Raw genomic sequence first — 288,358 nt, forward strand, 5'->3', positions numbered from 1 at the left:
AGAGTGGAGGGTTAGAACCTGCTCTAAGTGGCCAGGCAGGGGGCCCTCTGCGGGAACTTTCCTCGAGGCCCAGGGATCCCCCTAGGATGGGCAGCACACCCCAAGGGAGAGACTGCGTTCCCAGGGGCTGCCCCACACTCCAGGCGGGGGCTGGGTCGGGCGGGAGGACAATATTTGTAGAGTTGTTCCTTGAGACATTTCCCATTGTTCTAAACTTTACCCAGGGAGTTGTCTTACAGAACAAATAGTAACTCCTCCTTTGGCGAGGTGGGGCGGGCGATGGAGGAGGCAATGTGAGCCAGGATTTTAACCCCGGCAATGGCACTGGGAGGAACGCTCAGCCTGTTGTCAAGTGTTTTATGGAGCCCGCGACTCCGGTTGCTAAGTGGTGGACCCCACGGAGCTTGGCCTGCTCCTCCCACCTCCCGCTCCCTGTGGGCCTTTCTCATGACCCCTCTGAGCTCTGCGGAGACCTTGACAACTAGGACTTCGCCCACCCGCCTGGGAAGGAGCTTTGACGGCAGGGGCCGGTGGCAGAAAATGTCTGTCCAGAAGGGTGAGAACCAATGTGAACCCAGTGCGTTCCCTGTCTGGGAGGCCTGGGCCAGCTCTGCACCAGGGGAGGCTCATAGGGACAGCTTCATTGTGCTCCTGTGGGGCCAGGGAGTTTGGAGACTTGGCTAAGCTTGCCCCACAAGGACTGCTTTTTGGAAAGGTTGCTCCCTTACTCAGACATGGTCTCGTTCACATGTCCCGGAGGCTGGCCATGTGCTTTCTGGCCTTCAGGTGAATGAACAAGAACTTGAAAGGGAGCTACTTTAAAGGCAAGGAGAAGTGCTTGGATGCAGCCGTGGGCCAAGCTGGGACAAGCTCTCCACTGACCGGCAGACAGGTGTCTAGGCCGTGCAATCGAGCGCCTTGTTCAATGTCCTTGAACAAGTGAAGATGCAGAACAAAATGGTGGTGGGGCTTATGGGAGAAGTTCGGAAGAGAAAGTGGGTGTAGAGGGAGGTGCAGAGGTGAAGGGGGGAAGACCCATGGCACAACCCTGGGAGCCTTTACTCTGCCGTGCCACCAACTGCATGGGGTGGGAGGGAACCTCGCGAGGCATGCAGCTCACAACCGGTTCTCCCTTGACATTGGAGGACCCAAGGTGCTGGCCTCATTCAGGAGGGTGCCTGGGGGCTGCCTGCTTAGCTCTTGCTCTTCGCACTCCCTGCAAGCTTGCAGGTGCACACACGCAGACACACAAGTGCACACGGCTCACGCTGGCACCGGGGTCTGTAGGCTGTGCACCTGTGCGCTCCAGGAGCAGTAGAATGCAAAGCCACTTATGTAATTTTAAATTTTCCAGTAGATCCGTTAAAAAAGTAAAAGGGACAGGCAAAATTCACTTTAAGGATCTACTTTATTAACTAAATATATGTCCAGTATTATCATTTCAACATGTAATCAAAATAAAAAATGATCAATGAATGATCTCACAATGTCTTTCCTTGTAGTAAATCCTGGAAATTTGGTGTGTATTTTCCACTGGCAAGACATTGCAATTTGAGAAAAGCTGCCTGGAGAAGGTGACCATGACATGATCAGAGCTGGTGAGTCCCAGGGAAGGGGTGGGTTGCGGGACATCGTCCTCCCAAGAGAAACGGACTTCATCTAAAACAACCGAGAACACTCCAGGTGTGTTAAAGGAAATGACAAAGCAAAAGGTAGTCCGAGCTGCCTTTTGGGAGTCAGCAGAACCACAGGTGCTGTGGGTGGGGCGAAAGCAAGTCTGGCTACATCATGACGGGCGGCGTCTCTGACATTTCCTCAGTTTCCCCTCTACGGTCGGTGGAGTTGTGAGTACGTGGACTAGGCCCACAAGGGAGAGTGGTATAACTAAAACAAATGCTCTGATTCACTGAGGATCGGCACTCAGGTGTGCCTGGGAGAGCACCTGCTGAGAGGCGAAGCGAGGGACAGCCGGGCGCCAGCAAGCAGCGGGGGTAGAAGCCGGGAGAGCTGAGTTCTGACACCGGCTGGGGCTCTCCCCGCCGACAGCTCCCTCTCTCATCCGCACCAGCTTCCCCGCTTGTAGAATGAAGGGGTGGGCCAAGAAGACACCGGGCTGGACACACTCCCCCTGGAACCTCAGTGCCCTGGCTTCAGGACCCTCCCACTCTGTGTGGTCTTCCCCCTGATGCCTCCCTGAATGGGTCCTCAGACGCCGGCTCTCCTGCCCTCGGGGCTCCCCCTCCAACCAGCAGCCACCATCATCTTCCTGCCCAGTGCAGAGCTGAGCACAGCGACTGAGGGGGTCAAAGGACCCAGTGTGGGCGAGCCTCCTGCTCTCCCCTGATCCAAATATAGAGCCTGTGTTGGCCAGGAGGTTGCAATTGCTTGGGGGTTGCTATGGGCTGAGGCACGGTCCCTCATTGTGGTGGCTGGCAGAAGAGGGGGACCCTGCTGAGCCCCAGGGTGAGGTCCCCAGGAGCCTGTGAGGGTCTGCACTCACCCAACAGATACCCCTGTGTCCAAGGAGGTGATGTGAAATAGCCAAATAAAAATGCCATGGCAGCAGGTAGTGAGAGAGAGAAGGAGGAAGAAAAGCAGTTTTACATTTTAGTATCTTTATCATCACTGTCTCCTTGCTGTCGAACCAGAAGACCTGCATTTCGCCTTGCCCCGGGCCTACAAATTATATAGCCGGCCCCGGGCAGCACCTGCTTTCCTGCCCAGACCAACAAGGAAAGAGCAGAAGTCACTAGGTGGAGCTTTGTTCCCTTCCTTTCTCTTGGTGCACAGAATTGGGTTGACAACACTTCTAAGTTCAAGGCAAACTTAGATCCATATAAGGCTCCTCTTTTGCTTTTTTGTTTTAATTTTTTCCCCTTTAACCCCTATCTTCAGTCCCTCCCACCTGTACTTAGCATTCACTTTCATGGGGTTCATCCGGTCCATCCTCTAGATGTTAATTTATGCATATTTATATTTACAATAAATATAGTTTTTTGCTTTGTGGAGTGTTTGTTTCAAATTATATCTAAGTGGTATCAAGTTATATCTAAATTCTCTTCCTTTTCCTTACTTTTGGGCTCACCATGATGCTTTTGAGGCCTAATGGTTGGCTCTCCACACACCTAGTTTACACCTAGTTTATGCTGCAGGGAGTCTCCCCATGGAAACAAAATCACATCTTATTTTCCCTGCTAGGGATAGATGCCTAGGTCTTGCCCAACATTTGACTGTAGGAAGCAGCACCATGAAGAATATCCTCAGACATGTTCTCTTCTGCACAGTTGTGCAAATTTTTCTTGATATACATGTATTATATACATATGAGAAAAAATGGGTAGTATGGTATTTTTTTCCCAAATGGCACTAAACACTGCCTGGCTGCCTTCCAAAGGGCCACACTCGTCCCCCCTCCAGCCAGTAACGCCTGAGAGCTCCAACCCCTTCCACAACGACCTCAGCACCAATTGCTGTCGTGCAACTTTTGCCTTCTGGCCAATCAGTGTGGGTCCCATTTTATTTCTCTGTAAGTTTCATTTGTATTGTCCTGATTGCCGGTGAGGCTGAGAGTCTCTCCATATACTCATTAGGCTTGGAATCCCCCCTTCCGTGACACGCCCACCCATTCACATACATTGACTGCTTTTCTATTTTATTTATCCTCCTTCCCTGGATAATTTGCAAGAGGTCTTCACATATTCTAAATGCTAATGTTTATTGGTTATAGAAAATGGATACAATTTATTCCAGGAAGTGTTTTCACCCATTTGTTAACTTTGTTTCGGATGCCAGTTATTGAATGGAAATCTTGACTTTCGAATTTGTGAGGTCAATCAAATTTTTCTCTTCTGGTATATCCTTTCTGTACCCTGTTTAATAAAGCCTTTCCCAATCAAAGTTGCAAACATAATTTTCTACCACACGGATAGAACGAGTGGGAGTGAGCATCAAGGAACCAACTGAGAGAGAGTCTGGGAGCTGGAAAATCCACCAGTCTGAACGTCTGAGAGCTGATTAAGGGCAACAGCCTGGAATTTGGCAATTAGACAGTCCTGCACGCCATTCCTATACATGGTATGAATTCCTAGGTAGAGATTACCCTTTATCCTCAGCTGCATTTGTAGCCAGTTCTTTGTCCCTTTGGTTTTATGCTGTGGTCCTTTGATGTATTTAGCCCTTGAGGTGAGGCCAAGGAGGAGTGCCGGGCCTGCCCACCCCGTCTCCACGCACACGAGCACACACGCACACACAAGGACACCCACTAGCTGTGATCCCTTGAGGGCTGCTCCGTCCCCGGCAGAAGCTGGAATGTCACTGTCCGTTCCTCATCCTTCTGACTGTGGAGGACAGCAGCCCCTGGGATCGGCTTGTCAGCAGTGACACAACCATGCATTTCAGTCACGCTCCCTTCAGCGCCACGAAAGGAGGCTCAGCAAGGACTTGCTGCATTACTGATGGTGACAGTGACAACAGAGATCTCCTCCTCCCGGCGTGGTGCTTGTCCCCTTGAGTAGGCAAGCGCGAAAGCTGTCAGCAAAGACAACCAAACTAAAGTGGCCTCCGAGTGTCCTGGCCGGGGTGCCATGTACTTGCCATGGCCTTTCTGGACTGGACGCTGACTGCCTTATAGCCTCTCTCCTTTCCACAAACATCCACTCAGCACCTGATGCCTGGTGACAGTCTGCTAAGGAAAAGGCAAACATTTGCACAGAGATGTGGAAAAGACACTCACATGCCAGCTGGAGAGACCAGCGTCTGAAAATATGCCCTGAGAAGTGTGAGTCCGATATGTTGAGTTCATACGTTGTCAGTGTACGTTTGTTGAGCCCCCGGCATGTGCCGGGCAGTGTTTTAGGCACCGGGACACAGCCACGAACAGGACGGACGGGGCTCCCAATCCCGGAGCGCACGATGCCCCCAGCAGCTAACACGTATGGGGCACTGTGTGCAGGTGCTTTCCCAAGGGCTTCCCTTGTATGCGTTCTTCTAATCCTTTCAAAAGCACTACAGGGTGGGGACTGTTAGCATCCTTCTTTTACACATAGGGGCACGGAGACACCATGGGGCTAAGTAGCTAGTCTGTGGTCGCACAGCTCATGAGATTGGAACCCAGGCGGTCTGGCACCAGATGCCTATGGAGGGGCCTCTTGGACAAGCCGTGTGCAGAAAGGAGCCCAGAGGGGAATGTATATAATTTTCTAGAATTCAAGTGTCCCCCTGGCAGCGGTGCGAGAATAAGGGGACTCCCAGGATACATTTTAGCATTCCTTACACATGAATGGGCACACCACAATCACAAACGTGCACTAGGCGCCTCCTCTGTGTCAGGTAATGTGCTAATTGTAAGGGATAGAAAATGTGCTGCCAAGTGGGCAGCAGGCACTTACTAAGTGTTTGTTGAATGAATGAATGATTAAGAGAGTAACTGAATAAATGAAAAACAAATCTCTCTTGCAGGTAGGTGGCACAGGTGAATGATGACATTGCAGGGCACCTGCCAGGTAAAAGGCACTGAGGTCACACACAGAGACTGTGGCTGTGATGTCTGGAGAGGGGTGGGGCAGGAGAGTTCACGTGCAAAGTCATTCCCAAGCATGATTTTGAAGGACGTGAGATCGTCAGGCTGAGAAGATGGGAGGGCATCTGGCAATGCACTAGGTGTCAGGTAGGGTGGGGTTAGGAAGCCAGTGACCGTGTGAGGAGGGAGTGGGCGCAGAGGGGGCCAGTGCTGGTTTGCTGGACAAGTCAGGTGAAGGGGGCGGGGCTTTGTTCCGAGACACAAGGTAGCATTTCAATCAGGGGTTCGGCAGGGGAAGAAGAATATTTCACAACACCCGGCTGCCTGGGGTGTGGCGTCTGGGGGCACGTGAGGTCAAGGGCGAGGGCCAAGCACAGGAGACCACTCAGGTTAGGGGCATTGAAGGCCTGGAAGAAAGGGTGGAAGCTGGAGGTATTTAGGACATGAGAACCACCACCACCACCACCACAGAGTATCTTGGTGATGGATTCGATGTAGCCAGGCAGGAGGAGCTGTGACCGAGGCTGACTCTCTGACTCCTGGCCCGGGTCTGGGGTGAATGGCCGTTACCCACTGAGATGGAGACCAGGACGCCGGGCACGAGCTGTTTGGGGAGGCAGGAGAGGACGGTGTTGGGTCTGCTACATAGCACTGACTCCTCCTCCCTTTCAACACGGGGCTCTGAAGGAAGCCTGGGTAGTCCCCCCTTTCCTACGCTCCACGTGCTCTTGGGGAAAGCTGACCCCAGGCCCAAGTTTCAGCAGGGCTTTAAAGGCTTCGCTCAATCCCCTCCTGCTGTGATTGGCTCGGAGATGAGGGTGTGGCCCAAGTTGTCCAATCAGAGTGACCCTTGTGGTCTCTCTGGGCTCTTGGGGCAGAGACATTCTCTCTCTCCCTCTCCCTCTCCGCAATCCTCCCCCCCCTCCCTGGAGGTGAAGAGCCAGGGTCTTGGGAGCATCTCTGTGCCACCAGATGAAAACCACTCGGAAGCCTGTTTGACCTTGATTCTCTGTTCTGCGAGCCCAAAATTCCCCTAGGGTTCAAGTCTGTTTGAATTGGGTTTCTGTTAATTACAACTGAAAGCATACTAATTGACGCAGAAGAACAGACTTCTGGTTTGGGAATCCCAAACTCCAAGTGGGAATTGAAACAGAGCCGGGGTGATCTAAGCAAAGGTTCTGCTACAGGTAAGAGAAGCCACACTAGCTGAAGGCTAGTAAGCCGAAGGTGGTTTGTCTAAGTGACTCCCAAACCATGGCGAAGCTGGCTTGAGGCAGTGGCCCCAGAAGGACTGGCCGCAGGAGAGGTGCAGGGAAGGGTGGGGACCAGTGGTCAGAGAAGCAGCATGGCCCAGCGTCCTGGGGAAGGTCTGGAAATACGGGGAGTTTCTTAACTGCGCTGAGCCAGTGGCTGGTGTGCAGGAAATCTGCAATAAAAGGTGACTATCGTTATTAAAAATAAATGTCCCAGGGCGCCTGGTGGGCTGAGTCAGTAGAGTAAGCGACTCTTGATCCTGGGGCTGTGAGTTCGAGCCCCATGTGGGGTGTAGAGATTACTTAAATAAATAAAAACTTAAAAAAAATGTCTCTTTGTTTTGGCATCTGGTAGGCCACCGGTGGCCACCGGGGCCATTGGGGTCAGGAGCAGTGGTGGCAATGGAAGCTGGTACTTGTCATCCCAGGTGGACATGCAGACAGCCAGTGTAGACAGTGGGGGCAACCTCCCATGAAATTAAAGATTTAAATAGCTTTGAAAAGGAAAGAAAGAAGACAGTAGTTAGCAAGTTTCTCAAGATTCGAGAAGGTAAGCAACGTATCCAGGTGGCATTGGAGAAATGACAAGGAGAGGGTGAAGGTATGAGGGGTGGGGGTGAAGGGGGGAGGGCAAGAGCCTGGGGGAGGCGCTGGCCTTGTTGGGGGGGAGGACCCACTCATCTTTGGAAATGGGACAAAAGAGAGAGACAGAAGAGTAGGGTGAGCAGTCGAGGAGGACACGGAGGGAGGGAGGCAAAGGCTGAGAGCTGGGTCAGAGGGGGCATCAGAGCGTAGGATTTCAAAGGCAGAGGGTGTGAGGGAAGACAAGATCTGGGGTGTGGCCTTGGCGGTGGGTCTTTGCGGCCGGGTGGGCGTGCAAAGACCCATCCTCCATGCATCCACCCCAATACCCAAATGCACACGCACCACCTTCCTTCCATCCTCCCAGAAAGCACCTGTTCGCCCGTCTCACCTCTTACCTCCTTCCCATTCTCACACAAAGAGCAAAAATACACGCAATTATCCATTTAGTTTGAAAATGAGCAAGTGGACAGAAGGGCCACTGAGAAAATCACATATCGCTTTGAGTATGTAGTTGGGTGTTGGAGAATGTGCTCTGAGGGGGAGTTGCACTGCTGAGGCTCGGGGTCCCGGACGTTTGACAATACTCTGTATTTAGGGTCCCCATGCGCAGACACAGGAAATGCACCCTGAGTGAGGAGAGGGCTGATGGTTTCCACTCTGAGCAGTCCTGAGCTCATGCTGGTCGCTCAACCACAGGTGGTTTTCACCCAGCCACCCAGCACATTCTTTGTGAAGGGGTCACCATTCACCAAAAGGGCAGCAAGGCTTATAACCCCTCCAGACCATGCTCTGTTCTCTCCTTCCAAAGTCTGGAGAATCAGCCTCAAAACCAATGGCGTTGAGCACCCAACCACACTGATGTGTTGGATCCTACCTGCTGAGGGGGAAAAAACCCCAGGAGCCCCTCCCCAGGAAGGGAACTCTGTCTCCAGTCCTCCCAATATCCAAATACCCTTCTGCCATTGCCCTGAGTGTGGACTCTGGCTATGGGCTGGCAGCTTCAGCTCCTTCCAGCAGAAGCAATTCCATGATAGAAGCTTGAAAACTTCTAGCCTGAGCTACAGCGTGAGCTATCGTGCTGACCCAGGCCCCACACAGTGTAGACCGATTGAGGCGTCTTCCACAGAGCCGCACAAACAGGCAACAGTCTGCTTGTTGTTCCCTGGCCTTGGGAGAGACGCAGGGGCTGGGAAACCGGGTTCCGGAGACGCAGGAGCCAGGCGCAGCCCTCTAGATGGCTTCTGTCTTGCTGGTTTTAAAAATTTAAAACTTGGAGAAGGAGAAATGCTTTCACTGCCAGGCGTTTAGTTTGGTGAGGGACCTGGGCTGGCAGAGTGACTTGGTCCCTGGCCGGGGAAGTGCAGTGTTGGGTCTCTCTCCATTCCTGGCTCTCAGGATGCTCTAGCGGGCTCTGCCCTGCTGCGGTTAGCAGAGAGCCCTGAGCCCAGTCTCCACCGGTGTCCTCGGTTCTCTAGGGGGAGAGGGAGGACCCGCCACCTGGGATCTCCCCGGGGCTCCTCCCAGGCCCAGCCTCTCTCATCCCCACCTGGCCCTGGGTGACATAGGCAGGGCAGGGCCACGGGGCGCTCAGCGGTGGCCCCGGTTAATCCCACTTGCCCAGGAGCCGTGAGGTGGCTCCCTGACCCCTGTACTCTGGCTGCCTTGGGTTCCCCACTTGACAAAGTATCTGGCCTACCTTCCACACTCACTCTGGGTTTCTGTTGCTGCTGCCGCCGCCGCCACCAAGTCCCAGGAGACACATACGAGGGATGACTTAGGACCCTCTGCCCAAGGGCCGGGTTCCCACCAGCTCTGTGCATCCATCACCTACACAGGCATTTGGGGGTTTGAACAGAGCATTAGTCCACATCTGTACCCTGGCAGAAAAAAATGTCTTTACAAAGTTAATACCCACATTGTGTTTGATTCCTGGCACCTACGACGTAAAATGGGGTGAACGGGCACCCGGTCATGGCACTTCTCTGCAGTGAGGGGTTGGGGGGATGACGCGAAGATGAGACGAATCGTGGCATGAGGTCAGGCAGGCAGGTGCTCCTTGGCCCATCCTTGCCCACAGCCTCCCCTGTCCTCCCACCTGGTTGGTCCAGTGCTGTCACACCCTCCATGGGGCATCGGGAGTCCCCTGTCCATAGAGTCATCTCTCCCCACAACAACCCCCTCCCAGAGGGGGAGAGGCTCAGCTCTCCTCCCAATGCCCAGCACAGGGTCTGCCCCTCACAGGTATTCAGAATAGTCTCTGGGTGAGCAGGGGCTGGGGTGGGACAGAGGACATGGGTAGGGGAAGAAGGGGGCATTGTCTTTGGGGGTGGTTAGGGGTTACGTCACGAAAAGATACGATCCATGCATGTCAATCTGGGGACAAAGCTCCCATGAATACTAAACTGTACTTGAGAGTGTTGTCCATACATGATCTAGATCCTAGAATCTGCTGAGAAAAAAGTCCCGATATGGGATATTTCCTTCTAGGGTTTCCTAATATTGACAATAAATTCAAGGCCCAACTGACACGCTCCCTGGCTCCTTAAAGCTGCCGCCCAGGTAGATGACAGGCAGAGAGTGTATTTAATAAGTAGCCACTGGGCATCTTTCTCAACCTTCTTCCTCCTCAGGCCAGGTTCTGCCCCTTCTAACCTCAGCTCACAAGCGCTTTTGGTGGAGGACAGCAGGGAGAAGCAATCTGTGGGGGTCACGTATTCTGTCCGGGCAACTGTGTATGATTATTTGCCTCTTAGCTTCACAACGGATTTGTGCCCTGAGCAGCGGGGTCAGCCAGGATCTTGCAAACATCTAGTCTCCTTTCTCTTCCTGCCAAGGCTGGGGAGCGGAAATGCATGTTATATAAACAGTTCCCTCTGTTCGTGAGCACTCGAGGGCACCAGTGGACATTTCTCAGTCCCCTAGTAGCAAGCATGGCCTAGCATGGCCCACAGAAGCTCCGTGAAAACACAGAAAGCCTACTCAATTAGCCTTTTCAGAACTACCAGTGGCGCTGGTTAGCCATGACCTTTCTAGGGAAAGGTACTCATGAGTGAGTCAACGTGAAGTGCCCAGAGGCTCTGAATGGAAGTGCGTGGCCTTGATCTAATGTCGTTCAGGAGCACGGATTCCATCTGCTTTTCTCCCTGGGCTCTCTCAGCCTGTGTGCGGGGCTGAGCTGGGTAGTTATCCTTGTTGAAGAACGGGGAACTGAGCGATGCTCCTCGCCCTTCTGAAATGATGATGTGGGGCAATGGAGAGTCTTGAATCTGACCTGTTCTGCATCTGTGCCTTGATTATACTCAAGTGTTCAATGGCCTGGGTGAATATTAGTGTGGGAGCCGGGCCCTGAGCAGGTCGAATAGGGTTCAGTTTATGATTTAAGGCAATACTGAGAAAAGAGGGTCTCCCCAATAATTCCTCATCTCAGAGGTGTCCCATGATGCTTTCTTCTTCTTACTTTTCAGTCTTGATTGTCCTAAGTTGATGGAGATTAATCAGATCTGGAGGACGGATGGCCAGACCCAAAATGCAACCAGTGCCCTAAATTCACAAACACGATACTTCCTTTGCCATGGTGGCCAATGAGCAAGTCATGGCAGACCACCTTATAAATTGGGGGTCGCCTGAGTTCCCCAGCCCTCAACCCATCTATCTGGGATGCAGTTGTCTCTTCTATAGAGTGAAGATTTGAAGGTTTTGGTCTCTCCCAGCTCGGGCCCTCCCAGTCAGCACCGAGGCCTTCTCCTAATGGCCTGTTTCTTTTGAAACATTTTCTTGCCCATGGTTTCCAGGCCTCCGAGTCCTCCAGCACCCCTGAAGCTACTCATCTTTAATCCCCTCCCCTGCTGCCCTGGTGGCTGATCTCGCTCTTCAGCTCACCCCGCCTCACTGTCCTGCCAGATGCTTCAATTGCTGAGCTAACTGTGAAAATTTAAGGCCTGGAGCAAACATTTCAGAATCATTCTTCCTCTTCTACACATTAATTACCAAATTAATCACTCTTCAGGGAGAAGGGCTCCTTTTCCTCCGTTGCTTCTCCTGCGGGCTCCAGAGCCAAGTTTCTGGGATGACGCGTCTTCTCTCTGAATATATGGCAATTGATCAAAGTCTGGCTGCTCTTTAACATCCAAAGACCATGTCACTAGTGTCCTTAGATTTTCCTGTCTTGTTCCAACAACTCTCTATTTTTTGGGAAATTAAGCTTTTTTGGTTTCTAGATGCTTATCCATCTCAAGTCCCGCCCAGACTAACTCATTCAGTCCCTATTCTTATCCTTTATTTTTAATTGTGGTGAAGTGCATATAACATTAAATGTACCATCTTAACCATTTTTAAACATACAGGGCAACCGCACTAAGTATATTCACGCTGTGCACCAATATCACCACCATCCCTCCACAGAACTCTCTTTATCTTCCCAAACTCCCCTAACTCTGTCCCCATTAAATAACAGCTCTCCAGTTCCCCTCCCTCACCCCTGGCAACTACCATTCTACTTTCTGTCTCATGAAGTTGACTATTCTAGGGACCTTGTGTACTGGGCATCATAGAGTGTTTGTCCCTTTGTGTCTGGTTTACTTTATTCAGCATGATGAACTCAAGCTTCGTCTGTGTTGCAGCAAGTGTCAGAATTTCTTTCCCTTTTAAGGCTGAATCAAATTCCATTGTATGGCTAGACCACGTTTTGCTTATCCATTCATCCATCAATGGACACTTGGGTTGTTTCCTTCTTTTGGCTACAGTCAATAATGCCGCTGTAAACATGGGTGTGCAAATATCTGTTCAAGTTCTCGCTTTCAGTTTTTTGGGGTAGTGACAGAAGTGGAGTTGCTGGGTCAGATGCTCATTCTAGGTTGAATTTTTTAGGAAGCGCCATACTGTTTTCCATAGTGGCTGCACCATTCCCCATTCTCATCAACAGTGCATAAGAGTTCTATTTTCCTTTTTTTTTTAAAGATTTTATTTATTTATTTAATTGACAGAGAGAGAGAGACAGCGAGAGAGGGAACACAAGCAGGGGGAGTGGGAGAGGGAGAAGCAGGCTTCCGGCTGAGCAGGGAGCCTGATGCGGGGCTCGATCCCAGGACCCTGGGATCATGACCTGAGCTGAAGGTGGTCGCTTAACCAACTGAGCCACCCAGGCGCCCCAAGAGTTCTATTTTCTTCCCATTGTCACCAACACTCACTCTTTCCAAGTGTCCATTCCTTTATAATCAATTCATCGTAAGGCAAAACTGTGGAGGAACAAGGCCATGCACAATGAAGTCTCAGGGAAGAATAAAGGCAACAGATTTCTACTAGAGCCAAGGGTTACTGCAGGAGGGCTGGAGGAGTCAGATTTTCCAAGCAAGAATATTGAAAATGGCCATTTATACTGGCAAAAACCTTTATAAGTAAAATGTACATCCATAAGTCCGATGTTCACATTCATTAATATAATGTATTTATATGGGAGAACGAAGTTCATGCACCCAAATTGGTTCTTTGGACAAAAGAAGGGAGGATTCTTGTAGACATCTTTCCACATGTGGCTCTGTTATTGGATAATATTTAAGCAATATAATCTTGCATTTGGAAATCAGTCAAGGGCAGGAATGATCCTCATACAAACAATGAAATAGGAGACAATTAGGGCAGCCAAGTTTAGTTCAGTTGTACATTTCAGGACAAATCACTGAAGAGGCTTTTGCTTTGAAAGAATAGAACAAGATCTGCTAAACTAGGGAGAAATGCTTGATTTCAGAGCTCATCTCAATGGGATTAGTATAAACAGTGTGGCCCCATACACCAGTCTCTTTACCTGGGTCCCTACCAAGCCTCCACTTTGCCATTCAGAAATGAAATGGTTTTAGGACAATGTTGGCTGAGCAATGGCCTTCAGATAGTTCAAGAGTAGCAACAAAATAGAATCAAGTAGGAGTTGAGGGGCTAAACCCACCGGCTTTGGTGCCCTGCTGCAGGAAAGTGCCATTTTCTCTCTGGAATAGTGCTATTTGGGTTCTCAAGTATTTAATTTAAAGGGATATAGAATGCACAGCCTTGGAATTCTGGAGTCATGGAAGTGGGGACTGTGAGTCTCCGCCTGCTGTTTGGCAAGCCCTCAGCCCAGATGGGGTTCTGTAATGACTTCTACAAGGTGTCTAATCGGATCCTAGAAGAGCACATGACTGCCATATTTAATTATTCCAATTTAATGGGGCATTCAGCTAGGTCCCTCTTGGTTTCCTATCACTGATCCCGGTTGTGGAGAAGAGGGGCAAGGACCCAGACGCCCAGGCCCTATTTCTGTTATGCGCAGTGATAGAGGAGACTGCCAGGGCCTGAAATCTCCATCTGCAGATGTGTATTTATAGCTATTCTCTCAGCCAGCACCCATTCAGTTGAGGCAGATAATTTACTGAAATGCTACGACTCTGAATCCCCCTTGAGCACAGACTTCATAATGATTTCACTGCATGTGAGGAGGCTGGGAGAGCAGCTGATATTCAAACAACAACATCACCCGTGCCTAACCGTCCGATCGATGGGTATTGATGCCCAGGATATTGGTAGTCTAACCCTTAATTTTGTTCTTTAATAACTCGGCTATAGTTCAGCAGCCAAAGGACATTTGCATGTCAAGGGAGCTGATTATTTTTTTATTTGCTCTTCTGAAAAACCAAGCTGCTCTGCACATATTAGGCAGGTCTCTGATATTAGGGATGAAAACCAGAGGCTGGTGTATTTCAGAGTCTGCAAATCGCTTTACCAAAACCTTGATTGTAAGGATTTAAGAGGGCAATGCATTTTCTGATATTAAGATAAATGGGAAGGGCTTAAAGGACTTTTTAAAGGTAACTTACAAGCCCCCAAATCTTCCATGTTAAAAATGCAAGAATGTCACCTTTGGGGGTGATGATTTAAGCCTTTTATAAAATTCATAAGGGGACTTTTCTTTGTGCTTAAGCTTCTGCCTAATTCCTATTGTTGACAAGCCAGGAAGCTTGGTCTTTGGGTTAGTTTGGAGGTCAAAGGTCAGAAACCTAACGCATGCCTTGGATTTAGACAGGTTTCTTGCCATTTTCCATCCTGTGGAGCATAAACAAACACATTTACCTCCCACCTGCCTCTAAGCAGGTGTTGAATGAAACCCAGTCAACTCTATTTACTTTCTTTTCCGCTACGGAGTAGCATGCCTGAACTGGGTACACTAGATCTAGGGGAGTGGTTTAAAATTTTTAAGCATCAAATCCACAAACACTCAAGTGACCTGCAACTTACCCTTACCAGTAATTCCAAGGAGCAAAGTGTCTGTAAAAATCTGTATCACTTCCTTTTGTCCCTCCCCCATCCCCAACTTGGAAATTCTGAAAGACCTACATTGGCTTGACATCAGAGGATCTGAGGTTATTTAATAATCTCCAGAAGCTGGAACTTGAAGTGATGGGCCTTTGCCTCTTACAAAGTTTTGCCCAAATGTATTTCACGGTGACTCCAGTGGTGAGGAGGGTGGCCATAAAGATGGCGTCTTGTTGGTAGTGACATGCTTTCCACCTGGTTGGAAACAAGAGTGGGGTTGACTCTTCAAGGGGCTATGTTCACAGTTTCTCCAAAACTAGGGAATTCATCGCTGGTCAGTCTAAATTTTACGTCAGCTTTCGTTCTAATCCACAATTCCAGGTCTCTCGGACTCATATTTTTATATAAGGAGCAAGTTATTTTAATATCCTGGTATTCCAGTATTAACCAGTTATAGTTCTTCGTGAAGAAATCTTTCAAGAACATTATTCTTACTGTTTTTTTGTAGATATCTCTTTGAATCTGTAGACAGGAAGCTCTAGTTTTATGGCTTTGAGTTTGATGAAGACTTTGGTTACTGATACATAGTCAATTTCTGCATTTTAATGGGCCATCAGAACAACAGACTCCTGGCATTTCAAAAGAGAATTGTGAGATCAGCAGAGGCAGGACTGGGATCATGCCCCTCCCAAATTTAACTTGTATTTTTAATGATAAACCTTGATACAGAGAATAGCAGGATGGACGCCTCTAAAATACAAATTAACTCTGTCACATAGTCGACTGGCCTTAATACATAATAGATCACTCCATATGGTTAGAAAAAAACCTGCTGGGTATTAATTATTCCAAAGTAAAAATAATTTTAGTGGATGTATTCCAATATTTAATTAGTTTATACTTGGTGAATGTTCCAGAAAGTCAACGTGTTTAGTTGGTAAAGGGTACATCTTGTAACCAACAGTGTTCACTAGGATGCGAAGTTGCACAAAACCACTTGTACTATAGGAGCATGAGGAGACTTTTCTATGGCTTGGCTGTTGACTGGCAGCACCGCTTTGAAAAAAGTTTAACAGGCCAACATCACTTTGGCCATTCTTTGGCACGGCCCTTTAGGGGCAGACTTGAGAGATGATTCAATCTTATGCTAGTGTAGCCTGAGAAGTACTTCTTCAAAAAATACCTTCTGGTTTTGTCTGCAGGTTCACTTTAGGAAGGTGGGATCGCTCTCCATTCAGCTAGGTTTTGGTCAGATTTCTGTCTTTTCTCTAAACAATGTCAACATTTCTGTCTGCTTCTTGCCCTCCATAGCACATGCATCCACTGCTGGTCAGCGATGCTCTCAGGCCCTTGCCCAGGACCACCTGCTGTCAAGCTTTTATTGAAAGTTGGGACAGATTTATGGAAAACTTTCTGATGAACATGGAGTCCATTCTTTCTTCTGAAGTTTAGGGCTTATCTCTGAATCAAAACTTTCCCTCCTGTCTCCAACCCATCAGCAGTTCTGTGGGCTCTATCTTCCAAGGGTGACTCACCTACTTTTCTCCACCTTTCCCGTTCCATTGTAGCTGTGCTGCACCCACCTCTCCCTGGGACCTGTCTCTCTTTTCTTTTTTTTTTAATTTTTATTTTATTATTTTGGGGAAAGAGAAAGAGGGAGAGAGCAAGTGAGTGCAGGTGGATGCGCAGAGGGAGAGAATCTCCAGGAGACTGTCCACAGAGCGGGGAGCCGGACTTGGGGCTCAATCTCATGACCCCGAGATCTTGACCTGAGCTGAAACCAAGAGTCGGACACTCAACAAACTGAACCCAGGTACCCCTGGTCTCTCTTTTCTACTCTTTCTCTTATCCCAGGGGTTGGTCAGCTATGCTGGTGGGTGGCCCGAAAGCAAAGGGTGGAGTGATCTTCCAGCTTTCAGGGGTAACCAGAATTTAAAAATATACAATAGAGATAGAATGTGACACCCAAGCTCTAAAATATACTACGTGTCTCCACACAGAAGTTTGCAGATGCCCGTCCTAGGTGATCCTTTCTCCTTCAGAGGTCCAAATAGTCATTCACGCATTCATTCATTCATTCATTCATTTTCCTAATAGTGTTTAGAAACACAGATCTTATTTTGCTCTTTCCTGCTTCAACAGCCTCCTTTTGACTAGAACAAAATCCAGACTCTACCACAGCTTATAATTCTTTAATGATCTGGCTTTACCTATCTTTCCAACGCGTTCCTATCACTTTCCCCATTACTACCTATGTTCCATGCATCCTGACTTTCTACAGCCTCAGGGCCCTTGAACTCTGTGCCCCCTCTTTCTAGAATATTCTTCCCCCAGCTTCTCATGGCTGGCTTTCTTTCCAACTTCAAAGTCTCCCACCCACAGGGGCCTCCCACGAGCCACTATGTCTCAATTCCTGATTTGTATAGAGGGAGTGCGTATAATAATTACCTCACAGGCTGCTATGCATATATTAAAGGGCCAGGATGGTGCCTGGCACATAGGACCATCCAAACAATGTCAGTTGTTATAATGATTATTTAAGGAAGCCATCCCAGGCACTCTTTATTTCTGCCTCTCACATTTTGAAATAATCTTATGTCTGTCCCCCCACATAGACTGCATGCCCCAGGCAGACAGGCCCCGCCGGGTCTTGACCCCTGTTGGTTGGCTCTTGGGCATCTGGCACACAGTGACAGGAAAGAAAGGGGGCGAGGAAGATCTCTCCCTGGTCCATAACGTCCTGACTCCCTGAAGAACTGCATTCACTGGAGGCATTTTGGAAGCGCACCTGTATCGTTCACAGGGTGGCCTACTTCTACATCAGGTATAGGAATGTTAAGAATATTTTCAGTACACCTCTCAGATGCAGCCCATGAAAGACATCCCTTTTAGGGTAAGTTCTAGAAATCACTTTCCTTCCTCCAAATTCTTCGTATAATTTCTGTTCTCAGAAGGTTGAGAACTTTGTACCTTACTGGGGTTCCCTTCCCACTTGGGCCCACATTCTGTGTCTTCTTCATCCTACATTTGATTCAAATTTATAGTTTACCTCTTCCCGATTATTTTTCAAATTCCTACTCTTTTGCCTTCTGTATCTTCTTGGAAGCAACACCAAATTCCTGGCTGGGGTAAATCACTTAACTTGAGCCTGTTTCCTGAGCTGGAACAATGGGAATCCTGCTGATGAAATGTGCAGAGGGGAGTGTGTGGAACACAGCAGCTATTAATACGAGTTACTCTTTCCTTCGAATGAGTCTGCGATTCAATAAGAAGGCCGCAAAGCAGGATTCAGTACTGATTAAGATACTTAATGACCCCGAACAAATTCCCATAGACTCAAATTATTGACACAGAGATGCTAAAAATATACATTCACCTGACAACACCGTGACTGACATGGCCTCTTTTGAACATTTATTAAAAAAGCAAAATGTATGTTCATCTCAAATAGAACAGTTAAAAATGGTAAAGCAATACAAAGGACTTATTACTAGCAGCATCCAGTTGTTAGAATTTCCAGCCCTGCTTCTCAGTCTGTTCCGGGCAAGCTCGGCCTTCCAGAGCTTGCTGCTACCTACACCTCCCTCGTTGTAGTGCAGGTCAAACCAAAGTTTATAAAATTAACAATTTAAGGTTAAATAAGCTTAAATAAGGGCGTTAAATACAAGACACTTCATCAAAGCTTCTGTACAAAGATAAACAAATTTGGCATTGTATACATGGGATTCTGCTGGCTCCCCGCCGACGGGAGGTTCTAGAAGGTTCTAGGACGTAAGCAGGCGTGCGCTACTCTCAGCAGAGCGTTAACTATACACAGTGAACTAAGAGTTGAAGGGACTGCTTACTGAGCCATATACAAGGCATATGTATCTTTTTTTTTTTTTTTCAATCAGAACACTGTTAATATTCAGGCACCGTTTGCTCCTGCAAATAAATAAGTCTCTAAATGAACTGCATTCAAACTAGTGTTCAAGACATCAGTGCTTTTTTTGTTTTTTAATTTTCCCACACGGCTTCTCCCAACTAGTTAACTATGCCTCTTTCTTATTGCTATGATAATGTGGTTGTGAGAAATAAAACTACTATACATCCAAAAAAATAGAGCACCTTTAACATTAAAGTATATGTCTGATTATTTGTTTCTGGGTTTATGTTACAATACTAAAGCCCAAACTCTGGTCACTTGCTTTTCCCATCTCTACCAGGTCACCTGATCCATAGGACGTGAAGCCCCACCCTCTCCCCTCTTGAGGAATGCCCGCGCCTGAGCACCGGGGCAGCGGAGTCCGACACAAAGAGGCCCCAACCGACGCCGGGAGTTACATTCATGTGCGCACGGCCTCGCTGTCCTCTCTGCTGTCACCAGATGGCTTCCAAGGAAAGAGTCGCCTCCCTACCCTGCGGGGGTGAATGGTGCTAGACGGGGTGGGACGGCAAAAACATCTACGATTGGCTGCAAGCACACTGAGAAACCACGCGTTGGCGAGTTCCCGGGGGGTGGGAGGGGGGTGCGGGGCGTCTCCCCGAGGCTCCCCCCGGCGGGCCAGGGCCGGGTTAAGACTTTTTGTCGATGGTGTTGAAGAACCACTCGGTGAACTTCCGCAGCTGCGCAGTGGCCGTCTGCGACTCCTCCTGCAGCCGCATGTTGTCTTGGCGCAGGTGCTGCACTTCGGCCTGGAGGACCGCCTTGTCCTGCTTCTCCTGGGAAGAGTGCACACACACGGCGTCACACGTGGGCCGCACATCCCCTCTCCCAGCGTGCCTCCGAGCGTCCCACGTGCCCGAGGCCACTCAGCGGCCCGCCTCTCCAAGACCCCTTCGCCCCTTTTGTTGTGACCCGTGCAACTGGGACTCTGCCCTGAAAACCCTGGAAACGGTCAACCTCTTCCCTGAAAATCCCTTCATCCTCACGCCTCTAGAAGAATCCCGGCTCTCTCCTGAGCACACCGCTTCCCCGGCTGCTGAGGGGAGAGACGGTGCCCGCCTGTAGCGGAAAGACTCAAGGCTTGGTGGTCTGGCAAACAGCTTATCTCTCAGTGCCCGGGGAGTTTCTTCCCTAAAACTTCAGCTCCTCTGAGAAGTGTGACATCAGGTTAGGGGACCTGCCACCCCTGCTCACCGCAATTATCTACGCTGTCTCCAGCCCCTCCCATCACTCATGGAGGACTCTAGAATGTGGTTCGCTTTTCTTCTCTCCCCTACCACTTGTCATGTTTGCTGATGATTCCAAATCCAATCCAGTCTCTCCACCACTTCCTCTCTGTGATCTGGAAACCCACCCCTCCTCAACCCCTGCTCCCACAGCCACATCTTGTACCTTGCCATTACCCATAAAAAGCACAGTGTGCTCCTGTGTTAGCCTCCCATTTCTGGACTGCCACCTCTTGTCCTTTTAGAACCGTCTCTCCAGTATCCACCCCTCCAATAATTATCTAATGCACGAGGCTTACCTTATTTTCACTGTCCCCTGCTGTGACAGCATGTCTTCTCACCCAGCTCATACTCTAGGTCCCTCAGTCTAATCCCATACTATAGATACGCCAGGGGCTTTGTCTCTTTCTCTCTCTCGTTGTCTTGATTTCCTGTCTCAATTCTTATATTCAACTCTCCAACTGTCCTACACCTACAGCCGGGGGAGGGGTGATGTCCCAGTTTGCTTGGGACATTTCTGGTTCTAGCTCTGGAGATTCTGTATCTAGGAACCTCCCACCCCAGGCAAACAGGTGGCCATCCAAGCTGGAGAGAAACACCAACTCTGCCAACAGATGATCGCTTTAACCGAGGCTGCAAATTCAAATGTACCTTCAGCCTTGCTTGGCAAATCCTATCAAATTTCACCCAGTGCATTTACTCACTACTCTGCACCTTACCCTCTGACCTCAAACCCTTCCTACTCCTTCCCACCACCACTCACTCTCAGCTCACGACTGGAAAAAAGAAACCATCAGAGGGGAACTCTGCCAACCTATCTCTGACTACGTGCGTGTGAATGTATGTATGCATGCACGTGTGTGCAAACACATACATGTGCGTGCACACGCACACACACACCCTGTTCCACTCTGCTCTCTCTATAAACTGTCCCCACTCTGAATCAAGGCCAGTCCCCGCCTTGTGCACTAGGTCAGGGCATAACTCTCTGACTCTTCCCCCCATTATCTCCTTCCCAACTGGATCATTCCGCCACCATTGACACCAGCTGTAATTTTCTCCCTTCTTCAACGAACTAAGCAGTAACAAAACCCTTCCTGTGACATCTCCCCGCTGCCCTCCTGCTAGCACACTCCATTCCATTCCCAGGAACAGCACGATGGTTACCCAGCACAGTGCTGATGATACAACATGGGGTCAGCAAACATTTGGGGAATGAATTAGTTAACTTCTTTGGGGACCGACCACGCACACCTGGACGTGTAGGGTGTAGAGCAGAAGTTGTGAGGGTCATGTAGCTGACTCGGTGGGAATACAATAGCTTGGGGAGAACAGGCTTTCTGGCAGCAACTAACTCCTCTCAGGTCAGCTCATAAATAGTTGGTACAACTGATCACTCACCGAACCAAAAAACGCTAGCTGCCTGTATGTTTCTACCTCGTCCTGAAGACTGCCCATCCAGAGGGCTCACCCTCATTTAGTCCTATTTCCTGCAATCCTTGGGTCCCCTTAGAGTGAAAAATATGAGCTGGAGGCCAGAAAGGAGAATTAGACCGTAGGGGTCTCTGTTTCTATCTATTGTTGGCTTTGACTAGGGCGGTTATCTTTCCTGAGTGTCTTCATTTTTATTTCTACTGGTTAGAAGGGGGTGATTGTGCAAGACAGACTTCTGATGACGGATTGTAACGGATCCCCTTACCTTCCGAAGGTCAGTCTGCAGCTGTCGAAGAATCAACTCCAGCTGATTGACTTTCCCGGTCAGTGTAGATGGAGACCGCTCCCTAAAGAAGGGTGGAATCAGAAAGACTCAAGGCCAATGAGGTAAAGACACAACACTCAGTACTTTTGTTGGTAAAGTTTTTACTCAAAGAATTATTTCATGTGCTTAGAGCCCAGCGAGGAAATAAATAATATTATGCCAGATTTGGAAAGGGAACATACGGTATTTTGGTAGAAAACCCCTTCTGGGTCTCTGTTGATTTAAAAAGGGATTCAGAATCTCTACAGGCTTATATGTTGGTAACAAATAAACAAACAAACACAACCCAGAAGATAGATTATCTAAATCAGTTTAGCCAACTGAGACTAGGTAGACCACTGAGGTCCTGGGAACCAAATATAGGTTCGATTTCCCCAATTTGCCTTTCTCTCTCAAGAAAATATCATGAAGCTCATTACCAAGATGAATGGGCCAGTTAATGGTCACACAAGTTCATATAAAAGTTGCAATTAGGTAAAGCATATAGACTCTGTGGGTGATAAACATGTCAAGAATATAGGGGAAGGAGACGGTCCCTTCGCCTGAGGCCGGGGTCAAGGACCAGGCTCTGGGGGGAGCTGTGCCCCTAGCAGGTGCGCACGTGCAGCCTGGCAGTGGGACACTGATCAGCAAGGTCTCTGTCCGTCCGGGGCTGTGGCAGCAATTACTGGCAGACGTGGAGCCCGGCTGCCACCCTCCCTCTCTCTGTCACAGAGCCTCGTCACCATGGGCACGGGGTGACATGTCTTAGCAGGCAGGGACCGCCCATAGCAGAGCACTTCTGCTACCAAGAGCTGCCCACCCCAGCAGGGCAGGGAGCAAGGTTGGCCCCACTCAGTCCCATATCTGGATCCTGAAGGACCCAAGTGGGGGGCGCAGGCTGGAAGTGATCTCCTGGTGGCCTGGGGCTCCGCTGAACCTGTTACTCAGGGGCCTGGGGAGAGCAGGGGAGGGGGGCTCCCCAGGGGCTCACATACCCAGTTGCATCCATGAAATCTTTGCTGCTGCCTGGGTCTACACATAAAGGCGGCTCCGGTGCGCCTTCCAGGTCCTGCCCGTGTTGCATATCGGTCAGAGTACAGAAGGACGCCACTCTCTGGTCTGAGGAGGGGAGACACACACACACGCCAAGGAAGTTTAGTACTAGCCGCTGGGCCATGTTTGTGGAAGCGAATTTAGTCACTAACCCCAAACACCCTGCCCCGCACCCCCCCATCAAAGACTGCCCTGTTTTAAACAAAACAAAGAAAAACAAATTCAGGCAAGCTGCTGACAATCAGAAAGCGTCAGGATTGGCTGTCCTCAGGGGCTGTATGGCATGCGCACATCACAGCCATGGGGACGATTAGCAGATCCTCGATTTGCTAGAGCCAATTTGCTTTCTTCCTTCCACATCCCAAGAAATGCTAAAGCTGCCGGCTGGGCACGAAATAACGAAATAACGGCGCCGCAGGATGATGTGGCTGATTAACAGAACAGAGGAGACGGACCCCTCTGCGAGGGGGCCCCAACCCCGGGGTGGGGGGAGCATCCTGGAGACACAGCAGCCAGGACCCACGTCCCCTGTGCGTGCCAACCCTCCGAGCTCAGAGAACCATGCAGACGTGCAGACACGGGACATAAAAAGAAAAGGTTACAGAACATCCAGAGCCCGTGGTCAGCCCCGGACAATCACCGAGATAGGACGCGTGGTGACAGAGCAGCCCAAGTTCTTCATCTGAGTCAAGACCTGAAATAAGATTTAGAATTTCCTATGAACAGTGGTATCTCCATGCACCTGGAAGCCTCTGGGGCCCACACAAGACTCAGATAATGGGGTCCCGGAGAGCCTGTGCACGTGTCATGCTGGATGAGGCGTGGCCCACGACAGCCAATAACATGCGATGCCGAGCAATGTGGCTCAACGTTGCACGTGTAACTGTCCTGGCTGGATGCATGCGCGTGTGTGCAATGAAGAGATGCGGCGTGCCTCACACAGGCGAGTCCAGCCATAAGAACACGAGACCATTTGGGGTTTGCTTAAACGACCCACTCCGTGAACGTGAAAAGTGGGGTGGTGAGCGAGCTTAGCTTCGTAATCTTACTAGAAACAGCCGTGCTAACAATGGTCAGCTCGACTACCCGGCCTTAGCTCAGCATCGGGCCATTTCTATTCTTGGCACCAGTAACTTCACATTCAACGTCTCCCGAGCTAGGGCAGGAAAGGGAGTGTGATAGTCTTTGAAACAGGCACCAGCCTGGCCCAGCTCTGCAGGCTGAACACTCACCCAAGAGCATCGGTCCAGAAGTGCTGAATGACATGCAGAAAAACAGTCCCGCGTTTGAACAAGGTGGAGGTGAGAACCGGGAATATACCTAATTATCCACTTCCCCCATTCCCTGGTCTCTTTCCTTGGTGCCTGAGCACACGTATGCATCTACAGTTGGAATCCAAGGGATACAGCAGGTGTACGAGTGCTGTGGTGTCTTTTTCATATGATTTGATTAATGGCTGAGAAATTGCACTCAAGTCCGCGTCAGGGGTGCTCTGTTCTTAATTTATCCCACTCTGTCTCCCTCTGGCTGCTGGACGAGTCTCCTAATGAGGCTACCTGCTTGTCTGGTTTATGGAGGGTCTTGCACTTCCTGTTAATTAGAAGGAATGGGGGAGGCTGCCAGGGCGCATGAAGGAAAGCGAGCTGGAACGCCGTGGGCACTGTGCTGGGAGCTCCCACCAGGGACCCCGAACCCTCTAGGAAGTGGTGCTGAGCACCCTGCATGACCGCAGGGAGTTCTCCAGCCTTGCAGCTTGCTTTCCTAGATCAGATTTCCCAACATCTGTGACAGGTACACAGATGTCCTTCAACCAATAGGTCTATAAAACTTTAAGCATGTCCTCCACACTTCAAACCTACAAGATGATGGGACATTCTGTAACCATGCATTCCTGAGAGACAACCACGTTCCCAGTTTGGTACTGACTCGTAGGATTTGTGCACGTGAGGAGACAATTTGTAATTTAATTAAGATTAATGGCACAATTTGGGTACTGCCTGCTTCTACACAGGACAGGATGTAAATGGCAGAGGTGGGGGCAGGAATCATAGGGCACACTGGCCAGGGGCTGAGCAGCTCCAGGGGTGGGGTTGGGAGGGTCTGGGGCCGCCATGACATCCAAGAGAACCCTCTGTTCTGTGATGATCCTGAATAATGCCTCACACTTAAAAAAAAACAAAACAACACAGCGAATTTATTTTTTTCTACAGTAAATTTACTGACAAAAAAGGAAGGTCAAAACAGATAAAGAATTTAGTTTTCTCACTCTTTAAAAGAGTTCTATTGACTCATCCAGATTTTATGCAATCCAGTGATAATTTGGTGAGTTTCCATCTTTCTTAATATATATTCCATCTTTCTTAATATATTTCGGCTGATGGTCCAGCCGAAATCTCTGGATGAAAATGTCTTCACTTGCTCCATCTATTTTTACCTTAATTGATAAAATATCCACATATTTGACAGAAACAGAACTTGCTGCTGGCAGTCATTCAAGCATTCCTTGGGGAGAAACAAGGTCCTACCGGTCAGGAGGCAAGAAGCCAGAAGGGGAGTTTTGCCAACAGTGTAATTTCACAAAGAGGATTTCATTCTGGATCTGAAAAGCTGGGAGGTTGAAATCCAAACAGAACGCTGCTTGATTAAGTCCAGACACTTAACTGCTCTGTAAAGTAGCTAACCTTAGTGACAGTTTCCAGGGGAAGCTTTATTTTTCCACAGTTTATTTCTGTGATGATAAATATTCAGTGACCTAGTAGTTACTGACATTGAACCAAGTGGCACAGACAAATCCGTTAAGAAGACAGGCAGGGGAGTATGAACTTCATGTGAAAGGTGACTGTAGCAGATACAATCACCCACAATCTACACAGATAGCCTGTTAGTCCTTTTCCTTCCCATTCTTCTCCGTGCAAGAACATCTGGCTGGGGAGGGGGCGCACATGGGGCATGGGGTACACATGGAACACTCCACCCCTTTAAATCATCTTAGAAAACCTTATTTCAATGCAGGTTCTTGTTAGTGCATTTGGCACTATGCAAGAGGATGAATAGTCAACAAGATATTCCACATCAATCCACATCAAAACAGCTGCCTGGGAGTAACTCCCGTGGCCCAGATGGGCAGCCCGGAGCACTTCGAGATCGGGAAGGCCAAGCCCGCACCAGGGAGGAGGAGGGCTCTGATGGATTAGTCATGTCTGCCGAGGGCATGAAACTAGAAGGGTATACGCACCGGATAGGGGCCACAAATGCCATGCAAGTGTGAGGCTCCATCTAACCGAACCCACGTCCACAAACAAAGCTCTTCTGTGTCTCTGCCACATCACTACAAATGACAGAGAAGCTGGGGCTTTGTAGCTCCATGTACCAAATTAAAGGTACTGATACCGAGCACTGGGCTTATCAGATTGTGGAAAGCTGACTTAACTGGCAACAGGGAAAGAAAAATAAAAAGGTTACACTGCACTTTGGACATAAATGCTTTGGCTTAAGCCTTTTGCAGCCTGTTCATAAATGCTGCAAGATAATGGTCTAGAGTCTGCCTCGCAGTAATGAGCAAAGAAAAGGGCTGGGATTATGCTTCATTTAAGAAACAGCTACTATTGCTGGCCCGAGACAATTTCCTTACTTTTGAGATCATTTAAGTCGATTTACTATATTAAATTAACTTTGCATTTTTCATCATAATAGCATTTTTGTTTTCCATTTTTTTAACTAATTATGTCACTTTGTTTATGCTTGTACATGTGCGCGTGCACGCACACACACACACACACACTCTGTCCGTGGTCAAGTACCAGTAACTTCAGCGACTTTATCAAGGTTGAGCTGCCGCTTCACAATTGAAAACAGTGCTCACTGTAAAAAATTAGGCTTATTACTCTCTGTTTAAAGACCAAGGGCATATGGAGCCTAATAGATTAAAAACATTGTGTTTTTTTCGGACAACATGTTTGACTGTTACACTCCCACAGTGGGGCCTGATGAACGAGCTGTTGACTCTGCACATGTCCTGCACACAGAAGCCCAGGGCACGCACACCTCCTCGTGCTCGTGGGAAGATGGTGGTTCTCACCACCAACGGCAAAGGGTTGAGATCCAGAGGGGAGGAGAAGCCTGGCCTGTTGTTGGCTGCGGGACGCAGCAATCCAGTCTCCCATCATTCGTTTGTAATTTCACCTTTTAAAGCCCGTTTGCATTTAAAACATCATCCGTTCAATGGATGTGCACCACCCACTGCCTACTGGTGGTATTCTGATAAATGAGAACTGCTTTAAATTCTAGCACTTTCCAAGAGACTCCTTTCCCCGGCTTCACCACTGGCCCCACAGCCAGCTTTTCTCGTTGGGTTTGTTCCCTTGCCCACACTTGCGGGGGATGGGCTCTACTATATATATATTACTTGGCACACCCACACCTTACATTATTCCACCTAATAAAGGGAATGATGCTTGCAAGGCCAATAAGCGGATGATCTTACTGTGTCGCACAGATCACTGAGGAGTTCTCAGGCACAAAGGGTCACGTCACATCTCGCCCTTGACAAACAAAAGGGCTGCACACACTAAAACACACTTGAACTGTGACTCCGCCCATTTTTTGAACTTAACTATCGCAGAAGAGCGGAGTCCAGGGCATGAGCTCAGCTCGCTGTCCTTAACCTACCTTCTCCCTCACAGGCCTATGAAGGAGATGCCAATGTTCTGACATTTGGTCTGATGGGCAGAGTTTGGTTATCTGCCTATTTCCAGTAAGCAAGTTCTCAGGAATTGGATTTCTGATCAAAGGGGGGTCCACCGTTTGGCTCTAACTCATATTGTCGTACTGCACAAAAAGATGGATCATTTTATCTTTGTGGATAAAATACCAGCTGTGAGTATTCTTCAGGGTTTCCCAGAGTGTGGGGCCATTTTTCATCTTCCAAAGGTGTGAGCCGGTAGCTCATTATCATTTTGAATTTACATGTGTGATTGAACATTTTTCAAATACTTATATTTTGTCATTCTACTTTTGTGGACTGTGCGTCCATAAGCCTTGACCGCTTGTTTATCAGGGATTTCGTGTTTTTTGCTGGTTAAGCCCCTCCACGCACTTGGGATAGTCTGGTTTTACCCATCATATTTACTACAAATCCTCCCCCATATTCCCATTTACCTAAATGTTCCCTTCCAAGTTCATAAAAATCTAAGTGTTTAAATACTTTTATCTGGCCACATTATATTTTGTATGCTCTCTCATTATCTGATAATTAAAGCATTACCTTGCTTCTAAAATGGTAATCCTACTTTACTGTTTCTAGAATTGACTTTCCTAAATCCTAAATCCAAGTGGAATATATAAATTCCTTTCCCATTTAACTCTAAATTTTATTCCGGTTTTTGGTCTGGGCTCTCCCTCTTTCTCCAAAAGGACTAATTTCTATTTTTTTGAATCACTACTATGCTGTTTAATTATTATTGATTTACAGGAGACTTTTTTTGTGGAATATTTTTCATCTATTTCCAACTGGATGCAGTTAAGCTCTTTAACATATCCTTTAGATATCTGAATTGAAATTGTACGACATCTACAAATTAACTCAGGAAATTAATTGATTCAGCATCTTTACTATAAGCTTCCTACCCATTCTTATCTTTACGTATATTAGGACTTTTCAGTTACTGAAATGTCCTTTGCCTTCTCGAATTATAACTCTAATGACGGCTTAATTTCCAAAGAATGTATAATCTGATCTTGCAGATACAGCTAAATGCCCTTTGTTACTGTTCTGGTGGAAGATTGTCCGCAAACATGGTTATGTGCACATGGCAGCCCTCACACCAAGACGCGGAGCCTACCTCCCACCTCTGGGATGTGGGCTGGCCTTCAGCATGTGGGGGATATCATGTTCTGAGTCTTCCAAGACCAGGAGGCCCTGAGAAATCATGTAGCTTCTGCTTTTGTTCTCCTGATCGGATTCCCTGAGCCACACGTGAAGAAGTACAATTGCCCTACTGGAGACAGGGTCCAGCCAGAGCCCAGCTGGACATATGATTGAAGTCACCTTAATGTTCCAGTTCCAGCTGAGCTCCAGCTGAATACAGCCACCTGAGTGACTCCAACTGAAGCCACAGGGAGCAGAAGAACCACCCAGCTGAACCTAACCAACCCCCAGAATCATGAGACATAAATTATCACGGGACACTCTTGTTCCCAGTCATAAATTCTGGGGTGGTTTTTATACAGAAATAGATAACTGAAAAAATTAACAACGCTTTTAAACAAGGCTTATAAAATATATTTTAAAATATCTTAATTAGTTACTTTGTTTTATAATTTTGGATAATTTCTTAAAATTTTATTTTTATTTTTTTAGTTCCAGTATAATGAAAATAACAGTGTTATATTAGTTTCAGGTGTGTAATATAATAGTTCAACAACTCTATACATTTTTCAGTGCTCATCAAGTCCTCCTAATCTGAATAATTTCTTTTTTACCTTTCATATTTTGTAGATACAGAAGCATATGTATAAAATTTAAAATTTATTCCTTTTTTCTTTGCGCTGGTGATAAATGTGTCAAGTACTTTACTACAGAATGAAAGGACACAGTCTCAAAGGATGACCCTGTTTAGTTTCTGGACTGAAGGCACCTGCTTATAGACCATTTTCCATTAAGTATTACGTAACTACTTGGAATAAAGTAGATCTTCTTCATTAGGTTTTAAAGGTATCTCTCAAATCTTAATTTTTATTAGAAATAGGTCCTCATTCTATTAGATACACCCTTTTTGGGAAATTGGTATGATAACTTTTAATTATTTCATCTACTATAACTTTCTATAATTAGAAGTTTTTCTTTATTAAACTGGCTAAACTCTCACCAATAACAATGGATAATCTTTTCAATCTCCTCCTGAATTTCATCTAAGCTTAACGTTGTGATTAATGACTGAGACTGTCTCAGGATTTTTCTTTTCTTGTGTGTTATCAGGAAAGAATCCTCTCGTGCAATTATTGGCTGCTTCTGAATTTCAAGAAAAATTTATACAGGGACATCATTATTCTTTGAAGCTTTGAAAACAATGAACTCTAAGCGGATTAGTTTCAGGTGACATTTGGGATTTGGGGATATTTTTAGATAACTTTTCAATACCCTCCATATTTGAATCCAACTGGATGCAGTTAAGCTCTTTAACATATTGCCATTGACAGTTTCGTATGCTCTGTCCCATTTTCTTGAAAGTAATATCCAAAATTCTTATTCATCATATTTCTTCCTATATAGCTGCCTGACATACCTTAATAATTTTTTTATTTCTCTTATGTATTGGCGAATGCTAACCTCTTTTCTCATTTCTAATCTTGTTCATTTGTATTTTCCATTTTTTGATCAAATTTATGTTGCTTTAACAATGTTCTAAGAAATATTAATCATTGATTTTATTTATAAATTGCATTGAAAATTCATCTGTCAGTTCACAAAAAATCTATTTGATTTCCTTCTTTTTTGTTTGCTTTCACAGCTTTTATAGAATCTTTTTAAAGTATAGTTAAGTTGGTTAATTTTCATGGTTTTTTTTTTCCCCATTTAAATAAATGTTTCTGAAAACAGTACATTTTTGTTTAAGGACTATTCCCTGGCTGCAGTCCAAAGATTTTAATAGGTAGCATCTTTTTATCACCACTTATTAAAAAAGAAAAAATGCCCTGTATTCCCGAATGCTTCCTAGAATAATGATTATGAATTACATTAAGAGTTCCAAATGCGAGAATTTTTTGTGTTTTTCTTCTATTTTTCTTAATTCTATTTTCATTGCCTTGTGGTCAGAAATGTATGGAAATGCTCCTGTCTTTGGAGAAGCCTCACTCACAGTAATAGACTATCCATTATGTTCTGTGTACCAACAGAATTTGGATGTATTTAAACAACCCTGATTGGGGCAGATTAGTGTGGTGCCCCTGCTCTGTTCTGGTTTTTATCTTTTTCTTTTTTTTTGAAGATTTTATTTATTTATTTGAGAGAGCAAGAGATTGAGCAAAAGAGTACAAGTAGGGGGAGCTGCAGAGGGAGAGGGAGAAGCAGGTTTCCCGCGGAGCAGGGAGCCCGATGCGGGGCTCGATCCCAGGACCCTGGGATCATGACCTGAGTCGAAGGCAGATGCTTAACCGACTGAGCCACCCAGGTGACCCGACCCTGCTCTATTCTTGAATGGTATGGTAAAAAAAAATCTAAATTCTTACACTCACGTATGCAGTGTCAATTTTAGCTCTTAAAAAAAGGTAAATACATCATATGCCAAGGTGTGGAACACAAACAGATCAATAGGGAAGAGGCATACCTGCTTGGATGAATCACACTGGTGGATTCTACGAGGGTCATGGTATTAATAGGCAGACACATTCCATTTTTTGAAGCGCATTTTCAGATGTGTTGACTACTTACGTCAATGTATGGGCACAGCATTATTCCCAGAGCGCTCTGAGCTCAGTAAAGCATTCTGAACTGCCTTTATTAGCTTGTAACAATTAAGCAGACACATAGGGGATTTTCTGGACTATCTTTATCACGTTTAGTCTAGCTCAGAAATGGTTCTGGGGAACTGGTACAAAAAGATCAAGTCACAGGCAGGGCAACTGGGTTATCTCAGTGAAGACATTTCTTTGTAAAGTGCTGAGGTGACTGATGATGCCCACTCGCCACCACGCCAGCGCGTGTCAGGGTGGACCTGACACCGACACAAGGGAATCTGATTAGCAAAAGTCTGGAGTTGCAAATTCCCAACTGTGTTTTCCTAAGTGGGCTGTTGTCTCAAAGTGGTATGCTACCCTACGGAGTAGCACTGAACATTACTGCAATTTTGAAATACAATTTGTAAATGTTTGGAAACTTCAGAAAGGTCAGATAACCAAAGTCCTCTCTCCTGGCAAAGAGAATCCCATGCTCTCTCTCTTTGGCTCAGGTGCAATGCATCCGATGCACCAGCTATCTGGTGTTTCCATGCCATGATTTTTCTCCTTTGCCCGTGGGTGCCAACTCCCACCCAGACTCTAACTCCAGCTCAGAACTACTCTCAGATGAATAGGACCGCAGAAGTGGAAGTTTAAGACTGTCAGAAGCCTTCCATGTTCTTTGGTAAAGGTCTTCATTTTATAGACAAGAAGACTGAATGAAGCCTAATGCAAACAGTAAGGACCTCAGAGGATTATTGTTGAACATTCACTGTTGGCCCAAAGTGTGGCCATTATGGTAGTTAAGGGACTTGTCCAAAGGCTCACAGCCTGGCTATTGAGCTGTGACTGTGACCAGAGTCCCCGCGTTGAGACCTTAGTCACTGTTGGGTGTGCCACTTTGCTTTCTCCACTTCCTGCTCTTAGCCCGTCTTCTGAAAAGATCCATTTCAAAGCAGTGATTTTATTCTGAAGAGGTAGAAGGGAACCAAGCAAAGACAGAAATGGGGGGGGGGTATGGATCCAGAGATAAGCCGATAAATATTATTTTAAAAAAATAAGCATAAAATGCAAATGGACCTCCAGAGGTCAAAAACTATGCCCTGAGTTGGTACAGCCCAGGTTCCTGTGCATTTGATACCTACATACTCTTCGGGACTAGCTCTTCTCATTGAGTTATCTTGGCATGTGCTTGTTAAATAAAGACAAGATAAATAAAACAAGCAGCCTACTCTTGAGATACTCATCACCTAATAAGAAGACACAGACAAGTGAATAAAGCAGAATTCAGCCTGGTAAGTACCATGCAAATATTTATGCAGTGGAGAAAACCGCAGAGGACAGAATAGATGTTCTTATATTCTCCTGGGGGCAGTAAGACAACACAGTGTGTATAAAACATGCCAGAGAAAATGCTGTTACCTGCTGCCTGGGTTGCTCTGGACAGAGGTGAAGACAGCGTTCCTGTCCTTTGGGGCTAAGGTGCATCTCGGTCAGTTTGGAAGCCCAGGAAGTAACTGGGCCATGGGCCTGGGGTTCTAGAACCAACTTCGGGTAATGTCAAGGGAATGAAGGCGACATCACAGAGCAGATGGGGCATTCTGAGGCTTCCACATGGAATAAGTACTTTGCAAGGAGGTGAACCAAGGACCCTCACTCCTATTAAGGGAGCACTTAGAGCCTGTTCGTTTTGCAGAAATTTCCTAACAGAGTTTCCCTTTACTTACCTACTGGAGCTAAACATCCCAGGTGTCTGAATTAGCCTGCAAGTAGCCTTCAGCTTCCCCCCTGCCCCACCCCCAAAGCTTAGGACCGGAGGCACTGATCCCAATTACTTAGAGCAGGAGAGAAGAGATGGGCTGCTCAGGCGGCCGCAGCCCCTCCTGTGGGGACGGCTGCGAACATGGAACTCCATGGCCCAGGCGCACGGGGATTCTCGAACAGGGAGGGCCCTACTCAAATGGGCCTGTCTCCCTTGTCAGTTCTGCCAGTCACCCCAGGAGCAGCTGTAATCCTAGAAGGACAGCACCAGCAAATGGCGTGTCATAATCCTGGGTCATGCGTTGCCCCCGTACCCACAGGTATGACAGTCCTGAGGATGCAGGTGAAGCATCTTCCTTGTTTGGGTCTGCCCTGACCTGCGAGCTGGGAAAAGGGTATTTCCTACGGAGCAGGAAATTTTCCTTCTAAAATTCACGTCGGTGTGGCGGCTGGAGGGGCCCTCAGAGATGGGTGTGCCCAGCTACCCTCAGCGACCACACTGTTGGAGGAGGAAGCTGAGGCCCAGACAGGGAGAGCCAGGGGGTCAGGTCGGGCAGATCATGCTGCATCTGTGTTTATGCCAAGCCACCAGACCCCTCTTGCATGTGCTAGCCCCGCCAAACCAGGTCCTCTGAAGGCCCTTCCCTTCTAGATCCCCTCATCACACTCAGAGGAAAGAGATGATTTGTGTCCTACATATTCACTTCTACATGCCAGGTAAGAACACAGAGGTCAAAGAGGAAAAGTGACCTATCCCAGGTCACAGCTGGTGCCTGATCTGGAATTCAGGTCTGGGGTCCTCTGCCCAGTGCTCATTTCATGAAATGGCACCGTCTCCCTAAGGAAATGTACTTAGTCACAGCTCAAGCCTTCCCCTGCTAGTTTTCATCCACAAAGATGTGCCAAGTATCCAAAACCATAACTCAGACAATCCCAAATACAGCCATGTTCCCTATGTTGCCGTCCCAGGCCCTGGAGGCTGCGAGTCTTTACCTTCAAATGCCCGCGCCGCGTCCACGAGGTGGGACCAATCTAAGCCCGTGGCCGTGTCCGGGAGGGGCATCAGGCCAGGATCTGCGCATTTGGACTTATCCGATAAGGACCCGTCGGAGAACCAGAACTCATCTAAACAGAAACAAAGCCAGAGCATCAGTCAGATGGCAATGCGGGTGCGGGTGGCCCCTCCAAGGAGCTGGGGAACTTCTTACAGATCTCTGGCCCCCAGTGAAAAGGGCGACAGTACGGTGCCATCATCCAAAAGACACATGGCTGGAAGGATGGTTTGCAGAGAACCCGTGACCTACAGACTCATTTCAAGGTCAGCCAGCGACGCCCTGGGATGGAAGGGATTTTAGAACGGTTCGATGGTGCAGTATTGAAATCAGGCAGGTTCCTCCCAGGCTGGATTTCTCTGGAGGACATCCATCCGCGTCTGACTAGCTGCAGGACTGATTCCTGTCTTCTGCAGGATTACTTTCCCCTTTCAAGTGTTGCAAACTTCTAGTGTACACACGGTTTGGTACAATCTTTCTCTAGCCTGATGGTTTAAAAAGCTTCCAGAACACAGTTATGTAAGCTGAGCACCACACGTTCAAGATGCCCAAATATCAGTTTATTATAAAAATGCAGGAGGACTAACTTTGTCTTCATTATTGACGGGCAAGAAAGAGAAGAGGTGGTCCTTCCTCCTGCTAGGCACAAATACGGGGGTTGGACTGCTTTGCTGACTTACTGAGCTGGTTCATCACTGGCTAAACCAGAAACCCCTCGCCATCCAGCACGGTATTTTGTCTGTCCTTTGTCTGTACAAATGGACCTTTTAGGGACTGGGAGTGTTTATGTCAGTGATAAGACTAGTTGTTAGAACTCACTACGCCTCTGAGGACAAATTTTTCAAAGGCTTCACCCAGACTGTCTCTGACATGTCTTTTCTGAACCTGCCCCATACGCGGCATGCAGCTGCCTGTGAACACATCTGCCTAATGAGACCAATCAAAATAATGACCACCTGGCTGTCTGAGCCTGCAATTAAGTTAAATAAGGGGCATAATTAACCCAATGCACCTGTAATTTTTGTTCCCACACCCTTTGGGGAAGCTATGAAAGGCTGGCATCTGGACGGAGAGCGAGTGGTGGTGTTTGACCTTGACCTTGACCTTGAAGGGCACTAACGGTCTTCCACCTGCTTGACACCTTCACAGGCAGCTCTCAGCCACCTTCCCCAAGCCCCATCGGAGTACTGACAGTCTTGGGATGCTTTGACGATTCCTGAGCAGCCTGAAATTCCATGATCTGTGGCCATCTGTCATTGAGCCATGGCACACATCTGATCCTGGTGGCCAGGAAGCCAAAGCCCAGAGTGAGTGAGTGAGCGAGTGCACCCAGCTATTCACCCAGCAGGCAGGTGAACCACTCTGCTCGCTGCCGCCCTGTACGCAAGTCTCGTGGAGACCACTTGCAAAGCACGTGATGACTCCGGATCTAGGAAGGTCTCAGGGCGTGAAGTTTCACAACCAGAGGCACGCCCAGGGCATGCTAACTCCCTCCAGCTTGTATGGAGAAGCAGAGAGCAAAAGGAGGGAAATACAGTTAGTGGTCTTTCTTTCTTTTTTTCAGATTTTTATCTATTTGTCAGAAAGAGGGAGAGGCAGGCAGAGCAGAGGGGGAAGCAGACTCCCTGCAAAGCAGGGAGCCCGATGTGGGACTCGATCCCAGGACCCTGGGATCATGACCTGAGCCAAAGGCAGATGCTTAACAGACTGAGCCACCCAGGCGCCCCTGTCTTTCTTCACTACAAACTAATATCCCCTTTTCCCCAGTTTGTGAATGGAACTTTTGTGTTTATTGGAGACTATGGAACTGGCAAAGATGATCAGTAGATTAGAAGAAGTCCCCTTTCCCCCAGGGTTTACTTGGAGCGTATCTACTGACCTGTCTGTGATGTATTTACTAAGTGACTACCACATGCCTCACACTGTGTTCACTGTGTTCCGGATAGTGGTGGATAAGGCAGACAAGGCCCATCCTCTCTGGAACCTTACAAGAGATGGGGGGAAAAGACAGTAAACAAATAAACAAGGTAATACAAGTAGTGACAAGTCTTTCAAAGAAAACAAAACAGGGGGATGGGACTGAGGAGCCTGAGGGCATGTTGGGGGTGGGCTTATCTTAGGAGGTGGCATCCCTGAGACTCCAATGATGATAAGGAGCTGCTGGATGAAGAACACAGTTCTGCTAGAAAAGCTCTAGGGATTTAAATCAAAATCCATCATTTGTCACTGAGCAGGAAGATCCTTGTGTCAATGACGGTCTCCTTAAATGACGTAAGAGCACCTAAATTCTCCTCTGAATTATCATGATGAAAATCACCTCGAGTTCTTTACAGTTGTTTGGAAAATTATATAATTGGCAAAAAAAAAAAAAAAAAAAAAAAAAAAATTACTGTTTTTTTGCCTGAGACTCCAAACCACCACAAATCCTTTGTAATACTTTTCATGGACGTTAGGTATCACCACTGCCATCACCTAGACGGTGCTTACTGAGCATCTTCTACATTCCAAGCACCACTGGGTACTATGTTAGCCCCCAGGGACAGGATGACCAGGAAGAGCCAGGCTGAGCCCTTGAGGAGCCCAGTGAGCAAGCAGATAAGCCTTGCTGGGGCTGCTGGGGCTGCTGTGGGGGGGGGGGGTCTGGTATGGTGCAGGCAGGTGAGCCACTCCCACCGCTGGTGCACACCACGGCAGCTGTAATTGGCTAGCTTCCAGAGTTTTGCAGAGGAGGAAGGAAAAGTACCACTTGTCTTAGGTTATCAAAGCCTGTTACTTCAAATCTGGCTCTTCAGAGCTAGCGTTCCATCAGGAGCACACACTGCTTTTTTGGCCAATTCAAAGAAGAAAGTGGCTTGTGGATTCCCAGGGATGGCTCATGTCCAGACACCGATGCCCGGGCCCTTGCTCTCCAGCCCAGACATTGATCTTGTGGCTTCTTGTTTGTTTATCCGCGACTGGAAAGGGCTCCCTATCTCTACCGAGTCCGACTTTATTTGTTGTTATAAATGCCAAGGAGCCTTCCTGATGGTCAGATAGCTAGGGTTTCGCAATTCCGCTCCAAAAACCAGGGAAGATTGAGAACATTTGAAGAAAGAGAAACAAGTGCCCTATGGAATCAGTCAAACCCTGCCCTGCTGCTGACGGTCCACGGATGCCTTCTGTAATGCCAACTGTAGCAAGGGTCATCTTCTGCCTATCAGCAGCTCTTACCACCTACGCCCCACATGCTGAGCCTATACTGGAGTCTGCAGCAACTTGCATGAGTACTGAATTATAAGGAAAATACTCATTTCATTTATTCTAAACTCTCCCTCTATTTAAGCTTCAAGGGGCATCCTTTGGGAGGTGCCTAGGTCAAAACTACAGGATTTGGAAACACACGTAAGTTGATGCTCTGTTCTTATCTTTTGAAATTTAAGAACTCTTTTGAGTCTATGCTCATAGGAAGATTTCTACCATTCCTTGGAGAGCTTTGATCTCCATAAAAAAACAGAAATTCTCACAAAAGACCCCAAATAGGCAAAGCAACCTTGAAAAAGAAAAGCAAAGCTGGAGGTTTCACAATTCCAGATTTCAAATTCTATTACAAAGCTGTACTAATCAAAACAGTATGGTACTGGCACAAAAACAGACACATAGATCAATGGAATAGAATAGAAAACCTAGAAATAAACCCAAAACTATATGGTCAATTAATCTTTGACAAAGGAGGCAAGAATATGCAATGGGAAAAAGACAGTTTCTTCAACAAATGATGCTGGGAAAACTGGACAGCCACATGCAAAAGAATGAAACTGGACCACTTTCTTCCACTAAACACAAAAATAAATTCAAAATGGATTAAGGGCTTAAACATGAAACCTGAAACCATTAAAATTCTAAAGGAGAGCACAGGCAGTAATTTCTCTGACATCAGCCACAGCAATTTCTTTCTAGATATGTCTTCTGAGGCAAGGGAAACAAAAGCAAAAATAAACTATTGGGACTCCATCAAAATAAAAAGCTTCTACAAAGCAAGGGAAAAATCAACAAAACTAAAAGACATCCTACTGAATGGAAGAAGATATTTGCAAATGGCATATCTGATAAAGGATTAGTATCCAAAATATATAAAGAACTTATACAACTCAACATCAAAAAAACAAATAATCCAATTTAAAAATGGGCAGAAGACATGAACAGACATTTCTCCAAAGATGGCATACAGATGGCCAACAGACACATGAAAAGATGTTCAACATCCCTCATCATCAGGGACATGCAAATTAAAACCACAATGAGATATCACCTCATACCTGTCAGAATGGATAAAATAAAAAACACAAGGAACAGCAAGTGTTGACAAGGATGTGCAGGAAAAGAAACCCTCATGCATTATTGGTGGGAATGCAAACTGGGGCAGCCACTGTGGAAAACAGTATGGAGGGTCCTCAAAAAATTAGAAATAGAACCACCATATCATCCAGTAATTGCACTATTGGATATTTACACAAAGAATATGAAAACACTAATTCGAAGGGATACATGCACCCCTATGTTTATAGCAGCATTATTTACAATAGCCAAACTATGGAAGCAGCTCAAGTGTCCACTGATAGATGAATGGATAAAGAAGATGTGGTATGTATGTGTGTGTACACACACACACACACACACAGACACTGGAATATTATTTGACCATAAAGAAGGATGAAATCTTGCCATTTGCAACAACATGGATGGAGCTAGAGAGTATAATGTTAAGCGAAACAAGTCAGAGAAAGACATATACAATATGATTTCACTTATATGCGGGATTTAAGAATTATTATAAACAAAGGAAAAAAAAAGAGACAAACTGAAAAATAGACTCTTAACTATAGAGAACAAACTGATGGTCACCACAGGGGAGGTGGCTGGGAGGATGGGGGAAATAGGTGATGGGGATTAAGGATATGCTTATCCTGATGAGCACTGAGTAATGTACAGAATTGTTTAATCACTATATCGTTTGCCTGAAACTAATACAACATTGTATGTTAACTATACTGGAATCGAAATAAAAGAAAAAGAAAAAGAAAAGAAGAATTAAAAAAGGAAAAATAAGGGGAACAGCGACAGTTTTCGGAGGGGAACACGAAGGATGTGAGCCTTCTTAGTAGGCAGTAATATTTACATAAATAAGGCCTTCATATTATCCTCTTGAAGGTTCTCTTCCCATTTCAAATATTGTTTAATCTTGAAGACGGATTTTTTAATCAACCTGTGGCAGTTCTGTTCAGGATAGAGTCTCTTATGACATTTTGCAGATCTAAGAGTATTGGTATGTCTTGTTATTGTCTTAAAATTACATTCATAGCCTTCTTTGTAAAAAAGTATTTAAAACGGCAGAATTTTTATAATAAACATTTACCAAGAAAAAAATTACAAATAAATTAAAAGAAAATCAGGAATTCTCTTTACATGTTGGGAATCTGCCAGTGCTCAGGACTGCACTGAATAAAGCCAGGTGCCCAACTGGTCAAGGAGGAAAAGGATACTGGGAAAGCTTTTCAATATCACTGGTTCTCTGGCCTGTGAACTGTGTGTCCAAAGGGCCACTCCCCATTTTTTTCTATCTGGGCCACTGAAAAAAATTTGTTCTGAAATCCACTCGTAAGGAAAACAAAGGCCCTAACTGCAATGCAGAAACATTTCAGAATTATTTTCAATTGCTTGATCAGGTCATAGTTTCACACCTCCAAGTTGAGGACACAATGATACAGCACATTTCAGTGACTTCACAGGAAATATACATGAATCATGGCATGAATCACATCCAAAATGTGTTTGTGAAGTACCTGTCTCACCAGGTTGAATTAAGATCTCGGTCTCTAGAGAAGACAGACTCAGAGACAGGTTCAAATTTGGGACATTTACCAGCTAAAAATATCTGAACGAGAAGCCTGTGATTATTGTTACAGATACCCATAGAAAAGCTGCAGCAATATTCGCTGTCAGGAGATGAAACTGCTGACCCTTTCTCTGCACTATCCTTCCTCCAAATTAGGAACGAGTCTCTACTAGGGACAGACTCTCTCTCTGAGGATCCCATGCTAGGAATGCTCGAGGTTTAAAGCTTCACATGTATGCTTTCTGAGTTTCTGCCTAGCTCTTCCTATGTGGTTCCTTGGCCATCCAGTGCTCGAAGTTGGACAGAACTGACCTCCCCTCCAAGCTTTCACGTGAGGCTAAGTCTCTGAGAAACTAAGAGAAACAACTGGACGACCTCAAGTAGTCCTCGTTTCTCGCTCACTAGACATCTGTTGTCCCAGTTTTGAACTACATTCCAAGAGCAGGATCTTCTCACCGCTAGTCTGCTGAGTGACCTGAAACCACAGAAAGGGAAGGATGACTAAAGTCTGTCGAGGAGATAAAAAGTGTACTCACACACCAGGTGAGTGCAGGAGTCAGACACATCAACGCAAATTATGGCCCACTCCCTTGTTTACATTTTGTCATTTCACTCATTGAACCGAGAGAATTTTTTCTGAGGAGTTGCTACGGTAAATTGGAGCAGTCTCATTGACAGATGAGGTTTCATTAAAGAGCAAATGGCAAGGATGGCTCTTACTGCTTTTCCTACAGAAATGGACAATGAGGACAAGTTAAGGCAGTTTTGAACTTGGATAGTGAATAAGTAAGGTATCCTACTTATGCATTTATGCTTTGAAAATACTAAGAAAGGATGCAGTCCTTCAGTGGGTGGATGGATAAGTAAACTGTGGTACATCCAGACAATGGAATATTATTCAGCACTAAAGATTAGAAGTAAGCTTTCAAGCCATGAAAAGCCATGGAGGTAAGAGCCAGTCTGGAAAGACTACACACTGTAGGATTCCAACTATATGATGCTCTGGAAAAGGCAAAACAAGGGAGACAGTAAAATGATCAGTGGTTGCCAGGGGTATCGGGGAGGGAGGGATGAACAAAGCACAGAGGAGTTTTAGGTGAAATGAAATTATTCTGTATGATACCGTAATGGTGGGTACATGTCATTTTACTTTGTCCAGATCCTCAGAATGTACAGCACCAAGAGTGAATCCTAATGTAAACTATGGGCTCTGAGTGATGATAATATATCAGTGCGGGTTTGCGGATTCTAGCAAATGTATCCTGCTGAGGGATGTTGATCGGGAGGGAGCCTATAACTGTGTGGGGACAGGGGGATTTGGGAACTCCCTGAGCCTCCTGCTAAATTTTGCTGTGAACCTAAAACTGCTCTAAAAAAAAATTCATTAAAAAAAAAAAAATAAAGCTAAAAAAAAAGGATACATATCTTTCATATGGAAGCAAGTAAAGGGTAGGATGGAAGAATTACATCAACACACAGGCCATGGATGATTTCATGACCACACATGAAGCATTTTAAATAAAAGAAATTACATATGCAAGAAAACAGTTTCACTGATTTTATGAAGGCTTTCAAGAGAACATTAAAGTTATCTATTTACAAAAAAGGAAAAACATTTAGAGAATTATTAGGTTATTAGAATGTATTTGACCTTTCATATGGTTATCAAGAAGGAGTTTAAAGGTTTCTTCAATTTAGGCAAATGGACTCGTTATAATAGGTAGGCTATTATGTTACTTAAAGAAATAGATTAAGAATTTTATGAGACAAGGTTCATTTCCAATTAGGTTACACATCAGAAGAAGCATTATTAGAACTTTTATTTCATTTAGCCTGAGACTTCTATGTGTATGATGAAGTTTAAATTGGTTCTAAAGATAATGCTTTATATGATGAAACAAGGAAAAAAAACCCTGATAATGAATATATTTCTGATTAAATCCTCATTCTTTCTGTACAATAGAAATTAAACTCTGAAAGAAAGAAAATAAAGCTAGTGTAAAAATAATTATCACCCTTAAACTCTGACACATTAATAAGAAACGGACACTATATAAATATCAAAAATTTCAGGGTGTGAAGGAAAATCATGCAGAAATTGCCTCATCAATCTGTGAGCAGTAAATGAGAGGAAACCGGACGCAGAGAGCTGAGGGATGAGCTTGAGGACATGCTGCCGCCCGTGGGGAGAGCCCGGTTAAAGACTCGGGTCTCCTGACGCCCGTCTACCACCTTGACCGCCACTGGGTATGTAATGTCGAGAAGAAACAGAAACAGAAGGCTACCCACCAGAGTATCTACTTCCTGTACCATAGGGTCTTCTTTATAAAATCAGGTCTTAAGATACTTTTTATGAGTTTAATAGCTAAGATATTTACCTATACACACACACACACACACACACACATATAGGTATCTGTAGATATATGACCACTACTTGATAAAAATGTTTAATATGAGGTTTTTAATTTTCTTCAAAATTGGTAGTATTGCTTAACTTTTTTTTTTTTTTAAAGACTTTGAGAGAGAGAACAAGTGGGGGAAGGGAGAGGCAGAGGAAGAGGGAGAAGCAGGCTCCCCAGTGAGTAAGGAGTCCTATCATGACGTGAGCTGAAGGCAGATGCTTAACCATCTGAGCCACCCAGGCGCCCCCGGTATTGCTTAACTTTTAGAAAATGTCCACTCTGGTGCTTTTTATCATATTTAAAATTAATAATAAAAAAAGAAGATACCAAATAATACATTTATTTTAAAAAATAAACCAAACCCCCCAAACCTCTGTAGGAGATGACCTGAAGAGCCCACACCCACAGAAGCTCAGCAACCCGCCCCCCCAACCCTGCACTTACTTCTCAGGTTCCCCATGCTGGGCGCAGGGTGGGTCCGGGGGGGCAGCGTGCTGTGGTAGGGCGGGGTGGTGCTGAACAGAATGTCGTTGGGCAGGGCCTGGTCAAGTACTGAACTTCGAGAACTGCCGAAGGAAGATCCCCTCCGATTGCTGCATATGCTCTCATCCGAGAGGGTGCGGTACAGCGATCGTCGCGGAGACAGGTTCCCATAGAACGAAAACTAGGGGTTTAAATGTAAGGGGAGAAGGGGGAAGACAGACGTGAAAGAGTTGAAAGCATGGAACTGATTGGAATAAATCCGGGGGGTACACAGACCCCTCGCTCACCCTGCTCTCTGGGTTCGCCCTAGGCAGACAGGCAGGCACGGAGCATTAGCTCAGGAATGCTAAACAGGCGTGTGGGTCATCCAAGCACAGGCACCAGGGCCCTGGTGCAGTTATTGGATTTGAATGTTTTCCTCCTTTGACATTCTGTGAAATATGATCACGAATTAGATATGCACGGCTTTATTAATTCTGAAATGTTAAATGGAACCTCCATAACCTCAGAGCAGTGCTCCTGGAAATGTAGAAGTTGCAATTTCTGGCACAGTTATTCAAAAGCATACATAGCGCTGGCTTGATTTTAATTTGAAATGACTACGTTTTCAGATTAGGCAATTTCTGTACCAATCAACTGCATGGGAGGTTCAAGCTCATCTAAATAATAATAAAACTAATTCTGAACATGGTAGCTTTCTAGGCCATGCAAACAGGTTCAAGAAAAGTGCTATCAGTCCAGGAAAATCTTCTTGTCTACTTAAAAGTCATCAGCCACAAAAGTCCATTACGATTACTGAAAATGGAGCTATAGAAACCGATCATAACCAGATTTAAGGGAACCACTGAAATGACTGTGTGTTAACTCCCAGATAGGGTGAGGAAAATTCTTACTCAAGAAGCAAGTGGTCCAATACTCAAGAAAAATGAAATTGAATCTGACTTCCCAACTTTTTCTTCTGCATACTGAACCACATTCCTTTTATATAAACAACAGTAAAAGCCAGAATGTTTGCATCAAACAAATACAGAAGTGGCTCTTTACATTTGTGAGTGCAGCCAGGAGGCTAAAAATATTTCTATTGTATGTGTTCCTTCCATTCTGTCAGGCCTGTCCAACTGATGAATGGTAACTGGAATGTGTGCAGACTACAAAGTTAAATTTACACTATGAAAAGAAGGTGATTTGTCTTGGGGGGGGAAGACCCACATGCCAAGGAGAAGTTTATTCCTATAAAAAGAAAAGCTATTTGCACTTTTTGCACAATGGTCTGCACCCAAGCTTATACAGTACAACATGCACGATTGGATACAAGTTTAGAAACAAAAAGGGGACTCATTATGATTGACTTCTTCTGGGATTCCCTCCTCACACACACCAGCAGGTCCTTCAGAACATGATTACAGGCGCATTAGATTAAAGCGGCTTTGAGGTAGTATCTCATTAGAGTGTTATTCTAAGAACACAATTAGGTTAATTGCAGTATTGTTTTATTATAGGGAAGACAGAAGCAGACAGACTTGCTGTTTACCCTGATCACAGTCAACATGGCAATGCCTGATTTTTTTTTTTTTCTTTTCATTTGAACGAGAGTGAGCTCCGGATTAGAAGGGAAAATATCCAGATTCCCTGTCCTCTCTATCCATGCTAGAAAGCTGCCCTTCCTAACCTCTCCCAGGCTTGCTCTGCTAACCGATACAACAAACCCTGAAGAGGGTCAGCCACGCACAGACTAACAGGTAGAATCACGAGAGAATGCTTGTGGGCGGGTGGGGTTCCTGAAACTTCTGAGTCTCTTTAGACCCTGCTTGAGTATTTCTGGTAACTTCAAGGCCTCCTGGAAGTCGCTAACCTTTCTTCGCCCCTCCTCCACTAAGGGACTGTCAGGTAGCATCAGTTTCAGGAAGTCTTCTTTGGACAGCACGTGTTGAGTTTCTGAAGCTGCATCCCCCACCACGGTCTGCTGAGCTGCTGCGGACAAGAGATCCATCTCGCCATACAGCCTGTGGAACAAACCAGAGGGGAAATTAAGAGCAGGGGTCAGTCTCTCTGTCAAGTGCCTGTAGCCTGAAGGATTGAAATCTGCTGTTTCGACAACTGCATACTCATGCGCATGATGCTTAATTATTAAGTCAGTTCACCGTTGCTGCATCTGCGCCGGAACCCCACGTCATTTTACATCTTTGAAAGGAGCTCAACTGCAAAGTTAGAGTTCTGAATAATTCAGAAAGAGATCAGATCCCCGAAGCCCTGGATGGGAAAAAATAGAGCCCATTTTTTTTTTTTTTTTTAAAGGCCCATGTCAGAAAACACATTTTCAATAATTCATCAGAGATTATCATATGTCCTTTGCAGGCACGCTTCCTTGTGTTTCTTAGAAACTCGAGAGAGGCCTTCTCTTGTGGCTAGACAGCCACACCCCCACATCTCACCCGGGCGACACGGAGAGAGGCACCCAAGAGAGCCTGAAGTTTACGAGTAATCGATTCAGGCGTGTGCCAAGCATGTTTTATTATCAGCAATTCCGCAAAGCCGTTTGGATAAAGAAAGCAGCTGTCTCCCTTAATTATCAGGATATAAAAATGTATTTACGGACAACAAAAGACTGTCTCACAGAATTACTGTTTTCAGCTCTTTTCCAGGGAGAAAACCAGGGAGTCATCTTTGAAAGGTTTACTCTGGAAATGCAATCTGAGCAACCAACATTCCTGAGGACACAGGGAATCATCAGTGGCTGTACCGTGGGCGGAGGTGAGCGGTCCTTGCCGCACGACCTGCAAGGTCGTGTTCCAGGAATCCGTGGCCCAGGGCAGCAGGCCGCAGAGGATGACCTGGGTGTTACTGTCACGTGTTACTGAGATGACTCTATTTCAAAAGCAAGGCTATCATGTCACAGGGCGAGAGCTCACTGGGAAATTACCAGAGTAAGAAACTCACACAGACATGCTCAAAATTAACAATGGTTATCTGGAAGTCTCTGTGGCTTTTGCTTTGTTTCTGAGGTGGGTCAGGTTCAACCAGTGAGCGTTCCACAGTATGATTTTAAAGGGATAACTGGAAACTTGTGGAGGGCATAACCAATTTTCTATTTTATGTACAATGAGACGGTAATATTCTGTAGTTCTCTGTGGCACAAACACACTCTACTTGGCTAATCCTTTTCCGAGCATCTTTCAGTGATCTGGTGGAACACTGTTTTTGCAGTCTGCAGGTGTTAGATTCATCACTTCCACATTAAATGGAGTGTTTCCTTGTTTTAGGAGCCCTTGACTTAGCTGGACAAGGCCGGGGGTGCCTGTTGCCCCCACAGGGTGAGTACGGCCCACCACACAGAGGCCTGGCCTTAGCACTGACCCCGTGTGATGCTCTGCTACCCACATGCACAGACCCCTTCCTCACAATGCCCCTGAGGTAGCCCTTCTTTGACTGAAGGTCAGTGCCATCAAACCTGTGTGTTAAAATGCACAAACTCTGGGGGCTCTGGAGAGAAGAGCATCCACACGGGCACCTGTCACCCTTTCCTGACTCTCTGAGAGAGCCCTCCGCTCCAACAGTGCTTCCATACAAAACTTAAAAGGCTTGGGATGCACTTCTGGGAAGCACTCAGAAGACGTATTAAAGAGGCAGAAATACCAACGTTATCATCAGGAATTTGCATTTATGGTCCAAAAGGGTGGTTATCACTATGAAATTCCTTTCTAAATAACTCATCTGCAATTATTGACATGATGGTTCTTTTTTTTTTAACAAGAAGATTCCATTTTTAGTTTCAACACAAATGATTTTTTAATTGAGAAAGCAGTATCAGGCTCTCCCTATTTAAGAAGTGGGATCATGTTTTAAGGGGAAAAAGTGATACTAGTTTACCAACCAAACAAAATCACTGCAGCCCCCAGCGCACCCTCCACGCATGCTGGTGTTGACAGTACTTGTGGACACAGCCGAACACGGGGACCTCATAATTTGGTGCATGGGAGGTTTTTTTTCTTAAGGCTGTCCTTTTAAAAATAAGCAAACGAATAGCGAAATGCATTTGACTGCCCTTGCTTTGTATCCTTGAAATGTGATTTCTTTACCTGTCTCTTCAAAGAGACAGTAGCAGTTTCCACATGTCCTATCAAAGAGATTATCGGTGCTTTTTTTCTTTTTTCAAACAGGTACATAACATCCCTCCCTACCTGTCCCCATAAAACTTAACAATTGAAAAGGAAATCAAAGTCATGTTAAAATTAGGTAGAGTACTTTTCCTTTGATGATGTCACTTACACACCAAATTTAAGAAACACACTCACGGACTCTGTGGGAATTCAAATTGTCCTTGAACTTGTTTATTTACAGGCTCTACGGTTGCACCATCAATAGTGTATTACCATGACTTTTCTATTGCAGGCAGCTTTTTGGAAATAAGAATAAAGAACAGGGATTTCTTTCGATTTTATATGCAAACGTCAAGGAAAGAGAAGACTTTCAAAGAGAAACATAAATGCTAACATTTCAGAAGTTTTACAGAGATGTTTCTAGATTACTCCTTTTTAGAAAATCTATTTCTGTCGGAGGGAAAAATACACGTGCTTAGTCAATCCCCACAGTGTGTAAGGTTGCCTAAAGACGAGCCGCCGGCCACCTTACCCCTGACACTCAGTCACTTCGGGCTCCTCAGGTGGCGGGCTGCCCTCCGATTTCTTCCAGCCGATGACGTACTTGCTCACTGCCCCTTGCCTGTGGTAGGGCTTGGACACGGACCCAGGGACCTGCTGGGCACTGCTGTGAGACACGATGTAGACTTTGGATGTATCCAGAGACCCACTATTTTTGGAACAGTGAGCTGAAGGGCTTCCTGAATGGTGTGAACCACTGAGGAGAAAAACAGACAAAGACTGTCATAGAACCAGATTTCAGCAATGCTGGCATGCCTCCAGATTCAGGGCCACCGTGCGTTACCCCTGGGAATGAGGCAGACCCAGCCGCCCTTCCACCATGGGCCTTGACAGAATGCCTAATTTTCCACAGGCTGAGGACGTTCATGTGAAAGCCGTACCCCTGTGGCTGGAAGGATGTTAGAAACAATCAGAAGAAAATCAGAGAGAAACACAAGCAACGTACTTAAACTGATGCTTCTAAAGACAGGAAACCCAAAAGAAGGTGCTCGAGCTCAGCTGCTGTCCGGAAAATGCCAATGTAAATCACGACAGAGTATCACGGCGCGCTCACCACACGCGTAAACATGGGAGTGTCTGACCGTGAGTGTCCAGTGTTAGCCGGGCCGGGGAGCCATGGGTGCCCTCCTGCTGCTGGTAGGAGTGAAAAGTGTGTCAGACAGTTTGGAAGGCAGTCTGGACATGACCTGCGAAGGTGTGCACTGCACGGCGTATGACCCAGCGATTCCGCTCCTCAGTGGACACCGCAGATAGACCCCTGCACGGATGCAACTGGAAACAGGTAACAGTGTGGACAGGAGGACTGATCTTAATAGGTCCCCAACGGTGCAACCTGAATCATCAGTAGCAAAATGGACAGTGAATCAATAAACGAGAATGGGTAAAGGGAATATGCCATGAATAAATGAGCTGAGCACACAAACAACTCGGCTGAGCCTCACAGACGTCATGCAGAGAAAGAAGCAAGTCACAAAGAATTCGTCAAGTGTGATTCCATTTTTAAAGGAAGTTTATAAACAGGCAAAATAGCGTTCAGAAACATACATATTCGGTTAGTAAAACAATGAGGAGACGCGAGGGCAGGACGATCAGGAAAGCGAGTTAGTGGCTACTGAGGAAGAAGGGGCTGTGGGTGGTAGGACGCGGGGATCTTCTGACACAGAAATGCCAATTCCGTATCTGGTGGCTGTGTGCATGTTTGCTGTATGACCACACGATAGAACAGCCACAAAATAAAATTTAAATAAATGATGCAATCCCTAAAACAAACGAACAAAATTTTTTAAAGTCAGTGTTTAACCTAAGGCTAGAAGGACTCCCCACTGACTGTACAACCACCTCTTGAAATATAAAAGCCTAAAGACCTTTTTTTAATTCAGGAAGATTGACAATATAACGTTTTATGAAAAATGAATAAGAACAGAGATCAGGGGATTACTCTACAAACATGAAAACATTTAAATGTTTAAATTATGGTAGGCCTCCTGGTAGGATGAAATATAACCTTATTCTGAAACCCCTGATAAGCACCCACCTTTCTAAACAACCTACATAATCAAGCAAGTATCATATGATGCAGGCAGTAAAAAAGAAAAGTCCAAATTAAGAATGGTTATTAAAATGGACTTGTTATAACATTTGAAAGGAAGTAGGGTAACAAAATAAACCAACTCATTTTTGACAGTTTACATAGCTGGAGACACTGTGGTATAGGAAAAATTAAAAAACAAACAAAACAAAACAAATAAAACATCTCATTTACTACTATGAAGTAACTCAGCTGCTGGTGGTAGGTCTGGCGTTCCTGCGTGGGACTCAAAGCAACTTCAGTGTGGGCTCTAGAACGTGGAATCCGGGGGGAGATGTTTCCTGCCTTCCCAGCCCCAAGCGACCCAAGGAAGAAGCAAGGACTAAGGAAGGGAGCTAATGAACTCTTTTCATTTGCTGGGGTGCCCACCCGGGAGTCACCTCCCAAAATGAAAGCTCCACATCCAGGCAATGGGGTCTGAAGGCCTGTATATTTTCCCCTTAAGCTGCTTATTTTGAAAAACTTCAGATCTGGGGTAAGGTATAAAAATAGGAGGAAAACGCCCATCCATCCTTCATCTACAGCCACTAACTGTTACTATCTTGCTACATCTGCATTATTCCTCTGTACATATATTCCTCCCTGAACCATCTGAGAATTAGTTGCACTCCTGCGTTTCAGCATAGAGCCCCTAAAAATAAGAAGGACGTTCTCCCACATGGTAACAACATGATTATCACACCCAGGAAATCACACATTAATGCAGTGCTATCACCTAATATATAGTCTAAATTCTAATTTCCCAACTGCTCCCAATAATGCTTATGGTAATAATTTCCCCATTCAGAGCCCAGTGAAGGACTGTGCGTTGCCTTTAGCTACCACAAGCATCACGTACCTTGAAGTCTTTGATTATCCCTGAGATGTTTTATAGTTAAAGTCTTAGGGTTCCCCAAGTCTGGGACAGTTAACATGCTGCATAAGCCACTCACATGTCCTGCTGAAATGACCAAAATGAACATCTTTTGAGAATGTATTATGAATAATGATAGCAGGGTCAGAGACCGTTCTGTGCTTTTCCATTCATTTTACAAAAGTTATTTTGCTAATTCAGACTTGATTAAAACTGTCTTTTACCCCAAGAGTGAAATACTTAACCTTAAACTCTAAGAAGATCTTGGGGTCATGGGTTTGAGCCCCACGCTGGGTATAGAGATTACTAAAGAAAATAAATAAACTTTTTTTTAATTTTAAAATTTTATTATGTTATGTTAGTCACCATACAATACCTCATTAGTTTTTGATGTGGTGATAAATAAACTTTTAAACTCCAAGAACAAATTTACTGAATCAATTTGATGAGTAATATGGCAAAACTCTATGCTTAGCTGCAATAACATCATTATAAAAGTTTTCTCTGAAATGGGTAAATATTCTAGAATGTTGGTAATAAGCTTTTCATGAATCCTTCCCTTCTAGACTAAAGTTCTTATTTTCCAGTTTCACCTCCAACTTCCAATCACTGCTACTAAGAGAAGGGTATGAATAATGATAAACAAGAGATAATATGAGCCAATATGCAGAAGAGTCCAGAACAGGAAATTATTATTATTTTCTGCAGTTGATTCATTTCACTTTGTAAAACCTTGGTCAGGCTGATACGAATCCTACTTTGTGTTCTGAGCTCTTACCTAAGTGCCCTGCCCTTGCAGAAAGAAAAAAAAAGGGGGGGGGGCGGGGGCTGCTGAACTAAAGGTCTGAGCAGCAGAGAGAGCAGGCTGCATCCTGCTTGTCTGCTTGTCCTGCTTTCTGGATGACTCCCACGGAGCCCTCCACCTGCCACAGAAGCTTGTCTTAAAGAGTTTTAAGTCCTCCGTCTCCCTCAGCCCAGTCCTGGAATCCGACCACATATACAACTCCATGCTTGCTTTCCTCCTGGACGGCTGCTGGGGAGCAAGCGTGTGGGCGCTGGGGCTGGTGGAGCTGGCGGTATAGGAGCCGAGTCTGAGGATTAAGAGCATGCCATGCACTGATCTGGGCTCCTGAAAACCAGACCTGGGAACGGCTGATCCCACGTGCCTCCTACTTCTCCAGGGGAAACCCCCCAGTGGGTTTATGAACTCAGTCAGTAAGCATTTACCAAGCATTCTTCCTATATGCCCTCCTTCGTGTCCCAAGGAGTCCAAGGCCCACCATGTGCAGAGAAGTGCACTAAGTTCTGTGGATACACAATGAACAGGACAGGTCAAGCGCCTTCCAGCCTCCGGGACGCTCCGGTGAAGGGAGGTACCAGTGAGCTACGGTTGTATGCGGAGAGATGCACAGAAAGCACAAACCATTTCAGCCAGGGCTGAGTGCTAACCAGAAAGTAAAACGGGATGGGATCCAGAGTGCGTGGGGGCCGGGGTGTGACCTCAGCCTGGATGGTCAGCCCTGGCGTCAGTCCCTACAATGAGTTCATTCTGCTCCTTCTGCTACTTGGGCTACTCCCAGTCACAACCCAGACCCTTGGGCGCTGGGCCTCAGCTCCCCGGTGACCACGCATCGGCTCGAACAGAGACGGGAGAGGAACGCAGGGGGCTGGTGATTTTGTCATCGCAAACACGCTGGCCCTTCAGGGTCTAGAGAATCTGACAGAGGCTTTCATGAGCAAAATTCCTTTTACCTCCACCTGCAGAGACTTTAAATCTTAGTGTAAATATTTTAAAGGTAAAGTATCAATATATTTAATGCTTAAAGTATTTCAAGATAAAATACTTATATTTTACACATACATAAATAAAACAATCTTTAAAAATTTTAAGTATTTTAAAAACTTCAAAATATTTTAAGTCTTATTTTCTCTAGTTCTCCTGCACAGGTCAGAGGACAGAAGGAAGTATTCAAAAGATTCAATTTAATGACTGAATTTCGTACTGAGCAAAAGCCTACAGCGTAAGCTGAAATGTGGCTTCAAAGTCACCGTCTGCTAAGAACCACAAGAAAACCCCAGCCAGGTGGTAAAGATTCCAGTCCCTCAACATATATCATTTCCACAACAGCTGTGCACACATTCAGCTTAAAGTGGTAGAAAAAAGTAAAATCAATCAGAAATTCAATCTCCCACTTTTATATACTTTCTAATAGCCTCACCCATTAAATTAATGAATGGTTAAGGTATTCAAGAAAATCCACTTCAAATGCCTATAAATATCCCTACCTCTATTTATAAACGAATGTGCTCTCAAAGCGGCTTCCAGAAATTTTCCTTAATAGTGCTACAAAATTCTATTTGCGATGCCCATTACATTTGTCTAACAAGGTCTCCTGAAGTCAGCTGTTTTACAAAACTTGTAAACTCTGAACAAGACATTAGGTGGGTATAAAATCCCAAGATGATTTCTATAGTATACCCAGTTTTCAACTGTCCCGGAAGTTGGATAGGAATAACGCAGGTAACCGAAGTCCCTGCTAATATGTCTATATTATATCAGTTATTTATCACTAAACGTATTTTAAGTCAAATTATTAAAGAGACCTGGTCAACGGTAGTAAGAACATCTATTTTGAAAATAATCTCCATATCCCATGCTCCCTCTGCCCCAACAGAAGGAGACTGAGTGTGGGTGGACCCTTAGGATTCCCGTCTGGCAACCGCTCCCCCTTTTCCTGGTGAAACAATACCCCGATTTTCTTCTGGGGAAGCAGCTGTCTTCACTGCCCCTCAGCTGCATGGTTCAGCAGGGGTGTGGGGGGGTGGGGACCGGCCCTATCGAGGGGGAGCACTGCCTGCCTCAGACAGTGGTGCCCCCTACCACAGTGGTAAAGCCAAGGGGATGTGAGGTGATAATATGGAGATGGGGGTGGTAGAGTTTTTGCCGAATCTAGAGAAGAACCACACTTTCTTCCTGTGGACATTGGAGCATGGGCTCGGGGGGACTGCAGGTGACACGGTCATTTTCGACCAAGAGGGGCCCCTGAGATTTTGGGAGCTATCATGTGGAGCTTAAAGATGGAGGTTGACCCAGTCTTGGGTGGTATCATGGAGCTGCAAGCAGAAGAAACTTGACAGTTCTGGACTTTTCAGTCACAGGAGCCAAAATACTGCCTTTGTCATGTGAACCGATTAGTGGAGAGTTTGACTTGTAACATAAACACCTTCTAGTGACACGAACGGTAACTAAGACACTGATAAAGGTGTGAGCCACAGGACAAGAAAAGCGGAACAGCGGCAGTGAGTTTGCGCATGTGTGTGCAAGTCTCACAGAGATAATTTTGCACGACTTCCAGGGGAGGGAAGTTGGCTTTGAGAATGGGATCACATTGGCTTTGAGAATGGGATCGTGGCTCCTCCTGTCTCTGCCCGCTGACTGCATAGGGGGTTGCCCATCGTGGCTTCAAGCCGAGACCCCGTGAAGTCCCCGCCCCTGGTGGTGGCCATGGGAGGAAGGGAGAAGTTCCGGGGGCAGCAGTGGCCTTGAGAAGAGCTCGGGGGAAAAGCCCAACAGTAACCGGGAGCTGAGTTAGGAAGCCTTGCAGACAAGAAGGGAAATTAGGGTGGTCTGTGTGTAGGGGTTAAATTCTGTCCACTACCTGAACAAATAGATTTTCGTCTCATCTCTGACAGCAGAAATCACAAATTATAGGAGTTTTAAAACTGTTGTACAGACCTACATCATGTAAGAGTTTAAAACTACCTGTAACTGTGTATTAAACATCTGCACTTCGAATACAATTCCTTTAAATTTAGCGAGTCTTTATTAAAAAGAAATTGAACTGATAATCTGAATGTACTCTCCGACGTCGGGTCCCCCGTTCTGTAAGGGGGCCTTTGGAACACAGAAGCCGCGGGCACTGCCTTCATCGGGGAGAGCTACGCACAGACAATGCAGGGCCCCCCCCAATTACCGGGCGCTCTAACCTGAGTACTGTCCAGCTTTTGTCCACGTCTCCCAATAACTTAGGAACAGATTAAACTGGGAAAGAGAGGTCAGTGGCCTGACTCAAGCAATTACTATCTGTGCGCAGTTCTCTCTCGAGTTAAAAGAGGAGGTAAAGTTACCAGCCACGCTAGTGACTTCCTGGTGTGCAAATTTCACAATCAGACTTCCGAAATGAGCACTTCACCCGAAGTCAGGTGGCTGGGCGGCCAGGTGACAAGCCACCTTGCTGCTCCCGTTTCAGGCCCCTCCCCGACCCCCGCGGGATCCGGGGGCACCCGTCGGGCGGGGGCACTGACCTGGAATGAGACGAGATCTCGCTGAGGTCACCCATGCTGCCGTCGGCCGCGCTGCCCGCCGAGATGGCCGGCGCGTAGCTGTGCACCGCGAACATCTTCGCCTGCTCGTCGTCGGGCCCCGAGATGTCGGCCGAGTCGGCCCACTGCTCGGCGCGGCTGTGGATCACCGACCTGCTGCCCGCCAGGTGCACGGGGCCCAGGACCGCGGCGGGCATGCAGGGGGCCGTGTCGATGCCGCTGTCCGTGGAGGCCCCCTTGATGTAGGTCAGCCCCAGCAGCTCCGGGTCCATCAGGTCCCCAGACCCGAAGTGCTTGTCGTCGCTGTTGCTGGACGTGTTACTGGAGAGCGTGTTGCTGCTGGAGTGACTGGAGCAACTTTTGTCTCCAATCTTGGGAAGAGAGAAATGGGAAGGCTTCAGACAGAGCCCACACTTTGTTTCTTTGTGAAGACGATTAGTCTCACCCAAATGCACAAAGCTACAGACCAGACGATCGCCCCTGAACCCTTTCTACTCGCTCTTCAACATGAGGCAAGGAGAGAATTCGCTTAAAAAAAAAAAATCTGATTTGAGGCAGAAGTCCCAGATTCCTAATTCCTCTCACAATTCATTTTAAGTTAAATGGGATCTTCTCAAGCTCTGTTCAATTATTCGTGCCCAGCGCACGGAAGTATTACCACGGTGTCACTAACCAGAAAATAATCAACACATGTTACACAGACTGGGCAAGCACACGGAAAATTACATAAAGGGGGAGAGCAGCCTTTTACCAAGAAAATTCTCCTGTGACAAAGTACAGTGCCAGCCCTGGGTGTGGGCAGATGACTCGGGTTTGAATCACAGCGGCACGGTGTTGTCCCATCACTCAGCCCCTCTCTGTGCTCCTAACACTGAGCTCAGATGATTGGTACGCGGACCCAGCAAGATCATACACTGTAATGTCCTGCAGCCGCAAAGCGCAATGTAGTGTAAGTGACTCCTCTGAGAGAGCCCAAGTCACCGGGTGCCCCAGGTGCTAGTGTGCAGGGGCTCTCTTTGCGGTCCCTGGAAGAGAAAAGATGTCCCCATCTGACTGAGGTGCCCCTGGAAGACACGGCTCCTCTGCATAGCCCGGGAACACCTACAAGGCCTGAAGCACCAGCGAAGGGTGGGATCGTGAGGACAAGTCCATGCCCTGACCTGTCGTAAAGTGGCTTGGCTTTTCTTCTTCAGGCCACCCCATCAGCTCCTTACGCACACCCACCTGCCCTTGACCTTTTCAGCGCACTGATACTCTCTGGGTCTACTCCTACCCCTGCCTTCCTTTGTTTAAACCACCGTTAGAGATTTGTGAAGGTGGAATTCTAGGGATACTGTTAGGCTGACTCAAGACAAGGTCCCAACAGTGCTAAGGGCAGGAATGTCACATGTGTTCCCGAGCCCCCGCGCTGTAAAGCTCGCCAAAGACTCCTGAAGGAAGACGGAAAAAGCAACTAAGTCAGAACACGGTAAAATTTCTTCACCTGCAAGTTTTCAAAACTAAGCTACTTTAAAATGTTGGCTTTAGGGGTGCCTGGGTGGCTCAGTTGTTAAGCATCTGCCTTCAGCTCAGGTCATGATCCCAGGGTCCTGGGATCGAGCCCCGCATCGGGCTCCCTGCTCCTCGGGAAGCCTGCTTCTCCCTCTCCCACTCCCCCTGCTTGTGTTCCCTCTCTCACTGTGTCTCTCTCTATCAAATAAATAAAATCTTAAAAATAAATAAATAAATAAATAAAATAAAATAAAATGTTGGCTTTAGGGCGCCTGGGTGGCTCAGTCGGTGAAGTGTCTGCCTTCGGCTCAGGTCATGATCTCAGGGTCCTGGGATCGGGCCCCGCATCGGGCTCCCTGCTCAGCAGAGAGCCTACTTCTCCTTCTCACTCTCCCTCTGCGCTCTCTCTCTCTCTCCAATAAATACATAAAATCTTTAAAATAAATAAAAGTAAAATGTTGGTTTTATGTGGCAACGACCCACAATTCATGTTTTCACGTTCGACAGAAAGTTTTGCTTCATCGAGCGACGGCGGCCTGTAAGCTCACCCAGCGGGTGAAGAGTAAAGGAACAGTAAATGAAACACCGCGTGCAAATGACCGCGAGCCACGTGCCGGGCGTGGTGGGACCACTGCCTGCAGGTTAGTTAGCAGCCGCAAGCATTACTGGGAACCATCTGGAACTGCACAGTAAGTGGCCGGCTATGGGCAGAGCCGCTCCGACCACACATGCCGCTTCACAGTTTCTGGCCATGCCCACCAGCTAATGCTGGGTGAAGGGGGTGAAGAGTTCACAGATAAAAATAGGATTGTGATTTAGTAACTATTACACTGGGTATCAGGGATCAAAAGGCTGAGGATATAATCTTGGCTTTGCCAGTAATTTACTGTGTGACCTTTCTTTAAGGTTCTTTATAAATCAAGAAGGGGAGAAAAAAGGAACTTAACTTCTTTACTCATTTTTACCTCGCCCCCGCTGAGAGTCCCTGGCAGAACTGCTAATGCTGAGATGCCTCAGAACGGCTGTGCGAGAGATCAGCCCGCCAATGAAGGACTTACGTGGGAAAGCTTATTGGGGGAGTCCTTGCAACTTCCATCCTTCGGCAGGGCTCTTTCTTTGTAGGAACTCAGGACCTTGGAGGGCGGGCCATGCCATTTGGTTTCTGTCACATAAAGAAGAGAAGAGTTGAATATCTAATTTCTAGTGTTAACAAAAGAGCAAAGCAAACACAGAAGCAGGACAACAAAATGGTCTGGTAGAAATGAACAGGACTGTGGTCCTGGAACTTTCTGGTCTCACCAGACTCTAATAAGAGTCCACAGAACAACTACCATAAAGCTAATGTTCCATTTCCGTGGGCACCACAAGTACTGTGGCCCATGACCGTGTCCCCTGTGACACTGGGAGACCCAGCCGACCACATGGCATTGTCACAGGATGGTGCTCACCATGGGATGGGATGAACGCATGCATGAATGAATGAATGAATAGACAAGGGATGGGAGAAAAGAGGGAGCAGGATGGAAGGGCTGGCCAGTTGACCAGCCGCATGTCTCATTACCCAGGTGCCTGCTTCCTTCCAGGCTGTCCTCCCGCTCCCTGGCTCCTTCACACTCCAAAGGGCCCGTGCCCTGGGGCTTGAGCAGCAGAGGAGAGTGGCATCTGCAAAGAGCACAGAACTGAGTGGCCTGCTGGCCAGGCCCCCCCTCGCACACCTGCTGTGCGTGCTGCTCCCGCACGGCCCATCCCGGGAAACCCCCCCAGAAGCTGCTTCTGGCAACCGGAAACGCCGCTGTCTGCCGGCCCAGCCCTGCCAGACAAGCTTCAAGCACCTGGACTCGGGGACTCTCGTTTCCCCACTGGCTCAACAGAGGCACCTGGATGACAGCCATTTACAGACACAAAAGGGCTGCCGAAGCCAGGAGGCTGGAGGACTGTCCAGGGTCAGAGAAGCTGTCCCCAGGAAGCCGAGTTGGGGCTCATGCTTTTGTTTCGTTTTGTTTTGTTTTCTCTTGTGCTGAGAGTACACGGCGCTGATACTTCATCTCAACTTTTTTAAGGAAAAGAAAGTAAGATGGACCGGCTCGAGACTACTTCTAGGTGGACTTTGTTTTATGAAAACCCCACAGATGACAATAAAATCTGACAAAAGAAAGAAATCCCAGGAACGCTCTTCCTGCTACCAAGTGATTTCTTACTTAGAGGATTCTGTGACAGATCCTGGTTTGCAGAAAAAGCCAGAAATGGCTTTTCCACTGATTAAAAAAAAAAAAAAATCCCCTCTACTTTTCAAATGCAACTCGATTGAGAAAAATGTCTTTAAGTTCAAGAACTCCATCTATTACCTAAGGTAGCGAACACATGTAACTCTGACTGCCAACATCTACTTCTAAGCCCAGACCAGAAGGCAGCGGGTTCCAGGGAGAGACGTTTCCCTCTGCACCTGTGAGAGCAGTAACAGAAAGCCACTGTTCCCCCAGGGAGACCCTTCTCGTCTGACCTGGCCATTCTCTCACCTCCGGATTCAATTAAGACCAATACAGGCAAACGATGTTGCCAGGAGCACCTCTTCCTCCCGGAAGTTGTGAATGTTTCCCGAGTTTCTGCAGCTGTCAATTCAGCATGTGTGTGTCCCCAGGCATCCTTGGGTGCTATCTGACCTGCCGGCCGTTGGAGGCGATACTCGCGCACACACTCCAAGGGACAGTCCTCAGCCCGATGTGTGAGGTGCCCTTGTACTGTTCTCAAACATGAGGCAGGAAAAGACTGCCAAATGCTAAAGCTGCTTCTCCGACCTGGGGCTGTGTTTCGGAGAAGACGCACTTCCCAGAGAGGCTGGGAATTTACTCCTCGATGGCAATTTAAGCGAGGGGGAGACTGCCAAGGGCTACTGTCTGTAGAGTCCCCACACCCTTCATTTTCACAAAGACTTTCCTTATTAAAATGAGAAAACAGGCAGGCTCCGAATATGGACAAATGAGCTCTACTTACATAGAAATGATGAGCTTTCGGGCCTGGACAAGTGACTTATTAAAAGCCTGTCTGGCATTTTTACATCCCCCAAATGGCCTCGTACATAGCAGACACACAGTAAATGCTTCTGTGCGAGTCCCTGACCAGGTCCCTCCCAGGGGCCAGCAATGAGGGAAGACTGAGCAGTACCCGTCATACGCCGCTTGTGGTCTCCAGGGTCCGCTGCTGCCAGGCCCGGGGTCGCTGGAGGACGACTGGTTGCTGGGCGAACTTCTGAAATGGTGACTAGAATTATTAACAGGGCACCGAGGTATCTGTGGGGCACAACATCAGGACCTGGCCCGTTCTGTTTCACCAATGAACTCATTTTACAGTGACAAAGAAAAGGAAGAAATACACATCGCAGAGTGAAACAGAATGAACTATGGACAAACAGACCAAGAAGGGGTGATGCCGGAGACATCGGGTGGCTCATGGTTGGCAGTTTATTACAGGAAAGAGATGTAGCAGGAATAAGCCTTCACCATCTGAAGATTCTAAAGCACAGTAATGACTCCAGTGAAATATGGAAGGACCACAATAGAACCCACCAGAATACAGAATTATGAAAACATTACTACTACTTGTTCAAGGAAAACTTAATGCAAGGCATGTTCTGGTCCTGTATTTAAAACCAATGCAGACAGAGAACTCTAAATTTGTCAAAACCATTTATTTTCACACATCTATTGGATGCAATCCTATTTATTTCAGACACACAAAAATAAGTAATACTCATGAGAATGCACTTGATAAAGATGTGCTTGCCAAGTTTCCATTTTGCTGCTAGAACCCTCCAGGTCTTTTTTTTTTCCCCTATAATTTACTAAATTTTACTTTAATAAGGGAGGCTCTTGTAGACCCCGCAGACCCCTTCCCTTCTACCTGGGCTACCCATGTGCCCTTCTTTAAATATGGGGAGTTTATAAACTCAGCGGACCTCTGAGGAAGGAGACCCAGAGCCAAGATAATTTAATGTCAAATCAAAGGAACACTGTTTCTGCATTCAACCTCTAAACAATAAACTGGAGAAAGCAGAGAAAGACCTCATGTTTTAATCTTACCAACTATCAGCAATACTTATATAGGCCTACTACATGTCAGGAATGGGTCTGAGCAGTTTGCAAATACTGATACAGTCCATCTTCATAATGCCTGCAGAGGTCTCTGTTATTACTAAGTTTATTTTTCAGATGAGGAAATTGGAGTTGGGAGAGGATGAGTAATAGTCGAGGTGAGCATACACCAGGTAAGCAGCCTGGCTCAGCACCCTTGCTTCCAACAACTCTATTAGACCAGAGAGCCCGGCAAACCAGTTTGAGGAAACTCATGGCGTCTCCATGGCCCGTAAGTTACGAAAAAAATGAAAACAAAAGCAGTAGAAATTAACAACAAAACAAATTTGCCATTTTGTTCACTTAAAACTACCTAATGCGAATTATGCACCCTGAATTCCCACCAGCCACTAATACCACAGACGCACTTTTAAACAAGTGGATTCTCTCACTGAAAAATTAATTCTAGGGGCGCCTGAGTGGCTCAGCTGGTTGAGCGTCCGACTCTTGGTTTTGGCTCAGGTCATGGTCTTATGAGTTGTAAGATCAAGCCCCGTGTCAGGCTCCCTGCTCAGTGGGGAGTCTGCTTGAAGATTCTCTCCCTCTGCCCATCTCCCCAGTCTCTCTCTCTCTCTCTCTCTCAAATAGATAAATCTTAAAAAAAAAAAAAAGAAAAATTAATTTTCAACTTAACTCAGTTTGCTTAAAATAAGAAAAAAAAAGCAAGGAAATGCTAATGATCTTGGGACCTCTTAAAATACTATACACATTAGGATGATGGGATTTAGTCACTGATTTTACAGTTTTATTTATACTCAAGACTGCTTGCACTTATCTAGAGGCTCATGAAGAATCCCTTCTTGGGTGTCTTGCCCAAGACGATGGAGGGAGCGAGGTGACCAGGAGGACCAGGGGAGGGAAAGGCGTGGCGCTGGTGGGTGGGTCTGGGGTAGGACCTACATGGTACGAGCAGCACCACCGGGCGAGGCGTGGGGCAGATGCCAAGCACCACTGCATCTGGGGCCTGCCCTACGGCCCCATCTGCCAACTGGTGCAGAACAAGCGGACTTAGAAACAAGCCAAATAAGAAGGTACCCCCTGTAATGTCAAGTTCTAACCCCAGCGTTCTGCAAGGGCCGTCCCGGAGCAAAGGCGCAGCCTCACCTCGTGCCATCGGGCAGCTTCCGGTCGAAGGAGGTGCTTCGAGGGATGGCAGCCTGGGTCTGCTGTAGCAGCTGCTGACACTGCAGTCGGTCCGGTGTGCTGGGGACGGGGGAGGCCCGGGCCAGGGGCTGCAGGGCCGGGGTGGGCACGCGGTGCCACGTGGTGTTCCTCCGGAAGGGCGTTTTGTACTCACATGGGGTGCCCTCACTATCCAGCTTGTACTCCACCATGGGGATCCGGCAGAGCTCCGAACACCCTCTGTTGGGCCGAGAAGAGCGGGTAAGTAGGGAGGCTCAGTGCCAGGCCATCAGCATGCCTGCTTGTGGCTTCCAGACGACGGAGGAGAGCCATCCACCCCCAGGAGTGTCCCTGGCTTATGGGGACTCTGTCCATGACCCAGTTGGGAACCAGTAGCATCCAGTATCATGCTTGTGGCTCTGGTTAATTGACAGATATTGCTTTAGGCATTACGTGTCTATATCCTGTCTCTCTGGGTCGTTCACAAACTTCTTAGACCCGAATGTATCTTTATCCAATTTGCACACGTGGAATCATACACACTGAACACGGGGCAATAAATACACTTGAAGAGATTAAAAATGCCTCATATGAAATCTGAACAGATTCAAAAGAAGTACAGTTATATAACTAGGAATTAGTCACAGGTCACCTTTTCTATGGAGTCTGAGAAAAGTGAAAAACAAAATTAGTAAACGCTGTCACAGTCAAGGGGAAACCCGAGTGCCCATCTGGTCAAAGGGGGCTTCTTAGTTACCATGTCGCTCTCTTAAACTAGCATTACCGTTCCCCAAATGTCATCTGCTGGAGTGCTCTCTCATGTGCTCAGGTGACCAGTCAGGAACATAAGACCTGTTAGCCTCAAACTGTGACTTAAGCCAGACATCTCTCAAGTTTCTCATTAATTACACAGTGCAAATGGTACTATTAACCTGACCAAAGCCAGCCTGTGCAACCAGCTGGCATGGAATGGCAAGGACACAGAAGACAGGGTAAGTTTCAAGTCTGAGCGCCAGGGCACATCATCCCAGTTTAGCGTGTTCATAGAGCCGGTGCCTCTCCGTTCCAGAGTCAACAGAGAAACTTGCTAATATTCACCCCCTGAGAAATCCACTAGGGTAAGGTGTGGTTCTTTAAAAAGGAGACTTCCCGTTCTCAAGATGGTAGAGGAACATTTCAGCCTCTTTTCAAAGTCATTATATAAGAATGAGGAGAACAAGAAACAGAAACAAACTTGTCCACCTATAAAACTTGAGACAGTTGAAACTCTAAACCACAGCAATCACAGATGGAAGGCAAAACCCAAGGGTGTGCAGAGGGAGCAAGGAGAGACGAGACCACTCCCCTTACACAACCCCGAAGGGGCACAGGGACCGGAAGCACCAGGCATTGCAGGAGGCAAAAGTGAGAGAGAAGGCTTAAGAGGGGACGATTTAGAAAAGAGAGAACAAAGAAAAGTTGGACCCTGGGCACCATCAGCACCACATGGCACCAGGGTCTAGTCAGGCAATAACGACCCCTGACTCTAGCGGGCAGGAGCAATGGTCTGGGGAACTCCGCCTGAAGTATCCAGACTCCAGGGAAAGAGGAGAGCCTGGCTGAAAACAAAAGATTAAGTGAAAGTCTCACTGGAAAATTAGACCCAGAGTCATTTCCCCTTCCTTCAAACCCAACTTCAGAATGCTCATCAGTCTACAAAGACCAACGAGGATCTTCCTCTGGTGAAAAGACAAGGAGATGTAATTAGATGTAAGCCACCCAATCACCCTGCAGTGAGACTCACCAACCAACCATACCCCTAGAGAATAAGAAAGAACTTTTGAAATTTAAAAACATGATAGCTAAAATTCAAAATAAAAAAAAATCTACTAAGACTAAGGTAAACTGAGGAACTCTCCCAAAACATTACAGGAGAACAAGCATACAAAAATTAGTTCGATCCAAGTAGTCTAATGTATACCTAACAGAGGTACCAGAAAGAGAAGAGGGGGGAAAAGATGGGGAGGAAATTATTAAGAAACCATGCAGGAAAATCTCCATAACTAAAAATAGGTAAAACCAGATTAAAAGGTCCACAGAGTGCCCAGTGCAATGAGTGAAGAAAGGTCTATGTCAAGAGATACATACATACATACGTAGGATGGAATGAAACTTTTGGAGGCGATGGCGTTGATTATGGTGAGGGTTCCATGGCTGTATACTTATCTCCAGACTCACTAAGCTGTGTGCATTAGATGTATACAGCTTTGTTATGTCAGTCATACCTCAATAAGGTCTTTTTCAGACATCATGTGGAACTCGAACTCTTGGGTTACAGAGGAGATCCTGAGTTTCTGGGGGGACAGGATGTAGGGAAGGGGGGCCGGCCTCACACAAAGGGTCAGGGCATGGAACAGCTTCATTCTTCTCAGCAGCATTACTGGATAAAAGTTACTTCTCACCCATCAAATCAATAGTCCTTGGAGCTTGGGATGAAGAAACAGGTAGGAATATAACAATGGCCTGCTTTTTGGCTTGGGAAACCAAATGGATGGTTGGTGCTACCCTCTGAGAAGAGAAGAGAAGGAGATTGAGTAAACCATCCGAAAGAGATACTCACGCCTGTTTTAGTAAACTTTACTTCATCTTTTATTTTAACTTTTCTTCCCTCAAAGCAAAATTCATCTTTTACCTAGGCAACTTGAAATTACCCTGGATTTCCTGAATGCGTTAGTTAAATGATTGGTCAACTCTGATAAGCCCAGATTTACACTGGATTGCATGACTATTATTATTATTATTATTATTATTATTTTATAAAATTCCAAGGCTCTACAACATTGAATCATGGACTTGTACTGTTTCCAAGTGTTTTTCTCTTTAACTAGATGACACATCCCCTGGGACTACTGATTCATCCATTCGACCAGCAACCTAATTAGAAATCATAAATGTGGGATATGACAGTAATATCAAAATATCAAGAAAACCTACTCTTGTCTTCCACGCTATTCAGTGCTCTAAGCAAGTCACTGGATAGTCAGGCGAACTCTGGGCTTTGGTCTCAAAGGCTGCAGGTGCCCGAAGAGTACAGGTCAGGGAATCCTTAAAGGCAGAGACCTATCCAAGTGAAGGGTCTTGGAGTTATATTTGAATGAAAGGAACATGAACCTTGAATCTTGTGGACCAAAGGGCAACGTGTATCTCCAGTGCCTGTTTGGGTTACTAGTTTACTAGGCTAGGATTAAAAGGAAGAGAAAGTAAAGAGAAGATAGATGGCTGAGGCGTGTGGAATATTTAATTCATGCTCATCAATTGTAGCCTTTAATAAGATGTTGTAATTTAGCTTGAATCTTTGAGGAAAAACATTATATAAATGCATAATCATGACTAATATTTTAGAGAGTGCTGACAAAAACGTGTGCAAACGCATGAGGTTGAGGGGAGATTCAGGGTGGAATTATTTCATTTCCAAACTTTTGCACAAAGTCATATGTAAATGATCTTCTTAATACTAAAAACTGGCATTCTTTTGCCCTAATAAAGAACAGCTATTTTTGAAAGAATGGCTTTATTTGAAAATCAAAATTAATTTTGTGAGTATGTGACACTTTTATAGCAACTACTCTTATAAGCTAGGTTTCTGCTTTGTTTACTTCTAGGACTAAACCATCAAATAAATACCACTAATTTTAACATACCATCAAACCTAGTCAAACATAATTCTGTTCTAAGAAATGTCTGGAAAGACACAGAAAATTCAATGAAGTTTTAGGGAAACAGGAAGAGGTCTAAAATAAGAGTTTCCAATTAGCCTACAGCAGAGGTCCTCCTGCTGCAGTGAGTACAAGAAACTCCTCCCCCTCTGCACCTGCACCTGTTCCTGTCCCCGCACACACCCCTCTTGCCTCTGTGACTAGTTCCAGCGCAGGACGCCAGGCGAGATCTCCCTGCCCCTCTGAAGCATCAAGCCCTGAAAGGGCACACAGCAAGGATTTCTGACCACTAGGTAAAGACCAACCGAAACCCAAATGGATGAAATGCAAGAAGACCTAGCACAAAAAGACATTTCCCCCCAAAGTGAACTGCTAATCTTGTGTGTAACTGAAACAGGTTTTGCTGTTGTTGTTGTTTTTAAGAAAAGACAAGCTTTTAGCTTTCTTGCATTAGTTACAAATTCAGACCTCACCGAGAAACGCCCTCGGCTTCCTTTCGACATACACCAAATCAAGTCCACAGACGTGAACTGCATTTCTAGCTTCTGGCGCACTTTTCACAGGTTGCTTGCCCAACGAAGACACTGGATGATGTTAGAGAGGGCTGTGGGGATCACTTACATGTGAGCATACTGATTTCCTCTTTGCTCAATAACAAATGTGCATGTCACCTATTTATGCTTCTAATTAACATGCCAGGTAGAGATCAATACACACTCCGCTTCAGGGTTAAAAATACATATAACTGTTAACATTGCTTGTCTAGCCAGGAACTTCTCTGGGTCTAACACTGCTCTGTAATATTAGAAGGAAGGCAAGAACATTCTCTGGACCAAAGTGGTCATAAAACGTGTGCTCACTGAACACGGGGTATTACAAAACTGTGAAACTGACAAGTATTACAAAACTGTGAGACTGACCGGCAATCCAATAGTTGGAGCCCTCAGAGCATCTTACATTTTACTGCTTTACTCTGCAGAATGCTACTCCTTGTCCTTCTGAACTTAGCACCATGGGCTTTCTGGGATGGCTTATTCCCAGACCAGGGACACCCGTCTACGTCCTTGTATCCACACTGATCAGCGCTCTCCCTGCTTCCTGCAGCCTGAAGTGGTTTCCCACCAGCAGGGTCCTAGGGCAGGCAGCTGCTACTGCTTCCCGGCCTCTGGACACGGCGGGCAGGGACGTGGTGCTCACTCGGGGGTCACAGTTACAGGCACCCGTCTGCACTGCCAAGCACCGCACTTATGCATCTCTAACTTTAGAGACACCCTGCAAGGTCCCCAATGGGCTTCCGCCCCCACAGACTGATGTTTTTCAAATGACACCTCCAGTTTCCTGGAAGAACCCTCCATTAGCCTTCAGTCATTCAAGCATTTGAAGGCAGAATCACCGCTAGCCAGGCTGTGATCCCTGTTCTGAAGGTTCATTGCCACCTTCGAGCCTGACTATCAAGGCCATCACGGGTGGCTCACCCAGAGGGGTCACAGCACACTCTCCTCTACCCATCCTCAGCAGGATCCCTCCCCAGGAATCACACTGTTCTCCACTAAAGACACAGTTTGGGCTCTTGGCTCAAAACCCAGAGCTGTCAACGTGTAAGAAACAGCACTGTCTCTTTGAACCCACGTTAAATCATAGGAACTATGCAAGCTTTTGGAAGCGCCAGCTTCACAAGAAAGAGGTCAGTTACAAATAGATACTACTATTTTTTTTTCCTTTTATAAAACAGAAAAAGCTAATATTAAACAGCAAAAGGTACATCAGTGTTCATGAAAGTTCTTCCCAGATAATATGTAGATGTGTAGAACTATAGAATGGCAAGGTTTATATAATAATCAGAACTGCATAAAATTTTAGAGCTGTAAAATTCCCTTCACTTATAGAACAATACATCATTATCCTATTACTTCCTTCTTTTTTTTTTTTTTTAAAGATTTTATTTATTTGAGAGAGAGAATGAGAGAGAGCACAAGCAGGAGGAGTGGCAGAGGGAGAGGGAGAAGCAGACTCCCCGCTGAGCAGGGAGCCCGATGTGGGGCTCCATCCCAGGACCCTGGGATCATGACCTGAGCTAAAGGCAGACGCTTAATCGACTAAGCCACCCAGGCGCCTCTGTTACTTTCCTTCTTATATGAAAGTAGGACACATGAGATTATGCCACTTCAAAACTAAGAAGGGGGAAGAGTTCTATGGGATGATAACTAAGGAGAATACTTTTGGAAAGAGGCAACATGAAACCAAAAACCTAGAAAATTGAGAAGATTGAAAGAAACAAGTTATATTCTACGAAAAAAATGAAAAAGGAAGAAGCAAAAGAAAAAGGCAGTTGGACACGTTAGCTGGATCTCCACCACCGGGTAAACCATGGACCGCGCAGCCAGGGCTCAATCACATAATTGTAACTTGCATTTACTGTACTCTGAAACTGCCGATGGGTTTTACTTTTTTTGGCTGCATCACAGAGAACCTTTAACTGAACCCAATAATTGAACATAAAGCCTTACAACATACTGTCATGCTATCCTTGACTTCCAATCCACCACTCACCTTGTATGGCACGAGCCAGTTTCCATACACACCACAGCATTTCAATGTCACAAAAATGTTTGAGGGGGTACAAAGGAAATCTCCCTCCTTGAGAAGAAGGCTCAGACAGGTTGGAAAGTCGATACAACCAATCAGGGACAGGTTGATGGCTGGAACCCAGACTCCTAGCTCAGCACTCTTTCCAAAACACTTTGCCATCTCCTTAAGAGAACTATCAAACAATCAGTAATGTGGCCCACATCATGTCAGAGTTTCCACGAGGAGCTAAGAGAATCTTTGGGAACAAAGGCGGATAGATCCCCTCAAATGAACTACCTGCTTCTTTTATATTATGCACTTTGTAACGAACCTTTTTATAGCCCTAGGGATTGAAGTAATCACTGATATTTTAATCATTTTAATGTCTGTTATGCTAATAGCCTGCTAATAGCTAAAAGACTCTTTCCAAATCATCCAACAAGGTGACAGGGGTAATTGACGCTCATTCACTTAAATCACAAACTCTTTCTTTCTGTTGCATAAAAAAATCAAAAGCTTCCAACAGGGAGATAACCACATAGCATAACTTAACTGTAAAGGTTAGGTCAGTGTCATATATGAAATAGGTACTACATGAAATATTAATCCACTTTTCTACATATTTCCTTAATTTTTATAGAAATAAGACATCTAGACGATACATAGAAAAAGACGCATCTAGACCATAAAACCACTTGACCAAGCCCTTTGAACAAAGGTCTTGACTTGAAAAGTTGTGTGTCACACTAAATGGGAAGCGAGGCTATCTGGCCCTGAATAATTCATCAGCTTGCACCCCCCTCCTTCCTCAACAGCCACAGGGACAACTGAGTCTTCCCCTACTGTACACAGAGCACACCATTCAACTTAAAACACGGGCTCAGAAAGTTCTTCAGGAAGCCAACCTCCTTCCTTTTTTTTTCATAGAAAGCTTGAGACCAGAAATAACCTTTCACTGCATTACATCCTTCAAAGTTAAATGCAGAAGATTCCCAATCGCTATTTGGTGCCCGATTTTTGATGAATGGATTTCCATGAAAGAGAATGCCCATTATCCTAGCATGGTATACTTGTCACGCAAGCACCTGTTATTTGCTTTACAAAACGCTCCAGCTCACCGTCACCCTCTGAGCTCCTGTTACAATGTCAGTGGTGTTACAACATTTCAAACTGCTAAAAAGGCAGGAGCACCAAAGTGTAGATTACTGACTGCAGAGAGTGGAGTATTTTCTGCACTGAGATACTTAGTATCAAGTAAGAAATTGTTGCCATGTTTGAGAAAACCATTTTTGAATGGGAAACCTGTATTTTAGAATGCCACATAAACAAAAAGAGTCCACGGAAGTAAAGATGATGTCCGTCCTCCCCATTTGCATAGCCTCAGTGCCCTGCACAGTTTGGACACAAACCAGTTAAGGGTTAACAAAATGACTGAATGAGTAAACACAAGGCCACCACCTTTTTGTTCCTCTGTAATGCAACATTCTTACTTCAAGGAGGGAGAGAAACACCTGAACTTTACATTGGAGGGACAGGGCAGAGGAGGCAGAACCTTTCACAGTTCACATTGAAAGTTATTCCTGGAGGGTGCCCCTAAGACAATACCAAAGGTGGGGCGCCTGGGTGGCTCAGTCAGTTAACAGTCTGCCTTCAGCTTAGGTGGTGATCCCAGGGTCCTGGGGTCGGGCTCCTTGCTCAGCAGGGAGCCTGTTTCTCCCTCTCCCTCTGCCCATTACCCCTGTGCTCATTATCTTTCTCTCTCAAAAAATAAATAAAATCTTAAAAAAAAAGACAATACCAAATGTAACTGATTTTTTTTATCCACACAAATAAGTTGGAACTCTACTTTAAAAACCTCACTTAGGTCAAGATTTCAACTCACCATCTACTTTAGAGATATATATATATATATCTCTCTCTCTCCAACCTGCTAACTTGACAAAACTGAGTTTCCCTTCCTAGTTCAATTTCTAGAACTAGGTGCATGTACTTCAGGAAGTGGAATGGTCTAGCAACCAGCAGCAAAGCAGAACAATGTCAAGCTTTGATTTACAGAATAGCTTAAATTAAAATAAATTTATAAAATGAGCATGACGCTTCAATAGAATGATGAGAGAACAACTATTTAGGCTCAAGACGACATGAGACAATTTCCACTGTTTTGCATTATATAGAAGAATATGTCTGGGATGGTATGTCAACAAAGTATGAAAATTCACATGAAACAGAGGCACCACAGCAAGAAATTTCATTTCCATGTTTATTGGACATATTTACTGTATCACTCACATTGTATAACAACTCATGCATAATTCGGACGAGTTGTTATTGCCTTTATAGTGGCCTTTTAAATTGATGCGCTTGCCTTCAAATGACATTGATAGAGTGTCAGTCACCTTTGAAGGCTAGGAGCGGGGGCAATGAGATCCCTTGCAAAACCGAGGAAGAGCTTAATGAAGCATCTTCAGCCAAGTCTTCTTCATCTTTGCCACAGAGATGTCTGCTTGGGAAATACCCTCCTCCCTTTCAAAGCTCATTTCCATTTGAAGAGTGCTATTCCCCAACTGCCTCTTGCCACTCATTCCCCCGTCTGTGTGAATTCCGCTCCTGGTCCAACCCCAGCACGACATCAGTTAATAAGCATTCCCGAAGGGATCCTCCCTGCTCAGTGTGTTCTGGAACTCCACAAGGAAAAGGGAAAATGGCTCTGCCTTCCTTTCAAGCTGAGGGACAGCTGAATTACCATCACCCTGACACTGGAGAACGGGACTTCAAACCATGGGGTGGCTTTTGAGAAATACTTTCCCAACTAAAGACTTCATTTAATCCAGCAGCTTCTGCGTCATAAGCAAACACCTTCGGATGTGTGAACAACCGGAAGTAAGTCTATTAGGGGACAGGCCTGTCCTACTGCTGATGGGGACAGACAGGATGAAGGTGAGTTATGCCCCACTGAGACCCTGCAGGAAAAAATCCAGCTGATACACGGCAAAAATGAATCCAAGCATTTTTCACTGCATCATTTGCGATGCTCACAAAGATTGAAGTATCTTGCAATGCATTGGCTATTTTTGTAGTCCTATGGCTCTCGCATTAAAGATACACACACACACACACACACACACACACACACACACACACACACGTCCATTTAAATGAATGTCCTTCTTTTTGCCCCCTCCCTGACAAGTGCTTGCAACACTGTGTGAACAAGGTGGCGGTAATTATCCATGCCACAAATCACACGTGTGCTTGTAGCTTGAGGCAGATCCTTGTGCCAAGGAAAATGGCACTGAGCGATGTTTCATTTAAAAGTTTTGTATTTTAATTTTTTAAATGAGTCAAGTGCTACCCATTTCCCCTGTTAAGCCCCGCCCCACCCTCCCCAAATTGTTCCTTACAAAAATCGAACAACACAGAGGCTCAACTTGCTGGAGCACAAATGAAATTTAAAATGACGTGTCATCCTTGCATCTCGGTCTAAAGCAAAGGGCTGTTATTGCAAGGATAACTTCTTGTTATGTGAAGCTGCCTGACAACAGAAAGTACTTTTATCAGGAGCCTAGACAGTCGCAGCCCAAACTCACAGAAGTATGGATTTAAAAATCTACAGATCCAAATTCCCACCAAATTGGAAGACTGAACGGAAAGGCGTTAAACCTTCATGACTTGCAGAGGTGGGGGGGGGGGGGCAGGCGGAGTGTCACTACCAGGCAAATAGCGAATTCTGATCTGGGCTAAGGTAAAAATACAGAAGACAGTTATTCCAGATTAATCAGGAGAGAAATCTGTATCTTCAGGGAATGACATTAATGAGACTCTGAGGAAACAAAGGTAAAATCTCTAAATATCTTGAACAGCTTCAATAAGAACATTTGCATTTAAAACAAAGGAAGAATTCATTATGTGCAGACCAAGGCAGATAACAGATAATGCGCCCTTGGATAGAAAAGTAACAGCCGGAACTTTTAAATGGTAGTGTTTGTCTGTTTGTCTGTCTGAGCTGAAAAACAATTCAGTATTTCTCAGGAAATTGTATTCTTCTAAATCATATGTTCTAAATACCAACCATAATAACTTTAATATCTTTATTAAGCAGATCTCTTGAAAAGCCTAAAAAAAGAAATTTCTACTGAGCAACAGTAGACCAGAATTATAAACAGGCGAGAAATGTTATTTTTTTAATTCAAAAGAACACGGTAACCTTTTTGTCTAATTCCACAGCAGTAATCAACCTCTAAGACAGATAACTCACCAGATTTATAAATCTATATTTCCACCAAAGGAAGAAAGAATTCTCACTATATGGGAAAATTTCTGGGAACTGGCTTAAAATTTATTTTAAAACACTTCACTTACACAACATTGTGGCTTCAAAGGTCTAAAGGACTTGCCTTTGGTTATTTGCAAGTCTCATTTTTAAGAAAATAGTTTCTGTCTTTGATTTCTTTGCACTCGTACCACTGTGTGTGATTGGTGGGATTCTTGGAAAGCAAACAGACTGGACGGGACAGAACTTGGAAAGGCAATGAGAAGCATCCCGGATATTTCCCGTGACACGTGGCAGCTACTCTCAAGAATTTCAACTCGTTCAACCTTTATTTTGTAAACCTACTGAGCAGATATAGGAAACAAGGCCACGGAAAGTCAGGCGGGTGGCAAGTGGTAAGAAATTGAACAGAAATGGACTTTTGCAATATTCTGCACATTAGCCAGGGAGGAAGGTGGTATGCCTCTGGTCTGTTTTCTAAAAAAAAGGTCATGGTTTAGAGCTGATCTAATCAACAGTAGCCGCTAGCCACATGTGGCTAAGGAAATCTTAATTAATTGAAATGAAAAATTCACTTTCTCGGCAGTACTAGCCACAGCTCAAGTGTATGACAGCTGCGTGTGGCCAGGGGCCACTGTTTCGGATGGCGTGGATATGGACCGTGGTCATCGTGGGAGCTGTGGCTGGACAGCGCCGGTTCAGAGGATGAAGTAAGGAGACAAAGTACAAGGAATGACTTCAGTGACCACCGAAGTACGTCCAGAAAGTGGGCAATCATCTTGCTATTTAGAATGATAAGAATTTCTTTTAGAGCATGAAAAAATTCACATGAATATCCTAAAGTTTTTAATTTAACTAAAATGTGTGGGGTACTGATTATGCCCGAAGGTGCCATGTGCTTTACGTGCATCAGTCTTATTTAATCTTTGTAAGAGTAGTATGAGGTAGGCAATATTATGATCCCCATCTTACCAACAGCAAATGAGGTTTCGAGAGAGCACACACACGACCCAAGGTCACACAGCTAAGGCGTGGCTTCCAAGCCAGAGGTTGAAAGGTGGCCTGCAGGAAGTCCTTGTGAGCTGGAGTGAGAAGGCACTCTGGCTTTACTACCAGGCACTCTGCAGCCCAACAGTGGTCCACAGCCCACACGGATGGCTTGTTCTTAACTGGCCTTCTTTCCCCCTGGGCCTGATATATTCTTGATGTCAAGTGTGATTATTTTCTATTAACAATGGAACACCATCACCCACTAATTCCATTCTCTTCCTACTCTCCATCCATCCACCTCTGAGCTTCTTTGCATAGGGTTCTTGGGACAGCTTACGACAATGTCCCAAACCAGTTCAACCTGAATGTAGTCACATCACAGAGTCTATTTGATGTTCCACTCCTCCTTCAAACATAGAGTACTGATCTCTTACATATCCTGTTAAGAATCAATGACTTCACGCTATAGAAAGGAATTCTAGTGATGCAGAGTATTTCATTTGCTAAGGGCTGAGCGATGATAAAGAATATTTCCTCTTAAACATGGGTTCTCAGTGGTCCAGGTGAATCAAGCAGGTGCTCTGCTCCTTAGTTTGTAATATCTCAGCCTTTACATGGGCAATGTCCCTGGAAATTGCTTAGAAAATTAAAATTGATCCTTTATTACACACTAATAACTTTTTTAAAGCTCTTTTTCAATTGTTCTAATGCTCGATGTCCAAACGACTTTGGCTGAAGACACCCCTGACTACATGTTCTGCGGATCCTGGAGGAGCAGCTGGGACAGCACCCGCTACAGAGGCCAAGGAGGCGCCAGCCCTGCTTAGGGCCTCGCATGCCTTACCTCCGGGGCGAGCCATCGTCGTGGGGCTGGATGATGACCACCTTCACGGTCACGGAAGTCCGGAGCAGGTCGATCATCTGCTCGTGGGTCAGAGTGGCCACGGCCACTTTGCAGATCTCCACGAGGCGGCTCCCTTGGCGAAGGCCAGCCTTCCAGGCAAAGCCGAAAGGTTCCACGTCTGCAACGATTCCTTCAAAATTCACATGGAAGCCAAGCTGGCCCAGCCCATTCCTCCTCAGGGTCATTTCCACGGTCTCACAGCCTCGCGTCACTATCTGAGGGGAAAAGAGACCGTGAGACACCGCTGTGGAGCCCACCCCCCCTGCAAGGTAGAGGCACGCACACGGACCTCCCAGCCCTGCCCGCCAACCTACCAGGTGACATGCTAAGCACATTACAATGCTGAGTTTACCATAATCAGCTGTTCCAGATGGACTGTAGTGATAGGAAAATGTAGTCTCTTTTGAAACCACAACAAATTTCATCCATTAAACATTAAAAGCTACTCAATTTCATCCAACTTAAAAAATGGCCCAAACCCCTTCCCAGCTAACACTCAGAGGGTCACCCCCAGGAGGGCAGCTGCAGAAGTCAGGATGTTAGGAGATGTGCAAGTGTTCTCTGCACCGGACGTACCACTCTGTCCTCCGGGAAGCCCCCTCGGGGCTTGCCTGGGTGATGAGTACCATTGGGACCTGCTTGTCTGAGTGATGAGGACAATTTGGCTCAAACGCAGGCAGGCCTGCCAGGCTCCCAGGCTCCCTGGCATCTGCTGACAAGGTTAGTGCAGGATGGCGCTCTTGCAGGCAGCAGAGACCCCCCACCCCGGTGCCTGGGGGCCACCTCTCCTTCATGGGGTCCATCCTTTGGGGGCCTAGGACAACCCCAAGCAGTGGCGCTTCAGTGCTCTGACCTTCCCAAGAGCGTGAGTCCACAGCGGTGTCACAAAAAGGAATGTGGACGCAAGGTGGTCAGCATTCCACACAGCGCACTGAGGCACCGATCATTAGTTAATGCCATCCTCAAAAGCGCTCACTGAGAGTAACTTACACGCACTGAGAGAAAAACCACAGGCCATTAAATGTCACCTGATGACTACAGCATCACTTATTTGCGGGAAATTTAAAGTCGGGACGTATCATACCCATATCCCCCAAAGCACAGAGCTAATGGATAAAGTTGCAGTTTAATAAATGCTCCATTTCCACAAAACACACTCTGAATACCCAGATTCCTATTTAATAAGACCTATGAGTGTAAGTGCAGCTGTGGGACTGGGCTGGCTCCGTGTACGTCCACTGTGTCTGTTTCCATGGTTACCTGCACAGGTATACACAATCGCCATCAACTTCCCACAGATACATGATAGCTGGGGGCTCAGGAAAACGGGACAAGGCATTGCTGGTCTTCGCGGTGAGATTTTGAAAGACCGAAGCTTGCGAAGTTACGAACTGAACTAACTGGAAATTGTTGGAAAAGTACTTTTGTAATATTGTACACCCTGAATAAAATTTTCTTTCACTTCTTTTTCAATTTTGTTTTGACTACACTTTCCTACCAAAAGTCTACATATGTGTGACATATGCCTTGCCTTCTTTCAAATATAAATGCAATTTTCAGGTGAGATTTAGCAACCACATATCACACTGAAGAGTGATCAAGCCTTTCCTGAGACCTATGTGTCTCTTCTCCTTATTTCTTCCAACTACCTGCTACCTGCCCTACTTTTGCTTTTTGCTATTTATTTATCCCTTCTGTTCCTTGCTTCTTAACATTTGCAAAGGGTAAAGGATCAGTTATTTGGAGTTCCTTACATACTTACATGGACCCAATTACCATAGGAATATCCACAGCCCTACCTGGGACTGGCCACATAATTGGTGGGGCCCAGTGCAAAATCAAAATGCAGGGCTCCTGGGTCAAAGACTATTTAGAATTTCAAGATAGTAACAGCAGAGCACTCAACCAAGCATGGGCTCTTCTGAGAGTGGGCCCCGGAGAATGGGTCACGGGTTGCACACGAACGAAGCGGGCCCTGCCTGTCCTCTCAGGTACCAGCTCTCATCCCTTCCTGGGTCTGTACCTGCATAACTGACACCTTTAATTTCAGTTTCCACCATGATAAAATGCACACCAAATCTACCACCTGCCAAGCAGCACTCATTCCCCATATCTGCACTATGAATGCGAGATCCTCTTGGCCACTGCCCTGTACCAACCTTACGTTCTAATCCCTCAACTGTCTGTGGGTTGGTTTGTTTCCAAAATCTCCTGCTGCAAGTCATCCTAGACACACAATACATTTCCTCAAACGTGTTCCAGACATCAGGCACCTCCGTCAACATTAGCCACACCATTGCTTTTCTAGGAAAATGGTAGAATGGGGTCCACAAAACAGCAGATGGGTAAGGACCTATGAAATGTGCATTTTGGTGGTTGGTGAAGTGGCATTTGTTTGTGTTGTATTTTCAGGAATACAGATTATGATGACCCAGCGGATCTCCTAAAAAGAAGTATTTACGGTATTACCAAAAGCACAGTGTATCTCGAGACTCACAAGGATAACTCAGTTCTCCAGACACATAAGCTAATCATATACTTAATCATCCCCAAATCACATCTATGTTTGTGCACATACACCCGATAATACTGTTAAACACACTGAGGTCTGTTCCTGTAAATAGTGTCTACAAATAATTAAGTTATTTCTCTAAGGCTAGCAGACACTGACTTGATTGTATTGTCTCTAATACATGGTCTCGAATAACAAAGGGGAGATTTATATTTGGTAGGAGGAAAGGGGAAAGGAAATGGGTATAAATTCTCCTTTTTTTCATATTCGTAATTGACTAAATCTTTTCTAAAAACCGAAATATACATCCCCTTGGGGGAAGATTTAAACATGAGAAATTCTTTTGTCACAGCACGTTTGGGTTCTTATACTATATTTGATTTATCCTTATAGCTGGTTTGACAGACTCAAACTAAAATCTGGCTCTTTCTGTGTGAAAATCAGGAGCAGAAATATTAACTGTTACACTTCGTGGACATCATTTAGGGGTTCTGTACTAAAAATAACATTTAAAAAAAATCTCTTTCAGGACTGATTTTTTTTTTTTAAAGTCTAGATTAATGGGTAATTCTATAAAACCTCCTTAAGAAACTGTGGCTGGAGAGTAATAATATATTTAATCTGGCAGACTAAAGAAAAATACCTGCTGTATAAACATGCACAGAATTGAAGTTGCAAAGAAGACACAGTCATTCATAGGGTCAACAGCAACTGTGTGCCCATTTCTCCCACTGAGAGGGTCCTGTCATGTCTGTCTCCACACACAGACATAATATCTAGACAATTCTCCATTATTTTCTTTCGGATATGCTATAAAAATACATCTTGATGTTCCCTTTTGGAAGGTGGTTTAACTTTTCCTTTTCAAACAGTTAGCAACGGGTGCATCTCCACGACTCACATATTTAGCAACTGCTCAAAAGGACACAGAATTTAGTTAAGCCCTGTAGCCATATAAAACAGTAATGCATTCCCTAGGTCCCATAAACATGGTGGAATTTCCACAGTGGAAGCCATCATGAATCTGGGATTGAAGATCTAAGGATGGTGGCAACACAAAACCTGTACTTACTCCTAATCGCTGGACAATTTCCCTGATGTCTTCAGCACAGTTATCCACGGAGGACAGAAGGATACATTCCCCTCTCTCATAAAACACTTTGATACTCATTAATCCAGACGTCCACCCAATGACGTCCCTGCAGGAACAGTTAAATACAACGTTCTTGGAATCCTTTTCAATCAACATTATGAACTCATTGGAAATCCCAAGAAGACATTCAATGTCAGCAGACTGGCCGAAGTCCCGAGCTATTACGTGCCACATGATTGCTCCAACGCTGAACAGATGGGCATCCTTCCTTGGCTTCACTTTCTCCTTCTTCTTTGCACCCAATGTAATGAAGCTGAATTTCACAGAGGTATCCACAGTGGCGGTCGTGACAAAGTTCTCCGCCAGATCCTTCAAGTACTCTTGCCTCGTTCGAGTGGCCATGGCTCGAAACTTCTCTGACTTATGGGCTGCGTTTTCTGCATTGATCACTTTGGCTAAAAGGAAGTCCCGAAATACTGCTGACTTTGGAAAAGTTACTCCTTTGGGAATTGGTGGACCAAATGGTGGTACATCTTTTGATCTAGAAACTCCAACACTGAGAAAGAAAAAATAAAAGGAAGTAAGATGAGTTATAATACCATAATATTTACCTTCAGAAATCTGACATATATCTATACTCTCAACTTATGTCATCTATTTTGTAGCTTTTTGTCATACTAATTTCTGGATACCCAGTGGTTGGTTGGTTGGCTATTTTTCAAACTGACTAGATGGGCTGGTACTCTAACCCTACAGCTGGTCATCACTGGGAAAGACAGTGACACTTCGAACGGAAGTGAGGTTATTAGCCCCATGTGGCTGCTTGGGACCTCACTGGTACTGGACACCATGTTCACACTTCACAGGGCCAAAAGTTTTAAGTGTCCCATTTTTTCAGGAAATGCTCACTTGGTCACATTTTGAAAATCTCAGTGGAAGTTTTATGGGAGTCAAATTTTAAGAGATTCCAGGGACTGAAAAGATCAAGTGTAGAGTGACAGTAACAACCACCTTAATATGTCAAAACCAACAATGCTCCCCTACATCAGGCAGAAGGTATGGTTGTCTCAAACCCTTCTTGGAATGAGATCAACTACGAAGAGTGAATTAATGATAGTAAACAAACAAAGGGCTGGACTGAGGAATGATGAATCCCAGAGCATCTACAGCATGTACTCCCCAATGACCGAGTAGCCACTGAGAAACCAAGAATCAGTACTAATCCCACGTCTGCCCAGGCTGGTATTTTCTACACTGGAATAAACAAAGGAAGCGATCTATACTTCATCTTCATCATTGCTGAAAATCTTGAACGTGGTGAACTAAGGGATAAATAATTCTGTCCAAATTTGTTCTGTAAGGTGTGAGCTCCTCTTCCGGAAAGTGGCTGGTTAGACTCTTAAAAAGATCACGGTTGGGGCGCCTGGGTGGCTCAGTTGTTAAGCGTCTGCCTTCGGCTCAGGTCATGATCCCAGGGTCCTGGGATCGAGCCCCGCATCAGGCTCCCTGCTCGGCGGGAAGCCTGCTTCTCCCTCTCCCATTCCCCCTGCTTGTGTTCCCTCTCTCGCTGTGTCTCTCTCTGTCAAATAAATAAATAAAATCTTAAAAAAAAAAAAAAAAAAAAAAGATCACGGTCTCCAGCTCTCTCTTACCTTTGCTTTAATGTGCACACTCTTCAGGAGAGTGAGTCATTTCTGGGGAGCTGGGCAGCATGATGGAAGACTGTCTGCATGGGGCCTTAGCTGGTATGAAAGGGGAGGGAAGGACGGATTCCCTTTGGGATAGAGGCACCTAATTCATTCAGGGATGGTAGCGTGTGCACTAAACCAGACAGTGATGGGGATAGACTCAACTTGTATCCTCAAAGGAAGGCCCTAAAAATGCTTCAGAGGCTGAAGTGTTTTGGGACCAAACTCATACTTGACTCACCTTCCTCCTGTTACTATCCTTAGAGTGGGCATTCTAGACTGAGTAGGAATTAGTTTGTCTTCACATTTTAACTCCCAGAGAGCTGTTGCAAAGCTACCTGCCTGGACTTGTGATGAGGCTAACCACACCTTGTTGCTTTTCCACTACACCGGTCAGCAAGCTCAGGTGGCCTATCTGTGCACTGGGACCTGCCATCCCACTAAACTCATGTGATCACCTCCCCTAATTTTTTTTTTCCCCCAGTAATGAGCACAGTTTCCTAGAAGACCTTTACCCACAGAAGGCTCAGGAGGCCCAATCTCATTTGACACCTTGCAGGATTACTTTTGTGTACTTAGCTCTATGGATCTCAAGCGACTCTGACTGTGGCTTATACGCACTTAAGCCAAAGCATCAGAGAAAAATTTTTATATCTAAATATGTTCCAAAAAAGCTCTCACTATAGAGCTCCATAGTGGTTAGAGAGAGGTACCTTATAAAAGGGCAATTGCTTTTGTCCCAAATTACTGACCCTAATATCGAACTGGACATTCCCTCTATCATGTACAGTATATTAACTACTTGATCAGCTGAAATCCTGTGTATCTCAGATCCAAGTCGAACAAGAAAAGCAGCCAGAATTTAGGTCTGGCTATTCCAGGATTACTATAATATTATGGAATGGAGATCAATTAGAGATCTCTGGTTACAGAAGTTTACATAATTCTTTCAAACAGAACTGAGGTCAGAGGAATATTCCTTGGCCAGATTTAGATGATTCCCAATGGGCTGAAACAAGAATGTGTTTCAGAATTCCTTTTTTTTTTTTTTAAAGATTTTATTTATTTATTTGAAAGAGAGACAGAATGCGTGCACACATGGGGGGGGTGGGAAGGGCAGGAAGAGAGGGAGAGGGAGAATCTCAAGCAGACTTCCCGCAGAGCACAGAGCCTGATGTAGGGCTTGATCTCACAACCCTGAGATCATGACCTGAGCCGAAATCAAGAGTGGGACGCTTAAGCGACTGAGCCACCCAGGTGCCCCTCAGAATTTATTTTACCCAAATAACTTGATGGCATATCTAAATATAAGACCCTCCACTGAAAACAATAACACAAAGATGAACACTCCCTGATATGCAAGTTAAAGGGTTTTGGGAGAGCGAAGAGGTGATGAGCAGATGCCTTGCCCTGTTTGGGATTCTAGCTCCACCTCCTGCTGAAAGGCTCTGAGCTAGCGACTTAATCCCTCTGTGCCTCAGTCTCCTCATCTGTAACGTGGAGGTGAGACAGTGCCATTCTCAACAGCCCATGGTGAGCATGAAACCAAATACTGCACGCAAAGCTATCATTATGCAAACTGCTTTATCATTATTAGTATCACAAACAATCATCATCTTCGTCATTGGTCTAACACTATCATCTAACTTTTGTCAGGAGGGACTACGTATTAAATCATTAAATCTTCGAGAAGGGAAGCCATCACTTTCAGCAGATACCACTCATTCTTAATCGACAGTTTCCTACCAAGCCCACACAGCAAACAGTTTACTCATTCGGTTACCACGGGACGCACTTTGCAAAGAGTTTATCTTGGAAAGTATACAAATGCATAAATCCCTCAAGGTTAGCTCTGCAATAGCTATTGCTAGTAAAATTAAAGTACCCTGTATAAAGAAGGAGGCAATTAGTTAAGTTTGCTTTTTTAAGATTTCAGACTACAATGCTGGTACTTGGAGCTTTGGGGATGTGCCTCATTGTCTCTCTCTAGGCTCAAGGAGACCCAGCCTTACTTCTTGGGAACTCTGCATCCAGGGGAGGTGCCTCAGACTACCTCTGGAAGGTGAGAGCATGCGCGTCTACGCTTCTGGACTTGCCAACCATGACAGTTTTTATCGGAGGGGGTCACCTTAACCCAACAGGATTTGTGGGGGTTCCCTGAGGTGCATGTGATCCTTCTAGTCTTCTTCAAGATGCATCCACCGGTTAAGACATAGCAATTTAGAGAAAAGTGGACCTGGAGTATATTTTATCATTTCCTTGGAAATTATTTTAAAGAATTTACTTTGTCACTGGAGAAGCTCCATAGTGGTTTTGAGGAGTATCATATGAAAGAGCCATATAAGGTGTTTTTGGAAAATTTGAGCACTGTAACCCTATTCCATGGGATAGAATTAATATGGCTTCAATAACTGTTATGGAATTGATTTGACTACAGTATTCAAGAAGATTATTACTGACTTGTTGAGGAATGCTCATGAAGTTTTTAAGCGATCAATATGAATGCTTATGAGGCACTTCCCAAAATTTGAGGCACTCTACTGACTTTATATTTGAATCTCATTAGCAAATGGTAATTTAGTGATAACAATGTGGTTTCTTAAAAACCAACGATTCCACAGTTGAATGATTTGCATTATGCTATCCTCTATCATAGAAAACAGGACGCAGTCCCCTTTTTTTATAGGTAAGATCTACATCTAGTCCAATACTGGTTTCAACATCCCTCCGTAGTAATTTTATTAAAACCAGAAAACCTGAAACAAATGAAAATAGACATTACTGATAACTTTAAGATTTCTGGTGCTCATGAACTGCCTCGTGATATAAGTATAAACTAAAATGGAAAGTAATTAAAAATACTTGATTTGACCTACAAATAGCGGCCAATAAAGTGACACCAAATTCCATAAAGCCTTAGGCTTAAGTTTCCAATCCATTAGGAAGGTTCATTTAAGATCATTCTTCATAATTACCATTCATCGGGTGAGATCTCAGAAGAATAATCCCACTTACCATGTTTGTACCAACATTATCTGTTTTAAACCAACCTTGCTAGAGAAGAGACGTTATGCTTTTTATAAATATCATTTTTTTAAAGCAGTTCTGAGCATTCAGGCCAGTGGTCTTTTGCCCAGATGTGACTCAGGGGAGGAAAACGCATCAGATGCTCGGGTCAATTTTAGGTCTGTGACATCCGTGTACCGCACAGTAGGGCTGGAGAATGAGCCCATATGAACAAGCTGTGAGGCAACATTCGGGCTAAGAACTACCAGTTTATAGACTCTGTGTTCCTTTGAGATGGGCTGCGCGTGCGGTGGGGATATAAACCAGCAACATCTAACACACAGACTAGTTTCTCTGCCTTTAGGAGAGCACGCCTTACAGTCTTCCCCGTCTCCCCAATCCCTCCCAGCACACACACATGCGCCCCACCTCGGCCCAGGAGGTGGCTGAAACAGCACTTACTGTTTTAGGATGATCAAGGGAAATAACCTTTGGGGAGTGCCAGGGACTCTAATAGGTGTTTCTGCATAATTTCTGCTATTTATTCTACACGCTGATGTAGGTACTCTTATTCTCAACTTTAAGAGAACGAATGAAAGTTTCCAAAAAGTATTAAAGTAACTTGTACAAAGCACCAGGAGCAGCACAGCTGGAGTCTAAACCCAGGTCAGACACCCCCTGCCCCCTTTTACCCCACAAGGCATATCTTCCAGTGGCAGCCACCTCCTCCGGAAGAGTCTGTGGGGAGGGGAGAGGAAACAGTGAGAAACAGGCTCGGGATTCCGAGGCACACGTATGGCCTTCGGAAATCACCGACGCAAGTGTCAACTCTGGTCTCAGGAGCCCTGCGGGAGTGAGGGTTTCCAAGATCTTGGATGAGAAGCAGTGTTTTCCCACTAAAGTCACTACTTCTGCTCGGGAAGAACTGAAACGGCCACATACATGAGCCACCCCCGAGGCTGGTATCAATTAAGCTCTGGTTCCGGCAGCGGTTGGATGCAGGTTTTAAGGGGAAAATTGAGGAAATGCGTAATCTACAATTTTGAACTGCTAGGCATTTCGCTGTTCAAAAGGGGAAGGAGGCAATTATTTCGCACAGAGAGCAGTTGAGTGAAGACAGAGGAAATATAATTAGAAAAAGAAAAAAAAAGATAATGATGGGGTTAGAGGTAATAATTGGAAAACAAAGATATTTCAGGAGAAGGTGTGCTGTTGGAATATACCTGACAGAATGAAAGGCCAGGGCTGCTGGCTCACCTGTAACACACGTTTTCGGTGCACGGGTTGTGCACTTTGACGATGACAAAGACGTGCTGGAAATGGGACCGGATGCTTCTTGGAGTGAAAGGAAGTGCTCCGGGCTCTTGGAAGACAATGGTCACAATGTCATTTCCGATATGCCTTTTCCTCAGAAGCTGCGGTCAGGAAAGAGAACACACACAGAGTTACAAACGCAGTTTTCCGTAAAGACAAAATATGGCAACATATACAACCCGCTCCTCTGTCCGTTGTAAAGGATTGATTCGGAAAGCAAGAGCCACTCTGAAAGTCAGTGCTCCTCAAAGGGACACAGGAAAAGCAAAATGGGCTGCGTCCAAAACATATATGGAAAGACATGCCTAACGCAGTTCATCTCTTGCACTTTAGAATTCAACTCCTTCTCACCTTGAGCTTTCGTACCCTGATAGAATAGGATGTTAGCACTCAAAACGCTTTCAGGAATTTTTTTTAAAGGTTTTACTTATTTATTTGAGAGAAAAAGAGAGAGAACACAAGCAGGGGGGAGGGGCAGAGGGAGAAGCCGTCTCCCCACAGAGCAGGGAGCCCATTGTGGGGTTTGATCCCAGGACCCCGGGATCATGACCTGAGCCAAAGGCAGACGCTTCACCGACTGAGCCACCCGGGCACCCCTACCCCTGCTTTCAGGAATTTTATAGTTTAAGCTCTTCAACTTAAAGCAGGGAGACAGAGCGAAAGGGTACAGGTTTGCTAAAATCCTACACCAGTGTGTTAGGGCCTTAACCAGTGTCTGGTGCTCCCCCACAGGCCTGTACACAACAGCAACACAGAAAGACTGTTACTTCGGTGGCTAATAGATTCAAACTGATTAACTGAAATCTAGCCTTTCAAATGTAATTCAGAAACTAGAATTCTACCAGATTAACGGCTGGAAAACTCCATGGTATATAATCTTTTACATTACAAATGTGGCAGAAGACAAGGAACCCCAGAGCAGCAACATTTTAACAGAACTTTCACTTTTCATTCTCCTTTTGCCCAGAACGCTCCCGTCGCCCCAATTTGCTCCTGGACAACTCAGGGCTCTAACTTAGGTATCTCCTCACCTGGAAGAAACCTCCCTGCAAAGCCTACACTGGCAATCCACCCATACACCCAGCCCTACCTCTAGTGCATCAGTTGTAACAGAACTGTGCTAACTGTTGATTTACTTCTCCCACATCGGGCCATCATCTTTGGGAGGGCAGGAGAAAGGTCCTGTTGACTTCTGATTTGTTTGTTTCTTTTTTTTTTTTAAGATTTTATTTATTTATTTGAGAAAGAGAAGGAGAGAGAGGGAACACGACGGGGGGAGAGGCAAAGGGAGAGGGAGAAGCAGACTCCCCACTGAGCAGGGAGCCCTACATGGGGTTCAATCCCAGGACCCAAAGATCATGACCTGAGCCGAAGACAGATGCTTCACCAACTGAGCCACCCAGGCGCCCCTGATTTCCCTGTTTCTAATGGCCTGCCCAGGACATAGCCAACACCCAGTCCACATTTGCTGAAGGCATAAATGAGTGGTACAGACACAGGATCCTAGCCACATCACGTTGTGCAATAAAACCGTGATTGCACCTCTGAATATATGTCGATAAACCCATACACAAAGCACCCTCTAAGTTGATGCAAGTAAAACCATAGTATCTGTGCTCACAAAGTTTGTGATCTTCAGTTTTAATAGATACAATAATCTTTATAGGAGCTGGTGATGTCACTGCAGGAATGAGATAATCTCAGGTAGTAAATCTCTCTTTACTAGCAATAACAAAGACAACGAGCTTGCTCTTAAATTTATTTGGCACCTACAGAACATACCTCACTGTAGAGAGCATTAAGTTCAACTCTTAAAGCCTTTTCAACCCAGATACAAAAAGGATTTCATTGTCAGGCCCCTGACTTGTGATTTAGCACGATAAAAGGTCTGGGAACTTGGGGATGAAATGTTCCTTCTTTCAGAATTCTCTGATATGCCAGTTAAATCACTGATTCATATGTTGAAAAACTCCCATTTAAATCACCAAGGTTAAAGTCAGACACACAGAAAAGTCGCCTTCCTGTCTGGGTGAAGTTTTGAAACATATATTCATATACATTAATACAGGCCCAATGAGCTATCTGTAGCTTTAAAAATGTCTGCTAAATATTTAAGTTAAAATGTGCCGTTGTGGATGCATGTAAAAAAAAAAAATGAGTAGCAAACCAGGTCCTATACACTGTGTGATTATTTCCCCTTACTATAGTGGACACAGATGATAACCATGAGAAATATTTCAGGTAAAGAAAACAAAATGGGCGGGGCGCCTGGGTGGTTCAGTTGTTAAGCGTCTGCCTTCGGCTCAGGTCATGATCTCAGAGTCCTGGGATCGAGCCCCACATCGGGCTCCCTGCTCCTCGGGAAGCCTGCTTCTCCCTCTCCCACTCCCCCTGCTTGTGTTCCCTCTCTCGCTGTGCCTCTCTCTGTTAAATAAATAAAATCTTTAAAAAAAAAAGAAAACGGAAGCATGCATATCTACAACAAACATCAATAGACGAGCTGGAAATTGTACTAGGTTAAGATGTTCTTCCCTCATTTCCACAATCAGTGAAACACAGGATTCCCAGACACTATAATAGGACAAGGGAAAATCAGGAGCAAATGAAAAGTTAAAGAAAATGTACCTTAAACACCTAACACTGTGTTTAGCGTATCTGTTGAACACGGAACACAACAGCTGACCCTACACATGACTCAGTATCCTCGAAACACAAGAGTTCTCAGATCGACGGGAGGAAGATGGCGCTCACGATGGCCAAGGCCATGCAGTGAATTCTGCAGCCCCTCCTCCCACGCGGCCACTGTGTTACACTTCACCTTGGCCGGCCCTCTCAAATATGTGCGTGGGGCAGGCATGAACCCATTAGTCTGTGCTTCCTCACTGTTGAAGGAGCGACGGCCAACTGGACAACTATGCCCATCCATTTGCTCTTTGTCCAGAAGGAAGACACTGGGTCCAGTCCTACACTTGCCCACCATCGGAACACTGAAAGCACCACTTAAAAAGCTGGTTTTCCCTCAATGACATGTCCCTTTCTAAGCATATTCTTTGGCTTTGTAAAATGGGCCAAAAACTTTTTTAATAGTCTAGTTAATTGAACCAGGGTCACAAAAGGTACTCGGCAAAACAATAAAGTGCATGGGGCGGGAGGGGCGGGGAATAAGGAGATTCATTAAGAAGAGCAAAATCTGAAGCTCTTTGTAGGAGAATAAAATAAGAAAACTGAACACCTTGTCCATTAACGGGATGCTTGACTTTGTTTAGAGGCTAAAGAAAAATAACATCTGGAAAGTGAACAGAAATATTTTTCACTGTTTTCCAGGATTTTGCCAAACATTAAATAACCTAAGCAATTTCTCAGATTTCTTATCTAAAGGTAAATATTTTCTTCCGTCGTTAGTTATGTGTTTCTTCTAACTGGCCGGTGAAATGCTGTGTCATCAGAGTCCAGAGCTGGAGGGGAAAGGGTACGGCAGCCTGGCAAGATATGAAGGCGAGCCCCTGGATTACCAAGACACCTCTGGCACTATCTCTTGGGGGAATTAAGGAACAGTGGCTTCTAGCGCTAACTCCTTTCTAGACGTGAAGTTCCTAACATTTTTCAGGGCCAAGAGCACCACTTTTCGAGTCTCTGACTGTAAGAATGAGTCAATAAATACTGTTAGACAGATTCACAGAGTCAGTCCTACGAAACTTCCAATGCTTGATTCAAGCAGCGAAACAGGAATAAGTTCTTGTTACGACAAGAAAAGTGAAATGTGATTCTTCACCCAATTGCACACAAAAAGCATCCAGATGTGACAGAAACAGCAACCTCTGGGTTTATTCTCAATTCCCTAACCAAACTTCAGGGCTTCACAGGACCCGTTTTAACTCGATGCAACAATCAAAAGCGAGTGAAAACGGTCAGGGAACCACACTTGGATCAGCGGAGACATAAAGTGGAGCTAGGTCAGATCTATTAGCCTCTACGCAAACAGGCTCATTTGTTACTTTTTTCTTAGCATAGTAAGGTAGAAAAAGCATTTAGCACCTCATTCTGGAGGGGAGGCGGGGCAGCCTGCCCACTATGGAAGAAATACAGGTGGATGTGGTTCACAAGTTTCTAAGAGTCAGAATTAGTGAAGAGAAAGTTTAATTTGCAACTAGAAAAGGCTGATCTCCAGAGAGTCTCCTGTCTTAAGAAACAAATATGTAAAAATTTGCATGATTTCAAAGGGAAAACTGCATAATTTAATGAGTATCTTATATATTCTGAAATTCAAAGAGATGAGCCCAGAACTGAGCAAAAAATTAAATGTATCCCCATGAAAACCAATCACAAATTCTGGATCTTAGTCCGTGGGTTGGAATCTGAAGTCCTGTCGGTAGGAATAGGGTTGACCAAGACTCCTTTGACGTATCCTTCCCACCCCTCTGACCTCTCCCACCCCACCCCTCCCAGACATACACCTTGTCCCTTCAAGAGGCCAGCTATTTCTGCCACAGGCACTTTGCACTTGCTACCCCCTGCTTGGAAATTTCTCCCCCTCACACAGAGGGCCAGCTTCTCCCCCTTCAGAGACCTTCCTAATTCTGCATGTATGCATACAACACACACACACCACACCCTCATGTACTCATTACTCAAGACTCAACACCAGGGGTTAGAGTTTTGTTTTGATTTTTAAGAGCTATCTAGAGTTTCCTGTGGAAAGTAGAAATGTGTATGGAGATCAGGAGTCTAAGAATGAGGGGGAAACCTACACACATGACCACATAAATTCATAAGATCTATATTCAGAGAGGGAAAGCCTTGCCTACCCACTCCCCACAAAAAAAGTGAAAGCTAGGTTAAACGCTCTTATCTCAGATCAGCAAGATCATACTAAATTTAATTGCCATTTCAAGGATTCATCGTGGACTTACTTTATATAACCAATATAAAAATACTATGTAAAATATTTAATATAAAACATATATTTTACCAATTGGAAGCATAAATGTACAAACCAGTTAAGCAGGCAAGGCTGAGTTTTCTGCAAATGGAGAAATAGAAATAAACCAAGAATGCAGACTTTTAATGATTTAATAACAAAGTGAAGATAAGAGGATTATGGAGATACAAGTATTTCTGATATCTGGCAGGACCAACCCTATTGTAAGCAATCATGCTTATTATCCTGTATAAGTACACATTCCTATTTAGGGCCTGGGGATAAATCTAATCATGGAAAGCTGACTAAGCATTTTATTCTTCCAAAATATTCCATATTATTATTTATAGATGAATCCAAGTGCAGTCAGGACCTGCTCATACAGCACTTAATGAGGTAGATTCCTCCTGTATACGAATGGTTTCTTAGCACTTCCAATTAGGGACTCACAGGAGTGCACAAACCCCTTAAGACAGGTCGGCCATCTATCCAAATTACATAGAGAAAGGGTTCCAGCCTGGCTCTCCCTAACAAGCTGTGTCTCCATCACCTCTGTAGAGGTCAAGTCTGCCCCTAGGCTAATACCAGTATTCTTCAAACAGAATCTCAGAGACCTAGCAGGTTGGCCTTATTCCTTAGGGACCTCTTGGGGGCTTGGACACCCCTTTCAAATAGAGCAGCTCTAACTTTATGCTTGCACTTAAAAAAATCATAATTTACTGTGTGCCAGGCACCATGCTACCTTTATCCATTTTATATACTTAGACTGAAGAAAAGGTCTCTCTGCCCAAGTGAAATCTAAAGCTGACTTGTGGCGTTCTCCCACTGATAACATCCCATGATGGCTGCTCTATGATTCGTCTACTGGACAAGCAGAGGGGAAGCACACGGGGGAGACAGCCCTGGGAAACGGGATCTGACTGCCAGACTGGCCCAGAGAGACTGATGGGTCTTCAGGGAAGAGAGAAACCACTCCTAGAGCAGGCTCTCTTATCATTCCCTGGAGCTGGCTAGGTTTTCTTTGTAAGAGTCATACATTCCAAACACCGAACTCTTTTGCAACAGTGGTAAACTCTCTAAAGACTTTTAATATGTCTTGGAATCAGCGTTCAGCTTGATTTATTACAAGAACAAACACAAGAAATTATATCTGATGTGGACGAGTCTGGACCAGTTAAATAGTCACAAATACCATGGTGCTAATGAGGCCAAAGTTATAGGCACCATTCATGTACAGGCCAGCTAACTTTGCTAAGTTCTGTGGCCTCAAACTTCACTCAGGAGCCCAGGTGGTCATTTCAGACATTTCTACCCTTGGTATTCACATAATCTGCAGGCATGGGTGGGGTGGCTGGGAGATATCCAAAGGGCCAGTACGACCCGTAACAAATTTGGAGAGCACATGTTCCAAGATTGCACAGTGGCAACATTTATCTACAAACAGAATATTCTGGTAACAACCCAGGATTAGCAAAATATTAAATGCCGAAGTAAAGACAATTTTCTGAATTTATTGATAAATTAGCCCCTTACTTCCTTACCTATCTAGGCCTTAGTTTCTCATGCCAGAGCTCTAGGATTGGGAACAGGAAAATAAAATGCAAATTAGGTCATTTAAAGTGCTTGCACTTTATATCTAATAAATGATGAAATAGTAACAGCAACTAAAACTTACTGAGCACACTCTGTGCCAGGCACCATTAAGTGCCTCATATGTATTAGCTCATCTAATTCCAGCCACCGTCTACAAAAGTTTCATTTATTCCTTGAGCAAATGTTTACTGCCTGCCTACCATGTTCAGGGTAGGGTTCTGGGTGCACAGGGACACCTCGATGAAGAAACGAGATCAAAGTCCCTGCATTCAGGGATAAAGGAAACTAAGGCATAGAAAATTTTGCCCCAGGTCACAAAGCTGGTAGCTGGGATTCAAATCCAGACCGTGTGGCTCCAGAATTCTTGCTCTGTTAACAACTACATTTTTCTATTGAAGCTGTTTTTCCACCTAGAAGCACGAAGCCTCAAAGAGGGCTCCAGAATCACAAGAAATCAGACACTAAGAGGGGCATGTTGTGGATTGTCTAGTCCAAGTATTATGTATGCCACATCTACCCACTGCCAAACCTGTAGAAAGTATCTCTAAAATCCAACATTTTTTACCTCTGAGGCCAGGTGCGGCCCCAGAATCCTTAACACAGTTTTCCAAGTAGCCACTGCTGGCCCTCCGAACCAGGTCCTCATTATATAATTATGCGATTTCTTGAGCTGCTAAGATCTTACCCAAAGGTACAAGGCAAGTGACTGGCTGTGGCAAGTTCAGAAGATGTCCACTGACTCTTACCTCCACTCTTTACCAAACCCTTTATATCATGAACACTTGCCCACATAGTGTTTCGCACATAGATTTCCCAATGGACCATATGTAGGATCATATATATTCCAGACACAACAAGAGCACTCATTAAAAAAACAAAACAAACAATTTTACAGTTTTCCACCTCTAATCCATCAGCAAAACTTACTCAATGTCATGGATTCTCACTCAAGTTTAAAAAAACAACAACCAAGAGGTAACCAAGTAAGTCGTTAAGCTACAGAGTCTGTAATGTATCAGTTTACAGGGCATATATATATATATATATATATATATATATATTTTTTTTTTTTTTTTTTGATTTCCAGTTTGGGAAGCTTAAAACACCCATCCATCCCCCACTCCCCAACCTCCATCCATCCATCTACTTTTTTGTGTGTAGGACTTTAACGATAGTTTCAGTGAAAAAAAAAAATCAGGTACAGAGAACTCATAAACCCACAGATTTTAATCACCATGCAACCAAAAGGAGTCAGGGAGAGCCTGGTTTGAGTTCTGCTAACAGCAAAGCTCAGCAGACGTTAGAATTCCAGAGGTTGCCATATGGGAAATGATGGGGGCCAATCCAGTTTGGAGTCCAATGGCTCAAGTAATTAGGGAGTTAGAAGGGCTTTGTGGTTTGAATACTCAGTGACTGGGGTCAAAAGGCACCAGCTCTACTTCTGCTAAAGTACTGACAGACTTCTTGGCCTCAGTAAGCCCTATCAGCTTTCCGAGCAGCGACTCACACAGAGTTTAATTACTGAATGATTCACAAGTAACTGCTGGACAACTGCACTGGTCTAAATTAAGATTCTTAATAGTGAGTGAATCTGTTTGGCATTATTCCAAGTAATTTTTTTTTAAGAGCTAGAAATCCTTTAGATTAAAACATATAAATACATACATGTGATCTAGTGATTGTAACTCTACCTCTTAAAAAAGCATACAGATATAGGGGCGCCTGGGTGGCTCAGTCGCTAAGCATCTGCCTTTGGCTCAGGTCATGATCTCAGGGTCCTGGGATCAAGTCTGCATCAGGCTCCCTGCTCAGCGGGGAGTCTGCTTATCCCTCTGCCCCTGCTCCCTGCTTATGCTCTCTCTCTCTCTCAAATAAATAAAAATCTTTAAAAAAAGAAAAAAAAAACATACAGATATGTGATCAAAAGGTAGATTTTCTGATGGTAGTGGGAAGAAATCTGATTATTAGAAAACACTGCAGATCATTCAGGAAGGACAAGGGACTGAGCTTAAGTATTAGATAAATGGCCAGAAAATCCAGCTGGCAACGAGAAGGAAAAAGGAAAGAGGAGCTGTTCCCACTGTGGAGAGCTGGGCTCATCCCAGCTGGAGGGTCAAAAGCGGTTCTTGCAATTAGTGATGGCGACAGGGCAAGTGGTTTCTTTGCAAAAGGTGTATTATGACTACCTTCATTGAATTTCATGAGCATTAAAAAAAAGAGAGAAGAAAAATTCTCTGTTGTGATTAAGCTTAATTCAACAAATTCTTTTTTTTTTTTAAGATTTTATTTATTTATTTGACAGAGAGAGACACAGCGAGAGAGGGAACACAAGCAGGGGGAGTGGGAGAGGGAGAAGCAGGCTTCCCGTGGAGCAGGGAGCCCGATGCGGGGCTCGATCCCAGGACCCTGGGACCATGACCTGAGCTGAAGGCAGACGCTTAACGACTGAGCCACCCAGGCGCCCCTCATTCAACAAATTCTTACTGACCAACTGCTATGCAGTCCCTGGTGTGCTAATGTATTTTTATAGCAAAAGAGTGCAGTTAAATGACACCAGAGCTAAACTTCCTAGACATGAAAACAAACTTTGTTTTAACTCCTGATTTAACCCAAATACAATCAAATCACTAAAACTGAATCATGCCACAAATAAGTTATAAGATCCATTCTTACAGTATTTTCTATAAATAAGTTATCTACCCGCACTCAGAAACCTGAGCTCAGCTTACCTCGCTGGCTTATTTATAATGAACACAGTGGACGCTGGTTTCCGTTACGATTTTGCCTAGCAAGCAATAAAGGTGCATGTGGAAGAGTTTCCAAGTTTTATAAGGAAAAAGTGCAATAGAACTATGCAGAAATATTCCCTTTTAAATGCCAACTACTTCCAAATGATGAAAGATTCAAAAATTATTCATGCCATTGAAGGGGAAAAAAACAAAACAAAACACCCCAATGATGCTTTGCCAATTCTGAGTGCACGAAGCCCATCGGCCGGCTGAGCTCAGATCTAGAACGCGGGGGGAGGACCCACCTGCTGTCTGTTGTTGGGCATGTAGGGCAGCATGGTGGACACGTGGAACATGACTTCATAGTCTTTATATGTGGTGTAGAGGGAGTGAGTTCCTGTAGAATCAGCTGAAAACAGAGGTGGAGGATAAAAACAAGTCAGGCAACTGCAAAAGTTAGCAACGTGACACTTACAAGGTTGTTCTTCCAAAGGCAATTCATTCGCCCACAACAGACCACCCAACTATCAGCCACCAGGGTATCTTGGCGGCCACTCTGCTCTCTTGCCGCGCACTCTTCCTGCCACTTTCCAACCCACGTCTGTGGCCTGAATGCTCAGGGGTCTCCTCATCTGCTCTCACCCCTGTGCCTCCCCCCTGCCCTTTCCCCAACATGCTGGCCTTCACGATACTGACTTCGAGGACCCGCCATGGATGGGGTGGAGCACAGGTGAGCGGAGGAGGCCAGAAGCTGGAGGTGCAGCTGGGGGCAGGTGTGGGTGCCATTATTTGAGGGGTATGAGCTAACTAACAGCTCTCCTTGCCCCGTTGTGTGTGTGTGGGTTTACCGTTAATTCTGAAGTGATTCTTGGGCACCTGATCTTCCAGAACTCAACACCACGAAACAGGACTGACTTAATATGGAAATGAGAACAAAAAATGTTCAAGATTTCTTTCCCTGAATGATGTAATTAATTTTCTTCCCTTTGCAGCAGGCAATGCAATGGTGCAGTCAGATGGTTAAGATGGTGGAGAATGAAAGTGATCTCTTACTGTATATTATGCGCTGACACATGTTTAAAACTATGACATCTGAACCCCTCTTAACCATACAGCTATTCACCTTTTGAAAAGCAGAATGATTCTTTGCAAATTCAAAATCCATCTGTATTATCAACAGATTACCACAGACTGAGAGTTTCAGGCACCTGAATCAACACACTTACATAATAATCTTAGGGTGGAGTTTTGAACCACTTTGCATATGGATAAAGACAAAAAGATACATAGAAAGTAAGATGTAAACAGAATTCAGAATCGCCTTTCTAGATCTTTGACCAACACGTAAGTTTATTTATCTACTTTTTAAAACAAGAAAAAATGCTATTCAAGGTCATTTAAAACAAAGTTTATTCCATTGTGTTTTTGGGGAAACTCTAAGTAATCATCTGGGGTTAACTTCTTTTTTCTTTTTTTTTTTAAAGTAGGCTCCACGCCCAGCGTGGAATGTGGGGCTTGAACTCACAACCCTGAGATCAAGACCTGAGCTGAGCTCAAGAGTCGGACACTTAATTGACTGAGCCACCCAGGCACCCCTCATTTTTTAAATCTAAATATTTTAATCTTACTTTAAAAACATTACAACATTTAGCCTTCATGGGCCTTTATTATTTTCTTTCTGAATCTTGCACTTTTTCTTTTGAATATTCATTCTAAATCAGAAACGGTCCTGAAAATTTTCTAGAAAAAAATATCACATCCAGTTTTGTGGATTCTGAAAAGGTATTCATAGCAGACAATTTAATCAAAAAGGGAAGTATTTAAAATGTTTACATACGGATATTGACAAATTAACTTGTAGATGGTAAGAGAGGATATTCATCCAATAAGCTGTATATTAATCAGTCCCCAAACAAAGCAATTATCTCTTTTAACTATATATTAAGTACATATTTGTTATTTTTTGAAGGACTTCTTGGAAAGTAATATTCCATTTCAACTGTCTTGCCTGAAGACAGAGAGTGTGGCTTTGAAAGTGAGCAAGAATGGTCATAAGGGAATGATGATGATCTTCTTCCCTAAAGAACTGACTCGTTAATAACAACATGAAGGTCAGGGGCTGAAATAACCCAGAACATTCAACAATTCTCATCATAACACCCTGCTATTCGGACAGTTAGAATTCAGTGAGAGAAGTCCTTATAGATACCTAATAGTCTAGTCAACAGGTTTCAGTTTCAGGAAATTGCGATGAAAGAAGAAAGATGCATCTTGTGGGGGAAAACACTATTTTTCCTAAAGATTTTATTTATTTATTTGAGAGGGAGACAGAGAGCGCACAAGCAGGGGGAGTGGCAGAGGGAGATGGAGAAGTAGACTCCCCGATGAGCAAAGAGCCCGATGCGGGGCTCCATCCCAGCACCCTGAGATCATGACCTGAGCCGACGCAGACGCTTAACCAATTGAGTCACCAAGGCACCCCCGTGGGGAGAAAACCCTTTAAAAAATGCAATCATAATTTGTCTATCCCAAATAGTACTACAAGATGGATTTCTGAAATTAAATATTCTGAAAGTTTTCATCTCAAATGTCAGTATGGTAATTGAGAAGGTGAACTGACCAACTTGTTCAAGGGTCTGCTGCAAATATTTCTATCGGAAAAGAGATGTAGGCCATCACGGAAGTCCCCAGTTTTGTCACCTCTGCATGCAGACCCAAGAGAGGCTGTGCACGGCCTGGGGTCTATAACTCCAGGGCAGTTTGCCAAGAAAAAGGAAGAAAAATCAGAAAAGGTCTCATATGTGGCGACTCAGAGTGGGTATCACAAATTATTCCCTAATCTTTACAGATCTGAGGCAAGAGCAATACGCATCCGATATAATAGTCAACATCCAACCTTGGCATGTGTGTAGGACACACAGGGGCCCACCTATGAGGTAACACTGTCTCTAGATTTGATAAGCTATGTTCTACACGTAACTTTCAAAAACAGATTAAAAAAACCAGATCTGATTGACAGGCACACAAAGACCTGGCCCCACCCTGATGTAGGCAAGTTATCGATGAGGGTCCCAAGTTGAAGGACACTGGGGGCATGGAGCCACGGGACCTCAGACGGCCTCACACAGACATTCCCATGCGGAAAAAGTTCCCACTTCACCACCCCTACTAGAAGTGGGCTACGTGTCTTCCCACTTCCACCAACTGTAGGATCTATCTGCTCCCCTTTGATTAAAAGAGTAAGCAGTTAATTGCTTGATAATAAGGAGAATTTCCCAAAATACACAAAATTACTCTGCCTGGAATATTTTAGATGCTGATAGCCATGAAATCTAACAGCACAAAGACAAAGATAAAATATTCAGAATTTATGAGGACCAGAAGGGATGGGATTCTCCAAATGAAGATACAACAGAAATCTGCACATCACGGGATGGTGCCGAGTCTGTGTTTTAAATTGGCACCTTAGAACTAATGTGTGCCCCACTCAAGGGGACCTGAGTAAGGTCACTGGAAAACAGGATGCATCAGCTTTTAACCACTGCTTCAATTCCCCAGTTAACACCGTGAAACCAGAGATGAACAGAATGAGCCAGAGAACATGGTGTGCGCAAATGTGCTAATATTTTGCCTTTTAGAAAAGAATGCAGTGCTTGTCCTTGGTATATCGGAACAAGGGTATGAGAGAAGAGGTGAGGCTAAAAGAAAGAAGGAAATATTAAAAGATTCTTCATGAAACACTGGGGAATCTCTCTGCTGGTGTTACAGAAAAGGAATTGACCTTTTGAGCTTCCACGAAACACATACCTCTTGAGAAATGTGCTTCCTTTGCTCATCTGAGGAAATCTCAACTCTATCCCAAATAAGCTTGGCTAGGCTGCTGTCGGGGTCAAGAACGGGAGGGCACATGATCGCTCACTTAGATTTATGCGGTGTGCCTACCTTAGGAGAATTAAATTTGCACGCACACACAAATAGGAAGCTTACTTTTATTGTCTAGCTGAGCTCGGTATTTGGTAAATCCTTTCAGCCGGACTCGCTGGCCCAGAAGATCAAGGAATTCTTCAAAAGCTGGTCCCGCTGTCTCATTGTTATACATCTCCTCCTCGGTGCTCTGGCCTGCTTTGCAATAAAGGATCCCGATCTTGTGCTGAAAGCTCAGCTGAAATGGGGGAGAAAGAGAATTACTTGGCAAAGAGTATCAGACAAGCTAACTTCCAGTAAAATGAAAACAGTAAGCATGCCAGGACAATTCCCATAAGCAAATAAGCAAAAGAGGAAGCAATTGTCATTGCGCGAAATGCTACAGATATCTAACAAACAAACCCGGAAACCCCCGAATACAGCTGGAGAAATGGCAGAAACCCTACGAAACAGAATGGATGGCCATGGCCGTGTGGGATCGACTGGGCTTCCAGGATGGACAGACAGCCTCAGGTATCTCCTTAAAAATACAACCGTGGAAGTACCTAATCTTACACCCTCCTTGCAGTAAGGAGCATCATCTTCCAAGTCAGAAGGAAAAACAAAGCCACCAACTTACAAGTTTTTTCCCTCTCTGGTTCCTGACGCTTTTGTTGTTGTTCTTTGAACATTCATGAAAATATGAAAGACCGTAATGAACAAACAAATCAAAAGAAGGTCTGGTAAGGAAGGAATCCCAGTGGGAACTGTGATATATGTATATAAATAGAACAATGTTTTGTGTCCATGAAAGTAACTTGGGCTATAAAATTACAGTCATCTCTGTATTTTTGACAATCTTGCAAAGAAACCATCTGCTAAATATACAACAGACGATAAAGAATTTTAAGAGCCGCTGAAGAGTTCCTGCGGTAATTCTAACTCACAATTAATCTCTTATCATGCTGGAAGCCACAGGACTGCTTCCTCCCAAGGCCGGAGAGACACTGGATCCAGTTGCACAGCTTTCTTACCGTATCCGAAGAGAAACTACTTCTCACTCATGAAATCAGAGCATTCAATCTTACGACCAAGCAATCGGAGCCCCAAAACCTGACAGATTATCAGACATCACCAATTTCCTAAAGGCATCCATCCATAACACTGTTCGCTTTCACTATCAAGCCACAAAATCGAGGCTTTCATCAAAATTCATAGCTGACTACCAGTAAAATAAGGCAAAACGATATTCGTTTCCCTTGAGTGGCAGTGATAAAAGCACATTACCCAGTGACAACATACGATCCAAGAAAGGTAGGAAGACACCTGCCGGGGTGATCTAGGTAGATGGTAGGAAGCACCTCACTGCACACTAGGATACCTTTAGAGTTGAACAGAGAGTCAACCACCACTACATTCTGAATGTAGTCGATGTAGACTAAGTGCTATTGGGGGGGTCGGGGGAGGATATAAAAGAAAGCATCATCCGCTCACAATCTGACTGAATGAGCTACCTATGGCAATGGATCCCATGGCATGGCGGACAGCCCACAGGCCTGGGCTCCTGTCAGAGCCTAAGACCCTCAACTGCACAGTGAAGACAATAATTGGTGCCCTAAGTGTGGGGATAGATGCTGTGCACAAGCTACTTAGAGCTAGTATGATGAATTTTATTGAGCTAGTTCTTTCGGAGGGTCAAGTAGAGAAACATTTCCATTCATCCAGAGACTGAGGAATAAATGTTTCTGATCAACTCAACTCTCCAAATAAATGAGATACCGTATTTTCTGCAAATAGACCATCAACTAGAAAAAATATGAAGCGTAATAAAAATGCCTTCTATTACTTCATTATAAATACTTATTGTTCCTGAGTGACTCAGAAGACATTTCAGGATGCTAAAGCCACTCGGGAAACACAGGACTAGCAATTATCACCACAGATGTCAGCGATCTCAGTGACTGTCGGGATCCATACGCATCCTCTAACGAGGCCTTCCCATCCTAGATATCATGGTAGCTTGGCGACTCTCTGGCCAGTGGAAGAGGATTTCAACTCTCTCCCGTTATTTGGCCCTTGCCTTAATGAGAGTCCACCAGAGATGCGCTAAGCAGCGCTAGCACGTGTAACCCCAAGGTCCCACGGGCCCGAATGCCCGTGGATCCGGCACCCGCTGCCTCACCGGTACGCACGGACTGCCACGCTGTCATCCACATCCTGGGAGCTCCACCCTGTTTGTCCTCTGCTCCCCCACCTGCTGCTCACATTGGGCACCGCTCTGCCAGGACCACACGTCCATACCATCTGGCCACCTCGTCCTGGGCCACCGGGTCCTCCAACACCCCCTGGCCACTCCTGCAGCCTGTCCCAGGCTGCCCTGGCATCTCCAGTGGGAAACCCCTTTCTCTTCTCACACCCACCGCCGTGGGAGGAGGCCCGTAGCAAAGCTGTATGGGGCCCCACGGCTTGGGCTAGTGTGGCCTCATGCCCGTTAAGCAGAGTGCTCACCAGACAGGCACAATTTCTCTATGTGATTCCTGAGTCTTCTGGACTCTCGTTCAGGCAAAGGTCAAACACCCAGAGGACTGGACTCCCTCAGGCCTGCTCTGCTGGCAACGGTGCTGTCCACTTCACACCCTTCTTCCCAGCTGTCGGATGAACGAGCCAGAGTCTGGGCCCTGACTGTGAATAGGATCTGCGTTCCCTCCCAGAGGCCCCTGGGCCCGTGAAAATTAGGGGATGTGGCTCCAAGAGATTTCAAAGCCCCCAAGTGTCCATGACAGCCACCAGAGCTCTGGTGCAGTGAAAATGTCCTGTGGCACGCATATAGCCTGGCACGGGTATCACACACGTTTACTGTGAGGAGGCCACAAAATGGAACTATCTCTAGACTCTTAAAACAAGCAGTTGGGGTTTGCTCGCTATGATGGCAGCCATTCCGCTGAAACTGTAACAGAACGAAACACTGGGAAGAGACTTCTCTGACTTAAATCTCTTACAAACCTCACGAAAACAACCGGAATGTAGTATCAGCCATCACTCTTCCCGGGCTGCATCACAAAGCCGGCAGCACACCCTGCAGTTAACTGGGGCACAAAACAAAGGGGAGACCCCAGCACCCAAGTACCAAAATTCCCAATTCTCTCAGAACAGGGTTTGTATCCAAGCTCCCCAGACCTGGGGCCGCCCCCCTAATCCCTCACCCTTCCCCCTGACCTTGATTTAACTGTTCTGAGCTACAGCCAGTCCCGCGGTTGTGGGAGGGGAGCTCGGCGGGCTCTCGGGCATCAGTACTGTCAGAAACCAGAAATACCTGCTTGTCGAAACTGCAAACCGCATCAGTGCTGAGAGCTGGATATGCAGACAGGCCACACAGACAGAGGACCCAGCACACAGGGTCTCCTTGGCTTCCTGGGACAGGATGGCAACTGACTTGCTCCATTCCCAAGGGCAGAAGCCTTGTCCTCATTAACAAGGAAATTCAAATTTAAATGAAAGTGACAAAAACAACAAAGCCTCAGAAATGCCTTGCAAATAAACTGGAGTGGGTAGGGAAGCCCTTCCTTCCAGTGCTTTCTCTGGACTAGGTCAGCTTCCAGCAAGCACACAGTCTTACTTATTTAGATCATCTCTTTAGACCCCTGTGACTTCACCAGAAGCAAGCCTGGTATGCAAGTAAACATATATATTTAGGGTAGGGGGACAAGAGGAAAGCTGACCCGAGAACAAATTAATCATTCTGCTGAAGATGCCATGATATTCTCAAACAGCGAGTGGCCATAATTTATCTGTTTTTTTTTTTTAAGATTTTATTTATTTATTTGACAGAGAGAGACATAGCGAGAGAGGGAACACAAGCAGGGGGAGTAGGAGAGGGAGAAGCAGGCTTCCCCGCGGAGCAGGGAGCCCAATGTGGGGCTTGATCCCAGGGTCCTGGGATCACGACCTGAGCCGAAGGCAGACGCTTAACGACTGAGCCACCCAGGCGCCCCTATCTGATTTTTTTTACGTCAACCTATATAATTGTATAAAGTCATCTGACATATAAATTAGGAGAGTCTTTTAAAATAGGAAAAATGGGATTTGAGAGGTTGAGAGGTGAATTTATGTAGATAAAGTAACAAAAGTTTCAGAGTCTCGCTTAGTAATTACTTCCCTTGTCATTCTCCATCGAGGTGAGTCTTTCTGCTCAAAACATCTTCATGAACTTAAAAGAACGGGGCACATGATCTGAACATCTACTGAATGAAGTTCTCGCTACAAACCTATGTCCTGAAGACAGCAGATGCACTTAGTGACTGGGCTGAACCCGGGCAGTTACAGACCCCAAGGAAGCAGCACATGACAATATATCCTTTCCGTATTTTTTTCAAGATTAAAACCCCCTAAGAACAGTACCGGAAAACTGGCTCATCCCATTCCCGGGCAGATTTACTATTAAGAAGGTGAATCAAAAGAGCACTACCTGGAATAAACTCTCAAACACTCTAAAAAGTTAGTGGCAACTTTTAAGGATCCTTTAAAAAGCAGGATGTTAAAAAAAAGCCGTCCATTCTCTCTTCGGGATGAAAATAAATAGTATCTCTTCCTCATGTAATATGGGAACCAGACACTATCAAGAGGTATGGGTAAGTGACAAGGCCACACTGTACACAATTAGGAAAATATACCAAAGTCAAACAAATACAATTGCCAAAGAAAAACCACACAAAATTCAGCTAGAGCTAAACAATGCATCGGTTTGCTTAAAAGCAGAACCCGATTTTCATAGCATTAATTTTGACATCAGACTATAAAAAGGTGTTCATTTAAAAGCACTTAAACTCTTCATTAAAAAAAAAAAATTGCCTGGCATAGCTTCTGGACCTGTTCTGCTCAACAGACCGCCTAAATACTTGCTTCATTTCGTGAGGAGATGGTCAATGGTAACTGCCGTGATGTCTCTCAGGGCCCTGAGGACTTTGGGATTCAGGCCCGTGGATGAGGGGCCATCTGTGGGATTTTCTAAAGCAGCCTGAGGGGACCAGATACCATTCACCACGCTGAACAGCAAGTACAGTGATAGATTTTAAAGGGGAACCACATACACTAGCAACCTAAAGGGACAGAGCACATTCTCCCATGACTGGAAATATCATAAAAATAAATATGACAATAAGATATGAAAATAAGTGCTGTTCTTCTCATCAAGCCTGCTTGCACCTGGAGTGTCTGCACCAACACCAGCACGTCCTTCCTATCCCTCCCTGGTAACATGTTTTCCTCACCTGCTGCACGGACATCTCGTACATTCCACACACTTTACCAGTCACGATCGTGGTCCAACTATCCTGGGTATCATATAGTTTTACAAGTCAACTGCTCTAGGGGAGAGTTTTGGTTTGGTTTAGCTGTTGTTTTTAATATGTCAGCCTTCCTTCTTGAGACAGACATATCTCAGGATTATTCACTCTGAATGTTACAGCGCCCACTTCCTTTGGCTAATCACGCAGTGTTAATTTCTTAGACAAATTACTATTTCATCACTTTTAGAATTCCAGCCATCTGAATATCAAATATGCCATCAAACTACCACATTGGTATTACTGGGCCAACCAGAAATACCTATTCTCTTTAAAACAGGCAAAGGAATTTTCCTTAGAAAATTCTGGAAATATACATCACTATCATGTTTTTGGGTTTTTTTAAAGCATGCATTTAAAAACAAATTCGCGGGGCGCCTGGGTGGCTCGGTCGTTAAGCGTCTGCCTTCGGCTCAGGTTATGATCCCAGGGTCCTGGGATCGAGCCCCATATCGGGCTCCCTGCTTGTCAGGAAGCCTGCTTCTCCCTCTCCCGCTCCCCCTGCTTGTGTCCTCTTTCTCACTGTGTCTCTCTCTGTCAAATAAATAAAAATCTTAAAAAAATAAAAAAATAAAAAAATAAAAAAAACCAAATTCGCTCATTTGAAATAAGTTACATACACTGGGGTGCCTACCTCTTAGTTTCCCGCTATGAGTTATCTCGTATCTGACGCTTAAAAGACCTCTTTCCATCGGCTGGGCCACGTCCCTATCCTGACCATCATTATTTCTCTCCTGGACGATGTCAACAGTCCATAATTGAACTCCAGGCCATCATCAGTTTTTATCTTCACCAGCCTGTCTCATTCCCTTCCAGCAGGATAATCTTTCTAGAATATAGCTCTGATCATGTCTCGTCCTCCCAAAAAGCTTCAGTGGTTCCCTATTGCCTCCTGAATCAGGTGCAAACTCCTTAGCCTAGCTTTCAAGGTCCTATATGCTCTAGCTTCAACATGCCTTTTTTTTTTTTTTTTTAAACTACAACCTCCTAAGATGTGCCCTTGTCTTATAAAGAAACTCATCATAGTTCCTAAAGCAGCCAACTGCTCCCGTCCCCCTCCTGGAATTCTACCCAAGTCCCAGTTACAATGCTGCCTCCTTCAGATGTGTCAGCAGATGTTATTTCTTCTTTTCCCAAAGCACTCACTGCATTTACACTTCCTCAAGATCCACTACCATATGCTGCCTTGCAGAGGTCTTTGTGCTTTTGGTCTAACTGTCCCCCTGGGGTGAGGGACGACTTCTTAGCGTCAGTCTCCCCAGTGCACGCTGTCCATTTCCACCTGTTAGCATCAATGCCTCACCCACAGTGGACAAGAACAAATGTGAGTTCAGGAAAAGGCCCAATGTGAGTTGTTTAAACCCTAGAAAAAAATACCACTGATCTCTAATAATCACGAATCAGATGTGCTTTTGCTAGTTGGGATGCACCAAAACCTTGGTAAAAACAATACAAGTCAGGAGGAGTATTACACTAGAAAGCCATCATGTTTCTTAGGAACAACCAGAGGAACAAAATGCTTCAAGGCATTAAAAATAAATGATCTCAAAAGAAAGATGGATGGGAAAAGTCCAAAACATTTAGAGACGCAGACACGCACTCACACCCAAACAGAGCCTCACGCATTGTACACACCCCTTGTTCATCCAGCTTGAGCAGCTGTTCCGAGACCTTGGGTGAGTTCGAAGCCTGTCTCAGGCACTGAATGCTCAGCTCTGGAATGACGTACTCCAGGACTTCTTTGAGAGGTAGTCCCCGTGCAGTACCATGCCTGGTGGTAGAGGGTATGGCGTCTTCTAGAATTGCTCCTCGCAGGGTTGTCAGCTGCAGGGGCAGAACAGAAGATTCCAGAACATCACAGAAGAGCTCATGTTTACTCCTGGTTACTTCTTGAAAGCGTTTTTTTAGTTGCCTTCCAGAGGGAGAAAGGTCAGTCTCTTTTCTGAGTGGGGCAAAAGTGACTACAGCTCTCCATGGGTGGAAGCAAAATCAACACTCGAAGAGTCTTTAAACAACAAAAGTGCACGGGGCTCAGGGATAAGCTGGGAGGGGTTGAAATATTCAGGAAGTGTGCCTGGAGAATGACGGGAGCCGGGCAGGGCATGATGTTCCTGCAGCTCTCGGAGCCAAGCGGAGCCTGACGCTGAGGAGAAACTAGAGATCCCGGGGCTGGGCCTGGCCCCTGGCACCTTCCTCCCACCCCTCCCTTCTCTTTTCCTACTGCCCTATGTTCCACACCAACTTTTGTTCCATTCCTTTCTTGTCTTCTATTTCATTTTTCTGGTGAGTCCTGAAGCTGAATGGGGATAGCCTGTGACACCCGCGGGCAGGGTGATTCAGGGCTCAGAAGATTACTGGCTACGGAATTCTGCCTCATGACTGTGATATGCCCTCAAATGTGTGAGGGACGCACGCGATCGCCATTCTGACACCTGCCTCAGAGAGGAAATCCCAGCATTGCAAATCAAGGGACCTAGTTCTGATTCCCCCCACTCCGACTCTGGGAAGAGAACTGTTAGCAGACAAGAGAGTCGGGGTGACGGTTGTAGCAGCGAGGTCTGCCGTGTGCAGAACGCTCTAGAACCCCACTGCCCAGCAGAGTCTTGTGCAATGATGAGAATGCTCGCTCTCTGCACTAGCTGATACCGGAGTCACTGGCTCCATGTGACCGGCGGGACCGAGGAACTGCATTCTGAATTTCATTTAATTACTTTAAACAGTCACGTGTGACTAACAGCTACTGGATCGGACAGCACAGGCCTGTGACTTAAAATACGTCACTACAAGAGAGGGGCTCTATCTCCTATTTGTCCAGCACAGAGCCCAAATCACTAGAGCACCTGGCAAGCCACGCAGCAGATCACAGGCTCACGCATACACAGGTGACCAGCAAAGAGCTCCCTTTCCTCTCTCTGATCTGGAAGGAGCCAATCGAAATACACATGCTGGAACACTTGCCGAATACACCCCCTCTCTAATTATAATAGGTCAAGAGAATAAAACCTGAAATGCAGGCCAGATCTCCTTCCTTGTAATCGGCATCCCTACCTATTTGGCTATGTATACATATTGTTCCGTTCGTACAACAATCCCACTTTTTACTCAAAGCAAGGCAAGCGAGGCACTAAGCTGGGGCCTTGGAATAATGCAGTGTGCACAGACAGCCGGCCACACTCCCCCCATTGCGGACCACCTGATTTCCTGCACTAGATTTCGAAGCTGTTTGTCAGTTCCGACATGAATGGTCCAGGTCGTACGTGTCCTCTCTGAGCCCCCAAACCTTGCGCTCTTATCATTTTATTCTTTCTATCATGCAAGGGGAAAGTAAAATCATTGCCCCTTAACATCTGTGACAGGGTTTCAAATTTTTATTGGGAATAAAATACTGTAGGCTCTTTCAGTGATCTTAAATGCTATAATCACTAACATTATACTTCATCTGAAACAATCTAGCGCAGTAATGTCAGAGGTTTCAGCCCAGGACAGCAACGACACAAGACAGCCATTACCTCACTCGTCCTGAAGGCCACCCGGTAGTTGAACTGGGACCCCTCTTTCTCCTTGGCGTCTTCCACCTTCTCCCTCCGGATGCTGACGGCCACCGGGCCAAGGTTTTCATCGATTCCAAAGTAGTTCTGGTGCTCTGTAACAGGAGAGAGGGGTGGCATCAAAAGAAAGGAACAAAGGACCGGATGGGTATCTATGGGCGTGTGTGTCCAATCTCTGAAAAAAAGACTGCATGGGTCTGGGTACACAATTCCCCAACTGTGTTTTATCAAAGTGTTTTGTTTCCAAATCTGATGCCCTCATACATCTCATCTTCTGTTACTTCCTCCTCTCATTCTGCTCGTGCCTAGCGCACGAGCGCCAAGGGCCTTCCCGCCCCCACCTGCCCCCTGCCACCATGGAAGAGCGTCCCCAGAAAGAGTGTGCTGCCATGCCCAGAAAGTGTCCAAAGAAGAATCTAGGTCCTCGAAGACCGTTACTGAACGGCTCCCCTCCAGATGGGAAGGTCACCTTCTCTGACCGAATGTGGGCACTTGGACTAGCCAGGTAATCTTGGCACCCAGTCCCGTGGCAAAGCTCACTCCTTCATTACAATGTCACTAAAGTACCTGGCCGTCGAACGTGAAATTTTACAACAGATGGAAAAGACATAAAAGGTCATTAGTTGCTGAGGTCAAACTATATCTACTGATTCTATAACTTGGTTTACTCTGTTCTCAGCTAATCGCGACTTTCACATAAAATCACTGGCCCTGCAGAGCTCTCATCTGTATGGTCTCACTGCAGGAACAGATTTTGGAGGTCCTCTCGTCTATCTAGTGCAGAAATCCCTGAGCACACTGCTCCGAGGGGTGGTCGTGAGTCTCATCACACATTCAACAATACATGCCAGGCACCATTTCACAGCAGGGTCACAATCCAGGACAAATTCCCATCCATGAAGCTAATATACGAGCCTGAACTCTGCCAACGGCGGGAAGCTCACTACTTCGTGAGCAACCGCTTCTGGACTGTGGGACCAAAAGTTCCTCTGTCTGCTGAAAGAAGTCAAAACACTCTACTGCAACCAAACTTTTTAACTGTCGTCTTCTGAAAGGACGCAGACTTAACACTCAGATGTGGTGTGAACCCACATGAAATAGGGGGATCAATTACCTGAATGTTTATTCACACAGCTTACCTATTTTTAGCAGCCCCATCATCTCAACGATCCATGCGGAGCAGGTGGGAAATGCAAACCCCTAGGTGGTGTTCATTTAATTCTTAATGAACTGCTACCAGGTCAGGTCCCCAAGGTGTATACTCATAAAAGCAATTTTTTTTCACCCTCTATGCAGAACCAGACTCATCCCTTTTGACTGTCACCTTAAAGGTTTGGGCCCATCTTTCCTGACTCTTCATTTTTAGTTAAAAAGAAATAAAATGAATCAGATATTTATAAGCTTGAAGAAAACTGCAGGTATTCTGAAGTCTTTTGGCTATGCTAACATTTTCTGCCACACTAATTTTGGAAGGAATGAGAAATGTTAATCAGAAAGAAGAAATCAGGGTGAAAACAGCTCCTACCATCAGCCAGGGCAAACGTTACCCAAAGCCAGTGATGACTATTGGCTAGATCTTGAAAAGGCATTTGCTTCTTTTCTACTTTGCTTTCACAGTCATTTACTTCATTACCTCCTATGACCAAATGAGATGAACACTGTCATTACTTCTCTTTAGAGTCCAGGCTACGAGTAGCATATGTGTACTATTTCAGGGGCTGGTGGGTGAGCGATTGAGTTACTATAGGTCTGGGCTTACACAATAGGAAAGAAGCCTTTGTTTTTGATGGGTAACTCATCCCCTGGGTAAATTACCTGCTAATTAACAGCCAGGTTAACTGTTAACAGACAAGAGCAACTCCAGTGAAACCAAACACACATTGTAAAAAATGTAGGGGGTTGAGGAGAGCTGACCCAGAAGCAGTTATTTGGATTTTAATCAACAGTTTAAAAATATTCAATGAAAGTAGAGATTAAAAGTTAATTGTCTACTTCAGACTACCAGGTACATTATCATTTTATTAAAGTTGGCATTAGTGACTATTAGACCCACGGCATTATACTAGATCCTGTGGAAAATGCATCTTTAAACTTAAATCAGTTAAGAATTTTCTTAGTTGCATTCTGTCCTGACAAGAACCTTTCTCTTTATCTCTTTTCTCCTAAGGCAGATGCGTTAAGAAAAATATTCAGCAAGTGACTAAAGTACAACCAGTCATCATCAGGCAAAAGCTCCCTTCTTAGAACCCATTTCGACAAGTTACCTGCAAAAATGCTCAAATCGATTCTCTATTAGGCATTTGACGAATGCTACTGACATGAATCCAGTGAGCTTCGAATTATTTTAGGGAGAAAAAGAGGGACCAAGCCAACAAAACCCTTTCTCGTGGTGAAATTTAGAGTCCAGATTATGGGCACTGAATCACTAATTCTAACACCTGACAACTAAAAATCCTACAGTGTGCGCTGCTCCCATATCAGCAGGTGCTGCAGGCACAATAGACCGGGGGCAGCCAGGGGCTGGTACCAGGGGAAGGGGCTGGTCACAGGGGAACACACGGGAATTTTCTGGGCTGACACAGCTATCCTGCATCTTGATGGTGCTAGTGGTTACATACCATATTCATTTGTCAAAACACTTAGAACTCCACACTTAAAAAAGGGTGAATTCACTGTAGGTAAAGTATACTTTCATTTTTTTTTTTTTTTAAGATTTTTTATTTATTTATCTGAGAGAGAGAATGGGAGACAGAGAGCACGAGAGGGGGAGGATCAGAGGGAGAAGCAGACTCCCCGCCGAGCAGGGAGTCCGATGCGGGACTCAATCCCGGGACTCCAGGATCATGACCTGAGCCGAAGGCAGTTGCTTAACCAACTGAGCCACCCAGGCGCCCCAAGTATACTTTCATTTTTAAAAACTAGGTAGGAAAAGGTCAATGAGAAGAAGAGCCAGTGGGCCTGGCAAGCGGATGGGTCTCTGGCAAAACAGGAGTCACAAGCGCTCCCCCAGCCCTGTGGACCAACCCTCCACCCCCGCTGCCCCTCGGTGAGAAGAACACCTCTCCTCCAGTATTGGCTCTCTCCCCGCATTTTCTCACACGACCTCCACCCCATACTCTGGCTCTGGGTTGGCAGGCCTGTCTGCCGCGGGGGGGCACTGTCAGCTTCCGGGAGTGTCCTTTCCGAGTGAGCCATCTCCAGGGCTCTCCTTCAGGGTCTGCTTTGGGGCTGCCCCTTGGGCCTCTCCTTGTAACCTGGATGTGTCCCAAGGCTCCACCATCAGCCAATGGCTGTCCATTCTGACTTCGTCTCTGTCTTTCAATCTGTTTGAACGTTTGTCTTGTCTGTCTGTCCTTCCATCCACCCACCCATCTTCTCCTGGAAGTTCCTCAGTGACATCACCCCAAACTCTCTACAGACTCCTCTCTCCCATAACTCCCCTAACTCATGCATTTGCCCGCTCGGCCTGGTGCATCCTTTGCTTTTCTGTGCTTGATGTTCTAATGCATCCTTTAAGACTCAACTCAAACATCGCTTCCACTGAAACTCTTCGCCTCACCTCCAGATGAGGCTGAGTCCTTCAACTTTTATATCCTCAAGGCCTGATTTGATAGGGCCTAATAAATTATAAGTGCTCAATGGAACTGTACTTGAATTAAGGAACTCAGGTAGGCTCCCTTGGTGCTGCTCAAAAGTAATGGTCTTACTGAACCTCAACCAGGACCATGAAAATAAAAACAAAGAGGCAGCTCATTTTATGCTGGCAAGTGGAGAAGGCAGTGTGAAAGATCTTGGACCAGAAATGTAGCAGGTTCTGCCCCCATGAGAGGGGTGATACGGTTTCTTAAAACATTTACAAAACTGAGAACCGATGCATCTGTTAGAATTCACGTGTGTTAGTGTCCTAGTGCTGCTATAACAAATTGCCACAAGCTTGGGGACTCGAAACAACACTCATTTATGGGCTCACAGCTCTGGAGGTCAGAAGTCCAAAATCCGTTTCAGTGGGCCACAGTCAAGATGGTGTCTGGGTTGCATTCCCTCAGGAAGCTGTAGGGAAGAATCTTTTTTTTCCTTGCCTCTTCCAGCTTCTAGAGCTGTATTCCTTGAATTCCTTGGCTCATGGGGCCCCTTCTTCTATCTTCGAATCCAGCCCTAGATCCTGCTTCAGTGGCCACAATGCATTCTTCTCTGTCAGATCTCCCTCTGCCTACGTCTTACTTGGACACTTGGGATGGCATTCAGGTTCCACCCAGAGAATCCAGCATGGTCTCCCTGTCTCAAAATCCTTCACTTTATCACATCTGGAAAGCTGCTTTTGCCATATAAGGTAACATACACAGCTTCCGGGGATTAGGGCCTGGGTATCTCTGGGGGCCAGTATTCAGCCTACCAAACACACTTCATTCATTTGAATTCATTCACTCTAATATCGAGCATGGCCTAGGTCTCAGCGATGTGCCGGGCACTGATAAATATGAGGGATACAACACTGAGCAAGACACAGCGCCTGCTTCACAGAGTTTTAGTCCTGTGGGGCCAGCACTATCGGAAACAGACGAGAGTTACGCATTCTAAGTTCTGTGACAGGACTAAGCATGAAGTACCATGGAAACACCGCTAATATCCACTACAGAACCAACAATCCAGAAGAAAAATGCCACATACGCAGTAAAAGCAAATGTCACAAAGCCCGTCTCCCCTATTTTAACATATTCATATGCACATAGTCTTAAAAAGCTGCTCTCCTTCTTGCTCTGCTCCATCTTTCCTCACTCTTAATTCTGTTCCCACAAAACACTTCTTGAATTCTTTTACCTACTGAGTATTCTAACCCACAGCCACAACGTGTCCCCTCCCCCTATTAAGGGTTGTACTTGGTTTGGGTGATGTTTTGTAGTGCTCTGTCCTTCCTTCACGTCTTTCTTTGGATTTAGTCCAAGGTCCTTGATGTTTTAGGATAATGTAAATAGTATCTTTCAAAATTTTTCCATTTCTATTTGTATGTTTCTAAGTATAGAAAGAATTCAGATGGGAGATTTGATTATTTCTCCTTTTAGTCTGACCAGTTTTTTTTTTTTTTTTCCTTTACATATTCTGAAGCTCTGATTTTGGTGCTTGGAACTGACCCTTTTATCATTATGAAATACCTCTGTTCATCATAGTGACCCATCTTGCTTTATAGTCCACTTTGTATTGCACGATCAGGCGGGGACCCAACTGCTCTATGGGGGGAAACCCAGCTACCAGTACAGTGAGGTCTTTTGCTCTTGAGCCTGTCCATGGCTCCAGGGAAGGCTCTCCCATTCTCCTGTCTGGAGGCATTTAGCCCAAATAAGGGCACAGGGCTGGGCATCTCACTGTGTTGACTTTCACTTAATCCCTACTCTCTAGTGAAGTACCCTAGTCCTGCCCTTAGCTGTGCAGATGTTCAACTTCTCTAGAATAAATCTCTTCAGTTTTCCCCCTGGGTGGGGATGAGTAGTAAATGGACTACAAGGGAGAGGAGAGAAAACCTAGATTTTTAAAAACATATTGAACTGGTCCCTTGCTCTCACCCCCGCCCCCAGCTCTTCTTCCGAGGTACCTGGTTCTGCATTGAACGGACTGGCTTCCTGATGGCCTGTCCCTGCCACACACAGCCCCCGACCAATGCTGGAGGGGTGGCATTTTCCCATCCGCAAAACAGGTCTGGCTCTTCCGTCTGCTTTGGCGTATCTAGCCTTCCACTGATTATCTCTAGTTCTCTTTTTTCCTTTGTGGCTTTATGCCCTTTGTTTTTCCTTCACTATCATTTTTAGTGGTGTTTTGGAAGAGGGAGAGATAAAATGTGTCTCCAATTCGTCACACTGAACTAGCAGTCCCAAACTCAGGTACTCTTAAATACCTACTTTTTTCTTTTTTTTTAATACCTACAATTCTAATAAGTCTGATTACTGGTTTCTGAATCTGGGCTATGCTAACTTATCAGCTGTTGAACCTTGGGTGAATTACATAACCCTTCTTAACCTCAGTGCCAGCTCCCTGCCCTCCCCCAAATATATGCATCACACTTCGCATCTTTAATCTCAGAGAGGCATTATAACTGAAGACATGAATATTACTGACAAAAGCCTAAATCACAAACAAAAAAGGACTGAACATAAAATAAACAGCATCATGGGGCATTTCAATGTTGAACCCAACAGTCCTACAAAGCTCAAGGGTCAGCCTGAAGATGATTCACGCTTACAATCTCAAAATGCCGATCTATAATCACCTAGAAGGGAACCCTCCTACACTGTTGGTGGGAATGCAAGCTGGTGCAACCACTCTGGAAAACAGTATGGAGGTTCCTCAAAAAGTTGAAAATAGAGCTACCCTACGACCCAGCAGTTGCACTACTGGGTATTTACCCCAAAGATACAAATGTAGTGATCCGAAGGGGTACGTGCACCCCGATGTTTATAGCAGCAATGTCCACAATAGCCAAACTATGGAAAGAGACAAGATGTCCATCAACAGATGAATGGATAAAGAAGATGTGGTATATACACACACACACACACACACACACACACACACACACACACACACACAATGGAATATTATGCAGCCATCAAAAAAACGAAATCTTGCCATTTGCAATGACATGGATGGAACTAGAGGGTATTATGCTAAGCGAAATAAGTCGATCAGAGAAAGACATGTATCATATGATCTCATTGATATGAGGAATTCTTAATCTCAGGAAACAAACTGAGGGTTGCTGGAATGGTGGGGGGTGGGAGAGATGGGGTGGCTGGGTGATAGACATTGGGGAGGGTATGTGCTATGATGAATTGTGTAAGAATGATGAATCACAGACCTGTACCTCTGAAACAAATAATACATTATGTGTTAAAAAAAAAAAAAAGAAGAAGAAGATAGTAGGAGGGGAAGAATGAAGGGGGGGAAATCGGAGGGGGAGAAAAACCATGAGAGACTATGGACTCTGAAAAACAAACTGAGGGTTCTAGAGGGGAGGGGCGTGGGAGGATGGGTTAGCCTGGTGATGGGTATTAAAGAGGGCACGTTCTGCATGGAGCACTGGGTGTTATACACAAACAATGAATCATGGAACACTACATCAAAAACTAATGATGTAATGTATGGTGATTAACATAACATAATAAAATAAAATTTAAAATAAATAAATAAATATAATCACCTAGAGGGGCTACATCCCATTTATGGTAGTCTTTTAAAGAATGCAGTGGCATATATTTTACTGAATGATTCCGATCAGGAACCATCATTTTATTTTTTTTTTTAATTGAGGGAATCCAAAATTTGCATATTCCCTTTTTCACCCAAGACTGCACATTAGCCAAAGAATCTTTTTTCTTTTATGTCTGCCTCCCCACACTCGCTTCGATTTTTCCCTCCCCATTTCACACAGACACACTCTTTGAATGCAAGCTGAGAGAGGACGTTCCTGCCACTCACAATCATCACACCTTTGGATAGGCCAGCTCCGAGGCCCCCTAGCTGTTCTCTAAGGGGTCTTTTCATGCTTTCAGTTAGCCAGGGAATACAGCAGGTTACCTGGCCGTGTCTCGAAAGAAATCACAATCTTCTGCTTCACAGCGTTAACAGTATAGCTTCCAAGTACCATTAAGAACAGGGCAGACTCCAAGCTCTCCAGGAGGGAGCCAAGTTAACCCTATGCCCGCCCCCTTCAGGACAGCTCAGCTTGCTCATCTACGTCATGTGAGCCTTCCCATCTGTGGGCAGAGGACCATGAGTAAGTCCCCCTCACCCACGGAGCCTGTCCTGATCCCAAGCACATGATTTCCATAAAATTGCTTTAAGAGTGCATCAAATAAAATCCTTCCTTGGCAGAATGGAAGCTGTGAAAAGACTGGAAAAGCTGAATGAAAATCCACATATCATGCAAATACAACAGGGGAAGATCAAAAAAATCGGTTAACGAGATTGCAGTGTAGGAAATGAGATTCGGGGCATCTATCTCTGGTGCACTTTGGCTAGTCAGTAAAGGAAAAAGAAATCTAACTCAGAAGAGTTTTAAAAAAAAAAAAAGGTGGGGGCCACCTGCGACCCTGGCCCAAAGGCTGTTTCCAGGTACTTCAGTATCTTGGAAGCGACATTTATCACGTTCGTCACTAATGAACTGACCAGGTGAGGATCCCAATTCTGCAGGGCCGCCCGAGGTCAGGTACGTAAGAGCAGCACCCACAGCTTTCTGCCTTACAGTTTCTCAGGGGCTAGCCCTGCACGGCCCACAGCACCCGTAACAAGTCCTCTAAAGCCACGAGAGGCCATGAATCTGGGCCCTGCAGCCCTTTGCTCTGTTAAACGCGGACAGCAGAAGCTTTCCTGCTATTTTTCCATAAAATGCAGTTTAACATTTCTTCGTTCTTTCAACAGCAAGCTGATCACTTAACTGCTGGCTCACTGCCTACCGGGGTTATGTCCATGGCTGCAGGTGACTGCTGTCTAAATCCCCACCTACGATGTATCTGCTTTCACCATTCCCTGCAAACAATTCCGTGTCTGCATCTTAGATCAGCTCCCCTGTTCAGAGCTCTCTGAGACTTACAGAGAAAGAGTCAACAAGGGACAATGGGTGGATGGATGGAAGGATGAGTGACTAGAACAATGGGGCCTGCTTTTGCAGATAATAACATGAAGAGTCATTAGATAACTTCAAGAAATCTCAGGCTCCCTGCTCATGTTTCAGGGATTAAATTACTGAATTTACCACAATGCAGAGAAGGATGCATTTTTGCTACATGAAGGCTCCTTTGACCAACATTTAACCAAAGTATTAGCTAAGCTTGAAAACCTGAGGCGTTACAGTGAAAATAACAAGATTTAATAAACCTGACATAAATGAACTCATTTCCTCCTCCCTACTTCTGAGGAGGTATCCCCATCTTACAGATAATATTCCTGAAGCTGAGGGGCTAGGTGACTCGCTCGAGGTCACAATCTGGGGTGACAGGGAGGGTGCACACCCTAGGTAGGCTGTTTCCAGGACTCTCTCATGCAAAGGGTGATGAGAGCCACAGAAAGTTTGAATTCTAAAAATCAATTAATGCGTGCCTGGTAAAATGAACACAACTTACAGATGAGCCAACACATCCGTCCTGAACATAAGGACAGTATCTTGGGAGACACCGTTTTAGGAAAACCTTGAATAACAAGGGAAAGACTGGAGAAAAAAGGTAGCTGTCAAAGGCTTCCTTTGATAATCCATAATTTTGAGTGTTATTTGCTACAAGAGTAGGAAGGAGGAAGAGAACACTAGAAGAGCAAGAAAGAATCCACTGCATAAAAGCTGGGAAGGGGGCAGTGGTCCAGCTTTTTCCACCTTATTCCTTAAGTGGGGCAAAGAGTGAAAGAAATCTTGGAACGAATACAAGGTAGAAAGGTTTCAGGAAGCTTCCAGGTGCTCTGAGACCTTACATTCCAAAGCCTCTGAACTTGCAACTTTCTGTACCAATAGCAAACTGCAAGGAAGTTTCCCCAGCTGAGCACAGAAATATTACACTATCAATCCCTCTGCTCCTAGGGAAATAAACAGAACAAAGTTCCTCTTCCTCAGTAACTGAAAAAGACTCTGAGGCCAAAGTGTCCACAGGAGGAAATCGCATGCAGTTCTCTCCAAGTTCCTAAAACTCGGCAACAGGCAAGTTGCAGCCGAGTCGGCAACGGGCAGGAGCCGTGACCTCCCGAGAGGTTCCCACCGCCAGCCACATGGAACGGATACCACGATAACCAAGAGGCTGAGCCTCCCGGGCAGCTGGGCAACTCCTCCCGGCTCGGGGCCGGCTGGGCCTCAATGGGAGCTCTGTTTGCAGAGGCCAGGCTGGCCGGGCAGAGAGGTGAAGAGCAGAGTCGATTATGTCTGCTCCGGGAGGAATGTGGATCCCAGAATAGTCCTATTGTTAGGTGGTCCTCAGTTCACCCGTATGAATTTAATAGTGTCCAATTCCCTATTAATTTTCTTCAGTGACTGTATATAACCAGAAGGGGGGAGAAACAAAGAAGCCACCAGGCATGAAATTCAGACTAAATACAGCCATGCATCGCTCAGTTATGGGGTTCATTTGATATGTAAAGGTATACGCTCGCCCACAACTGTCACATTTGTGAAATTTAAGTGAATGGGTTTGGAATGGGGTGGCAGACTTCACCAGACACCTTGCCCTGGGGCCCTCCTGCCATATGGTTCTCTCTACTTTTTCCCCTCCTTATCTTTTTTTTTTATTTTATTATGTTATGTTAATCACCATACATTACATCATTAGGTTTTGATGTAGTGTTCCATGATTCATTGTTTGTGCATAACACCCAGTGCTCCATGCAGAACGTGCCCTCTTTAATACCCATCACCAGGCTAACCCATCCCCCCACCCCCTCCCCTCTAGAACCCTCAGTTTGTTTCTCAGAGTCCATAGTCTCTCATGGCTTATCTTTTAACCATTAAAATGAAGTACTGCCCCTTGAAATATTGTACCAGTGGTGTGGACAATGGTTTCTTTCTAGAGAGAAAGGTTTTACACATTTAAGAACCACTTGGGGAAGGAGTTGGCATGCTTTGTGACAGGCACTGTTCTATTCCCGTCACAGGAGATATTTTTACTATGATCCCATCTTATAGATGATTAACTGAGGCACAAAGGAGTCGAAGGACTTGCGAAAATTGAGTTGGGATGTGAACCCAGGAGGCTGGCTTCAGAGCAGTCTGGGCTCTTCACCTTAAGTTGTGCTGTCCTGCCCCCCTCCCCCGCCAGGCCTCCAACCACAATTAGAACGCATGGGCACTTTTCCCTCTTGGCAAAAGGTAAATCTCCAGCCACCAAACAGTAAGTTGGTATCGAGACAAGTGGGAGGGTTACTACACACATTCTAGAAGAATCCTTCCTTTTTATTTGTTCATTTAGCAGATGTATGTACAGATATTATTCTTTCATTAAAATACTAATAACAAAAACGACCACTGGAGAAAGAGGTGAGCTTACCTAGAGCTGGTCAAGGGTAGCTAATATAAATGTGAACTTTTCTTAGGGAAAAGAGGCTCTAGAAAGAACTCTTGAAGTGTGGCAGCTCCAATAGAGGAGTTCATTCCCAGGCGGTACCAATGGCACAGCTCGAGGCCGGGCGCAGGCAAAGGAAGGGGCCTTCAAAGCTTAAAGGACGGCAGAAATGGACCTTGCAAAGGCCAGTATTGTACCCTACATCATGAGGAGGATACGGCTTTTGGTGGAGGCCCAGTCCACCTGGAAGCAGCTAAAAATGCTTCTCTGGAAAGTTCTAATCTTTCCAGGAAGAATTCCAATCTGCCTACACCCCTGAAGTCTTGTAAAGCTAAGATGGGAAGGAGAAAGCAAAGTCCTCTCTGGCATATTCCTTTTATAAGAAACAGAGAAGAAAGGAAATCACAGGTGAATGATGGAACCGGAAACCCCGAAAGCACCAGACAGAAGGGAGACAATCAGTCAAACTAAGATTAGCTTTTCATCTACGCTCCAAAACCTGCCCTGTAAAACCAATTCAGCTCCTTTACAGAGGATTTCTAGAAGATACATATTTCTTTCCTTGGACTTGTTATAGAAAATCCCAAGGGAAAAAAAATGAGTTGGGCATAAAGCATTCTTCAGAGTTAGTTCAGCAGAGATTTGGGAGCCAGAGAACCCAGAGTGTCCCAAACAGCATCCCACAGCCACCTGGGATCAGCATGCAGATTTTAGGAGAAATTCAAAGAGAAAGCCTGTGCATTTCAATAAAGACCGAAGACAGTATAAATTCTAAGCCTAATAATCCCCCTGCTCTTCTAGGTAAGTTTGAGAAACATACTCCTGGCATTCCGCAGATGTGTATAGAAAGGGCTGTGGGAAACTGACATTTTGTCAATTTTACTTTACTTGAAACACACAGTGGCCTCAGCTGCTCACAGTAATCCTAAGGAGTTTAATAAAGTAACATAAACCTGTAGATTTGTTACTTTTAAGAACTGCCTGTAAGTTCTTGTTTGTTGTAATTTTAAACATGCTCAAGTTAAATATATCATGAGAATTTATGACTTACAGTTTAAAAAAATTTGAAGCAAACTATTTTTAAGCTGGTTTTGATTTGTAGAAAAGCTGCAAAGATAGTGGAGTTCTCTCACACCCCTGGCTCTGTTTCTTAGTTGTTTGCATCTTACGTTTCTTTGGTACGTTCATTGCATTAATGAACCATCATAAAGGCTCTGTACTCTCAACTGATATTGATCAAGCCCATCCTTTATTCAGGTTTCTGCTTTATTAATGTCCTTTCTCTTCCAGGATCCCATCCAGGACACCCCGTTACAGTTACTCGTCATGTCTTCTTACAGACTCTTGCACACTGTGAGTTTCTCAGACCCTCCTAGTTCTGGATGACCTTGGTAGTTTGGAGGAACAGTGGGCAGGGATTTTGTAGAATGTCCCTTGGCAGGGATTTGTCTAATGTATTTCCCTAATCAGACTGAGGTTATGGGTTTGGAGGAAGACCCCAGAAATGCCATTCCCATCATGTCAGGGGTATAAATGAATCACATGACCTATCAATGCTGATGTTGACCTTGATGACCTGGCTGGGGCGGTGCTTTCCAGACTTCTCCCTTGCAACCTTCCCCCTCTCTGTGCGCTAGCCCTTGGAAGGGCTACACTACACACTGTCCACATTCTAGTGGAGAAGGACGATTGTTATAATTTTTCAAACTTTATGAAATTAAAACATCTTTTATAATAATTTACATTTTTAAGTAAAGATTTGTTGGTTAAAATGAACATCACTGTATTTGACAGGAGTCGTTTTGTAGGTATACTGCATCTAAGAGAGTAAGAAATACACGTCCCTTTATCACTGTGTTTCTATCAAGTTGATGGGTTTTTCTCTGAAATAAAGCAAATACAGTCATTAACTCTTCTGCCCAGATCATGGTTGGCAAATACCTGGCATCCCCCCATGCACCCAAGGCAGATAATGATAATTGATAATGGCTTGTAAAATGCTGATGCAGCTCTACACATAATAACACAGAAGGATGATCATCCAAAGCAAGTTCCACAGACACAGTGATAGAAGGTTCCATTTACATAAATTTATTTGCATCAGAAAAAGCCTACAAGGATAAAGAGGAAACTGTTCATGGTGATTATCTCTTAGGGACTAGGGTGATTTTATTTCTTTTTCTTTTGCTTCTTTACTTTATTTTCCTATAATGATCATATAATACTTCTATGCCATGTAAAAATTCTAGACCGAAAAAAAGGTATATATTGCGAATCTCAGGATTTTCCCCCACATTAAGAGGACATGTTCCTGTACCCACATAAAACAATGTCCCAGTGCCTCCAAGATGTAGCCACGTTCCACTCTAAAGTCACCCAAGAGACCCAGCTTTATCCTCTTCTCTAGTTTGACCTTTCTTTACCCAAAAAGGACATGGTCTGCCTTCTCGAGCTATTCTTGTCTAGAGCTGTTCTGGTCCGTGCTACCTGAGGGAAGGCAGAGGACAGTTTTAGAACTCCCGAGTAACTGCAGGTACGCAACTTCCTAACCAGGACAAGACTTGGTGGGCACGGACGGACCCCGGGGGGTGTCTTTGCTGCCCCGCAGCTCCACTCCAGCCCCCCTGGGGACAGCCCATTGCTGGCCAGCAGCACTAAGTGCCAGGGGGTCCAGAAGGAGGCAAAGCCGGCCACTGTGCCATGAAGGAAGCTCAAGGGTCTCCAAAGAGACTGGCACAACCACATCCCTGTCTAAGGGGCCCTTCCTCGTGGCCTGCTTCACAAACGGGAAACTCACAGAAGAGGGAACCCGCGATTTCACCGGGACTTCCACGGGCGCACGGCAGGCAGCACCCAAGTTTCTTCACGGGCATCGCCAGCAGCAGTGCGGAACCTTCTCCAGCATTCCCCATGCTTGCTCCAATCCTGCCCTGCTCTCCCTTAAAAAGCTGTTTCCACGCAAGGCTGCAGATGGATTTGGGCGGACAAGTGATGGAGCCACACGGTTTGCTGTGGCTCGCCACTGCCCTGCATTAATCCTTCGGCAGAGCTCTTCACAGCCGTCCGGTGGTTTTGTGCCACAGGAGGGCACCTCGGTGTGAAGTGCAGCCACCCCACACTAACCACCCAGGACAGAGTAAGCCACATCGCGAAGGCTCTGTACTCTCAACCCTTCCCAGCGATTGGGAGCCACTTACTTCTTCTGGAAAATGAAATTTCACATGGAACAGTGGAGCATGGAGAAAAAGAAAAGGCATTCTGGGAAATATCAAAAGATCCCTGAATGCCTGCTTCCAGAGAGAAAAAAAGAGCGAAGGGAAAAGAGAAAAAGGAAAAGAACAAAGCTCCCCGCGAACACACCCGATCTGGGCCAGGCGGCCCAAGGGCTTCTGTTTTTAGGTCGCGCAATGACGTTCCTGCAACTGGGGGTGTGTTTGCAGATCAGAGTCCAGAGGTTGAAGCCCGGTGCGAGCCGGCTGCCCATCTCCATTCCCACACCGCGGCAGGGGTGGGGGGGCGGGAGGGAGGGCACTGACCTGCTGGGGAACCAACTGCTGCCCCCGCCCCCAGCCCTTCACGGCTCTGCAGAGGGACGAGCCAGGGCGGCAGCGGCGGACACTGCTGGAGCCAGATTCGTTCTGAGACACACAGGCCCACCAGGGAAGAGCTAAAAATAGGAGAAAGCAGGCAGTATTCACAGCTGCAGAACGAGAGCAGAGGGGCCGGCTTGGTCCTATTCTCTCCTCGGACCCATCAGTAGCCACAACAGCCCAGCCCAGCGCTGCAGAACCCTGATGCCAAAGCCACCCCATGCCCTCACTCGGCAGGCTTGGCAGGGGATTCTAGAATTCACCTGCCTGGCGCCTTCACAGAACCAGAGTGAGCCCAATGCCCAGGGCCCCCTAAGCCTTCTGTCTGCATCCACATACAACTCACCCACAGGGTGTCTGCCCTCAACTTCTCCACAGCTTATTCTGAATTTCACATTCAAAGCTAGCAAGTTTGCTGACGTAACTGCCAATGCCCTGGAAAATCCTTAGCAGCAAATCAGGAAAAGCAGAAGAAACACACGACTCACAGGCACTCTTTAAAACTACCAGGAAGTGACAGTTGAGAGTTCAAGAAAAAACCTACAAAATGCAGTCAAGGAAACTAACAGAATCCAGCACCTAAAACCATCTCTAGGAACAGATCCTAAGGACATTAATGGTGACCCTGGCTGCAGAAAGCAACCGCTGCCCATTCCATGTATGTGTACACGTGTACTTAATATACCCCAGAGTATGGATGAGATGCTGGCACTAAGTATCTTCATAAATACACATGCACACATCCACACACACATAACAACTTGTACGTTCTGATATTTTAAAGGGCGATCTGCAAACTATTTATAAAGCTCAGTTAGCCAAAATGACTCAATGCCTGAGGATTTCAGAGTATAATAATTCTAAGAGACTATTTTATTGCTGGCATGGACAGCCATGGCTTCATCAATTAAAAGAATCTTAATTAGGAAGCCTACTTCTTCATGGCCTCCCTTTCCAAAAATAACTAACTTCCACCTAGAGACCATCTTGGAACAGTATTGTGTAACGTGCTGCCGCTGAATGAACACAATCGTGAGGGCCACTCATGCTTTCACAGCACAGACTAAAAGGGAAGTTCAAGTTTCTGAGTTCAATCAGGGGCCGGCACTGAGAAGAGAGCACGGGGACACACTTGGGGGCCCAAGACCCGCTCACAGAATTATTTCAGTCCCATTATGTCATCAGTATGAAAAGGGAAACATAACTCAAATATATGACCTGTTGTAATGCAAGTGCCTATTTAACCAAACTGCTTACCCAATATCATAACTGTTCTACCCATTTCTACAATTTCATAATATTAGGATTATGGATGATTGGTTAAATCTGAATTGATGCAAACAATGAGGAAAAAACTTATGGATGTGACAATTGCGACTGCAATCTATCTGACAAGCAAATTCTTTTAAGCCTGTAGTCAAAAGTTTGAAAAAGGCTCCAGGGACTGACATGGATGGAGTGATCTCTCCCGAGGTCTGAGTTATACCCAACCCATCACCAAAAAGAACCAACTGGAGTCAAAGATGACATGCAAACACTGCGAAGGTAGAAACCGATACTGCATAAACTCCAAGTACAGTGAGCTCACAGGGACCCACACCCGTGGCAGAACAGTTTATTCACCAGACTGGCTAGGCTCACCCCCACCTCCTTAGGTGCTCTGAGGGTTGACACCTGGGAACGCGAGGAGGGTGGCCAGGGACACTGGAAACAGAGGAAGACAGCCCTGAAAAGCATGCTGCCCTATAAGGAAGGAGCTCAGGTGGCAAGCCACACCCAATAAGAAGGCAACGGGCTGCCCTGAGTGTTTTTATGGAGGCTTTGCAACTGACAGGTGTGTGGGACCTGTTTCTCTGTAGGAGTCTCCAACAGAGCAGATTTCATGTCCCTGGAATAACTAAGGACACTTATTTAAAGGCTGAGGATTCAACTGCATGACTTCTGAGGAATGCATCCTTCAAACCTGAAAATCTCAATAAAAGTAAACACTATTTTGCCTAGGCTTAGAGAATTCCTAAAACCGCAATGCCAAAGGATTATCTGCAACCTGACATTTAAGGCCATCTATGGAACTGCCGGTAAACGATTTGTCTATCATGCTAATTCATACATTCTCTCAGCAAAGATTTAACTAACACTTCCAATGCACTAGGAGCTGTGAAGACAGAAGTGAGAAGATGAAGCAAAGGTGTAGGGGAAAAGTACAGCAAAGACTGGCGGGGGGGGGGGGAGAAAACTCGACGGAATAATCCACTGTAAACAGCAGGAGAGATTAATCAGAGGAAGAAGAGAGGGATGAAGTTTAACCAGGGAAGAGATCTGAAAAGAGGTAAATCCAGAGCAAGTCGTAACATCTGTGATGCTCACAAATGCACGAAGAGAAAGAGACAGAGAGGTGGTGATTCCACACTGGGGATTATAAACCAGCAAAGGCAGGACACTGGGATTCCTGAAGAAGGGGTTAGTCTGGCAGCAACGGAAGGTCCACAAAAGCCCAGAGGACCATGGCCTTGGACTACCCGGTGAAGGTGCTGCAGCCCAAAGCAGCATACGATGACCAGCCCGACACACACACACACACACACACACACACACACACACACTCAGGACTCTCCCTTACCTTTCCCGTAGAAGAACTTGCGGTAATAGTAGGCCCCAAGGTCAATGTGCTCTATGATGTAGCGCTTCACTTTCTCCCTGTGAATGGGCTGGTTTTCTCTGGGCACTTCCAGGACGGAGACGCCTGCGTTTGTGCAGTGGGAGCTCAGAGAAGACTCGAAGGAGCAGCCTTCTCCGGAACCGAACGATGACGAGCTGGCCCGAGAGAGGGCGATCCTCCGGTCACCTTCCCCGCCGGTCTCATTCCGAAAGTACGGACAACTCAGGACCAGCTCATTGCTTTTCCCATCACCCTCATCAGCATCCAGGTTCTCCTTGGAGTTGAGATCCTCCTTGCTTCCCAAAGGGGACTCACAGGTGCCCGTCTGGCCTGCTGGCATCTGAGTCTGGGATGCTGCCGAGGCCCCGGTGGTGATGTTTTTCCGCTTCCCCACGTTGGCCCTCGTTGCCATGGCTTCGTTGATATTAAACAAAATGCTCTGGACATCATAATGTGCAAAACACCGCTGACAATTCCAAGGGCGAACACCCCGCTCCAGACGACCGTCTTCCGGATCACACGTGAACTTGAAAGTTTCGTGTTCACTTTTAACAGTCCGCAGCTTCCGGAAGAGGGACGTTTCCACCGACTCCGACTTTAACCTCCGTTTGAAAGGCTTGTCCCTGTCTCTCCCCATGAGGAGGGCACTGTCCATGTAGTCTAATCCTGAGATGCGGACAAATTCTCCTCTAGAAATCTGTGCTGCCGCATGGAGGCTGGGAGAGATTGTAGGATCGCAGGGGAAAAACTCAGGGAACCCAAAAGGGGCCACCGCTTTGTGGTCGTAATTCTCTACACGGTACCCTCTGAGCATTGCAAAGAAGTTCTCACCAGATAAGCCCTGCCGGTCAATGGAAGACGTGCTTCCGTACTCGCGGTGGAGGGCGGCCCCGGTGTTGGGGTTCACTGCGTTTTGGTCTAAGACGTCTTCAGCGTCGATGTCGCTGATGGTGACATCACTATTGCTTCTCTGTCTTATGGGGTGCAGTCCTCTTTGAGGAGAGTGAACAAAGATGTCTCCAATGGTGTACTTTGCCTCCACAAAGTCTAGATCAAGCTGCTCCTCTTGCTGACCATCGCTCTGGTCATTTTGCCCATTGTGCGTGATGGACGTGATGCTTTCGTAACTGGTCTGAGACCGGCTTTCCCACAGTGCCTTGCAGGCTAGCTCCTTGGAGCAGTCCTTCTTGGGAGGCCACTCGCACACTCTTGCTCTCACACCCATCTTGGGCACAGCTGGGGTACCGTTAGCCGGACCACCACTCTCGGTGGGATTTGAGGCATTTAAAGAAGTGGTGGGGCCCATGTTGCCATTAATGGCTTTAAATTTTCGAGCAAAATAATCATCAGACTGCATGATTCTGGGAGGATCCTTGAACTTTGAAGAGGCCCTGCCAAGCTTGTGCTTCTCTTCTTGTGACTGCCTTGGGTCACTCATGTCTGCCGAGCCAAGACGCTCCAAGTCTCACCTGCAAGACTGCGCTGAATCTAATTACATTGTTATTTACAGTGCGATCCTAAATGCGCATTTAGCCTAAAGGCTTCCTCTATAGCTGTACTTTCTCTTTTTAACCAAAAGCAAACAACATCCTCAGAGTATGGTTTCTCCAAAACCAGCTTGCTTCTCAGTTGCTAAAATAATTTTGTATACCTCTGTCCTTTTCAAGAGCATTCCTTAAGACATCTGGCCTTGAGTATTTCCTTCACCTGAATTAAAACACAGAAAATAACCATTAACAATTTTTGTAGCTCAAGTTCAATACATTTTACATATGGTTTCTCATCTGTCCTTCTCTCCAACTTCTGCCCATCCCCAATTCCCCCAAACTGTCATCAAGTTTCATGTCTCTGTTGTTCATGCTGCTCCTTCTGTCTGGAACATTCTGCCTTCTCTCTCTACTTGGCTGGCTAGAATTTATACCCCAGAGTCAAGCATTACCCTCTCCAAGAAACCTTCCCTCAGCCCACATCTGAGCAAAGAGTGCTTCTTTTGTGTTCCCACGGCACCCACATCTACACTTATGGTAGCAGATCTCCTTATACTCTTACTGGCCGGTTTGCTGACCAGTCTCCTCCATTGGCTAATTTCAAGCTCCTCTAAGCAGGAACATAACGTACCTTTCATCTCTGTACCAACATTATCTATTAATGTGGCCTGGCTTAAATTAAATAAGCAACATGTCAATTAGTTATAGAGTAACACAACGGTCATGTAATTTTTTGAGTATTATTATGCTTTCTTTCAAAATATTTAAATTCAAAATGTCCAGCAGCAAAAGGGTCAATACCAGGCATTAGCAAATGAGTTTCTAGAACGTGGTCTCGCAATCAAGTAAGACCTTGCAGAGATCCCCATTAACATGGGAAGGAGCCTTGAAGAATTTGGTATCTGATTAAGTGTAACTTTCTAGTTCATCATGCCACTAGCAATTTGACAAATGTGCAGGGGTAAAATAAAAGCAAAATTTACCTTTGTGGTCAGTAGAAACTTGACTTTTAATCAACTTTTTCTTCAATTACTTTTTCAATTTGTTCTACCTTTATTTAGACAAAATATTTTCCAGGTATGCCATATCTTCCCAACTTATGGGAAACTTACTCCTTGTGGGCATAAGAATGAATGAATGACTCTAATTCTCCTGAAAATAATGATGGTAATAAAGGTATAACATAGCTGATTTCCCTTGGTCCTCACCAAAGCATAAAAAACAACTGCAATTCGGTTAGAAAATAATAAAATTCCAACAGGCTGAACAGTATTAGAACTCTTTCTAATGGATTCTTTTTTTTTTTTTTTTTTAAGTAATCTCTGCAGACAACATGGGGCTCAAACTCATGACCCTGAGATCGAGAGTCACACACTCTACCCGCTGAGCCAGCCAGGCGCCCCTCCAGTGGGTTCTTAATGGCTTTGAGACAAACATGCAGTAGTCTCTTGGAATAACTGATATTTTCTTATCATGGCAGCTTGCTTTTCCCTCAATGGAAAAAACTCAGTCTGGGCATGATAAGATGCTGTCTGTTCCCAGTGCAGCTTCATAACTGAGGAAATATAATGATATTTTAGGATGTGGTAAACAAAGAAGGAAAGCACAATCAGATGCTTCAATGCACCAGACCGGCGTCTGTCCATGGTTCTCAGAAAGAGAAGAGAGATGACTGCATCTTATCTATGTCACTTGGAATCATTGTGTTTAAAAGAATCACGGATGATTCTGAATCATAGTTATTTCCTCTACAATTTAGGCTATTATCGAATCCTTTCCTGGAAACTGAAAACTGACAACTGATATATGAAAGAAAACAATTTTAATCTATAAATTCTGATAATTCTCCTGCTTATAGAATACAACAAAATCTGAAAGCTTATGAATTACTTCCGATGGCTGGTACAGAGCTATGTGAATTCTCAGCAAGCATTAATAGGACACTCATTCTCAGGTATACACTATTAATTTGTAAGTATCCTGTTACAGAAGGAAGAACCATGCCCACTAAAACCACCAAACTGAGTACTTTCAAAAAATATAATCAGCAACTAAGTATTTACCACCTTAAGATATTAGAACAAAATGCCCCAAAAGAAACTAAGAAAGAAGGAATGAATAAAGATAAAAGCTGAAGTTAATGGAATAAGGGAAAAACAAGGTAGAAAAAGGATGGACAAATCCAAAAGGTAGTTTTTTAAAAAAAGAGCAAGGAAAAAGATCTACTCATTCCCAAGCCTGAAAAAGGAAAAGAGAGAAAGAATAATATTATACAAGTTTGGAAATGAGAAAGGAAATATTACCATATATACAGGAGATTAAAATATATATTAAGTCTAAAAGAATTTTACCACAAGCAACTGTATAGCAACAAACTTGAAAACACAAAGGAAACTAATGATTTCCTAGCAAACCACAAATCCCAAAACTGATCCAAGAATGGAAAAAAAAATTTTTTTAAGAATGGAAAATTTAGACTGATGATCACTGAAGACAGCAGAAACAGAACAAATCCCTACGTAAAAATATGGCCAATGCATAGATGAAATGCAAAGAGCCATCTTAACCATGACTTTGAAAGTCCTTTATCCTCCCTGGCCACACCTGGCCCAACCCCACCCCGGCTTCAAACTGAGCAAACCAGCAGCTCCCACACGGGTAACCCACTCACCACACCCCCTGGGGCAGCTCTGGCGTTAAGCCATCTGCCAGGAGATGTGTAAGACAGGAAACCTTAAAGCCAGGATTAGCGAGGACAACACATGCACTGAATAATTACTTCCAGAAAAACAAACCATAAAATTATCAGCAGTCACTCTATTTGAAAATCAATATTCTGAGCATTCACATCCCTTACATTTCTAACCTTATCATGGTTTGTAACAGACAGTAGTAAAAATACAAAATCTTTATTCCATAGATCGCCCATAGAAATGGAAGACAACGTGTCAAAATAAGAATTATTTTAAAACATAAATAAATAAAAGAAACAATTAAAAACAGATGCATCTGTGCTGAATTTTATTATTACGCTTGACAAAAAGCAGAGAAACAAGGGCAAACTCAGAGCACACAAAACCCGTCCCCGAAGAAATCTTCTGAGAATATTCCTTCAATTATGATTTTTAAATTTGTGGTCTGTGATAAGAACATTAGCTGTAGCAGGCAGCAACTGATTTTTCCCGTCTAGGATCTGTTCCCCTTTCTTCTCCTGAATCCCTCTGGGGAATCTTACCTCTAAAATCATTTAATTCGTGTGGGGCTAACTCCACCCCCTAACACGTGACTCAGGTTTGACCAATGAAAGTGCAGCATCTCCCAGCTACAGTGATTGGTCCAGGGATGAGCCCAAGAACCAGCCAGGCCAATGACAATCCTACCAGGAAAAGCAACCCCCCCACCTCCCGCCATCACCACCCCCCACCCAGCATTGGTGCTCTGATTCTTAGCAGCCCTTAGGTGGTAGAACAGAAATAGGGAGCTGCTGGGCTCACCTTGCCCATGTGACTGAGAATGGGAACAAAAGCATGGAGGCTGAGCCTCAGGCGGGAAAGAAGGAATCCTAAGGACAGAGCTCTTGACTCCAACTGGACCTGAAACCAGCTGCATGGGATTCTTTAGTTGCCTGAGGCAATTAATTACCTTTTTTGGTTTATTCAGTAGACTTCTGTATAGTCCAGATCAATTTTAAATGTTCTAAGAGACCACATTTATATTCAGTTTAAAAACCAAGGAGAGTAAATTCAGTGACCAAACTACTTTGTACTATGTTGCAGACTGCCTGATCCATGAAGAAATGAGTTGAAATTATAGTTCTGGCCCTTGAATCCAATATCAAAACCAGAGCTTCTTGGGCAAGGTCCCTGCTCTAATATTTTAAGTATACACTCTTGAACATATTTCATGTGTGCTGCTAATAATTCAAAGTATTCAAAGCCAAAAAATTCCAGACACAGTAGCTGATTAATAAAGTTGCAACAGACCCCCTCCTGCAGTTACCCTCTAACCAACATTTTTCAGCTGCCATAGCTCCCCAAAGTCAATCTCCCTATTGACAGAATCATACAGCACCTTCCTTTTAAAGGTACTACTAAATATTTCTAAATACAAGGTATTACAGAGAGCACCTTCCTTTTAAAAACATTACTAAATACATTATTTTTAATACGGCGGTAAAAACACCTCAAAACAATTACAGCACTTGTTTTTAAACAAGATATATTAGAAATATTAAGATCATGCAATTTAAAAAAATATAGCCCATGGGGAAGAATTAAAATCGATGTCTTTGAAAGCAGATAGTAAGGAGGAATGGCATAGGCTCTAAACAGGGAGAAATGCAGAAAGCAAAACAGTGGAGGAAATGAAAACTAAAGCATGATCTGGAATGACCTGTGAAATAATCCAGAACCTGGGCGTGAGGCTTTGGATGAGAGGGAGACACAGACATGCACATGCGTGCGCACACGCATGCACACACACCCCTACCTCAATGAATCATGTTCGCCCTGCAAGGGTACAGATGAAGAGCTGTGGATCTGGGGCAACATGCCTGCATTACAGGCACCTGGCACGTAAGACTCTTGTGCCTCTCTCATTATCTTTACTTTTTTCACAAGTTCTAACTTTCCACCTTTGTCTGTTACTATGGAGCAGTCATCTGAGAAGGGTTTTTTGTTTGTTTGTTTGTTTTGTTTTTTAAAGAGAGAGAGAGTGAGTTGGGGGCTGGTGCAGAAGGAGAAGGAGAGAGAATCTCAAGCAGGCTCCATGCTGAGTATGCAGCCTGAAGCCGGGTTCGATCTCATGACCCTGAGATCATGACCTGAGCTGAAATAAAGAGTCGGACGCTTAAATGACTGCGCCACCCAGGCAGCCCTCAGCTGAAAAGTTTTTGAAAGCTATGAATCTGCACTCTTAGTTGCACGTACATGAAGGTAATAAAGGTATAATCTAGGAAGCATCTTGCAAACATATGTCTCCAAATTTATTCTTTTGTACTGACCAGGTATTTATACACCCTCTGTGCTCAAATCCCCTCTGAATGTCAAGTGCAGGGTGGTGTGCTATGCAGCCCGACGGGTGTTGCCAGAGACCAGACTGACAGAAGACAGGAAAAGGATGGTATCTTAGAGAAGAGCCCGCAGGAATTAGGGGACTGCGACTGGCCCCCAGACAAAGCACAGAGCTCGCAATAATTACAGGCGTGCATCATTACAGAACAGGACAAAATGCAATCCTCCAAAGCACAGAGCTGTGTTTAAAGAAAGTCTTTCAGGGTTTCTGGTGAGTCCGTAAGGCTAATATGAAAAGTCTGGGCCAGTTCTCCAGCTCAGGCCTCATCCCTCTGTCTCCCTGCCCATCTCCACAGCAGCCCTTTGAAAGACCTCGATGTCTTCACACTGCCTGACCCAACATCACAACAAAAATTGCAGCTTCTTACTTCTCAGGGGGGAAATAAAGTCAATACAATTTCACTGGTCTTCTGTCACCACTTAACAAACTTCCCCACTTCTGAACCTGTCCTCCCATGTTCACCCTGGTTGACAATCAGTTGTGGGGTGGGAGGCAGAGGGAGAGGGAGAATCTTAAGCAGGGTCTATGCCCAGCATGGAGCCAGACGCAGGGCTCGATCCCACCACCTTGAGATCAGGACCTGAGCCGAAATGAAGAGTCAGCTGCTTAACCGACTGAGCCACCCAAGCGCCCAAAGACTTGCCATCTCTGTTGAGATAAAAATCCAAACTCTGCCTTACAAGTGTCTTCCCAATCTGTCCTGCTCAGTCTGCAGCCTCATGTCTTGGGGTGCCCCCTCCTTGTCCTCTGTGCTGTGGCCCAGACATGCTGAGTGCCTTTCCATTCTTCAAGCAGCCCACTCTCTGCACCTGCATCTGAGCTGTCCCTGGAAACAGAGCTGACGCTGTCTGGGCCGACCTGAAAAGCCTTCGCCCTCATCGCTCTCATCCCCGACCAGTGTCCCTGCAGCACGCTCCCATGGGGCCCTCTCTTTCCCAAACACCCACCTGTTACACCTTCACACCACAAGGCCCCAGGGCTGTGTCTGTTCAGTGCACCCCTTACCTGCCGGACCGGGCATGCTTTCCTGTGTGTGGTAGATGTTCGATAAATATTACTAAATAAATGAATAAATTGCTAACCACATGTTAGGCAGTAGTAACCTTTTAGAAGATAAAATATTTGACATTTAAATGGAAAGTTCTGGGGGTGCCTGGGTGGCTCAGTTGTTAAGCGTCTGCCTTCAGCTGGGGTCGTGATCCCAAGGTCCTGGGATCGAGCCCCGTGTTGGGCTCCCTGCTCAGCGGAGACCTGCTTCTCCCTCTCCCACTCCCTCTGCTTGTGTTCCCTCTCTGTCTCTCTCTCTGTCAAATACATAAATAAAATCTTTAAAAAAATAAAAAATAAAAAATAAATAAATGGACAGGTCTTACAGTTAGAGAATCTACTGCCATCATCAAAGTTTAAGAATTTTGCAGAAACATGTTCATTATAGAACCTCAGATAAACATGGATGGTTGACAACTCTTTGCAGGATGCTGTTTGTGCCAAGGCATGCCCAGATCCTTACAAGAACAGGTTACCTTGAACATAAAAGTCAACAGCGAGGCCACTCTGGAAGGAGCTTCTCCGCCCCCCATCTCCCCCGCTGTCCTAGCCAAATGAGGTGGTTCCAGACATGCCTTCTAACGGTACAGAAGGAAGGCATGCCATACTTCATCTTATAACCATCTCAGCAGTGGCATCTATTAGGCTGATGGCCCATCCCAGACACAATGAGAAATGAGGAGTCCCAAATAACCAATCCCCCCATCAGTCTCTGTCCTGCTCGGAGCTGGGCAAAGCGGCAGATTGTTTGCTGCACTCCATTTGTCTTAAGGTGGCATGGTGCCAGCATCCTGGGGCTCTGGATATATGCCCACAAGTGGTACCAGTCCCCAAAAGGATGGCAAAGGGAAACCGATCAGAGGACCTGGTCAGACGGGCCCCGGGGCCTCACGTCTCAGTCAGAGATGGAGCTGTATGATCCGCAGAACCCCCACATCCCTGTTCTACTGAACAACTGTGTGTCTGCTCCTGTCTTTCCTGTCCATGATTTTACATTATTTCATCCTTCTAACCGATGGCGAAACACTGGTAGGAGAGTTCTGCAGCGTTCTCCCACAAAAACGCCATGGTATTTTCCCACAAAAGATGTAAGTGTTATTTCATCAAATATTAAGGAGTAAAATAAAACAGACCCCAGCATGTGCATATTATGGGCACCACCCTGACCACTTGCCCTCTCCTGCCCTAACTAATGAAGATACTTCTTAAGAGTATCTTAAAATATCCTACTTTCCTAACTTCATGGTCAACTGAACTCACACTGTCCACTTGGTGTCATTAAAAAAAAAATTAAACATCAAAAAAAAAAAAAAAAAAGGAAGTCATTTAATTCATTCTTTAGGCCTTAATAAAGAAACTTAATAAAGACTAATAATCTGTAGGTGGGCCTAATCAGCAGCACAAATACCCAGGTAAGTCCCCAAACCTAGACATGGACCGTTCGCCAAGACAGGAAAAGGTACAGAGCTCACCTTAGAATGATCATTAATTAAAATGGACCTCTAACATGTTTCTACAGCTTTCTTCCTTTCTCTGAGCTCATCTTGGATGTCAAGGACATTGCCACTCCCCCCACAGTTTCCAATTATTCTTAGCTTTCATCCAATTCTGTGGTTCTTGCTCCCCAGCAAAAATGGAAAGTTGTCACCAGCACTCTGTGGGCACTTGACAAAACTCTACATGTGAGCCTGTGTGTCCTCACGGGTGGTGGTGGTGGGGGCCTCCAGGGAGGCCAGGGCTAGCTCTGGAAGGCAGCAAGTCACAACTTGAGAAATTCAAGAATTTTAGAGCTTGAAGGAATAATCTGTTCTCATGCTAATGGCCTTGGCAATAATTTGTAAAGGATAGAACAGAGAAATGGAGAAAATGTGGTATTTAAGGATAATTGTCTTTAGATAGAATGTTTTTCAAAGTTTTCCATGAGACATCAGTGAGTCTTTAAGACCAATATTACAGTTATAATTGAGCCACTTATCAGGATTGCAGCTGTAGCAAATGGATTGAAAACCACAAAATACACAAATTATGAGCCTCTTTCAAGGCAAAAAATGGTTAAAATTATATGGCAGACTTATAATAAAAGCCTAACTACTGTAAAAATGCCTATTTTTCATACTCCTATTCCATCAGCTCTAATACTAACATGTATAATTGGGCAGGGAATAAAAGAAGGAATACACTGTCCCCACTTTTCCCCTCTCTGTGACCAGGAAGGCAGGGAAGGAGCTGAGGTGGGCTTGCACTGCAAGTCTGATCACCTGAAATGCATTCACCATAAAATCGCCATGTTCAGGTACATTCGGCCTGGTATTAAGTGAAGTTATGGCTAAAGGGCTATAAAACAATCCATTAACTCAAATTCTTATCATAGTAGACCACTAAAATAAAGGAAATGAGACAATTCGACAAACGGCCTGTTATTAAGGAGTAATGGTCATAAATGGTCATAAATATACAAGTTCAACAGTCATACTTTTGACTGCTAAGTTTTTGGTAGATCTGGACATGAAAATCAGCTCTTAGATATTTATCTTGAACTAAACAATGGGACAGTACCAAAGATAAATATTCCGGGGCATGAGAATATTAAAAAGAGCAAAATTCTCCTCTTTGTGATTTTGTAACATAGGGGTAACCTATTTGTGAGCAGCATAAAATCTTTTCTTGGTGGAATGTTCACATTGGTGTTAGACAATTTTTTGAAGTATTCCACATTGCTATTTGGAGAATTTCTCAAGTGATGTGCCCAGAAAAGCTGATCCCCCTTGGTGTAGTTAAGGATTTGTTCATCAGAGTAAAGCAGGAACCGCAGTAAAAAGCCTAAAGGATTTGGTCTCCACTAGAACCCTATGAGTATATACTGAATTGTAATCCATGGTGGATAAAAGGGCCAAATCCAAAGTCTTTGCTCTCGTGTGACAGATCTAAGTGAATCAGCTGTAAGCTCCATTAGAGTAGGGTCCTGTCTACCCTATTCACGTTTATACCCCCAGTCTCTAGAGTCATGCTTGACACTTAGTTGGCACTCATGATTAACTTACATCCATCCATCTGAATTGAAGTGGTTACAAACCAAAGCACCCCAAAGTACTGAGTCGACATATCATCACGGCACATTCAGGGAACACAGTGATTCTTGATTCTCTCTGTTTGGTTTCCTTGCTAGATCCTCCTCTGGTCTTCTTTAAATGCTGACGATACTCAGAGTTTATTCCAGGCTGCCTTTTCTTACTTCCATATATTTCCTTGTGCAGTTCTAGCAGTCTCCTACACCATCTCTATGCAGATGACTCTGAAACCTATCCACAAGCCCAAAGATGTCTCCTATACAACACTGCCAGGTTGAGTTATGACAGCTTATGTCCTCCTGCCCCTCATCCCCTTTGCACCTGACCCTCCTCCACCCAGCTCAGGAGTGGACACCACCATGCACCTGCCACCCATGCCCAGCATGCTCATCCAGCCTTCCCTGACAGTCCACATCCATCCCAAGTCCTGTAAGTTCTATCTTCTGAATGTTTCCAAATCCACATACAACTCGCTATTTCAACTCTCCCCACCACAGTTAGAACTACTCCCTTATTTTTCCTAGATTATCATAAATCCCTTCAATAGTCCCCCATTTCTGTCACAATAAAGCCTGATTGTCTTAAGGTAGCACAGGTCACTTACGATCTGGTCCACGAGTAGCTGCCTAGCCCTTTCTCCAGCTGCTGAAACTCCACAGTCCCCAGTGCATTTTCTTTTTTTTTTTTCTTTTTCTTTTTCTTTTCTTTTAGAGAGAGGGAGACACACACACACACACACTCACACACAGAGAATCTTAAGCAGACTTCATGCCTAGCGCGGAGCCCGACAGAGGGCTCAATCTCACAACCTGAGATCATGACCTGAGCCAAAATCAAGAGTCAGATGCTTAACTGACTGAGCCACTCAGGTGCCCCTGTCCTGAACTGTCTTCTGCAAGGGGCTCTGCACGGGCTTCTCCTCCCACCCAAAGACTCTTTGAGACTCTTTCCCTCTACCTTGCTACCAAGTGTTATTACTCAGACCTCAGCTCCTATGTTGGGTTTGCTGGAAGCCTTCTCAAATCTTAATATTGGTTCTAACTTATCTTCATTTGGGCTCCAATAGCATCCTGCACCTTCTTCCTTACCATACATTATACCAAATCTATGTATACCAGCCTGTGTACTTGTCACAAACCTCCTCTAAACTCTAAGCACTGTGAAGGCAGGGGCATGTCTTTGCACATGGGCACTCGGCAAATATCCAGGATCTATCACATGCTAGCTAAGGTTATGGCAAAGTTACACATTGTCTCTGAGCCTCAATTTCCTATCTGTAAAATGGGAATGATTTTATCTATTTCAAAGGATTATTCTAAAGATTCAATGAAATGTGGATGCAAAGTGCTTATCCCTGTGTTTTCTATATGGTAAGTTCTAAAAATATTAGCTGACAAAACTGATTTACATATAAGTAAGTATCTATATTAACTAATTGGCTTATAATTGGGCAACTGAAATGAGTAAGATACATAACTTTCCCCAAGGAGCACAGCCTTGTTTACAAAACATAATGTGGTAACTGTTGGTTTCTATACATACAACAACGGGAACACAAAGCATTAACTGATCTGTAACAGTTGAGCTGACTCTTCAAGAGGCAAACAGAAGCTTTCAGAAGGTAAAGGAAACTGCCCAAAACAATCTCCAGTCAGGTACGACCCTCTTGCCGGCTACAAATTGTATTTAAAATTATTTTAGGGACTCTATTAAATGATAACGAGATTATTTGGAACTTTCTAACTTAAGGTATGTCAATAAAAAACAGGAATCAATTCTTGGTAGTAAGCTGCTTTGCTTTTCCTATCCGGTCAGCCAGCTAATGTCCAAAGGAGAATAAACAAAGAGCCATTTTGTTAAATGGAATATTTTGATCATGGAATTTTTTTTCAAGGAGGCAGAAGAACAGCTGTGGGTATTGACTGTTTTCCATTAAATCTTTTAAATCAGAAAGAGATAAAAAGAGATAGCCCTGTACCTCCTTCCCTCAGGAGGTTATTAGTTAATACATTTTTTCAGCGATGTGGCCCCCGAATTACAGATGACACAGTAGGAAATCAGACGTCCCAATTAATAATTTAAGCTGAGGCATTTGTGTTTTAGGAGAACACAAGGAAAGAAAAAAAGAATTTCAATCTAGTGCCCACTGATTTAGACTGTCCTTCTGTTATTTTCATATAAAAATCACAGAAAATAATCTATGTTATTCTTTAAATAAAGGTTTAGTGACACTGGGTGGCAAAGAAAAACCTGGTAGGCTAGAGCCTTGAGAAAATACTATTCGTGACCTTTCCTGCTGCATTCCTCAGAGAGAACCAATCCTCTCACTCTCTTCTGTTATTTTCCACTGAATCCACAGGGAAAACTCTTGCAGAGCGAAGGTCTATCTCACCTTGCTCCCCAAAACTCCAATCAATCAATACTATAGAAAACTGAATTCAAACACACAAGGTGGCTACCTTCAATGTGTTCTTTGTAAAAATGCAACAAGTAAACCAAAAAGCCATCAAATCCGAAGATGCTCCCTTTCGACTGAGCATAAAGGGCATGAAGAGAAAACCCCACCAATCTAGGCAATAGTCTAGTATTTGATTGTTAAAGAATAGTAATTTTAGCAGCAAATACACACCAAACGCCATTCACTAATCACACACTCTGAGCCACCTTCCTATCGTTCTCATGTTTATTTGAATTACAGGATACTGAGTTTCCCTGAACAGCTTTAGGAGGTTTATTATCTGATACAAAAAAGCCTTTGTTACTCCAGTAAATAAAAGTATTCAGTTCCACTAGGCACTGTACGGGATGCTGGGGGACTGCTGGGGAGCAGTAAGGATGAATGACAGAGCTTGCTAATCCTCAAGAAGCTGAGCAGGGTAAGATTCGCACATGCATAATAAGTAATGGAAGAAATGAGTTAAAAGGGTAAGACAGCACTTCTGACCAGCGTGTTATAAAAGTTATCCACATGCATGTGCATATGCATTGCACTCCGTGCTGGTGAGGACCGGGGGCAATGGAGATCCTCCCGTGCTGCGGACAGCAACTCCATCTGAACCCCATAAAGACAGTCGTTTGGCTCAATACTTCTATATCTCAAAAATCTACCCAGATGTGGGGGAAAACACAGATAGAAAGATATTCACTCCAGAACCACAAGAATGAAAAATCTGGAGAAGTCTTAAGAGCCAGTAGCCAGGGGTTACTATGCCTCATATGGTAAATATGATACAACAGAATATGATACCCAGTCCAAAAAAGGTTCTTTGAATCTGCACAATGTTGGGATTTACAGTATAGGATAATGTGAAAAGAGCCAAATACAAAACTTGATGTTAAAACTATATACATAAAGTACTGCAAAGAAGCACGTTCACTTTATGAGAGGGATTACCTATTACGGATAGGCTTACGCATGCTTTTCGCTCTTCTCTGTATTTTTCTACGGTGTGCAAATTACGTAACTATATATGATGAACATGTAGATCCACATACATATCAACTTTAAATTCAATAAATAGGAAAAGACTTTTTAAATCGTCCGTAAAACCAACGGATGTTACATTACTCAGAGCCTATTACTCATGTCCAATGAGATGACCATTAGCTTCTTCCCCTGGCTCTAAGTCCCACAGAAAGATACGTAAGCATGCAAGCGCATATCTGTGTCATTTGAGCAATATGTATTGCTGATTCATTTATTAGAGTGCATGGTTTTTTTTATAGCAGGTATTCACAAAAATATTGCCCTTTATTCCCACACACTGGGATGACACTGTGGTTAGAAGAGTAATACCTTGCAATGGCACGTATTTTCATACGCCCTACACTTGCTGCGGGCCTGCAAGGCAGCAGTGCCTGGAAAGTCTGGAATGGAGAAGGTTGTGTCTCCCCCCGAGGACATGATTCACTGTGGGCCCTGAGCCAACCCCACACTCACTGACCCAGTTCCATCTGCATGATGGCGCCTGTGTCTGCCCAGCACACCTCAGCCAGGTCTTGTGGGACCAAATGAGAAAGCCTGCATAAGCGCTCTGAAGACATTAAACAGCACACGAATGCCAGAGAGGAGTAGTATTCCCATCTGGAAAACAAGCATGAGGGAACCCGAATGGGTTCAGTGGTTGGTTCCTGCCTGTGTCTAGAGTCCCCCGCTGATGATCTTTCCCCCTCAACAAGGAAAGAAGCTTGTTCCCACTTAAGACTGAGGATCGGATCGGGAGCCGAGAGAGCAACAGGAAGCCAGAAGTGAAATAGACCAAACTGCCGGCGAAACTCTGAGAAAGAGAGTATTACTGGACATTATCTATGTAAGACGTTTCCACTGAGCTCCAGACTCTGATCACCCACTTGTCACCCTTGAGGAGAGTCCACTGCACCTCCGCTCCCCGTAGCACCCCTTCTGAGAGCCAGATAAAGTGGACTCTGCGGCAGGAGAACCCAGACCTGGCCTCCCCAGCCTTGTCCCTGCACTCACCATCCTCACCTGGGACCCAGGACCCCGGCGTCACCTACGTGTGAAATTAATTAATTTGGGTGATTTTGTAAAAAATCCCTAACTCCAAGATCTTGACTTAAAGAAAAAAAGTAAGAGATGACCACCTAATATGACATGCATTATTTTATTAAAATAAAAATAACACTAAAAACCCTATTTCCTTTTATAAACTTATGTTCATGGTAAGTCACTACCTTCTTTGAATTCTAGGTTAATGACTAAGAGAGAGACCCAGAAACTGCAATTATGATGATTATCTGTCCTGAGATATAAACAGAATATCAAACAGGGAAAAGCGATCTCATATCAACAAGCAAGTAAATAAATCATCTATATCACCAGAAGCTTCATGAAAATCACAGGTAGACCTAAAGAATCTGTTTGACTAATAATCTGTCCCTTATCATAAAATGTAAATTTATGTGTATTCCATTATTTAGGGATTTGCCATTTTCAAAACTCTTTTATGTCCATTCGATCCTAGGAAAACCTCTGGAGAGACAAGACAGAGACTTCTCTTCCCAATTAACAGATAAGGAAGGAAACCTTAGGGCAAATAAATAAGTAATTTGCCTATAATCGAATGACGGTGAGTCAAGAGAATCAGAACCAGAATCTAGGCTGCCTCATCCTTTCTACTGTAACTAGCAGCTTCTCCAATTTACATAAGGCCTGTAAAACTTAGGAATAAAAACAAAACAAAATGGAATTACTTTGTCCAAAAGAAGCCAACCTAATCCAAATGTGCTAACTTGAAGCAAAAAGAAAAATCTGATGTCCATTGCTTTGAGGCTTAAGGGAAGGAACAGGGTTGAGGGAAAGCAGAAGGTGGGTACACATATGTGGGAGGAAGTGGGGGGATTTCAGAAGAGGGGATGCTTTAAGGCCTGCCCTGTCCTGCAGAGGGAAGTCAGTCTGAAGGGTCCCCACTGGACATGAGCGGGGTCACAGCATGAAAGAATTTGGGCACCCAGGGGTGACACATCCCTACAGGCTCTCCCTCTGCTCCCCTCTTAGAACCAGTCTTAGGGGCAGGTGCTGGGCCTTGAGGAAGGCGGCAGCCCCACCGGCCTAGCATCACCTAGTCACAGGCCCAGCTAGCTCCCCAGCCAGTGGTATTTTGGTCCCAGTTGGCTTCTACTAGTTATTCGAATGTCTCAAGGGAGTCTCAAGCATTTGACTGGCAGAGCAATAGACTGGACACAATCCCAACCATAACACAACCGAATAATAACATCAAAACTTGCACAATGCTACCAACGATAGCATTTTACCTCCCTTGTGCCAGAGAGCACTGTCTAGGGTTTGGAGCATCAATCTCTGCTTTAGACTCACAATCACAACATTAGCTCTTAAGGGAGCTACTGGATTCTGACACCGTCATGTTATAAGCCCAGATGTTAAGTGGTTTGCCTCAGGTCACGTGACTAGTTAGGAGGAAAATGGATTTCCTCCCGGGGTCCCCAAATCCTCATTCTTAGTCACTGCCCTTTCTCCTTTTTATTTGGATGCGGTATTATGAAAATGCACAGTTTTGGTTCACAAGTATCTCACTATGGCTGAAAAGAGCTGCACAGCCTCCCACCTCCATGCTTTTGCTTAGCCAATCCCCCGTGCTTGGAAAGTCTCTCTACCTCTGTTAGAATTGACAGAATCTAATGCATTCAACGCCATCTTCTATGACTCTTTCCCTCTCCAACTCACTCATTTACCCTGAAACTTTACCCTGAAAGGACTTTCTGTTCCTTCATTATATGACAGTCTACATCATACACATTCATGCAGCCAACACTTACCCATCTATCTGCTAAGTGCCAAGTTGGGCACAGAAGGATGGTTCTCGGCTTGGAGGAGACCAATAAAAGCTTCCAGGTAAAGCAAAGTGGATGAGCGTGGGCTCAGGGTGCCAGAATGCAGCTCAGCCAAGAGGATGTCCCATGGAGGATTTCATGCTGTTGCCCTTCGCTCCCATTAGCTAAAATCATGTTCAGAGCTGTGCGCCTTCCCCTCCACATTCTAGCTGCCAAGATTAAAAACCCCCACATCTATAAAACCAGAGAGTAGCAAGGGACATTACTACAGGATGGTGAATGAGACCCCACAAATGCCTTCTCTCTTCCCTCAGCTACGAGAGGAAAAGGGCTGCAAATCTGACTTTTCTTTCTCATGGGGAAATAAATGGGTGCTCCCACTGTGGCCAACAGCAGGCAAGAGCGAGCCACAGGAGGTCTGTCCTATCCTCCCTGCCTATCACGGCAGCATGTCATGAGCCACGTGAAGCCTCTCGCACCACCAACCCCGGGGAATGGGGAGAGAAGTGCTGGTTCCCAGACCTGAGTGTGAGTCGTCCCCGGTGATTAAAGCACAACTCCCACTGACCCTTCAGTCACCGCAGGTGAACCAACCTGTTTTTCCCGAATTCTCTCCCGTATAACCAGAACGTTCTTCCAGTCTGGAGGAAGAAAGCCTTGCCCTTTACTTGCATTTACAGGTCCCTTCATATTTTAGCCACAGATATTTTCGCTAAAGCATAGGGCTGAGTCCCTCCATAAACAAACAGGGTGACTAGAAGGATTTCTTGAAACTTGGAAACCAATCTCTGAGCAAAAAGGTAAGGATTCCTTCTCTCCAAGAAGAAAGTTTAACAGGCTGGGGGTCGTTTGGACCAGTGGTTCCCAATTTTCAAGACTACCTGAGATATTTCTACCTGGATTCCTGGGCTCTAGTCCCACGATTCTGGCTCAGATGGTCTGGCAGGAGCTCTGGAATCCACAGCTTTAAAAGGTGGTTCTCATGCACCATGAGCATTAGACACAATTCTCAAGGATAAAAACTAAAGTTAAATGCATGATTCTGAAATCTTCCTATTTTCCCCTTTCTCAAGTACTGAAATAGCTTCCACTCAGATTTCACAGCTGAATGCCAAGCAATTTTCTTACTCACATTTGTTAGTTAGTTTTGAGGAAAACAAATGAAATCTGAAATTGGGATCACTCTGAAACCATTTACATGAGTCCAAAACACACGAAGTTTCTACTCTGGTGACAGTAGCCTGGGTTTGCTCTGTTGGCAAGATGCACCCTCAATTGCAACACGTATGAGAACTGTCTATGTAGCAAGCATTTTCTAATGACTTTTCAAGTATTAATTCCAATAACTTTATGTGGTAGGAGTTACTATTAACTTTAATTTATTTTATTTATTTTTTACTTTTTAATTAATTTATTTACTTGAGAGAGAGAGAGAGTGAGCGCAAGCAGGGGCTAGGGAGAGGGAGAGAGAATTTCCAGCAGACTCTGCACTGAGCGTGGAGCCCAATGCAGGCTTGATCTCACGCCCCTGACCCTGAGATCATGACCTGAGCTGAAACCAAAAGTCAGATGCTTAACCAACTGAGCCACCCAGGTGCCCCTATTATCTTCAACCTAAAGCAAAACTTCTCAAGCCCCTCAATACAGCACTTAAGGTCCTTCACAAATTTAGTTTCATTCTATAAGACCACCCTTAAAATCTCACCGTCTACCCAGTCACCAGACCCATTCCCACCTCTTACTTTCTTCTTGGAGTTCCCTCCCCAGAACTGTCCCTTCCACTCCACAATTACAAGTCCTCTGTGACAGTAAGAACACAGACATTGGTGTTGGACTGAAGTGCAAAGCCTGGCTTCATCATTTATTCACTGTGCTTCCCCTGGGCGAATTTCTTACACCCCGAGGATCTCAGTTTCATTATCTATGCAAGAGTTTTCGATGTGCGCATTCAGTCGTACTTGTGGGTGCCTACTATGTTCCAAGAACCATTCCAGGATTGGGGATACAGTGATATGCAAACTAGGAAAGTCCTATGTCTATATTGTGGCAGAAGTCATAGAATACAGAGGAACAAGTAAGTACATAGCCTACCAAAAATGAGTGTCATAAAGGGACAGGATGAAGAAGGTTAGGGACATTTGGGCATGGGTGTGGCTATGGCAGAAGGGTAAGGTGGGTAACCGGAAGACCCGCATGGGAAGGATGATGGGATGAGTCACACATGCGGCCAGGAGGAGGGATGGGTGAGGAACTCCTATCAGGGAAAACAAACGACTGGATTTGGGAGCTAGCCTGGAGCATTCAAAGACCAGCAAGGATACCGGGAAATGGCTTGGAAAGGTAGCAGGGGCCAGATCATGGTTTTTATCCTGGAAGGTTCTGGGCAGTAGGAGCAGTGAGGAGACCTGACTCAGATTTCCGGTCACCTTGTTTGCTGCAACGAGAACAGGCTCTGGAGGGCAAAGGTGGAAAGAGGCCGAATGGCGAGGTCCCTGAGATAGTCAGGCAGGAGAGGGTGATGGGTGCTTGAACTAGGTGGTGAGAATAGGCAGGTACTGGATGGAAGAATCTGGATCTGGATGAGAAGGGCAGAACGGGCAATATCCGCTGATGGACAGGCTGGGCAGGATAAGAGAACAAGAGGAGTCAAGGATGACTCCAGGATCTGTGGCCTAATTCATAGGAAGGATGAAGTCACCGCCACTAAGCTGAGGAAGACTACAGGACGGGGTGGGGGTTACATGGTCAAATGCAATGATGTAGGCGAAAATGCTTGGTGCACGCCTAAAACACAGGAAGGACTTGATATACACAAACAGTGATGTTTGAAGTCACCTTCATTCCAGGTGAAATCTCGACTCCTCCGTGCATGCTTATCACTCCTCACTGGAAACTCAATCCCGTGGTTCATCTGGGCACAAGAGAAATACCGATCTGCCTTGCATTTTTGCAGTTTTCATAGGGGTTGGAGGTGGCGAAAAGTAAACTTAGCTTTCAACACTGTTTACATGCTTCTTGCAGGCAATAAAGCCTATGCCATATCATACCTGCTAAAATGAACTGCCGTGTCTGGGAAACTGGAATTTATAGCTAGAAGAAATATGCTGAGGCTTAGCTGCTCTGTGACCCAATGTGAACGAAGACCCAGACTCCTATAGGAAAAGAAACAAAGCAAAACCAAACCCAGACTTCACGTCCATGTGAAAAGCTCGGAGACAGAACAGGGCAACGGGGTTGGCTCTTTTTTGCTTTGGGAGAATGCTAAAGAGGACTTGGGGAAGTCAGGTCCCCAGAGGAGAAAACAGGAGATGAGACTGGGGTCAAGAAATCGTGCCTGCTGGGGTGCGGCGCTCTGATCCATCATCAGCCATGTCCAGGTATGGCCTGTCACACTGTGGATAGGAGATTCCAGAATGAGCAGAGGGGATGGGTCAGGGCTTCCCCAAGGTCTGAGAGTGGACCAGTGCTAGATGCTGGAAAATCGGCTGAGAAGATTGTGTTAAAAAACATGACTTCCTTAGCCATCCCCCTAGGAACTCTGACTCACGAGATTGGGTGTGGGCCCCCCAGACTGTTTTTAACAAGTTCCTCAGGTGTTTCTGCTATTGAGTCATCTTTGAGATCCATGGGGTAGGAAAGTACTTTGGAAAATATAAAACATTATACAAGCACACAGTGTAATTAAACCATTAATTCAAAAGCGGTGCTAGCCACCCTTCAAAGCCACTGCCACCCCCCTCCCCTTCTCTTTGGCCCTATGGACTCTGCTGAGCCAAGTCCATACTTCTCCACGTGCTGGATCCCAAGTGGTCCACACACACAGACTGAAGAGCTTGGCCGGGCAAATCAGATCCCTACAGAAGCTGGGGTGCGGTTACCACTGGCCTGAAGCTGGACTTGGGAGTCTGCAATGGGGAAACTGAAGAAAAAGCAGAGAAAGGGATTTAAATCAGAGTAGGCATCCTGGGGTAAGTGTTCAGTCTAAAAATGTGAGAGGCAACAGGCAAAGCATTGGTGAAATCACAGAGGACAATGCTGGTGCACAAAGGGAAGGAAAAGATGTCACACACACACTGCTAGCCACACAATATTTAACATCCACACAACTTCCATTTACAGAAGAGGAAATGACAGCTCTGAGACACTGAACGGACTCATCAATCTAAAGGTGCACAATGCGTTCTGTGGCAGAGCAAGATGCAATAGCAAGTCTGCCTAGCTACACCCTTGCCATTGAAAAATACATATTAAAAAGTATTGGACTCAACAAATGGCAAGAAATCCCAAGTGCATGGATTGGAAGATCCAATATTGTTAAGATGTCAATTCTCTACCCAAGATGATCTACAGACACAATGGAATCCCTACCAAAATCCCAAAGACATGTGTTGTGAAAATAGAAAAAAACACCCTAAAATTTATATGGAATCTAAGGGGCCTTGAATAGACCAGATGATCCTGAAAAAGAAAAACAAAGCTGGAGGTCGCCCATATATTCCAATTTCAAAACGTACTACAGAACTACAGTACTCAAAAATAGTGTGGTAAGGTATAAAGACAGATTATATAGACCAAAAAAAGAGAGCCCAGACATAAATCCCTGTGTATGTGTCAAATGATCTTTGACAAGAGTGCCAACACTATTCAAGAGGGAAAGGACAGTCTTCTCAACAAATGGTTCGGGGACAACTGGATTATCTAAGTGCAAAAAGAACGAAGCTGGACCCTTATCTTACACCAGATACAAAATAAAGTCAAAATGGATCAAAGACCTACATGTAAGAGCTGCAACTATAAAATTCATTGAAGAAAAACACAGGGCAGGAGCGTCACGGCACTAGACTAGCCAATGATTTCTTGGATAGGACATCAAAAGACAGGCAACCAAAGCAAAACTAGATTAAGTTGGACTTCATCAAAATCAAAACCTTTTGTCTATCACAGGGCACTGTCAATAGTGATATGAAAAGGCAACCCACGGAATGAGATCGTATTTGCAATTGGCAGAAAGTATTTGCAAATCACATATCTGATAAGGGGGAGCTCCAACAGCACATGGCATCCCCACTGACCCCTGACCTGTTTTAGGCTCTGATATCACCACAGTGGGTAAGTCCCACTAGACCCAGCAGGTCTGAGTCCTATGTTGCTGGACTCTTCAGAAGACTCACTGTGTTAGCATTTACACCCAGTGCCTCAATGAATCCTCCCATTACCATGTCCCCCCCAACTCAAGATTCCAGTTCCTTACAACCTGAAGCACTTCCCCCCTCTCCTTGAGTAGAGGAGAATAACTAAAGTAGTTATTCTCTACTAAAGTAGAGTAGAGGAGAACTAAAATAAATTAGTTGCACAGAGTATCCGTTAGGCTTTAACAAATGGAATAAATCAGTTGTAACTGGTAGCTTTATATTCCCAATTTAAAATGGCAATTTACACTCATAAATATAATACAGTATGACAGGACAGAATTACTTCTACTGACAACATCAGGTTTTGATCCTAGAGTAATGTGGAAGATACAGTTCCCAATCATCAGACTCCAGGCTGTACGTTCTGAGTCCACTAGTCCAAAGAAAGATAAAAGGGAATTTAATAAATGGCTGAAACATCAAGGAGCTAGGTTACAAGTCTGCCAGAGAGAGTATGCTCAAAGCCTGGGAAACATCCACAACATATGTTTTTTTAAAGCCATCATAATTTAAAGTCTTTCTAAACATCTTACTGTTTAATCTAATTTTCCCTCATGAATGTTTGGCTGCAGCTCAAATGGAGTCAACATTTCCATCATAAATCTCTATTTCCACATTTTCCTGGTTTGATTGTAGAATGTCTTTCGTCTGAAATATGACACAAGCAGAAGCCTAAATGTGAATGCTTTTCATCGGCAACGCGGTTTTACTACAAAACCAAACTCACAGTTTTCTGCAAGCCAAATGTCGAGAAATTATTTAAGTGAAATGAGAAATAAAATTTTGTAGAAAAAAAAAATCTTCAATTATAAATTGCCTCGCAGGTCCTAAAGAAGAAACATACAAACAAAAATACATCTGCTCGTTTTCTTTACTAATGTTAATTTTTGCCCATCCAAAGATACCACATTTAACTGCCTCCTGAATGTGGATATGCAGCATAAAACTCTGTCCAAATGCTGTCGAATGCCAATCATTACGTTTGCACCAAACATACGCCTGCCTAGTAGTAAGGAATTCTGCACCATATCATCATGACGTTCCTTTCCACAAGTCGCTTTGTGATGTGTACCTTAAATGTTGAAAAGCAGCAACAAAAATTCTATTTGTCATTTTTATCAGGGCTCCTAAAATTTTACATGTGGAAACAAATGAGGTGTACTCCACATAAAAGAGATTTAATGTTCAATCAAGGTTATAAATGTTGGAGTCCCAAGTGACTTTCTCCTTAGGGATGCGTTCTGTAGCTAAAGTAGAAGAGAATTCCCTGGCACTTACACCTGAGCATCTGACAGCAGCCAAGGCCAAGGGCATGCCCAGGCTGCCTGGGCAGAGCTGCGGAGGACCTTCGGAGGAACCTGGTGAACAGAGCCCTGTCAGAGGCAGGCTGTTTGCTCAGTCAGAGGCAAAGGACAGGTCTGAGATCTGAGAGGTGGTAGGCAGAAAAGGGAAAAACCAATGCAATGTTCCCTAAGAATCATGTTACACCACGTTAGCAACCACCCCCCAACCCTTCCTTCCACCGACAACATGGCTTTGTCTCAGCCATCCTGGAGTAGAATATTCTTACCAGTGTCTTGTGTACAGGGATGGCTTTCACATACACAAGGCTCTTGAAGGAAAACTGGAGGGAATCCGATTTAATACTCAGGAATTCACAGACATTCAAGGCCATGTTCTAGTTCTAAGTGACCCAAACAAATCTCCTTGCCTCTTCCGTGCCTGCCTGGGGAGAACTGGTCTCCTCTCACTCTGCTTCAGTGGTGTTTGACTCCAGGAATGAGAGTCCAGGCTCCAAAAGAAAAAGTCAAACCTAAGAAGAGTCAGGCTACAAAATAATTGAGCTGTTTAACGAAATAAAAGATAGCCCACACCACCAATAAAAATCTGTAAGCAGATTAACGAGAAGGAGTTCTCAAAAAACAAATTAAAAAAAACAAGTTCTAAGTCTCTAAGTGCTTTCTTCTTTCTTAACTGCAGTATTTCTATGAGTGATTTCACTTTAAAAGAAATAAATAAAAAGATCTTGTGCCTACAAAAATGTAAGATGACTGGCTGACAGGAGAACAGTTCAGGTGACACAGATTGAAAAGTTAAAAACGATTTTCTCTTGTGTCCAAATATTTGGGCAGTGTAATGGCTTAAGATGTTTACGTTCCATTTTTTCATGTGTGTGTCTGTACAGCCATTTGTTCATCATCGTTAGCCATCAGGGAAATCCAAATCAAAACCACACTGAGATACCACCTTACACCAGCCATTTGTTCATCATAATTAGCCATCAGAGAAATTCAAATCAAAACCACATTGAGATACCATCTTACACCAGTTAAAATGGCAAAAATTGACAAGGCAAGAAACAGTAAATGTTGGAGAGGTTGTGGAGAAAGGGGAACCCTCTTACACTGTTGGTGGGAATGTGAGTTGGTACAGCCACTTCGGAAAACAGCGTGGAGGTGCCTCAGAAAATTAAAAATAGAGCTACCCTATGACCCAGCAATTGCACTACTGGGTGTTTACCCCAAAGACACAGATGTAGTGAAAAGAAGGGCCATATGCACCCCAATATTCATAGCAGCAATGTCGACAACAGCCAAATTGTGGAAAGAGTCGAGATGCCCTTCAGCAGATGAATGGATAAAGAAGATGTGGTCCATATATACAATGGAATATTACTCAGCCATCAGAAAAGATGAATACCCAACTTCTACATCAACATGGATGGGACTGGAGGAGATTATGCTAAGTGAAATAAGTCAAGCAGAGAAAGTCAATTATCATATGGTTTCACTTATTTGTGGAACATAAGGAATAGCATGGAGGACATTAGGAGAAGGAAGGGAAAGATGAAGGGGGGGGAAATCGAAGGGGGAGACGAACCATGAGAGACTATGGACTCTGAGAAACAAACAGGGTTTTAGAGGGGAGGGGGGTGGGGGATGGGTTAGCCCGGTGATGGGTATTAAAGAGGGCACGTTCTGCATGGAGCACTGGGTGTTATATGCAAACAATGAATCATGGAACACTACATCAAAAACTAATGATGTAATGTATGGTGATTAACATAACATAAAAAAAAAAGAATGTAGGATGTAATGTATATAACATACAAAATATGTGTCCATCGACTGTTTATGTTATCGGTGAGGCTTCTAGTCAACAATAGGCTATTAGTAATTAAGTTTTAGAGGGAGTTACCTCTAAACCTGGATTTTCCACTGCATGAGGGGTTGGCATCCCTCAATCCCCCACTGTTCAAGGGTCAACTGTATAAACAACAAAAAAGTCCCAGTAATATCAAGGGCAGGAGTGCAAAGCTCAAGTATCTCCGTTCTACCACTGGCCAGTCACGGTCAGGCAGATGAGGGCTTCTGCTGACACTGGGCTCAGCATTCGGCTCTGTGGAGGGTGTGAACAAGAAAGATTCCATCAGGCTAGGGTATTTCTAACACAGCCCAGGCGAGAGCACTCTACAAGGTCTCCGATCCCTGCAAGCACCCCCTTCCCTTCTCCAACATGGCAGAAGGCAGTAAGGGAGGCTCAGTAAGGGCTTATACCCCAAGAATAACCCTGAGTAAAAGAATGACTGGTGTCCTAGCAAGATCTGATTCTTTCAAAGCCTCATTCTACATGACGCTACACGACTCCCTTTCCAGAAAGGCCACAACCATTTTCCATTAAAACCTTTTCATCACTGGCAGCAAACAGCATCACCTCAAGTACCTGATCTTGCTGTTTGCAAGTTATCCAGACAAAGAATCACTACAGAGAGCGGTGTCATCTTTAAGAGCTTTTATTTTGCTCATTTCTACTTTGTGTAATCTTGACTTAATGTTTAGTGTTTTGTCTACACATGCTAAAAAAAAATGTGCACACGCGTACGCACAGACACACACACATAACTGAGAAGATAAGAAAAACTATGTCTCAATCTTCATGGCCATAAGAAGGTACACGGGTGCTGCCTGAATTTCTAATACAGATCTCAGATCCTCTCCTGAATTACAGTTACTCCTCCAGAAAAGCCACAGTGGGCCTGCTGACTCACCAGTCAGGAGGAAAACCAAAATGTGACCTTGGCATCTCAATCTGCAAGGGTATAGAATACCATGTTCTTTTTCCTATTTGTGTCAGCTCCTCAGTCCAGCCGATGAATATTCTAGAGACACAAGTTTTATCTACCTTATTCTCAATGCATCCTAAAACTGTTGTGATGGCTGATGCAGGTGCCCTACCGGTCACATGAGTTCTGTTTATGGCACCCCGGAATGAGAATACCTCTCCTTCAGGTGTCCTCTGTCAAGCCACGGGAAGTTCATTTATCTGCAGTCTGCAGCCTTCCACCAAGTTCACTGTAAGTGTCACGGTTAGTAAAGCAGCTCAGTCCCTCGGGCTAATCTGGCAAATGAAGCCCTGTGGGCTAGGATCCTGCCTGGGAGGGAGTCTTGTCTGACCATGGTGACTAGAGCTGGGTCCTTAGGCAGGGCCCCAGGGAGTTCAGATGAAGGAGTCTTTCCAAGTGGGAGAAGTCCTGAGGTTTAGGAGCCAGTCAAAGGTCAGGCCAGAATATGCAAAAGCACTCAGTGTAGCTTCTTCATTTTAATGAAGAGGTAAGAGGCCAACAGTTGCTAACTTGGAGTCCAGCTGAGCCCTGAAAGCCACTTTTACAAGGATGGGGAGGGCCTGTGAAGAGATCCCCACTCCTGCATCCTTCAGGAAGGCACTGTTCAGTCTATTCTGTATCCCCACAGAGTAGATCTGGGCCCACACAGTCCTGCCCCTAACACATGATCTTGGAAATGCTGTGCGCCCATCATGTGCTGATTCTGATCGGACTGACAAGCAGCACCACCTCCCCCGCCTTCTAGAAGTAGAGTCTGGCGGTTCGGAGCTGCTCCTGGGGCCAGCCTCAGTGCACCGGGAGCCTGAGGACCACGTGCTCGGACCAGAAGGCCCCAAGGACCTGGCAACCAGAACAGAACTGGCTGCTGTGAGCTTGATGCCACGGGTTCTGTTACTGAATCTGACTTCCGTGCAGACTGAAGGCCCAGGCAGACCCCGGACATCCATATGTGGGCGGGGGGAGGGGGGGGACAGCTGTGGTGCCCAAGACCAAGGCCGGCGCTGCATGTTCCACAGGTCAGGCCCTTTCCTCTCAAAGTGACCAGGTCAGATCAAAAGTACCAACTACAAAAGCCAGATGGCAATGCAGTGGCACCTTCCAATCTGCGACTACGTCTCCCTGAGCGTCCTCCCACACGTTCACTGCGTAGCTCTACCACTGTGCTACCAGCTGCCGTCCGGAGGACAGCAACCCGCAGGCTCAGGGCACTGAGGTCAGGCAGGAGAGGGGGAGGAGGACGAAGGCCAGCCAGGGGTCTCTGGCAGTTTAGAGACATGTCAGAGCGGAGAGGGCAGAGAAAGGGGAGGAAGGAAGGAAAGGAAGCAGGACGAGGAACTGGGGGGAAATGCAGGAGGGAAACTGTGCAGAGAAACAGAGGAGGGAGTTAGACAAGTGGGGGAGTGGGGAGGGCAGGGGAGGAGGGATAGGGGTCCATTTTGTGGAGGAGGCTGATAAAATTTAAAACCTGACCCAGACTATTATCAGCAACATCCATTGCTTGCATGGGGCGCCTTAACACTCCCAGAACGCCCACTGTGAGCTCGAAAGGACACCGAGTTCTTGAGAGTTCATCTCTAGGCTTTACTACTTTCAATAAGAAAACAGCTCTAGAGTCCAGGAGACATACTGAACAGAAATAACTTTGATGATAAGAAGACACAAAACCTGGGCACGCCTGGATGGCTCCGTTGGTTGAATGTCCGACTCTTGGTTTCAGCTCAGGTCATGATCTTAGGGTGTGGGATCGAGCCCCGAGTCAGGCTCCATGCTCAGCACGGAGTCTGCTTGAGACTCTCTCTCTCCTTCTGCCCCTCCCCCTGCTCACAGTTGCACACATGCATGCGTGCTCTCCCTCTCTCAAATAAATAAATCTTTAAAAAAAAAAAGAAAGAAAGAAAGAAAGAAAATGTAAAACCCGTAACACTGAGATCTATGGGTTTCCTGCATTCTGAGGTCCACGTGCCACCCAGGTTGTCTTTAACAAATGAGACTGAATAGTGACTTTTTTTTAAAGTTTTTATTTATTTATTTGACAGAGAGAGCGAGACAGCGAGCGAGAGAGGGAACACAAGCAGGGGGAGTGGGAGAAGGAGAAGCAGGCTTCCCGCGGATCAGGGAGCCTGATGTGGGGCTCAATCCCAGGACCCTAGCATGACCTGAGCTGAAGGCAGACACTTAATGATTGAGCCACCCAGGCACCCCGAATAGTGTTTTTTTTTTTCTCCTAAAACCTCAGGTTTATTGACACTGAACAAATCCTAAATTACTTTGCTAGTATTTGCACCTGCAAGTTAAGATAGTAAGTCAACACAATGTAATGATGCTTACATAATAAAAGTGTTCAGTTAAACTTGGACTTTAGCTCCCATCAACTTTATCTGCTGGTCTGATGCTTTTAACTGATATTTTAATGAAAAGAAAGAAACTGTGAAAGAAAATCACATCAGCACCAACCAAGGGCTAGTTTTTGGCACACTTGCACAAACAGGCTGTCCCCGGGAGCCGGGCTCTCTTTGAAAGCAGAGCCCAGGCGCGTGACCCAGAGGCAAGGGTGGCCTTGATCCTACAGATACACAGAAAGCGAACAAGGCAGGGAAGGAATGTAGAGTCTTCAGCTGAGCCTCAAATTTCTCTTTTTCTGTCCTTTATTTAAAAATACCTACCCAGACCCCGACCAGAAGAGATGAAACAGTTTCATTCCTTTTTTATTACAAAGCATCTGATATACAAAAATGTCCTCTGAATATTTAGCATTTGTAGTTAAGGATGTAATAATTTAAAGTCATCATGAGCAGTATAAATAACACTGGACTGCTACCACCTATTTGCGTAACCTTGGGAAAGTCTCTCTGGGCTCTTCGGTAATTTCTCTACTGCCTGAAAAAGGCAAATTTCATTTCATAGTTAATCTGCAATAAAATCATTTCAGAGACATCCAACATAAATAGAGATACTGCAGTGATGTAATTCAATCTCCTGCCTACAGGCAAAGTTGCGTCTATATATGGCATACTTGAAAATGCGGGCATTTCATCTATAAGGAATTATTCGTTTCCAGTACGGTCGATCATATGATGATTCACTGTATGTTAAGTGCAGCCGTAAAGAGGCTCCCTTACATAGAGTGTGAAGTTATTTTGTCATAAAGTTCTAAAATGCATCCGACTCTAATCTTAAGCACGGTACCACAATGACCTTCCTAAAGCACATCTGGTCAGGTCCAGTCATGCAGAACCTTCAAAAACCTCTCGTCATGGGTGCCTGGGTGGCTCAGTTGATTAAGCGACTGCCTTCGGCTCAGGTCATGATCGCAGGGTCCTGGGATTGAGCCCCGCATCGGGTTCCCTGCTCAGCGGGGAGTCTGCTTCTCCCTCTCCCGCTCCCCCCTCTTGTGCTCTCTCTCTCTCACTCTCTCTCTCAAATGGATAAATAAAATCTTTAAAAAAAAAAAAAAAAAACCTCTTGTCATTTCCCTCTGACACAGAATAAGATGAAAATTTCTCCTCAGGACCCCTCCACAACCTGACCCCAACCCACCTCACTTCTCACTGTCCAAGAAGCCAGAGATGAAACTAAAAGAACTTGGGCCAAACCCCACAGAGGGACAGAAAAGGAAAATACAATGACCTCAGGGTCGGTCGTTTGTGGACTAGGCCCTGGCTAGGTGTTTGCATTTACATTATCTCATTTAATTCTTAACAACAGTTCAATGTGCTCAGAGTCAACACCAAGTGGCCAAGATCACATGACTAGTAAACGATCAAGTAAGCACTGGGCAGTCTGGGTTTGCCCACCTCTGGGAAGCCAGGAAGCCAGCTGAGCCCCAGGAGGACCTGCCCATTGCATGTGCTCATAGATATTCCTCCTTAAGTGGATGCAAATAGCCTGGGGCTATGAATGGAACAGGCTTGTTTGTACACTTGTATTTGCGCATGACAAAAATCAGGCGCTGCCACCTACTAATTCCCTCAGCCACAGCAAACCAGCAAAGTTGTCCAAGAATCTTCAAGACGTTATTTTAAGTAACTTTTGTAAATCTGTGCTCCTCCAGAAGGCTTACTCTGTACTAGCTGTGTCTGTCCCTGCGCGGGATCTGTCCAGCACGAGCCAACCAAAGAAAAGCCTGTGGTCCTAAGGCTGTGGGACAGAGCGACACAGAGCGAAACCTATATAATAAACTCTATTTTTACCAGAGGTCTAATTAGTGATAGAAGAATGTATTGTACACAAACATAATTTGAGTGATTTATTGAAAGATTTTTTTGTCATGATATGAAAGAACCAAGACTGCAGTTTATGACATTGCCATTAATATTTTCATAACAAATGCTTTAAATACGGGCTTACGCATGTAAGTATACAGAAAAGCATATGCATATACTTAGGTAAACCTCCCTCCCCAACACAAATCTTTTTTTTCCTGATATAAAAATGAAGGTTTTATGCTCTTACACAGGGAATAGGCACTGAAATATTTCCATGCTCTGGGACATCCTGGGGCATAGGGAATGTGTTACATGACCGAACGGTTGTAAAGACTTTCGAATATAAATGTGCTTAAATGACAATAATAATCCTTATCTCTCAAAAAGAGTATCTGCTGTCATAAAGACAAGTTTGGTCAAAGTAGTGTAGGAATGTGATAGTAGAAAGAAAATAGTAAGTCTGTAATCTCTGCCTCCCGGGTCACCTACTTCACTATCAAATAAAAGGCATCTAACACCCAGAGTAACCCAAGTCTTCTCACAGGAAAAAGAAAAAATAAGGACCTAAGCGCCTAAGTGTTCTCATTATGCTTTTCTCTCAATCAGAACAGCTCCCAAAACAGAACCCCCCCTCCCCCTTGTTAAGGCAGGAACTCCCTGCATGCTGGGGTAAAGCCCACTACACTGTGTCTTGAACATGTGAATTCTTCTGAAAGGAGTGATCAGGGTTTACACTTTGGTGAACAGGACAGACCCAAGACTGTTTGCTCCTTTTCATACCTCTGCTCCCTGAGAAAAAAAATCAGCCAAGTCGAGGGCTACAGAAGCCACCAGAGCAGCCAAGCCCATATTAAAACAAGGTATTTGCATTTGCAACAATGCCTGAAAATGACAAGTAACCTGACAGCCATTTTAAGCCTAATGATTTTGACCAGCCTACTGGGCAGGCCTTTAGTTAGGCATAAATTGTTACAATGTTCCTTGTAGTGTAACACTGAAAAGCAGAAAGGCAACTTGCCCAGGGACATAAATTTGTTCCACAAACAGCATACATTTGGTGAGGGATTTCTAACTTCTTCTCGTACACATTTCTTATTTTTTTTCACATTTCTTATTTTCCTATGTGATTTAGAAATGTCAAATTAAAGCACCTGACTCAAATATCTAAAAGGCTCTGTGTGGGAATCTCAGTGCCCTAGAAGAACCATGGCTGGCTTTGTTTGTGTTTACCTATAAAAGCAATCTACTTACCTTCACAAAGATGGGGAAAGGCAGAAAAATAAGTAATTCATACATAATATCACCACCTTTACAGAAGCTGTGATTTACACCTATTTATTCTAACCTCTTGTCCTTGGATTGTTTTCTCTACCAAAAAACTGAAAAGTCACTTAATGGCTTTTTATTCTGAGAAAGCATGATAATTGTTTTTTAAAAATTCAAACTGCTGAGAAAAAACAAAGACTTTCTTAATATTATTAAGAGTTTAATAATAACAACTTAATAATTAGCTATATTTATCACACTTACATATAAAGAGAGAGCATGCAGAGTGCCTTCCAGTTTTCTAATTCTCGTATGATTATCTAAATGTTTACAATGGAATTTACACCATACTCTAGATCCAATATTATTCTACAACTTTTTTTTTTTTTTTCAATTAGAGTATCAATGACCTCTTTCTGTGTCAGTACAGATCTACATTGCTGCTTTAATAAGTCATTTCTGGCTTCCTTTAAGAGCTAGAGTTACAATGCAAATTCATTAGACAACATTTCAGAACGGTAAACTGTTTACAAACTGAGCAGAAGTTCCTTTCCTCCTCCTCCTTCTGCTGTTACTGATAAGAACACAATCAGCAACCATGTTGCCATTTTACCTCAAACTCTGGAAAGACTACTCAGGTCACAAAAATCAAAATGCCATTTTTATCTTCTAGCAGACCCAGAGCCCTGCCTACATCTGGAGGCTAAAGGAAGCTAGAGAGATTTAGATACAAAACAATGCAGTGGACTGATGGAAAGACTAGATGGAAAACGTGCATTTTGCACCTCCTGGGCTATTGGCAGCCAATTGGATGCACCGCATAACCTTACTTTTGCATATAAGGATGTCCCTCTCACCTGAAGAAATACCTCAGCTCTTCATAAAAGACTTCTCTACTACCCTGAGAGGGGAAAGAAAACTATAAAAGGCCACTATAATTCAGAAATGTCCGCTCTCGTGGACTTACCATTTTTCATCTACTTTTCTTTTTTTTTTTAAGATTTTATTTATTTATTTGACAGAGAGAGAGAACATAAGCAGGGGGTGTGGGAGAGGGTGAGGCAGGCTTCCCCGTGGAGCAGGGAGCCCGATGCGGGGCTCGATCCCAGGACCCTGCGATCATGACCTGAGCTGAAGGCAGACGCGTAACAACTGAGCCACCCAGGTGCCCCCATTTTTCATCTACTTTTAAGGAAGGGTTTTTATAGCCCACGCCTCCGTTGTAAGTCAATACACCTGATGAGCTTCCTGCTCCGTCTAGTCGAAGATCTAACAGGAGACTCTGCCCAGCCAGCCATCAGTGACACTGGCTGAGAGCACACGGTGCCAGACCACCAGCACTTGGCTATGAGAGGAGGTGCAGGTGTGACCACAGACATGCTTTAACCTACTCGGCGTGGGAAAACGAATACAGCCCCACGAAATCACACAAAGTAGTGCACCAAGGAACACAGTTCATTCCACTCATCTACCAATGTCTGTTCTTGCTTCGAGGATTGTGCGAGGCACTGGGCATTGTGGAGGACAAAAACTCAGTTCCTGAAAGCAGTACACATTCTAGTAAAGGAAGGAGACGTGCAAATAATTAAAACATGTTGATGTTGACATGATGAAAGACAGAACTGCATAATGCTATGGAAGCACCAAGAGAAGAGCCAACTGTCAGAGGTGGGGCTGGTCAGGATGGTTTCTCAGAAGGAAGGGTACCTAAGTCAGACTCTAAAGGATGAGCAGGACGTTTGCCAGGTGGAGAGGAAAGGGAAGGGCATCCCAGGTAGAAGGAGCAGCAGACAAAATTAAGACATGATAGAGCACAGGGAAGGGGCAGGGTTCGGGACGGCTGTAACCTAAAGTACCAGGGTTCTCAAGGGACAGAAGTGAATGAGGATGGGAAGGGAGCTTAAAGCCAGAGGTTTAGGACTCTGTATTTCATGTTCATGCTATGAGCTTTTGCAGGCAATGGGGAGTCGATGTCAACTGTCAATCAGGAAAATAGCAAGAGTGGGTATTTCCTAAAATGTCACTAATGGTGTCATCAGATAAGTCAGGATTCTACCAAAGAAACGGAACTAGTAGTGTGTCTTTATATACATGTGTACAGGGAGTAGGGGGGAGAGGTGGGGAAGAGGAGGAGGGAGAGAGGCAAGGAATTGGTTTACTCAACTGTGGGGGCATAGAATGGGCTAGAAACTCTCAGGAGCTGAGGCTGCAATCCACACAGTTTTTTCTTCAGGGAAACCTCAGGTTTGCTCTTAAAGCCTTTCAACTGATTGGATGAGGCCCACCCAGATTGTCTCCTTTGAGTCAACTGATTAGATGGGGCCCACTCAGATCGTCTGATTGTGGAAGTTAGTCACAGCTACAAAATACCTACTCGGCAACACCTCAGATTAGTGTGCTTGACCGGATAACTGAGTGCTTATAGCCTAGCTGAGTTGACACTAACCATCACAGGGGTCTGCACTGTTTGCTGAAAAGCGAATGAATGTGATGCCAGACACAAGGAAACAGGAAGAGCGAACAACCTGAGCACCTCAGCAGGGAGGAATATGAGCCCATGGTTGGAAGAGATTATGAAGTAGGGGCTGAAGATGTTAAAATGATGAACCTGAGGAAGAGTCATCTCTAGGAAATTAGAGATAGGAGACTAGAATTCACATACCTCTCATTCAGTTAAGGTTTAGTGACGAACTACTTTTTACCCTAAAATTACCCTACCTTAAAACATGGGGTATACGAAAGTATAAAAGGGGGCCCCTGTCCTCAAGCTCACAGTCTAGTTGTGGAGAGTTACAGAACAAAACAACACCATGTAAAATTAAACGGTTAAGTTTTAGCCAACAGACTGGCATAGTCGGGGAAGAGAGCAGCCAGAACAAAGATAAGGACCTGTGAGATGGGAGGCATTCTCCAACGCCCCAGGAAGCAGGGGCAACAGGAAAAAAAACTGTCTGGAACATTCTGGGAGTTTGCCAGAGAATCATACACTTTCTGAGGAAATGGAGAGAAAGAGAGTAAGAATTCTGGTTAGTCAAGAAAGGTTTTCTGGACTTGAGGGGTTTTTGTTGTTTTGCTTGTTTTTTGTTATTGGTTGGCTGGTTGCTTCTGGTGGGGGGCGGGGGGCAGGTGGTGACTAGAAGCCATAGGCTGTCAGTTTGTCCACAGATGGAGGTTTTGGGAACCAAGACTAGCTCACCCTTCTGAGGAGAGCGGGGTGTCCTGCCAAGCAAGAAGCTGCCCTGATCTCATCTGCCCTTTCCCCAATTGTGTACGTAGAAGGTCAACAAAGGCCATTTTCCAAATCAGCTTATTTTTCGTGGAAAGCTAAAGAAGTTAAGAGACATTCACAGCACACTGAGAGATGCAAAGTATCACATGTATGCAACCAGTTTAGGACCAGAAACGGATAATATCAGTATCTGCCTGAACATGCATAACAAGTCTCCAGCAGGATTCCGGAGGCATCCATAGCACCAGATGCTATGAGGAGGGGGCGTGGACGGCAGGCAGAGGGTGGGGGGTAAACATTCCACCAAATATGCTTCTGGACCATAGGAATACATTCCTCCAAATAAATAAAATTGTAAATAAATAATAAATAAAGCAAACTTTTGCCCCACCTCCCCCCACCACACACACACACCAAAAAAGCAGATTTTTATAGGACACACAGCTAGAATAAGTAACAGACAGGTGATCACAGCCACAGTAAGCAAGTCATGTCTAGGTGATCACAGGATGCGGGATGTGAGGCGGTCACTGTGAGACAATCAGGTAACCCCCAGGGACAGAGCCACAGGTCTCATTCTAGTCACGTGTGTTCCCAGAACCATCATTTTCATGGTGTTCAAAATGTGTCCTGAGGATCACTTTGGTGGGGAGAGGGCAGAGCGGAGTGATCAAAAATGCAAACTTTGAAAATGACCGATCTAGGAAAAGCGTACCAGCGTCACCATCATCCAAAACCCACGTTATTCACAAAGAGTTTCTTTGAGGCCCTCTATAGCGTTCAATGAAGCAATTCCTGTGCATAAGTGATGAGCCAAAGTTATCTGACCCAGATACATATTTTGTTTCCAAATTCTTCAGTCTTCATGCAATTTTCTCCGAAATACGAAGATCTGGAAGAGACCCCTCCCTGCAGAGCCCTGGCCGACCGTGAATCCCATGACAGGGTCATGAGCAACTCTGCTCATGGCAACTGGTTTAACATCTGTGCCGGGCAAAGGCCATACAGAACGGCCCAGCAGGGCCTGACAGGCTACTGGTGGTCCCAAAACGTGATTCCCATTCTGCCCAAACACTAATCCTAAGAGTAAGTAGAAAGCCAATTTTCTAGAGAAGTAATTACATAATCCACTTTTTACAGAAAAGCTTTTCGACAGAGTAATTGCTTGAGCAAAAGGAAAATAAATATTAGTATGAATATAACTATAGTAATCAGGCATATGCTGAAGGCAGAGCCCAAATCACAAGGGTTCTCATGAATTCTGCAAACCACAGAGTCGAGAATCAGGCGGTTTCCTTCTGCAGCTCGGTGGCTGTCTTATTAGCAGGCTCGTAAGATTAAAGTCTGGTATGATAAGCAAATATGAAGAGCCACCCTCCTCCTGAGGGAAAATTCTCAGAGACTACAACCAATCTCATTCATTCATCACCTCAGTTGGCTTCCTACCCCCACATACCCTTTCCTTAGCTCATAATTAGCGTGAAATGCAGAATATCCATATTGTTTGCCGTTTACCTTCCCACATCATTAAGACTCACAGACAAAACATTTGTTTTATAACCCCAAACAATGATGAGCTCCATAAATATACTTCATTCATTTATTATTTCAGCAAACATTGACCATGAACCTACTGGAAGGCAGGTAACATGTACTTAGCCTCAGGAGAACCCCAAGGAGAGGGACACAGGACTCCCAACAGTGTGGTCATAATGTAACCGGCACACAATCCCACAGGATCCCAGCTCCCCTGAACAGGGACAGCAAAGGCTCACTGTCTGGATAGAACCCATCACAAAGGGATGGCAATCCAGCCAACTCCTGGCAGGCGAGCCACATCACCCAGGCCGATGAGAAGGATGACTGCAAGCAGTGTGTGCAAAGGCACAAAAGCAGAGAAATCAGGGTCCACAAAGGGGCTGGGAAGAAAATGTGTGGCAGAGGAGCTGGAGAAGTCGAAAGACACGTCTGCCACATCAAGGAGCACGAACCTCTGCAGATACCAAGAGGCCAATTTATGGCCAGAGTGATCAAATAGTAGAACTTGAACATGTTTGAATAAAACCAAGGGTGATTCTTCAAGAAAGAATATGGGAAACAGAAGGAGTTTTCGATCACTGGCCAGGATCTGCAGGCCAAATGGAAATGGGTGGATTTTCTGAGCTGGATGTCGATTGGGCCTGCACGACCAGCACCCTTCCCTCCCCACAGCACGTGGTCTCTGCCCCAAGACGGCTATAACCTTAGCCCCAGTCACCCAAGCACACAGGTCAAGAGCAGCCAGTAAAATCCCCACCCTGCTGTCCCCCCATGTCCAGCCTGCCTCACACATCTCACGTCTCCCTCCCTCCCAGACGACCTGGGGCACCCCCTTGACACCCCCTCCTTCTCTGAAGGCCCCACTGCAAATATTTCCAGTCTCACAGCCCCATCCTCTTTAATCGGTGTTTCACTCTTGCTAGGGCCTTTTTCTAATTCTTTCCAAATGGTGGCTTTTGAAAGCAAACTCCTCGCGTCTATGGAAAAGTACCTAGAATTAAAGCGGACCATGTCTGAGTGTAAGCAGTTCACAGGGAGGGTTACTGAGAACGACTGAGGAAGCCAGCTGGGTGTGAGAGGTCTCAGACGTCGTCAAACATCTACGCTAGATGATGAAGGTGGGCACAGTCTTTGACGAGAATGTCCAAGATCTGGAAAGTTCACTTAAGTGGGATACTTTTTTCCTCCTGATTATAAATCAGTGAGGTACTGCTAATGTGCCTAAAATTCTGGGGGGGGGGGGCATTAAAGGAAGGGGCTCAAGGCACAAATACAGCAGGAAAAACGCAGCCTTTTTTTTTTAACTGAAAATCTGCTGATCCAATTTACATTTCAAGGTGAAACATACAAAAATAATGGTCAATATTATTTCTCTTTTTTTTTTTTTTTTAAGATTTTATTTATTTATTTTGGAGAGAGAAGGCAAGAGAACGGGAGCAGAGGGGGTGGAGAGAATCCCAAGCAGACTCCCCGCTGAGTGCAGAGCCTACGCGGGGCTCCATCTCACGACCCTGAGATCATGACTTGAGCCGAAATCAAGAGTCGGACACTTAACCGACTGAGCCACCCAGGCCGTTTTTGACCATTTTTATCTTGTTTCTATACATCCCTAACTCACTGCATTAGCACTGCCTTGGATGACAATGACCAGCAAGGAGGGAGGAGGGCTTGCAATCACTCTGAAGCCCAGCCACACATAGGCAGAGAGAGTCTTGTAAATTCGGTTTGATAACGGTAACCATGTCAGTGATCCCCTTTTTTGCCACTACTCTGCAGAAATGGAGAAGAGCTGCTGAAAATGCCTGGAAAGGCATTATACTCCTAGCCCTCTAGAAGATGGGAATTTAGATTTTTCTAATCTGCAGCTACCCACTCTCACTTTGGGGCTTTTTTTTGTTGTTGTTGCTTAAAATATTTATTAATAATGCCACTTCATCAGTTTACCACATGGCATCTCACTGTATTCAAAGGAGTTCATTACTCAAAAGACCATCTGTCTGAGAGCTCAACAGAAGGTTTAAATAATCAGTGGCGAAGAATGTATGGTCACATTATATCAAGTCAAATATTTACATCTCTCAGATTTTAAATACGAACGTTCTTACCCAGCCATCCACCACAAGTCAGACTTCATTACTACGCCGTTCTTTTGGTATCTTTACCTTCTAGATTTTCAAACCTGTAAAGAAATGACAACACGAGGCGGGCTTTAACTTATGCAGACAGGACTGCCAATCACAACCGTCTGTGCAGTACCTTCATTTAGGCAAGAGAAAAAATCCTGACGGCAGCAGCATTTTCAAGCAGAAAAGCAGTTAAACATGAATCAGAAAAACATTTGGGGAAAACAGCTGATTCTGCCTTTCTGAGCATTAGTAATTGTGGCAGATGTTGCGCTGCTACAATCAGAAGCCGTGGGAGCAGCCGGGGCCCCGATGGCCCCGCATCACGACAGGCAACCCCGCGACGGGCTTCGTGATGCTGACGGCAGAGCCCCGGGCAGGCGAAGCCCTCGCCACCACGGGAGGAGACGAGGCAAGAAACAGGGACAAGTGCATGCGTTCACGCAGACAAACGCTAACAAAAAAAACTGCTTTCAAAGTGTTTCAAATCAAACACAAATATGAGTACATTGCTGCAAGTTTAAATAGGAAAAAAAAAGGCAAGGCGGGAGAGCTACTGCCAAATCCGTTTCCTAGGTATCAGTTTAAAGGACTGAGTGTGGGGGCGCCTGCGAGGCTCAGTGGGTTCAGCGTCTGCCTTTGGCTCAGATCATGATCCCAGGGTCTCAAGATCGAGTCCCACATTGGGCTCCTTGCTCAGCGGGGAGCCTGCTTCTCCCTCTGCCTGCCGCTCCCCCTGCTTGTGCTCCCTCTCTCTCGCTCTATCTCAAATAAATAAAACCTTTAAAAATAAATAAACAAAAATAAAGTACTGAGTGCAGTAGTGGAACTAAACAAAACACTGTGCACTGGGAGACAGGCAAGATGAGTGGGAACAGCAAGGACTTCGGGGAAAAGCAAGCGTGAATGAGAACCCCCGGACTTCCCAGCTGGTGGCCTTGGACAAACCTGCACGCATCCCTGAGCTGCTTCCTCATCTGCACCGGGATGATAAAGGACGTGGGATTATACGGCAACCGGCAGAATCGGCAGGAAGGTTAAGTGAGATAATGTGGGGCCTGTGTCTGGGATTTGGGTACTCCAAAAGCGCAAACACAAAACCACTGCCTTCTCTCGTTTTCCCCTGGAAGAAGTTCTGTTTTTGTTTTGTTTTTTTTAGATTTATTTATATATTTATTTATTTGAGCGCGCGCGCGCGCGCGCGCGCGCGCGAGAGAGAGAGAGAGAGAGAGAGAGAGAGAGAGAAAGAGAGTGAGCACGAGAGGGGGGAGGGTCAGAGGGAGAAGCAGGCTCCCGCTGAGCAGGGAGCCCGATGCGGGACTCCATCCTGGGACTCCGGGATCATGATCTGAGCCAAAGGCAGACGCTTCACTGATTAAGCCACCCAGGCGTCCAAGTTCTGTTTTTATTCTACAACCCAGATCCAGTTCTCTCTCCATCTCAAAGATGAAAAGGTTCGATCCGCAACACCACCCTAACTGAAGGTCCCCGACAACTTTCACATCTAAGGATTGGAAGGAGCCCAGGGTGCGTGGGTGCCAAGCAGGTTTACCGCTCCCTGCTGCACAGGGTGGGGGAGGGGGCAGCTAAAGCAAACTAACTGAAGATGCGCTGCGAGCACGTGGAAAGTAACTGCAAACCAAAGGCGGGATGCCAAAACCCATAAACAAGGAGTACTCACAGCAAGAGCTTTAGGGATTCACCAGGAGGAAAGAGGTCCCAGTGGGAGGGGGTGAGATGTGAGCAGGGCCTCAAAGAATGGTTCCCCTCCATCTTCAAAGAGAGAAAAGGGCAGCGCGCCCCAGGCTGTGCACAGCCCGCGGAGGCTGATGGATAAGTGGGTGTGGTGGGAGCAAATGATTCATCGTGAACATTAAAAGCGAAAGCTGGAAAGACTAGTTATTTAGCTGAAGTGTTGAGCCTTAAAAAGCCAGGCAGGGGAATTTTAACTTTATCTTGAAAACAACAGGTTTTGAAGTCAGAGACAGGTTTAACTTAGATGAAGTCAATTTATATTGTTTTTAGATCAATTTATAGTATTTACATAAATACTGTATTTAGCCCAGTGCCCAAAAAAGAGTGAGCAGTGATAAAATGTGAGCTTTGATAAGTACTGATAACAATATGTTTATATATGGCACTTACATAGCATCATATCTTTCTTGACCTCCTGAGGACCAGAGTCGGAGCGGTGAGATGGGTGGCTCTTGCTAACTTACAGAACTGGTGTCTGGCTCAGAACAGGTAAGTAATGAGGATTTGTTGAATAAAAGAATGCATAAGTGAGTGGATCATCATGGCAGATACGGCATTAGGGAAGAAAAGGGGAGAACGAAGGGAAGAGACAGGACCAGTGGGATGAAAGCAGATTCCTGTGCGTTGGGTGTCTGGGTGGCTCAGTTGGTTACGCGTCTGCCTTCGGCTCAGGTCATGATCCCAGGGTCCTGGGATCGAGTCCTACACTGGGCTCCCTGCTCCGTGGGAAGCCTGCTTCTCCCCCTCATACTTCCCCTGCTTGTGTTCCCTTTCCCTGTCTCTCTCTCTGTCAAATAAATAAATTAAATAAAATAAAAAGATTCCTGTGCGTCACGCACTCACATGGATGCGACCGTGTGGACCCCTGTCTCAGGTCCAGCTACTCGTGGGAGGTGGCCAGACAGCAAGGAGAAAAAGCCCACCCGGGATTTCAACAGAGGAGCAGCTCCACCACCTACTGTATTACACAGCTAAACCCTGAACATCACTGGGGATGGGATTACGGGTGCCAGCCCCTGCACAGCCGAAAATCCACGTGTAACATCTGACTCCCCAAAAACTTACCTGCTAACAGTCTACCATTGACCAGAAGCCTTACTAATAACATGCACGGTCCTATGTTTTATATGTCATATGTATTCTATACAGTATTCTTACAATAGAGTAAGCTGGAGAAAAGAAAATGTTATGAAGAAAATTATAAGGAAGAGAAAATACACTTCCAGAACTGTATATATATAAAAAATTCCGCGTATAAGTGGACCCATGCAGTTCAAACCTGTGTTGTTCAAGGATCCGCTGTCCTCTTCCCCCTCTGGGCCTCTACTGAACATTTTCCTCCCCTTAATAAAATATATGTCTCAGCCTCCTTCTACTTTCAAATTCATTTTAAAAATAGACCTTTTCTGTAATTTGTGAGTATTTCCTGTGTTCACCATCAGACTATAAATCCCTAGAGTATGAATATACATGTATACTCACTACGGAGCTGGAGCCACCAGGGAATGATCAATCAAAATTTTCTGATTAACAACAGATAAAGCATCCACAAAATCCACCTTCTGGTAACCCACGTTCATTCCTTCCTTCAAGCATCCACTAAGCATTTACTTCTTGGCAAGGCACATGGTGCATGAAGAAAGATACATAATGCGTGAGCCCTGACTTCAGGACGCTTATCATCTACCCAAGAAGGCAAAATGGACATAGAAACCCTCCCACAACGTTGCTTTCAATTTCACCTCTAAGAAAATATTTATTTTTCCAACACAGTCACTATTAAAGACCAAAATGGACACATCCTGAAGCTCTGTCTTGATCTCTTGTCTGTGCCCCTGAGAGATCTATGTTAACAAGTGCTACAATTATTTCGATGTAGCCATGAGAGGAAATGAGAAGAGAAGTAGGAAAGATCTAGGAGTCAGATTTGAGACAGGGCACATCAGTAGCAACACTGTCTTGGGGGACAAGATGTCCACAACCCAGAGGAGAGGGGCTTACTTAGGAAAAGAGATGGGGACACAGCTGCGCTAAAATAATAATATCATATTAGGGAACAAAATATTTACACTTAAAGTTCTATTTTTAACAAACTTACTCTAATCCAACCTCTGGAATACCCAAACCTTAAATAGGAAATCTCTTTCCCGCCATGCTTCCCTAAAAATAGCCCCCTTTCTCTTTCTCAAAATACGGTGTAGATTTCCCTCTGGTTTGCTTTTGCAAGAACGCTGGTCTAATGAAGAATGAAACCATTACTCATGTTAACTAGAGCACACTGTCTGTGTCATGCACATACATCTCGATGCTATAACACACGTGGGGGATGTTTTCCTTCTAGAAATGTGATCTGCATCTAGCCCATGTTTGCTGTGGGCACCCCTGGCCTGGCAGCTGTCACCGGCGAACTGAACATTGTTCCCAGGCATTCCACAGAGTTTGTCAGTTTAATTTTATCCAACAGGCTAAAAGAGGGTTCAATTATTTTTATTAAAATAACAATAAGGAAATAATTCCCAACAATGAGCATCTGAGTGAGAGGTTCTGCACCCCGCATGCTCGCTCATGTCTGTGATTAGCAAAACTCAAATGTCCCCTCTTTCTCTCCAATAAGGAGGCGGCTTGCTTCCTTATAACTACTGCCTATGGAATAAAAGCAAGTAAGTTAAACTAGAAATTGAGTTTACACATTTATGTACCTTAATTAGCCCACACTGGCAGAGGCTTTTACTTTAAAATCAGATACAACACAAACATCTGAAAAGCTTCTAGGCTTTACATCACCTCACTAATCTCAGCAGTGCTGAGAAAACAAGCCACACTCGTATCCAACAAGTGAAATCACCCAGCAGGACACATCTGTCTTGCAGTGGTATTAAGCCCCGTACCCGAAATTAAACAGGGAAGTCTTTCAGACTCAACAATTTATCTCCAAGGGAATTTAGGCCAGAGTGGGAAACCAGGTATTTGTGGAGGAAAGTGCAGGTAAGCTGACCCACAATGACATGCTTTGCCTAGCCTGCGCTACCCTGGAGCAGCAGAATCCCACTTGGACCTGTAACAGCTCCAGGTGGGCTAGCAAGGACAGGTCTCCTCATCAGGACTCCCGAAGACGTGCTCTACCCAAACGCCACAGACCGCAGAACCTAAAACTGCTCTGCCATACACAGGCTCTCACCACGTCCAACTGGGGGCAGTGACAAAGCCCCCAACTGCTAAATGTAATCTAATAATTTGCATATGTAAGGATAAAGGTCTAGACTATGACATCAGCTTCACAGAAAAATCAGCAGATTCAAAAAAGACCGAACTACCCCACTCAGTCTTTGGAAATCCCAGATAAATGAAGAGATGAAAAGGACACAGCAGCAGGAGAGAGAGGACTCTGTATTGTCAGTCCAGAAAGCGCAAAAAAAAAAAAAAAAATCTCTAAACAAAACCATTCTGGGAATTCTCCATTATAGAAAAGTATGGGGCGGGATGGGGGTTAAAAAAAAGCCATTCATCACAAGGGTGGTAACTCACAAGGGTATTCACTGCAAAGTTGCTTCCCTAGGAACCTGGATCCTGCTAGAATGTCCTGGAAGAGCATTCTGAAGTAGAGAGAAGCCAGAGTTAACCCAGAGGACTGTCAACAGCTCAAGGATCACCTCAACTTGGTGAGAGCCCTGAACAGCTAACAACAGGATTCCTCAGAGACGACATTCCAGCCAAAGATAGCAAGAGTGTCCGCAGTCTGAAATATCTGCCGTAAGAATTCAGGATCCACTGGGCTGTTCAAGAGTTCAATGTGTGGACTGTCTTAAAGCGGCTATCCCTGCCTGTTCTGAAAACTAGCAGAGGAATAAAGTGAACTCGACTGAGCCTCTATCATCAGGGTTTTGTCGGCAGCCCTAGGCCCTCCAAGACCCCCAAACTTCTACAGTATCTCATGGAGCCCCAGGTTTTTTGGTGGTGGTGGTGGTGTTACTGCTGTTGCTTAAGCCAAGAGACCCAAATAATTCCTCGCATTGATGTTTTTAAAAGACTGACCTCCCAAACTTCTTTTCTTCCCTCCCTTCAGTGACAAGGCAGCACCATGGGAGGCTGAACACACACACACAAAGACAAAAATCAATGCTGTAAGCGTGTTCTAACGCTGCAGACCCTGGAGGGGATGGAATCCTACAAACAGGCAGCTCTTGGTGGCATGTGAAACCAGACAGGTAAGTTTGCAGACCGGGAGAAACTAAGAGACAGAAACAAGATAAAGTCAGAAGAAATTCCGTGTCATCAGGAGCCATTTTCAATGGCACTTGAGAAACTCTGAACTTTTGCTTTGTAAAATGAGGCATCTTACCTATCCTTTCTTCCACAAACACTCACAAAAACAGAGAGCCTCCAAGTTAATGAATATCAGGGTCAGACTAGGTCTGCAAGAAAACTGATAAGATGATTTACCCAGAAAAAGTTAAACTACACTCTTAAAAAAAAGGGGGGGGGGTTCATTTCACTCAGTGTTTTAGACCCAGACACCAAAATCTCAATAGAGGGATAGAGGAGGAAATTGGAAAGGCCAAAAGAGACACAAGCCAACACTTATCACGGCTCTGGGCCAGCAGTCAAGCAAGAATGGAGAGAAAATCCTACACCCAGCCAAGGTAAATTTTCACCTGTGCTCCATCAGCCAGAGAAGATTAACAAATGCTCAAGAGGATAGCTCAGTAACATAGTGGGATGGAGGGCGGTGGGAGGCTGGCTTAGCACAGTGCCTGTCAAATCCACGGTAGGTAATGGTGGAGAAGTTTGTGGACCTGGTCTTGTTTCCAGGAGAAGTTTGTGGATCTGGTCTCACTTCCATCTCCCGCAATCAGGATGAATGGGAGGGCATAACACACCGAATGCCTGTTCCATGAGGAAGGCATTCTATTTTACATAAGGCACCAGACGATTTGGTTGCCAGTCTCCCCATTAAATGGGGACACAAGGGGCTCGAAGAGTGGAGGGAGCTATTCACCTGGAAGCCACAGGCAGCAGGAGCAGGTGTTGGATTCTGGCCAACGGGCTACACGATTCTTCATACGCATGCCATTTTCTCTCCCAGCCCCACAGAACACCGGATCCTACCAAAGGGTGACTTTAACCAGTCTTTCCATTCCCTGACACTGGCCTCCTGTTAACCAAAACTCCAAGGCACTATGGACTTCTGGATTGTCCCCGCGAACATCTTTTCTCCAGCTACTGTGTCTTCACTGTGTTCTCACTGCCTCGGAGAAGACTTAACGCTTGCTCTCTCTTGTGTTCTGGCAGACGGGACCCAATATTACCATTACTTATCTTTCCTTTTTTTTTTTTAAGATTTTATTTATTTATTTATTTGAGAGAGGGGGGTGGAGAGAGAGAGCACGAGTGGGTGGGAGGGGCAGAGGGAGAGGGAGAAGCAGACTCCCCACTGAGCAGGAAGCCCGATGCGGAGCTCGATCCCAGGTCCCCAGGATCATGACCTGAGCCGAAGGCAGACGCTTAACCGACTGAGTCATCCGGGTGCCCCTACCATTACTTATCTACATGCTTATGTCTTCCATTAGACTAAGAACCTAGAAATCAGAGAACTCTACTCAATTTTGTATTCTCTCACCCTGCCTAACAAGGTACCAGGTTCAGTGAAGATACAAAAACAAAAACAAAAACAAAACAAAACAAAAAAGTCAGCTAAATGCAGTATTGCAAGCCGGCGCAGAACGGAATAGTGCCAAACACCCTGTACCAGCAAGACATTGTGACGTGACCTGTCAATAGATAAGTCATACATTTAAAATGTTTAGGTGGAATATTTTTATATAAAGTATTATATTCATATCAACAAAGCAACGTTGGGATGGAGAGCAAGCCAAAACAAAGGAACAGCCTTACTGGAAAAAGTGACAAGCCCTAACGGCATTGTTCAAACAGAACCCTACCTGGAAAGTCAGTTGCCGTAGGCTTTCATCTTGTATAATAAAACTTCCCTGGAGAGCTGAGAAAGAAGGAAAGATCTCCCTCTGAGATTTAAACTTTAAAGAGCGAGAAGCCCCAAGGCCTGTAAGATCTGACTGTATGTATCCTAATTAATGGCAAAATAGAATTTGAAAACGGAGTTTGGGTCGGCCATTTGGAATGTGGAAAAAGGAGAATCCGGAGCAAATGTTGGCATCCAGAGAAGGCACTTCAGCCATTAGACAAGGAATATTCTCTCGTGACATCCTTGCCTGAATCCAGTGACTGTTCATTCCTCAATCTCCCCCGTTCCCACTGCAAGTGTCCCAAGCAACCTCCAGATCTCTGCCTACCTTGAGGCAGAGAATGTGGGGACTGAGAAGAGGTCCCCATGACTGTACTTATTTCTATAAATTACTAAGTGGACACTCGTGTTACATACTCCGGTTAGTGAGCTTGGTTAATGTGATTATAGCTCTGAGAGATGGACCCCATCTCAGTGTGATGAAAAAAAAATTTTTTTCTGAATGCCAAATAATGAATATCACCCATAAAAGTCTTTTAGAAGAGTTGGCTGGCATTTCTGCTCGTTGATGCACTATCCCACGTATTCATGCATGTTTTCTTCAAACCTCTACACTACATGAATCGTGCTTTATTGAGGAGCATCACTTCTGGTCAACAGTTGTTTTTTTTGTTTTTTGTTTGTCTGCATTTTTGTTCTGTTTTGTTTAACCAAACAGACCACAATTTACTCAGCAAGACTCACTGTCCTGGTGTACAACTGAACTCCTCTCTCAGTGTAGAAATGCCACAGAAAGAGCTTGGCTTCACCAGTAGTAAGTTAATGCTGCCTTGGCAGGGCTGAGGCTAATTTCTACAAATTTAATTTGCAAAAACCAGCCCAAGGCTACCCTGATATAAATTCACTTGATGTGTTAATTTCACACTTTAGAGTCCTCATCCCACTGGTGGGTGGGTGGGTGGTCTCGAGGATGTGAAGTAGGGGAGGGTCTGAATTTGCCCAAGCAACCTCAGACACCAGCCCTCCTGCCTGCCAATGGGAAGGCAGGGATTGTGCCAGAAATCAGCCAGGCTGAGTAAATTATTTTCATTATGCAGAGCTCTATCACTGGGCACCAGCGTCTCATGTAATCAATTCTTTCTTCCACATCTTCATACAGGAGGGACGCTTTCAATATGCGCAAATAACGATATAAACTCAATCGGCTCCAGTTAGATCTAACAGGTACCATATACCTTCAGCTCCACAGCCAAGGGCACCAAGCCTGGAAACTACACGGGCGAAAAGTACAACCCCTTTTTGCCCAGGTCTGTGTTCGTTTTTTTTTTTTAAGATTTTATTTATTTGAGAGAGAGTGAGCGAGAGAGTGTGTTCATACAAGCAGGGGGAGAAGCAGAGGGAGAGAGAGAGAAGCAGGCTCCCCGATGAGCAGGGAGCTGATTCGGGGCTCGATCCCAGGACCCTGGGAATCACGATCTGAGCCGAAGGCAGACACTTAACCGACTGAGCCACCCAGGCGCCCCTAGGTCTGTGTTCTTGAGAAGTGTGCCAGCTTCAGTAAAATAAATATATTAAATGTTCTGGCATAAAAATACTGTTTATAAAGACCATGAGGTAATGAGATGTACAATGTTAGAATGCTTCAATATATATACAATGCCTTAATATATAAATATAATTAAATATATTATAATATATCCATATATATTAAAATATATACATAGGATCTTTACAACTACATAATACAACCACACATGGATACATAGACACACTTAATTCATAGAAAAAAAAGATGATATTATCAGTTTTCATCTTTGGGTTTTGGTACTTGGGGTGATTTTATTTCCTTCTTTCTACCCAGATATTATACACAGGACACATATTACTTTTGACAGGGATACCCCTCCAAAGCCAAGAAGCCTTTGGATACAAATATAAATATCCTCAATTTGTCAGTAAGTGAAGATCTCTGTCTACTCCTTTAAATCAGGAAATAGCTCAATTGTCAGAATCAGCTGTGATGCTTCTTCAGGAGGCTAATTTGAATTAGGTATAAGTTGACTCTATCTATTTACCAGGGGAATAAAAGTTCTGTGATCCAGGGAGGGTAATACCTACATGTCAGCAAATCCATCTAGAAACAAATTTCCTTCCTGTTGATTCCCCCTAATTCATTCATGATTTTTAATCCCCGTCCACCCCTTTATCTCCATTTCACGCAGAATCGTTGGCCTTTCAGGGCCCACAGAAGAATTAGCTCAGAACAGAATGATCCCTGTGTTGCCAACAAAGAAACTTAGTTTGAGTTTAAAAATAAGGGTTCTTGGGATGCTTGGGGCCTCATGGCAGCCAGCAATCCCGGGTTTTGCTCTCCCACAAAACTGTTTAGATGGAATCACTTGGCCACCTTGGACCCCAAATCACATCCCTGAACCGGGCAGTTAATAAGACATCAGTAATCTGATCATTAGTAATTTATAACCAAACAATAACATTTGAAAGAAGTGGCTCTTCCCTGTCAATCCTGTACCCCAGTGGCCTTTAAGAAAACCCTGGGAAATACAAAATTGAATCTGGAGTCTTCTTTTTCAGATCTTCTGCCTATTGGGCTAGGGAGTACTCACGGCTCCCGTTAAAAGGGCATAATCCCTCAGAAATGGGAAGGTTTTCCAGGGATGGCTCAGTCCTCATGGAAAGGACGTCACTGCTTCTTGGTCAACATGGTCAGCAGGAAGAACCTCCAGCTTCCACTATCTGTGCCTCTGGCAGATGAGAGCAGGAGGGGCAGCACTGAGGGGGAGGAAGGCCCAGGCCAGGGGCAGAGTGGGGCCTCCAGCCTTCAGGAGGCTCACTGATGAGGCCCAGGATCTTGATGTAAAGCTTCTCCCAAAGCAGGCCTCAGACCCAGGCTGTGTTGGTGGTAAGTTCTAAAACCGACCAGAAATGGAAGCTTCCAAGTGGATATAATTTCCTCAAAGGAAACAGAATCATGAGAGGTATCATTACTGGAAAAATACCAAAATAAAAAAGGTGGGATATAAGAAATGTAAATTATTCCATTAAAGATCCTGGATAGTAGAGCCCAGATATTTATGAGGAGGAAAAAAAGTAAATAAGAAAACTGCAGTATCCTGAGCTAGAATTTTGATAGATATAAAAAAAAAAGTCTTTTTTGAAGCATTACTTTCATTCATCAAATATTTATCAAGTACCTACCACCTGTCAGACAAACACATCATGATCATTACATGTTTGTGCACACGTATAAAAATCATTCCCTATGTCCCTACATGGACCAGTTCCCTGGGAGGTAGACCACAATCCCCATGTCAATAAGATAAAGTCAGCCAGATAAAATGAATTCCTGGACCTTTGTGATAAATGCCATCAATGACCTCCTATCCCCACAGATTATCTTCCCAACTCCAAATAATTGTCTGTCAGTGGAAAAGAGAATAAGGTTTCAGATAAATTTTAAGAAGTCAGCTTTGTTTATTTTAAATGGATGTGCAAATATGCGTCTGTCACCATGTGATCAGAATAAGGACTGTATGTTTTAGGCATTTCCTTGCCAGACTCTGAATAGCTCCTGTTACGTACCTGCTGTGTCCAAGGAAGCTTGCTTATATTATTATCAGCAGGCAAAGCTAAACCGGAACATCCACTCAACACAAACATGAGGCCAAAACAATGGTAAAATAATACACTAACAATTCTTTCAATGTACAAGAATTCAAACTGGATCTCATACTCATTATCTCTGACTCTGGTCCTAGATTAGGTAAGTACACAGATTCACCTATTCATCCCATGCTCCTCTCTGTCACAGAGACACAACACACAGAGTCTCCAATAACACGAAATAGAGAACTAACGTGTGTCCAGGGTATATAGCCCTGTGAACTTTCTGGTCATTTCTGCCCCATCTACATTCACCATACAAAGGTAAAGAATCCCTGTCTTCTATGTTGGACTGGCACGTCTTCCAGTGTGACCCTGGTGAAGTTCCTCATCATTTGCTGGGCTTTGAATGTCTCATCGGTAGAGTGAGGCTTGGAACTACATAGGTGGTCCCCAAACATTCAACGGGCCATGCAGACGACTGCATTAGAATGATCTTGATGAAAATTCCATTTACTAGCCTCCACCTTAACCTACTGAATCAAAGTCCGGGGGCAGGACAGAAGGGGACACAGGGCAGCATGTGGAGTGGGCTGGGAATGGATAGTTTGACAGAGACCTCTGGTTGCTCTTGATGTGCATGTTTGGAAATTATAGGCGTCTTCAGGGCTGGAGGTGAAGGGGAGGCCAGAGAGCCAAGCACCCGGAGTGTCCCCACTGTTCCAGCTCCCCTCTGACACCCGAAGAGAATAACTATGGCATGAACACGGATGAGCTCCCTAGGTCAGCAACAAATCCCCACGGGGGGTTAGAGGGCATGGGACCCAGAGAGAGATAATGAAGAGAAGAAAAGGGGAAAAAATGTCCAAATGTGGCTGAGAAAATCAAAATGTTCCCTTTGACAAGACCGGCCAGGCCCGCCCTATAGAGTGACACAGATCCCAAGAGTAAGAGGAATCATAAGTTTGTAATCAGCATAAAGAAGGAGTTAAAAAATCATCAGGATCAATCCTAAAAGTCATCCAACATAGCTCAGAGTCTATCCCCTCACTAAGCACTGCCAAAGAAAATCTTTACTTGGCTAAGTGCCTCATTGTGAATTAGTTTGGGTATGGTCTTTATGAAGATGTGTACTCTAAAAAGTCAAAGCCATACAGCAGTGATTCTAATACACTGCCTATTATGGCATTTTAATGGCAGGAGACGCAATAAAGGAAGAAAAGAATCATAAATAATATCCAATCTATTATGTGGACACTTTAAGGGCATCACATTATTTTACAACAAGAGATTGTTTTTCCATTACAACTACTAGGAAACTCATATTTCTGCCTCCTAATGGAAGTGATGCATATTTCTGACAATGGATTAGAATCCAGCAAGTTCTGATGGTCATTTTAAAAACAAGTTTAAACTAATATCTAGTACTAGTTTTATCTGTTTAATCCCATTTGATAAGCAGACCCGGACAAGCAGAGCTCCCCAATGGAGAAAAACGCATCTTTTTAGACAGAGAGCAGAGATTCAAGAATAAGAAAATGCTTCATGTGTTCATTTTTCCCCTAGCACTACAAACTATGCACGTTTTGGCGCATGTTAAAAGGAAAAGAAGAACAAATAAAAATTAGCAATCTAACAAACACCTGCAAAGTGATGTGTCTGGAAAGCCGGGACACTGGAGGAGAGCATCACCTGACAGACCGCCAAACCTCTGTATTTTTAGGCTATTCAGACTCTTTATAAAGAAAAAACAAAAAAATCCTACATGCCTGAACTGTGAGGCGGGACAGCCTACTTGTAACTCAGCCCTTGTCAGACCAAATCCAGCAGAGCCTCAAAAGGTTCAATAGCCTTTTTATAAACCTATTGTGTGGGTTAGTGCCTAAAAATAGTATGGTTCGGCAGGCAGATCACACCGAGGAATAATTCCTACATACTCAACTGTCAAACAATAGACAAAGGAATGGCAAAGAACACCAAACGTATTCGCGGGCGGCACCTAAGCCCCTGTGGTCACCCCCTCCATGGATCCCTCCGGGTTCCTGACCTTGTCTGAACACCTGGGACCCACTGAGCCATTCCAGCCTGGATGGGAGAGGGACGGGCGGGGGCAAGAGGGCACTGATTCTACATGATTCTAGATTCTACAGTACTCACAGCCACTTTCAAGAGATTCCATTCATCACTGAAACAGACACGACTGACGGTGAAAATGACATTATAGTAACGATGGAATATGGCCCTTCCGGGTCTCCCCCACACTAATACAGTTTTCCACCTCCCCTGCCTATCAGAATCAGCTGGGGAAGTTTAAAAAAAACACAGACATTGGAAATTCAGTCGCAATTCAGTTTCTAAGTATCAGTTTTAGAAATCAGGCATTGGTATTTTTAAAAGCTTGCTGGGTGATACAGATGGGTAGTGAAGGGTGAAAACCACTGCTTAGAACAACAAAGGCTTTTAGGCCAAGTCAGGTCCACTGCCTAGGTGAGAGGCGGGCAACAAAAGCCAGCTGGGAGGGGGTGAGCATCGGGCACTCAGCCTGCAGAGGATGGGCCACAAAGAGGCCATCAGCGCTACGTTTCTAGACACCACTCCTGGAAAGAATAAAAATCCTCTCACAATAGGCAACTATGAAATAGATAAGACCACAAAAGAGTAAAAACTTACCACCTCAGTTTTAGTACTCCTTCATCCCCAGTTCTACCTTAGCGCTCACTTTTCCTTCTCTCCATAGGTTTACAAAAAGGAGACTCGACCATGGATTTTTATAGTGGGGAGAGGACAAAGCCCAGATGGGAGAATAAATTACAGTGTCTTACAAACAGATTTCAGGGGCGCCTGGGTGACTCAGTCGGTTAAGCAACTGCCTTCAGCTCAGGTCATGATCTCAGGGTCCTGGGATGGAGTCCCACATCGGGCTCCCTGCTCAGTGGGAAGCCTGCTTCTCCCTCTCTCTGCTGTTGCCCTTGCTTGTTCTCTCTCTCTCTCTCTCTGACAAAATCTTTTAAAAAAATTTTTTTTTAAAATTAAAAAAAAGATTTCAGTTGCTTTTTCAGATAAAATCAAAGGGACATAAATAAAATGACTAGATCAGTTGTAACAAGCACTGCCTCACAGAATTTGGATGAAAATCTTACAATAGATTATTATACCCTTTTTGCCAATATCAAAACTGGGGCCCATCAAACATTAAGGAAATTGCCCAGGTTACATGAAGCTAATAATCTGACAAGCTGAGTGGCAGACCCTGTCGCTGGCCAAATTTAAAACAAAGGTTCGTTTGCATTCTTGTCGCTAACCTATACTATCTGCACCAAGCCCGTTTGCCAGATGTTTTTGTGCAAATCCACGGGAGCCGGCACGGACTCTGGCTAAAAGCCAGATGCATGCATATATGAGCCCTGGGCATCTCTGTCCTTGGAGTCCCTGCATCCTCAGGGCATGGAAGACAGCGGCAGAAGCCGTTAGCATTTAAGGAAACTGTACCTGCCAAGGGCTCACAACAAGCCTTAGAACAAGAAAGTGCCCACAAATGCTGGCTACTATTATCGCTATATTGAGTGTAAAAGAGAAAATCAAAGAATCCGATCTTAGAAATGTGTTCACAGTTGTTAGGTAATTAAATATAAAGACTTAGCATGTTTCACTACACGTGTAGACTCTCCAAATAAACAACCTTACAGATGCGATGACTGCCATGATTTTCTGTCAGTTATGTCATATGTCAGGTGTGAAGGGGACCAAAAGACCTGCAATGCTACAACATCCCAGACCACAGAGGAGTGAGGCACAAGGGCTGAGTTTGGAATGACACCCAAAATGTGACGGTGCTCTCTCCACCTCTATCAGACACATGGCTAATTACCCCTGAATTGCTTCTCTCGAGGAAAAACAGTTACTTTACTTCAGAAACAAAGTCTTAACACTATCCATTGTTCTCACTGAATGCTTCCTTTATGAAATCTTCCACCCATATTTCCTCCAGCGAAATGTTTAATAACAAACAAGGGAAAAGAAAACACACCAGGCTGAGATGTAACTTACAAAGTTACAATGTGTTCTGTGGGAGCGCCCTGGTGGCATTCAGGTGCACAAACTAAGGACGGTATTCGCAGCTTTGCAGTAAGGGAATGTCCACAATTGTGTCTTTGTAAGACGATACTGCAAATGCTTTCCAAATAAGAACTCTCCAGAAGACTTACACGAAGTTAGACATTGTGCTGTAAACCATTTGTAATGGAATTCCTAATATACTGACTTGACTATTCATCCCATTCACCTTGCAGAGGTCATCCACAACTGAGAAGCCACTTCAGGTGAAGATTCGACCAACCAGGAAAAGGTCCAGCTTTCAGGATGGTCAGGGCCAAGTGCGTTTTGAGAGGCTCGCTACTTCAAGCGGGTGTTGGGGTCATGGACAGGTCATTCACCCAACATTCATCTGAGTATCAGAACATACCATGATTGTTTCATATTAATCTTATGCACATTCAGGTTTTGCTAGGATTCTATTTGGTCTCACACATCAAATGTTTATCTTTGTGAGCGATCGATATATGGATATATGGACAGGATCGGTGTAATTGCACCAATTCTTCTTGTTGGTTCTTCTCAGAAAATAAGACCACGTCTTGCAATCTCCGTAAGATAAGATGAAACAGATGACTTAGCCTTCTCCAGAAGTTGACCTGCCTTTGGGGCATTGCCAAAGAATGAGGTCTGAGAGCCCAGCTCCTCCTGGTTCTATAACTGATTAGCTGGGTAACCCTGAGCACATCATTTGACCTCCCTGGCCCTCAGCTTCCTTATCTTTAAAATGTGGATAATAACACCTACTTCAAAGAACTGCTGGGAGAGTAAATGGGACAGCTGAAGTACTAAAATATTATCTACCATATAGTAGTAACAGTAAGCAAATAAAGTTGCAGTAGTGTACTAGAATAATTACTGAGAAGAGGAGAGAATGGCCTGCAAATATATTGCAGATGAGATGGTCTGCCTCACTCCATCATAAAGTCCCTCCCAGGTGATTACATTGATTGGGGTTACATTTTGGGAAATATTATTTGTAATAATATGGACACAAAGCACACTGTCATTTCTTTGACTAGACAGAACCTAATGGTAAGAAAAGAAATTGGAAAAAGAGAAGGAAAAGAAATCCCTGGTTATCAAGAAAAGTGCATCTTACCTTGTGAATTAAGAAAAATAATCCCTACTGTAATAAATGACAAGTCTGTAAAAAACAAAATGAAATGACTAATGATTCACAAAAAAATAAAAAGAAAGAAAGAAAAAGAATTCCAAGTACAAAGCAGTTTTAAGTGTGACTGGCATGAATCAGTCCACAAGAAACCAGAGCATTGGACCTGTCACATGAAGGACCAAACCCTACTTTGTTCAAGGGATGGGCTCAAGAGAGTCCTCCCAGCCTTGGGAGGAGCAACCAGCAGGATGGCCCCCATTGTAGGAGGAAAAAGGATGGCTCCACGGTGGATCTTGCTCAGCCTGCCCTATGCCCTTGGTGACCTCACCAAATCTCATACCCTATGTGATCATACACAAATCCATCAAATCGTCTGTTTCCATACATCTTTTTCTGCTATGAACAAAGCACACTAAAATGTATGTGTCTCAATGTATCCATTCATCCATTCAAACATGTGTATTAAGTGCCTATGACATGCCAACCTACCTGTTGGGTGCAGAGATCCATGGTCAACTCAGCTCACTGGTATTTCCCTAGTATTTGATGATTACAGCAATCAAACCTCTTATGAGAGCTATTTGTATATGCTTCTTTCTTCCCTGTTAGATCATAAACTCTCAAAGGGAAGGACCACATTTTAATCATCTTGTTTCCCTTGGCTCCTAACAGAGTGCTCTGCCAACAGAAATTACCCAATAAATGTTCACTAAACTAAATCAACTTCCAGGATGCATGGAACGGGAGAGCCCATGGCCTCCCTCCCATGAGGTCTTCAGATTTTAAAATCCTTTGCCTGAGGTGGCTAACCCTTTCTAAACCTGGCTGATAGTGGAATATGAAATGGAATGTTTTGAAACATAATCTGGAACATGTCTGTGTTACCCCATGAGTATAAGCAGCAAAAAATGAAATTCAGCAAGAGGTGTGAGATCACCCAAACATTTTATATATAGGCCAGTGCATTTCCCAATGTCTACGAGCCTGAGTAAAGGATTGGGTACCATCACAGTTCAGACTTCATCTCGACATCCAGATCCTGGCAATCATTGGCACCTTGCTACCAGAAGCAAGCAGATGGCATCCACCCGGTGCTGTTCCCCTAAGTAGAGACATCTAAGAAGTATGATGCCTCTGCAGAAACCTGGGCAGGACAATGAGAAATTTACCTGTAAGTACACTCTAAGTCAGTGGAGATAAACTGAGGCCCCTCTTGAGGTCCACTAGAGCCTTAGAACCTCCCTGGCCTTACAAAGTTGGCCAAAAAGAAAAAAGAACAGGATTGAAAGGAAGCCTAGCACCCCTTGCCAATACTTACTTTGATTCCAAGAAGGTGCAAGGATGAAGGTAAAGCTGAGAGCAGAGAGGAGGAACAAGATATTCCTTTCTAATAAGAAGATGCCTAAAGAGTTAATTCCTATCAGAAATCTGAAGGCTTGAATACACACCATGAGACCAGTATGGTACCAGCTATCCTGGAAAATCCTATTCATCTTTGTAAGGACCAGAATTTGGAGCTCAGTCTAAATTTTTCTTACTAATCCCTTAATGATAATAATTGATTTCTCCCATAGAACAAGTCTCCTGATCCTCTGATAAACAGGCTGCTAAGCCTTCGTGAAGGCTAAAGGAGTCCTAATTTCATCAATGGGAAAATGAGGAGACCAAATGGTAAAACCATCCCTCTAAGATTACGCAACAAGTCAGCAATTAAACCAGTGTAGTACCTCCTCAGTTCCGATGCTCTTACAAAATTTGTAGATTTCAAGCAACGTATTCTCTACATATAAATCTATGTGAGAATAATGATCCTTGCACAAGAGAAAATAGAGGAACCAAAGCAAATGAACTTCATTCATACCTTATAACAACAGACAGATTCGTGATGACCTGGGCTGTAATCATAACCTGTGTTAGGACAGCATCTGAAATGGATTTTCAACTCAGAAAAAAGACTAGCCTTACTACATGCTACGCTCTTAAAGAGTTCGTCCGGATTCACATCATAAGCAACTCAAATGGTTAAAAAAAAAAAAAAAGACAGTAACTGAGAATTTGCAAAAACACTTGTATCATGTCACAAAGGACTAATATCCAGAATAAAGTTTCAAAAAAAAAAAATCGGTACATGCAATAATTCCAAAGATAAGTGGGCAAAAAAAATTACAAGTAGCCAATAAAGGTGCCTAACTTCAGGATTAATTTTCTTTTAAAAAAGAACATAAATATCAAAACAATGAAAGAGTTTTTACATTAGAATCAGAAACAAAATACTGAGATTATTCACAGCTGGTGCCGGCTAGAGGCTCACTCCTGAGTCACAGATGGAATCCTAAAGGGCACAACCCATCTGAAGGTCAATTAGCAGTACCTGCCAAAAGTTTAAGCATGAATACTCTTTCATCCAGGAATTCCATTCCTAGGAATTTATCCTAAAGAAACAGTTGCATAAGTCTATATATACATACAAGCATTTTGTTAATAAGAGCCAAGCACCGACAAGCACCTAAATGTCCTTCAACAGGGATTAGTTATATTATAGTATAGCTACACATAAAAGCTAATTCATCATTAAAAAAAAAAAAGGAGGAACTACCTAAATGTTGACAATGAAAAGACAGCTACAATGTACTGGGAAGAAAAAAGCAACTGGAAAAACAGTATGAATTGAGTAATCCCACTTTTATTTTGTTTTTTGTTTTAGAGTGTGCACGCAGGTTTAAAAGAAGGTCTATCAGCAGTGAGTGCCTTTGGGGAGTGAGATTATAGGGGGGATTGATGCTCTACTTTATATATTTCTGTGTTTTCTGAACTGAACACACCTATAAATTTTAAAACTAAAGAATGTAATTTTCGACAAAATGCAGTATGCTTGAAATCGTGAGCCTGTGTCACAAATGTTTACATAGTCTCGTATTGTAGAAAAATCAATATAACTTCACTCATCCAAATTAGCCATAAAGAAACTAATCTGGACAAGGTATCCTCTAGGCTAGCTGCTGTATGCACCTGATCAGGAATAAGCCCGGCAAGCTAGGAGCTAGCAGGGTTCATACCGGGCAGGAGCTAGTTCCCACGGTGCTGGAAAGCATAGCAAGGGACAAAGGCGGGTCAGAGCGGGGTCCAGGCAGCCCATGCCCCGCAGGGGCCTGAGGCCAGGAACAGAAGGAACTACTCACCAGGAGGGAGCAAGGACCAAGGAACCAGGAGGGACAAGCACAGCTGAGCAGAGGGAGGGAGTCTTTCCTTTAAACCAACCCAGGTAATACTTCCCTTTTCCTGTGCTGACAAGTAAATGATGCCCCTCTTTGTTATTTCCTTATTAGAATATACTCAGGCTCCAGCAAGGTCCTTAGCACTTCAGCCAAGTCCCCTGAGTCCCACACAAGAAGGAACAGACCTCTCGCTACTGTTGCCTTCATTCCCCATCGTCTTCTCTCTCCTGCAAGTAGTTTTGACATCTCACCATCCACGTATGTTTGCTGTGTTTATACTTGGTACCAAGAAAACCTGTGGTACCTTGCCACTGAAAACATGCTTGTCCACTTAACGACATTTTAAAGTGCAGGCTCCCAGGCCACAGACTTCAAAATGCACCAACACACAGAGAAACAAAGGCTGTGGGAACAAAGTCGAGCCATAGACCTAACCCCTAAGTGCGGGACTTGACCCTACAGTGGACCCCATAGGGAGAGGACGGCACTCGAGAGGACACTTTGGACCAGCTGAAGATACTGGAAGACCAAGACAAGATTAGGTATAAGTAATGCATCCATGCGAAGTTCTCCTGGGCTCATCACTAACTAGTTTGTTAACATCGTTAACTAAGTGAATAGGTCTGTTTTGAGGAAATCCACATCAAAGAACTTGGAGGGTAAAAGGCCAGAGACCGAACGTGCAAGGGGATGGTTACTCCTGACAGCTCCGTCACAAACCCGTCCGATTTCCTGCTGTTATGGAAAATACAATACTTGTGAACACACACAAAGAGGGGATCAGGGAGCTCTGCCTTATTCTACGTGGGAGGCAGGTGTCCCCGGTGACACAGTGGGGCCCCAGGAAGATGGCTGGGCCTCATCCAGGGAGCCCTGGCCCTCCTCCACCTCGCCCTCCATCACTTTCCTCCCAAGCGCCCCTCAGTGCAGGGCCCACCCGCCACCAGGACCGCGGCCTGTGTGCAGCCCCGTATCCCCCACTATGCTCCCACTTTGTCCCTAGAATCTAAGGGACACTCCATGTAGAGAGACACAAACCAACGTTAAGATTCATAGCCTTTCAGGGAACCCTCCTACACTGTTGGTGGGAATGCAAGCTGGTGCAGCCACTCTGGAAAACAATATGGAGGTTCCTCAAAAAGTTGAAAATAGAGCTACCATACGATCCAGCAATTGCACTACTGGGTATTTACCCCAAAGGTACAAATGTAGGGATCCGAAGGGGTACGTGCACCCCGATGTTTATAGCAGCAATGTCCACAATAGCCAAACTGTGGAAAGAGCCAAGATGTCCAACGACAGATGAATGGATAAAGAAGAAGTGGTATATATATACAATGGAATATTATGCAGCCATCAAAAGGAATGAGATCTTGCCATTTGCAATGACGTGGATGGAACTGGAGGGTGTTATGCTGAGCAAAATAAGTCAAACAGAGAAAGACATGTATCATATGACCTCACCGATATGAGGAATTCTTAATCTCAGGAAACAAACTGAGGGTTGCTGGAGTGGGGGGTGGGGTGGGAGGGATGGGGTGACTGGGTGATAGACATTAGGGAGGGTATGTGCTCTGGTAAGTGCAGTGAATTGTGCAAGACTGTTGAATCTCAGATCTGTAACTCTGAAACAAATAATGTAATATATGTTAAGAAAAAAAAAAAAGAAGATAGCAGGAGGGGAAGAATGAAGGGGGGGAAATCAGAGGGGGAGATGAACCATGAGAGACGATGGACCCTGAAAAACAAACTGAGGGTTCTAGAGGGGAGGGGGGTGGGAGGATGGGTCAGCCTGGTGATGGGTATTAAAGAGGGCACGTTCTGCATGGAGCACTGGGTCTCATGCACAAACAATGAATCATGGAACACTACATCTAAAACTAATGATGTAATGTATGGTGATTAACATAACAATAAAAAATTTTTAAAAAAAGATTCATAGTCTTTCAAACACATTAAGGGATGCTCACTGGAGCTTGTCAGTCACTCCTTCTGAAGCCCCCAATTTAGGCAATCCCCAAGTTCAAACAGCTCCTTAAAGCAATGCTCATCTATGCGTGGGCTGGAGGGGTGAAAAAATCAGAACATTCGACCCCTAAGCCACAGGGAACAGAAACAATTAAAAACAAAAAACAAAAAACAAAACAAAACAAAACACCATTCATGGGTCACAGAAGCCCAAATTTAAAACTCTAAGCAGTGGTTTGGGGTACGGGTGGGGGGCGGGCTCACCTCAGCTGGGAGAACAGCAGGCTCCAGGGCTCCAGCTCGCTCAACCAGGAGCAAGAACCTACAAGAGAAGAAAGAGACCCAGTTCAGACTCACAGAAAAACTCTAGGTCAGCAGTTTTTAAAGCATGGTCTGAGGGCACCCAGGGGTTCCCAAGGCCCTTCCAGGGGTCTACCAGGTTCAATCCACTCTCACAGCAAAACACCTCATTTCCCTTCTCCACGCTCCTCTCACCAGGACACAGTGGAGTCTTCTAGAAGCATCACAGTGCATAAGGCTTGCAAGTCCAGCTGTCTTCTCTTAAGCCACATATTACAGAGATTTACAAAACTATAAAACAATGCCATTCTGCTCATTAATGTTTTGTTGTTGTTTTAGAAAAGAGTGATTTTCATGAAACATGTTATTTATAATAAAAGGCAAAGGGCTTACTGCCATTTTTAATTAATTAGTAACTATTTTTAAACTCCTCAAATTTAATCCTAGTATCACAAATATCCGTAGAGATAAGCCACATACTAAAAAGCTCTCTGGGACCCTCAATAAGTTTTGCAGATGTCAAGGGGGGGTCTAAGACCAAAATTTTGACAACTGCTAATCTAGGTGTCGATTTTGGGTACTAACTTCTGTTAAAATACATCTGCTTTTAATAACAATGGGAGAGGACAATATTGGATATGCAGCACTAAGTACTAAGTGCTCCACTAGACACTTTCCATGTGATTTCAATATCCAGAATCACTGAAAAACAAAATCGGCCTTTTCTGCCTCCCGGATGAGGAGACTAGTACTCTAAGACATTGATTATTTGCGCAAAGTGAATCACAGAGGACAGGGTGTGAACTCAAGTCGGTCCGGCTCCTCAAATCATGATCTTTTGCTATATCATTTCTAAAAACAGTAAGTATAAGAATTTCTGCAAACTGAACTGCAGCCAGGCGCACTAAGGACCACACTCCTTCCTGACATCATGCAGAATCAACACGCGACAATGTTAAGATGCACAGCTTGGATGAAATGGCAACAATGTGGCTTCTCTAAATCCTGCCAGAGTCCTGCACTTTGCTCCCTACAAAAGACAGACCCCAGGGGTGCCTGGGTGGCTCAGTCGTTAAGCGTCTGCTTTCGGCTCAGGTCATGATCCCAAGGGCCCCTCAGTGCAGGGCCCACCCGCCACCAGGACCGCGGCTCTGCGGGAAGCCTGCTTCTCCCTCTCCCACTCCCCCTGCTTGTGTTCCCTCTCTGTCAAAAAATAAAATCTTCAAAAAAAAAAAAAAAAAAAAAAAAAGACAGACCCCAGTAAGTGGGGTGTGCCGGGACAGCAGGGTCTATGACTATGGTCCCGGCACAGTATTAACAGTGCCCCTCTCACATTGAATGGTGATCAATTACAGGGCCACCTACCAACAAGGCAACGATTGGCCGTGGCTTTAGAAAGCCCACCTTTCTCAGTCTGTCTCCATTTTTATGAAGCATTGAAACAGGGGATGAAACCTTACTATTATGAGTCCCTCAACTGTGGCTGAACTCAAGATTATGTGCACCGGCAAGGGAGGGGAAGGACATTCTCACTGACTTAACTTATGGAGCCAATATAACCATTTCTAAGCTTAAAAATCTAAAAGAACAGTATGGAGAATCCCTCAAAAAACTTAAACACAGAATTACCATAGGATCTAGTAATTCCATTTCTGGGTATATATCCAAGAGAATTGGAAGCCAGGTTTTGAAGATGTATTTATTTATTTATTTGAGAGAGAGGGAGAGTGCACACAAGCAGGGGGAGCAGGAGAGGGAGAGGCAGACCTCCCACTGAGTCCTCGATGTGGGGCTCAATCCCAGGACCCTGGGATCATGACCTGAGCCGAAGGCAGACGCTTAATGACTGAGCCACCCAGGCGCCCCGAAAGCAGGGTTTTGAAAAGATACTCATACACCCATGTTCATAGTAGCATTATTCACAATAGCTAAAAGGTGGAAGCAACCTGTGTCCATCACCAATGATTGGAGAAACAAAACGTGGTAAATCTATACAATAGAGTATCACTCAGCTTTAAAAATTAGGGAATTACAACACATTTTACAACATGGATGAACCCTGAAGACATGGTGCTAAGTGAAATAAATCAGTCACAAAAGGATAATACTATAGGATTCCACTTCTATGAAGCACCTACAATAATCCACTTCATAGAGACAGGAAGTAGAGTGGTGGTTGCCAGGGGCGGGGAAGAGAATAGGGAGTTAGTGTTTAATGAGTTCAAAATCTCTGTTTGGGAAGATGAAGTCTCTAGAGACAGATGGTTGCACAACATATGAATATACCTAATGCCACTGAACTACACATTTAAAAATTATATTATGTATGGTTAACACACATATACACACACAACACCAAAGTATGTTATCAAAAGATTTCCCAACATTAATTAGAAAAAGAATATGTTATTGGGCATCTTATGTCATTGTTTCAATCTTCACTAGTTTATTAAGTCCAACCAAGCATTCATTCACTCTGTCATGTTCATGACACCTCTCAGCTGAAAAAGGGTCTCCAGACAGAGCCGGAACACCAGGGATTCAGACATAGCACCGAAAGGCAACCTGGAAAGGCCTACATAGGAGACACAACTGTACTATAAATGATAAATGTTTCTTGCACACAAAGCATGAACCTGTACAATTAAAAAAAAATCTGAGTCCTCTGAAGCATCAATATTTTTCAAAGTCTTAGGAACCCATTATTTTTTCTCTAAAGAGGCTTTCTGGTTTCCTACATTTTTTTTTAATGCTGATATATTATAAAACCCTCAACTGTAATTCATGAAATAAGTCTTTAAAAGTCCTACTGATTAAACAGTTTGTGTTTCACGACTGAATATTTTGTGGTTAATTTCTCTTCTCCAGCAGAGACCCTTTAAATGATGTTGTAATATCCCCCGCACAATGAACACAACTCTGTAAAAGGCACTTTTCCTTCCTTTGATACAGCAAACATCCTGTAAACAATCCATGCCCCCACTCATTCAACCAACTGCCTTTGTTTACCGACAGGAAAGGAAAGGACAAATCCTCCAAGTGGCACTGGGGTCTCCAGAGTTCGCTTCATTTCCTACGAAGCAGGTGGTTTATACGAGGCTACTGGCTATTGTCTTTTGCCTTGTTTTTGCTTTCAAGAAGAAAATTACTGAGCTTTCGGCAGAGCCTCATCCTCTCAAACAGCAGAACTTGGGACTGTGGGCTGTCTTGCAGAGAGAGGGTCAGGGAAAGGCAAGATGCTCTCCTGTTCCCTGGTCCATTGCTGAGAGGGGACGACTCACACTTCAATAGGGAGCTCTGCCAGAAAACCAGATTTGCAGGCAAAGAGAGGCCTGGCCCTTTGTTCTTACCAGCAGGTTCTTCAGCTGCTTTCCCAGTGACACAGGGTTCTGAGAAAGTGAAGGCAAATATTTACTTTCCACTGAGAAGAATAAAAATATTCCACCCAGCTCAAAGTCATTATTTCTCCAATGTTAGGACAGGCTCACCAGTATTCAGGAAAAGCACCAGAGAAAGGCTAAATCTGTTTTTGTTTTTTATTTTAAAAATAAAAATTCCTTTCCAAATAATGACATGTTTCCAAGAGGCAAAGTTCTAAGCACTGATTTCTGGCCTTACACCTGTGAACTCTGGCAACGTGTGCAAGAAATACCTGCCTGTGACCACCCCCGCCCCCAGCTGGGCCAACAGGCCAGCCACAGTGGCTCTACCTAATCTAGGAACCATCACCACATCTTCTGCATCATCATTAGGTCCAGGGGTGCACAGCTAGAATCCTAACCCAGACCTCATCCGCTCCAAAAGGACACCACACATTTCAGGAGACAGTTCCTCTAGAAGTGTGTAACCAAATATGGAATCGGCACCAGATTCAAACAGCTAATCAGTTCCTAGAGAGAGTTTGGGATCACGGAGGATTCTGTAGACGTCATCTGCTCCAAGAAATGCATTTTGGAAGCCAGTGCACCTGTCACGCCCAGCATTCAACAGCACTGACCGCTCACCTGCACTCGTCATCAGGCTTTACCATCTCCCACCAGTTGCACACGGACACCCAGAGACTGAGGGGTCCCTGTTAACCGTTTTCAGTCCATTTAAAGGTCTGTTTTTACGCAGGTGTCTAAATCACAGACAAGATGTCAGCTCAAGCCTCAAGCAAATGACCGACCACTCTATAAAGAGTCTGTTTGCGCTGTGAATCGGGTCAGGTAAAACTCTCAACATGGGTGGTAATGTGGTTTCACTGCAGACATTTCATTTGTGATTTCAGGGAGGCGTGATGCGCTACGTCACTCAGGTGGGGTTTTTTTGCGGGGGAAGATTGGTGGCTACTATATATATATATATATATATATATATATATATATGTATATATATTTTAAATGTATTGTAAGAACACTTATCAGGAGACTTACCCTCTTAAATGTTTCAGCGCATGATACAGTATTATTAACTTAATAGGCACAGTGTTGTACAGCAGATCTCTAGAATTTATCCATCTTAAATAACAGCAACTTGGTACCTACTGAACAGCAACTCCCCATTTGCCCCCTGCCCAGATGCTGGCAACCACCACTCCACTCTCTGTTCCTATGGGTCTGATTATTTTTAGATACCTCATGTAAGTAGAATCATGTGGCATTTGTCCTACTGTGACTAGTTTATTTCACTAAGTATAATGTCCTGCAACTTCATCCTTCTCACATACGGGCAGGATTTCCTTCTTGTTTAAGGCTGAATAATATTCCCTGTGTATATACTCTGGCATTCTTTTTAAGTCTGGTAGAAATCAGAAGGGCTCTGCCAACAGAGTCCCTTCAAAGTTATTTCAACATTCAATAAATATTTACTCAGCACCTCCAGCATCCAAACACTTTACTAAACGCTGTCCATATTAAGACATAGTTCTTGTCACCTAAAGCTTACTGCCTAATGAAGGGAGCCAGCCTTAACATAGGAAAAGTGGAACAGAGCATCAATGGGATGCAGTGGATGAAATCTCTAATAGGGTACTGTTGGGGCACCAGGGAGGGGGAGGAGAAATTTTACCTGGGAAGAGAGAGGCGGGTAATCAAAGGTTTCCTACAGCAAATAACACTGGAGTAGCTGAGTCATGGCGAAGGGGTGAGGAGTAGCAGGGAGAGTCCCATTCTCTCACATCTATCAGCACGGTACATACCTATTCAACTTTCAGACAGGCCTCCTCTCCCCCATCCCTGGCCCAGGGTGAATCAAGAAGAATCTAGGACCTGGATGGCTCCCCGTAGCTTATAGAACATTCCATCAGCCCCTACAACACCATACCATCACCAGCATCCCATGAGCCCTACAACACCAATACCTCTTAAGAGTGTTCATCAGCCCTACACCACCACACCTCACAGAGCATCCCATCAGCCCTCCAACACTGCTTTCATATCGAGACTCCAGAATCTAGGAGGGTGGGCACGGGTCCACCCTACATATCCAGCACTAAGCACTGTGCTCTGCACTTCAAAAGCACCCCATTGATATTTCCCAAAGAATGAAGGAAGAAGAGAGGGATAAAGGGAAAAAGGGAGAAGGGGAAAGGGAGGAAAGAGGAAGGAGAAAAGACTGGCTCTCTGTAGAGACTTGAAAGCCGCAGAGAATGAGACCAGGGGAGGCCAGCACGTGCAGAGCATACAATACACATCTGCTGGAAGAAAGAACACAGGCATTTCTAGCCGGAATTCCCATGGAAGAGACTGAACCATGTGAAATTGCCACTGTGCGGCCATTTTGACCTACAAAGGCAGTAAGGTCATGTGATTCAGCCTAACACATGATCCTCCTCAGTGAGCTTAGTTAAGCTCCTTCCATGCCTCTCCATGCTTAGCTCATGCCTCTCTCTATAATGGACCACTTACTTTGGTACCCTGCTAGCTTTACCAATTCTCTAGGGCCCAAACAGCTAGCTGCCGCATCAAATGCCCCACCAGCACCTCTCACTCAACATGCAAAAAGCTGAGCTCCCATCCTTCCTGCCAAACCTCCCCCTCAACCCATGCTCCATACCTCAGCAGCCCATTCTGTTCTCCCTGCAGGAGGCTTCTTCTGCTGCCATGACCCGTGATAACTGCAGCGTCTGTCTGCCCCGCACACCTTGCCCACACTCCCTTCTTCTCGCTCCTGTGAGGAAACTTCCCTGCCCCCCTACGTAATGCTGTCCACTGGACCCCTCGGGGCACAGCAACCCCTCATCCTCACAGGTGCCTAGTTCAGTGTCCAGAACCAAAGCCCAGTCATCCACATCTTCCCTGGATAGCACAGGGGTCTGGGGAGGGAGAAGTTCCGTTTCAGCTAAGAGTGCTAACCCAGGAGGAGGTGAGCTCGGACTACTGGCTGCCATCACACAGAGAGGGTGACGTGAAGGACTCAGCAGAGCAGAGTCAAGATCCAGAGGAATAGTCTCTGTGGCCATGTTAGAGGCCCTGGACCCGACAAAGCCTAAAGCACGCTACTTCCTAGATGCCTCAGTTACCTGAGCATTACTTTCCTTTTTTGCTTAAGGTTGGGTTTCTGTCATTCATAACCAGATGGATTACCTGTGCAAAACAGTGCCATGCATAACTTAAACCTCAACATAGCCTTCAAATAATTTCTAAGATGGCCTCAGTCACAGTATCAATAGGATCTTTCCCAAATAAATAAGCGCTAGACTTCCCATCACCCAAAATACCAGCATCCTTCATGGCCTCAGTGAAAGGCCTTCACTCCAACAAAACTTTCTCAGACATTTCCAGACGAAAAAAGTTTTGAAGAAAAACTTCCTAGACAGACAGCGTCTCTTGTTCTCTGCTACCCCCAGAGACCAATCCTCACACCTTTTGTTCTGACATTTTTCAGTCAGTCTCAAAGATGATGATTTATTTATAGACGTCTGCCCCCTTCAATCAGGAATTCTTCATGAGCAGAGACCTAAGGCTTAATAGGTAATCAATACACAGTTGGTGAAATGCATCATCCTAAGCAGGCAAGCTTCTCATATTCGAAAACAACGGCTGGTAATGATGTCACAATTCCAAGTCTGCAGCCCTTTTCCATAAATTTATTACATTATTTTTTCCCTGAACTTCTAAGAGTAACTAAATTTCCATGACTGTTGAGATGTCCTTGATGTGGCGGAGGAAACACTCTGGGCTCTTTCAGTATTTCCCACAAACAAGATAAATAAGAAGGACTCCTGGGAACCAGTACGCCCTTGCTAAATTGAGCTAGAAAGCTTTAACTACTCCTCAGTGACCACAAAGTCCAAACTCGAAACCAAGGCAACCAAGCACCAGTGGTCTGTCCAGCCGCCTCTTCCAGAGCCTTCTGCCCTGCCACACTCGCTCACACACCCAGTGGTTTTCAGACTCGCTTCAGTAGGGGGTAGAGCAGCAAAAAGTCATGATATTGCTCAGTGAACACCCCCTCCTCTACCCAGTGTGTAACACATGATGAATAATGATATAATTTTAGCATGAGAACCGGGAACATTTTTATTAGCAGAAAGATGTGCCTGGTGGAGTCACGTGCATCACCACAAGCACACCTACCCGGGAAAAAAAAAAAAAGGATGTTGAACTTGGCACACGCAGTTGATACATGTCCTTCCATTCACTAGCCTGCTTTAATTATCTGCATGGAGACAAGCAAAGCTTAACGAGTAAGAAAGTATCATTCCTTAATGTGGTGGTTTGTTATCTTAAGAGCTGAAGGCTGATCCAACCTTAGGAGCACCCATGATCCAATGGAGTGCACTCGGAAACCCATGGTATCCCACGCTCTCTACAGGCTGAACAAAGTTCTGACGTAACGATGTTATGAGGTGCTGGTGGGGCATTTTAAGACTGGGGGATCCTCTACTATACACCTGAAATAGTGTTCATTAAGTCAATCAAGAAAAGAAACTTTAAAACATACTTCAGAAATTTAAGTAGATTCCCTATTTTCAGGGTAGCTGCTCATAGCAACCATAATAAACTTCAGAAGTCTAAATTCACACAGATGCCTACTGGTGTCCATAAAAGGTAAAATGCCCTGACTAAGAACCTTGCTAGCAGTGCCATCTCTGTTTTCTGACACTGAAAGGGACAGAGCCCATGACCAGATGCATTTCTTGAGTCATCCTTAAATATCACTTACACAAAGTGCAAGATGAAAATCTATGACAGGCTGGGTAAACCAGACAGAAGAAAAATGAGAAAGGGAAAATGTTTTTGTCTGCTGTAGGCTTGACCACATCCGGAACAGGAGAAAGAAATCTGACGGTGCAAAGTTACATAATAACTATGCTGTCACCTTTGGGGTGCGGGGGGAGGGGGAGGAGTATCCCAGCTGATATGTATCAACCATTTACTAAGAAGTAAGGGCGCATTTCATTTATGCCCCATTATTTCACTTTCTTCAGATTTTGAACAATTATGTATCTACTCAACTGAGACATAGATCTTTCTTTTATATACATCAATGTAGAAAAGGCAAAGATGGGGCGCCTGGGTTGCTCAGTCGGTTAAGCTTCTGACTCTTGATTTTGGCCCGGGTCATGATCTCAGGGTTGTGAGATCAAGCCCCGTGTCGGGCTCCACACTGGGCATGGAGTCTGCTTGAGATTCTCTCTCTCCCTCTGCCCCTCCCGTGATTGTGCTCTCTCTCTCTCTCTCTCTCGCTAAAAAAATAAAATAATAAAAAAATTAAAAAGAAAAAAAAGGCAAAGCTAACTTCTGTAACTGGATACACAATGTAGGGAAAAATTACAAGGAGGCCATGTGAAGTGTAATAAGAGAATAACCTTTACCCATCCATTTAGGTGATCAGCCATATTCAAGAAAACATGGGTTCCATCAGTTTTCTCGGTACCAATATATTAGACCTTCAGGTGACAGTCCTAAAAATAAAATCAGTATCCCAGTCTAGAGGCTACTGCTTATTTTCTAGCTGAGTCCCCCTTTTACCCCAGTGAAAGAAGATATTTTACAACCTCATCTCTGGCAGTGGTCATCCGGCCACCACAGAAAAACGTGGGCCTCGTCATACAAGCACACATGAAGAGGTACAGTCTCTAAGTCGGGGGTAAGAATGAGACGGGCCAAAGGTTAGGAACTCTGCAAAAACAGAAACCGGCCAAAGAAGAAGAATCTCCTCTAATGTCCCCTCTCTTCCTCCCCCTTCCTTCCGATCTCTCTCGCCCTCCAGAAGTCTTCCTACCCCCAAGAAGGGGCCCACAGTTTGGCACCTGCAGCTGTGGGCACACACAGAAGGGTAAAGAAGGACAGCAGTGAAACAGCACAAAGAGAACAAAGGAGGAAGAAAGTCCGTCTGGAACAGTTTTTCTCCATCACAAAGTTCTCTTAATCTGAATAACCTAAGAGGGAAAAGGCAGAGTGAAGAGGCAGCGAAGGCGTGCTGATACTGAACATGCAAATCTCAGGGCTTCTAGAAACGACAAAAAACAAAGATGCAGGTTGGTAATAATACTGCTCCTGACTTGCAAACACTCCATAAATGCCTCTTGAACTGAATGAAAGATTTCACAGGCTCCAAAGTAAGGAAAGCGTGATGAGCAAGACTAGAAAGGTGGTACCTCTGATCGGTAAAAATAATATCAGCAATAAAAAGAAAGCTAGAGAACAGAGTTGGAATGGTATTTTGAAACAAAAGGCCAACATGAAAAGAAGATAATATTTACTTAGCTTGGCTTCATCGGCTATTCCAGAAAAATCCCACATGAAAGCAAAACACCAAGCCTGGGCTCCTCCTCAAGACCTTGTGTGTTTGCTGCGCGTGGGGGCGGGGCTGGGACAGTGGGTTTTGCTACAGCTCTGCGCACACCGCCCTTTGATATCTTCTCAATGATCCCACTGGTCTATCTGATCATAGTGAAGTCAATTAAAAAGACAGTCATAAAACAGAACGTCTAGGCTCCTCTCATCTACATCTTCGGGAGCAGACGTCCAATAAGGTATTTATTAATATTTTATCAGACATTTTCATTTTACCCAGACCAGCACATCGGCTCCACAATGCCTCTACAACTGGGGATTCCTAATGCGAAGAGCAATTGAAGGAAACCTCAACTGTTCTCAACAGGCTCTAAGGAACTCACTCCAGCCTGGGGAGTCCACGTTCACTGGAGAGTCCCTCGTCCCATTCCACAAAATCAGAAAACTCAAGAGAAAAATAAAACGGGGCAAAGTATCCATGCATGAGTCCCCAACTAACCTGAACGACTTAATTTCTAAAAACAAAAAAAAAAACGAAGGCAGCCATTCTCACCCACAAAGTATAAATCCGTCCTCACTATCCCCCAGATAAATTTCTGCTCAGGAAGAAGAAAGAAAAGCACCAGCAGCAATGACAAGGTGTCCCTCCAGGCACAAAAACCTTTCTCTTCTGGAGCCACCCGAAGAAGAACTCACGTGGGATGCTTCATACGTACAAAACAAAATCAACTGCCGAACCACCTTGTCACGATGCAAAGCATGACAATGGGAGTGAATGACACGCTCTCATCAACAGCGGATCCATTTCACAACCGACTCCATGCGGCCCTTGTCACCTGACATGTAATTATGGAAAACATGGGCTTTCTTAAGCTGACATCGACTTGCAGTTCTGATTGCTGGAGTGTTCTGCACAGCGGGGGACAGGGACCTCCACGGAACGGGAGACAGCCCCACAAGGGCCAGGGCAGCTCAGGACGAGGACAGTGGCCAGAGCATCCACCGTGCAGCGCGGGATGGGAGGGGCTGGGCAGCCACATCTCACACCTTTTTAATTACCTTTATAATACAAGGAAAACTTGATGAACGTGATTTTTTAAAAACCCACTGAATTGGTAAGCCCATGACTCTTGATCTATGCATTCAAACTACAACACGGATTTCTTGCGTCACATCCCAGGCACGGATGTAGACATTCAGGACACAGGAGCTAATACCCACCCCACCCCCCAACGAAAGTTCCACGCTCCAGTAACTCACTTGACCTCTGGCCTGCCCCATGTCTGGGGTCCGTTTCTGTACCATCCGCACAAACCAAGTCTAGCTCCTGTTTCCCTAAGCACCTTCCCCATCCGTCTGAAAGCAATGGTTCTCAGACGTGTGAACCGTGGAGCCCCTCTAGTCCCTGAGGCTCTTCAGCTGCATCTGGGAGGTCAGACTACGTTCATAATAATCCTAAGATCCCATCTGCCTGTTGTACTGCGTCAGTCGTAGAAATGCGACAATGTGTAAAACTGCCTGGGCCTTAGGGCAAAGCAAGGCAGGAATCGTGCCACACACGGCAGTTAAATAAGTAGATAAATACAATAATAAAAACTAAAGATAGGTAGATAAGATGGTTTCAGTTAATGTCCTGGATGAAGAAGCAAAAGTAACGAATCGTATTAAATCTGGGGCCTCGAGCACGTACTCTCCGCCGCCCTGTGGGACGGAACGGGGAGCACGCAGAGCCCCCGCTGCTGCATGCGCCCAGGAAAGCACCCCTAAGACAGAGCATGAGGTGCACAAGCCGCTTTGTTCACAAAACATGGCCTTGTACTTCAGAGAGTGATACACACAGTCCAGCTCTCTGGACACGGCTGCGTGCTAGACACTTTCCAGGAAAGGGACACCACGGGCCCGCTTTCAAGGAAAGCAGCTGACACACGGATGAGAGTCCAGCTTCTGTGCAAAGCGTAGACTTTCTGAAAACGTGTACACCCCTGTGCACCGTGAAGGTGACAACTTCCCTATATTGAAAGGTTCTTCTATAATTGGTGACGTGATTTTTTTTTTTTAATTGCAAGATAAAATGTAACAACACTTGGGGAGATTTTCCAAATGACGGATGCAGGATCTTTAAAACCATACACAGAATGGAATTTTAAAAGTTCATCTGTATGGTTTCAGAATCCACATCTCAACCAACCTTTAAGAAACCACCACTTGTTTAGCCATAGTATCAAAGAAGATCCACAAAGAGCTAAAAACAAATTAAAACACTCCCGTTCCCACCCTTTTGCCACCCACATATCTGTGGGAGGCTGGATTTTCATCATACGTGGATTTTCATCATACGTGGCAACCGGAACAACGTATCACATCAGAATGGATGCAGATGCAAAGATGAGAACCCAGCTGTCTTCCATTATGCCAGATATTAAAGGCAGTTTTATATAAAGGTATAAAAAAATTACAAAACACTTCTTAGGGGCACCTGGGTGGCTCAGTTGGTTAAAAGTATGCCTCGGGCTCAGGTCATGATCTCAGGGTCCTGGGATGGAGTCCTGCATGGGGCTCCCAGCTCAGCAGGGGGCCTGCTTCTCCCTTTCCCTCTGCCCCTCCCCCCCACTCTGCTCTCTCTCTCTGTCTCGCTCTATCTCAAATAAATAAATAAAATGTTTAAAACAAAACAACAACAAAAAAAACCCAAAATACTTCCTAATAAGGTTTCTTTGGGTTTGGAAAATGGTAACTTTTGATAAAAATAGTATTTATATTAACACAAATTCATTATTTTTAATTTAATAATTTTTTAACTCTCTTGGTTTTTATTTTTTATTTTATTTTATTTTATTTTTAAAGATTTTATTTATTTATGTGAGAGAGAGAGAATGAGAGAGAGCATGAGAGCGGGGGGGAGGCTCAGAGGGAGAAGCAGACTCTCTGCTGAGCAGGGAGCCTGATGTGGTACTCGATCCTGGGACTCCAGGATCATGACCTGAGCTGAAGGCAGTCGCTTAACCAACTGAGCCACCCAGGCGCCCCGTTTTTATTTTTAATATAATAAACATCACTAGATATAACCACATAAACAAAGCTCTCTGGAGTCCTCAATAAGTTTTAAGAGTGTACAAAAGTCCCGAGACTACAACACTCAAGAACCACTATCTTAAAAAGGAACATTTAGACGGCAACTCCCACGGGGAAACAGATTTGAGAAATAAAGCAAGTAAGCTAACATTTCTTAATCATCAGATGACAATGCAAAAAGCAGGTCCATCTTCACTCATTAAGCCAAATATACATTTATGGAGGTTTCTCTTTAAGGACAAATGGTTAAAGTATTTACACATTTGGGTCTCCATTAATCTCCTATAAATTTCCCAAATGACTAGTCTTGTGTGACACTACAGTAACACTGTGTGTAAATTCACCCAATTAGCTCACTGACACTTGTACATTCTCCCAAATTCACTAACATCCACTGCATTGTCTTTTGCCACCATTGGCTGAGAGACTTCCCACTGAATTATTGATTTTCTGCCAATTAATTACCATAGTAAGATTCAGTTGGGCTTATCTCTACAGAAATTATCTCTTTTTCCCGTCTCACTGTTTCTTGTACCCTTTAAAGTCTGTTGGGGAATCAAAATAATTGGAAGCCTTAAGATGAGATCCTGAATTCTAAAAATATCCTTGGCATAACTTACAAACAACCCAGTTGTCAGAAACTTGAATGGACAAAGACCTATTTTTCCCCGGATTACAGACTTTGATGCTTTTCACTTAGATCGTCCCTCAATTCTCTGTCAATTCAACAACTTCACTGTATGAATCTTAGAATAAATCAGTTGTGCTGAACCCAGGCGGAGACTGATAAGCACATTCATGTCTATACTCTTAAAAGTGGCATGCTTGACCATACAAAGAAAAATAAAAACAAAAAATTCTCATTATTTATGGGAAAGCATGGAAATCTAGGAGAAGAAAAAATAAGGTCTAATTCCCAAAATAATAGGTGCACAGTAAATGGACCCCCCTGTAGCAACTCCTACATCACCCACTCTAGGATTTAGATTCCACAGCAAAACAGGGAGCTCATCTCTGTCTCAAGCAAAGGCTTCCTCTGTTGGGCCTCCACAGCCCACCTGAATGCACGTGCAACCCTGTCCCCTGGCTTGGAATTCCATCTCTCCCATCCTCTTCCCCTCCAGGGAAACAAGACACCTACACACCTCAGGAGACCAGGCATGGGACAGGCCATCGTCCTCATCTCCCCATTCCCACACACTCTCCCCTCTGTCTCAGGGGTGGGGCAGGAAAGGGTGGGGCTACCAGGCAGGGTATTTAAAGCCTCCAGAATTCATTTCAAGAATATCCATTATGACTTTTCTTGGTTGCTCTAAAATGCGGGTGTCACCGATCTGAGCAGTGAGATTCAAGAAGGCTCTATTTTCAGGCACAGCTTAAGTCTGGAGAAGCAAACAAATTAAGCCAAAGTGTAAATACAGAAGAATGAGAAAGAGAAGAAAGAAATTTAACTCAGCCATAGCACTGACATTAACAAGGCTGCTGGAGGAAGAAAGAAATTTTGAGTTTATATACCTTCTTTTCTGGAAAGAGGAAGATACAGAGAAAAAAACACAGTGGACTTGGTATCAGATGTGACTTTGGACCCCAGCCTCACCCCCCTGGAGCACAGAGCACAGGACCCCACCCACAGGACCTGCCAGGAAGGGGGAACCAGCCCCACCTTCCTCCTATACCCAAACCTGCACAAAATGGAAAAACTGGCCCTGCGCTGAAAGACAGTGAGATCTTCCAACTCACAGCAGACCAAAATCACCGCATCAAACAGCAAATTCGTTAATGTGCACGAGACAGAGGAAACTGGGATAGAGAAGCAATCCTTTAAGGAGAGAACTGAAATTCATCAACGAAAACACAGATAACACCAACAGGGAGGTCTGTGCTTTGTCACACAGTTTGGAACAAACAAAAGGTACTAAACCTTGAGTAAGTGAAGGTCTGCTTAAAGGAAAAGCTGGAAAGTCAGAACACGGCTCGTCTAGAGGTGTGGGTTGGGGTTCCGGGGAGAATGGCAGAGTGTTCCCCGTGCCTCTGCCCCCTCCACGCCCGTGAAGGCATCACCCCAAATGGGAATCATGAGAACACAGTCAAGTGTATGTGAATGGAAAGACTTAAGTGAAACAAAAATGAGTAACTCTGCCTATTACACAAATGTTTCACTTGGGATTCTCTACCTCCCTGACCAGACTGGAAAATAAGTCAACTGTTTATATTTCAGGGAGGGGGTTTAAAAAAAAAATGAGTAGGGAAATGTTCCACCTGGGTCAGCAGGGGACTGGAATCAATCCTGTAACATGTGGACTATAAGCAGGGTTGTGCGGACTGTCCCCCAGGTCTGCCCAGGGTGCAGGGGAGCAGGCAGGCCAGGTGGGGGCCGGGTGGGGGGTGGCACCCAGCGCTCCGAGCGGACCAGACAGGACAGCGGGGGGTGCGGGGGGCCCGCCAGGCAGACCCTCCCAGGCCAGCTGCCCCTTGCCAGGATGCCGGGATACGCGTGGCCAGTTGTGTCTTCAGGCAGACATCGGCTTAACCTTTAACCTGGAACTGCTTGACTGTCTAGCACCTTTGCCTCTGTTCTTGTTTCTGTCTTGAAGCTCTCCCTGTTGGCCTCCTGATGCAGTTTACCCACTGACGTGGCTTTCTGGTCTCCCTCATGAGGCCACAATAAGATAGAGGCTAGGAGAGTCAAAAAGATAGGGCGCCTTCTGGAAATGAGGGGCCTTGTGCCAAACAACTCCTCACCAAGCGGCCGGGGAACAGGCATCCTTTCTCCTAAACAGCTGAGGGGACAGGGCTACACATCCCACTGATCTTTGCACAGGAGGAACTAAAGTCATTTCTCACATTTCAATCTTTAAATTTACTAGAATATGCTAAGCCTCTCACTTTAAGAAAATTAAAAACCCAGTAGAAATGGCACCACTTGCCACCAGGGCCACACCCCTGGGCGTCTCCAGTGGGACAGTCCTCCTGACTCCACGCACCGAGCCCATCCCTTCTTTCCTGCTCCTCGCTGGCGACACGGGCGACCAGGATCAGGGGAAAAGATTAACTATTTCCAGTAGTCTTCCACTGAAAATAAACCACCAGAGAAAGGGAAGGAAAAGAAGAATGCAAAATTATCAATTCTCAGACACACACACACACACACACTCTTAGGGGCTGTCTGATAGCAAAAGGAATATTTAGCACAGACATTTGCAGACACTTACTGTCTGAATTAAAATGGGAAGCAGCAGAGATAGGAGTCACTGAATAATTAGCAGTGACGACAGTTTTACTCTGCAATCTGCCAGATACAATTACTTTCGCTCCATCTCCGGAGGTAAACACATCTAAACTGGTAGAGCTGAATGGGACCACCTGCCACTTATTTTTTAAAAGGTTCTTCATTTCGGGATACGTTTGTGGCCACCTAAAATGTTGACGTCTGAAAAAAAAAAGAGTCATGTTCTATTATAAATTATGACTGCTAGTATGGAATCAAAGTAACTTCTGGTTTATATGTGAAAATCAAACAAGAGCTGATTTATCAAGCTGTCTATCCACTGGTGGCCTGAAGGCTTTAGAAGGACTGAGAAGAACTTCCTGAGTCATCCAAGAAAGGCATGTTGACTGTTAACCAAAAACTTGGTAAACTGCTAAGCTTTCTAGAATTAAAAAAATATATATATTTTTCGGAACCTTCCTTAAAGACCTTAGAAAACTAGCAACAAGACTAATTTCTTACTATCAAATAGAAAGGAACACTAATATTTCAAACTTTGGTGTATCCTTTCTATATGTTCACCATGCAAGAAAGAACCCTGGAGTGAAAATGGCTTTTCTCTCCTTAAATCCTACATTGTGCATTCTTTTCTGTTGCACAACTCGAAAAACGGAAGGGGGGCAAATTCTTTGTAAGTAATGAAGGTTAGCCCCTTCCCCACAAGAGATTCTCATAGGACAGAAGCCCAACTGAGGGCTTGGACATAGGCAGGTAAATCCAAATTCTTTAGGAGACTCAGACACCAGCTGCAAAATGAATCCAAAGAACGTCTTTTCAGGGGCTGTATAGATTACTACATTTCCTAAAAAACACTTCCTAACAAACACAAAACAACATTCGAGAGAAAAACAAGAAGATATTTTCTCTGAGAGTTCTAAGTCAAATACTCTACTCCCCCACCAAGATGCCTTTAAAATGTTAAATTATCTGGTCAAACTCCTGCCTAACAGTCAAGAAATGTTCACTGGCTTAATGGGCCCTGTTTACAGTGTCCTTGCTGTGTCCAGAGACAGGGGCTGGAGGCAAGGAGCCAGCCCCAGTCAGCCCCACCGACCCCACAGGCTGCATGCATTCAGCCTATGGGCCAACACCAACCCACTTTTCCAGATATTCCTGAACGTTAAGTGGGCTATTAACTAGAGGTGTTCCTTTTAAGACCCGACATAAAGACTACATTACATAAAAATTTAAAAAAAAAGTATATGTAGCTCTGTAGAATAAGGCACTCTGAAACAACTCTCAGGAAAGATTTACTGTCTCTAGGGTGCTTTTCATAAAATGATTTATTATGGTTTCGCTAAAATGATTAGAGAGAAACGTTCCAAAATATCTATAAAATGTTGCTAGGCATCTTGAAAGTTAGCAAAATGGCAAGAATTTTCCAACAAGTTGTCAAAATAAAATGAAAAGATAGAGATTCTCAGCAACACAGAGAACAAAATAAAGATATCCCATTAAAAAAAAAAAATCCTCTTGTGAAATAAGCAATATTCACAGAGCTATGATGAAGCTCTTTAGAAAAGCTGACTTGTAGCAGGCAAGCAGTTGGACCAACTGGCCTAAGGGATGTTTATTCTCTGTGGATACACCAAGAGCAGAGACCCTGCCTGGGCAGGCCCAGGCTGGCTCTTCTGGATGGTCAATCCTAACCCACACAGGCAAGCTCAGGCCCCTCACACAGCTCCACTCAGCTGCTCCCAGGGGTCGGAGCTCTGACCCTCTAGCCTCCTGTCTCCCAGGAGACTGGTCCCAGCCCCAATACTTCTTAAAGCCCCTCCCCCCTCCAATCTTTCAGTGACCTCATTCCATCACCCCTCCTGGCTAAAACAGACTTGTAGGGCATGACTCCAATTCCACCTGATAACAGAAAATACAAATATAAAACAGGAACTAAAGGAGAGGGGAAAGGAAAATGTGGCTAGAGCTACAAAGTGGTTAAGGCCTGTGATGGGGGAGAAGGGGCAATGAATGAAAGTGAGCAGCTGGTCCTGGGAAGAGAGTAAAAACACAAGGAGAAGTTGAGTCAGAGGGGCTGGTGCCAAAGATGAAACATCAAGGGAGACACTGGCTAACACCCAGAGGGGCCCTGGCAGGGATTCTTCATAACCTCACTTTATGCCCCAATCATCCATTCCAATAGCTCTGTCTGGAGCAACTGTGACCGTATAATTTTGTTCCAGAAAGTTCCATCTTCATTCTCTCTCTGGGAGAAACACCTTGGCTGGCCCAGCACTAAAGGGAGCCATTCAGTTCTTTCTCCAGTCTCGTAAGCATTCCCTTTAAGGTTTTAGGAACATCAGTAGGCTCCAGTGTTCACTAAAGCCTCTCCCAAGCCAACCACACTAAATGGCCTGAGTCTCCCAAATTTAATAGGCTTTTCCTGAGATCTGGTCAGAATCTCTCCTGATTCTAAAACCATTTAACTTGTCTAAAAATTCCAAGTCTTGGAAATCAGAAAGAGTGTCAATAACCCCAAAAGCTCAAAGGGGAAGAACAGCGCCCCCGAGCTCCCCCAGGCTGTCCTGATTCTAGGTGAGGGCTTCGACCCAGAACAGGTACAGGTGGTCTGGGCCACAGCCTCGTATTACAATCACCTGAAGAGCCTTCGGGAAGTCCGGGCACCCAGGCCCCTTCCCTTGGATTAAATCAGAACCTCTGGGGTGGGGCCCAGGCATGCGTCATTTTTCAAATGTTCCCCCCATGATTCTCAAGTGCGGACAAGTCAGAGAAGACTCTTCCTGAACTCTAGCGAAGGCTCTCATACCGGAGATCAGGAACAGCTAACGTGATCAGAGCTGGTTCCTCCTGAGCAATTACAGCGCCCTTTGCAGGCATCACCTCATTTCCAACCTTCGGCTGCCCTGATCAGTGGTCCACTGGCGAGGGAGGGTAGAGCTGGGCCTCCATGTCTCTCTTGTCAACTATTCCCTTTTCATTCATGCAAAAAATACTTACTCCCACCTCATGTAATTTCCAGTCCGAAGAGCACAAAGCCATGGGGGCAGTGAAAGTCTTACTCTAATCAACTGGTTAAAAACCAAACAAACAAACAAAAACCATAAAGGAGAAAAATGTCAACGTCTGAGTCCCTAACCACAGTTAAAGGTCTAGCAAAAAGTTTCAACCCAAGCCGAGCTCCCTCCAGCCCCGCAAGCCCCCTGTGAAGTGAGCGAGGAGCAAGGACATGCGAAGGTCGGTGGCCCACCACTCAGCTACTGCTGTCGCTGGGCGGATCTGGACTCATTTTCAGCTGTCACCTTCCTCACAAAGGACAGAAGGCTTGGGGACTGGACACTTTCTCCCAGCGCACGAATCTCATTCCATCCAGCTCTAACTGGGCTTGAGGTCTGCAAAGTCATCTTTTGTGCTCCCTCTGACAGTAGGGGTTTTCAGAACCCTGACTTTCATATAAACTGTCTAAATTAACTTTTCATGAAGTCGGGCTAGGGGAGACACTATGGGTTGACTTCCAGGTAGCCTTAGAATTAGTGTCTCTGTGGCTAAATGACCATTTTCTTCCAATCAATATGCTCTTCAAAAAAAGGAAAAGCTGACTTTTGGAGACATTTGAAATTCAAGGTTTATTCCTTTAAAAATTTCAAAGGCAAAAAAAAAATCCCACTTTCATTATGAAATCATCATGCCATGCTAGCTTAGAGGATCAACAGGGTCCACAAACAGTAACAAACCAATGTTAACTAGGTGAGAATATTAATCCTGTCTTCCACAATGTCTGACAATTACCTGGAAAGTTCCACGGCTGGGAAAGAAGTAAGTGGCTTCCCTCGCTGTCCCCACAACTGCTCTGCTCGATTCAGGCAGTCCTGGAACATACTGAGTGTTCTGGGGTCCCTGCTCCCTTGCGCTCATCCCTCTTCCCTCACAAAAACCACCCAAGACAAAGAGCACTGCACTGGAAGAGTCTCTCCCAACACTCCCGTGACTATGGGAAAACTGTCCCATATATGACACAATTCCAAACTGACAATGACACTGGTTCCTATTTTGCTGAAAGAACCTCAAAGTGCAGGCTCAATCAGAGCATAGCACAACTGAGCCCCAAATCACAGACAAGGAAGGATCCTAACATGATTTTCAGGTCACTGAAATTACTGATGCTAATATGAAAAAAATTTAGAGTTTGTTCCTGAAAAATAAAACAATTCCTGGTTTAATTTTTTTTTTTGTCAACTAATATATTCTAAAATACCCATGTTCCTATGGAGGAAGGGTAGGGTACTCTGCTACTTCAATTCTACGAATCACCTATAAAAGCATGGTCTCTCTATCTGGAGAGGCAACCCAGTTTATGGTTTCGATATTAAAACGAGCACTAGAGAGAAAAGTAGTAAGAATATAAGAAGCCTACTGATAGTGAGAATTTCACTTCCCAAAAGGACACGGCAACATAATATTGTTGAGTTTGTGAATGCAGCTCACATTAAAATGTAGCATCTATACCAACCCCACCCCCCCACACACACAATTAGGATACCAGAATTTGCTGCATGGTTGGTTTATCTGAAAGTCAGTTATTAAAATATATTAGAAACATTTGGAATTTAAAAGACATACCCTTGGGGCACTTGGGTGGCTCACTTGGTTGAGCATTCAACTGTTGGTTTCAGCTCAGGTCATGAGCTCGGGGTCGTGAGATCGAGCCCCGTGTCAGGCTCCACACTGGGCGTGGAGCCTGCTTAAGATTCTCTTTCTCCCTCTCCCTCTGCCCCTCCCCAGCTTGTGCTCGCTCACTCTCTCTTTCTCTCTCTTTAAAATAAATAAATAAATAAATAAAGTAAAAAATAAAAGACCTACTTTTACCTCATCCAGCCCACAGAAATGTGCTGACTGCCTAGCGTGTCTAAGAACGTGCTGGAAAATGAGGCACCAACGGTAAGACAGCCGCGTGGCGTCTCCCTCCCCCACCAGAGCAGGCAGACTGACAGGAAGGGAGGCTATCCTCCAGGCCTGGTGGAGTGGACACAGATGCTCAGGGAGGACGGGGCTGAGTCCCGAACTGGGGAGAGGGGGTCAGTGAAGTGTTCTCAGCACTGGTGTCGCAGTTGAGAACTGAAGCATGAGCAGAGCTGGCCAGGCGAGCGTGGAGCGGCAGGGCCCGGAGGAGAGCAGATGGAGTGCCCCCCCCCCCCCCAGGAGGCAGCGCGGCAGGACCGGGTCCGGGGGGGGAGGGGGGTAAGGCACCAGGTGGGGACAGTGCATGCAGCAGAAGCCAGGCAACAACACCCTCTCTGGTGGCTCTGGAGGCGTGGACTCCAACCTAAAGAAGTGACAGGATTTGTCTGGAGTCCAATCACTCAGACTATGGCTCCTTGTAGTGACAGTGGAGACTAGAAATTTCAGAGGTAGGATCAGAACCCCAAACATGAATTCCTTCCAGCAAGGCTGAGTCCCAGGCACCTGAAACAACACTTTAGAAATGCAAATAAACACCTCATTTAAAAAATCTGGTTCCTGCATGAAGATCTTTACGGCGGCTCGATGTTCTTAAAGCAAGGTACACCTGCACGTGAGCTGCGGGCTGCTCCAAAGTGGACAGACGTTGTCCATCACTGCTCCTTCACCCTCTTGGCCTGGCTCTGAGCTCTTCCTTTTCATTCTCTGGCTCCCAAAGACCAGCTTGCTCTGTTGGGTCAATGTTCCTTTAAAAGACAGCTTGTGCCCAACTCAGAGACACCTGCTGTCCTTTGGTTCATCCATAAGCATGAGAAATATGGTACAGACGTAAGGTGTCGAGACTGGTGAGCCAGGCAGACGAACCCAGACAAACTGGCCCCAGATGCCACTCAACTCCAAAACTTGTACTTGCTGGCCTCATGGGACAAAGGCTGTCAGGGAGGTGCCTTCCCTGAGACAAACTCATTCTCTGACTGCAAGCTGGCCCCCGCATTACCTACCACACAAAATAAGACTTCCAAACCTGGGGATTCTTTGCCTGTTCATTTACACTGAATTCAACAATTGCTAATCGAGCCATTTCCTTGAGGGCCTGGGATCCATGAGATTAACAGTACTTCCCTGAGCAAATAAAGAGCATCCACTGGGTGAAGAGCAAACCAGTCACATGCTTTAAAACCTGGACCACACCAAAACGGGTGTGGGGGTCCCGGATTTGGAACACAGAGACTACTGCAAAGCTGCCCAGTCTATCGAAGCCAGGAGCAGCTCAATGGGTCCTACGGTGGACCTAATCCAGTGGCTGCTTCCCGACACCTTCTATCCCCCACTAACTGCACCATTTGGCGGGTGGATTCAGAATAAGAGAATGCTGATGACTTTTCGGCAAAGCTCTGCCAGTAAGAATTTTGGCCAAGGGCAATGCCTACCTGTTGCAGGAAGTTGCATCAGCTTCTGTACGCTGTCCGATCAAAACATGCTACCCATTCTGGGGACACCCACAAGTCCATGTTGTGCACCCATGTGCGTGTGCCCACCTGGCGTGGCTCAGCAGCATGAAACAGCCGTGTTGGCCCCCAAGGGTTTAGTGAGGGTGGCCGCTCACTACAGAACTACTTCCTCCAGGTTGGAGACAGTCCTCCCCCCGTGTCTCCCTGCTGCAGCTCTGAGCAGAGCCATGTACAACAGATCTGTGCGAGGCCAGAGCTCCCGCTAACAGGACTGGGAGCACACACGGCCAGGCTGGAGGAGGGCCACCTCGCAACCTTAGCAGGCTCGACACAAACGCACTGCTCAAACATCCTCCGCAAACCGTTCATTAATCACGTATCTACCTGGGCATCTCCTGTCCAGAATAAAAAACACCTTCCTGAATGTGTGCTATCAGATGAAAGTTATCATATTAAAAAATTATCTGATGAAAAATTAGCAACTGGTGGACTAACGATGAGAAAGCAAACACATGGGCTTTGCTTGCCCACACTCAGGGCTCCCGGTGAATCACGGCCAAGAGTCCATGCTGGGGCTTACCGCCTTCTGGCCCTGAACTAGCTCTGAAAGCCAGACCTTGGGCTTTGCTGGGGGCCTGCCAGGGAGGCTTGAGAAGTTTAAGCTCAGCTCTGGCAGGAGCTGTAAACATGACAGCCACTTTAAGTTTTCAGGCAAAGGGGCAGTCCTGGTGACCGAGTTAACAAGGAAAAAAAATAATAATTTCTTTGCTTATCTGTGCTGGGCTGTATTAAGCAGAATCAAAAAGCACATTCTGAAAAGAATATATGAAATCAATTTTTTTTTTCCAGTTACTCACGCTTATAAGCTACTGCCCAAATCAACCCTCCCTTTTAGTTGCAATCAAGTATTTCTCACTTATTCTGGTTCCTTCAAACTTGTGAGGGCACGATCCCTGATCTGGGCCAACGCCTTCCCCCCTGCAAAGTGGGAGTCAGGAGCACGAAGGGATGAGGGATTAGGATGGGCTGCTCGGGAGATGGAGAACCCGAGTGTTGCTGTCTGAGACTGGCTTTTTCTTTCTGCCGGACGGTGTCTGTTTATGTAACACCCAAAAAGAGATGAGAGCCTAAATGAAAGAGCGTGCCTGTTGGATGACACGAGTGGTCAATCTCTGGGCGAGCTGCGAAGGAAGTAGGGGAACGCTGAGCTCTGCAGACGCAGAACTCCCTTTCGGGGGCAGGAGGCCGGCGGCCGCTACAGGAAAGAATGGAAGCCCCAGGACACACACTACAGTCGGGCAGGCAGCACAAGGGAAGACAATCATCTCCGCCCTCCGAGAAAGCTGGGGATAGAAGGCTTGATAACATCATGCAGCCGCCAGAAACACAGCCCTTGGTTTCCAAGACAAAACTACTTTTAGTCCTCCCCAAGACATAATGTAAGTAACCTGCTTCCCGTGGCCAGGTGTGGCCAAGACCAACCTCCAGGAGAAGAGAGGGTTTCCATAGCAGCCCCCCACTGTACCTCTTAAGGAAACGGAAAGAATGAGTTGAGCCCAGGAGACAGGTCTACTCACTGGGCCTCATCTGCACTGCCAGGCTGTGGCCAGCCCCAGGCCGGACACGGGGACAGACAAGGCCTCAAATCTTAACACGGTGTGTGGTCCCAAAGTTCAAAAACCAACCCCTAGGGCACCAAACAAAGGCATAATTCAAAATGTGCTTATCAGGGAAGACCTCTTTAGTAATTAATCGTGACCCTTGAATCCATAAGGCTTCTTGTTTTTAAGTGCCTTAAACATATTTCTGCTAAGGGGAAAACCTGACCCATCTGACCCAGAAAAAAAATCAAGAAATATAGATTAGTGGTATGGATTCTCTTAAATATAACCTGGAATTTTCTCCCCAAATACCAAAATGTTCAAGTGAGGGAAACCCCTCAGGATAACAAATTTATTTGAATTTTGTATTTTTCACCCAGGAAGTGAAAATCGATTCTCTCAAGAATCATGCTGTCAAAAATTGACTTCAACTAAGTCAATCCTCCTATTATTTTTGCTCTATTATAAATGATGTTTAATATTTTCTACTTCCTATTAGCAAAAACAAATCATTTGAACTTGTGATAAAAAAGTTGGGTGTCAACTTAAAAACATGTGAGAGAGAGTACAGAGTTCTTAAAGAGTTCTTTCAAATGGCACAAAGATGAAGACTTTGGCCACGCCCAAGACACCCCCGCAAGCGGAGGCCAGAGCAGGAAGCACATATTGCAAGGCCGTGAGGAATGTCACTCCTGGAGACAGAAGACGTGTGGGAAAGTCTGAAGAGGACGAGGAGGAGGAGGAGGAGGAGGAGGAGGAGGACATTCCAAGCAGAGAGGAGCCATGCAGAGCAGCACAACCCATCACGTGTGCAAGCTTCCAGCCTGGCGGGTAGGAGCGTGTGGGGAGGGGGAGAGGAGGAGGACAGGGTGGGGGGAGGGGAGGAGTGGGGCACTGGAGGACCTACGTGCCCGGCTGAGGGGCTCAGATTTTATCCAAACACCCAAGAGAAGATTTTTACTAAAACGCTGCGTCTATGGAGAAAATGTTGGCGGCAATACAAAGGATGAGAGGGAGAGAATAAGGAGCTGGTAGCAGGGAGATTAGCTAGACAGTGATGTCCAACAGAACCTTCTGGAGTGATGAGAATGTTCCATCCATTCCATCAGCGAGGACAACATTCCATGTGGCTACCAAACACCTGAAATGCAGCTCATGAGAATTTTTATTCGCATTTAATTTTAATTAATTTAAATTTGCATTGCCCCGTGTGGCTAGTGGCGGCCATACTGGGCACACAGGCTAGACAGCTATTTCAAAGCTCACAGGATGGTCTGCCCTGATGCAAGGCAGGAACAGTGGGAAAAAGATTCAAGAGGGATTTCTGAACCACAACTGGTGGATGCTGGTGACCAACTGGATGGATGTGGTGTTAAGGACTGAGTGAAGGTGGATCCCAAACTTTGTCCAATGAGCAGATGAGGTCCATGTGGTAGCACAGTACAGAGCAGGACAGAGGGTAAAACACATTTGTTGGGGCAGATAATTGATCCCAAATGGACTCATTTACTTTGAAATGTATCAAGAATACCCAGAAGATGGCTAGAAGGTGGATAGGAAAAGGTCAGACAGGTAAAGATTTGGAGGTCGCCATCACAGAGATAGTGAAAAAGGCCACTTAGGAAGGCAGGGTCACCCAGAAGGACAGAAAGAAGAGGGAAGCCCAACTCTTCAAAAGTATTGGAAGGAGAGGCCAGCCAGGGCAGAGAAGAAATGACTAAAGGTAGTCAGAGAATGGGAAGGGACAGTGCCATCGAAGCAGAGGGAGTTCATCAGGGAGCAGGGCACTAGTACTCAACAAGGTCAAAAGTAGGCTAAGTCCCGAAGGACAGGGCCTGGGGGCCGGCGGGAAAATTCACAAGACCAGGAACCAGAGAGTGATGAGGGATGGGAGCAAGAATCGGGCACTCACCTCTCACTCGGTGACAAATGAGGGATAGTCACGGTGACAGTAAGATGCATATGGATGGGGTCCTCAGGCTCCGCTCCAACACTATAAGACTACATCCACTGCAAGTCTTACCAAGATGATTTCTTTCCCTAGGCCCCAACAGAAACTATCAGAAAGGTTCATCAAGTTACCTATATGAGACGATAAAGTAAAGGGGTATCCAGCGAAAAACACCTTTCAAAATCCAAAGTTAGGATCAGGAAGTTTAACAGGAATGGACATGAGACAAACAGACGCCATAATCTACTTTAAAAAGCCTCTCTTTTGTCATCCTACACCTACCTGTCACCTACAACCATCCCCTTTCGTACCAGTCAGGGGCACTTTTCCAACAGGTGGAGCTGATCCCACCACAGGGGTAAATCAGAGTAGGCAGAAGGACATCCTGACTCTTACCTCCAAAGGGTTCCTGCAGGTTGCCAAGCAGGAGGGAACCTCCCCTGCAAGAATCTAAGCCAACATTTTTCAAATCAACTTTGTTTCTGACTCTCATTATCACTAATGAGAGGAATATTAACCCCTGACTTCAAACTTTATGTCTGACTTAATGTTCTGGCTTTCAAAAAAGCTGTATTCATTCAAAACTCACTCAGCTCCTAGAGGCAGCCTATTCATTTCTTTTCCAAATGCCTGCTCTCCCTGCACATCGGTATGGGTGTGGATGTCCTGCACACATGTTAGGTGCTCACTAGTGCATAGGAGGAACAAGAACAGGGAGTCACTGAGGGCCTACTATGAGCCAGTAGCAAGCAAAGCACTTTTATAAGCACCATCAGTAAGCTCACAAGCACCATCCACAATAGCTGTCAAATCCCCATTTTGAGTTGTGCAAATTGAGGTACGTCTTGCCCGAGGAAGTGCAGAGCTCAGTCAGGGTCAAAACGGGTCATCACAGTACCTGAACCACAGTAGGTCTACTAGCTGCGATCACGGCCAGAGACCGTCACTGCTTTCTGATCCACCAGGCCGTGCCGCGTGGGACAGTCAGACCACACATGTGTGCCTCAGACATGTGATGCTAAGAAGGGCAAGCGGTTCAAGGACATTAACACCGAATATATTTTAGAGGCATCTTGTGTAGCACACGCATGGACTCCATCTTCTATTAATACTATTCATCCACAATCATTACAATTTGATAGATACTAAAAACTGACTTCAGAGTTGCTATTCAAACATCATTCTTAAATCATGCTTTCATAAGTCATGTAGATAATTCACAGAGAGACAATTAGCCTTTGACACTGCACTTAATTTAATAAGCCATTTCAGAATTTTAATAGAAGCATTAACAGGCGTGAAAGAAGAATGAACTACTTTTTGAGACCTTATAACTTACAAATTAGCTAATTTTTATTTTTAACGTAAATGTCAAAAAGCACAGTATCAAAGGGCTGGCAATTATACTGCCAAAAATGCATGGATGTTATCGGAGTCAAGGTATCTCTGCTCTCAAAGATAAGAGCAACAACAGTATTTTGAAAGTAAATGCCAAAGTCTCTAACTTAATTCTTACTACCAACTAAGAAAGATGTCCTCGTTGTCAAGGTAGCTATGAGGATTAAACAGAAATAGTAGCTATGAGGATTAAACATGTATATAAAAGCATTCAGTGCCTTGCCAATAAATTATATTAATAATAAAGAATGAATTTCCTGAAACTAGGTTAATTTAATGCCTTTACATTATACAAATACATATTTTTTTTTCCTGCGTAACAAGTTTAAATGACAGAAGGCAGTCAAAACGTTAAAAAAATATAATGTGTAACATTCAACATCAGCAAGTAAGTTTTCAAAGAGATCTGCCTACACGATACCAAACTCAGATTACAAATGCTTTCGTGGTAAAGAACATATACCAAAAACATATTTATTGTACATAGTAAGTATCTAATAAATGTTTGCTAAATACTGGCCTTAAATACTCCTGTTAAATATACTAAAAAAAAAAAACACAAGTCAAGACGATTATTGTAATAAAATAAAATAAATCCAGACTATATTCAGCCAGGAAACTATACTGAAACAGGCTATTTTTTAAGGGTACACATAACTGAGTCATATAATTCAAATACTTTAATACCATGTTTTTTCCTCTTACAAAATTAATACGTTCATTTTAGAAAAACTGGAAAACAAATGCAAACAGAAGATGATAATTACACATAACCACAAGTAATAACCACCGTAAATTCTTTAATGTATCCTTGTTCTGAGAATGCATATGCATATTTAATTTTCCTGCAAAATTGGGATCTATTATATATATACTGCTTAGCAAGAAAATTTTTTCACTTAATATTCTGTGCACATTTTCCCATGTCATTAAATGGTCCCATAAAACAAGATATTTAATTGATTTAAATTACTTGATCATATGGAGAATCATCATTTAATGCCTTACTGCCAATATTTTTCCAGTTCTTCACATCATAACTAATACTGCTTTGAGCATCCTTAAACATAAATCTTTCGCACCAGTTGTGATTATGTTGTTGGGCTAAATTCCCCACCCCAAATCCCCACATAATTATTAACCTCTACTTTATTAAAAGTTGCACAGAGCTTAACCTAGAAGTCGTGGCAAGCCAGGCCCGCGGTACACAGCGTTAAGGAAAATTTTGCTGTTTCTTCTTTTCTTCTTCTCCTTTAACCTTTGACCCAGGACCATGGAAGAGCTGCTTCTTTGGAAGTCTCTAGGCACCGGTGCACGGTTACCTGGTAATATTCATCTCCCACCCATACCCCATCCATCTTTCATCTCTTGAGGGGAACAGACAGAGAACCCTTAGATATAGCTTCTCACCAGGGACAAATGGCCAGTGGGGGCCTAATGCAGAAGACAGATCACCTGCCATTGGTACCAGTGACTCCAAAATAATAGAAATAAAACATGGGCTGGAATCCACAGGATTGTGCCCAGTTTTCAGTATCATCCCTTCGTCTACCCCTTAGCACAGCCTTAGCCATTTATACGGTCCTCCTATTTAAAAAATAATAATAATATGTTTGTATTTTGGTACTATCAGGCAACTCAAGTTAACACAGCTTTTCCTCTATATGCAGCACACCCATATCTCATGCAATACTACACACACAAGGTAGTCTGTGTGCAGGGGAGAGCTGACCAGCACTCCAGGTAGAGAGACCTGGGGGCCAGAAATACTCACCTGGTGTCAGGCAGGCCAACCTGGCCAGAGGGACTATGACATTCTATTGCACTGGCTTAAATTCACAGCACAAAAATAAATCTTGTAAGAACTTCCTTATCTAGCCACCTCCTTACTGCATGTCAGTCTTCAGGACATCAAACACATTATCTAACACTAATCCACAGCCCCCACTTTAAAGAAGAGGCAGCTGTTAAAAAAAAGGGGGGTACCTCTTTTCCAATGGTTTGTATTCCACAATTTTAACCTTGCTTCTCTGAAAGCTAACTCAGGATAACCACCCATATCAAACTACCTGGAAACCAGCTTGGAAGTTGAATGTGCACAGTAGGTGACGTGACTAGTCGTGATCATTAGGAAGGTATTACGATGTGATACTTCATAGTTAGTTGTCAAATGTAACACAAAAGTATACAAAATCCCTTTTGTTCATTAAAACACAAGGGTGGGCCTGGCCACCAATGACAGATCAAAGAACAATTTTGAAATACATCATCTGTTTATTTTTAGATAAAAGTTATGTCCATCGACAGATGAATGATAAAGAAGAGTGGTATATATATACAATGGAATATTATGCAGCCATCAAAAGGAGTGGGATCTTGCCATTTGCAATGACGTGGATGGAACTGGAGGGTGTTATGCTGAGCGAAAGAAGTCAATCAGAGAAAGACATGTATCATATGACCTCACTGATATGAGGAATTCTTAATCTCAGGAAACAAACTGAGGGTTGCTGGAGTGGGGGGTGGGGTGGGAGGGATGGGGTGACTGGGTGATGGACACTGGGGAGGGTATGTGTTCTGGTAAGCGCTGTGAATTGTGCAAGACTGTTGAATCTCAGATCTGTACCTCTGAAACAAGTAATACAATATATGTTTTAAAAAATGCTATATAAATTGAACTTGCTGAAAGTGCTTTAAAATCTCTTCTTCCATTTCCATCCAAGCGCCTCGTGTCAGAGGGTCTCTCTGCAATGAGCGTTGTTAAAACAGAACACAGAAACTATTTAGATACATATTATCCCCCGGAAATAGCATGTCATCAATCTGACCCTGATTAATTAATAAGCAAGAAGCAAGCAAGCTCACTTATCACATTACAATCTCTAAAAATAGTTGACCCTTGAACAGCATGAGTTTGAACTGCATGGGTCCACTTATTTTTCGATACAGTACAGTACCATAAATGTGCTTTCTCTTCCTTATGATTTTCTTAAGTTCATTTTCTTTTCTCTAGCTTACTTTACTGTAAGAATATAGTATTTAACACATACAACATACAAAGTAAGTGATCATTGGTATAGGTAAGTCTTCTGGGCTATTAGTAGTTAAGTTTGGAGGATTCAAAAGTTACATGTGGCTTTTTGACTGGGCAGGGGGTCAGCGCCCCTAACCCCCACATTATTCAAGGGCCAACTCTTCTGATACACGTGGTATTTGTTCAAAATGTATTATGAGCATTTAGTATGAGGAACTGCTCTTTTACTCATAATTGTTATTCGGTTACGACTGCAGAACAAAGTTATGCATGTAACTATGACTCATTAATCTCCCATTTCATAATCCCAGTGAACAAACTGCACAATTCTTTAAATGCTTTTCTTCCTTCCTATATTTTGTTTATTGTGATCACATATATAGGAATGTAATTTTACGTGTTAAGTCTAATAATAAAAGCTTAGGCTCTTTTATTTTGTGTCTCTTTAAGCTCTAATATACCCACGTCAAGAAGAGAGTAAACTAAGGGTGATCAAAGATGTCAGGGAGGTCACATCCTTGGTAATTTTTGTAGTTTTTGTTGAATGAAATACTTAAGAAATTATACTAAGAGATCTTGACAGACAGTACAACGTTTGTAAGCTTTCTACTACCTGTCCCCAAGTCTAAATAAACAAACAAAACAGCACCCACCACACTGATGGCCACAAATCCTGGCACCTACACAAAACACCAGCCCCTAGACTAGCTCAGAGATCAGTCTTCCGCGGGGCACCATCTCAACATCTCTCTCCTTAAGTCTGAATTCACCAGAATGCCAGTGTAGGTGCCTGATAAAAGTAGAATACAGTGAATACATAAAGTGAAACAGAATAAGGTAATACAACCGGGCAGGAAGTGGGTGGGTAGGGGGAACCCCTCTGTCGAGACAGTAACTTTAACTCACAGTTCTACAATGAGTTGAAAAAAAAAAATTCTATATGGTCTAACAATAAGCCCAAAGCACAGAGGGCCATGGATGCTCTGTGACCTTGGGCTCTTCAACCAGAATGAGCTCCTAATAAGCAGCAGCGCCATACTGTAAATGCACTTACCAATGTCAAAACTCCAAAAGGTATTACTGACAATATTAATATTCCTATAAGACCTTTAATATTATGTTAAAAAAAAAAAAAGGTATCCTGATGGTAAAGCCTGTGGAAGTCCCAGACAAGAAGTAAAAAGCAAAGTTATAGATGTTCTCTAGCAATCTCTCATTTTTTTTTATGGAGTCAAGAGGAATACCTCCAGGTGTCAAAGGTGAAGCTGTCTTCCAACATTTCTGGAAATTACTTGGAATCGAAACATTCAGAAGAATGCAGCAAAGATTCAAAACTTGTAAACAGGGAGGGCTGAGCTCTCAGGAGGACTTGGCATTGGGGCCGAGGCGGGAGCCCACAGGCATTAGGGAAAAACCTAAAGAAAATTGCTTTTCAGGGCGCCTGGGTGGCTCAGTTGGTTAAGCGACTGCCTTCGGCTCAGGTCATGATCCCAGGGTCCTGGGATCGAGCCCCGCATCGGGCTCCCTGCTCAGCGGGAAGCCTGCTTCTCCCTCTCCCACTCCCCCTGCTTCTGTTCCCTCTCTCGCTGTGTGTCTCTCTCTCTGTCAATTAAATAAATAAATAAAAATCTTTAAAAAAAAAAAAAAAAAGAAAATTGCTTTTCAGGGCCCACTAAGACTACAGTTCTACTTGGCGATGGTCCAAAATGTGTTCCGGTGCCTCAGTAATTAGAACAACAACAACAACAACAAACTGGAACGCTACTATAAAGAGACCCTACTATAAAGACAAGATCAGAAGGATCAGGCTTTTGGAACCTCCAATTAAGTTATATAATCCAAGAACAAAAAAGATATAATGACAAAAAATAAAATAAAATAAAACTTCTCGATGTAGGTCAGACTAGTTCGTCTCGATTCAGGGAGCCCAGAATACGATCTCTCAGGTGCTATGTGCTTTTTTTTTTGAATTCCCAGAACATGCCCAGCATCTGAGCAACAGGAAGGGCCAAGGAATTTCTGAGCACAACAGTCAAAGAATCGCCCAGAGGAGGAGAGGCATGGGCCAGCAGATCTCTGAGTCCAACGATAAGAGAGAACAGTGGGAGGGTGCTGTGTAAAAACCACTTCTAGGACGATTATTAAAATATTTGCAATTTCTTTGGCATCTCCTCTCCCCTCCCCGTGAAGACATGACCCCTGAGAAACCTCCTCTAGAAGCATTCCCTTTTTCCTTCAAACCAAACAAATGAACTTAATACGTGAAATGCAGTCCCATGCTCCCTGCGAGGGCCGCCGAACACTTCACATAACAGCGAGAGCAGAAGTGTCCTTTTGGTTTTGGTTGGGTTGATGGAATAGTGAATTTATAAGGGCAAAGGCCAATGTAAATGTTTACCCGTTGAGGGAAAGTCAAAGCACACACCTTTTAGTGGCAGGTTAGTACGGGATTTAATCAGACACCAGTAAATCACCGGGCCCGTTTCCCTCCCTTACACGTTAAGCCTAGTATTTCAGTTAAGATAGAGACACCATCCTTAGAATTTATATACACTTGATCTAGCTGATTAAGTTCCACACTGCTCTTTTGTTCACTACAAACAAAAAGATGTAAAACAAAACAAACAAAAACCTTCCAAACTGCCACAGTGAGTTGAAAACATACCATCTGCAGTGGCTTAGCTATGGCTCCTGCCCCCAAATCATCTGAAAGGCTCAAGAAATGCTCCTCTTCTCTCAAAGTCATCCTTAGCAGCTGTGTTCTTATCGCTCGGGAGGTTCCCTGACTCCTTCCATGCTTAAATTATTGGCAAAAATTAGCAAAATCAGCATAACCCATCTGTAACATCCTGAGCAGATAGCAATCGGGAGGAAATGAATTATCAAAATGCCATGAAACTCCTGTGAAAAAGAAAAACCATTCAGCCTTTCCATCCTTAAAACAATGTTAAGTGTCATTTATGTCAAGCAAGAGATCCCCCCCCTTTTGTTAGTCCAAAATGACAAATGCAACTGAATCACTCCGTTTTCGCTCTTTTGCAGACCTTCACTCAAGATCGTGAACAGTCCCAACCTCTAGGGAAAAAGCTCAGATCCAAAGCTGGATACGGTCCCCTCAACAAGGAGCAAGTGAGCAGCAGAAGGAAGTCTTTTCTCTCAAACATTCTGAAGGAAATAAACTCACATTCAAAGCACATTCTGGATGTTATGAGGTGGCCCTCTGGAAGGAATTTATTTTGTTTGTTATCCCCAGGATTACTCTACACAGGCTTGGAAACTCACAGGTAACTCTAGAAAACACAACATTCAGAACCCAGACATGGCGACCACCCTCCACCTCCACACTCTTGGCACCCAAGGTGCACTGGGCTTGCCCGCTTGAGCCCAGACAGACTCACAAGCTGCTCCACATGGGGTCCAAAGCAGCCACTTGGACCCATCAGACTGTCACTTCAAGAGTCTTTCGAGGTGCTGGCAGATAGTCTGTTCCAAGTTCTTTGGGGGCAAAAGCATTGTAATATTAGCTCACAAGATAGGAGAGGAAATCACATGCACAACTGTTTCCTGACGATCTGCCCCATGACCCCATCACAGCCCCTCTCCGAGTGGGAGATGGCCCTTGGACTCCATGGACTCCAATGGAACTTCCTCCTGAATGGCATGCAGGCTGGAGCACCCTGCAGTCATTCAAAAGGTTTCTGCTCCCAAGAAACCCTCTGGCTCCAGAATAAATGATTTCCATTATTCCATTCATCAAGTGTCTCTTAAGCCTTCTATTATGAGTCTGCATTTTAAACAGGGGACGAGGTCCTTTATTACATCCCCTAATCCATGTCCCCAGAAACATTTCTTTCAGAGTTACAGAATCTGTCTGCAATCTCATTATTAGTAGACTTTATCCTCCCTTCCTCCACCCAGAACTAAACTGCACTTTAAGGCAGCACTGCCTCCCATTAGGAAAAAAAAAAATCTGCTGAGAGAAATATTATTAGAAGATCTACTATATTTCCAGAAGGCGAGTGCTGTAAGACCAACCCCCATGTCTGCCTACTCACCGCTGTAACCTGAGTCCCTCCCTAGAACTGCATCTGGCACAGAAGAGCATGCAGTAAGTATGGGACAAATGAAGGAAGACACGTGAGCACCCACTGTACCATGGGCAGGGCCAACGCCACCGTCCTGGAACAGAAGCGCATGCACGGTCACAACACTGCTTTCATTCCCCAGCACCCCTGAAGTGAGGTGCGGTCGTCCAGGTGCTCCGTCTCTTTTCAGCAAGCCTGAGTACAGACATGCCCAGCAGGCTTCACCCCGCCATGAGGCCGAGGCCCTGAGGTGGAGAAACAAGATGGAAGGAACCCGGGTCCATGCGTGTCAGAGCTGTGCAGCCCATCTACCCAGATGGTGGAAAGAAGCCAGCTTATCTCTTGTCTAAACTTGCATTATGGAATCTCTTTTACAGCAGGTAGAACTCCCTAACCCACACAGCCCTCAAGAAAAATCTTCACACACTGATAGCATACTTTTAAAAATAACAACAACAAAACAAAAAACAAAACAAAAACAAAACAAAACATTAAACCAGTACTGCTGATGAAAACTTATTAGTTCGTTTCTAGCTAGAGAGGTTCAGCAACTTGGAGCTTCAGTAAAAGTGGGCAGAGCAAAAGGCACAGTTAATTAAATCTAGCATTTTCTTTTTTAAGTCAGCTAGTATTTTATTTTACTAGCCAGTATCCCCTCACCATAGGTGATTTAAAAATCTCCTAATTTTTTAGGTTTCATTGGTTAGTCTCCTCCAGTCATAAAAGTGAACTCGGGAAATTTTAGCTTTAATAGTTTATTGCATTTGAACTAGAAATTATCCCTCAGAGATGCCTTACAAAATCTTCTTTATGTCAAACCTCTCAGAAGTTAATCACAAAGGTAAGAACAGACTTTGCAAAAATAAATATATGGATTTTCATATTTTCTTTTACCTAAAATTTTCCAAGTAGCACACACAAGTAAATGGTCCATGTGTCGATCCAACTCTTCAGAAGCAAGGGGGCTCAGCTGAAAGCTTCCCACCAGCCTGAGCCCCCTCTGCGGCAAGTGTCTGCAAACTGACTGAAGATGCGCCTGGTTTGCCGAACATATGGGTGGGATGTAAGAAGAGACCCAGTTAGAAAATGGCCAAATTAAGTGTAAAAATCACATCCCTGTTCACAAAGGGGAAGACGGGACTTAAGAAAAATATACAAATACCTGAAAGAAATTGTTCCTAAAATCACTTGACAATATGACCTTCCAAAAGGGCCCGTGACCAAGGCGAAGCTAAAGCCAGCCTGGCACTGTAATATATTTAAAAGCATATGACAAAGTAGGAAGACATTATGCTAAGCAAAGAAGCCTTGCACAAAAGAGTATATACTGCACAATTCCATTTATATGAAGTTCAACACAGGCAAAACTTATCTATGGCAAAGAAAAAAAATTAGAACACTGTTGCCCAGGATGGGGGTTGTCAGGGAGGGGGAAGTAAGCTGATGGGGAAGGGGCAGGAAAGAACCTTCTGGGGTGGTAGGTAGATCCTAACAGAAGTATGAGTTAAATGGGTGTATGTGTTTATCGACACTCATAGTGATACACTTAAAATGTATGCATTTCATTTTATAAATTTTATCGCGAAAAAGAAATCAAAAGTTTTAAACTCATTTATGATATGTACGCGGATGTGTTTAGTGGAAGTATACTGATGTGTGCCACTTATTTTAAAATGCATCCCCCAAAACGGACTGATGGATAGATATGCATACAGCAAATAGAGTAAAATGTTAACACCTTCCACAACCTAGGGGGTGGATATATGGTGTCCACTATACTACCTAATTCTTACAACTCATCTGTATGTTTGCAAACCTGTATGATAAAAATCTGAGGGCAAGTACATGGAGATTATGTTGCGATTTCTTGTTTTAGAGTTTAAAGGAGAATGCAAATCTTACCCAGCACTTACTACAACTTCATGGCACTTAAAAGGGAAGGTGAGGGATGCCTGGGTGGCTCAGTCAGTTAAGCATCTGCCTTTGGCTCAGGTCATGATCCCAGGGTCCTGGGATCAAGTCCCGCATCGGGCTCCTTGTTCAGCAGGGAGCCTGCTTCTCCCTCTGCCTGCCCCTCCCCCTGCTTGTGCTCTCTCTCTCTCTGACAAATAAATAAATAAAATCTTAAAAAAAAAAAAAAAAAAAGTAAAGGTGAGCTCAAGCAACTGAGCATGGACAGCAACTTAACACACAACCCAGAGAGACCCCTGTGGGGGACGAGTGCTCCCCAGGGTAAGTGCTCACTGTGCACAGCCATGCTTCCCAAGCCTGCTGCCTCGGTTTAAAATTTTGATTACTCAGAATAATTTTCAAATAAATCGCTTTGGTAAATCAATTACCGAAAGTTATAAATTCCTAAAGTCTTAAAACACGTGACCTTGAATTGCAACTGTAATACTGTGTGTATATTTTCCGGACAAACAACCGAAACAGAGTCAGTAATTTTATACCAAAACACCAGGGTCAAAAGGCACAAACTTCTAGCTATAAACTAAACAAATCCTGGGGATGTAATGGACAGCTCGGTGTCATAGCAAATAATGCTATATAGTATATTTGAAAGTTGCTAAGACAGTAGATCTTCAAAGTTCTCATCACACACACAAAAAACAATTTTGTAACTAGACTTATTGTGGTGATCATTTCACAACACATAGAAATGTCAACTGTTATGTTGTACTCCCGAAACTAATACAATGTTATCTATTATTCCTCAATATTTTTTTTAAAAAAGCACATCATTTACTTTCTATATTTTTTCCTCCAGGTTTATGACACACTCCATAATCTTTAACAAATTCCAATGGGTGAGGGGGACACATCAGATTGACTATCTTACACGACAGACAACTCAACCACTGTGTCAAAAATACTGTCCATCTCTTCTCCTTGATGTTGCTTTTATCATAAAAATCCACTTGGGGAGTTGCAAAACCTAAACCAGGCAAGGAGGCGAGTTTCACTTCCAGCAGAGTGAGGTGTGGACAAGACAGGGGTCCAATGAACAATCAAGTGACAGTTTTATTTGCATTCGCTGGTCCCTGCAGAGCCACGAGCATCACTGCACACAGGGGCCCCGCATGGAGAATTCAAATCCTAACCATGTTCCGAAGCGTAACTCGGGGCCTGCCTTCTAGAATGTTCTCCTGACTAAGCAAGCCCCCCCCGCCCCTGACTCTCAGCAGCCCATGGAGCCTTCGGCTGAAAAAGCTGCAGTGCCTGTCCATCCCAGGGTCTCCTCCACGGGCACTTTTCTCACCCACCTGACACGTGGCCAGAACACCGATGGGAGAATGGGTGAGCAGCTCATCCCCCAATAATTAGGCAGCCCGCTGCCTTACACAATAGGGCCTACCTGTTAAAGCAGCCTCTTAAATGTCTGAATCAGTCACAGGAGGAAGTCTGATTCGAGGACAACCAGAAGGGCCCCCTCTGAGGCCGGAAGTGCTGTGAGTCAGTGAATTTGCTGGCTGGGCCAGCCGCTCACCTGGGGCACAGGAGGGGATGAAGTCACAGGCCCCAAGGCGCCTCCTGCTAACTGGGAAATCGTGGAAGGCCAGCGTTGAACCAGACCTGGAGGTTGCGTGGCTCACGTCCTTACTTTCAAATGGGATTATACTCACTGTCCAGGAAGCTCAGTGGGGTGGACATGGCCACAGAACCCCTCCTCACCCCTGCAATAGCCAGAAAATTCTACTCTGGGGCTCTTCCATACAGTGCTCCAAATGGCTTTCCAAAAATTATCATCTTGCTCCTCGGTTTTCCCTTTTCCAGAAAAGGAGAAGGCGGAAGCAGCTCAGCGATAAACCAGCCCAGCGCTTGCAGGCAGAGCAAGGAAAACATGAGAATGTTGTCAGCGGGCTGCCCCGGGGAAGGCGGGAGCCTCTATTTACACTTGCCTCCATCCTCAACACCTCCCACGGCCAAGTGTACTGGGAGACGGATTTGTTGACGGAGTGACAAAGAAAATAGTGAGATTCCAGGCGGTGTCTCCTGCAGCCCCGCGAGGGCCCTGCTCCCCAGCACTCCTCACCTCCCGGCGATGCCAGGCTCGGAGGACAGGTCTGGAAAGCTCCACGCCACCAGACGTACAGTGACTGCAGTCACCAGACATCACCCCGATTTAACTGCCCTAAAATTAGCAGTCGGAGCAAAGTAGTGACTGCAGTGATTGCGTCAGAGCCCTCCGGGCTGGCTAGCTGCCAACTTTAAACAAACCGTCCTGCTTTCTCTACCAGGGAAACAATATTTTGGAAGAGAGCCAGCCGAGCATTTCAGCCAATGTTCCAATGTCAGCTTTGCTATTAATGCTTTATAATTCAATGACAAGGTGAACAGAGTCTGTATGGGCTACATCTGCAAGGGGGTTCTTCTCTTTGTTGTAAGCACTTATTCTTTGGGTGAGTAAAGTGCTGTGGATGAATCCTTTTAAATATTTAAATGCCTGAAATTTATTTAGGGATTCACATTCAACTGGCTCAAACAAAGATTATGCAAATCTGGCAAAGTATAAATGCAAAACAAAAATTGTTTTCCTCTTATACTTCTTTTAATCTTGGCAAAGGCACAGGAGCTCAAGAAATGTTCCACTCGCTTCCCAACAAAGGACAGATAAACAGATTCAATCGGCTACCCCACCACAAATTACAACATTTCTAATTAATAACAGATGATCCACTGGCTGATAGAACGGGGCATTTGTCAGATGCGTCAGCCTAACCCTGGGCCACCTATTCTCCCCTTTTCAGGGACAACTGGTTGGATTCCACCATTCTCCTGGGCATGCACCTTCTTTACTTCCTCCCTCTTGCATTTACTCCTTCCATGATCCCTGGAAACAACCATACCTCCCAAGGCAGCTGGGAAGAGAGGAAAGGGCCCTGTTTTTGGAGCAAAGAGACCGGGTTTAAAGTAGAAGATTAAGAAGACTTGGAAGAGCATGTGTTCTCTCCGAGAGCCTTAGTTTTTGTGTCACTGAAAGGGGGTCATCCCATCAGCTTACAAGGTTCTTGGTAAGTATGTGAGAGAAAACCAATGAAAGTTCAGCACAATCACTGTTTTTGCATTAATTTTGAAGAATACCCCTCCCCAATTCTTTATTCTGTTCCTAAGTCAAAAACATTGGTCTCCATCACTTACTCTTACTATCACACGAAAGTTTTTAAATAGGAAAACAGATGCATTATTCCCAGCAAATGACTTCCAATGACCTCAAGTAAGCAAAATCGGTTGGTCAATGAGGTGATTTTACTATTATTCAGCTGAGTCTCTCAGTCGTGCCTCAAATTTCCTCACAGCACATCCTCACACAGATTTACCCAAACAGGAGTTAGAATGACAGCCCTCTGAATTCCTGAATACTACTGTATCAGGATATTCAAGATGAGAGACTTTAATGCTTAACTGAACGCCTACTATATTTAAGGCATAAGTAACTCTCATGCACTTGCAAACCTCAGAAGTGCTAGGTCAACAAGAGATATACAGTATACTACTGATGAGGTTTCAAAAGTCCATTGTCTCCTCTAGAGATGATCGTGGCTAATGAACTGACAGGTGAAAGTCTACAGGTGACTCCGCACAATTCAGAAATCACGTCTTTCCAGTCATGTTTAATAATGAGCCCAAACCAGGGTTAAGTGAACTGCAGCCTCATCGGATTCTAACAGGGCTGTGCACTTGAGACTCTGAAACCTGGGAAAGGTGCAGACCACACTCTCTCATGGAAAGAAGGCCATCCCTAGGGTGCCCCAGATCCCAGAACCACGCCCGGGCTACCAAGGTCCTCATGGAAGAGATGGACCTTGGCTCTCACTCCCTTCAGGAACTACTTCTCCACTTCCACCAGTTCGGTATCAAAGTCCAATCACAGGTCATCTCAAATGCCCTGGAAAAGATTTAAAATGAAGTATGAAAGGTTGTTTAGATAGGCCATTTACAGAAGAAATCATCAGAACTTTTTCGGCAACACTACTTAAAGCTCAACAAAAGCCAAGATACACACTTGGTTCATGTTTAAACCCACGGCTCTCCATCATTCCTTTAACAAATACTTATTTGCTAAGAGCCTATTATGTGGCAAAATCCATGGAAATACAGGCAAGGCAGGAGTGAACCAGAAATGGCCCTCCCATTTGGCTCCTATGTCTTACCGACGTGAGACAGAAGATAAACATATAACAATGAAGGTACAATACTGGGGGTGCCTGGCTGGCTCAGTCGGTAAAGCATGTAACTCTTGATCTCAGGGTCGTGGGTTCAAGCCCCACATTGGGTGTGGAGCCTAACTGAAAAATACATACATACACACACACACACACACACACACACACAATATAACATCAGGCAATCGTAAGTGCTACAGATTAAGGTCAAGCAGAGTACAGGAGAGCAGAAAGTACAAAGGAAGGAGGATGAGGTGGGAGGTGCTAGTTCAGAAGGTCTGCCTCAGCACCAGGGGCCCTGGAGAGGCTGGGTGGCTAGTCTCCCTAACTCCCCCACAGGAGGGGCTGGTTGTGCCACAGTTCTAGCCAACGACACACACAGGCAGAACTGTACTATTAATCTGTACTTTTAAATATGTTCTTACTCTTCAGGGGCGCCTGGGTGGCTCAGTCGGTTACGCAACCGACTCTTGATCTCAGCTCAGGTCTCAATCTCAGGGCCCTGAGTTCAAGCCCTGCAATGGGCTCCACTCTGGGTATGGAGCCTATTTAAGAAAAAAATTGTTCTCTCGGGGCACCTGGGTGGCTCAGTTGTTAAGCGTCTGCCTTCGGCTCAGGTCATGATCCCAGGGTCCTGGGATCGAGCCCCACATCGGGTTCTCTGATCAGCAGAAAGCCTGCTTCTCCCTCTCCCACTCCCCTTGCTTGTGTTCCCTCTCTTGCTGTGTCTCTCTCTGCCAAATAAATAAATAAAATCTTAAAAAAAAAAAAAAGAAAAAATTGTTCTTACGCTTCAGAAGTTTCCAGATGAGCAAATGAATTAGTTACATCCCTCTGTCCTGATCGTGGAGCTAGTTTGGGCTATGTGTGATAGTAGGATGCTTCTTCCACAGCTGAGTTGAATCAGAAACGGTCCAAGGAGAACGGTATCCCCCAATACATTATCCCCTCCCCCCCCCAAAATGAAACCCCTAACTAAGTAACCCATAAGCAATTCTGGAAGAGAACAGCCCAAAGTAAAAAAAAAAAAAAAAAAAAGTCTTCAAAAAAGGAACAAATACAGTAAACAGAGGGCCCTGTAAGGATAGGGTCTGTCTTAAACTTCCTTTGCAAGATGCTGACAGGCCCCTGAGAAACTGCTTCCAAACGGTCATGAACTCTAATCCAAGAGGGTGGTAGAGTAAGGGTCTCCGGACTGGGGCCACACATTTTGAAGGGTAACAAAAGAGCCTTTGAAATGCAAAAGGAAATACTCCACTTCTATTTATTTTTAATACCACTCTTCTTAAAATGTGTATTTTTATATTTTATAATGTCCATATCTTAGCATGGTACATTTACATGCATACATGTGTATATATACATACGCACAAATGCACATACACAAACCTATATATATGCAGAGGCATACATGTACAGACATTTATTTAAATAAGTGATTTTGTACAGAAGGGGTATGCACGTTGAAGAAAATTTAGAAAACCTACTACAAGGAAATCACTGTTCTTTGGATTGAGGTATTAAACACTCAACGACAGCTTTTGTCCTTTATGAAAAATGAAAACTGTAATTCCTAAAATTACTTATTAGAAACTTCACTACAAAGGAGACGGTATCCCACAGCTATTTCTGAACCATGTGAATTCCCACTGTTCAACCAGGAATCAAATGCATTATGAAGCCCCCAAGAAGACCGGGAAAGCAATCATCATGCTCACTACCCATGCTACCATGCCCTAAGCACTGCCATCAGAAATGCTTTTTTAAGTCTCCACAAATAGTTCATCTCAGCATACATAATTTTTTTATTTATCCAAGAGTTCTGACTTTCCACAGTAACAATTTTTAACATTGGCTCTCTACCTAGATTTTCTTACTTTTGAGTAACTGAATGCACAACTAAACAGCCTACTTTGGACGACTCTGATTGCTTGAAGAGCTCCACTAACTGGGAGCTTCTTCCAGATTTAGCAAATATGCTGAAGTGAAAAATATGGAGTAATCCAGTGGGCGGAGCTCAAGAAGCCCCTCAGGACTAAATATATTCAGGAAATAGGAAGGGAAGAGCATCTACTAACTGATAATCAAAACACTGGGAAAATGGGAAAAGATCATGGTTCTCTTCTCCGCTACCTGAAAGCTATGCAAAATAAAATAATAACCAGCTACAAAATAAGTGTGGAAAGTCCAACAACATTCTGATCTTTCCCACAGTCTTTTTAGTGCCTAAGACCTCCAGGGGTCAGAGGTCACAGTGGGGCCCTATTTTCTAAGTCATTCGGTCAGTCAGTCATTAAACGAATATTTCTTACTCACCAACCATGCAGAGTGAGGTTCTAATTACCAGGGACACACTAAAATTGAACTCATTTCTGTCTTAGGGTAACTTGGGCAGTAGAAGCAGCAAAGGAGGTTTGACATGCTCTCCCAGGACATCTGCATGGAAAAGGCAGAGAAATAGGGGCCAGTTGGTAAGAAATTAGGTGCATTAGTAACCTAACTAGAACCAAGACTCCTTGGTTAAAGGAGTACATCTCCTTGTAAACCTGGAAGCTTCTAGAGGCACGACTCATAGTTGAGCCAGTTTAACAATTTCATCAGTGACTTAGGTAGAGATGTATCGAAACCAGTCTGATGTACTCTGCAGACAACATTTCTTTTGGAGAGCAGACAAAGATGCTAAATAACAGAGTCAAATTCCAAGAAGCACCAGGGGTAGAACCAGCTAAAACAAAGCAAAACAAAGCACAATACATGTTAGGTCTCACAATGACATTTGTACAGGAAAGCAAGACGTGGCTAATGGCAGCATGTGATTAAGGACTCAGGGGTTTTAGCGAACAGGAAACTCACGGAGTCTGAGGAGCGTGGCCACCAAAAAAAGTGAATGCACGCTTGGACTCCATCAGGGCAAGCAGGACATGCAAAGAGGAAGGAAGGGCACTCCTACTCTGCACAGGTCAAGCTGAGTGGGAAGACTTCAGCTCTGGGTCCAACTTTGACAGGTGTTGCTCAGTGAGTAACTGAAATGCATCTCTAGAAAGATCTGTTCTACAGGCCACCAAGGGAGTAGAAAGCAAATCAACAGGTAGAATTAGATTTCAATGCCACAGGTAAAAAACAGCTTCTAGTAGTCTAAAACATCCGAAGGGTGGCGCTCTCCACCCCTTGCAGGCAATGTTCAGGTATTGCTGGAAGACCACTTGTAGAGCATATAAAGAGATCCGAGCATCACAGAAGGGCTAGTTGGGTTGGGCTGTGACTTCCAAATCCTGGTCCTCAGTGAAGTTTTCACTGGGCGGTGAAAAAGGAAAAAATATCCGTGTATGGGACGGTATATATGCACGTGTGGGATAATTTTAACAAATGTCCCCTCTGGAGGGGAAGAACCTTCCTGTCTGACAGCATGCATATTCTTTCTTCCTTTTTTGGGGGGTGGGGAAGACGGGGAGTGGGGTATATATCAATATATCTTGATGAAATGCACTGAAAACAGATAGTAACTGTTGTCCTTAATTTTCAATGTTTGTGTGGCATCACATACTGACAAATGGGATGATCCCTAAAATCTGCTCTTGTTTCTGTTTTTTAAATTTTACAGGTGGATGAAAACAAAAAATACAGCAACAATACAGCAAGGAAGGGATAACCTTAAGGACCATTGTAGTACGGAGATGCTACAGCAACTAGACTCAACTATTGCCTCTTTCCTTCTTTCTTATCACCCTACTTGGCCATACGGTGGGGGGGGGGGGGGGAAGTATTATGGAATTGGGTTACACTAAATATGAAATTTCTCAAGACACAGAACCTCTACTGTGGGTCAGATCTGGCTCACTTCAACCACTCTTGGGAACCAAAGCTTATGAATCAAGTCCAGGAAGGACCAAAATAATTTAGCTCTGAAGTTAAGCATTTAAAGTCCTGTTGTATTGTTCTCTTTCCTTTGAAGGGGTCACAGCTAAACGTGATTGGAACAGAAAAGCAATTTCTGAATCACTGATTCCGAGGTAAACCGAGTTCATCAAGCCAGTGCCCGTATATAAACACATGATAAGACAACGAAAGAAAAGACAAAATCATGAAAAAATATCAACTATCACCATCAGTCATGTCCATTACTCTAATACCTTTATTTTAAATGTGAAAGAAATCTAATATGTTGGTGCTGAAAGGGATCACGGAAATACTTCATCCAAACTCATTCGTGCCAGGGGGTAGAGGCAGGAAACTAGCTGTTTCTGTCCCTCCAGCCTAACACTCTCCCTATTCTATCACCCTGCAAGGGAATTAGGTACATTCATAGGAGTAGAAAAATCTGGAACATGGTTCCTTGTATTCTTTAGAACTGTACGTCATATCTCATTCAAGTTCAAAACAGAACAAAAACTGCTTTGCTTTTCAGTTAACAACAGTCTAAATTTTCAAATTCAGCATGTCTTTGAAAGGATAGGTAATCCTAAACTGCCAGGACAAGTAGATCAGAAATGCAAAGGCTCAATGCCTTCCTCAATCTCAAAAAAAAAAAAAAAAACCACCAAAACACCTTGCATTTACCAATTATGGCTGGGATTCCGATGGGAGCAGTACCCACTTAAACACATAGTTCTTTGCAAAGTATGCCGTAAACACAACCCCTTTTAAATTAGCTTTGATGACCAAACATAAACACTTTCAAGCCAGTTTCGATTACCAGACAGTTGCCCTTTCAAGGTAGCTCACTACTATTTCCTCACTTTCAAGAACAGATAGATTATCAAAATGAATAACCCACTACTCCTTTTGCCTCAGGTGAAAAGATCCCCAGGCAGACAGGTGTTTACTAAGCTCAGGTATCAAGGAATCCTTTAAAATACCATTCCAGTCACAAGGGCTGGGGGAAAACAACTTACAAACCCCCAGTACACAGCTGTAACTAGAGTAAACATCATAAAAGCCAAACCATGGTGCTCTGATAATTCCCCTATCACATTCCATAAAATTAAAGCTCTTTAAGAAAGGCTAGGACTTAAAAAAATAAGCATCTGATGAAAAATAGACACTTAAATCAGCTGGGGAAAATCTGCAGCCTGTACCCAAGGCCAGACGTTCTAACTCCATACCTGCAATTTAGCTCGTATTTTCCAGACCAAATGCTTACACTGCTTCTTACCCAAGTTCATTTCACCCCATCTATAGGTAGCATGTGGGTACTGATAAAAGCTGTTTCTGATTTCATTTCCTACTTCCCAGATGTTTGCTAGAGAGTTTTTTTTTTCCCCTTCAGCTATTTATGAATACACTCTAATTTAGAACAAACAAATTCAACATGTCGTATTTTAAGCTGGGCAAGACACACAATAAACGACAGCTATAAAATAAGTCTAAGATATTTCTCCAGCTTATGAACAAGTTTGCCTACCGAGGCAAGATCTGGACAGGCTGCCATGGTCTTGCTTTAGAAAAAAAGGACTAAAAACGTTTAACTGAGAACCTGCTTCTGCTAAAATGGCCAACTACAAGCTACTGTACTTCTCATAAAAGGGGTTGTGCTTAGAAGTGAAAAACCAAGTACCAATTAGGGAGAAAGAAATAAAGATGCCCCTAACACAATCCTTGGTATGAATCATGCATATAGACTCCAACTACCTGCATCACTGGAATCTTAGGAAGAATCAATGCTATATCTATATCCAAAACTCAAGAAAGACTGCACTTTCCCATGAATAATAGTCTTTTATCCGTCTCTGAACCAAGCAGTGAACTACTAAATTAAGCAGTAAACATAGTAAGTGAAAATGCTGTCTAAATACATTCCTCAAATGTATTCCTCAAATAAATCAAAACATGAAACAGACATCCTTAAATTTGTGACTAAAAATGGTGACCAAGTTGTCTCTTGAAATTCCTCTTTAGGAATGCCAGAAGTAATAGGACACCTCTTGAAATCTAGATGTTTGTTTTATATAAAGAAGTCATATATTTCAAAGAAAGCAACAGTTCTAGAGATTTTTTTCTCCCATTACTAATTGCAAAACTGGAAAAATTGCCGCCAGGATTGCAGATAGCCAACTCAAAAGCCCAGTTTACTAAATGCCTGTAATAAGAAAGCCATCTAGTGTTAACATTTAGAAATGAAAACTGCAGACAAAAGAGGCAAAGAAAAGAAAAATCTTAGTGACTATTTTGAACTTACTGAGAGCAAACCTATGAGAATCGTCAAGATTCTTTGTTTTAAAAAAAAAAAAAAGGCCATCCTTATGACAACCAACTCTAATCTACACAAAATCCAAAACATGCACAATTTTATTTTGACCAAAATCATGTTTTGGTGACCACAATTCCGTGACCAATGCACTTGATTTTTCCAATACTCACGCTGGAGTCATCTTGGGCTGAATTAATTTAACTGAAGCAGGTTAATGATGACAAATATCTCCCAGAGGGGTAATGCCAAGTTGTTTTCTCTTCCCCAGAAGCATCAGCTCTCTCTTGTAGATGATGAACCGAAATTGATTCTTTGGGTTTGTGGCACGGTTGAAAATTAATCTGTAGGTGCTCGTGGGGATACTCCCAGGACGTGGTCAAACTAGCTTTAATAATATAGGGGGACCCGGCAAGGCCCGGGAGCGGAGGATGGAGCGAGGCATGGACACCGGGGAGGTGGCAGAGCCGTTGGGACCCCGAAGGGAGGTCGCGCCGAGTTGGAAGGGCGCTCGCCCCGGCTCGGGATCTTACAAAGAGGGAGCCGGGCGCCGGCTAGGGCGCGCGCTGGGGGCGCACACCTTCCCGGGGGAATACACCCCGCAGCAAGTTCAGCAAGTCACCCCGCCCGGCGCGCCAGTGCACCGCGTCCGGCAGCCTTTTATCTTTGCTCTTAGGTTAGTCACAGAGGAGTTGCTGCGCACCCAGAGGAGGTCCTCATTAGTGCTCGTGTCACCAAGACGGGAATAACCTTTCTGCCGATCGATAACTTTGAGAGAACGAGCGGCGGCGGCTCCTCTTGCACCCGGGGCTCCGGAGCGCGGGCGCATCTGCCAGCCGGACCCCCGCCCCGCGCCCCTGCCCTGCCCCCGGCCCCGCCGTCAGCCCCCGAAGCAGCCCCTTCACCCCGGGACAGTCCTCGCCGAGGCCGTGCGCGGACACCACACGAAAGCTCCCCGAGCGGATCCCGCCTCGCTCCCCGTCCGCTCGCCCGGCACGCACCTCAGAGACGCAGTCCGCCGGGACCTGCTACAGCCCGCGAGCGCGCGGCGGCGCGTACCGGGGCCGCAGCCTCGCCGCCCGCCGCTGCCCGGGGCTGCCCATCGGCCCGGACTCTGCCGGCGCCGGGCTCCGGCGGGAGGCGGCCCGGACCCGCCGGCTGCGGCTGGAGCTGTCGGCCTGAGCTCGCGCGGGCGGGCGGGCGGCCGGGGCGGGGGCGCGGCGCTGCTCCTCCTCCTCTGTCGTCCTCCTCCCGCTCCGCCTGCTCCTCCCGGGCTCCCGGTCTGCCGCGCCGGCTCCCGACGCCGCCGCCCGCCCGCCCGGCGGCACCGCCCCCCACCCGCTCTGCGGCCTCCCATTGGCCGCCGCCTGCAGGCCCCCTCGGCCCCGCCCCGCGATTGGGCGCGGGCGCCGTCCGTCCCGCCGCCCCGCGGGGCTCCGGGCTCAGCCGGTGCGCTGTTCCCAGGCCCCGCGGCGTGCGAGAGCGGCGCGTCCCGCGGGGGTTCGGACGCCCTTCCCTGGGAGGGGACTCCGGAGCGCGGGGCCGCGGCGCCCGGCGACCTCGAGGGAGGTGCAGCCTACCTGGACCCGCGCTCTGGGAGGGCCGACGGCGCCCTCCGCGGACTCCTATTACCCCTCTGGCTGGAATAAGTTAAAATCCCCGAGTCCGGCTCCGAGCGGCCACCTCGCGCCGTCGCGACCCTGCCCGGCCCTCCACTCTGAGAGACGCGCCCGCCCGGCGCTCAGGTCCCCGCGCCGCCGGAGTCTGAGTGTCGCCGGCCGAGGAGACACAGCCAGTCGCGGGCGTTGCGCGGACACCTGCCCCAAAACGCAGCAGAATAGCCGAGGTCGGCGACAGCCCAGTCGACTGCCTCACTGGGGTCAGCAGAGGACCGCAGGAGGAGCGAGATCCAACTGCGTGCCGGCCTGGGAGGGGGGCGTCCCAGGACTGCCCAGGCGGCTCCCCTACTGTGTGCGGGCCTGGGAGGGCGCCCCCGGCCCGCCCAGGCGGTGCCCCTACTGTGTGCGGGTCTGGGAGGGGGGCGTCCCAGGACTACCCAGACGGTGCCCCTACTGTGTTCAGCCCCGGGAGGGCGCCCCGGGACTACCCTGGCAGAGCCGCTGCCCCCAGGGCTGAGGTGGGAGGTGGCACGGAGAAACGTATAAATAAATAGAACGTTAAGACAAGGTCAGGTAGATGCCAGCGCGCAGGAATGCTACGGGGATTAAAACTTTCGGAGCTTGGTGGTGGGTGGAGGCGTCGGGGGCGGTGGGGTTGCTTATGAGGCAAGAAGTCCAGGCGCCCCAGGCCCAGCCCCGAGCCCGCCCACCCCACCGCCAGGCAATCCTCAACCTAGAGCAGGAATGCTTTTAGATCTTTATCTGGAGGAGGAGGGAATGAACTTTTTATACCCATCTTTTTCTACTTTCCTAGGAAATGTCGATCACCCAGGAGGAAGCACCACTTGAAACTATTAATATAAATTGTTCCACACTTGAATTGGTTGCTGAAAAATTTAAGGAAGTCTTTTAAGAGAAGACTTTTTTTAAGCTGCGGTGGCATTGGCTCTGCCTAACCAAGGACAGTGGGAGTCCTCTAAGCAGAAGTAGACAGGTGTAGGTGGTCTCTAACATACCTTTCAGCCCCACCATAGCATTTCCTGAGTTGGCTTTTGCAGTGGTGGTAAGCTGGCCCGGCGGTTTCCTGAGACTGGATTCAGGGCTTTCAGTTCCTCTTTCTAGAGGCAGAATTCTTCCTGGAGAGATAAAGTTGTGTGTACTTCCCCATCACAAACACTCCCTAGAACATAACCCTGTGAAAAATTAGAGGGTGTTCCTCCCGTGCTGTATTTCTCTGTTATCTAAAGTGTGTACATCTCGTACAATCTTTTATATCCCTTTGTAAAATATGTGTCTAATATATGAGAGTGGGTGTAATAAAACAGGTCAGAGAGTGTTACAATGACATGACAAAATTTCTGAGGGCTCCAGGTTTGCTGGGCTTCCCAACTATTGCCCCGTTATCAGCACTTACAAGATTGTCATTTATTCATTCAACAAACACAATACAGAGACGCTGTGATGTTCCAGAAGATGCTAAGAGCAGGGTATCTGAGAACACGTAGGACATGGGCCCTGCTCTTCAGCTCACTGTCTCACAGGTGACGATCCTCGTACATCGTAGATGCTCTACTAGAGGTATGAACAAAATCCCACAGTAGCAGTCATGGACAGACGTTTCCTGGGGGAGCCTAGGGAGAACATGGTTCCCTTCATAACTCATTATCACAGTACTTCTCAAGCTTCACATTGTTGCTCGTTTCATTGTCTTTCCCACTATTACGTAAGGGCTTAAGGAACAGAACCACGGTTCCCCTGCAATTTGACCGATGGCTCAGACTGTCTCAGTCAGTGGGTTGGCCCTAAGGTGGTTCTTGCTGCTGCAGCTGCAAGTGCCCATTATCCGGATGTGTTCCTTAATGTCCAGTACGGAGCGACCTTATAAGCACGTCTGCCCAGACTCACAATGATGTCAGCCACAATTCTCTTCCTCTCCCACGTTACCATCTTTCTCCTTGTGTTTTGCGAACTAAAACCAAAATAGCTTGGGCCCTTTTGGCCACTACCAAAGTTGGTGGCGTTTTTATAAGTGCTTGTAAGGGACACTGCAGAGTAATCAGCTGTCTGCGTTTATGAAAGCCCGCGAGAGTTTCTGATTTCCCAGGGCCCCAGGTCACATGCAGCCCTCCCTTGTCACCATGTCTCCGGCTTCAGGAGACATATACTGAGCCCCTTTGCCATGTCTGGCCAATGCTGGATAGTGGCGATGGTGCCCAGGGCCAGCCCAACAAGGTGCCTGCCTTGTAACATACTGTGAGATCTTCAAGGGACAAAGCTCAGGAATGAGTCTTCTTCCCCAAAAACATACTCTAGAAATACTATTAGATTTAATGCCTATGTCCTTCCTCACTGGTGTTTGCATCAGCCCTCTTGTTTCATGTCTTTTTGGGGAAGGGTGGAAACTGAAATTACCTCCCCTGGTAAGATATCAGTTCAGTATTTTGGCCTTAGGATATCTTACTGGGGGAAAAAAAATCTTTTTCTATTAAAGCTATAAATTTTGCTGAAGTTCTAGAGAAAAATATCAACTCTGAAGTATGACACTCTATTTGCCCGAAAGCTAGAGTGAAGGGTCATGTGTTCATCTTGTCACTGTCCCCTTCCCTCAGGTCCAGGCTTCCTCCCGCCTTGTTCACTTTCCGCCTCTGCTCCTGTGCATTTCACCGTGCTCTCAATGGTTCCTAAAGAAATAAACTCAAGGGATCAATCCTCTTTACAATTCTGAATCAGCACATCAACTCCTTTTGAAATAATTCCAATATCAGTCTTACCTATTTTTCCTCCAAATGGTGTAAAAAGGCACAGAGTTCAAAGACATACTGGCTGTCTACGCCGTTCCAAGATTTTGAGCTTGTTGGCTGACCTTGGCTAGTACTCGTATCTATTTACCTTTGAATTTAGCAAAACAGGAGTCTTATTTTCTTAACCCACTACAGCGAGTTTCTCCCTACAAACCATATGTATGCACCGTAATAAACCCGAATGGCTATCTAAGCTAATAAGGTTTTCGATTCCCACCCTCATTTCCTCTTCCCTCTTTCTACTATCAACCCTCTTTTAAAAAGTACTTCTTTTAAGTCAAATGAATATTCATAAATTGCAACAAATGTGTATTCATTTCATACTACCTTCAGGGCGTTCTGAGAGACTCAAAAGACCCCAAGGTCTGAACACCATTGTTTGTGAATTTCATGATAAGGAGCAGGTGCTCAGAGACCACTGATGAATGGTGCCCACAGGGAGAGCAGGAGAGCCAACTGCCTGCAGGCAAAGCTTGAGCCAAGGGGGGAAGGGTTCATCAAAGATACCAAACCTGCCGAGAAGGGAGGAGAGAAGAGAACACTACCAGCAAGAAGCAGCTCAATGGGCAAAGAAGACACAGGAACAAACAGTGCGAGGCATGCTTGGGAAACAGCTATGCCCTTTGGCCGAGCACAGGCTTTCTCACTTATGTAACATATACTTATCTAGTGCTTTGTCCGTTCGAGATCCCATTTTCTTCCTAGAAGGGAAATCATCCCAAGCGGACAAGCATATAGGCATTGCTTCACCTTCCTTTCAAAATGGCAAGCTCTCCCAACAGAAACTTGTTAGGCTGTGGTCTTATAAAGTAAAAAAAAAAAAAAAAAAAAAAAAAAAAGTGCCAACTTCTGGTGCAATTCAAAAAAAACATGGTTAAGCTCCAGCTCAGAAACCTGGGCTACTGGCTCTGGTTGTGAGTATTCCAGTAGTCCTGATAAAAAGAAAAAACCTATTCCTCTTCAAGTGGAACTCAATAGAATAAGGTAAGAGTTATTAAATGTTGTGCTAAATATCACATATTACCCATAGGAGCCAAAGAAGAAAACTATTCTGATAAAAAATAAAAATTCTGCCAGGATAGCTGGAGGCCTACTGGTGTGCTCACTTCTGCTCTGGGGGGTGCCGAAGATTCTTACATACAAGTAACCAGATCATCCTCAAAACCGTATAATACGGCTAAGCTGGGATTTTTACATAGGAAAATTCTAAGAACAGTGCACAGTCAATACATTTAAAATTGCATGTTGTAGAGATGTGTGCATGAAGATTTGGAGAGGCAGTATGCATGGAGGGATTGAAGATCAGTGACAAATATCTTTCAGAAGGGAAGGGTTTCTTGTTTTCTGTTTCACAAATAAGAAATCCTCTATGTTGATCTTTGCTGTAACGTTCCTAATCCAATGTTTCTGCAAGAATCTTCCAAGACACGTGGATTATTTCTCTTCTGATGATCTAAGCTCTTGCCCACAGCTACTCGCGTCATCTTCCCTTTACCTTCCCCAGCCCGGACGCACAGCTAAGCGACTCGTACAAATTTTATCACTCTGACAACTGTCTTCTGCCCCCTCACCTCACCTCACTTGAAAAAAACAAAAAGAAAAAGGCCTAAACTACATATGATCCAAAAGCATCTTCCACCTTTGCTCTTGCTTTGGTGGAAACCCAGATCGTGGATGCTTTAGGAGCCCACACATTTTGGCATTAGACAACCCTGGCTCTGAATCTGGTTGGGAAGTTTCTTAGATACATGACTATAGACAAGTGACATCTCAAAGTTCCATTTTCCTCAGAAGATGAGGGTAACCATACATCAGAGGGTGGTGGTAATGATTCCATGTGATTTGGGGTATAAAGTGCTTAGCACTGTGGCTACATCACCAGTGTTTACCATCTCCTGGTACCCCTTCAAAATAGGGACTGGCCTTTTATTTCAGCCCCTCCCACAGAATCCGGCACAGGGGAGGGGCTTGGTAAACAGCTGATGGATGAGTAGAGGACTGGGAGGACCATCGCACTGAAAGATAAAGTTCTATATTTGTTTTCCTATTTTCTGTCATAGAGGTTGTAAAGTTTGTATCTTAATCCTCCAAATTTTATTCCTATTTGGGACTTACAGTATTCATTCACCAGCGTTTTGGGTTCTACTTTTCAGAAATGACCAAGCAATCACAGTAACAATGTAAGTTGAATTGATCTGTGAGCAGCTGCTATTCTGTACCACTAGATGGCGTCTATCAATAATAACACTAAAAAGCGCCACACAGTCGGCGAGGTAATAATTCTAAAGAAATTAATACAGAAAAGGCAAATGTATCTGTGTGTATACATATTCACATATATATGTACCTTTTGCACATGATTTCTCCTTAATATTGGCTATAAATCTAAAGCTGTCTACAGTTTGGCAAACCCTTGCTTTCCTAATTTTAACAGTCTCCTGTAACCACATTTTTAGTTGTTAATTAAACCCTAAGCAGCATCAATGTGCAAGACATTTTACTGTACCTGGTGACTGCTCTCCACATCTTTCTGCAAGGTTGATGGAAAAACTCACCCTCTGGGAAAAAAAAGAAGTTGAGGGGCGCCTGGGTGGCTCAGTTGGTTAAGCGACTGCCTTCGGCTCAGGTCATGATCCTGGAATCTCCGGATCGAGTCCCGCATCGGGCTCCCTGCTCGGCCGGGAGTCTGCTTCTCCCTCTGACCCTCCCCCCTCTCATATGCTCTCTCTCTCATAAATAAATAAAATCTTAAAAAAAAAAAAAAAAAAAAAGAAGTTGAAAACGATAGGGAGAAAAGGAAGGGGCAGACAGAAGATTCTGCCGGCCTTAGTTATTCATTCTGTAGGCGACCGGGGCTGGGCACCAGGGATCGCCAACACCTTTCCAGGCACTGAAGCTACTGGGATGAAGAGGATTTACTTTGAGGATGTGCTTGCTAACCCCTAAAGAAAAATGCTCAGTCCATAAGAGACAAATGTTTATAGGATGACCCTTCAATCATCAGAAGGGATGGATGTTTCTTAGAGATTGTCAGGACATATAAGGGAGAAATAGAGATCAAGAATGTCTGATCAAGACTAAAGAGTTTCTGCTCTCCAGTTTTCAGGTGGATTCACAGGACTATGTTTCTTCATGCTGACATTTGGTTGTCTGTGGCATTTAGGCAAGAAGAGCTGCACTTGAGGGGCGCCGGGGTGGCTCAGACAGCTAAGCATCTGCCTTCGGCTCAGGTCATGATCTCAGGGTCCTGGGATCAAGCCCCAAGTCAGGCTCCCCGCTCAGCGGGGAGTCTGCTTGTCCCTCTCCCTCTGCATCTGCTCCTGCTCTCTCCGTCTCTCTCTAATAAATAAATAAAATCAAAAAAAGAAAAAGAGCTGCACTTGAGCGTTCTTGGGAAGAGACCTAAAGGAAAGGAAAGGGAGGGAGAGAGTGAAGGGTGAGGAGGCAATCAGACAGAAATAGGAGAAGAATGGCCATGGAGGAGTAATGTAAGTTTTCACCACAAAATCTGAACATTCAGTCTTTGATATGGACAGATTAAGCCCATATTTTAAGATTGAAAGGATAAGTAAGGAGAAAAGGGCCATAAAACAAAATCAAAACACCTTTGGACTCCTAATTCCATTGTTCCTGGCAACTGTAAAATCAGGTGTGGAGGTTGCAAAGATGAACTCTGACCACTACGCTATTTTACTTCCTTATTTCTAGATACACAGAGGAGTCACTGAGCAGAGAGCCTGTGACAGGTGCCATTTTCATCCACCTACAAAGAGAAGCTTCCATCAGGGGCTCTTGTGTTGCTCAGTGGGTCAAGCATCTGACTCTTGGTTTTGGCTCAGTTTGTGATCTCAGGGTCATGATCTCAGGGTCATGAGATGGAGCCCTGAGCCCCATGTGGTCTCTGAGCTCAGTGGGGAGTCTGCTTGAGACTCTCTCCCTTCCCTCTCCCCCTCTGTCCCTAACCTTGAACACGCTCTCTCTCTAAAATAAATAAGTAAAATCTATTAAAAAAAAAAAAAAAGCCTCCATCTGTATTTCACAACATTATCTACATCTCAACAGGTGGGAAACCAAATTTTCCCCCAAGGCTGGCTTCTCTCCCTAACCCTGACATCATGATAACCCTGCTATCATCTGCTAAACACCAGACCCAGTAGGGCCTCCTTGGGTTCCTCTCTTTCTCTGCCTTCCACGATCCAACATGAAACCACTTAGGTTTTCCCCAGCAGTCTCCCACACCAGTCTCCTTCCCTCTCCTGGGTCACCATCCTCCTTCGGTGCTTTTCTCTTCAAGTGTGGACAGCTCTCTTAAATGAGCTCTTTGTTTTCTGCCCCTCAACCTCCAAACCACTGGATATGCACTACTTCAAGGGCATTGACTTCCAGTTCAAAATCTCCCCTGAGCTTCCTGATGCTCCTGGACAACATCCAGATTCTCCTCACCTTACTAACATTTGGACCTTCCACAGTCTGGCTCCAACATGAGCTTTCTGGATCTCGGGAATATTGGCTCCTGCATACTTCTTCTTGGAACACTCACTTTCCTTTGCCCCATGTGTGACCTTCTCCTGGAGTCCCTCTGACCTCCCTGCTGCCCACTCCTCACTTCCTCTGAAGCTCCTTTCCTTCTCTACCATCTTCACGTTTGATGCCCCTCAGGATTATGTTCTACTCTTCTCTCCCTGGAAAATCTCATTCTTTCCAGTGTTTACAATTATTATTCTTTTGATGCTCACCCCTGAACCTGTTTATATATACAACATCTGTAAGTAGAGATATACATACCCAAAGGTAGCTCAAACTCAATATACCTCAGTCACAACATATCCCCAAATTTGACCATCACGTGACCTCCCAAACTCCTTTCCCTGTAATCCCCATTTCAGTAACGGCATCACCACCCACTTATTTGTCATGACAGAAATCTAGGGCTCCTCCTCAACTCCTCCTTCTCTTTCATGCGCTCTCCAAGCATTGACCAGGACTTGCTTGACCTCTCCTGCCTAAGTATCACTTGCCTATAGCTGCTTCTCCCCATCCTTCCTGTGCCTTCCCATTTTGCCAAGACAAAAGGAACAGCTTCCTACACAGCCTGTCTTCTGTTTCCTGTCCAGCTCTTCTCTATCCATCTGCCCCCTGTAGCCTTTCTTACACACAATCAGACAACCTCCCTCTCTTGCCTCAAAACCTTCAGAGGCTTCCCAGACCCACCTCCCACCCAGGTAAAACTGTAACTCTTGATCTGGCCACTACCACTCTCTCCAGCCCCCAGCAACCCAAACACCTTTCATTCTGTTCTGTCCTCACACTTCAGCTCTGAGCCTCTGCACAGACTTTCCTCTGCCAACAACTCCTCTCTCTCCCTGCTTTGGTCCAACGAACTCCTATTCATCCTTCACTCTCAAGGAGCCCTCCCTCAGAAGATCGTCTTCAATCCCTGAACTAGTTTAGGGCATGCATACATCTTCTTGTGGCACTGGAAGCATCCCGTCACTCACCTCCTTCTGCTTTCCCGTGTGTGTAGCCTCCGTCTTTCCTACCAGAACAGACACTCCGTGAGGCAGGAAGTGTGCAGCGACCTTGACTGTCTCCTCCACAAAGCCTGATCTGCATCTGAATTCCTAACAGCCTTTGCCAAAAATCCCAACCTTAGCCCCAGACAGGCCTCTGCTGGTGTGTCTGGTGAAGGGGGAGATGGGCCCAGCGGTGGTTCATTTTCTCTGCAGGTGATCAAATGAGCTTACAGGGAATCAATTCATCCCAAGGAAAAGGATACATATGCCCACTTAGAGAACCTTGGAGTTGGAGGGAAGGACGGATTCTCAGGACAAAATGATGTCTACCAAGCATCTCAATTTATCTTGAACCCTCCCTCCACGCACCCATGGCTGTATTCTAGGAAGACAGAGGGCTATCCTTTAAAATTATCAGGTGACATCCAGTGTGCAAGTTGCATTTGTTTTCTTCTATTACACGGTGACTCAGAGCAGCGAGATTGTCCCAGGAGTCAGATGGCATTGGACACTGGTAGGAGTGCCCTGCAGGAGGCGGCAGAAGCAGCAGCAGGGGACTGAAGGGAGCAGGAGGATGAAAGAGGATCGTAGAGGTGGTGGTGTCCAGCAGGTGTGGTTCTACTCCAGCTGGTGAAGGAACTGGAAGCTCCTAGCCGGTGCAGTGACCCAGGAGAATGCGATGGAGGCCACAGAGCTACCAGCAGAAGCACTAATGTGCACTTGGGTCTCATCAAGTGCGTTCATCAAGGGCATTCTGAAGATGCCCAGAAATGTGTGAGCCAGCCAATGATTTTGTAGAGAGGAGTTATTTTGTATTAGCAGACAGATGGGAGAGCCAAAAAAGACCAGTGATTCCTCTGAACATGGCCCCTTCTGGACTTGAAGCCAGTCTAGGGAATTTTTGGTCACATCCAAATTGAGTGTATGTGTCACTGGGTTTTATAGATATTATCTCAAACTCTTCATTATTATTGTAATAGGTACAATCTATGTCTTGTCTCTCTAACCACATTTGATAAGTGATGGAGATAAATCTGTCTGAGCAACTTGGCCACTGTTCAAGGACATTTGAGGAATGCTCTAAGCGTATGGTATTATTCAGAGAGTAAAGCACAGGGGGCAGTACTCATAAGTTTTTGCCCCGCTGGGGGTGTAAAACCTGGAAAATGCAAGTGAGCTTTTTGTCTCTTGAGTGCATAGGGTCAGAACTCCAGTTTCCTCTTGATCTTGCTATATTTTAAACAGGGTCGTTTCTCCATTATGTGTATGCTCCCCATTATCTACACAACTATTTCCCACAGGAAATTAAAGAAGAAGGGTGTGAAGAGTGAGTGTTGCAGGTATACGTGGGCAAGTAACTGTGATAAAGTGATCTCTCCAACTACATTCTAATAATGAAAAGCAATTATTTTCGGGTCACCTGTTATGGTCATGACCCATACCTCTTCTCTATGCAATAGCACGAGTCATCAATAATAGAGTATGATTGTTTCCTCCCCAAAGACAAGTTGTATGAAATACAGCACAAAGCAACATAGTCTCGGGCAAGAGTTTTTATATTAGTGTGCTGTTCAAGACTGTTTCTGATTGCATAGTAATGACCCACCAAGGACCAGCTCTAGTAGCCGGTGCTTTGCAGGAAGGGAACAGAAGTGACACTTGAGGTCCAGGCATCATACAACATCTGATGGCCAGGATAATTAGTCAAGAGCCCAAAATACTCGGTCTGATCATGTATTACCATGCCTTGCATTGACTATGACTCAGTATACTCCCTGACTAAAGCCTGTCCAAAAGGAAGAAAAACTATAACTATGTCTAAGCCTATCTGTGTATCTGTATGCAGATTAGTGATACCCTTGAACCAGGAGATTCCCATTAGTTCAAAGAATATACCACATTACATTTCATTCGCTCTTGTTCCGATCCAGTCATGCTTTCAGTGGTTTACCAGCAGAAAGCCCTAGAGGGGACCTATCCAGACAAGATTAGACAACATACAATTATCATCTTTAGTATTCCCAGTTGGAAAATTGACCGGTATTCGTGTGGAACAATAAAATCAAATTTGCTGGCACTGTAGTCCCAATTCATGGATATAAAGAGAGGATCTAGTAGGGGCTTGGGGGTGGTTACTGTACGGAGGGGAAGACACCAAAGAGGAAGGTGCATCTGTATCGATTGTAAACATATAGTCTAAGCACTGAGCTTATTCATTCCAAATGTTCTGTAAAGCAATATCAGTAATCTTGGTTTCCTACATGCTCTTTGGAGATCAGAGAATCTCTCTAGCCTTATCACTCAACAAACATGAACACATTGAACTCTTACTGTATGCTGGGCACCCTCCTGGGGGGTGGGGTGCAATACCATAGGTCCGTCACATAGATGAAACCGGTTCATATCTAGCTCAGGGCTATAAAACTCCAAAAGAGTCTAGGGCATGTGACAAGATGTAACACAACTCTAGGATAAATGCCTATTTATCCATTTTTTCCATTCATCTATCCATCCATGCTTCTATCCATCAAACATACTTTGGGTGAATGGTGTGCCAAGAATTGTGCCATAGGCACTGTGGTTGCTAAAATAAATCAGTGCCTAGTCATTAATGGAAGAGACAATAAGTAGATGAAGAATTCTTAAGAAAAATAATTAATAGGATTGGGGCGCCTGGGTGGCTCAGTCGGTTAAGCATCCAACTCTTCATTTCGGCTCAGGTCATGATCTCAGGGTCATGAGATTGAGCCCCATGTGGGGCTTCATGCTCAGCATAGAGTCTGCTTGTCTCTCTCTCTCTGCTCCTCTCTCCCCTCCCCCGCTCTTTCTCTCTCTCTCAAATAAATAAATAAAATCTTTAAAGAAAATAATTCAGAGGATAGTCCCTAGGACTTGAATCCACTCCAGCTGTCAGGAAGGATATAGTGTAAAGTCAAACCCAAAGAATGCCAGAGATTAACCAGGTAGGGAAGCAGCCTGTTTGGGATTAAGATGTCTTTCCCAATTCTCCTTTAGCTGCCATTTTTCTCTGATTTTCACCTTTCCCTTGCCTATTCTCTGCCGACCTCTGATAAAGGCACTATTTTCCTGGATTTTAATGTTTCCACTGGCTTCACCTCAAGGTTATAGCATATCAAGGTTACTTTTGAGCCAAATCCAGTGAAATATTTTAAAGATAATGAAATAGTTTACAGTGAATTAGAGATAATGTAAAAAGGATTTTTTTCACTCTTCAAGATGAAATCTCCTGAGCCTAAATTGACATTTACTACCTAAAGATTTTAGGCTGCTTTTTTCTGTACAGAAATTGTTTTTCTACGGCGACATCTTTTTCTTTGTTTTATCTTTATCACTGCATGCATTTTTACATTGTGACTGCAAAGGTAAGCGAGAAAAATTGAGTTTAATTGACAGATAGGAGGAAATGTAAAAGTTAAAGCCTTTGAATACTACATAAGCCCATCCATATGGCATGAGCATAAATTTCAATCCCCCTTAAATTCTTAAATACCATCTGATCCACACAGTGATTTCCATCTGAATGAGTATTTGTAATATATTTATTTTGAAAAAAAAAAAACAACCTTAACATAACCTCTTGTTCTTAAAATTTTCAGTTAGCATTTGTACTAACAGAGTTATTGAACTTTACAGGGAAATTCTATTTTAGCTTGAGAGAACAGAGATTTTATTTCTACTGTTGTGTGCGGGTTCTATTATTGTATACCTACAGAATATTAACCTGCTTTTCCACCCTCCTTCAGAACATAAAACTTGGCTAAGCAAAACTGTTTGGCTCTTTCCAAAGGAAACAAGACCTATCAAAACATGATACTATGTTACTCTTTGTAGCTGCTGTGAAAAAAAAAGTTAATCCCATTTATAAGTAGGAAAATAGATAAGGTTAATTACAAGGATGACAAAGCATGAAGGAAAAAGACTACACATTGGCTTCTGGCTCAGGAATAGTCTGGACACAGAAAATATGGCAATATTATTCATCTTTGTTGCAACCTAGTGATTCACCTCTGACCGTTTTCACTCCCATGATTATTGCTCTGCATGACAGAGGGTTTATCATTCAGGTAAGACAGGTCCTACTACCAAAAAGCTGACAATTGAGACTCCCCTCTGTGGAGTCCTGAATATTTGCCTCTAAGGGAGGATAAAGCCTTTAAGTCAATCTTACCGGTAACCACCATATTTACCAGGCAACCCAATTGCTTCTCCCATTGACCGGGAAGCCAGGTGGTCTAATGTCTAGCCTGGCCATGCCACAGACTAGCTATAGGACTTAGGGACTCCACTCAGTCACTAAGCACCTCAATTTGTTTGGCTGCCAACTATGGAGAAGGAATTCATAATCTAAGTCTCTCCTGGCTCTTACCTTGTAGGAGTCTGTAATGAAGGGATGGATGGACACAATCGTTCAAGGTTAGCCGAAGCCAGCTAGTCTGAGAGCTTCCTGCTCAGTTACAGAAGAGGAGTATATCTGACTCCTCAACCCAGGGCCACTTTCTGCATACAACTGGTTGTGACTCCGCATTTGTTCTGATGAAAGGATATTGAAGGTGGGAGTTTTCTTCTAAAAACCAACGACTCAGAAGAGTTGAGTTTGCCTCCTTGAGACTGGCTGTTGGTCGAGTGGAGTAGAAACTTTCTGAGCAATGGCATCGTAGACCACAGAATCTGAGAGTAGAAAGGGAAACTACACAGGTTTCCTGGTCTCTCCTGCTACAAGCCAAGACTGACGAGAACTTCTGTTGTTGCAGTTATTTTGTTATAAGGGTTTTTTTGGGTTTTTTTGTTTTGTTTTGTTTTTCTTTTCAGTTTTTTTTTTTCTAGTTCTTTAAACTATTATTTTTCTTAAAGAATTTTAGCGTGGCGGTCATGTGTCTTTTCATTATCTTTGCATTAGTATCAATCTGTGTCAATCTCCCACTGACCTGTGCCCGAGAAGGAATCTCTTCTCTAAAGGGACCGCACTCTGAACAGCCTCAGCTTCTCCCTGCCTTGTCCATCACAAATAAAATGACTGTCACATAGAAATCTCTTTTATAGTGACTGCTACTTTTCTCCAGGGAGTAGATCTGACTCTCACTCTCACTCCTTCTTTTATTAGTTACTATCCGTTCCCTAAAGGAAAGAGACTTTAACTAAGAATCAGACTCGGTATATGACAAGTAAAAAAAAAAAAAGATTTATGGGCCAGTTCCTCAGAGCAAATGCCTATGAGTTTGGTTATCCGAGGAAAACAACTCTATGAGCTCATTCACGACAACGAAGGCTAATCCAATTGATCTTTATGTTGTTACATGCTTTTTTTTTCAGACCACCTCAAATAAAAATATAAATTGAAAACCTTGGTGATAAGAGGAAAATAAAAACGATCAAAAGCTTTTGGCAAAAATATTTATTCTAGATCGTTTCTTCTAATTAAAGTTCTGTTTTAATTGGATTAAAGGGATGTGTGGAGGCCTTCAGTGGTTTCGGTATCCAGTGTGTTTGAATTAGGGGGCAGACCCAGGTTTATGGGAAATGAAGCTTAAATAAACGTGAGTGTTCCCTTTGAGCAAAAGATTGCAAAACTGCAAATAAAAAGTTAGGTATCAAAGTATGCCTTGCTTCTCCACCACTCCCCGCAGACTTCTGGGGCCGGACGCCGTCGGACCCCCTCCTGCTGGGACACAACCCTGGCCTGGACCTTCAAGCCTCTGACTTCTATGGAAAGAACAAAAAAGCCTCATGGACACACAAAACAAGCGGTATTTTACCAAATGGGTGAGCTCTAGCCTTTTCAGTGAGGATTCACCTTGAAAAACAAGCACTCTTCAAGGCGGGATGTTACACAGGTGATAAGGGATCTGGAAACTTGAACAGAGAATGGTGAGGTGACGTGACAATTAGCGAGACCTGACATCCACTTCCACCCTAGGGCTGAGTGACAATGGGTAAAGCCACCACAGCCAGGCCCAGTCTGACCTGCAAGAGAACAGACCGCGATACTGGGGCCACGTGGATTCACTACCTAGGGCTGCATAACAAATCACCGCAAACACCGTGGCTTAAGACAATGCGTGTTATCTCACAGTTTCCATGGGCGAGGAGTCCAGGCATGGCCTAGCGAGTGCCCTGGCTTAGGCGCTCTCGAGGCTGTCATCCAGCTGTTGGCCAGGGGTGCATTCATCTGCAGGCTGGAGTGAAGTGATTTCTGGCATGTGTCCATCCTCAGAGCAGGTCACAGCATGGCAGCGGATTTCATGAGAGCCAACAGGTGAGCGGGCAAGAACAAGAACAAGACAGAAGTCACAGTCTTTTTTTTAAACTATTCTCCGAAGTGACATCCTGTCATTTTTGCCATGTTCTATTCATTAGACCACATCCAGCCGACATCTAGGGGAGGGGACCGCACCAGAGCGTGAATGCTAGGAAGGCGGGCTCCTTGGCCACTGCCAGAGCTGTCTGTGTCTGGGGAGACACAGACAATGCAAAGACAATGGAGGAGGGGCAGGAGATGGGGGGGAAGAATTACCCAGGTTTCTCCTTCTCCCTCACCCTCTCACCTTCTACTAGGGCCCCCCACTGACGGGAGAGTCTTGGACATGCAGCTCCGTGGGCTACGGCAGAGCAGGGTAAAGGCAGGGATGGTCTGGGAGCAGACTGGCGACTGATCCCTATGGCATCCTTTTAGATTTCCTGCCATAACCGGGCAAATGACACAAGGGGATTTTATCCAAAGAGAGCTATTCAATGGTAATTGCGCCTCTTTCTGGGACCACAGGGTATTGTTTTTGCTCTCTGGTGAGGTGGCCCTATGCTATATTCTAACATTCCTACTCCCTACAGAGCCCCCAACACACATCTGGTCCCCTCTACAGCTGTGGCCCAGAGAGGCTACCTTTACTTGAGTAAGGCTTAACTCTGACTCCGTAAACTGTGTTTGATCATCAAGACAAGTCTTGGGAGACCTGGTTAAACCTCACAGAGGAGGCAGGTAACCTGTGAGTCCATCGTGACTTCTCCTACTTGGAAACTTCAGCAAGAATTTTGCAATAAATCAATGCTCTGATTTTGATTTATTCCTCTTCCCTGTAAGTGACCACATGTAATCTCCAGAGTGCAATAATAAAAGTAACAGAAATCAGTGACCAGCTGATATTATAGACTACCTTCTAGCAGATGGTATTTTCCAAAGATGGCTGTAGAAATATCTTTCATCGCACAAGCTCTAGGACGTTGCTACCCCCCCCCCCATTACAAGATGGTGTTTATGTCCACTCCCCTTAACCTGGGCCAGGGTTTATGACTGCCTCCACCCAGAGAGTGTGGTGGAAGTGATACTCTGGGACATCTAAAGCTGGATCATAACAATGCCACAGACACCTTGCTCTCTTGCTAAACTCAATCTGGCAACCCAGCCTGCATTCTGTGAGGAAGCCCAGGCAGCTACAGAGGCCCACGTGGAGGGAAACAGAGGCCTCGGGCCCCAAACCCCAATTTTGCCCAGTCAACAGCCTAGATCAGCAAGCTATGTGAGTGAACCATCTTGACATGTATTCTTCAGCTTCCTGTTCTTCAGCTTCTCTGGCTGACACCACTTGGAACAGAGACAAACCATCCGCACTGGGCCCTGTCCAAATTATAGGTTTGTGAGCAAAATAAATGGTAGCGCTTTAAGCCGCAATGCTTTGAGGTGGTTTGTTACATGGCAATAGAAAGCTGGAACCTACTCTTTGGGGAATCCCTAAAAAGTTGAGGCCGAGTACGTCAATTAGGAATATGCCTGGCTAGAAGTAACAGAAAACCTGCACAGGACTTTGCAAGCAGTCCCTGCATGAGATGAAGAGCCTTCGAGTGGGCCGCAAGAAGTTTCCAGAAACAACAACTAAAAGAAATGAGGAGAAGTCAGGTCAGTTTTACTAGTCAAGGAAAAAAAAATTAGATTTTGATGTCACCTATTTAATATTTTCAAAGATTGGCACAACTTCATATCCATATGGCTAACGCAGGTATTTCCTCCAATTCTCGAGATATCTTCAGGTACATATTTCCCAAATTCCTCTCTGCCGCCCAACCCCTCCCTAAATTCCAGTTCCATGCTGGCCACGGTCTCAGGCTGGATGGGCTCCTGCTGCTCCCCACCAGGCCCGTCCACACCCCCTTCACCAGTCCCCCTGTCACCTCCACCATTATGACTGAAGTTCAGTCAACTTTTACATCTCTCTCTCCATCCCCCAATTTCTCGCTCTTCTCCCGTCATGAGCCGCCCTGCTTTTTCCTTCTCTCTGTCACCTGCTTAATTTTGGGTCCTTCTAACTTTCCCTAGAAACAGGGCAATAAATTCTTACTGGTTTTTTTCATCTCCACTTTCTTGTCCTTCTAATCCATCCTATACTCAGTTGGGATATTAGGAATGACTTTTATATGTTTGATATAGTTTTGTAATTTCCTAGGAAGATTCTGTGGGCTACGTGAGTGGTTTCTCCAGCAATATTGCCTGCCCTTTTGTAAATAAACACATCATTTACTCATCAACATGTCTTGGGCCAGGGCCTAAGGGTAGAACAGGGGGTTCAGCTTTAATACCTCGAAAACATAGGATGCAGAGAGGCAGAGTAAATCTTACAAATGAAATACCTCCCCAACTCCTGAGCATGTAGGAAAGGAAATGCTCTGGTAGCTAACATGTATGGATAACATGATTGTTCATATAAAACACTGAATGTCTGTGTGTGACTTTCTTCTAAATCCTCTTCTATCACATTAGTGGGGGGTCTTGTTCAGATGTGCATTTCCCAGCTGAAGTATCCAATAACCCTTACATCTCCTCCAGTCTGTGAGCACATGGAATGCTTTGCACCCCCTTTTCCCTCCAGACTTACCCATTTGAGCAAGTTGGAGCAACTCAGCTTGACATACAACTTTACCAGATGAAGTCTGAACACGGCCCTGGTCTTGTACTTCTCGGCTCACACATCTGGAATGGCGCCCTGCTTTTATGTTTCTCCCTTCCCTCCACCCCTCGACAGGTGAAGGTCTGACCTTCCACAACCATCCCTTCCTGTTCTCCGACTGTCCTCCAGTCTCCAGCATGGTGTGCCCAAGCTTTCCTGCCATCTACCTTTTGCTCTGACTTCTTCTTCTGTTTGAACCATGTTCTTCCCTCTTAACAAAATCCAGTTCAAAAAAAAATGTGCAGTATCATTTATTTAGGTAATCTCTAAGGGAATAAAGGATTTCTTCCTCTTTATAGTATGGGTTTTATCCTAATGTCTTGGACACATTTGGTACTCAGGGCATGTTTGTTGAAAAAAAAAAATAGATTGAAGGTCCTTCATCTATCAGCTATTTGCCAGATAGACAGGTTCTAATTTAGAAGATATTTTCAATGATTGCATGGTTAATTAATTGTCCCCTGTGGTTTGTGATGGTGCCACCTGAGTACCAAATGTGTATACCGGTGTTTGTCCTGCATTACAGTTTATAATGATCGCACGGATGTAAAGTACCCACCGACCACACATCGGTCATTCCTGTGTTAATTTCCCCACCCCCACGTGCATCCACCTACATAATGTATGTAGATTAGGTCTCTATCACCGCTTCTAGTACTGACCAGCACAACAGAAGTTACGTGTAAGGGGAAGTTTACAAGGTAGGTACATAGATGACCACAGTTCTGCCTACTGCATGCAGGGCCCGAAACATGGGGGCTCTCAGCTGAGTGCCAGTCTTGGCCCTGATCTGTTCAGTGACAGGCAGATTCACTAGCCAGTTACTCAGGGTGGATGCACCTGCAAAATTAAGCCAGCTCATTTCTGCCTGGTTTTTAGCTCGGCCAAGTGGAAGCATAGGCTGACTTGTGGTTATGAGATATAGTGAATGCCAACATTCATTCTTTTCCACAGCTTCTCTGCTTTATATCAGCAGCTAGCAGAAGACTCTAGACTCTCCCTATGGCAAAGCATGACCTTCCATTTGAATATCTTTCAAAATTCTTAAGGAATCCTCTGTTTCTAAATTTGCTTGCAAACCCATGAGGTCCCCAAGCTCCATCCTTCCTCCAGTCTGTGTTAACACTGCTTCATGTCACGATTCCTGCACTGCCTTTATCCCTGTACTATCTTGGGTCCTCATAATTTAGGAAGGGCTTCCAAGCCCCGGGGAGTTAATTTTGGAACACAAAGGCCGCAGGCTTACCGTGTTAAAATGACTTCGGTACACCTAATAGCAAAAGACCTTCCCTTGAACTCTACAAAGATGGCGCTCATCCCTCCAGATCAGGATACAGAGCATGTGAAAACAGAAGACAGCTCAAACATTTCTGAAAACAGTATCTGATGGTAGCCTCTTAGTTAACCCTTTTCTGCCTCTGTTCCTTTTCTGTAGCTAGAGAATTCTGTAGCTGCTGCCCTGAGAGGCAAAACTGATTTTAGTTGAGCCATTGAATCCTTCACATTTAGTGTGTATTAAATAATATTGGTACTAATCAGCTATATATAACATAGTCTCTGTAAGACTTCTATTTCCTCCATGAATGTATTTCCTGTTATCCTCCCCCCACACCTATCTTCTTATAGTGCAGGTTAATATAATTACTCTAACTCGGAAATTGAATGACACAATGTCAGAACTACTGCTAGTGGAAAATCAAATAATATTAACTTTAGAGATTTCCCAATTAATTTAAGAGTTAACGTAGACATCTTATTATTAGAAGACACGTAAATATTTTATGTTTCTGTTTTATGCCTGTTATGTTAATATCCTTTCATTCCTAAGTCTATATCCTTCGACACCTAGAGCTCCCCAGCACTTACTTTTCTTTTTTTTTTTAAAGATTTTTATTTATTTGACAGAGAGAGACACAGCGAGAGAGGGAACACAAGCAGGGGGAGTGGGAGAGGGAGAAGCAGGCTTCCCGCGGAGTAGGGAGCCCGATGCGGGGCTCGATCCCAGGACCCTGGGATCATGACCTGAGCCGAAGGCAGACGCTTAACGACTGAGCCACCCAGGCGCCCCCCCAGCACTTACTTTTCTTAACAGCACGCAGCTCAGTGCCTGCTACATAAAGGCCTCATGCCCAGTAAAAACTGAGTCACGATTTGCTGAATGAAAGGAGTGAATGAATAAAAGCAAAAAACAAAAATGTGTGTAATTTTTGTCATATGAATTCTAACGTCAGGTCCCATAAAGCATGATTTTTAAGTTCCATTTGATAATAATTGGAGGCAATGATGATCAGCGGCCAAAGCTTACACAGCTGACATGGGAGTTATGTCCAGTACCCAGAAATGTTTTAAACTTAAAAATCAGAAAGCATACATGCACTCTTAAAATTAGAATGCCCCTTTGATGCTCTTTGCATTTTCCATTTGAAGAAACTGAGACCCAGGGAAATTACAAATTTGCTCAGAGGCGCGCAGTCAGGCAAGGTCATGGACCCTAGGTTCTTGACTCCCCTGGCAGTCTTTAACCTATAAACTTTCTCTCCACCCCCAGCCCATCTGCTGATTCTGGGCATGACATCTGTATTAGATCCAGCTTCGCAGAGCACATCAACTGTGAGCCAATTGGATATAAGTACAAAGAGAACAGAAAATTCTCTTTTCCCAGGCAGCTGGAAAGTTTCACTTGCAATTTATTTTTAGCATCTTGTGTGTGCTCAGGAGGAACCATAGCAACAAAGGTACCTGGGAGAACCTGCTGGAGACACTCACATGGACAAGCAAATAGCCCCAGAGGGAGCTTGCTCCACCTCCATGGGGAATCAAGGACAAGCTGGACATGTCCCTGTCACTAGGAAAGTTATCACCAGAGAAGAATAACTTCAGAATCAGCATGACTTGTCTCCATATAGGCTGTAAACGACTAATGAGATCATCTGTGTTAAACTCTCATCTCGTTCCTTCCTCCCCCAGCACCAATACAGTGCGTAAACACAGCTAATCAAGTGACTTCTGACTTTGAGGTCTGATCATGTGTCATGTTGTGTTAAAGACTTCATGAAACTTCTAAACCACATAGCCGCAGGAGAGGAAGTGAACCCTTCAAGACGTCAGGCTACCATCTGGGGAATGGCTTCCAAGACATTCATCCATCTTTACCATCCCAGCAAAGACAACGTCGGAAGCTCCTTCCTTTCTCCCCAGAGCAGATGAAAGGACGCAAGAGGATATGAGGCCGCAGGCAGAGTGCACCTGCCCAGGGGAAGCCACGTTGGCAGGAGAATCTATAGCACCTGATGGGAACTAGCTTCACACACATCGGTTTTCCCATGCCAAACTCTCGCATTTACTCATGGGAAAGAACCCAGAGCCAATTCAGGAAACATTTCAGTTCCGGAATTTCTCTGTCTAGTTCTCCAAGGTTGACAGACCCAGGCTGGTGATTTATGCAAGGTCACAGTTTGTATGCTTGGGATAAGTCTCTAGGCCTTCTAACCTTCACACTGAAGACCTACTACCCCCATGCCATTCCTTCTCCAACATTCGGTGAAAATGCAGTTCTCTTCCTTATGCTTGTTGGAGATATAGCTCCACCAAATGAATCCAATGTACACAGTCTACAGGATGGTTGACCCAATGAAGTGAGATATACTTCAGCTCAGTCTTGTTCATTTAGCATTTCTCTGCCTGGGTGCCTTTTCGTGATGGCTTTAGAAAAGCTTGAATGTTTCTAATTATATTTGTTACCTTTCCAAAGGATATAAAGATATGATTACATCGCATTTGTCCTTCAATGTTATCTTGAAACATGATAGTAACTGATAAAATGTTTTTCATGGGCATATCTTCTATAATTTTAAAAACACATTTTAATAAAATCCAAAGTTTCAAGGTGATATCACTACACGGAGGCCCATGCATGGTCCTCTTATTCAAACACATTCAAAACTGAGGGCAGCGCTGTTCACAAAGAGGTATTTAATAAATAATAGCACGGGAAAAGAAAACCATCATTCTAGTCACCTGGCTGGAAAGACCTGTATCGATCTTTACTTTCCCACAAAATCACATAAATACATGATGGTGTTATTGAACCAGCTTCCTCCCAGCAAATGAACCATGGCATTGCTCAAGTGGTATACACATCAGTAAGAAATAAGATCCTAAAAATAAAATAGGAAGACAGCTCACAGCAAAACATAAGTATCCAAATGAGATTCTGTATCAGGAGGAATGATGCAAGATACGGTTTTAAGAGAGGAACCTATCTTTTAATGTAGAATATTCACAATATGTGTATTAGAAAGGAAAGCTGTGGACGGAAGCTACCCCCCCTATGTTTTGCAGATTGAGAAATGACCCCCATATGATCGCTCCCAAAGTGTGATGAGACTGCATTTGCAATTGTTCTGCTCTCTCTGCCCAAATCGAAAACCTCCTTTTGAACTCACTTTTCTCCAAAGTGGCTAATAGAAACTTAGAATTCTCCATGAAATAATTGTGGAGACCATTTAAAAACTGTGAGCCTGTCTTCAAATCAACTCTAAGTGAATAAATAGAACACGGTGCCATTTGCCCAACCATGTGACATGCAGGCCAAACTTAGCCTCTCTGTGTCACAAAGGAAGGCAAAACCTGGCTAACGAAATTTCAGACATGAAGAAAACTAAAGAAAAATAGCAGCACAAATTGAGAAGGTGAAGACAACCCTCAGAAAGATACAGGCACTATGTCTCCATAAATAGAGAATATGATTGGTCCAGGAAAAAATTGTGCTGAAGAACAAACCAACAAATAGAATGAACTAGAATATTCCCCAAAGCCCACATTCCACCTGCCGCTTCCCCTAAACCAGAGGGCTATCTACTTCTGCTGTCTCAATCCCTGCTGTAGAGAGAGAACCCCATGGGAACAGTGTCTCCCTTGAAATACATCACAGTTTATTTATTCTTTACAGGCACTTATAAAAAGGGAAAGAGACATATATATTTTCACATACTGTGGGCAACATGACACAGCTGAAAATGCATGAGAACCGTAATCAGTAAATTTGAGTTCAAGGCCAGATAACAAACTTCATCTCTCTGAGACTTGGTATCCACATCGGTAATCAGGAACTAATGATCCCTACATAATGGAGACACCGTCAGAATGAAAAGTCCTAATGTCTATGCAAATATTGGTCTGGAAAGGGCCATGGAAAACCACTGTAGGCAGTCCTATATCGTTCTCAGCAGAATCACCCTTCAGTTTGCACAGGCTGAGTTAAGCAAGTTCAGAGAAGGATCTACAGTGAAAAGTCCTTGGTAATATTCCAAGTAGGTGATTTCCAAACCCCTTACACAGCCTAAGTCTCTATTCCTTTCTTCTCACCTCAGTAGAGATGGAAAAGTTACCATATAATTAATTAATGCCCTTTGTTTTCATGAAGTCTGTAGTGTTGCTCCTTAACTATTTCTTTTAAAGACAGAATCCAATAACCAGTAACAAGATTGAAGCAGGGATCAAAAACCTCCCAAAAAACAAGAGTCTAGAGCCTGATTGATTCCCCAGGGAATTCTACCAAACATTCAAAGAAGAAATAATACCTATTCTCCTGAAGCTGTTTCAAAAAATGGAAACAGAAGGAAAGCTTCAAGACTCATTCTATGAGGCCAGCATTACCTTGATCCCCAAACCAGGCAAAGACCCCATCAAAAAGGATAATTTCAGACCGATATCCCTGATGAATATGGATGCCAAAATCCTCAACGAAATCCTAGCTAATAGGATCCAACAGTACATTAAAAGGATCATCCACCATGACCAAGTGGGATTTATCCCTGAGATGCAAGGGTGGTTCAACATTCATAAATCAATCAATGTGATAGAACACATTAATAAGAGGAGGGAGAAGAACCATATGGTCCTCTCAATTGATGCAGAAAAAGCATTTGACAAAATACAACATCCTTTCCTGATTAAAACTCTCCAGAGTATAGGGATAGAGGGAACATTCCTCAAGCTCATAAAATCCATCTATGAAAAACCCACAGCAATATCATTCTCAATGGGAAAAAGCTGAGAGCCTTTCCCTTAAGATCAGGAACACGACAAGGATGCCTACTCGCCACTATTGTTCAACATAGTACTAGAAGTCCTAGCAACAGCAATCAGACAACAAAAAGAAATAAAAGGTATTCAAATTGGCAAAGAAGAAGTCAAACTCTCTCTCTTCACAGATGACATGATACTTTTTGTGGAAAACCCAAAATACTCCACCTTCAAATTACTAGAACTCATCCAGCAATTCAGTAATGTGGCAGGTACAAAATCAATGCACAGAAATCAGTTGCTTTCTTATACACTAACAATGTAACTATAGAAAGAGAAATTAGAGAATTGATTCCATTTACAATAGCACCAAAAACCCTAAGATACCTTGGAATAAACCTAACCAAAGAGGTAAAGGATAAACCTAACCAAAGAGGTAAAGGTAAACTCTAGGAACTACAGAACACTCATGAAAGAAATTGAAGAAGACACAAAAAGATGGAAAAACATTCCATGCTCATTGATCAGGAGAATAAACATTGTTGAAATGTCTATGCTGCCTAGAGCAATCTATACCTTCAACGCCATCCCGATCAAAATTCCAATGGCATTTTTCAAAGTGTTGGAACAAACAATCCTAAGATTTGTATGGAATCAGAAAAGATCCCAAATCATCAAGGAAATGTTGAAAAAGAAAAACAAAGCTGGGGGCATCACGTTGCCCGATTTCAAGCTATATTACAAAGCTGTGATCACCAAGACAGCATGGTACTGGCACAAAAACAGACACATAGACCAATGGAACAGAATAGAGAGCCCAGATATGGACCCTAAACTCTAAGGTCAAATAATGTTTGACAAAGCAGGAAAAAAGACAGTCTCTTCAATAAATGGTGCTGGGAAAATTGGACAGCCATATGTAGAAGAATGAAACTGGACCATTTTCTTACACCATACACAAAAATAAACTCAAAATGGATGAAAGACCTCAATGTAAGACAGGAATCTATCAAAATTCTAGAGGAGAACTTAGGCAGTAACCCTCTTTGACATCGGCCACAGCAACTTCTTTCAAGACATATCCCCAAAAGCAAGGGAAACAAAAGCAAAAATGAACTTTTGGGACTTCATCAAGATAAAAAGGTTCTGCACAGCAAAGGAAACAGTCAACAAAACAAAGAGGCAACCATGGAATGGGAGAAGATTTTTGCAAATGACACTACAGACAAAGCTCTGATTTCTAAGATCTATAAAGAACTTCTCAAACTCAACATCCAAAAAACAAATAATCAAGTCAAAAAACAGACAGAAGACATGAACAGACACTTCTCAAAAGAAGATATACAAATGGTTAACAGACACATGAAAAAATGTTCATCATCATTAGCCATCAGGGAAATCCAAATCAAAACCACAATGAGGTACCACCTTAGACCAGTTAGAATGGCAAAAATTGACAAGGCAATAAACAGTAAATGTTGGAGAGGTTGTGGAGAAAGGGGAACCCTCTTGCACTGTTGGTGGGAATGCAAGTTGGTACAGCCACTTTGGAAAACAGTGTGGAGGTTCCTCAGAATATTAAAAATAGAGCTATGCTATGACCCAGCAATTGCATTACTGGGTATGTACCCCGAAGATACAAATGTAGTGAAAAGAAGGGCCATATGCACCCCAATGTTCATAGCAGCAATGTCCACAATAGCCAAACTGTGGAAAGAGCCGAGATGCCCTTCAACAGATGAGTGAATAAAGAAGATGTGGTCCATATATACAATGGAATATTACTCAGCCATCAGAGAGGGTGAATACCCAACTTTTGCATCAACATGGATGGGACCGGAGGAGATTATGCTAAGTGAAATAAGTCAAGCAGAGAAAGCCAATTATCATATGGTTTCACTTATTTGTGGAACATAAGGAATAGCATGGAGGACATTAGGAGAAGGAAGGGAAAGATGAAGGGGGGGAAATCGGAGGGGGGGATGAACCTTGAGAGACTATGGACCTCAAGAAACAAACCAAGGGTTCTAGAGGGGAGGGGGGTGGGGCATGGGTTAGCCTGGTGATGGGTATTAAAGAGGGCACGTATTGTATGGAGCACTGTGTGTTATACGCAAACAAAGAATCATGGAACACTACATCAAAAACTAATGATGTACAGTATGGTGACTAACATAACATAAAAAAAAAGACAGAATCCTGCCAAAACGTCAATCATTTTTTAAAATCGTGCCTGTAGATAGGTACTACGCTGCCTCCACTCTCTCCAACTCATTTTCTCCTGGGCCCAGAGTTCTGCAAGTATGAATTCTGGTCTCATCCTGATGCAGCGCCTCTTGGTTCCCACCTGCAACTCGCTCAGCCTTGTTACACTACTGACGGAACATCAGCTCTTTATCTGCTGCAACCTCTCGATCTTCTCCTGCCATTAATCCATGTCGTTGTTTTGTCTTGTGGTTGTGCATTGTTCTCTCTGCTTGATGCAATTTTCTTAGTTCAAGCTGTCAATTCACCAATAACACATTAAATTCCTGTATTCCCATTTTCCAAGGTCTCTGTCCCACCTAAATTAGTGTGAACTGCTAAACAAATGAAGGCTGCTCTTGTTCCATCATCCAGGGGTTATGCTGTACCGAGTCTAGAACCAACACCCTGGAACAATAGTCATTATGCAAATTTAAGTTGGTGTTGCTATTTGGAAAATATCCCTTTTGTGCATGAATTTCTCATGGTATGTATAGTCATGCATTAGCTATGCAACTTAGCTCATGTAGTCCTAGTACTTTAGTGTAGCACATAGTCCAGAATAACAAACAGTCTGAATGAAGCTAAGATACCTGTGGCCTTCCCTGGTTCTCCCTGGCTGATTTTTGCCAGAGAAGAGGACTCGCTTGGCCTGACCAAGTCTGGACTTCCTAAAGCTGTGTGGGGGCCAACCAGAACCTTGGTCTTCTCCGAGGCAATTTGGAAGTGAGTCCTTTTGGGATATAAGTCCAATAGTTAATACTTACTGAGCAGAACAGATTCAACACTGACTCTTAAGGACTTGGAACACTTTGCCTTGAGCTGGTCCTTTGCTCACTTTCAGAAAGAAAAGAGAGTGACTTAGGCAGAAATAAGCATGTACTTTTAAACAGTGGTGCCTTTGAGCAGTGGGCTGGTAACTGCAGTCTCCTTTGATGAGAGCGGGAGAAACGCATCCTTTCTCCATTTCCTCCCCAAGCTCTAGCTACTATAATCTTGTTAACAGATGAAATCAACTTTGACTTATTAATTTAGTGAAAGCCACATGCTCTGAATGAAATGAAGAAAAATGGCTTTAGTTAACACAGGGGAAACATTTTGAATCAGCTGCTGGCTCAGTAAGTCAGCTTTCCACAATGGTAACTGATGCCTTTTACAGGCTTTCAAATGGACTTGACCATTATAACAGAGGTAACATGGGAGCTTATTTGGAAAGAACTACTCCACGACCTGAGATTTCCCACTCAGGCCTCAGTTCTTGACCTCATGCTTTGAAATATAGAAAAGACATTAGAATCCCCACACTGAAGTTTATAGTCACCATCCAAGTTAAGATGCAGAAAGATGTGAGGCTTGGAAAGGGAGGTCTATAAAAGGCCCACTTCACCAAATTTTGGTGACTCTTTTATATCATTCATTTATTCTCTTCCTCAAAAAAAGCTTCTTGCAACCTACTCTAAAGTCATCCATGTATCTAGAGAGGCACTTTCCCCCATTTTTACAATTTATTTCCTCCAGGCTGATTGATTCTTTTTCAAAATGAACACAAAAATCACATTTTCCGTTCACAGTCAAGATTCATTCTAACCGGCAGAGCATTCTATAACATTGAGACCAGAGCTTCTTACTGAAATGTACCAGGATTATATTTTTAATACAATGCATTACATGTATGAAGCAGCTCTCAGTAAAGAAGCAATTTCTATAAAGTGATCTCTCACTGTGTCCCTCACAGGTTCAATGAGAAAAACGTTATTCAGGAGGCTGAAAAGGAGCATTTTCTTTTATGAGCAAATACATTGAGACATTGAATTGTGAATAGTAACTTGTCTTAAATTCAAATCGTTCAATAACTAGTGAACATTTAATATGTACTAAATAATATGGGAATTACAAAGAAGCTATGTGATATATCATCCCCTTCCCTCCTGGGCTTGCATTTATGTTGAAGGTGGCAAGACTAGCGTGCATAAATAACAAGAAAAAGAAGACCGTGTCACAGAATCTAATTCTATGGCAGAGAATGAAAGCAATGTTAAACATAAGGAAAAGTTGGTTGTTACATCCAACGAAGGGATAAGGAGATTTAAATGATCTCTATGATTCTGTAATTCCAATGAAAGGAACCAGCCACAATATGCCAGAGCCTGAGACAAAGTTCAAGTATTCCTGGTCTTAGATTTAATGCCTCTTTGTCCATTCCTAAACACTTTTGGGACCCCTGATTCTATGCAGCCAAGTTCATACTTAGTACCTGGACTTTAAGAGGGGAGTTGTGGTAATCACAACCTCAAATGTCAGGGAAGCCAGACATGTGACCCAAGAGCCCATGCCTGTCTGTAGGAGGTGGTGTCTTCTCTCTTTTAGTTGAAGGAGACCGTTCTGCCTAATGCTACCAGAATTCCCCATATTTCAAGACAAGCTATAAGAAAAACTTTACATGAAATCTTATGATTTTAAATATTAACTATCATTTTGTGACTTTGTGACTTGGGCTTTGAGTAGTTCCAGTATTTTACGGTGACATATGTTAGCCTGAGATCTCAGGCAGTGAACATATGTGGTTTAGCAATGAATGATGTATCAGGCTGTAAACCATTATCCCCTGGACCATTATATTGATATGAACTTATGAGTAAGTGGATTGTAAAGGGATTGTCTACCTGACTCAGCCTGCCCTCAAGTATCCTAAGGGGTTTCTGTGGTGCAGAAACTATTGAGTTTAAGAATATTCTACATAACCAAACTGCTGCCTGGCCAACAGCTATAATTCATTATAATAGACAGAACCATCTAATATATGAATGACCTCAGGTTATTGTGCCAAGTCACATTACATTAATAATAATAGACGAGTGGTTTCTTTTCCCCCTAGAGTATAAAATCATCAGAAGAGAAACCTGAGCTTTGAAATAGTCAATGTGGAATTAGCAAGCCACTTGGAGAATGGTTATCCCTGGGCTGCAACACCAAACGCAATTGCCTGGAGTTTTAGGAAGGAATAGTCCTTTACATTTCTGTGCACCGTTGCCCCAGTGCTTGGCGAGATAATCAAGGACTAATATCAAAGGTGCTGAGCTATCTGTCTGGGGGACACGGGGCACTGAACAAAAGAGGCTGGTGGACACAGCAAGTTGTTAGATGACTGCCAGAGGTCTGCTGTGAGTGGCAGTCTAGGAATCCCCTTTCTTGCTGCTTGCTCTCATTTAGATCCAGAAGTTGACCTCCTATAGCTAACTGGAAATGCATATAGCATATGATTTATGTTAGGGGGAGAGAGATTGGGGGAAACGTCCATTAAAGAAAAGAATAATGGAACCCAAGTGCTTTAAGATTGGGGGAGATGTCAATTATCTCATTTAGTTCCTTTCTTCTGGAAGGGCCTATTACCACCATGTAATTTATGGGCCTGGGGAGAGCCATAAAACCATGGAGAAGAGGAAACAGATGAATCCAGGCTATTAACAACATGAGGTAGGACTTACAGATTTTTATCCTTCATTTTTGAAGGAGCTCACTGAAACCTAAATAGAGGGTACAAGTGAACAGTGATGGTTAATTTTAAAGATTGGTTTATCTCCTTTGTACGATTTTTTACTTACACAAAAATACACCTCCATCACCCAAGCCTTTATTCTTTGACTGAACTTTTTGTACTCAATGTTTTTTTATCTTTGATGATTAAATTATAACTGCCTAACATATTTACTTTTTGATAGCAGGGCCCAGAAATAGAATGTTAATTTCATAGACCTGAAAAAAAATAAGCAAAAGATGAACTAGTGTTAATTTTTCCATATCCAAGCTAGAGAGTTATTCAAAGTCTTTTGCATACATATATCCCCACCTTCCAATCCATCTTCCCATAAAGCATATGGGGATAGGAGGGACTGTAGCCACGGTGCATGGAGCCAGGAAACAGATACCAAATCATGTCCAAGAGGGAACACCAGCAGCCAGTGCTGGAACAGTGCCCACAGATGAGACTCAGAGAAGCAAGAGCCTGGATTGGTTTGGGGAGGAAAGAGTACAGGGTCAAGTGGTTGGAGATACACGGAGAACCAAGACAAGGTCCTGGGGATTAAACATGGGAGAATGGAGGAGACAGTTGAACAATGCTTGAGATGGCTCATTATTGCTCTTAACAGCAAGTCATCCAGGGGGTGGAGTCATGGAAAGACAGTAGGATGGGAGAAACAGTCTCTTTGGAATTCTCTCCTGCTTCTACTAGTTCTGGAGCGTGCTTCTCTCCTAGAAAGGCATTCTCTCTAGGAATGCTCTTCTCACCAGCTCCTTTCCATTTAGCCCAATTCAAAGTTTATCTAAGCAAGCATGAGTTAGCTATGATATGCTTAGCACAGATACTCTAGCTTTTCCATACTGTCTTACCTTTGCCCAAAGATAAGCCTTTGTAAAAGCTGTTACTCTCAATAAAAGCACAGTAAAATGAAAACTAAATAAGAGCACATTGTTGTTTTATTTCTAAAAAGTGTTTCATTTCATTCTCTGCTTTTACTTACTTCATGCTTTTAAAATTTATTATTGTTTTTCCAAGTATCAGACTTTTTCATGTAAGCTCCATACTGAATTTCTTTCCTTTCTCCTTCCACAGTTAAGTGAATATTTATTCTGATTTAGTCTGCAGTATTGCACTGTGGGTCTATAAGAACATGAACATATATGATGACTTTTCTTCAAAAGTCACTAAAGTAGAGGCACTGGGTGGCTCAGTCAGTTAAGCGTCTGCCTTTGATTCAGGTCATGATCCCAGGGTCTTGGGATGGAGCCCAGTATCGGGCTCCCTACTCAACGGGGAGTCTGCTTCTCCCTCTCCCTCTGCCCCTTCCCTTCTGCTCATGTTCTCTCTCTCTCTCAAATAAATAAATAAAATCTTTAAACAAACAAACAAACAAACAAAAAAGGCATTAAAGCATAGTTGGTCCTTAAGAGAGATTCCAAGAAGCATGAAATTACCTTTTAAATAAGCAAACATAAATAAATACATAAATGCATAAATAAATAAGCAAATATATACTTCTCTACTAGATTATAAGCTCCCCAAGAACAATTAAAGGAACATTTCACGCATTTTGTATTGACAGAATCTAGTATAGTAAGATTCTAATCACAAATATGAATTATTTAATAAATGAATGAACATTTATTGTTGAATGCAGTGAATATGTGACCTTCTATCTGGGTGTCTATCTCCACATGTTTTGGCCTCCCTTCCCTATTCTGAATTCCTTATACTCCAGTCAAATGGGATTACTCATTGTCACCTATATAACCCCATCCCTTCACTATTTTATTCATTGGTTCGTTCATTCAACATTTCTTTCAGTCAGTTGTTTACCCAAGAAAATGACTGTATTTTCAAAGCGCTAAAAGAAAATATCCAGTGAAAAGGTCTCAAAAATTAAGGTAAGGATATATTTTCAGATAAACTAAAAAGTGAAGGAATTCATCACCATAATAAAATAAATCCATAAAATAAATCCAGATTTATCCATAATAAAATCAACACGAAAGGAAGCAATTCTAGGATGAGGGAAATGATTTCATATAGCAGCTCAGAGAGTCAGGAAGTAACAAAGAGCAATAAAAGTGGTAAATATATGGATAAATCTAAATGACCATTGACTGCAAAAATCAACGATAATGATGTTTTATGGTTTAAAATATAATGAGAATTGGAAAACAATAGTATATAAGATGAAATGGGGTAAAAAATGTTAAAGAATGCTAAGACCCTTGCATTGTCCGAGAAGTGGGAAATGTACTGACTTTGATTTAATAAGTCAAGGAGGGAAGTTCTAATCTCCAGGTAACCACCACATGAGGAGTAGAACAATGAGGTGGTGGGGAACAGATATATTAAAAAAAAAATCAATCCAAAAGTACATAAGACAGAAGAAAATTAAAACAGAAAAAAGGTGGGACAAATAAAAAAAACAAATAGCAATTACATTAAATTTAAATAGACTACCTGCTTCAGTTAAAAGACAGAAGTATTCAGGTGGGATAAAAAAAAACTATACTTCCAAGAGACGTATCTCAAATATAAGGAACGAGAGGTTGAAAGTAAAAGGATAGAGGAAAATAAACTGCAAAGAGAGAAGTAGAGTAACTATTTTATTAACAGATGTTACTAAAGATAAAGATGGATGTGGAGGATATAACATTTTACATTTGTATCTACCTAATAACAATATATGTACTGTATTTTGTATATATATAAAATACATAAAACAAGAATTGATGGAACTAAAAATAGCAATAGAAGAATTTGAAATTTTTTAAATTTGAAATAATGGGAGATTTTAAAAGCTTTTAATACTTCTTTCTCAGTTACCAACAAAATGCACATACAAAAGTCTCCAAGGTATAGAAAATCTGTACAATGTGATTAACAGGCTTGAGCTCACAGCCTGTCTAGGGCACTGACCCCGATGGCTGAAAAATATACTTCCTTTTCAAGTTTATGTGGAGCATTTACCCAAATTGACTATTTGTTCAGACATAAAGCAATCTCAACAAATGATAACGTACTGTCATCCAGATTATGTCCTCCGAACCCTGTGAAATATCAAAAACAAATTAGAAAATCTCTATATACTTGAAAATTAAGCAATAACCTCTAAGCAGTGCATTGGTAAACTAAGGAATCACTTGGGAAATTAGAATATATTTTAAACCAAATGATAAAAAGATTATGACATGACAACCCTGTAGCATGCAACCAATCCAGGCTTAAAGGGAAATCTACGGCTTAATATGAGAAAAGAAGAAAGGCTAAAAACAATTTAATCATTCATCTCAAGAAGCTAGAGAAACTCAAAGAATGTATAAGAGAGGAAATAAAAAAGATAAGGGAAAACTTTAAAAAAAGAAAAGAACACAAAATAGAATCAGCAAGTCAAAGTTTGGTTCTTTGGAAAGAATAGCAAAATAGAGTAAGTCCCAGTCAAAATACAGGTAAAAAAATAAGGAAGACACAAATAACCAATATTAGGGCAAAACTACCTATTCTGCAGAGAATAAAATCATCATAAAAGGATAAAATGAACAACCATATGCTAGTGTGTTTGACAATTTAGTTGAATTGGACATATACTTAGAAAAATGCAACCTATCAAAACTGACACAAAAAGAAAATAAATTAATTGTTAAAAAAAAAAAAAACCCTTCTCAAAACAAAAACTGCCCACCCAGAGGACTTCAATAGTGAAATCTTCAAACATCCACAGAAAGGTAATCCTTAATGCATAAAAATCCTCCTCAAAAATAGAGAGAGGGAGTATTTCCATATCTTTTAATGAGACCAGTCTATACCAAGATATATAACCATGATACCAAGAGTATATAAAAAAGTCCCAGAGCAAATATCTTACTTAACATTAAAATATTAAAAGCTTTTCTCCAGAGATCAAGAAAGAGACAAAGATGTCCACTATCAGCACTTCCATTCAATCTGTTCCTGAAGATTCTAGCCAGAGAAATAAGACAAGGAAGAGAAAAAAGCAAGAACTGAAAAAGAAAAAACAAAACTTATTATTCACAGGTAACAGGACTGTTATGTAGAAAATCCAACAGGATCTACAGATGAAAGTGTTGGAATCAATAATGAATTCATCAAAGATCTTAATTAAATTCACTATTAAAAATTGTTTTTCATATATCAACAATAAGTAGAAAGTTAAATTTGTAAAATGATACCATTTATATTAGCATTAAAAACCACAAAACACTTAGTAATATATATGAAGATGTGCAAGCCCTTTCCACGGAAACCATAAAACTTTGAGATAAATTAAATAAGAACTGAACAAATGCAGAAATATATCATGTGCATAAGGGGCGTGGGGGTCTTCTTTTTTTTAAGATTTTATTTATTTGAGAGAGAGAGAACACGAGTGGGGGGGAGGGGCAGAGGCAGAGGGAGAGAGAGAAGCAGACTCCCTGCTGAGCAGGGAGCCTGATGTGGGGCTCAATCCCAGGACCCTGGGATCATGACCTGAGCCAGAGGCAGATGCTCAACCCACTGAACCACCCAGGAACCTCAGCATAGGGTCTTCTGAGGGGCTGGTAATGTTCTGTTTCTTGACCTGGCTGGTAGAAACCCAGGCGTATGAAATTATGATAATCCAAGCTATAAATGTATGATTTTTTTACACTTTTCCGCTTGTTTGCTGTCCTTACAAAGTTTACCAAAAGTACATAGATGAATAAAAATTTTTTGTTCTACATTATTAATATATAGTTGTAAAAGTATATATTTGTATTTTCTCTTCTTGACCCTTTGTAATCAAGTTTGGTGTATTTGTGCTATTAAATGTGTTTTAAAGAACAGAACTACAATGATAACATTGCACATATAGGAAATGGGTTTTGGCTTGTGACCCATCAACCAGAAATGGCTTACCTTGAGCTCGATAGGAATGGTCACATGTATTTCGATCTAGTTTGTACCTTTAGATTGCATGGAGGGACATGAAGTATGATTTAGTCTAGACCTCCATACTACCAGTTCAGCTACCATATTGTCTGATTGGGCTGGGCTATATGGTCGAGGACTAATGTCACCACAGAACATAGGACTAGACTGTCATTACAACAAGGCTTCTGAAGAATTGGTGCTTTGGTTCACAGTCCAAGAAGAGTGAGAAGCCTTTGTCTGTGGTTCCCCCAGAAAGGCATTTTAGCAGGGTATCAAGGAAGTTCATCATGAACATGCTGAGCTAAGTTGGGAAGGAAACATAAATGGTGCAGAGGGTCTGACAAATGGTTTTGAAGATTTGGGATCTAAAATCTTATCTTAATTTGATCCCCATGACACAATGTGTGAATCTATTCAGGCCATTTCTCTGATATGGATCTGGTATTTGCCTCTGGCCATGTCAAGCTTCTTTATGGTTATGAGACTGATAAGATAAAGACTTTTTACTTCTTTAGGAATTTCTTCAAATATTAGGCACATTATTTTTTGATTGAGCCAGGAAGCAATGGAGAAATGAGGAGCAGATGTTGATTGTTGATTACCAGTTGGTTCCATTTTCCATCAGCTGGCAACCTTCACGCACTTTCACTCAGGCTATATTTACCCATAAAGCCAACACATTCAGCATTTAAAAAAAAAAAAAAAGCAATACAAATTAGATCGAAACATCTGGATATTTAGTAAATTGGCCAGATGTTTTGATGGTTTATAAATAAAAGCCACAAAGAAAAAAAGGGTAAAAAAAAAAGTGGATAAGGACTAGAATGTAGCTACCCACTCCTATGCTCCACCTCCTCAGAATCGGTGGTGATGAAACAGTATGAATCACATTGAGAAGGTGGGATTAAAGGGATCATAAATTTTGAAATTTAGCCCTGAACAAATAGGAATGACCTTCGTTGTATCGAGGAGAAATGGAAAGTTGCCTCAGCCTTTTCTGTATCTAGAAATTATTTCTCAGTTGCTTATAATTTTTGAATTACATTTATATGGCTTCTCAGATCCAAGCCAAGATATCAATCTTCCAAGAGAGTTAGATGCTTTGCCAAATTGAAAATAGATTTGTTTTCCAGGTTGGAATTACTGATGAAAACTGCAGGCATAAGTCCCCCCCTCCTTTCTTTTTCAAAGGTGAAACACATCTTGTTTTGTTCTATTTATTTCTTTCTCAACACAACATGCATCACGGGATAATTCTCAAACAGTTTTGGGAAGAGCTCTGCTTGGGGAATGAGTTTGTGCTCAAATTCCTGCTTTTTGCTTTTTGGCTTTGTAACTTTGCACAACTTAGCCTTTTGGAGCTTCAGTTTCTACCTTTATAGGATGGAAATAATGATGACCTCATAAAGTTATTTTCAGGAAAAATAGTTTAAATGTAAAACCCTTAGCACTTTTCCAAGTAGAACCTCCCCTCCATTGTTTGTGATTTGGAGGTGGGCAAGTCAGTTGGGGGTGACTCCCTCTTAGCCCACACCTAAACACAAAATTTTTAAAAAGGCTGGCTGTCACAGATTTCCGCTAAGAGAAGTGGGATCAGAGTGGAAAATTATCCAGTATCTCTATACACAAGTTAATGTGATTACTGAAATAGAAAATATTCCACGTCTATTTTTATTTATTCCTTGAGCAAATATTCGCTGAGTACGTATTATAGCCAGAAATGGTTCTAAATGTCGAGGACACAGGCCTTAATCCCTCTTCTCATAAAACTTACATTCTAGTGGAGAGAGGTAGATGAAATCATAACAAAATAGGTAAACTCTACAGAGGCTAAAAGGTGATCGGCTGATAAAACAGCACCATTAAGGGATCGGGAGGGCTGAATGAATGAGTGTGAAATATGTTGGTAACTGGCAAATATTTCTGAGCTGTATGAAAGATGTTGCATCCCTTGGATAATAATAATAAGAATAATAACGTCTCTGTGAAATCTTGCCAGTGTAGCCCAGGGTAAGTTGGGATTTTTACTGAGTTGGGCACATTAAACCATAGTGGATGGGCTTCCATTTGGGCTAAGATATTATCCTTCTGCAGAAAAGAAACAGAAACCACTGCAATCTGGGAGCAGAATTTACAGAAGGTTCCCCACCCAGAGCTATATGTCACACAGAATATTCTTTCCCCGGGTAACTAGCATTGCAAGGGGCTTGTCTCAACAGTCTGGTACTTCCAGACATCATGTTCTGATTCTGAATTCGATGTGTTCTGAAATGATTGCCCTATAAAATGCTGTAGAAAGAAAATCTATTTCTGATAATGGTTAAATCTTTGTAGAAATACTTTAAGTTTCCAAGTTCTTCTTTGATATAAAGAAATAATTAGTTGGAAAAGAAATTAATACCACAATGAAAGGGTCTATCAAAATACCAGAATAGGTTGCTTGAGAGTAGCAGTTGGTAAAGGACTTTGAAGTGTCCGTAGGGAAGGAACTATTTAAATCAAAGTCAGCTTTTTATGAAGAGGCAAGAATTTCAGTATTGATCCTTAGCAAATGACCCCTTCTCCCACTTCATACAGAAGATAAAGAACAAGGACATGAAATACTTCAATTCCTACCTCCAAGTATCCTCCTTCAAAATGTAAGCATGTTCCCGAGAGCGTATCCACATCCACCATTCACTCCCATTCTTACTTTTTGCCTTCGATATGCACTTTGCCATTCTTTCCCAAGTGACTAGCTTCCCCAGGGCTCTCAATCCTGTCCCTTTCAAATGCTCGGGAATCTTCTCCTCTAATCTCTTGTCCTTCTCTGTCTTCCCTTCTTTTTCCTTTCTTCTTCCTCCAACTTCTCACTCTGTACTATTGACTCCTTTTCTTGTGCACATACTTATGCCTCTCCTACGTTAAAAACAAACAAAATGCACCACCACCCACTACTACCTCTCACAGCTCAACGTCTCCCTCCAGGAATTGCCTGCCCTCTTATCAACACTTGGGAGATGTCTCCATTACTTTGTCTCCCTGTCCATTCTCAGCACGATCTGGCTGTTCCTCTTCTGTTAATGAAACTTTTTTTTTAATCAGGTCAATGATGGCCTCTTGGCTATAAAATGCCAAGAATGCTATTGAGTCCTTCTATTCGCTGGCCTTTGATAAGAGGAGACAGGTGACTACACCGTGCAGCTCCTGGATACATGTTCTCTGCCAGTGTACTGGAAGTACAAGGACATATAAGAAGGTTCATGTAGGGGCACCTGGGTGGCTCAGTTGGTTAAGCATCCACCTCTTGATCTCAGCTCAGGTCTTGATCTCAAGGTTTTGAGTTTAAGCCCCACTCTGGGTTCCATGTTAGGGGTGGAGCCCACTTAAAAAAAAAAAAGAAAGAAAGAAGGTTCATGAGATTTCTATTTAAAAATATGTCTTCTCTTGGCTTCTAAGATATGATTTGCCCCTGGCTCTTTTTCTTTCTTTCTTTTTTTTTTTTTAAAGATTTTATTTATTTGTTTGACAGAGAGAGACACGGCGAGAGAGGGAACACAAGCAGGGGGAGTGGGAGAGGGAGAAGCAGGCTTCCCGCTGAATGGGGAGCCCGATGTAGGGCTCGATCCCAGGACCCTGGGATCATGACCTGAGCCGAAGGCAGGCGCTTAACGACTGAGCCACCCAGGCACCCCTCTTTTTTTTTTTTTTTAAGATTTATTTATTTATTTGAGAGCAAGAGAGACAGTGCAGGGGGAGGGGCAGAGGAAGAGGGAGACAAGCAGAATCCCTGCTGAGCGGGGAGCAGGACAAATGGCTCGATCCCAGGACCCTGAGATCACGACCTGAGCAGAAATCAAGAGTCGGATGCCTAACTGACTGAGCCACCCAGGTGCCCCTGCTGACTTCTCTTTTACCCCCCATTTAAAGGTTTGTTTTCCCTGGAATTAAGTAATAAACACTTGTTTTCACCCTCTCCTTTTCCTGTAGGCACTTCATGGGCACGTGACCTGGGCAGTTGCAAAAGTCAGGTGTTCGGAACCTGGTGACCCAGCCCTTGGATTGATGCTCTGCTGTCACCGTCTTGAAATTCCTCCGTTTTGAACAGAGACCCCTGTCTTCTCATTTTGCACTGGATCCTGCAAATTAAGTAACCTGTCCTGCTCCAGGTGATCTCATCCACACCCAAGAATGCCAGTAGCACCCATGACAGATGAACTTCCTAGGTGTTATCCCTAGCACGGAATACTAACTTCCTGCTCTGAGAAATGCATCCTCAAATTCTAACTTCTTTAAACTTCTTATCAGCCATGGTGTGCATGATCTATTCTGGCCTTCTGGGTTTCTGCCCCAAATGCCTTTACTCTTTCTTCCTGCAGGTAAAGCCCCAGTTTTCCCCAGGAAGCCGTCTTGGGTCTGTTTCAGCAAATGAATAAGAGCTCGATTGTGTCCCTGAAGTGCTGCAGCATAGAGCAAGGCTCGGGGGACATTGGCTTGGAAAATGTTCAAGTAGGTTTTAATCATCTGTCCCCACCAGAACTGTGGGAAAATCTTTAAAATGCCTCTGTGAAATGTCTGCCAAGCAAAATGGCTTCCTCATGAATCCATCAGCACGGATTGGCTGCACAAGTAACCACAGCAGGAAGTTATTTGATTAAAACGAACAGAATTCTCAAAATCTCTCCGAATCACCATCTTTTAAAAGGATGGTTCATTCCAAGCCATCTTGATGACAAAATTGCTTACCAGAATCGAATGTCTTCTGAGATTACGTTTGGTTAACCTGAGCATAGAGGAGGATATTGCTCTTATGTCTCTACGGCAGTGGAGTATGTGTCTCGCTCATCTGAGGGTGATTTCACATTATTTATTTATTTATTTATTTTTATTTATTCATTTGAGACAGTGAGATACAGAGAGAGAGTAGGAGCAGCGGGGAGAGGCAGAGGGAGAGGGAGAAGCAGACTCCCCGCTGAGCAGGGAGCCCGATGCGGGGCTCGATCCCAGGACCTGGAGATCATGACCTGAGCCGAAGGCAGATGCTTAACGACTGAACCACCCAGGCGCCCCATTTCACATTATTTAAAAGGAAGTAAAATAGAAGGGAGTGGAACGTAGCCTTGTTTTATGCCACTGCTGATTGTTACCTGGAATCAATAGTCTGTTCTTGCCAATCCTGGCTTTTGCAATGGCATTAAAATTCAGAATCTGTATTAGCATGAAAAAAAAAATGGCACCCACCCCTTTCCTGGTACCAGAGCCAACGGGTGAGGAAAAGCCATGAAAGATTGCATTACCTTGTATCATTCTTTTCATCATATTTCTCTAAAAACTGATAGAAAATACAACGATGATCGGGGTAAGATAGTTAATCTTAAAACCTCCTTATTCCTCAAATGCAATATGATAAGCCCAAACCTACAGGCTTTGTTGTTGTTGTTTGTTTCACGTTGTTTTTTGAGAAGCAAGTTAGCATAATAATTTGAAGAAAAGTAATGGGCTGTTAGTGTTAATGAATCCCAGTAACTGCTCTTTTCTCCTTGTCTCTGGAGAGTTATCCCAGAAAACAGCCTCTTCATCTTGATCCTAAATGCCCCTTTTTGTGATAAGCAGGCTGAAATTGTGATGGCACCAAGGAAAGACAACAAAATAACTTCTGGATCCCTTCTTCAAAGTCCGGTCCTTGCCCGTGTCTCCCACGTACCTCCTGTCACTTTCCCACACGGACCCTTGCTCCGAGACCTTCTGTACTGGTACCAATCTCCCTCCTGTTCAGTGATCCTGACCTCTGTTGTCTTGCAGATAACTTAGGGGAGACTCAAAGAATCTTAAGTTTGATTTTCTTGGAGAGCCAGAGACTAAGGAAAGAGCAGACACTGCCGCAGCTCAGCCCAGTGAAGAATGGAAACTTCGACACAGATTTTATAGATGAACCCTTGCCCACGTTAGAATCGTACCTGCCATTCTTTCCTATTACATATTCTTCCTCAATGGCATGTCTTATACCCAGTTAGAGAGTCGGGGCCACTATCAAGAGGCAAAAGATGGGGACTTAGATATTCATTTTCGGGGCTCCCCTTGGGTGTTCTCACCGTCTTCTCTCTTCTCTCGGGCCGTTGGCATCTAGAGATCCAGAACACCACCTGTCAGGATTGAAGGCCCTGAGACAGCCGGGCACTCCTCACATCTCAGAGCGGAGTATGCTCTCCGAGTTCAAGCCTATCCTTCCCTGATGCCTGGTAGCTGTATAACAAAATAGAAAGAGTGCGTCGGGTCACCTAAATCCTATACAGCAATGGGAGCCACTGTGCCCTAATCACATACAAAGTCAATGCCAAGTCCATCAGAGGGCTCTCCATTTAGATAAAGAAAACTCAGGAAGTGAGAGACGTTATCTTCCATCATGAAAGCTTTTTATGACATCTTTCGTGAATAAACACGACATGGAAAAGGTGTTCTTTATCATCAAGGCTTATGCTCAGAGACTGTAAAGAGGAGAGGAGGCCCCAGGGAGGGCTGGTTTTAAAACCTTCTGCACCCCAAGCGGCTGGCCCTGTGCAGCAACCTGTCCCTGTGGTTTTATCCCAGGCCTTGACCTCTTCACATTTGTAACGCCCTCTACTTAGAATGCCCTCCTCTGGGGCACCTGGGTGGCTCAGTTGGTTGAGCGTCTGTCTTCAGCTCAGGTCATGATCTCAGAGTCTTGGGATCGAGCCCTGCGTTGAGCTCCCTGCTCAGTGGGGAGTCTGCTTCTCCCTTTCCCTCTGTGCCCCCCTCATGCTCTCTCTCTCTCAAATAAATAAATAAAATCTTTAAAAAAAAAAAAAAAAAAAGAATGCCATTCTCCACCTGGCCAAATCCTACATCCTAGAAGGATTTAACTCCCCACCCCCCGCCCCAGGGCTGGGCAGGAAAGCCCCTCTGACGCCCAAGATGGAGATCGACCTTCCCACTCCTATCCTACTTAGCAGGTGGCGGCCTCCGTCAGCTCTTCTAGGCAGGTCACTGTCCCTGGGCCCTAACAGTCTGGCAGCTGGGACACACTGAAAGAATGAAAGGAAAGAGAAAAAGGAGGAAGGGAGCCAAGGCAGAAGGGGAAGAAAGGACGTCAGGAAACTAGACGTGAATGAAGGGAGCAGACGGGGAGGAAGGTCTTGTGGAGCCCTCAGACTGGTGGTCTCTGAACAGGTTTAATTTTGAGGTCCAGCGCCAAAGAAGCCCAACATCTCACCCGGGTGAACAGCCAGTGGGGGCTGCTAATGGATGCATGCAGCCAGCAAATCTGTCCTCTTCGTGCACGCTTCATTGAGATAAGCAATAACCCTCCCGCTTCGGCGGCTGTACGTTCTCTATGAAAATACAACCCCTCATTAAGATCACAACATAATTTTAACTAAACACTAATTGTTGCCTTTGTTTAACTTACAAGCCTTAAAGAAATAGACAATTTAGAATTTGTTTGGAGCCAGGTAAGTATTGTTTTGATTCCCAAGGCGGCCAAAGGATGGAGCATTTCGATTCCACGTGAACTTGGCCACCTGCTTCACCCAGCTCCGCATCCTGGCCCCAAGGCCTCTGACCTTCAGCCCTCCCCGGTCCCCAACGGTTCCGACCAGGGCCTCACAAGTGAGTTGAGCCCCTGAACCTGGAGCACATGGGTATCATCTAACTTGCATTTTTACCCACCCTTCTGACTTGTCAATGCCGCGTGCCTGGTTTCTGATCGGTACCCCCCGTGTCCCCACGCCCATGGAATCCCGCTGAACCCTGTAACCTTTTTGGCTGAGATTCTGCTAGTTTGCCAGACTCTTGCCCATCTCCCTTCTCGGGAGGCTTAATTCCGTTCCCTGAACCCAGAGCCACTGGCCAAGGTCCTTGCTCAGAACCCTAAAAATGTTACTTGCCTGAGACAGAGCGCCATCCTTCTCTAGCTGGTGTGGCTTGGATCCATCCATTAACTTGAATGGCCTGAAATTCCAGCCCCCACTCCCTGTGCCCGTCTAGGTCCTACAGATCAGATTGGCCACCTCAGTGGCCAGTTCCATGGCTGACCTGACCCTGCGATCATGGTGGTACCCTGGTCCTTTCTTCCTCAGTGTTCCTCCCTCCAAGGCCGTTGAGGTGTTATCATGAAGCACAGCCAAGCTTGCCTAAGCTATGAAAATACCTCAGAAAATGACACAACGGGTTATTAGGCAGATGGTTTGTTCAACATTTATAAAATAGTGTGTTCTTATCCTAGCGCTGTCCTCCCACCAGTTCAGAAATAAGATCAAAAAGAATAAGGAGCTGGGAAGGTCTCTCTCTGCTTGGTTAAAAAATGAAATAGAAAAAAATTGAATGAGAACGTAGGCAGAATGCTGTCAAGAGCTAGAGACAATCATTAAGAACTTAGTCAAATATTAGGTCATTCATAATCTCCCCTCATTATATGTATATTACGTATATCTCACATGTACATCCCACATACTCATAATATATGTACGGTTTGTTTCTCATCGTGGTTAGCATTAAAACGCTTAATACAAAATATATTAAAAATCAGTTTCTGGGGCACCTGCGTGGCTCAGTTGGATAAGCGTCTGCCTTCAGCTCAGGTCATGATCTCAGGGTCCTGGGATCAAGCCCTGCCTCAGGCTCCCTGCTCTGTGGGGAGTCTGCTTCTCTCTCTCCCTCTGTGCTCGCTCTCTCAAGTAAACAAATGAGATGTTTTTTTTAAAAAATGAGTTTCTATAGACCTAGTGAGTGAAGTTACAAATGCCTAAAAGTGGCCTGGTGCCCTGCTACGATCTGAATCCTGCCCACCCCACCCACCAGGCACTCTTAGTTTGCATTCTGTCCAGAGTAGAGCAGAAGGGCCTCCTCAGAGTTCTCTCCTTTCTCCCTGACGTCCTCAGAATGGGGGGAGGAACCCCCACTCTCTCCCCTGAGACTGATGCATCTCAGCTGGGCCACTGTAACAAGGGGTAAGCCCGGAAGCCCCCCCCCCCCCCTTATCAGTCCTCCCTGGACCCTGTAAAACCCGGCCTGGATTACACCGTTCAGTTTTCTGTTAACACAAGCTGTGTTAAGAGGACAAACCCTTTCCTCCCAACACTGTCAAACACATTTGGACAAACAGAACAGTTTTTAAACAAAGTTAGAGCAAGGTCTCCTCACACCTTGGAAAAGCTGTTTGGCCTTTGGGTGAGTCATTCCGCCCACTGCGAAGTGGGCGGTTATAATAAACAGCACAAGCCTCCGGAGGCCCCTGCGAGGCTTTGCTGGCTGGTACGTTGTTTCTGTTGCCATAGCATGTGTGTATCTTGTGCTTCGCTGAAGAGCAAATCTGCAAATCTGAGTCACCAGTATGAGGGTGAGAAAAATATATGCAAACCGTGTCTTCCTAGCTTGGCAATTAACTAATTAATTGAGAGCCAGGGTAAACAGTTGAGTCTAACGTCTAAACTGCATTAATTACTGTTTATAGAACTCCAGGAAAAGCCTATGGGGAAAGGTACCATCTAAGTGGAGGGTGGTCTGATTACAGCTGTGGCTGTCAGTGTTGGGGAGCACTTGGGACGCTCTGTCGGGGCTCCTGGCTTCCTGGGTGGGTGGCTCTGCCAGCCACTCATTTTGATATTTTAGAGGAAGTCACTTCATTTGTAAATTGAATTCCATAAGCAAAATCATTGAAATCCTTGAGATTCTTTGAAATAGGCATGGGATAACTAGAAGCTAGAAGTGCATTAATTAGTCAGCACTCATGGTATACAGATGAGGATGGTTTTAAACAAACGTCATATGAATTAATGTTCGGTCAAGGGTTGTCCTTTAAGGTAGTCACTCTGGAAGGCTTTGCAGTTATTCAATTCAATGCAATAAATATTTATTGAACACCAACTGTGCTAGGCACTTATGGGAATAAAGAGATGAAAAAAAATGACTCGTTTGCAGGGCAGCTGATGTGGAGCTGAGACATGAATACAAACAACTAACACCCCAGGATAAGTGCTAGAAGGTGCTAGAATCAAAGGTTCGGAAAAGATACTAAGATTTCCAAGCAAGAAGGTTAGTAACACGTTTGGCTGGGACACCAGGGAAGGGTTAGTGAAAGACTTGTCCTTTGATAAAAGCTTTGAAAACTGGTAATGTTGTTTTGGGAGGAGTGGGGAAAGGGGATAAGGATGTAAAATGCATTCAAAGTAGAGGGAACAGTAGATACCTGGAAGGCCCATCAGGGAACCCTGGAAAGTTTCCCCTGCTTTTCCTCCTTTCTCCCCTTCCCTTCCCATCTACATCTTACCCACCTTGAAGCAACAACTGAAATCCCACCACTTCCTTTGGTTAAAGACTGTATGTTTTCCAGGGTGTAGACAGCAATATACAAGCAATCTATAACCTACCAGGCAAGGCAAGGCAAGTCCTTGGAGCAAGAACTGGAAGTGCTAATATGTAGGTGGGTTTGACAGAAGCTACAAGTGGAGGCAGGCCAAGGGTCAAGTCTATATAACTAACTCACCCACTGATATTTTCATTCAGCACACATGTATTTAGTGTCTACTATGTTCTTCACCTTGTGTTAGCTCTCAGGGGGTATAGAGAAAAGTACTAAATTGTCTCTGCCCCCAAGGACCCTACAGACAAGCAAAAGCAGACAAACATATACACGAAGATGACAGCAGATGAGGTAGGAATGACTAGGTCACAGCAGGGTCACACTGTTGGTGTGGAGAGCTTCATGGACAGGCTGGTCCACAGGCTTTAAGTAGGTGACAGAATGGCATGGTGGGACAGTGTTGAGCTCTGCATCGCTGTCAAAGGTAATGTTTCCAACGGGCATGCGTGAGCTGTCCTCGCCCATGGCAGTGGATGATGGGATGTGGGCGTGCTGAGACTCCAGTCAGGACATGTAGTTTCGAGTCTGATACTCTTAACATTTATTTTCAACATTCATTAATGGGAGGCAGGAAGAAACTTATTTTCCCTCAGTAAAAATTTTTAGATAGAGACATGTTATTCACCAATACACTTGGAGTGACTAAAACAGAACCAACAATCTCAAAACAGTTGGCAAGACTTGCCCCACTTTCCTGAAAATGGATTCTTAGATTTATTTTGATCTGAGTCCTTCTTGGGACGCTCACTGAATAATGGATAGGCATGATTGGGAGTCCTTCTTGGGAGGCTCATTGAATGGATACACATGATTTCCAACAGCAGTTCTAAGGACCAACTTACATTTTAGCACCTAGGTAAGAAGCCGGGTATGAAAACCTGAGTTAATAAGCACCATCATCTAAATGTTTCTCAGTGGTATTCTCTGCCCAGGGCAGATCTGCCCCTGGGGAGTGGTCCAGCTGGCCCTGCCTGAGAACACCTCCGATCTCTGAAGAAAGCCGAAACAGATGTGAAAGTTGTCTTCCCCTTCACCCTGTGCAAGGATGGTTTAGCACTCTGAGCACGCCAAGTAGATAAATCTTCAACCCACATGGCCGGTTCACACCTTCCCTTTGGAGCAGGTTTGACAGGGAAGCTGGAGAAGGCTGGAGCTCCCTGGGGTCCTGCAGGGAGTGCAGAATGGGTGGGCTGGGCAGGAGAGACAGTGTTTGGGCCTCCCTCCTGTTCTCAGTTGGATGGAGCCCAAAGATGGGACTGTAGGTACCACGACCTCTTTCTTTTCAGACAAACACACCAAAAATGTCTATATCCAGATAAATCCTGGGTCTTACCAAAGAGTCACCCTCAGGAGTTCTCCAGTTAATTTCAAAATGCTGGCCTTTTAAAAAAACATAATTTGAAACTCCTCATGTGGAATGGGACATTAAATCCAATGTCAAATTTTTTTGACCATTCATAAGGAAATGAGACTCTGACTGTAGGTTAAAGAAATGCCAAGTAGCGGAGGTGGTTCACCTGGGCCCTGGTGCTTGGCTGGCATGGGGACACCTGAGTTACAGCAGGAGATGCTGAGACACTGGTCAGTGCCGGAAAGTGCTGTGATCAAAGGTTACAAAGATGGCAGAGCAGGAAGTTGGCAATGCATCCTGGCTGGAGTCATCAGAGTTTTTTTATCAAAGAGTTTCCCTTTGAAAAATGCTTTGAATGCCCGCAATGATTTCTTTTTCTTTTTCTTTGAGGGGGTGGGTTTTGCAAAGCACAAATGAGATTCTTAGCCATGTGGGAATGGGAAGAAAATAGTTGGGGAGAAAATCAAGGAGAGTAAGTGGGTTTTTTTTTTTCCCCCTTTGCTTCAAGTGGTGGGAATAACTTTACCAAAGGATAGCAGGTGGCTACCGTGATGAAAACCATTCCTACTGTTCCAAAAGTACCTTGAGAATCAAGCCTCAGTGTGGATAGGAAGCTGCTCTCACAGTGGAGATAAGTTCAACCACGATTTTATAAATCAATGTAATTCATTACTGAAGTTTCTCATCAAATATGAGAGGAAATCCCATGTATTTTACTCAAGAAAACACCTAACAATCTGCAGCCCCATAGAGACCAGACCTCCTCCCCCAGAACCTTCTTTCCTTCTGCTTTCCTCCTACCTTCCAGCTCTACCCTTGAAGAACTCATCTCAGGTCTACCTTTGGGGATCAGTGGCTGGGCTGAGAAGAGTTGCCCTTTCTCCAGCTGTGGCAAGACACACATTGTTTTTGGCCAGTGCCCTGTCAGCCCAGACACAGCCATAAGGGTCCCTCACCACCGTGGGTCTAATGCAGGCATCAGTGACCTCTGCCTTGTGTACCATTTCTATGGAAGACTTCAGTGATCGGCTAGCCTGGTAGGTCTTGGCATCTGTGGGCTGCCTGGAAGCAGTGTTTGGGGAATAGACAGCCTACACACCCTGCATTTACAAGGAAAAACATAGAGCACTCATCTTTCTCTACTTCTTTGAAACTAGGGTATAGGTGTGAGACCCAGGCTTCGCCAATCAGACCCACTTGCCCGAGACTTTATTTGGGCGTAAGAGTAGGGATGCACTGTAGATCCATCTCGTTAGTGCATACAGAAGCAAAGCCACCCAGCTTAAGAAGGTGGGATTGTTGGTGAGGTCATGACCCTTGGGCAGAAGTAGAATCAGCGGTATCAGTGAATCGATTTAGTTCATTACTGAAGTTTCTCACCAAATACCGAAGGTCATTTCATTCATTTTACTCAAAAAACACCTGATGATCTCCTTCTGCCATTTCTCTTTCTATACCTCACACAGATGGTAATGGCAACTGAAAGCTCTCCTTCCGCTCTCAAAGTTCGGCCCCAGATTCTCTCTCCACCCATCCGGGTAGCACTGACTTTGCTTCTTACGCCCACCACGCCCCCTTTGGCTCTATTCCATTTTCTTCCACTGTAATCCTTTGCCATTTTCAGTGTGAGCCCAGTCAAGCCAGTCCGGATTGCTTTCCTTTCTCCTCTCACTTAGTAATCCTATTCTATGATAAAAATGCCCAGGCAAAGCATCCTATAGAATTTTACAGAGACCATGAAGCCCAATTAAAAAGGTCTTATACAATCCAACCAAGGGCCACTGAGGTCAGTACATAGCCCAAATTTATAAGTTGGTCAAAGACTGGACTGGAACTCAAGGCTTTTGCTGGTCAGTTTCAAGCACCCTGAGTCATGTCACACTGCTCTGCAGCAGCCCTGGGTGGCTGGGGTGCCTTGGAGTTATCCACCCAACCATGGACCAGACCAAGGTGGCTCAGCTTTCAGGGACAGATCAGGTTGAAAACTCTCAGGGTGATATGGCTGTCCACAATTGTGTGTGTGGTCTAAAGAATTATGCAGAGGGGCACCTGGGTGGCTCAGTCGTTAAGCGTCTGCCTTCAGCTCGGGTCATGATCCCAGGGTCCTGGGATCGAGCCCCGCATCGGGCTCCCTGCTCAGCGGGAAGCCTGCTTCTCCCTCTCCCACTCCTCCTGCTTGTGTTCCCTCTCTCGCTGTCTCTCTATCTGTCAGATAAATAAATTAAAAAAAAAAAAAAAAGCAGTTTGTTTAAAAAAAAAAAAAAGAATTATGCAGAATGTAGTTTGGTGAATACGGGGAGTGCTGAGTGCTGAGAACTGTCCATAGAGTAACTAAGATGAACTTTTCTCTGGTGGAGTCCTCATTGTGACCTGAACGTACTTGCAGAGGAAGAGTCCCCAAAAGTCCTAATAGAATCATGCAGGAGTCTCTGGCACCCGCTCCTTCCTTTCAGTTCCCACGTTTTAGGCCCTCATTGCCTCTCCGTGGACTATTCGCATGTCCCCCTAACATGTCTATTCCTTTCCAGTTTTCCCCACCCATTATACACACAGCTACCAGAATAATCTTTGCAAAGTTGGATCATGTCACTGTTCACCTAGAAATCTTTGAGTCCACTAAAGGACACTTACGGTTTGGAAGCCCCTGTAGATCTGTCCCAACCTAGATGACCTGAAGTTTCTGCCCCTTCTCCCTATTATACGTTCTGGGAAATTGCTAAAATAAAGTGCTAATTTTCAGACTTAACATTCTGAACCCACAACTGCTTTACAAAGAAGGATGTGACTTCTGGGTGTTTATCTTATGCCTGTAAAAGTATTCAGAAAGAACAGAAGGTAAGTTCCATGTTTTTCTCATTGACAGAGTGCACGTATCTAAAACAGGACAGGGCACAGAGGCGATGTTTAATAAATATTTATTGTAGAATGAAATATGGGCAGGGCTGGTTGTGTGAAAGGGATTATTGAATGGCTGTAGCAACTGGAGGCTGTATGGAAACACACAGATAAAATACCCAGTTCTGCATGCATATGTCTGGTTGGCCAGGCCTCAAAGGTAATACAACTTTACTTCCAAAGATTTTCTTTTTAAAGGCCCAGAGAAGTCAGAAGGCAATATTTATTTATTCATTCATCCACTCATTCATTCATTCAATTTATTCAGCATTGACGCTAGAAATGGTACTAAATTTTAAGCACCTCCATTTGAAAAAAAAAATTCAGGGTAAGCACTGTATTAGGTGCACTCAAAGCTTTAAAGTAATTGGTAAAGGAACTCTTCTGGGACATACATAACACTTTAGACTGCATCCCAAATTTGGTGGCTTCAATGAAAGGAACTGAAGACCCAGGAGTTAATGTCATACCCCAGATGTCCAGTGAGAATCAATATCAGATTTGGCCAAATTAATAACATCCATAATTTTCAAAGTTTTTACCTAAAGTTCCTTCCTATTTGCCATTAAAAGATAAAAAAAATTACATGAAAATATATTGGTTCAGCTATTCATTGAGGAATATTCATCAAATGTTATGGGCTGACATCTGGAGAAAAGGTGACTAAGAATCGGTCCTCATCCTCAAGAGGCTCCCTGTGGTAGGGATGGTGTATGAACAGACCTTCTTCACACAGTGTGAAAACCAGTGAGGAGGACAGAGTGCTCTCAGAATCAGAGCTGGGACACAGTTTGCTTCCACTGATTATAAGATTTGCTTCCAATTGGGAAAACTGGATAACCACCCACAAAAGAATGAAATTGGACCCTCACCTTACGTCATGCACAGATATCAACTCAATATGGATTAAAAACTTCAGGGTAAGACCTGCAACTGTAAAGCTTCCAGAGGAAAACAGGGAAAAATCTTTATGACACTGGTCTTGGCAATGATTTCACGATATGATGCCAAAACCACAGGTAACAAAAACAAAAATAAACAACTGGGACTCCATCAAACCAAAGAGCTTCTGCACAGCCAAGGAAATGATCACAGAGTGAAAAGGCAACCTAAGGACTGGGAGAAAATATTTGCAAACTGTATATCTGATAAGGAGTTAATACCCAAAATATATAAAAAGCTTCTACAACTCAATAGTAAAAAAATCTAATAAGCTGATTAAAAATGAGCTAAGGACTTGAATAGACATTTCTCCAACGATGACATACAAATGGCCAACAGATATGTGGGAAAAAAAATGCTCAACATCACTAATCATTAGGGAAATGCAAATCAAAATCAAAATCACAATGAGGTATTACCTCACACCTGCCAGGGGAGCTATTATCAACAGAAGTAAAAACACTAAATACTGGTGAGGATGTGAGGAAATTAGAACCTTTGTGCATTGTTGGTGGGAAAGCAAAGTAGTGCAGCCACTATGGAAAATAATACTGAGGGTCCTCAAAATAGTAGAAACAGAACTACCATATGATCCAGCAATGTCACCTCTGGATGTTTGTCCAAAAGAATCAAAATCAGGATCTCCAAGAGACTCCCAAGTTCATTGCAGCTCTCCTAGCTGGAGCCAAGATGTGAAAACCACCTGAATGTTCATCGACAGATGAATGGATAGAGAAAATGTGGTAAACACGTACAAAGGACCATCATTCAGCCATAACAGAGAAGGAGACTCTGCCACAAGCGAAGACACGGAGAAAGCTTGAGGACACGATGCTAAGTGAAATAAACCAGTCTCAGAAAGACAAATACCACATGACTCCACTTACACGATGTATTTAAATAGTCAACCTCATAGACTCCAAGAGTGGAATGGTGATTGTCAGGAGCTGGAAGGAAGGGGATATGAGGGCATAAAGTTTCCATGAAACAAGATGAATGAGTTCTAGAAGTCTGGTGTAAAACATGGTACCTACAGACAATACCAAGGTACACTTAAAATTTGCTAGGAGGGTGGAACTCATGCTAAGTGCTCTTATCACAATAAAAAAAAAAAATTAGTTAATTTAAAAAAAATCCTCTTAAAAAATTCTGTTAAAGCAATGTCCACAATAGCCAAACTATGGAAAGAGCCAAGATGTCCATCGACAGATGAATGGATAAAGAAGAAGTGGTATATATATACAATGGAATATTATGCAGCCATCAAAAGGGATGAAATCTTGCCATTTGCAACGATGTGGATGGAACTGGAGGGTATTATGCTGAGGAAATAAGTCAATCAGAGAAAGACATGTATCATATGATCTCACTGATATGAGGAATTCTTAATCTCAGGAAACAAACTGAGGGTTGCTGGAGTGGTGGGGGGTGGGAGGGATGGGGTGGCTGGATGATAGACATTGGGGGAGGTATGTGCTATGGTGAGCGCTGTGAATTGTGTAAGACTGTTGAATCACAGACCTGTACCTGTGAAACAAATAATACATTATATGTTAAAAAAAAGAAGATAGTAAGAAGGGAAAAATGAAGGGGGGGGGAATCGGAGGGGCAGATGAACCATGAGAGACTATGGACTCTGAGAAACAAACTGAGGGTTTTAGAGGGGAGGGGGGTGGGGGGATGGGTTAGCCCAGTGATGGGTATTAAAGAGGGCACATACTGAATGGAGCACTGGGTGTTATAAGCAAACAATGAATCATGGAACACTACATCAAAAACTAATGATGTAATGTATAGTGATTAACATAACATAATAAAAGAAAAAAAAATTCTGTTAAAAAAAGCTCCTCTTTCCTATTTTTCTCTTGGCTGCCAGGAAGTTCAGAGTCAAGGTCTCTGCTGGTTGCCTCCTCTTCACTCTAGGTTTCTGGGATTCCCATTCTCCCCACTCCATCACTCAGAGCTGAACCCACACATGTCACTTAACTAGTTTTATTGCACTTTTGCTTGTAACATTTTGGGAAACGGACAGGGCATAAATGGAAAATAAATGAATTCTTCCCAGAAGCATAACAGCGAGGAAGGCATTAGAGTCCAGGCTCCCTGTTAATCAAATTTGTGGCTTGGGTAGGAGCACTTTTGCAGGAAACTGGGTTCTTTAGGACGTTGAAGATCCAGAGCTTCTTTTGGAGATTTCCAGTGATACTTGCTTAAGTGGGAGGGGAGTCGGGTGGGCGGAAAATGCCGGGACCATCTTTATGGTGTTGTTGCAGTTGAGAGGAAGTGGGAAGACGGGAGCCACAGACCACAGAGAGCACCTTGCTTCCTCTGGAAACCTCCCTGCCTCTCCTCTATGCCATTGGACTGTATTGGCCCCCCAGCACCCTGGAAGTGTCTTGAGGGCCAGGACCATGCCTTTTTTTTTTTTTAAGATTTTTTTATTTATTTATTTTAGAGGGAGATAGAGAAAGCATGAGCAGGCAGAGGGGCAGAGGGAAAGAGAATTCCAAGCAGACTTCATGCTGAGTGCAGAGCCCGATATGGAGCTCGATCCCATGACCCAGAGATCATGACCTGAGCCAAAATCAAGAGTCAGACACTTAGCCGACTGAGCTACCCAGGCACCCCTAGGACTATGCTTTTTGCTCCTGTAATCCCAGCACAGTGCCTGACTTGGGGGCCCATACAATACATGAGCAGACATGAAATACTTCTTTTGAGTTTGGCCTCAAGTCACTGAAGAAACGGCGATGGTGTTAATTAAAAATACAGAAGCTTGGGGAAGAGCAGGTGGAGGGACAATGGAGAATTTAGTTTATAAAGTGTTGAGTGTGAGAGGCAGGCCATCCATGTAGAGATGTCTACCAGCACATAGAAATTCCCTATGAACTCTATGTGCCTCAGTGTTCTCACACATAAAATGGGATCCTAATAGAACCTCCTAATAGAACCTCTTCCTGGGGTTATTGAGAAAGCCAGATAAGACAATGTAAGTAAAGTGTTTGTCACAGTGCTTGGTTCATCGAAAGCACTAAGCATAAGCTAAGAGAAATAACTACAGGGCTAAAGTTGATCCCTTTCTCCCATATATCTCATACTTACTCACTAAGTCTTATTAATTATTCCATATTCTATTTCACTGTGTCTTTTTCTCCCTTTTTACTCATCTCTCACTTACTCAGACCCTCTTCCAATTTCAGAAAATGTGTCTCAGTCTCTCCACCTCCCCCAGACCTGGTGCTTCCAGATGCCCTTCCTAGAGCATTCCTAGACCACCTCCCCGCCCCGCCCCGGCACTCATGACCTTCAGCAACTCCCGCTGGCCACTGTAGAAAGTCAAAGTCAACTTGGTGCTCTAGGCCTAGCTTTATCTGCCCATGATTTCTAGCCTAACCCAGCCTAGGCTCTGTGGGCGGCAGCTACAGTGGATAGTCTCTTTGTTCACACGTAACTCGGTCTTTCATTTATTCATGGTACTGAAACTACCCTGAGCTCTTAGTTTCTAGCTGCAGAGCCCATGCAGGGTACTCAGCCCCTCTGATGTCAGCTTGCTTATCTTTCAAGATGAGAGAAGTAATGCCCTTCTCAATTTCCAAATCCAACCCTCATCTGCATCACCAAATACCTTTCTCATTATAAAAGGTTTGTTCCCCCTTTAAAGTATTCACATAAGCTATTTCAAGAGAGACTGCATTCTATTTATAATCTTTGAGTCCCTAGCACCCAGAACAGTGCCTGGCACAGAGTAGGCGCTTGCTAAATGTGTGGCGACTGAATGAAGGAATTGGATTCCTGCTCCAGTGGACTGGGCCCTCTGGGGGTTTCCAGGGTCCCCTCTGGATGGGATGACAACTGCTCAGAGGTCTCTCCCATTCCATGAACTGGGATGAACAGGAGCACCATGGCTTCTCGTCAGACCTCCGTGCAAGGTCATCAGAGCACCGCAGAAGCCGTCCAGGGGGAACACCAGCCCACTCTTCCCCCAAATCTGACACTCTTCTCATGATGCCGACGGGCAGCTTCCTTGGAAAAGGGCTCTTGACAGGAGATATTCAAGAAGGGAGAGCTGCTCCTCGGCCGAGACCTGACTCTAACTGCCGGGAAGGGCTAGTCACCGTCAGCTGCTTTTTCCAGGACTCCCTTTTCCAGGACTCCCTTGTGGCAGCCAGATGTCCCAACCATCTGCTGATTTTTCTGGCTTTCTTATATTAACACACCTTGAAGAAAAGTGTCCGGGTGGCCGAGTTGCAAGACTTTTTGCCGATACCATCTCTTAGTTGGGACATGACTGCAACACATTTCTAAGTAGGATGCAAACCCTCAGGAAAAGCTGAGCCCAGAGGTACAGACCAGTTCTGTTGGCTGACAAGCCGAGTGCTGACCCTGGGGACCCATGTTCTCCTCTGATCCTGACTTCCTTCCTTAGGAAGAACCTGATGCTGCCATTTGATAACCTGTCCCGGTGAGTGTCATTAGAACCTGGGCTTACTGATGATGCTCCATCCTCCCCAAACACACACTGTCAGAGTCACCTCCACTAATGCAGAACAAGGAGGACACGACAGCTCAGCTGTCCCAGGCTTCCCCGGGGGCCACTGTCCCTGAGTCACTGCTGGCTAGAAGGTCTGTTCTAATGCAAGGCCTCGTCAGCCCCACGCTTCTTCCAGGGCCATGACCCAGCAACAGTGGCTCAAAGGCAACATTAGCTAAACTCTCTTACCACCACCTCCCCCCACCTCTGAGCCCATGTGCAGAGCCCTGCAGGGCACTCAGGGCAGGTCCCGAAGCTGGTGGTGCACATGTGCCATATTCTGAGGGGCAATAGGAAGGGTTTTCGTCCCTGTCAGATGTCATAGGCCCCAAAGTCCTTTATGACAACTCACTCTTTCACTTCTTCCCTGCCCTGCTGCCAGATGCAATGTCAACAGGAGGTGATCCTATGGAGGGACTAGTATTTCAGGTTGTTCCTATCTTTTTTACACAGCCATCCGGGGACTTCCTCCAGGCCTCTAACACACAAGGAGGAGCCTAGTTAATTTCCCTCAGGACCAGCCCTTCGTATCCTTAAAAAGAACATGCAATTTTTTAAATGACTAGGAATCCACGTGGGAAGGTCATTCACAGCACAGTCCAGGCAGCTTCTTCTGGTGAAGGGCTCACTTGGGAGAAGGCATCTGGGGTCGCTTCGCTCATAGTAGGAGAGGTCTGACCTCGGAGAAGATCATCCCCTCAGCAGAGACTGGGTTCTGCTCTGTCATTTCGCTATTTTCTCTCAGATGCACATCCAGAGTTTTCCTAGAGCAGGGGAGGACAGGGCCCAGGATGTTCCTCATCGGTACCTGAAAAACACAGGCTGTCTCCAGGCCTTGGCATCATCTGGCCTCTGTGCCTCTGCTCAGTCTGCCTTTGCCCCATCACTCCCCCATGACATCTTTTTTTGTTTTTTAAAGATTTATTTATCTGAGAGAGAGCACAAGCAGGGGCAGGGGCAGAGGGAGAGGGAGAGGGAGAGAATCTCAAGCAGACCCTCACAGAGTGGGGAGCCCGATGTGGGGCTCGATCTCACGACCCTGTCATCATGACCTGAGCCGAAACCCAGAGTCAGTCGCTTAACCGACTGAGCCACCCAGGTGCCCCTTCCCCATGGCTCCAGTAAGGTGCCTTTAGAGGCAAGGAGGAATGTGACCAGATCCTTAAAACTATGACCAAACCAGGAGCCCCAAGTAATCCATCAGAATTCTGCCAGGCTGCCTTCTGTCCTCGTCTACCCAGCTTTTCAGTGTGTCGGCTCCCGCATCTTGCTGGTCCTGAGCAGTTTGTAGTTTGGGATTCAGTTCCATGACTGCAAGGTAGTTCCTTCCCTCACTAGCTCTCCATTCAGATGCCTGGGGATTGACCCTGGAGGCCCCTTTGTCTGTCAGGCTGGTTTCGTCAGTCACTAGTGATGGCCTGCTGCTCACCCCAGGGGAGACTCACTTTCTGACTTACTCTGCCTTCTGGGAAGCAGGTAAAGCAACACTCTCCTCCTTCATATCTTAAAATTCCACGCAGCTTTCAAAGACGAACTCAGCTTCCACATGGGAATGACTCTGTCCATTCTCCATACCGGTAACTTACTTATATTTCTGTTGTGTTATTTGCCCACCTCCAAATAGTATGTTTTGGTTCTAGATTTGAGCACAAATTTTTATTTGCTTTTTTCCACTCCAGCAGTCTTTACTCTGCGGGAGACCTAGAGGCTGCCTAGTAAAATGACCATTGAGTTGGAGCAAAGTAGTCCACTGAGCAGGGAGTTAACGTACTCTGATTTTCTCACTTTAGATAAATTTCTAACTTTGGGTGATAAGACTCTATTTTCAGTGAAATGAGGATCAGAGAAATACTGAGCTTAGCATCCCAACTCTTGCTATCCAAATGGCAAGCATATTTCTGTTTTACTTTTCTCATTTTTTTGTTTTAAGATTTATTTATTTGAGAGAGAGAGTGAGTGCGAGCTGTGGCGAGGCCGGGGGAGGGGGCGGAGAAGTGAGGGAGAGGGGTGCAGACTCCCTGCTGAGCAGGGAGCTCGATGCAGGGCTCCATTCCAGGACCCTGGGATCATGACCTGAGCCGAAGGCAGACGCTTAACGATTGAGCCACCCAGGTGCCCCTCCTTTTTTCATCTTTAACACAGCCTGGAGTGGTGTGTGTGTATGCGTGTGTTTCACAATATATACTGGTGATCTGAGGGTCTTTAGATCTTTGGGCAGTAGCACCCTAATGCACATTACCTTGGAGGCTTACAAAACTCACTCTTGTCTTCAGTCAGGAATCTGTATCATGATGCATGTCTCCTTTTGGATGGAAATGAATGTTAATCAATGTAAAGGAAATTACTACCTTTTGGGTTTCAGGCTATCATGTGTCTCTATGGGCTGAAATCTTCTACAGAGAAAAATAATTGCTCAAGTGACGATTGCCAGGCCTACTCACTCTATTCACAGACCATAGCAAAAAAAATTGTTTTTATATGTATTCATATATCTTCTATGCAGAAATCATGCAGGTTTTATGTTCCATTAACTCCAAGAAGCAGTGGTTAATTTTGCTACAAGTAGTGATGGGTTTTGGCCTCCCAAAGAGTTGAAGGCAAAAGATTCAAGAAGGCTAGCACATTTATTATTATTTTAAGCAGCTGACTATTCATCAACCATCACTAGGCTCATTGATAACTTTTATGCAAAATCTCCCAACTTGTGAAAAGACTCCGTGGTCAAATATGCTTGGGAAATGCTAACTATTGATTTTTCGCCCTTGGAAAATCACAGTGAAGGAGGATGAAATATGTATGTTACCTTTATATAAAAGACTGAAAATTCCCCAAGAAAGGAAACTGCGTTTATTTCATTTAATCCCGTATTTTTCCAAGCTTGGTTAGCACAGGTAATGCATTATGATCTCGGGGAACGTCTTCCTCTTCGTACATGTGTTGGGATATGTTGCCCTAGTGAATAGCCTCTTGGTAGTTTAGAGAACTCCATACCTCTCTCTTCAGTAGGCAAGGCGTGTTTAGTACTACAATATAAG

General features: G+C 44.5%; 1 protein-coding gene across 12 annotated transcripts; it reads right to left on the minus strand.

Annotated features, from left to right (window-relative positions):
• Window positions 1-17,982: 17,982 nt before the first annotated feature.
• SIPA1L2 (signal induced proliferation associated 1 like 2) lies at window positions 17,983-230,715 on the minus strand. 12 transcript variants are annotated; one of them, XM_032430397.1, is made up of 26 exons: window positions 230,651-230,672; window positions 225,782-225,901; window positions 223,105-223,188; window positions 182,767-182,824; window positions 160,737-160,810; window positions 122,055-123,800; window positions 104,782-104,915; window positions 102,908-103,096; window positions 96,015-96,189; window positions 92,333-92,436; window positions 82,731-82,888; window positions 76,759-77,335; window positions 73,115-73,389; window positions 60,730-60,987; window positions 58,661-58,744; window positions 57,060-57,160; window positions 56,557-56,660; window positions 53,990-54,378; window positions 47,215-47,439; window positions 44,438-44,588; window positions 42,547-42,766; window positions 33,767-33,898; window positions 23,220-23,273; window positions 22,522-22,645; window positions 21,485-21,566; window positions 17,983-19,335 (listed from the first exon to the last, which is right to left on the minus strand). In XM_032430397.1, exons 6-26 carry the CDS (start codon window positions 123,529-123,531, stop codon window positions 19,189-19,191), a joined length of 5,160 nt encoding a protein of 1,719 aa, XP_032286288.1. In that variant the 5' UTR covers window positions 123,532-123,800; window positions 160,737-160,810; window positions 182,767-182,824; window positions 223,105-223,188; window positions 225,782-225,901; window positions 230,651-230,672; the 3' UTR covers window positions 17,983-19,188. The 12 variants fall into 12 exon arrangements, with proteins under 12 accessions (XP_032286288.1, XP_032286290.1, XP_032286287.1 ...); XM_032430399.1 differs by lacking the exon at window positions 230,651-230,672 and adding an exon at window positions 229,823-230,406; XM_032430396.1 differs by lacking the exons at window positions 223,105-223,188; window positions 225,782-225,901 and having other exon boundaries at window positions 230,651-230,715.
• Between the last annotated feature and the right edge of the window lie 57,643 nt (window positions 230,716-288,358).

The sequence above is a fragment of the Phoca vitulina genome, unplaced genomic scaffold (genome assembly GCF_004348235.1).
Source record: "Phoca vitulina isolate PV1807 unplaced genomic scaffold, GSC_HSeal_1.0 scaffold43, whole genome shotgun sequence".
Classification (NCBI taxonomy): Eukaryota; Metazoa; Chordata; class Mammalia; order Carnivora; family Phocidae; genus Phoca; species Phoca vitulina.

What these genes read in the sequence shown, in the direction of transcription:
- SIPA1L2 (XM_032430396.1), bottom strand. Translation starts at nt 123,531, where the DNA reads ATGAGTGACCCAAGGCAGTCACAAGAAGAGAAGCACAAGCTTGGCAGG. An exon ending in TGGCCTTCAGGACGAGTGAG is followed by an intron (nt 103,097 to 104,781) that starts GTAATGGCTGTC and finishes CTGCCCCTGCAG; the next exon opens with CTGACAACCCTGCGAGGAGC. An exon ending in AAATTGTCCAGCGATTAGGA is followed by an intron (nt 73,390 to 76,758) that starts GTAAGTACAGGT and finishes TTTTCCCCTCAG; the next exon opens with ATAGTGACGCGAGGCTGTGA.